The following is a 288358-nucleotide window of genomic DNA, read 5'->3' as shown; positions in this document are numbered from 1 at the left end:
ATTATGCAATTGTAAGCATTCATAATGTTGCATTATTTTTGTGTAATTTTCACATAATTTTCTGCCAACTTTAGTGGTTAATAGCAAAGTCCCCATTCATGCTATTGCTACAAAAATGTGTACATATGTTAAGGAGAATAGTGGGTACAAGTAAAAAAAAACAAAAAGAAAAACGTTTTTTAAACTGCCATTTTTTCTTAGTTTAAACAACATTTTTCTTTGCATTTTTAAAATCGATTTTTTCAAAAACTACAAGGTCTTTTTGAAAAAATATTTTTTGACTTGTACCCATTATTCTCCTTAACATATGTGTCAATTTTGGTGACAACAGCGTGTATGGGGGCTTTGCTACTTACTGCCAATGTTGGCACAAAATGATGCAAAAATTGCATGAAAATGCATGCAAGTTACAAATGATTGCACAATGAAATGCATCATTATGCATAGGCATAACTGCAAAAATGTGCGCAAAATTTTGCATAATCTTAATTAGCTGATTATGATCATCACTGCTTACAGCCAGCCTTTCATTTCAGAAGCTGTATCCAGGCTCTCCTGCTTTGCCATGTGCACTTACATATTCTGCTGTAGGTGTAGAATTCATGAAATTCTCTTGTCATGTCCATAATTACTCAGCATTACATTATTAGAAGAATAAGGTGTTAAGTGACTTGGCAAGAGCTTCTTACAAGACAGATCACTGCAAAGAAAACAATAGCCATTCTTAGGGCTACAGCTTTTGCAGTGCTTGCTGATCGCTGGCAATCGGAAAAGTCTTGCAGTAATGGAACCCTAGGGGGATGATTCCATAGCAGCACTGCATCATAGAGTGATCACAAAAACACTGCCTGCAGCAAATTTGCAATTGACCCGAACGATCATTATATAGGGCAATGAGGGCCTTTTCTCGATTTCTCGGGGAATCTAGGTAATTCCGAGAGCGATTTCTGGTGGGTACCTGGCCTAAAGGCTGATGATAAATATGCTGGATGTGCTATACCTTTTCATTTGTATTGTAATGCTCATAAAAGGTCTTCTCAATATTTCTATATGAAGATGTGGGTGCAGCAATAATGGGAAAAATTGCATATAAAATCTGGAGAGGAGGAGAGCGAAAGAGAGGGAGAGGGGTAGGTGTGGAATAGAGGATGGAGAGTGTGAGAATCAATCAGGCCTCATTCACAGTGGGATGTTGCGTTGTAAAGCAACATTAAAGTGACAATGCAGCATTACAACACAACGAAAAAAAGATGGTAACGCACATTAATGATGCATTACCGTTGCATACAGTAGGTACAGTAAAGCATACAGGCAATAAAAAGTATGCTTTCCTGTACCCGGTAACGTGTGCGTTTAGAGGTAACGCACTGTTACCTCTAAATAGGTAGAAAAAAGACATACATACATCAAGTTTAACCAGAAAATAAAGTACAACACCAGCCTGCACCCTCACATATCCCTGTTGATCAAGAGGAAGGTGAAAAACCCTTATGACGCTACACGTAATGCGACACTAACATTGCACTGTGAACACTCCATATGATTAGCATTGCAGAGCGGTAAGCTGAGTAATAAGAGTTTATAACGCAGCTTCGCAACGTCCCACTGTGAATGAGACCTCAGTTAGAGTTGACCGATCTGTTATGCAGAAATATCCAAGGATTGGCTATTGGAAGTTAAATTGTTCTTGTAGAAATGTATTTGTATTTCTATGTCCACAAAAAATGCTTCCATTTTAGTTGACAGGAACCTCATACTGCACTGCTTGTAATCATAAAATCTTTACTTGCTCTGGAGTAAGGATTGCATAGAAATTTTCCACTTCGTGCATTAGTAATTTGATGCACAGAACTGCAGTATTTGTTATTTATTTACACTAGTGGCACTGATCTAGTGAAAGAATAAAGCTTTGTGACTATAAAATAACGAGTGCCTCTGCAGTGTATAGTGGCATACACTATGTTACACAGATACAGGTAAATTTCAAAAAATGTGTATATCGTGCAAAAGTTCATTTATTTCTGTAATTCAACTTAAAAGGTGAAACTTATATATGAAATATACTCATCACATGCAAAGTGAGGCCCAGTGCACACCGAGCCCGCTAGCAGATCCACAAAATGCTAGCTGTTTTTGGAGCTGATTTCAGAGCGATTCTAGGCTTGTTTAGAGACATTTTCTAAACATACCTAGCGGTTTTGGGTGTGTTTTTGTGTAGCAGATTGCACATATTGTTACAGTAAAAGCTGTTACTGAACAGCTTCTGTAACAAAAACGCCTGGCAAACCGCTCTGATGTAGCATTTTTCAGTGTGGTTTGCATTTTTCCTGTACTTTACATCGAGGCAGAAACGCTTCTGCAAACCGCAAACATGCAGCAGGAGGCACGTTTGCTACAAACCTCAAACCGCCGGTGTGCACTATCTGATTGAAATACATTAGCCAAGCGTTTTTTACAGGCGGATGCGGCCGGCGGATCGCATCCAAAACCGCTCGGTGTGCACTGGGCCTGAGATATTTCAAGCTTTTATTTGTTAGCATTTTTACAATTATGACTTACAGCTTATGAAAACCCCAAAATCTCAGAATATTAGAACATTACTTGATATCCATAAAACAAAGATTGTGTAAGGCTTGGTGGTGTATTCTCCACAGTCAGCATGCAACGCATGAGCTGACGTGGAGGAGGTACACACACTAGCACAAGGAAACAGGCTATCCCTAGTATAGTGGAGGGGAGGACTGACTCCAAAAGGAGATTGTGGCGCACAGAGCCGGTGCAGATCCGACAGCCACAAACAATACTTTTGCGATAATGTCTCAGCGCAAGGTAGCGCTGAGCGCATAAACCAGAACTGAGGAGATCAGGACAGGTAGACAGAATGAACGCTTGCTAGCTAGCCGCTACTTAGTGACAGCAAGCGTCCACAACAAGACAGACTGGAATGAGGCAGCCAATGCGTTTGCAGCGATGGCGTGCCTCACAAAGACAGGACAGGATAGTCAGGAAATAGCAGGATCAAGATAGATGAACGTAACACAGACAAAAATACAATAAGTATGTTTTCCTAGCGTATTACAATTACAGCTATCAATGAAACTATTTGTAACGTCTGACTAACATATGTATATTTCGGCAATGAACCGATATATGACATAAGCAGGAACACTGACTTAGACTGGAGCAATACAGGGAACAGGACTCAGAAGGATTCGTTATCTCTTCGCAGAGATGAACGCAATCCACAAATGGTAACAGAACAGGATTCAGAAGGATTCGTTATCTCTTTGCAGAGATGAACGCAATCCACAAACGGTAACAAAACAGGATTCAGAAGGATTCGTTATCTCTTCGCAGAGATGAACGCAATCTACAAACAGAACCAGGAGCAGGGTAACTACCTCAGCACGGGTGATCACGGTACGCGCAACCTACCAAAACGTGCTGGAAAGCTGACTAACTGCACACAGGATATAAACAGTTCGTGTACGTATACATCAGCGACACTGATGTATCAACGTAACACGAATACAAGGAAAATAATAAACGTGCTGGTATGCATATATATTGGCAATGAACCAATATATGATGCAAAGACCAGCAAAGTATCTTTAGAACAAGAAACACGATCGGGGGCTGAAGCGACAGCAAGACAGGCTTAAACTGAAGCTATGAAAACCCGAGGAGTCCTGCAGGAAGCAGATCTTTATACTGAGGTCATCCAATGGGAGCAGACATGCAGATTCCCACACAGGTGAATGATAATCAGTCACAAGCTGACAGCAGGGAAAGGCAGACAAAGCTATGCAGCTTGCATGGAAAGAGATCAGAACTGCCTGAGCTGCAGCACTACTACTTCCAGCAATACCGGCTGCAGCAGCGATCATGACAGTACCCCCGCCCTTAAAAGCGGATTCCAGACGCTTTTCAAAACTGAAATTCCCAACAAAACAGTCTGACTGATAATTCATGATGACCGGGACAGCCTGGCAAGACCAAATTCCAGAATCAGTCCCCACAAGACTGGACCCATCAGAACCAGAACCTACAGAACCATGCCCATCAGTACTACAAGCCCCAGTGTGACACCCATCAGAACCATGATTTCCAGAAGAAAGCCCTCCGAAACTCCCTGAGCGATACCCACCGCCTTCCAGGAACCGTTCAAAAACGCCAAAGCCTTTGCAATGCCCACCGGGACTGTCTTTACCAACACTAAACCCACTGTTGAACCAGTCCAAGGCACCAGGACAAGTTTTCTCAGAGACCTCCCAGAACACCTTGAAGCTCCAAAGAGATCCCTATAGGTCAGAACGCCCCTTAGGCTCACATGGAGAACCATCAAGAACCCCTATGGAACCTAGGGCAATTCCCGAGTCAGGGCCACAAGGACAAACATCAAGATCAGGGCTTTCAGGGACCAGAACCATCTCTGGGCATGCAGGCAGACTGGCAACATCAGAACATGTTCCCACTAAGGAAGCATCAGAGCACGCTAACACTAGTGATGGGCGAACACCTGGATGTTCGGGTTCGGGAAAGTTCGCCGAACATGGCCGAGATGTTCGGCATGTTCGGGCCGAACCCCGAACTTTCCGAACATCCAGCTTTTGGGGGCCATATGGGGTCGCAGGCATAAGGGGGGAGCATGCCCCGATCGCGGGGGGGGGGTCGGAAATTCCGCCCACCCCCTCCGCTAGCGCTCCCCCCTCTGCCCGCTTCCCCATACAAAAGTTTAAGCAAAGTACCTGTAGTGGATGGCCTGGCAGTGGGCGGCACTGTGGAGTGAGGAGGAGGAGTCCGGAGAGTGACGAGTTGAGGGAGGCCGGGCAGCGGGCGGTTCAGCGGAAGTACCCTTGTGGTACTTCCGCCCTTTCTCTGACCTCACGCCCGCTGCCCGGCCTCCCTCAACTCGTCACTCTCCGGACTCCTCCTCCTCACTCCACAGTGCCGCCCACTGCCAGGCCATCCACTACAGGTACTTTGCTTAAACTTTTGTATGGGGAAGCGGGCAGAGGGGGGAGCGCTAGCGGAGGGGGTGGGGGAATTTCCGACCCCCCCCCCGCGATCGGGGCATGCTCCCCCCTTATGCCTGCGACCCCATAGGGGGGCAGTATTCGGCCGAACAGGGCCCTGTTCGGCCGAACAGGGGCCCTGTTCGGCCCTGTTCGGCGGCCATTAGAAGTTCGGGGCGAACCCGAACTTAAAAGGCCGAACACCATCAGGTGTTCGGCCGAACGCGAACATCACCCGAACAGGGTGATGTTCTGCAGAACCCGAACAGTGGCGAACACTGTTCGCCCAACACTAGCTAACACCTTAGACACACTTGGGCATTCTGGCACACAAAGAACATCTGGGCACACTGGCACAAGAGAAACCTCTGGGCATGTCAAGGAACTGTGAGCCTCAGGGTCAGCCAAGACAGGACCAAAACCAGGACTGGCCAAAAAAAATTCATCATGACTAGACTTCGCAACTACTGGACTTTTACACGAGAATGCAGGATCAGACTTAGATGTCGCTGATTCCAGCAAACTCAGTTACAAATCAGATTCAGGGGCACTAACAAGACAGGACAAATCTTCTGATGTATGCACTGAACCAGATAGGGACTCCACAACTACCTCTGGACTGGACAGAGACTCATCTAATACACTGGATTGGAGCTCATGAGGCGCTGCAGAACAAGTCAGTATTGCAGCAGCCCCCACTGGACTAGGCAAAACTGAGGAATTCCCTGGACAGGAAGGGGACTCTGGAACCTCTGCCACAGCGTCCAGAGAACCAGAATCTTTCAGGATACAGGGCTGGGTTTCAGGAACACTCATCAGACCGGACTGAAATTCTGAGATTTCTATTATTTTGACCAGAGAATCAGAATTATCCATGTTACAGAGCAAGACTTCTGAAACATTCAGAGGACAGGGCTGGAGTTCCTCGGCTGTTACAACACTGGAGAGGGACTCAACAACATTGGTTAAATCAGACTGTGTACAGGGCAAGGTATCTAACACACTTGCTGACGAGGACAATATTTCAATGGCTTCTGCTTTGCTGGGCAGAAATTCATCAAGTTTTATTAGAGCAGACTGTAATTCCAAAACAGCTGCTAGACAAGTGAATATTACTGCAACACCAACTGAGGTAAGCAGTGCCTCAGACTCCTCTGCTAGAGGGTTTGAAGTATCCAAAGTACTGGGTGAAGCATAAGACTCTGCGACCACAGCTTCACTGGACAGGATCACTGAACAGTCCATATTGCAGGGCAAAACCATGGAAGCACCTGCTGGACAGCATAATGATTCTGTGACCTGAATTTCATTGGAGAGATCTACTGCACAATTCATGGTACAGGGCAAATTTACTGGAACATTTTCTGAACAAGGTAATAATTCTGCGATTTCAGGTTCACATAGCAGATGCTCTGAGCTATTCACGATACAGGGCAAATTTACTGGAACATTTTCTGAACAAGTTAATAATTCTGCGATTTCAGGTTCACATAGCAGATGCTCTGAGCTATTCACGATACAGGGCAAATTTACTGGAACATTTTCTGAACAAGGTAATAATTCTGCGATTTCAGGTTCACATAGCAGATGCTCTGAGCTATTCAGGAAACTAGAGCGAGGTGTAGAAACAGGAAGATCAAGACACAATGTTTGCGCATCTGAATCACCATTCATTTGTAAAATTGGAAAATTCAGATGCTGGGGTTCTGAGGTTTCTAGACAGGATTGCTGGGACTCGGAAACTGATGTAGTGCATCTATTGGCATCTGCTGAATCAGACAGGAGTTGAACTTTATTAACACAGGTAATATCTGCAGAAGTGTTTGCAGAGGCAGGCAAGATTTTTCTGGTGTCTGTTTCACTGAACAAAGACTCATGAGTACTGGCTAGACTGGACTCGGAAGTCAGCAGTACCTCTGGATTCTCTGCTGAGAAATTTGCGCAGGGCAAGGTTAAGAATGTATCAGTGGCTTCTGTTTTACTGGTAAGTAACACTGAGTTATCCATGGTACAGGGTGGAATTGCAGGAACTTCAATTTCACACAAAAAGAGCTCCGAATCACCTGCTGAATCAGCGAAAGGTGCTGAAGCAGGCGGGTCAGAACGCCATATTTGCAAATTCGGAGTCACATAAAAATTATCCAAAATCAGTTCCCACACATCAATCAAAGGAGCCACACAGTCATACCTACACACACCAGTCTCTATTAGGTTATAGGCTGACTTAATGCATGCATTAAATACCATTTCACTTTTTGCACTGTAAAATTGACAAAATGAACTTGAATCATTCTTCCATTCACAGACCAGGGCTTCCATCTCTCCCCTCTCGAATGGAGGATCCCATGCATACTTAACAGCGAAACATTTAGGCTGATCACAGTTGGCAGATATGATTGGGGCAGGCACATGTATAGGGTTAATTAGCAGGTGATTGGCAGATTCCTTATTCTTAAGAATCTCCAATACCTGTAGCAAGTGTTGAACTGTAGTGTATGAAAACTTCCCTTGGTTCACAAATAAGTTGATTTGTTCAATACTCTGTAATATCTCCTCATAATCATACTTAGATAATTCTTTTAAACAAAAATCTTTAGTTTCCCTAGCCAGGGAGGAAAGTTCATTAGTAGTTTCATAAGTCCATTTAACTCCCCTGAAAGACAATTGCATTTCATTATCTGTTAATGGCAGAATCTCATTATAGGTCTCAGTCGCTAAGGATAACGACTCTGCAGATCGGACACGTTTCTTATAACGTTTGCGTTTGGCCTTAGACCCTGCTGCCTTTGGTGATTTATTCAAAGCTGCAGGAAAATTATCAGGACCACTCTCTGCTTGCTGATCATCTTTGCAAACAATTGAAGGGGAAGCTGATTGGCCTGCTGCCAGGAGTTCATTTAGAGGAAAAGGCAATGGATCTATGCGCAACCAGTTATGGATCACAAACGCTAGAAATTCCAGCGGTCTCTCTTTCAAATCGGAATGATTGAGAACATCAAATGCCCACTGAAACAATTGCCCTTTAAACAAAATATAACTTAGTTGGAGTGCCCAGGTTGAAACAGGAGTCGCTTGGAGATCGGGATTGGCCAGGAACCTGGCACATTCAGAGAAAAACTCATTTTCTGTTTCAGAGTTAAGTTCTTCAAATTTCTTAAAGGAACAGGAACCATAATTAACAGTGTCATACTTTCTGGGAATCCCCCCCACAATGGGGATTGGTAATGGGGTTTTCATAATGTAAGGCTTGGTGGTGTATTCTCCACAGTCAGCATGCAACGCATGAGCTGACGTGGAGGAGGTACACACACTAGCACAAGGAAACAGGCTATCCCTAGTATAGTGGAGGGGAGGACTGACTCCAAAAGGAGATTGTGGCGCACAGAGCCGGTGCAGATCCGACAGCCACAAACAATACTTTTGCGATAATGTCTCAGCGCAAGGTAGCGCTGAGCGCATAAACCAGAACTGAGGAGATCAGGACAGGTAGACAGAATGAACGCTTGCTAGCTAGCCGCTACTTAGTGACAGCAAGCGTCCACAACAAGACAGACTGGAATGAGGCAGCCAATGCGTTTGCAGCGATGGCGTGCCTCACAAAGACAGGACAGGATAGTCAGGAAATAGCAGGATCAAGATAGATGAACGTAACACAGACAAAAATACAATAAGTATGTTTTCCTAGCGTATTACAATTACAGCTATCAATGAAACTATTTGTAACGTCTGACTAACATATGTATATATCGGCAATGAACCGATATATGACATAAGCAGGAACACTGACTTAGACTGGAGCAATACAGGGAACAGGACTCAGAAGGATTTGCTATCTCTTCGCAGAGATGAACACAATCCACAAATGGTAACAGAACAGGATTCAGAAGGATTCGTTATCTCTTTGCAGAGATGAACGCAATCCACAAACAGTAACAGAACAGGATTCAGAAGGATTCGTTATCTCTTCGCAGAGATGAACGCAATCCACAAACAGAACCAGGAGCAGGGTAACTACCTCAGCACGGGTGATCACGGTACGCGCAACCTACCAAAACGTGCTGGAAAGCTGACTAACTGCACACAGGATATAAACAGTTCGTGTACGTATAGATCAGCGACACTGATGTATCAACGTAACACGAATACAAGGAAAATAATAAACGTGCTGGTATGCATATATATTGGCAATGAACCAATATATGATGCAAAGACCAGCAAAGTATCTTTAGAACAAGAAACACGATCGGGGGCTGAAGCGACAGCAAGACAGGCTTAAACTGAAGCTATGAAAACCCGAGGAGTCCTGCAGGAAGCAGATCTTTATACTGAGGTCATCCAATGGGAGCATACATGCAGATTCCCACACAGGTGAATGATAATCAGTCACAAGCTGACAGCAGGGAAAGGCAGACAAAGCTATGCAGCTTGCATGGAAAGAGATCAGAACTGCCTGAGCTGCAGCACTACTACTTCCAGCAATACCGGCTGCAGCAGCGATCATGACAGTTTGTAAATTGAAAAATGTTGGACCATTGAAAACTATACTCATGAATATGTACTCAGTACTAGGTTTGGGCTCTTTTTGCATCAATTACTGCTTCAATGCAGCATGGTGTGGATGCTAGTAGTTTGTGGCACTGCTGAGGTGTTAGAAGACCAGGATGCTTAAACAACAGCCTTGAGCTCTTCTGCACATGTTTCTCATCTTTCTCTTGGCAAAGTGTAATGATCCGCTCAGTTGCCTGCGCAGGCAGGCAGCTTTTTGACCACTGTTCAGGTCTGCATTCTGCAGGTCTCTGGAAAAGAAACCTTTTGTCAGTTTTGCAGCTTGCTGCTGTGGAGGAATTTGCATACGTTTGTCATGCAAATTGCCTAGCCACATCCTTTGTAGGCTTGCTCTATAAATAACATGTGATTCCACAGTACTTCGCTGGTCATAAGAGTTTGTCCTGTGAAACACTCCTGGATTGTCAGCCATGCTTATCGTTTAAAGATTAGCTTAGAGTAATTCTCGGGACTGCACTAGGCATCCTTGCTAGAGCAGTCAGGATTGTATTATTTGTATTGCCTGTTCTGTCTGTCTGTGGGGTGCTAACCAGAGCAGCGGTTGTTACTGGTAGGCCCTTCTGTTCATCTGTCTGTCGTGCTTGGATCGCACTAGCCTCTAGCGGTAGTGGCTGTGGGTCCTTCTGATCTACAACTCTCTTGCTGTACTTGGATCACACTTGCTCTGGCGGAAAGAGCAGTGGATCCAGCTCGCTCTGTTGCCTTACTTGGATCGCACTCGCTCTGGCGGAAAGAGCAGTGGATCGTATCTCTCACTTATTCCTGTTTTCGTGTATCTGTCTTGTCTGATACGAACACTTGCTGGAGGCTCGGTGATGTAACCGTTAAAGGGACACTTAAGTGAAACAAAAAAATGAGTTTTACTCACCTAGGGCTTTTAATAGCCCCCTGCAGCTGTCCGGTGCCCTCGCTGTCTCCCTCCAATCCTCCTGGCCCCACCAGCAGCCACTTCCTGTTTCGGTGACAGGAGCTGACAGGCTGGGGACGCGAGTGATTCTTCGCGTTCCCAGACACATTAGCACCCTCTATGCTGCTATATGGTATGTGATATATGCTATAGCAGCATAGATGGCGCTATTGTAGCCAGGAACGCGAAGAATCACTCTCGTCCCCAGCCTGTCAGCTCCTGTCACCGAAACAGGAAGTGGCTGCCGGCGGGGCCAGGAGGATCGGAGGGAGATGGCGAGGGTACCGGACAGCTGCAGCGGGCTATTGGAAGCCCCAGGTGAGTAAAACTCATTTTTTTTGTTTGACTTAAGTGTCCCTTTAAGCAAGCGCTCGCGTTCTTTGTTTCGTGTTTTTCTGTCGGTGGTTAGTTAGGTGTGCTTGTCTCTGTTGTGCTTAACACGCGGAGACCGCGCTGTAAATGCGTTCGCTGTTGCGAATGAGTGCGGTGTTCGCGTTTAGTTAGCGTTTGTTATTTTCCTTATCTTCTCATTGTATGATTTGCTGTGCCTTTGCTACTCTCGTCCCCTGTCTTGCTTAAACCTTGTGTCACCTCTGGCAATCGCCTCTCTCGCGATTGCATTCCTACTTTGTTTCTGCTGTTGTGTGTGCACTGTCGCGGGTTGGCGACTGGATTGGTGCACATACATACATTCTGTCCCTGTGCTCATTCTCATTCACAATCGCTTCCCTTGCGATTGTGGTCTCACTTGGTTTCCTCTGTTGTGTGTCCACCGTCGCAGGTTGGCGGCTAGATTGGTGGACATACATACATTCCTCATCTGTGCTTATTCGGTCTTGTGTCGCTGTTAGCAATCGCCATCTCTTGCGATTGCCTTCTCACTTGATTTTCATGGTTGTGTGTTCATCGTCGCAGGGTGGCGACTAGATTGGTGGACACACATACCCTTTGTCGCTTTGATCTCTCTCTTTCAGGGCTATCTTGCCCTGCGTTTCTTCCCTTCGTTCAATTTCTGTCTGGCGTCAGTGGTAGGGCAGAGGAGCTGTTCCTCTGCACTCCACAGCTCTATCTGCCGATAGGAATTTCCCTCTACAGGTGCGTTGCACCTTTCGCTGGGTTCCCTCAAATTATACGCTTGTGGAGGATTTCCGCAGTGTCAGCGCGCGTCCTGTGCGCTGATCACGGAGAGAATTCCACAATTGTTACACAAAGCCCCATAGATTATCTATGGGGTTCAGATCAGGCGAGTTTGCTGACCAATCAAGCACAGTAATCATCAAATGGTCACTGAAACAGGTTTTGAATTGATACTTCATTCAGTGTTGGCAGGTGCCAACTGCCAAGTCCTGCTGGAAAATATCAGTATCTCCATAAAGCTTGTCTATGGAAGGGAGCATGAAGTGCTCCAAAATCTGCTGGTAGATGGCTGTGTTGACTCTAGACTTATTGAAGCACAGTGGACCAACACCTGCAGAATTAGATGACATGGCTCCCCAAATTAACACCGTGGAAACGTCACACTGGACCTCCGACATCTTGGATCGTGTGCATCTTAACTCGTCCTCCAAACTCTGGGTCCTTGGTTTCCAAATGAGACGCAAAATTTGTTCTCATCCAAAAAGAGATATTTGGACTACTGAGCAACAGATCCGTTTTTTTTCTTCAGCCCAGGTAATATGCCTCTGACATTGTTTGTTGTTCAGAAGCAGTTTGACAAGAGGAATACGACATGTGAAGCCCATGCCCAGAATCCACCTGTGTGTGGTGGCTCTTGATGCCACCACAAATTCCAGCCTCGGTCCACTCCTTGTGAATGTCCACAACAATTTTGAATTACCTTTACGTGACAATCCTTTCGAGGCTGCAGTCATCCTGCTATTTGTGCACCTTTTTCTTCCACACATTTACCTTCCACATAACTTTGATGTGCTTTGACATAGCACTTTGGGAACACCCAACTTCTTTTGAAATTATCTTTTGAGGCTTTCCCTCCTTAGGCCAGGGTCACACTTAGCAAAATCACGTTCATTTCCCCCTATGTGCTATGGGGAAAACTAATGCAATCCTGCTTAGTGTGACCCTGATCTTAGAGAGGGTGGCAATGGTAGTCTTCTGCACAATTGTCAGGTCAGCAGTCTTTCCCACGATTGTGATTCCTACTGAACCAGACTGAGAGACTATTTAAAGGCTCAGGAATTCTTTGCAGGTGTTTTGGGTTTTCATAAACTGTAAGCCATAATCATCAAAATTCTAACAAATAAAGGCATGAGAAATCTTGCTTTGCATGTAATCAGTCTATTTCATATATTAGTTTCACCTTTTAAGTTGAATTACTGAAGTAAATTAACTTTTGCACAATATTCAAATTTTTCAAACTTCGTCTATATGTGTTTTTACTTGATAAGGAATTGACTGTGATAACTGAAATTATTTTAAAAAATGCAACTTAGGTCTCCTTTTTCATGCTGTTTGCTTTCCCACTTGAATGCATTTTGTGATTTTAGTCAACAGCTTATGTAGCTATTCAAGCGGACATTTTTGAAATGTAATGATTTTTATTAAAAATGTACAAAGTCACAGTTTGCTTGGGACTAATTTCTGATGTTTTTTGTTTTCTCTTTAGCCTCCTTGTGCTCATTTGTTTTTCTTTTTAACATCAATTAGTTTTTTACGCTATTTTTATTTTAACAAATAATTTAGCTTAATATTGCCTTATTTTAACATGCAAATTGTTTTCATTCATTTTCTTCAATTATTATATTATCTGTGTGGGGCGTGGCCTGTGCAGCATTGGGCAGGTTCCATTTAAATGGCTATAGTGGAGGGTAGAGAGAGGTTGGCAGATGTCTCCTAGTCCTCCTGATCTTAGTATTTCACTAAAAAAAACCTGGTAGAAAAGTGAAGGCTTTATTAGACACTAGACAGGCTGGAGCACCTGATGCTTATGGGCACCTTTCATGATGCATTGCAAGTATATCATGTATTAACTAAAATGCTCAGCACACTGCTGAGTACTGTTATCTGCATTTGCACCCTTTGAATAATTTTGCATTTATTGCTGAACTGCACAGTTCCATCCACCTTTGCTATCAAGTGTTCCATGATGTGTGACTGAAACAATTATGTTATAATTTGCTCTGAATAATATCTCTGCTTCAAGCTTGCTGCATGTAATTTTGAATCCCTTTAAGGCCTGGAACCCCCTTTAAAACGCAAAGTGCTATCGCAATCGCTAGCATTTTTAATTAGCATTTTGTAAGCAATTTCATAAGTGTTTTCCAGCGATTTTGGTTGTGATTTCAAAAAGTGTAAGCTAATTGCCAGCGATTGTGATAGCAATGTGTGCTTAGCGATTTTAATTCTAATTGGTCCTTTCAAACTATTATAATTTCTATATTGAGCTTCACACGAGTTTTGCCGCATTTTCGCGTGTAAAGGTTTGGAAGCGCAAAGTTGCAACGATCATGTGCTAACGCAAATTTTAGCCTTCGCGGTCGTGCAATCGCGAAGGTTAATGCACTCTAAAATTCCGGTTAGCAAGCGATTGTGGCATTCTTGCATGCGCAAACCTTTACGCGTGAAAATGCTGCAAAACTCACGCAAAGCTCATATCACGGCTGTGATAGCATTTTATCACAGCTTTGTGAATCAAGCCCCATGTGCGATTTGCCAGCGGTTATATGCTATACATTGAAACGCAAACGCTCCCAAAATGCTGCATGTCTTGCGATTGCAATTTTGCTAATCACAATGTGGAATTTGTTACATTGATTTACATTGGCAGAGCGGTTAGGGAAATCGCTAGCGATTTAAAGTGCTCCCTAAACGCTCAAAAAAGTGCACTAGTGGGTTCCAGCCTTAATGCTTGGTGGTGCATGACCTACAAGCCTGGAAGCATTATCTATTGCTTGACAATTATCTCTATCACAGTCTCAGGTGGAGCTAGGTGTCCTGCAAGTCTGGCATGCAACCATTGTTTAAATTCATGATTGCATAAACTTTGCACCGAATTTGCAGCAACTTGTTGGAGTGACTGAACTTTATTGCTTTTACCCCTGGAACTTCATTGTTTTCAATCAGACACCTAATACATTTGGAGGACTGCAAAAGGGATTACCCTTTCTCTCCAAACATGTGGAAATGCTATGATCCATTTACTAACACCATTGATATATTCGTGTTCAATTCTTTGTACTGTGTGATCATTTAGGTCTTGTATTCAGACTATTGCAAATGTAGCAAATATTTGTGGCGCTCAATTATTGTATTAGATATTCATCCTATGTGTGGAGGCACCACACTACCCCCACTGATCATGGGGTGGTTGCTGTGCTATGTGTTTGCAGTCCACACTGTGATTGTGGTGATATAGTGATTGTGCTACCAGCAATCTTACTAGCCATAGCAAGAATTGTAAATAATCATTTTATATGTGAGTTTACAGATTATTGAATACAAATAAAAGGTATGGTATTTTTAAACATAATTTTGGATTCTACCTTTTTGTATAATATGTTAAGGGTACAGTCTTATCAAAGGTACAGTCTCCCTTTACAACAAATCCGAGCTGAAGCTCAGGTCAAAAGCCACACACTTACCTAAGAAGAAGGAAGCTTCCCACACAGTCCTATGGTCCTCTGACTCTACTGGGAACCCACCAGAAAGGGCCATGCTCCTTTTCTGGAATGAGCATCTCTGGCTTACTACACGGACGTAATTGCATAGGTGCATTACAGCCAAACTCGCATCTGAAGACAAGTGTGGCCCCAATCAGATTTCTGACAAGCCTTTCTCATAAATCTTTAGGGGACCCACAATCAAAAATGGGTGACCGGAGAATGCTATGGGAAGCCTCTATACCCAGAGGCTTTCCTCTTGTTAGATACGTATGTAAATTTTTTTTTTTTTTGGTGTGATAATTGTTTTAGTGTTTACTTTTCTATGATTTCTCCGATACTTTTGTATCACAAAGTTTGATTAATCATTAGTCAGCATACTGTTCTATCTTTGCAGGATAAGCTGTTCTTTCTAACTTCTTTTCTCAATGTTATATTGCAATCAATTTGATCTACAACTTCTCCAATATATATATTTTGTGTATGTTACTTACTTTTGAAAAATATTTCAATAAAAATGTATATAAAAAGTGTAATATTTTCAGTGCTGTCCCATTAACAGATATAATACAACATTAATAAAAATGTAAAAGGTGTACTCACTTTTGTTTGTTACTGTATATACAAATATGCCTGATTAATAAGATGTAACTAAGATGATTGTTATTTTTTTTTTACCCTTTATTGCTATATAAAATTTCCAATGAAAATGTTATTTTGAAGTATTGCTGTAAATAAAATGAGCCATAAACCCTGAGATACGTGTATTGGTTTTTGGAAAGTATATTTTTTCACATTGAATTTTTCCATATCAGGATGCTTTGAACAGGTATGCGCGGACTGGTATTACAAATTTGCAGCTGTCACACACACACACAGGTACCGTGAACAGGTATGCAGTGACTGGTATAAAAAACTGTGTGCTGTCACACAGGTGCAGTGAGCAGGTATGCTTGGACTGGTATTACAAATGTGCAGCTGTCACACACACAGGTACACTGAACAGGTATGCAGTGACTGGTATATAACACTGTGTGCTGTTTCATAGGAAAGTGTTGTTTTAATGCATTCAAGCATAGTTTTGCTCATTGATAGTTGTTTGTCTTTGTTCGGCTTTCCTAACTTTTTGACTGATGAGTACACGTTGTATATAGCAATTGAAACAGTCCCATAATATTCTTTCAGCTATTACCGGAATGGTTGTTAATATTAAAGCATTTTGCTATTTTGTTTCTAATATACCTTTGTGCTGTTTCATCTTTAAGAGTTTCTGAATCAATTTTCTACTATTTGCTTTTATCAGTAATGTTAGCTGTGTTACATATAATAATGATGGGCATGACCCCAGTAAGATATATTTCCAATCTTTGCATTGAACAATCTATTTATATTTGCTCTCTCATATGTTTTTTTTATTGTGTTGGAGATTTTAGCGGGTATAATGGCAAGAGAAGACTGTGTCAGGTGGTAAAACATTCTATTTATTTATGTATTTTTTGGTAATTTGATTTTCTTAAACTTCTTGTTTAATTAACTAAAGGGTCATGTACATGATATCAAGCATTCAGAATCTTTGTATGAAGTCAGTTTTCTAATGATGTGTTTTAAATCAATAATCTAATTGAGATAGTAATTGTCATTTACAGCCTTAGGAAAAATGTGCTGAATTCTCCATAATGAGTTCTTAGTGACTTGATCTAAACCATTAAAACAGAAGCATCACATAGCTTATCATCTTTGCTGTGACTACATTTAGAAAATGAAAGAGCAATTTAGTATTCATACATTATGTGAATGTGTGTATCAAAGATATGATGTTGGAATATGGCTGTATTTACATTTGGCTACATTGTTATAAGTAGTATTTTAAATACACCCTGCTTCTCTAACCTGACAGTTACTAAGCTGTGATTATTTGCAGCCTAATTCTTGCTTGATACTTAGATACATGTTTTTGTCTTTTTTTTTTAAGTGTGATAAGTATGTTTTGTTTTTTAACATGTATTGACAGCTAATTAGGCTAATGATCTACAGTAAAATATTCCTGATAAAAACAGAGTTTGATTGAATAAGGCTCTCTTAAACTAGAAATATCTATCAAACATTTGGTTTAGGTTTTACAATTTTATAAAAGCTTTCTGATATAACATTTTCAATGTTTGTGTAAATCATATGACAGCATTATGAGGGTTCAAGAATGGGACCAATCAGTCGCATGCACCTGTTGTGTGGAACTTTTTTTAAGTTATTTGTATTTAAATTCACACTGCAGGTGCATGAATACAATTGCAAACCTGTAACAGCACATTATCATTTCAGTAATCCTTGAGGTGGAATTTTGCCTTAATGAATATAATGAATTTTACTATTAATTGGCAACTTTAGTCCGAAAAATGTAAATAACATACATACACACATTAAAATGCATAAGAACAAATCAATAAACAGTATAAAAGTAAGTACTTTGTTTTCCTTTATTATAGCAGACAAGTACAGTAAAAGCCACATGGGTTGCTATGGATAATACACCTTGCACCTTGTTGTCCCTTTAACCAAACGCGCGCGTGCACACGCACTCCCGGCCGCGGATTTGGTAGCCAGGGAATCAATGTATCGGGCTACGGTGCCCGATCATTGATTCCTCTCCCTCGCTGAAAAAGCGACAGCTTCTCTCAGAAGCTGCGCCTTTTCTGGCCGTTCCCTTCCCGATGCGTCACTGTAAGCGTATGTTACGCTTAGAGTGACGTCATGTAAACAAACTCATGGCCGCCATCTTGTGGCCAAAAAGTAATAGTACACCTGTAAAAAAAAAAAATTAAAATTAACACACATTTACATTATAAATCTATTGTTTACCTCCCACCCTCCCAAAACTACCCAAATAAAGTATTTACAGTAAAAAAAAAAAAAAACATTACAATAAAAAAAAAAAACATGTAAATATTTACCTAAGGGTCTAAACTTTTTAAATATCAATGTAAAGATGAAATATTTCTATATTTTTTTTATTTTAAACTTGTAAATAGTGATAGATGCAAAACGGAAAAAATGCACCTTTATTTCCAAATAAAATATTGTCGCCATACATTGTGATAGGGGCATAATTTTAACAGTGTTATAACCGGGACATATGGGCAAATACAATACGTGAGTTTTATTTATGGAGGCATGTATTATTTTAAAACTATAATGGCTGAAAACTGAGAAATAATGAATTTTTTCCGTTTTTTCTTATTCTTCCTGTTAAAATGCATTTACAGTAAAGTGGCTCTTAGCAAAATATACCCCCCAAAGAAAGCCTAATTGGAGGCGGAAAAAACAAGATATAGATCAGTGCATTGTGATAAGTAGTGATAAAGTTATAGGCTAATGAATGGGAGGTGAACATTTCTCACGTGAAAACGACGGAACCTGAATGGGTTAATCTTTTTACTTAGTACACCAAGTACATTTTTAGGGTCCTGTTGCTGTAACAGTTACAAATAAAGACTAGAGATGGCTCAAACCTCTAATTTTAAGTTCACGAACCTCGACCGCGAACTTCCACAAAAGTTCAGGTTCGCACAAATTTTACAAACCGCAATAGACTTCAATAGGCAGGCAAACTTTCAAAACTTCAAACATTAATTTTGGCCACAAAAGTGATGTAAAAGATGTTTCAAGGGGTCTAAAACCTGGAGGGGGGCATGGCAGAGTGGGATGCACGCCAAAAGTCCCGGGGAAAAAAATCAGGATTTGACGCACAGCAGCGTTTTAAGGGCAGAAATCACATTGCATGCTAAATTGGAGGCATAAAGTGCTTTAAAACATCTTGCATGTGTATACATCAATCAGGTAGTGTAATTAGTGTACTGCTTCACACTAACACACCAAACTAACTGTGTAACTGAAATATAAATATATTGGGAATTGAAAGATCGTTCCTTGAAAAACAAAGTCCTCAGGAGATGGTAAAATGTGAAAATGGATTTTAATTAATCGTTATTGAATCTTTGAAGATGTTCAATATTCAATAAGGCACAGTTCTTTGGTACATCAAAAATCAGTTACAAAAGATATAAAAACAGAATGAGTAAATTGCAGTATAATCTGTATATGGAATCTATTGTTTGTAGTATTCTTCTTTGAGCATAAGTATATTTGTTAAAGTGCCTGTCATGTAAAGAAAATGAGTGAATGAATGGGTGTGTATGAGTGTGTGAGAGTGAGTGACACTGTCCAGAACTTCCTGCTAGTTCTTATACACATCTTAGGTCTCAGTATTCTAAGGCTTTGCCTTTCTGATTGAACCAACAATGATGCTGCTACATATGGTGCGAAGCCTCCTCTGCTAACTCAGGACTAACGTATTTTGAATCTTCTAACACATATGGTCATGTCATGAGCAAAGCCTTTCTCTTAACTTAGAATAACTTAGGGTGGAGTTACACCGCCCCCAACAACCACCTGTCTATGTAGTAACCAGGGAGAGAATTCCAGCAACCTGAACCCAGGATTGCCAGAAATTTATATTTACACTCCTAATGAGGATGGTCTCGACCTCTGTGACCCCAAACTCCAAAAGGAAAGGACACATGCTAAGCTCAGCTTGAAAATTCATTTTTAAACCAAGCAATATACTGACTGTATATCCGTTAACCAATAGTGTATAATTATCACTATATTAAACAATAGCTTTGATATCTCAATCGCATGCCATCACACAGGTATAACTTCTCTCTTCAGCAGGGCCCTCGCTGAATATAGAAATCAAATCCATCAGTGATAGATCATTTGATTAAAATCTCAAAACATTTAACTTATAACATATCCCCCTGTTTATAGAAGTTAAATCTTTTAATAAAATTACTTTCACTTCTATAAATATTTTTTATAATTTTAACACTATCAAAAAATGTTAATAAAAATTTTTATGAAATTATATTTTATCATATCTTACTGATAATTATATTTAAACTTTGCTACCTCTTGGTTTGGATAAACTAATAACAATTTTTTTTTTAATTCTAATAATTTTAATTTTTTTTCCATCTTATTTGGAAAATATATTAATTCATGTATAACAATATATTATATAGAGAAATTGTGAACTTTATTTAAACTACTTGCATTTATATGCTTCTCTATGTAATATAACTTCTCCTTTGTAAATGAACTCAAAGAAGAGAAAAAACTTTTAACTACTCCTTTGCTAGATCCTATTTAACAGCAACTGTTCTGTGTTTCTCATGTGTCAATGTGTAAGTTAACCCTTTCAGTTAGTGTACAGAAATCTTCACATTAGACAAAAATTATAGACCATTTAGAACCAAATCAATATCCTTGGACTAAACATGCAAGCATGATGACAAATCTAAACTTTGAATTTCATAATTTTTCATCCATTGTAAAATTATCATAAAATCTTTGATAAATTAATAATAATAATGAATATACTTCATTGAATCACTGTAATAACATTAGATACTAAAATGTATTGCCTTCCAGCTACTGATATCATTAATATGCTGTATATTCATCTTAATAGCATTCATATAATTTATCTATCCCAAATCTATATGATAAAATGTATACCTTGTAATTTTTTATCAAGTTATAACTCCTTAAAAAGTTTGTATTATTGTTTGGAAATTTGTAATATTTTCAGCTTGGACTCTCAAATATATCCTTGACAATAATGTCTTTGCTCAATATTGATCAAAATTAAAAATATCATAAAAAATGTATCATTAAAGGACACGATACTGATGCCATTTGTATCATAATACTTTCACATCATCTGATTTAAATTGACATAATTATGCAACCTATCTAGCCCTTTGCTTTCTGTTAAGGTCTTTGCCTTTAAATAAGATTTCAAAATTTCTGAATAAAAACCATTAATTGTAGAATCAATAATTTTTGTACCATCTAAAACTTGTTCATTAATGATTCCATGAAACTTTCCAAAATAACTTTGCATACAAAATATATTATGGACATTTTCTCTATCAAAATATTCAATTTCCAAACAATAATCATAAATTTGCCTTATTTAAAAAATGATTGGATCTAAATGTTAATAAATTAAAAAAAAAACTATCCTTAAAAATGTTCACTATGAACCTTGTTCACTAACAAACACAAAACAAACAATTGGACAAAAAAAAACATCAATACAAAAATTCTTCTTCATATGTGTCAAGTCAATTGTATGTATGTAGAGATATTAAATTTTACTTCTCCAGTTCAGTTCATCTTCAATGTATAAATTATGTAAAAACTTAATGTAACTCAGTTCATGAGGGAAAGTTCATGAGGGAAAAGGAAAAAACTTTTCAAAGTTCTTCAGGCCTAAGCCCTTCTGTTCCTTGCGAACCTTAGAAATGCCATTCATTCCTTCATCTCAAATGGCTCTTTAGTTTGTGTCATGTGACTTTGCCACCTCTGCATGTCATCTCCAGCCGTGAATGGATCGTTAAAATCTATAACAAGAAAATGCAGTATCATAACTCTTGTAAAACTTTGTTCCATTTTTGAACAAACAAAATATTAAACTCCAATGACATTGTCTTTAACTACAATTGTCATCTTAAATCATCTCTCACATCTTACTGTAAGGACAACAAAGTTATATTTCATAACTTCATAATATTCTGTTTTATGTAAATGTTTAATAACATGTTAGTTTGTGTGTCCGTTTACATAACATGCTAATCTCATGTGTACTTGTATTTTCAATATCAAGTGTGATTACATCTTCTGTGTTTCTCACAGCATGAATATTTTGTGTGTATTCTCGCTTCTTTCATCAGTTAATTTACTTGCTGTGTGTGACTGCAGATTGCAAGTAAACTCTGTGTAACTCCTCTACCATAAAAATGACAATTGTTCTTAAACTTCATTGTACCATTACAAATTAGATGACAACAGCTCAGATGACAGAACTACAGCTGTCCCTTTAAATATACCTCATGACACTCCCCAGACTTCTTTACAACTGGGCGTTACTAAAGAACATAGCAACTGGACGTATTCATCTGCTAGTATGCAACATAAACTCAATGAAACATGAAATCAACTTCTCTGTAAACAACTGATACTCTAATTATTTTAATGTCCCATCTTAATTACTACCGAGTAGCAAGAATCGTCAGCAACCAATCTTCAATGCGCATAATAATTTATTGTGCCAGTTTCCACACGTTACACCAACAATTGTTTCGGGGCCACACAGGGTCCCCCTTTATCAAGGCATGCGGTTACGTAAATTATTATGTGCGTTGAAGATTGGTGTGCTGACGATTCTTGCTACTCGGATTTACTGTTGTGACATGCCCATGTCATTTCATCAAGCACCCATAATTGAATTGATGGTGTGCCGACTTCTCTTTTGAACCATCTTAACCACTTAAGGACCGCCCCCAGCCGATGGGCGGCGGCAAAGTCCGGGCCCAAACGACCGCAATACGCCCATCGGCGGGGGCGGCTGCGGGAGTGGCTATGCGGCGATCGCGTCATTTGTGACGCGATCAGCCGCCGGGGACTGGCTCCGCCCACCACTCGCTGTAACCCGCCGGCCGTTCGGAAGCACCGGCGGGTTACTAGCTGCCCGATCGCCGCACGGAAAGTGTATAATAGGCTTTGTAATGTATACAAAGCCTATTATACTGGCTGCCTCCTGCCCTGGTGGTCCCAGTGTCCGAGGGACCACCAGGGCAGGCTGCAGCCACCCTAGTCTGCACCCAAGCACACTGATTCCCCCCCGTGCCCCCTGATCGCCCACAGCACCCCTCAGACCCCCCCCTGCCCACCCCCCAGACCACTGTTTGCACCCAATCACCCCCCTAATCACCCATCAATCACTCCCTGTCACTATCTGTCAACGCTATTTTTTTTTAGTCCCTAATCTGCCCCCTACTCCCTCCTGATCACCCCCCCACCCCTCAGATTCTCCCCAGACCCCCCCCCCAGACCCCCCCCCCGTGTACTGTATGCATCTATCCCCCCTGATCACCTGTCAATCACCTGTCAATCACCCGTCAATCACCCGTCAATCACCCCCTGTCACTGCCACCCATCAATCAGCCCCTAACCTGCCCCTTGCGGGCACTCTGATCACCCACCCACACCAATAGATCGCCCGCAGATCCGACATCAGATCACCACCCAAGCGCAGTGTTTACATCTATTCTCTCCTCTAAACACCCACTAATTACCCATCAATCACCCATCAATCACCCCCTATCACCACCTGTCAATGTTACCCATCAGATTAGACCCTAATCTGCCCCTTGCGGGCACCCAATCACCCGCCCACACGCTCAGATTGCCCTCAGACCCCCCCTTATCAATTCGCCAGTGCAATATTTACATCTGTTATTCCCTGTAATAACCCACTGATCACCTGTCAATCACCCATCAATCACCCCCTGTCACTGCCACCCATCAATCACCCCCTGGCACTGCCACCCATCAATCAGCCCCTAACCTGCCCCTTGCAGGCAATCTGATCACCCACCCACACCAATAGATCGCCCGCAGGTCCGACATCAGATCACCTCCCAAGTGCAGTGTTTACATCTCTTCTCTCCTCTAAACACCCACTAATCACCCATCAATCACCCCCTATCACCACCTGTCACTGTTACCCATCAGATTAGACCCTAATCTGCCCCTAGGGCACCCAATCACCCGCCCACACCTCAGAACGCCCTCAGACCCCAGCCCTGATCACCTCGCCAGTGTATTGCTTGCATCTATTTCCCTTGAGACACCCATCAATCACCTCCTGTCACCCCCTAGCACACCTACCCATCAGATCAGGCCCTAATTTGCCCCGTGTGGGCTCCTGATCACTCTGCCAAACCCTCAGATCCCCCTCAGACCCCCTTCCGATCACCTCCCCAGTGCATTGATTGCATCTATTTTCCCCTCTAACCGCCCCCTGAGACACCCATCAATCACCTCCTGTCACCCCCCTAGCACTCCTATCCATCAGAACAGGCCCAATACATCCTGTCATCTAAGAGGCCACCCTGCTTATGACCGGTTCCACAAAATTTGCCCCCTCATAGACCACCTGTCATCAAAATTTGCAGATGCTTATACCCCTGAACAGTCATTTTGAGGCATTTGTTTTCTAGACTACTCCTCGCGGTTTAGGGCCCCTAAAATGCCAGGGCACTATAGGAACCCCACAAGTGACCCCATTTTAGAAAGAAGACACCCCAAGGTATTCTGTTAGGTGTATGATGAGTTCATAGAAGATTTTATTTTTTGTCAAAAGTTAGCGGAAATTGGATTTTTATTGTTTTTTTCACAAAGTGTCATTTTTCACTAACTTGTGACAAAAATAAAATCTTCTACGAACTCACCATACCCCTAACGGAATACCTTGGGGTGTCTTCTTTCTAAAATGGGGTCACTTGTGGGGTTCCTATACTACCCTGGCATTTTAGGGGCCCTAAACCGTGAGAAGTAGTCTAGAAAACAAATGCCTCAAAATGACCTGTGAATAGGACGTTGGGCCCCTTAGCGCACCTAGGCTGCAAAAAAGTGTCACACATGTGGTATCGCCATACTCAGGAGAAGTAGTATAATGTGTTTTGTGGTGTAATTTTACACATACCCATGCTGGGTGGGAGAAATCTCTCTGTAAATGGACAATTGTATGTAAAAAAAAAAAAATCAAAAATGTGTCATTTAGAGAGATATTTCTCCCACCCAGCATGGTTATATGTAAAAATACACCACAAAACACATTATACTACTTCTTCTGAGTACGGCGATACCACATGTGTGACACTTTTTTGCAGCCTAACTGTGCTAAGGGGCCCAAAGTCCAATGAGTACCTTTAGGATTTCACAGGTCATTTTGAGACATTTGGGTTCAAGACTACTCCTCACGGTTTAGGGCCCCTAAAATGCCAGGGCAGTATAGGAACCCCACAAGTGACCCCATTTTGGAAAGACTACACCCCAAGGTATTCCGTTAGAAGTACGGTGAGTTCATAGAAGATTTTATTTTTTGTCACAAGTTAGCGGAAATTGATATGTATTGTTTTTTTTTCACAAAGTGTCATTTTCCGCCAACTTGTGACAAAAAAAAATCTTCTATGAACTCACCATACTCCTAACAGAATACCTTGGGGTGTCTTCTTTCTAAAATGGGGTCACTTGTGGGGTTCCTATACTGCCCTGGCATTTTAGGGGCCCTAAACCGTGAGGAGTAGTCTAGAAAACAAATGCCTCAAAATGACCTGTGAATAGGACGTTGGGCCCTTAGCGCACCTAGGCTGCAAAAAAGTGTCACACATGTGGTATCGCCGTACTCAGAAGAAGTAGTATAATGTGTTTTGGGGTGTATTTTTATACATACCCATGCTGGGTAGGAGAAATCTCTCTGTAAATGGACAATTGTGTGTAAAAAAAATCAAATAATTGTCATTTACAGAGATATTTCTCCCACCCAGCATGGGTATGTGTAAAAATACACCCCAAAACACATTATAATACTTCTCCCGAGTACGGCGATACCACATTTGTGGCACTTTTTTGCACCCTAACTGCGCTAAGGGGCCCAAAGTCCAATGAGTACCTTTAGGATTTCACAGGTCATTTTGCGACATTTGGTTTCAAGACTACTCCTCACGGTTTAGGGCCCCTAAAATGCCAGGGCAGTATAGGAATCCCACAAAAGACCCCATTTTAGAAAGAAGACACCCCAAGGTATTCCGTTAGGAGTACAGTGAGTTCATAGAAGATTTTATTTTTTGTCACAAGTTAGCGGAAAATGACACTTTGTGAAAAAAAAAATTGAAATCAATTTCTGCTAACTTGTGACAAAAAAAAAAAATCTTCTATGAACTCACCATACTCCTAACGGAATACCTTGGGGTGTCTTCTTTCTAAAATGGGGTAATTTGTGGGGTTCCTATACTGTCCTGGCATTTTAGGGGCCCTAAACCGTGAGGAGTAGTCTTGAAACCAAATTTCTCAAAATGACCTGTGAAATCCTAAAGGTACTCATTGGACTTTGGGCCCCTTAGCGCAGTTAGGGTGCAAAAAAGTGCCATACATGTGGTATCGCCGTACTCAGGAGAAGTAGTATAATGTGTTTTGGGGTGTATTTTTCCACATACCCATGCTGAGTGGGAGAAATATCTCTATAAATAGACAATTGTGTGTAAAAAAAAATAAAAAATTGTCATTTACGGAGATATTTCTCCCACCCAGCATGGGTATGTGTAAAAATACACCCCAAAATACATTATACTACTTCTCCTGAGTACGGCAATACCACATGTGTGGCACTTTTTTGAAGCCTAACTGCGCTAAGGGGCCCAAAGTCCAATGAGCATCTTTAGGCTTTACAGGGGTGCTTACAATTAGGCACCCCCCAAAATGCCAGGACAGTGAACACACCCCACAAATGATCCCATTTTGGAAAGTAGACACTTCAAGGTATTCAGAGAGGAGCATAGTGAGTCCGTGGCAGATTTCATTTTTTTTTGTCGCAAGTTAGAAGAAATGGAAACTTTTTTTTTTCTTTTTTGTCAGAAAGTGTCATTTTCCGCTAACTTGTGACAAAAAATAAAATCTTCTATGAACGCACCATGCCTCTCACTGAATACTTTGGGATGTCTTCTTTCCAAAATGGGGTCATTTGGGGGGTATTTGTACTATCCTGGAATTTTAGCCCCTCATGAAACCTGACAGGTGCGCAGAAAAGTCAGAGATGCTTGAAAATAGGAAAATTCACTTTTGGCACCATAGTTTGTAAACGCTATAACTTTTACCCAATCCAATAAATATACACTGAATGGTTTTTTTTTTATCAAAGACATGTAGCAGAATAACTTTCGCGCTCAAATGTATAGGAAATTTTACTTTATTTGAAAAATGTCAGCACAGAAAGTTAAAAAAAAATCATTTTTTGCCAAAATTCATGTATTTTTTGCTGAATATAATAAAAAGTAAAAATTGCAGGAGCAATCAAATAGCACCAAAAGAAAGCTCTATTAGTGACAAGAAAAGGAGCCAAAATTCATTTAGGTGGTAGGTTGTATGAGCGAGCAATAAACCGTGAAAGCTGCAGTGGTCTGAATGGAGAAAAAGGCTCTGGTCCTTAAGGGGCGAAAAGACTGTGGTCCTCAAGTGGTTAATTACTATCGTACCTTAGACTTCATCAATTTATTGAAAAGGGGGGAAAATCACCACTACCTTTGATCTTCACATATTTCTCAGGAAATAAAATGTAACTACTAAGGAGATAAAATACACGTATACAATAAATCATAAGTGAAAATAAATATGTTATCACTTAAGCACATATAAACAATTACTTTTTTTTTCAGAGGTTTACTCTAATATGCTGTCCTTTTAACTTAATTATATTGTGTACAGTCTAGGATATCAGTGCATACATTACTGTATTGACAACTTACAGCAATGATCAAAGTATACAATTTTAATCCAGATATCTGATCCATTAGCACAATGTCCCACTGTATCGTGTTCCTGATTTTACTACCACAGAAATCAAATTATGTTTTTTCTGTGATTCGAGCAATTTCTGTGTTCTATTTTCAAATTCTTCTAAATATGCTGCCAAAATATTGCAGTTAGGACAAACCTTTGACCCCTGCTGAACCGTACAGATCTGAGATCCAGATTGCACTTCAATTACACAACAGCTGATACAAAATCCAGCTTCTCCCTATCTTTCTGCACAAAAGGTCAGATTCTTTTCTTAAAATAAATGTACAGTGCTCGACTCAAGTCACAAGGGGGCAGGGATTCTCTGAGCAGAATCTTCTGAAACCTCTTTTAAAATTACAACTAGGACATGTAAACATATACACATATATCCATATATTCGACCTGACCATTAATTACGGTAACAAATACTTCATTATTGATTGATGGATCCATACCAATCAAGATCTTTATCGAATATATCCATATATTAATTATATAACGGATATCCCCTTTAGAGGTGTAGCGAACGGTTCGCCGGCGAACGGTTCCAGGCGAACATTGGTGGTTCGCGTTCGCCTGCGCCAGGCGAACTTTTACGGAAGTTCGATTCGCCCCATAATGCACTATGAGGGTCAACTTTGACCCTCTGCATCACAGTCAGCAGGCACATTGTAGCCATTCAGGCTACAGTAAGCCCTGGAGCCCCACCCCCCTTATATAAGGCAGGCTCTGGCGGCCATTACAGTCACTCGTGTGCCTGCTAGTGAGAGGAAAGGGACAGCTGCTGCAGACTTGTTCTTCTAGGGACAGATTAGTTAGGTTCTTGGCTGCTTAGTTTGCTCCTTGGCTGATTGTTATTGCTTTATAGCACCCTAGCTTTTGTCAGAGCTCATCCTGTACTTTTTTTTTTTTTTTTACTGTGTGTCAAACTGATACTTTTGTTGCATGCACAGCCTTGCTAATTGATAGTGTGCGTGTGCCACTGCCAGCAGCCCAGCACATTCAGTGACTGACTGCATGTGTGTGTGACAGGGAGCTGCACATTGTACTACCCAGTACTGCATATACCCCCAGTACCTGTTGTGTTTACTTAACCCACCTCATCACTGCACATAACTACCTGTAGTGTTGAGTGAACCCAGCTCACTGCATCCTACTACTACCTGTTGTGTTTACTTAATCCACCTCATCACTGCACATAACTACCTGTAGTGTTGAGTGAACCTAGCTCACTGCATACACCTAATACCTGTTGTGTTTACTTAACCCACCTCATCACTGCACATAACTACCTGTAGTGTTGAGTGAACCCAGCTCACTGCATATACCTACAACCTGGTGTGTTGAGTGAACCCAGCTCACTGCATCCTACTACTACCTGTTGTGCTTACTTAACCCACCTCATCACTGCACATAACTACCTGTAGTGTTGAGTGAACCCACCTCACTGCATCCTAGTACCTTTACTGTTCAGTGAACCCAGCTCACTGCATATACCTAGCATCCCCCCGAGATGGACAAAATGGACAAACCAGGTAGAGGAAGAGGCAGACCCAGAGGAAGGCCACCAGGCATCGGCAGGTCTGTGCGAGGTGGTGTTGCTGTGATTTCGTGCGGACCTGCCCCAAAATACAGTGCTCAGAAGAAGGCACGTGCCATCACTTCCCAAAATCGTGAGGAGGTCATTGAGTAGCCACCAGCACTACAACAAGCACCACATCCGCTGCATTTGACACTTCGCAGGAGTTATTTGGTGGTGGTGGTGGTGGTGGTGAAATCACCGATTCACAGCCACTACTGCAACAACAAGAAGAAGGCGCAGGTACACCACCTCCTACGTCTGAGTTAGGTGGCGATAGTATGGACATAACGTGTGTGGAGGGGGCTGATGAAACACCTGAAGTTGGTGCAGTTGAGGAGGTGTCTGAGGAAAGTGCAGCTGGCCAGGAGGATTATGATGACGATTATACAGATACCACATATGTTCCCGGTAGAGGAGATGACCAGGGGGACAGTTCAGAGGAGGAGTCAGAGAGGACTAGGAGGAGACGACTCCATGATAGAAGCAGAGGGAGCTCGTCCTCAGAAACAGCTGGGGGCAGTGTCCGGCGCCATGTATCGCCAGCTATGGCCAGACAGCCAACATGCCCTTCAACGTCAGCTGCTGATGCCACGTAGCGCCATCACCCCAGGGGGGCTCAGCGGTTTGGAAATTTTTTAACGTGTGTGTCTCAGATCGGAGCAAAGCCATCTGTTGTCTCTGCCAGCAAAAATTGAGCCGTGGAAAGGCCAACTCTCACGTAGGGACAAGTGCCTTACGAAGGCACCTGGAGAAAAGGCACAAACAGCTATGGCAAGAACACCTGAGGAAAAGCAGCACCCCTCAAAAGACAAGCCACCCTCCTTCTCCTCTTCCTCCTTCAGGTGCATTGTCTTCATCCACTTTCTCCCTTGCACCTTCACAGCCACCCTCCTCCACACCGCCTCTTCCCTTCAGCGGTTCCTTCTGCTCTGCCCACAGCAGTACCCAGCTGTCCATGAAAGAAGTATTTGAGCGGAAGAAGCAAATGTCTGCCAGTCACCCTCTTGCCCGGCACCTGACAGCTGGCGTGGCGGAACTATTAGCTCGCCAGCTATTACCATACAAGCTGGTGGATTCGGAGGCTTTCCGTAAGTTTGTGGCCATTGGTACACCGCAGTGGAAGATACCAGGCCGCAATTATTTTTCACAAAAGGCCATACCCAAACTCTTCCGTGCAGTTGAGAGGCAAGTGGTGTCATCTCTGGCACACAGCGTTGGGTCAAGGGTCCACCTGACCACGGATGCCTGGTCTGCCAAGCACGGGCAGGGCAACTACATTACATACACAGCCCATTGGGTCTACCTGGTGACCGATGGCAGCAAGCAGGGAGTACGTGGCTGCACAGAGGACCGACTTGTCACACCAGTGGTGCTCAAATACCCCTTTTTAAAATTCGAGTTTGGTCGAATTCGAATAGTAAATTATTCGAGGTCAGTCGAATATTCGAGTCGAATAATTTTTACTATTCGATTCGACCTCGGACTTTGAGCTCACTATTCGAGTCGGTATTCGAGCTCATTATTCGAGCTGACCATTCAGATTGGCCTTAAATAGCTTCCAACACTTGTTTTGAGGGTGAATGATGCAAGAAACATCTTTTTTTCCAAGTAACAACAGCAAGTGATTATGTGGAGATGTTCCTTTAAAAAAAAAAAAGGTGAAAAGAGAAGTTGTGTCCAGAATTTTGTTCAGTACTGTATATACTTCTTCTTCTTCTTCTTTATCTTCTATCTTCTTCTTCTTCTATATCTTCTTCTTCTATATCTTCTTCTTCTATATCTTCTTCTATATCTTCTTCTTATTCTATATTGTCTTCTTCTTCTTCTTCTTCTTCTTCATCTTCTTCTTCTTCTTCATCTTCTTCATCTTCTTCATCATCATCTTCTTCATCTTCTTCATCATCATCTTCTTCTTCTTCTTCATCTTCTTCTTCTTCATCTTCTTCATCTTCTTCATCTTCTTCTTCTTCATCTTCTTCTTCTTCATCTTCTTCTGCATCTTCTTCATCTTCTTCTTCTTCATCTTCTTCATCTTCTTCTTCATCTTCTTCATCTTCTTCTTCTTCTTCTTCTTCTTCTTCTCCTTCTTCTTCTTCGTCATCTTCTTCTTCTTCATCTTCTTCTTCATTTTCTTCTTCTTCATCTTCTTCTTCTTCTCCTTCTTCTCCTTCTTCTTCTTCTTCTTCATCTTCTTCATCTTCTTCATCTTCTTCTTCTTCTTCATCTTCTTCTTCTTCTCCTTCTTCTTCTTCTTCTTCATCTTCTTCTTCTTCATCTTCTTCATCTTCTTCTTCATTTTCTTCTTCTTCATCTTCTTCTTCTTCTCCTTCATCTTCTTCTTCTTCATCTTCTTCATCTTCTTCTATATCGTCTTCTTCTTCACTTATTTCTCTTTTCAAATTTTTTTTTACAGAAATGCAGCTATTTTTGAGCGTAACAAATAGCTGGTGGCGCACGCATGTTGGAAGCGCCATTGTATGTGCTCCCTGGCAGTGGAAACACACAGACAGCAGGAGGTAAATTCAGCAGCAGCAGGAGGAGGATGAGTGTGTGGCAGCAGGCAGTCAATGAGGCAGGCAGCGTGACATAATAGCCCTGGTACCTAGCGGTGATACCAGGGCTGTAAATAAACACAACAGGAGGTCCCAGACAGCGGTCGTGCAGCCCACATCGTGTCCAATACACAACTGGGACAACACAGTTTTCAACCCGGGCACCTCAGAAAAATTAAACCTTTTTTTTTTTTTAATGGTTTTTTGGTTTTGTTTGTACAACCAATTACACAGATATATAGCTATTGTTTGACGTAATAGCTGGTGGCAGAGTGGCAGCAGAATGTAATTCTGTGTACCCTGGCAGTGGGAAACACAGACCGACAGCAGCAGTAGCAGGAGGAATGGAGGAGTAATGTGAGCAGCTATTGTTTGACGTAATAGCTGGTGGCAGTGTGGCAGCAGAAGGTAATTCTGTGTACCCTGGCAGTGGGAAACACAGACAGACAGCAGCAGCAGGAGGAATGGAGGAGTAGTGTGAGTGTGGCAGCAGGCAGGCAGCGTGACATAATAGCCCTGGTACCTAGCGGTGATACCAGGGCTGTAAATAAACACAACAGGAGGTCCCAGACAGCGGTCGTGCAGCCCACATCGTGTCCAATACACAACTGGGACAACACAGTTTTCAACCCGGGCACCTCAGAAAAATTAAACCTTTTTTTTTTTAATGGTTTTTTGGTTTTGTTTGTACAACCAATTACACAGATATATAGCTATTGTTTGACGTAATAGCTGGTGGCAGAGTGGCAGCAGAATGTAATTCTGTGTACCCTGGCAGTGGGAAACACAGACCGACAGCAGCAGTAGCAGGAGGAATGGAGGAGTAATGTGAGCAGCTATTGTTTGACGTAATAGCTGGTGGCAGTGTGGCAGCAGAAGGTAATTCTGTGTACCCTGGCAGTGGGAAACACAGACAGACAGCAGCAGCAGGAGGAATGGAGGAGTAGTGTGAGTGTGGCAGCAGGCAGGCAGCGTGACATAATAGCCCTGGTACCTAGCGGTGATACCAGGGCTGTAAATAAACACAACAGGAGGTCCCAGACAGCGGTCATGCAGCCCACATCGTGTCCAATACACAACTGGGACAACACAGTTTTCAACCCGGGCACCTCAGAAAAATTAAACCTTTTTTTTTTTAATGGTTTTTTGGTTTTGTTTGTACAACCAATTACACAGATATATAGCTATTGTTTGACGTAATAGCTGGTGGCAGAGTGGCAGCAGAATGTAATTCTGTGTACCCTGGCAGTGGGAAACACAGACCGACAGCAGCAGTAGCAGGAGGAATGGAGGAGTAATGTGAGCAGCTATTGTTTGACGTAATAGCTGGTGGCAGTGTGGCAGCAGAAGGTAATTCTGTGTACCCTGGCAGTGGGAAACACAGACAGACAGCAGCAGCAGGAGGAATGGAGGAGTAGCGTGAGTGTGGCAGCAGGCAGGCAGCGTGACATAATAGCCCTGGTACCTAGCGGTGATACCAGGGCTGTAAATAAACACAACAGGAGGTCCCAGACAGCGGTCGTGCAGCCCACATCGTGTCCAATACACAACTGGGACAACACAGTTTTCAACCCGGGCACCTCAGAAAAATTAAACCTTTTTTTTTTAATGGTGTTTTGGTTTTGTTTGTACAACCAATTACACAGATATATAGCTATTGTTTGACGTAATAGCTGGTGGCAGAGTGGCAGCAGAATGTAATTCTGTGTACCCTGGCAGTGGGAAACACAGACAGACAGCAGAAGGGCAGTACACAGCAGCCCACTGTAGGTGTAAAATGTGTGGCTGCAGGCGACGTAATAGTCAAACTGAACCAGGCTGGCTTAGTGAGCAGGAGCCAGGAGGTGGTAAAGGGTGGTAAGGCACATTAACGATGGTTCTTAGCCAGTTCATGTCCACCTCTCGCTGACAACAGGGGCTAGGAACTAGCCTTCCACCCACGCCTGGTTCATCTTGAGAAACGTCAGTCTGTCCACAGACTTGTGAGACAGACGTGAGCGTTTCTCGGTGACCACGCCACCAGCTGCACTGAAGCAGCGCTCAGACAGCACGCTGGAAGGGGGGCAGGACAGCACTTCCAGGGCGTACTGCGCCAGCTCGCTCCAGATCTCCAGGCGCTTGACCCAATACTCCATGGGATCAACAGGGGCATCGCTGTCAAGCCCGCTGTAGGACCCCATGTAGTCAGCCACCATGCGGGTCAGGCGCTGGCTGTGACCGGAGGAGGATGCTGCTGCATCATGCACCTCCTCTCTAGTCACTGCTGCCGGAGCCTCTACAGTCCTGTAGAGCTCGTGGCTGAGAGACAGCAGGTCTGTGGGGCGCTTGCTGCTGGATGCAGGCCAGGCACCTGCTGCTGCCTCTGTGCTGGCTGCTGGACAGTGGGGGTGGAAGGCTGGGGGAAGGCTTCCTCCAAGCGCTCAACAAGGGCCTGCTGCAAGCTCCTTATTTGTTGCGCTGGGTCTCCTCCTGCAGGCGGCAGGAACTGGCTCAACTTCCCCTTGAGGCGTGGGTCCAACATCATGCTGATCCAGATGTCCTCCCTCTGCTTCATCTGGATCACCCTGGGGTCCTTGCGCAGGCACGCCAGCATGTGCGCTGCCATTGGGAAGAGGCGGGCCACGTGTGCTGGCACATCGACGGCAGTGCTGTCCTCCTTATCCTCCTCCTCTGCCGCCTCATCCTCTCTCCACCCCCGCACCAACTCAGCTGCGCTGTGCTGATCCCCCTCATCAGCAGCAAGGTCAGGGACCTCCACCAAGTCCTCCTCCTCCTCCCCCTCAGAGGTGGACTGTGCAGCTGCTTGCCGCTCCTGCTGGTCCAAGGCTGCCGCTCCCTGTTCCAGCAAAGCATTGAGGGCCCTGTTCAGCAGACAAACCAGGGGCACCCACTCGCAGACCATAGCATGGTCCCTGCTCACCATGTTAGTGGCCTGCAGAAATGGAGCCAGCACTAAGCACACCTGCTGCATGTGCCTCCAGTCATCATCGGGGACGATGGACGGGATGTTGCTGGTCTTGTCCCTTCTCTGAGCGGCGGAAACAGTGGCCAGGGCAAGGTACTGGTTGACAGCGTGCTTCTGTTCAACCAGACGCTCCAACATCGCCAGGGTGGAGTTCCAGCGAGTCGGAACGTCAAGGATCAGCCGATGGTGTGGCAGCTCCAGCTCCTTTTACAAGTCTTCCAGGCTCGCACAGGCTGCAGCCGAGCGCCGGAAGTGACGCACAACGTTCCTTGCCGTTTCCAGCAGTTCGCCCATCCCCTGGTAGGTGCGCAAGAACTTTTGCACCACCAGGTTCAGCACGTGGGCAAGACAGGGGATGTGGGTCAGGTTTCCCCTGTCTATTGCGGCAACCAGATTGGCCCCATTGTCGGCCACCACCTCTCCGACTCTGAGGCCTCTGGGGGTCAGCCAAATCCTCTCCTGCTCCTGGAGTTTGGCCAACACATGGGTTGCCGTCAGCTTGGTCTTCCCAAGGCTGACCAAGTGCAGCAGCGCTTGGCAGTGGCGGGCCTTCACGCTGCTGCTGAGGCGGGGGGTTTGGCCAGGTGTGCCGGAGGATGGCAGAGGATCGGAGGAACCTGCTGCAGTTCCCCTGACCCTGCGGGGGGCACCACCCACTGTGTTGCTGCTGCTGTGCCCGCTGCTGCTCTCCCATCCTCACCCCCTTCCACCAAGCTGACCCAGTGGACAGTGAAAGACAGGTAGCGGCCTGTCCCGAAGCGGCTGCTCCAGGAGTCCATGGTGACGTGGACCCTTTCACCAACCGCGTGCTCCAGCCCTCGCTCCACATTGGCCATCACAAAGCGGTGCAGTGCAGGAATGGCCTTGCGGGCGAAGAAGTGTCTGCTGGGGAGCTGCCAGTCTGGGGCTGCGCAAGCAAGCAGCGCACGCATGTCGCTCCCCTCCTGCACAAGCGTGTACGGCAGGAGTTGGGAGCACATGGCCCGTGCCAGCAAGCCGTTCAGCTGCCGCACGCGACGGCTGCTGGGAGGCAGAGCCCTAACCACCCCCTGGAAGGACTCGCTCAAAAGGCTCTGGCGTGGCCTTTTGCTGGCACGGGAATCAGCAGACACAGCAGAGGAGGCCACTGAGGACTGGCTGCCAGAACAGGCCTCAGTGTCGGCGGAAGGAGTTGCAGAGGGGGGAGGAGCAGTGCGTTTCCGCACTCCTGCTGGTGCTGCTGGAGGAGCAGGAGGGCGGGTGGCTGCTGTTGCTGCTGCTGCTGAAGGCTGTGCAGTGATGGGTGTGGTGCCACTGCCAGCACCAGATGCCTTCAGCCTCTGGAACTCCTCATGCTGGTGGAAATGTTTCGCAGCAAGGTGGTTGATGAGCGAGCTGGTGCTGAACTTTAAGGGGTCTGCACCTCTGCTCAACTTCCGCTGACAGTGGTTGCAAGTGGCGTACTTGCTGTACACTGTGGGCATGGTGAAAAAACGCCAGATTGGTGACAAAAACGACCCCCTACGGCATGGAACCGCTGCTGCCTGTCTCCCTGTGGTGGTTGGGGGGGGGGGCTTGGGTGCGGCTGGTGGTGGTACTGGCAGATGCTGCTGCTGCTGCTGCTGAGCCTGAGACACCAGCAGGCTGTGGGACCTGCCTACTGCTGCCAATGCTTGCAATGATGCGCCTCCTTGCAAGGCCCACAAGCGCATCCTACTCCTCCTCCTCAGAGCTGCTGAGGACGACATCCCCTGGAGGTGGTGGCACCCAGTCTCTGTCTGTCACCATGTCATCATCAGCCTCCCCCTCCTGAAACATGTCCTGCTGGGATGATGACCCCCCAAACTCCTCTCCTGATGCATGGATGGGCTGCTTGACTGTCGCCACAGTCTTGCTGTCCAATCCCTCATCCCCCAAAGTGCCCATCAGCATCTCCTCCTCCAAATCGCCAACAACAGCAGACAATTGACACATCATGCCTGGGGTCAAAAGAGTGCTGAGTGACAGGTCGGCGACTGACGGTGAACTGGCCTCCTCCCCAGGCCCTGCTGGGCGGCTGCTGCGAACAGGGGTGGTGGTGGTGGTGGTGAGGGTGGAGGCCTCGGATGCAGAGCTGATGGCGGGCTGCTCATCCTCCGTCATCAGTTGCACCACAGTGTCTGCATCCTTTTCCTCAATGGGACGTTTCCGACCCGGCTGGAGGAAAATCGGAGCAGGTGCTACACGCTGCTGCTGCTGCTGTGTCTCTGCAGCGTGAGTTGCAGATGCTCCTGCTGGGCGGCGCCCAAGGCGTCCACGGCCAGTGGCTATGGGAGGAATGTTAGCCACTGACGCTGCTGCTGCGGAACTGTGCATGGTGGCGCGGCCGCGCCCGCGGCTTGCCACAATGCTGCTCCCTCTTCTCCTGATTCCCTTGCTGCCCTTCCCCTTGCCCAAACCGCGCTGGCTGCCACTTCCAGATATCTTCGATGTTTTGGGCGTAAACACAAAAGTTTTTGAAAAGGGCGGGTGAAAAGTGGGGTACTTTAATGGAGTGGGTTGGTGGGTGAGGTGACTGAGTGAGTGTCCCGACTCCCTAGTACAGTAAGTAAGTAGTAACAGTCAGGAAGTACAACTAACAGTTACAATAATCAGTAGTAATCACAAGGAAATAGAGTGTGTGTACACTACAGACAATGAGTGCACGCACGCGCACACACGTGCAGGAGCTAGCCTATGAACAGTGACTGAGTGAGTGTCCCTACTACAGTAAGTAAGTAGTAACTGTCAGGAAGTAGAATTTACAATAATCAATCAGTAATCAGAAGGAAATAGAGTGTGTGTACAGTACACAGACAGTGAGTGCACACACACACGCAGGAGCTAGTAGCCTATGAACAGTGACAGTGAGTGTCCTAGTACAGTTACAGTATATAACTATTCAGAAGGAAATAGAGTGTGTGTACAGTACACAGACAGTGAGTGCACGCACACGCAGAAGCTAGCCTATGAACAGTGACAGTCAGTGAGTGTCCTAGTACAGTTACAGTATATAACTATTCAGAAGGAAATAGAGTGTGTGTACAGTACACAGACAGTGAATGAGTGCACGCACACGCAGGAGCTAGTAGCCTATGAACAGTGACAGTGAGTGTCCTAGTACAGTTACAGTATATAACTATTCAGAAGGAAATAGAGTGTGTGTACACAGACAGTGAGTGCAAGCACACGCAGGAGCTAGCCTATGAACAGTGACAGTCAGTGAGTGTCCTAGTACAGTTACAGTATATAACTATTCAGAAGGAAATAGAGTGTGTGTACAGTACACAGACAGTGAGTGCACACACACACACACGCAGGAGCTAGTAGCCTATGAACAGTGACAGTGAGTGTCCTAGTACAGTTACAGTATATAACTATTCAGAAGGAAATAGAGTGTGTGTACACAGACAGTGAGTGCAAGCACACGCAGGAGCTAGCCTATGAACAGTGACAGTCAGTGAGTGTCCTAGTACAGTTACAGTATATAACTATTCAGAAGGAAATAGAGTGTGTGTACAGTACACAGACAGTGAGTGCACACACACACGCAGGAGCTAGTAGCCTATGAACAGTGACAGTGAGTGTCCTAGTACAGTTACAGTATATAACTATTCAGAAGGAAATAGAGTGTGTGTACACAGACAGTGAGTGCAAGCACACGCAGGAGCTAGCCTATGAACAGTGACAGTCAGTGAGTGTCCTAGTACAGTTACAGTATATAACTATTCAGAAGGAAATAGAGTGTGTGTACAGTACACAGACAGTGAGTGCACACACACACACGCAGGAGCTAGTAGCCTATGAACAGTGACAGTGAGTGTCCTAGTACAGTTACAGTATATAACTATTCAGAAGGAAATAGAGTGTGTGTACACAGACAGTGAGTGCAAGCACACGCAGGAGCTAGCCTATGAACAGTGACAGTCAGTGAGTGTCCTAGTACAGTTACAGTATATAACTATTCAGAAGGAAATAGAGTGTGTGTACAGTACACAGACAGTGAGTGCACACACACACACGCAGGAGCTAGTAGCCTATGAACAGTGACAGTGAGTGTCCTAGTACAGTTACAGTATATAACTACAATACAAAATACAATCACTAAGTAGTAAAGGACAGCAGAAATACTGTCTAATACTATCTATTACTGTCTAATACTGTCTAAATACTAATGAGAAATAAACTAACAGAGGACAGGAGGACAGCTGCCCACACAGGCAGGCCCTGAGGCCTAAAGCTGTAAGCCTGCAGCAGCTGTCTGAGTCTCTCTCTATGTAACACAAAAGCTACTAACTAAAATACAATGTCTATCTAACTAACAACAATATAGGTGTGTATAGGAGGTGTATGTGAGCAAAAACGCTAGGTAAATGACCACAATAGAGCTCTTGCTAAGCCAAAGCACAAAGGAGCAACTCTCTCTCTATGCAAGTCTCAGGCAAGGACGGAGAAACGGAACATGGCGGCCGCTATTTATAGGGTAGGGGCTGGCCAGGGTCCCCCTCTGTGATTGGCTGCCGTCAGAGGGCCTGGGAGCCCTCTGATTGGCTCTAAGGACATCAATCTGGGCTATGACGCTATTCGAGCTCGGTATTCGAGCTCGAATAGCGCCGTTTGCTCGAATAGCTCGAATAGTGAATGGGCTATTCGCGTTTACTCGAATAGCCCATTCGAATAGCTGCAGCTATTCGGAGCTCGAATACCGAGCTCAAATAGCTGGAAAAGAGCTCGAATATTCGAGCTACTCGAATATCCGAGCTCTGCTGAGCACCCCTATGTCACACCTCCACTGCTTGCAGGCAGGCCTCCAGCCACCTCCTCTCCACCTGCTATCACCGCTTCGCTGTCGTCATCCTCCTCCTCCTTGGCTGATGCCGCCATCTCCTCTCCAGCTACACAGCCCCAGCACCCCAGGGCCTATGCTGCATGCCAGGTGCGACGGTGTCATGCAGTGTTAGACATGTCTTGCCTGAAAGCGGAGAGTCACACTGGAGCAGCTCTCCTGGCTGCTCTTAACAAACAGGTGGAGCAATGGCTGACCCCGCACAAGCTTGATATCGGCAACGTGGTGTGTGACAACGGCAGCAATCTCATTGCTGCGTTGAATTTGGGAAAGCTGACACACATACTCTGCATGGCACATGTGCTTAATCTGGTCAAAGATTTGTGTCCAAGTACCCAGGCTTAGAGGACGTCCTGAAGCAGGCCAGGAAGTTGTGTGGGCATTTCAGGCACTCTTACAAGGCCATGGCACGCTTTGCGGAGATTCAGCGTAGAATGAACTTGCCGGTGAGACGCATGATTTGTGATAGCCCGACTCGCTGGAATTCCACTCTGCTGATGATCTCTCGCCTGCTAGACCAGGAGAAAGCCGTCACCAAGTACCTGTATCATTACAGTACAAGGACACAATCTGGGAGGATGGGGATGTTGTGGCCCAACAACTGGACACTGATGCGAAATGCATGCAGGGTCACGGAGCCCTTTGAGGAGGTGACCAAACTGGTGAGTCGCGATGAGGGCACCATCAGCGACTTGATCCCCTACGCCTACTTCCTGGAGCGTGCCATGCGTAGAGTGGTGGATACAGCTGTGGAGGAGCGTGAACAAGAAGAGTTAGGGCAGCAGGAGTCATGGGAGCCATTGACACACGAACCCGATGTTTCCACAACACCGGCGGCAGCACAGAGGGGGGAGGAGGAGGAAGAAGAGGAGTCGTGTGGGGAAGGAGAGGAGTCAGACTCTGATGATGGTGATGATGAGGAAGGTGTTTCTGTGGAGGAGGAAGAGGCGGCGGAAGGAGAACAACCGCGGCAGCCATCACAGGGGGCTTCTGCTGCTCCACGTTCCCGTGGTATTGTTCGTGGCTGGGGGGAGGAAGATGAGTTGCGTCTCGTCACTAAGGAAGAGCAAGAGGAGATGGAGAGTACATCTGCATCCAGCTTTGTGCAGATGTCCTCTTTCATGTTGTCCAGCCTGTTGAGGGATCCCCGTATCAAAAAACTCAAGACGAATGACCTGTATTGGGTGGCCACGCTACTAGACCCTCGGTACAGGCACAAAGTGGCCGACCTGTTACCAACTCAACAAAAGGTGGAAAGGATGCAGCACTTTCAGAACAAGCTGTCGATGATGCTTTACAATTCATTTAAGGGTGATGTGGCTGCACAACGCAATCAAGGTACCACTGGCAGTAACCCTCCTCCTCCCAAGTCCACGCAGGCAAGAACAGGACGCTCCAGCGATCTCAGGGTGATGTCGGACATGCGGATGTTCTTTAGTCCAACTCCTCGCCATAGTCCTTCCGGATCCACCCTCCACCAACGCCTGGACCGGCAGGTAGCCGACTACCTGGCCTTGAGTGTGGATGTAGACTCTGCGAAAAGCGACGATGAACCCTTGGACTACTGGTTGCGCAGGCTTGACCTGTGGCCAGAGCTGTCCCAATTTGCCATACAACTTCTCTCTTGCCCTACCGCAAGCGTCCTGTCAGAAAGGACCTTCAGTGCAGCTGGAGGCATAGTTACTGAGAAGAGAAGTCGCCTAAGTCACGACAGTGTTCAGTACCTGACCTTTATCAAAATGAATGAGGAATGGATCACGGAGGGCTACTGCACGACCGAAGACTAAGTCAGTCCACACACACAGCATCTCTGCCTGCAGGCCGCTTGACTGCCTTCTCCGCCACCACCAACAGGGTCCAGGACTCTAGGCGGATTCCTGAATTTTTAAGGCCGCTACACTAATTTTTCTGGTGCGTGTACAAGTGCCCATCCCCCTTCATGATCATTACCTTGCCGCGGTGAAGGGGCTTGCGCATCACAATGAAGCAATGACCGCCGGCTATTTGAGTGTCTCGGGTGGGGGTGGCACACAAAAGATAATAAGGTCGTTGCTTCATTGTGGTCAGACCAAATTTGATCAGCTGGACAGTCACTGTTCTGTCATATAGCTACATCAGCCGGGCGAGCATATGGGCTGAAAAGCCACCATCACCTGCACTCTCGTCATGGTGCGCACCAGTCCAGCACAGCCGTCACTACACAAACGGCTGTTTGCAGTCACTGCATACCTTTCACTGCATCTGTAACTGCACATTATACCTGGCAGTCAGTGCATAACTTGCACTTGCATGGATACACTTTTAAACAATTTAAAAATACAACCATCTAAACTTGCAAACAATTTAAAAATACAACCATCTAAACTTTCAAACAATTTAAAAATACAACCATCTATCATTTTCAAACAATTTAAAAAAAGGGCAAAAAAACCTGCCCTCCGTAAAACATTCGTGGCAAATGCTTTCGACTTGGTTTGTCTTCCGCTGGCTCAAGGGTCCATCTGACCACAGATGCCTGGTCTGCAAAGCACGGTCAGGGCAGCTACAGCATGGGTCTCAGCAGGCTCCCACTTCAGGCCGCAATCCAACCTTCATTCCCTGCGGTGACAATGGCAGACTTGCCCTCCATAACGGATTCCCGTTAAAGGATTTAAAGTTAATTCATTTCAATTAGGGCCGCAAAAGGTCCTCCTGAGTCCTGTATTGTTATTTTTGGTCACTACCTCGGGGCGGGCGTGCATGCCTGCCTGCTTCCCTCCTTGCCTGGATGTGTGGTGGTAGCCGTTGATCAGGCTCCAACTCCGGAACGCAATACAAGAGGGAGCACGTCCTCAGAATCAGCTGGGGGCAGTGTCCGGCGCCATGTATCACCCGCTATGGCCAGACAGCCAACATGTCCTTCAACGTCAGCTGCTGATGCCACTGTAGCGCCATCAGCCCAGGGGGGCTCAGCGGTTTGGAAATTTTTTAACGTGTGTGTCTCATATCGGAGCAAAGCCATCTAGTGTCTCTGCCAGCAAAAATTGAGCCGTGGAAAGGCCAACTGTCACGTAGGGACAAGTGCTTTACGAAGGCACCTGGAGAGAAGGCACAAACAGCTATGGCAAGAACACCTGAGGAAAAGCAGCACCCCTCAAAAGACAAGCCGCGGAGAACAACCGCGGCAGCCGTCACAGGGGGCTTCTGCTGCTCCACGTTCCCATGGTATTGTTCGTGGCTGGGGGGAGGAAGAATGGCTACACTTAAACAATTTAAAAATACAACCATCTAAACTTTCAGCCAATTTAAAAATACAACCATCTAAACTTTCAAACAATTTAAAAATACAACCATCTATCATTTTCAAACAATTTAAAAATACAACCATCTACATTTTCAAACAATTTACAAAAATGCCAACAAAACGTGCCCTCCGTAAAACATTCTTGGCAAATGCTTTCGACTTGGTTTGTCTTCCGCTGGCTCAAGGGTCCATCTGACCACAGATGCCTGGTCTGCAAAGCACGGTCAGGGCAGCTACAGCATGGGTCTCAGCAGGCTCCCACTTCGGGCCGGAATCCAACCTTCATTCCCGCGGTGACAATGGCTGACTTGCCCTCCATAATGGATTCCCGTTAAAGGATTTAAAGTTAATTCATTTCAAATACACAGCAGGGCCTCGAAAGTCCGCCTCCTGTATTGTTATTTTTGGTCACTACCTCGGGGCGGGCGTGCATGCCTGCCTGCTGCCCTCCTTGGATGTGTAGTGGTAGCCGTTTCTCAGGCTCCACACCGGATTCCATCCCTCATTCCCCGGCCATTACCCGGGGTCACAAATGGCAGACTTGCCCGCCTCCATATGATTCTCGTGAAAGGAATGTGGTGTCATCTTTGCCCGCCATAACTGGTTCTCGTTCAAGGATTTAAAGTACATTCATTTCAAATACACAGCAGGGCCTCGAAAGTCCGCCTCCTGTATTGTTATTTTTGGTCACTACCTCGGGGCGGGCAGACGTGCATGCCTGCCCGCTGCCCTCCTTGGATGTGTAGTGGTAGCCGTTGCTCAGGCTCCACACCGGATTCTAACCCCTCATTCCCCGGCCATTACCCGGGGTCACAAGGGCAGACTTGCCCGCCTCCACAGGATTCTCATTGTAGCGGTACTGAACAAGTACACAGCAAGTAGAAAATGTAATTTAAAAACAAAACGTAAGCTTTTTAACAATGCCATGGAAAGTTGAGAAGGAAGTCACACATTACCTGACATCACTGAGTGAGGAAGAGCAATCTCGCCATGTTGCGCAGTACTCCAGCATGGCCGTCACTACACAAACAGCTGTTTGCGGTGCGTTACACAGTGAGTTTGGTGTGTCAGTGTGAAGCAGTACTCTAATTACACTCCTTGATTGATGTATACACATGCAAGATGTTTTAAAGCACGTTAGGCCTGCAATTTAGCATTCAATGTGATTTCTGCCCTTAAAACGCTGCTTTGCGTCACATCCAGATTTTTCCCCGGGACTTTTGGCATGTATCCCACTCCGCCATGCCCCCATCCAGGTGTTAGACCCCTTGAAACATCTTTTCCATCACTTTTGTAGCCAGCATAATTTTTTCTATTTTTCAAAGTTCACCTCCCCATTGAAGTCTATTGCGGTTCGCAAACTTTTCCGCGAACCGAACCTTCCGCGGAAGTTCGCGAACCCGGTTCGCGAACCAAAAATCAGAGGTTCGCGACATCCCCTTTATTGAAATAAATTAATATTTCAATAATATAACATTCATTCCTCATTCATATCACAATCATATCTCAATTATTCTGGTTTCAAGAGATTAGTCAAAGATATATTTCCCTCCTCAGTACTTCCGTCGACACTAATCCTTTTTATAAAATTTCTTAATCTTAAATGCCAAGACTAACTGCATTAATATCCCCTTTCTCTACAATATAACCTCTAACTAACTTTTCTGAGTGAACACAAGACTTGAAATACCCTTTAACCATTTCCTCACTGGACATTACTTGGAAGCAAACTTTTTTCTTCTTCCTCTACATGTGTCAATAACTTATGGGAATGTGCAATCAGCATATCATAATCTGGTTACATTAATCAAATCAATCACCGATAAAATTAGACTGAATACACATTGAACCTTTTTTTAAAATATATTTTTACCTTTATAAAGTATCATAAATCATTTCAATTTAATATTGCATTTGATAAACAAGTTTATAACTAAAGTCATGTGTTGCTAAATTTACCTAACACATTATTCCTTTTGAATCTAATTCTTGTGTCTAATTCATGGCTAAATCTAAATCTAATTCATGGCTTTCCAAAGACTTTGAGGGTAGTGCGGCTGTCCCCGCTATAATGGATGCACATGGCATTGTATTAACAGACCCTGAAGACGTTAACAATACTTTTATCCAATATTACCAAACTTTATACTCCTCAAGAGCCCATTATACTACTTACGAACTCCTAGAATATTTAGGTACTGTAGATACTTCTGCCTTATCCCAAATAGATAGGAATCTTCTTGATCAAGATATTATGGTAGAGGAGGTACAAAATGCTATAGCAGGTCTCAAACCACATAAATCTCCGGGACCCGACGGGCTCCCCTCAGAATTCTACCATGCGTACAGCAGTATACTAGCCCCTAAACTGACTAATATTTTTAATAACATTTTCCAGGGCGAGTCTCTCCCTACCTCCTTCTCTGATGCAATAATAATAATAATACTAAAACCGGGAAAGGACCCCTATCAATGTGGCTCCTACAGACCAATCTCACTTCTAAATGTAGATGCTAAGATATTGGCAAAAATACTTGCTAATCGGCTACAACCAATTATTACCTCCCTTATCCACTGTGACCAATCTGGGTTCATGCCACATAAAGGAACGGACATCAATATACGTCGACTATATACTAACATATATACTAACATTTGTATCCCAGATACTACCTCTGGACGTAGGGTAGTGGCTTCTCTTGACACCGAAAAAGCCTTCGATTCTATGGAGTGGCCCTACCTTTGGCACTTATTAGAGCAATATGGCTTTGGCCCTAAATTTATATCGTTAATCAGGGCCCTTTACTCTTCACCCGCAGCACGTATAAAAACAGGAGATGTAATTTCCAGCCCATTCAGGCTCCACAGAGGCACTCGACAGGGATGCCCTCTGTCGCCATATTTATTTGCCCTGGCTATAGAACCAATGGCCATACTGATCAGAGAGTCTGAGAGACTATCGGGTATACAAGTCGGCTCCATTGAGGAACGGATTTCGTTGTATGCTGACGATACTCTCTTGTATCTTGGTGACCCAGATTCTTCCTTAGTGGAAGCACTGGAGATAATAAGGGTCTTTGGGATATACTCAGGTCTACGAATTAACCGTGAAAAATCAGTAATAATGCAGATAGACGAATTTCCCATAAATACCTCCAACTCACCTCTTACATGGGTAAAGACATTTAAATATCTCGGGGTAAATATTACTGCCTCGACAGCCGACTTCTTTGAACTGAATGTTCTTCCTATTTTGCAAAGTTTCAAACGGAAAATTAGTGTGTGGAAGGGCCTCCCACTCTCCCTAATTGGCCGTATTAATTTATTCAAAATGATCTTTCTTCCCAAATTCCTATATATCTTTTGTCAAGCACCCGTTATAATCCCCAAAAAGTTTTTTTCGCACTCTTAATTCCCTTATAACTATGTTTATATGGCATGACCAACCCCCTAGGATAGCATTATCTACACTCCAATTACCGAGTAATCATGGCGGGCTAGCCCTTCCAAACTTATACTTATATTACTGTGCTGCAGTATTGGTATCCGTTCGTTGGTGGTTTGCGCAAGACACATATAACCCGGCGGTCACAGTGGAAGCTGCCAGATTAGGATCATATGAGAGACTCACCCTGTTAGTGTTTAGAGGATCAAGCAATGATGCAAGAGTTACAACCCCAATGAAGACAACAACTAAAGTCTGGCAGGACATGATCAAGCTGAGCGGCGGGAATAAAACACTGTCGCCACACTCTCCACTTTGGGATAACCCCAACCTTTCACACTTTGAAGACATACCTGATCTCTTGCTTTGGGCTCAGTACGGCATTAAAGCAATACATCATATAGTAGAGGATGGGAAACTCCTGTCATTTAATCAACTTAAACAGCTCTACTCCCTTAAAAATAATATGTTTTTCCGTTATCTCCAGGTCAGTCATGCCTTTCGCTCACAATTTCCCGGAGGCAGAATACTCAACCTAGGTTCATGCCACTTAGAAACTACACTAATGACGCGAATCATAGATAAAACACTATCCACATTATATTATGAGCTACTGCATACTGAAACTAAAGGGTGGGATAGATGTAAAAGTAAGTGGAACGAGGATATTGCGGGAATCGATAGCCAAGACTGGGAGGATATCTTGGAAGACTTTATCAAGCTCCCGATATGTTCTAGAAAAAGACTGATTCAAGTTAAGTTCCTGCATAGGACTTACATGACCCCAGTACGGTTGAACAGCATTTCCCGTGAAAACAGTGCTACTTGCCCTAAATGCAACCAACAAGACGGTACCTTTTTTCATGTATTTTGGCAATGCCATGTCATCGCTACGTTTTGGACCGAAGTTTTTCAGATAATTAATGCTATTTTAACCGTTCAAGTTGTTCTTGATCCTAAGTTGGCGCTCCTGGGGATACTGGGCGAAACCTCCGTCAATAAGCATGCTCAGTATCTAATTCAACTACTTACCTTCTATGGCCGCAAAGAAATACTAAGAGTATGGAAGGGCGCTGGGGGCCCCTCGATTAATCATTGGAAAAAAACAGTGAACCAATCTTTGACATTATATAAACTGACCTATTTAAGTAGAAATTGTCCAAATAAATTTGAAAAAATTTGGTCTACATGGATTGGTAATCCAGATATTACCTCTGACACTCCTTCCTAAGCTAAAGGTATAATCTTTAATATTAATAACTTTGATCTGGGTATAGTACCTGATGGTGTGGTGCTGGGGGGCGGGGGTGGAGGCGACCTAACTAACCTGTTCTTCCCTTCCTCTGTTTATTTTCTTTTTCTCTTCTCTCTCTTTTTAAGCTATATACCCTGCATTAATACAGAGGTATAATTTGATGTACTATAAATAAGTTAGGACGACGTATCTAATGCTCCTGAAACAATTTGGGCTCCCTGGACGCTATGGACAATTCTTAAAAGAATATCTAGTAAGAAGCCACTATGTACTAGAGTATCCTGTACTATGATTTATGATATTGTTGACCTCTGATTGTCTATACGCTTAATTCTGTCCTGTTGTGGCCTCATGGCAATGTTTTGTTGTATTAAAATCAATAAAATGATTTGTTAAAAAAAAAAAAAAAAAATCTTGTGCCAATCAAGATTGGTGAAATCGTTATTTGCAACAATCCAAATGTATTTAGTCTAAATTAAACCAAATCATGTTATTTCACAGTAAACTCACTAAGAATAACTTCCTGATTCGACCCACTAGGTTAAAACCTTTTAACAAATTTTTAAGAAAAACAATTGTTTACAATATCTGCCTGTCTATGGTCACAAGCAATCACATCTTACTTATGAATGCTGGCCCTTACCACAATATCTCCGTTAATCACCTAATACAGAGACAGATATGTTTATCATCCAGCTATGATGATAAACAATCCTATGCATTATTATTATAGGCTAATTTTAATTCATCAAAATTTTTTAATATCGATTTTAACAGTCCATGACTATATTTTATGCTTTTTATCAATACTTAGATGAAAATATGGACAACATTTGAATGGACTTTTTAATAACATATATAGCTTGCAATGCTAATACATTTAAGTGACTTTATGCAATTATTTTATTCTCTAATTTAAGTTTAAATAAATGATATCTGTAACATAAGACATGCTGCTATAAAGAGATCATGTCATTCTGGTAACCAATTCATAAAATATCAATTTTTAATACCCAGAAATATTTTTATTTTTCTGGCTTTCAGGGTTGCAGGCTGCGCTTCTATTAAACCACTATTACAAATATATTTCTTTTTTATATAAATTATGATTTATACATGGTCTATACTTCTTTCCTTCTACACAAGCAGCCAACTAGAATATTTATAAAACCCTTACTTTACTTAAAGAAGCTATTATGGTAAGTTTTGCTTCTATAATTCAATTACATATTCATTACACTATCAAAAATTTCCATTTAAACCATTTTTTACCAAGTTTAGCTTGCAGCTCTGTAGACCAAAATGTCTCCATTTTTAAATATGCACAACCACTGATAAGGTTTGCATTCTGTTTGTCACTATAAGAGTATAACTTATAGAAACAAGGATAAAATTTCTTTTGCATGCTGTTCATTTTAGCAAAAAATTAAGTAACTACTTTCCTTTATTTGCTGACAAATATTATTTTTTTGGATTACTTTGATAATCTTGGATAAAACGCAACGCAATCTGACTTCCTTTAAACTTATAGCCAATTCAACAGAAAATAAACCATAATTACCCTTGCAAATTGCTTCCTGCTCACGACCACATGACGTCCATCATCAGATCTCCTGTCGACGTTGTCACATTCCCCACTTCAGATTCAGCGCAATAGAGTTTCATAAGCACACAGCTTCACCTCTCTTCGTTCCCCGATTTTGAAACGATTTTGCGATGTGGCTGTGTGAGGAAACGCGAAAAGCCGCCGCGTGTGCCAAGAGCTAGGCGGCTGACTCCGCGTCCTACGCGGCCGTTTGCTCGCGTCTGGGTGTGTGGTGGAACGCAGAAAAGCCGCCGCATGTCCTGACAGCAAAGCGGCTGTTTGCATGCAGCAGCATGTGCTTGGTGTGGCTGGGTCTGTTAGTGCACTTAGGCAGATGGAGAGCTATGCACGCGCGGGCCTGAATCCAGGACCTTTATACTAGCAGGGGAAGTGTCAGCTGATCAGGAAGGTCAGCTGATTCCTGCAGGACTCATGATTGGCTGAATGGTTCGGGCGGGGCAGCAGTGTCCAGCAACTATATATTCTGCTGCTTGGTCAGTTGCTGGTTGCCTGTCGTTGCAATCACAATGTGGGAGCACGCAGACCCTTAGTCAGATCCTTAAGTGTACCGGGACCAGCTGGAGCTGTAATCCTACACTTAGCTAGATTCTGTTGATAGCTTAAAGTACTAGTTTGATTGTGATTATCTGTTATGACTTCCTGCCTGTCTGACTACTCTCCTGATATCTGACCCTGTACCTTGCCTTTCTGATACTCCGTTGCCAACCTCCGCTTTCCCCTTATTCTGCCTCTGTCTTCTGATCCTGTACTTTGTTTGTCTGTGAGTTGCCGACCTGGCCTTCCCGACCCTGAGAACTATCTCTATCACTAGGAGATAGTTCATGCCTTGTATGTGCTGGGCACCTGCTTCACAGGGCCAGCTCTGTATGTGCTGGGCACCTGCTTCACAGGGCCAGCTCTGTATGTGCTAGGCACCTGCTTCACAGGGCCAGCTCTGTATTCGCTGGGCACCTGCTTCACAGGGCCAGCTCTGTATGTGCTGGGCACCTGCTTCACAGGGCCAGCTCTGTATTCGCTGGGCACCTGCTCCACATGGCCAGCTCTGTATTCGCTGGGCACCTGCGTCCCAGGGCCTTCCCGACCCTGAGAACTATCTCTATCACTAGGAGATAGTTCATGCTTTGTATGTTCTGGGCACCTGCTTCACAGAGCCAGCTCTGTATTCGCTGGGCACCGGCACCCCAGGGCCTTCCCGACCCTGAGAACTATATCACTAGGAGATAGTTCATGCTTTGTATGTTCTGGGCACCTGCTCCACAGGGCCAGTTCTGTATGTACTGGGCACCTGCTTCACAGGGCCAGCTCTGTATTCGCTGGGCACCTGCTCCACAGGGCCAGCTCTGTATTTGTTGGGCACCTGCTCCACAGGGCCAGCTCTGTATTTGCTGCCTCTGGGCCCATCCTGTATTCATTGGGAACTCGCTCCTCAGGTTCCCCATGCTTGTTACTATTCTTCTGTATTCTGATCTTGTACCCCGATATTTCTGATACCCTGTTGCCGATCCCTGCCTGTTTCTTAGACTCCGCCTCTGCTTTCTGTATCTGTACTGTATCTGTCCGTGTGTTACGACCTGGCTTGCCCGACTTCGAGAACTGCCCTTGCTGTTAGAGGCAGTTCCCAGATCTGTTAGTGACGCCCTCTCCTAGGTGTCACTCACTTTCTGTCCTTCCTACGCTCCGCCTGACTCCTCCCCCGGGAGAGTCCAGGCCTTCGGAAGGAATCTGTATTGCTGCAGTACTTCATACAGTACGGCACTTGTTTCTGAGGCTTAGTCCTCACGGCATTACTGTTGCACCAAGCACTCACACTACTCAGGTGTTCAGAGGTTAGCGTTATATCGGATTATCGGTGATACTGCAGATCATCAATAATCGGATATATATCTGTATTCCCAGTGATACTGCAGATCACCGAGAATCAGACCCTCTCTGCTACACCGATCGTGACAGAACGACAGGCCCAAAAGAAACATGGTGACACTTTATGAACGGATCGATGTGTTAACCGCCACTCTTAAGGAGGTTAAGAAAACGGTTGATACATTGCAGACTCAGGTTAACCAACTGACTGAGTCAATTAAGTGTATTTTAAACTCTGTTGCACCAGTGTCACCCCCCTCTGTAATTCAATCTAGAGTACCCTCACCTGGGAAATTCGTAGGGCACCACTCTAGGTTATCTGAATCAGAGAGGACGCGAAGACGCCTAGAGGGTCTTTGCTTCTATTGCGGACAACATGGCCATTGGGTACGAAATTGCAGGAAAAAGTCAAGAAAATTTTTTGGGGGGATGGTGAAAGGCCCGAGTTCTAAGGAGTCTGCTGCGCCATCCCCGGGAAATACGGGATCTGGTGCTAGTTCAAATCCCGGCCTCCAGAAACCCTGTGTTGGTGTAACTGAACTTATGGTGGGAAATCTGTCGCTTAAATATTGCCCCGATTTAGATACCTCCCGTCCATCTGATAAATCCTTTCCATGTTCACAGTGTAAAGAGGATTTTGTATATTATGCGGATCTCCTCAATCATAGAAAGTCCCACGTACATCCTGCACAACCTATGATTCCTGAGAAATCGCGTTCTGGTGAGAACTCATATAGGGGAAGTTTGACCTCACTGGGAGCGGAAAATAGTTTTGAAGAACAGATAGAGAGCTACTATGCGGATAACATTTCCGAACTTTATGAGAGTGATGGCTCTATCTATAGTCATGAATCTGCTGCGCAAGGGTCAAGCTTGCTTATTGCAGCAAATCGAGTTCAGGAGTCTGAAACCGTACAGTCTTCAGCTCCATCATCTGACCCGATTCTAAGTAACCAGAAACCACATTCATGTTCTGAGCAGAAATTAGATCTTGTTAATCTTAGTAGGCCCCACTTTAAGGGATACATATATTCATGTTCTAAGTGTGGAGACTCTTTTGTACCTGAGGGACGACCTGTGACTAATGGGAAATCTCACAGGTGAGAAATTATACGTGTGTCCTGTATGTGAGGAGAAACTTCTCAGTCATGGGAAGTCTCACACCAATGAGAAAACGTATTCATGTTTTGAGTGTGGGGTCCCTTTTGTACCCGAACTACCGCCTGTAGCCCATGGGAGATCTCACACCGGTGAGAAGCTGTACTAGTGTTCTGTATGTGAGGAAGAACTTCTCAGTCATGGGAAGTCTCACACTGATGAGAAATCACATTAATGTTCTGAGTGTGGGAAATGTTTTAAACATAACATAAATCTTGTCAATCGTAGAAACTCACACTGCGGGAGACAGCTTTATTCATCTTCTGAGTGTGTAACATGTTTTGTAAATAACACTGAACTTCTCAGTCATTGGAAGTCTCACACCGATGAAAAAACGTATTCATGTTCTGAGTGTGGGAAATGTTTTTCGCCTGATCCACCGGTTGTCACTCATGAGAAATCTCGCACCTGTGAAAGGTTGTATTTATGTTCTGAATGCGAGGAATTTAGTGACTATCACATTTATGCCTTGTTCCAAAATCCTGAATCTGACACAGGACGGTCCTCGACTTTGGTAGCTGACGTCGCTATCATTGTCTCCTGGGGATCTGTCTGGGGCGTGTCTGGAGTCCACGCTTTGGGGGGGGGGGGTACTGTGAGGAAACGCGGAAAGCCACCGCGTGTGCCAAGAGCTAGGCGGCTGACTCCGCGTCCTACGCGGCGGTTTGCTCGCGTCTGGGTGTGTGGTGGAACGCAGAAAAGCCGCCGCATGTCCTGACAGCAAAGCGGCTGTTTGCATGCAGCAGCATGTGCTTGGTGTGGCTGGGTCTGTTAGTGCACTTAGGCAGATGGAGAGCTATGCACGCGTGGCCCTGAATCCAGGACCTTTATACTAGCAGGGGAAGTGTCAGCTGATCAGGAAGGTCAGCTGATTCCTGCAGGACTCATGATTGGCTGAATGGTTCGGGCGGGGCGGCAGTGTCCAGCAACTATATATTCTGCTGCTTGGTCAGTTGCTGGTTGCCTGTCGTTGCAATCACAATGTGGGAGCACGCAGACCCTTAGTCAGATCCTTAAGTGTGCCGGGACCAGCTGGAGCTGTAATCCTACACTTAGCTAGATTCTGTTGATAGCTTAAAGTACTAGTTTGATTGTGATTATCTGTTATGACTTCCTGCCTGTCTGACTACTCTCCTGATATCTGACCCTGTACCTTGCCTTTCTGATACTCCGTTGCCAACCTCCGCTTGCCCCTGATTCTGCCTCTGCCTTCTGATCCTGTACTTTGTTTGTCTGTGAGTTGCCGACCTGGCCTTCCCGACCCTGAGAACTATCTCTATCACTAGGAGATAGTTCATGCCTTGTATGTGCTGGGCACCTGCTTCACAGGGCCAGCTCTGTATGTGCTGGGCACCTGCTTCACAGGGCCAGCTCTGTATGTGCTAGGCACCTGCTTCACAGGGCCAGCTCTGTATTCGCTGGGCACCTGCTTCACAGGGCCAGCTCTGTATGTGCTGGGCACCTGCTTCACAGGGCCAGCTCTGTATTCGCTGGGCACCTGCTCCACATGGCCAGCTCTGTATTCGCTGGGCACCTGCGTCCCAGGGCCTTCCCGACCCTGAGAACTATCTTTATCACTAGGCGATAGTTCATGCTTTGTATGTTCTGGGCACCTGCTCCACAGGGCCAGCTCTGTATTCGCTGGGCACCTGCTCCACAGGGCCAGCTCTGTATTCGCTGGGCACCGGCGCCCCAGGGCCTTCCCGACCCTGAGAACTATATCACTAGGAGATAGTTCATGCTTTGTTTTTTTTTTTAAATTCGTTTTATTATGGAAACATATATATACAACATGTATATCACAGTGACCACATGTTACACCGTATTCATGTAATTATAGACATACTTATTAAAAGATACATACGTAGCATATCAATTTGAGTATACATATGACCATATCCATTGCTCATATCAGACATATGATATTAATTGTCACTGTTCTTTACTTATTCAATTCAAGAATACATTACAGAATAAAATATAGAGATCCTCATTGTCTGGTTGGTCCATTTCTGGTGGAGACCTCTTACTTAAAGGAAACTTAACATTACAATAACTACTAACTAACCTTAGTTCAAACGAATATTGGGGGTGTACTATAGAGAGTAGAATTCCCAGTCATTTGGAGATAACATCTCCAAACAACTGTGAAAGAAATAGTTGTTGTGTAGTGGCTGTTATTATACCGTGCTCTGAGACTCTAGCCAATTGCTCCACACCTTCTCAAATTTATTGGGACAATTTCGATGTGAATATAACACCTTTTCAAATTGTATGGTCTCTAAAATTAAAGCTTTCCATTGAGATATCTGTGGTGATTCAGGAGATAGCCACCTTAGAACTATTGTTTTCCTTGCAAGAAATAGAGATTCCCGGATAAATATCCGATGGTGGTGTTGACCTTCTATTTCGTCCATCAAGCCAAATAAGCAAAGCTTAGGGGATATTGTTAGTGGATGGTCACAAAAAGCAGACAAAGTATTAATAACTTGATTCCAAAAATCTCCTACTATTGGGCACGACCAAATTAAATGAATGAAATCTGCGTTAGTATTGCCACATTTCGGACAGTTGTCATTATCCCTAAGTTTTTTGCTATACATTGAAGCTGGAGACCAGTAGGCTTGATGTAATATATAGAGTTGAATCAACCGGTTGTGTGCAGCTACAGAAGACAATCTGACCGATAGAAAAAAATCATCCCATTCATCTTCTTCGATTACTATACCACCTAATTCCCACTTGGCTATTCCTGAGATTGTTTGGCAGTCTATTTTGTCATTTAAAAGGTGAGTATAAAGGTAAGAAATTAGTCCCTGTATACCTTGTGTCCTAAGGACACCTATTAGTGGATATTCTGAAATTTGTATTCGCAAGTTGCCGAATTGTGCTCTGAGAGCATGTCTGAGTTGGAAAATTCTAAGTAGTGCGGGGCTGGGCACCTGATATGTACGGGCAATTTCTGTTGCGGACAGAAATTCTTGACTGCTGGAGGTCACATGAACTAAGTTATGTAATCCTCTAGTTTGCCAGAAAGTAGGATCTGGAAGAGATAATAGATGTGGCAGTGAAGGATTAAACCAAAGTGGGGTTTCTGGAGGTATTTCCTTATATTTATATATATTCTTGCCGCCTCTCCACACCTGCAGGGCCAATTTATGTAAAGGAGTGAGAGGGTAAATAGTCCCTTTTGCACCTGACTCCAGTAGAGTGAACAAATTTTTATTTGGAGCATACTCTGCCAAAAGAGCTTCTGATGGAATAGGAGTTTGACCTGGCATCCATGACTGTAAAAACCTAAGCTGACCTGCCATGTAGTATAGGTAGAAGTCCGGGAGGCTCAACCCTCCCTCGTCAATGGGCCTCATGAGTGATTGTAACCTTATTTTCGCTCTCTTACCTCCCCAAATAAATGTAGAGATTATACTGTTTAATTTAGTAAAGAAGGATTTTTTAATTGGGATTGCAGAGTGTTGCATAATATATGAAATCTTTGGAAGAGAGTTCATTTTGAGAATATTTACTCTACCTATTACTGCTAAAGGCAGTTTCCCCCATATTTTGCATTTGTCAGAAAGCTCTTGTATTAATGGGAATATATTAGCTTTATAGAAATCATTGGGTGATTTAGTGATTATAATTCCAAGATATCTAAACTGATTCACAATTTGCAGGGGGCATTCATCTATTGTAAGGCTAATAGTCTCTTTGTCTAAGGGCATAATACAGGATTTGTCCCAGTTTGTACGTAGTCCAGAGTATAGGCTAAAAGTATTGATGATAGACATAGCTTCCCGTAGTGAGGAGTATGTATCTTCTAGATATAATATGACATCGTCGGCATATAAGCCGATAATGTCTGTATAAGAGCCTAGTGTTAAACCACGTAGTAACTGGGAGGACCTTACTTTAATTGCTAGGGCTTCAATAGCCAAGGAGAATAAATACGGGGAAAGGGGACACCCTTGGCGAGTTCCGCGTTGTAAAGTGAAGTATTCTGACACCTGACCGTTGATACTAATTCTAGTCTTTGGGGATCTGTATAGGGCCCTTATCCAATTAGTAAAGTTGGGGCCGAATCCGAACCTCTCCAGACATACAAGCAGGAAATCCCACTCTATGGAATCGAAAGCCTTCATAGTATCCAAAGATACCAGAGCCCTGTCCCCTGTTACATTGTGTTGAATCTGAGAATGAACCAATGTACGTCTTATATTTATTGAAGTGCTTTTTCCTGGCATAAATCCAGTTTGGTCTGGATGGACTATATCTAGAATGCATTTATGTAGCCTATTTGTGAGGAGTTTTGTAAAAATCTTATAATCGGAATTTAGTAAGGAAATCGGCCTGTATGACCCGCATTGAAGTGGATCCTTACCCGGTTTCAATAAAACTATTATGGTGGCTTCATTCCAACTGTCTGGGATTTCCCAGGACGAATTGATTGAAGAAAATAGGTTGAGAAGCGCTGGTGTTAAACTTTCTCTGTATTTTTTATATAAGTCTACTGGGAATCCATCAGGGCCTGGGGCCTTATTGGATTGCAGAGAGTTAATAGCTACATCTATCTCATCTAAAGTGAAGGGGGCATCAAGGGATTTAATTTGTTCCTCAGATAAACTGGGGAATTGGCAGTCAGCTAGGTATGATTTCATGTCATCTGTAGATGTGTCTATCTGAGAGGTATATAACTTCTTATAGAACTGAGTGAAGGCTTTCAGTATCTCTGGAGTGGTCCGGACCAGGCACCCATCCTGCTTTTGAATATTTGTAATCGTTGCAGACTCTCTATGTCCGTGAGCCATTTGAGCTAGCAAGCGACCGGTAAAATTTCCATTTTCGAAATAGGACTGTCTTGTGAAAAATATTTTCTGTTTGGACTTGTGATTTAAAAAAATATTTAATTCACGTTGTGCTAGCAGCCAGGTTCTTCTGGACTGGTCAGACGGGTCATTAATGTAGTTCTGTTCTAGTTCAGAACATTTCTGAGATAGGTCATTTTCCTTTGCACTGGCCTCCCTCTTAATATAAGAGATTGTAGAGTGTATGCATCCTCTCAGATAGCACTTGAATGTCTCCCATATTATCGGTTCAGCACTAGTGTTTATATTCATGGAGAAATAATCCGTAATTTGTTCTATTGTGCGATCTGGTTGTGGAAAAAGACTTAGCCAGAAGGGATTCAATTTCCATGTTGGTCGTATGATTTCTTGTGAGGTTGATAAGGATATCAATAAAGGGGAATGGTCTGAGATTCCTCTATTTAAATATTCTATCTTTCTTAGTATATGAAGTGCTTCAGTATTAACTAGTGCCAAATCGATTCGGGATAGCGATTTCTGAGCAGGCGCATAACAAGAGAATGCACAAGAGTTTGGATTGAGGATGCGCCATCCATCTGACCAGTCCAGAGACCTCGACCATTCTGCCAGAGGTGTGGACCTCTGAGTCCGTCTGCTAGCAGTGCATGGAAACCTGTCCCTCTCATCATTCATAGTGCAGTTAAAATCACCTATACATAGCACATGAGTTTGGCCATCATTTAGTATCATAGGGATAACTGGGCGAAGCACCTCCAATGAAGCGGATGGGGGTATATATACAGCTAATAGTTTTAAAGTGAGAGAGTCAGCTTTTGCATGAATATATATATATCTTCCCCCTGGATCTAATTTAAAGGATAGCGGTTCCCATTTTAGACGTTTGTGCACCAGCACCGATACCCCTCTCGAACTAGAGGTGAATACTGAATGCTGGGACCAGCCCACCCAGTGTTTCCGAATTCTAGGTATGGTTTCAAGAGTTAAGTGGGTTTCCTGGAGAATTAGGATATCTGGGTCATATTTTTTAGCATAGGTAAAAACTAAGTTCCGCTTCATTGTGGTGCCCAGCCCCCGCACATTCCATGATAAAATCTTAAGGCTCTTACCTATTTGGCAGTTGGAAGATATTTTTTAGGTCAGTCTCAGAGCCACGGTTCATTAAATCACACCCATATATATAATAAAGCCACCTCCATAATATTCTTGTTCTCTTAACCCCCAAAACTAACATGTATCTACTAAACCTAACTACAGTATACATTTCCCACCTAGAGGAGAAAATGTGGTTAAGTGCAAAATCAGACAGATATGCATATAATGTACATAGCACCTGCAGGCAATAAATGAAAATATAAGAAACATTTAACCTAAGAAAAGATTGCTTGCCTGCAGCAAGTTTGCTGGTTGACTTGTGGATTACTCCACTTGCAGGGGTATGCAGCATGGCTCACTGTTAAGCCGCAATTGCATATAAATGCCACTAAAAGCAAAGCATACATATATAATGCAAAAAGTAGACCGATTCTATATTAATTAACCCTGTAGAGAAAGGATATATAGTGAAGGAGAAAACTCCAACAGAGAGAGATATAAGACTTATAATCTATAGCTCAATATTGTATTGGATTGCATGTGAAATCCGTGTATAAAAGCGATTTCTGCATAGGCATCAAGGAAGGGCATAGACAAACAGCATCCGTGTCCCCAGTGTAACCCAGTACAGCGTACAGTGCAAAAAGGAGAAAGTTGTAATAAAAAAAAAAAAAAAAAAACAGAATGATACTTAACGGTCCTTGAAGTTTTGTTCGAAGAATTGTAGTGCACCTTTAGGGTTATCAAAAAAGTGGGTTTTGCCGTCGTGTATGATTCGTAATTTGGCTGGGTAGATCATAGAGTAAGGAACGTCTTTGTCCCGAAGCTTCTTTTTTATATCAAAAAATGTAGCCCTTCGTTTCTGTAATGCAAGCGAGAAGTCCGGAAAGACTTGGATTTTAACGTTCCCATGGAAAATATCTCCCTTTTCTCGTGCTAGTTTCAGGACGATATCCCGGTCCCTGAAGTTGAGAAAGCGTGCGATGAAAGGCCTTGCTGGAGCGCCTGGTTGTGGTGCGCGGCCTGGAATCCTGTGGGCTCATTCTACTACAAAAGCGTTAGAAAGGCCCTCTGTGCCAAGAACGTTTTTCACCCATTGTTCCATGAAAGCTTCAGGATTGGTCCCCTCTTCCCTTTCTGGTAATCCGATCAGGCGAACGTTATTGCTCCTAAGGCGATTTTCCATGTCGTCTATTTTTTCCCAGGTAGCTGTATCTGATGATTGGAGGCTTAGGATTTGTCCTGGGACCGGTTTCATTTGGTCCTCTAGGGTAGAGATTCTGGTTTCTGCCTCTGTGGTTCGCTGACGCAGGTTGCTTAAGTCCTGTCTCAGGAGGCCTACCTCCACCCGCATTTCCTCAATCTTGGACGTGAGGCAAGTCTTGGACTCGGCTATAGCTGCTAGAAGGTTAGCATATATGACAGCCAGGGTGGGTTGTTCCCCCTCCGCAATCGGTACCAGTAGTGGAGCCTCGGTATCGCTGGATGAGCTGTCTTCATGCGTCTCGGCTATAGTTGTTTCATGGCTGCAGGCCGCGCCGCCATCTTGGGGACTAGGCCGCTGGAAACGTGCAAGCTTCTCGGCCGGCGTTTGATGATTCTTTTCTCTCGGCATTGCGATAAAAGTATCCCAGGGGTGTCTCTCTGCTGAATCCGGGTGGTCTGCTATGAGCAAAAAATAGAGTGGTAGAGGATTTTAGCCCCGGATTTAAGCGGCAGTGCAGGAACTCAGTTAGAACACGTCTAGCTGCATCGAGCGCTGGCTCCGCCCCCGATAGTTCATGCTTTGTATGTTCTGGGCACCTGCTCCACAGGGCCAGTTCTGTATGTACTGGGCACCTGCTTCACAGGGCCAGCTCTGTATTCGCTGGGCACCTGCTCCACAGGGCCAGCTCTGTATTTGTTGGGCACCTGCTCCACAGGGCCAGCTCTGTATTTGCTGCCTCGGGGCCCATCCTGTATTCATTGAGAACTCGCTCCTCAGGTTCCCCATGCTTGTTACTATTCTTCTGTATTCTGATCTTGTACCCCGATATTTCTGATACCCTGTTGCCGAGCCCTGCCTGTTTCTTAGACTCCGCCTCTGCTTTCTGTATCTGTACTGTATCTGTCCGTGTGTTACGACCTGGCTTGCCCGACTTCGAGAATTGACCTTGCTGTTAGAGGCAGTTCCCAGATCTGTTAGTGACGCCCTCTCCTAGGTGTCACTCACTTTCTGTCCTTCCTACGCTCTGCTTGACTCCTCCCCCGGGAGAGTCCAGGCCTTCGGAAGGAATCTGTATTGCTGCAGTACTTCATACAGTACGGCACTTGTTTCTGAGGCTTAGTCCTCACGGTATTACTGTTGCACCAAGCACTCACACTACTCAGGTGTTCAGAGGTTAGCGTTATATCGGATTATCGGTGATACTGCAGATCATCAATAATCGGATATATATCTGTATTCCCAGTGATACTGCAGATCACCGAGAATCAGACCCTCTCTGCTACACCGATCGTGACAGGCTGCTTTAGTTTTGCGACTGGCGGCTGTGATCTTTGTGAATCAGATTTTGCGAGTGGCTGGCTCACCAAATGAAATATAAATATATTGGGAATTGAAAGATCGTTCCTTGAAAAACAAAGTCCTCAGGAGATGGTAAAATGTGAAAATGGATTTTAATTAATCGTTATTGAATCTTTGTAGATGTTCAATATTCAATAAGGCACAGTTCTTTGGTACATCAAAAATCAGTTACAAAAGATATAAAAACAGAATGAGTAAATTGCAGTATAATCTGTATATGGAATCTATTGTTTGTAGTATTCTTCTTTGAGCATAAGTATATTTGTTAAAGTGCCTGTCATGTAAAGAAAATGAGTGAATGAATGGGTGTGTATGAGTGTGTGAGAGTGAGTGACACTGTCCAGAACTTCCTGCTAGTTCTTATACACATCTTAGGTCTCAGTATTCTAAGGCTTTGCCTTTCTGATTGGACCAACAATGACGCTGCTACATATGGTGCGAAGCCTCCTCTGCTAACTCAGGACTAACGTATTTTGAATCTTCTAACACATATGGTCATGTCATGGGCAAAGCCTTTCTCTTAACTTAGAATAACTTAGGGTGGAGTTACACCGCCCCCAACAACCACCTGTCTATGTAGTAACCAGGGAGAGAATTCCAGCAACCTGAAGCCAGGCTTGCCAGAAATCTATATTTACACTCCTAAGGAGGATGGTCTCGACCTCTGTGACCCCAAACTCCAAAAGGAAAGGACACATGCTAAGCTCAGCTTGGCTAACTACTGAAAATTCATTTTTAAACCAAGCAATATACTGACTGTATATCCGTTAACCAATAGTGTATAATTATCACTATATTAAACAATAGCTTTGATATCTCAATCACATGCCATCACACAGGTATAACTTCTCTCTTCAGCAGGGCCCTCGCTGAATATAGAAATCAAATCCATCAGTGATAGATCATTTGATTAAAATCTCAAAACATTCAACTTATAACAGTAACGCACCGCAAACAGCTATTTGTGTAGTGATGGCCGTGCTAGACTGGTGCGCACCATGGCGAGAGTGCAGGCAACAGCGGTTTACAAGCCCATATGGTCGCTGGGCTGAGGTAGTTCAATGATAGAACAACAGTGACTGTCCAGCTGATCGAATTTGGTCTGTCCACAATGAAGCAACACACTTATTATCTTGGGTGTGCCCCCCAACACTTTCATATAGCTGGCGGTCATTGCTTCATTGTGATACGCAAGCCCTTTCACCGCGGCAAGGTAATGATCAGGAAGACACATGTACATGCCTTTTGTTTTGTTGTTGCAGCCACAGTGCAGCCAGAAAAATTAGGCAGGCATGTACACGCACCAGAAAAAAATATTATGGTTTTTGTTAACGGAACATCACGGTACAGTTTGGATATCACCTTTTTGATAAATAATTGCGTATCTTCCACTGCGTTGTGTGGCTTGGTTTTTCTGCGGTGTGTGGCTTTTTTTTTCTGTGCTGCTTTTCCTCAGGTGGTCATCCCATTGCAGTTTGTGCTTTGTCATCATGTGCCTTCGTAAGTCTTCCATGGCTCAGTTTTCGGTGGTAGAGAGTACAGATGGCATTGCTCTCATCTGAGGCAGACACCCAAAATAAATTCCACACCACAGAGCCCTGGGATGATGGCACTTTGGTGGTGGCGGGCAACTGAGTGTTAAGTGGGGTGCCTGAATCAGAGCAGTAGGAGAAAGATATGTCACGGTTCCATGTGGAAGCTGAGAAAGATGAGGTCTTCTGTGTTAAATAGTCAACTACGTCCTGATAATTTTGGGGGTTGATGGCACGTGCCTTCTGCACACTGTACTTTGGTCCAGGGCCACACAAAATCATGACAGCATGACCTCGAACAGACCTGCCGGGTGGCCTGCCTTTCCCTCTGCCTGTTGTTTTTTCCATATTGGGGAGATGAAGTGAAAGGTATGCACTGACTTGACTAATACAATGTGCAGTCACACAGGTACACTGAACAAGTATGCAGTGACTGGTACATAAAACTGTGTGCTGTCACACAGGTGCAGTGAACAGGTATGCATGGACTGGTATCAATACAATGTGCAGCTGTCACACACACAGGTACACTGAACAGGTATGCAGTGACTGGTATATAAAACTGCGTGCTGTCACACAGGTGCAGTGAACAGGTATGCTCGGACTGGTATTACAAATGTGCAGCTGTCACACACACAGGTACACTGAACAGGTATGCAGTGACTGGTATATAAAACTGTGTGCTGTCACACAGGTGCAGTGAACAGGTATGCATGGACTGGTATCAATACAATGTGCAGCTGTCACACACACAGGTACACTGAACAGGTATGCAGTGACTGGTATATAAAACTGCGTGCTGTCACACAGGTGCAGTGAACAGGTATGCTCGGACTGGTATTACAAATGTGCAGCTGTCACACACACAGGTACACTGAACAGGTATGCAGTGACTGGTATATAAAACTGTGTGCTGTCACACAGGTGCAGTGAATATGAACAGGTATGCATGGACTGGTATTACAAATGTGCAGCTGTCACACACACAGGTACACTGAACAGGTATGCAGTGACTGGTATATAACACTGAGTGCTGTCACACAGGTGCAGTGAACATGAACAGGTATGCACGGACAGGTATTACAAATGTGCAGCTGTCACACACAGGTCCAGTGAAAAGGTAGGCACTGAATGTGCTGGGCCTGGCACAGTATAGCAATTTGCAAGGGCCAGCTGCGACAAACAGGGCTGTAAATGTAAGTGTCAGTGGGCCACACACAAAAAAAAAAACGGATCACAGGAACATTAGCTCTCAAAAGAGCTGTTTTGGGGTGCTTTTTAGCATTAAGTATCAGCAAGGACCAAGCTAATAAGCCTAACGACATCCTAACTAAGCTTTCCCTAATCTTTGCAGCAACTCTCTCCCTTCTCTCACTAACTACGCAGCACACAGATTAAGAACATGGCCGACACAGCTGCCTTTTATAAAGGGGGATGGGGCTCCAGGAGGGAGTGTAGCCTGATTGGCTACCATGTGTCTGATGACTGTGATGTAGAGGGTCAAAGTTTAGCCCAATGATGTAGTATAGGGGGCGGGTCAAACTCGCATAAAGGTTGCGTTCGACCACTGATGTTCGCGCGATTAACTTTGCATGCGAACAGTTAGGGCCATCTCTAATAAAGACAGTACCATACTTACAAACGACTCAAGCTACATCTTTTTATACATACAAACAAAGTTGACTCCTAGTACAAAATATACATTTCAGTTTTTCTTATTATAAATTTTTGTTTTTACATATTACATTATTGTATAAACTGTTGTAAGTAGTTTAAAACAAATTAAAAGCACATAAAAAAAACATTGTTTGTACTAATTGTCCAAATTTAGATTTGTCTGAGACCGGTTTCACATTGCAAATTGATGAGGCGTCTAACAGCTGGCCAAGCAGAAAGTGATGCTCACTTCCTGTGGCGAAGCAATCACATGCACGGAAGCGTATTGCTAAAAATACACTTCCGCGCATGACCTACTGTTACACATAAAACTTGCGGTGGGTTTTCACACTCAGTCACACACCTGTCGCCATAGACTTACATGACTTGCTGCAGGTTGCCACGGAACCGGGATATAACTTAGATCTGTCCTTGCTTCAGTCATGCAGCCAAAACGTCACTTCCATTGCATTGCGATGCACCGCGTCAATATGAACTTAGAAACATAAACTTTCATTAGGCTGCGGTGGCCTGCGGTAAAACTACTGCACTGCCCCAGTGTGAAAGGCCTCTGAAAGTAAATTATTTCTCCATGTTTTGCTATGTATAATAAATGACTTAACTTAAAACAAATTCAATTTACAAACAATCTTCCAGAGCAGAACCTGTTTGTAATTTTGGAAACACCTGTATATCATTGTTAAAAAAAAAATTCTTAGGTGGTCAGCCACTTCTCCTAATGCTGAGCTCTCATGAAGTCATGCATATCATTTGCATTCCCTAACCTTGCAATATTTGGTAGGAGGAACTCCACAGTTTTACATGTAAAATGATTTAACAGATTTATTTTTGTTATGATTAAAACATGGAGAGTTTATTGATTCTTTGTTGAAGGGCCTGAGAAGAAATTATGGAGACTTTTTGATTATTATTTAAGTCTATCTTTTGCTTTGACACAAAACCTCAAAAGTATGTCATTTAGATTTTCTTTTGTTGTCAAAGCCTTTGAAAGCAAAGCGGATACTTGCACGTACTGTATAGAATGCTCTGGCAATTTTACTCTTATGGATGATAGCTGTCATCTAGCACACACTATAAAAGCTATGCCAGTGGGTGAGCTAAAAGTAATTGTTCACAATCTCACACTTTCCAGTGGAAACTTTCATTTGTTAAATCTAGATTATATTCCAGGGGGTATAAATATTTGATGGTTGACAGAGCTGTGAAACTTTAGCAACTGATGGTACACAATGATCAGCCCTTCTAATAGAAAAAAATGTTTTTGCTTCTTGCTGAAGTACAGAAAGCTGTAGTCCTCCCAATCAAATCTTATTTCTTTTAAAAAGAAACTCCAACCTAGAATTGAACGTTATCCCAATCAGTAGCTGATACCCCCTTTTACATGAGAAATATAATGATTTTCACAAACAGACCATCAGGGGGCGCTGTATGACTGATTTTGTGCTGAAACCCCTCCCACAAGAAGCTCTGAGTACCGCGGTACTCTGGGCAAACTGCCACAATTTAACAATGTTCACAGACAGGAATTAGCTGTTTACAGCTGTCTCTAACAGCCAAAACAGCTAGGAGCAGCTACATAACCTGCCCACAGTAAAAATGTCACCATGTAATAAATGTCAGAATGTAAATCGGGGAGAGGAAAAATTTTACAATGAGCAAACACTGACTAAATCATTTATACATAAGTATGATAAAAAATGAAGCACTTTTTTTACTACATTATTTTCACTGGAGTTCCTCTTTAAAATATGCTGTTTTACCACAATTATCCTGCTGTAATACCCTCTTGACACTTTTCACACTTGTAACCCTTACTTTGGAGGTCTGTACAATATATATGGAAACATGTCTCTAGGCACATTTCTATCCACCACCACTAATATCGTCTTTAACTTAACTTGCCCAATGCCCATAGAACAACCTTCTCTCTCTTTCTCTCTGTTTCCTATGTTTTAAAACCTTGAACTATCAATGTTTACAACCTATTATAAGCAACACACAGTGGTTTTTTTTTTGTGTCAAGATCATTTATGTATAGTTCTGTATATACTGTACATGTTTTATGTATCTTATGTACTTTTATTGTTACTACTATTGTTCCTAGTTTATGGATAGGGTTGACATATGCTGCCTATTATAACAGAACCCGAAGGATGCATATAAAATAGAATATGTCATTATATGACCACTTTTACTATTGTTTTATTGTTTAATGAAGCAAGTTGATTGATGGATTTTATTTTACAATTTGCAAGTGTTTTAAAGGAAAGGTTCAAGCAAAATAAAAAAATGAGTTTCACTTACCTGGGGCTTCTACCAGCCCCATGCAGGGCACCCTGTGCCCTCATAGTCACTCACTGGTGCTCCAGTCCCCTGCTGGCAGCTTGCCGACCTCGGAGGTCGGCGGGACGCATTGCGTACATTTTTACGCATTTCCGCTAGTGCAGGAACAATAACACATACATTTTTACGCATTACTGGTTCAATGTGTAAAAATTTACGCATTGAACCAGTAACGCGTAAAAATATATGTGCTGATGTTCCTGCACTAGCGGAAATGCGTAAAAATGTACGCAATGCGTCCCGCCGACCTCCGAGGTTGGCAAGCTGCCAGCGGGGGACTGGAGCACCAGTGAGTGACTATGAGGGCACAGGATGGCTGCATGGGGCTGGTAGAAGCCCCAGGTAAGTGAAACTCATTTTTTTATTTTGCTTGGACATTCCCTTTAATGCCACCAAGTTTCTCACTGCAGTTTCTTAGTATAGTGTTTTGTACTTTTTTAGTTGTTCCTTTTTTTATTGCCTGATGAAGTGGGCTGATGACTAGAGTTTGTTCGAACCTGTGATTTTAGGTTCACAAACCTCAAATGCGAATTTCCCAAAAAGTTTGCGAACTGACGAACTTTGCGAACCGCAATAGACTTCAATAGGCAGGCAAACTTTCAAAACTTCAAACACTAATTCTGGCCACAAAAGTGATGTAAAATATGTTTCAAGGGGTCTAATACCTGGGAGGGGGGGGGGGGGGCAGAGTGGGATACATGCCAAAAGTCCCAGGGAAAATTACAGATTTGATGCACAGCAGCGTTTTAAGGGCAGAAATCACATTACATGCTAAATTGGAGGCATAAAGTGCTTTAAAACATATCTTGCATGTGTATACATCAATCAGGTAGTGTAATTAGTGTACTGCTTCACGCTGACAGACCAAACTCACTGTGTAACGCACCGCAAACAGCTGTTTGTGTAGTGTTGGCCATGCTGGACTGGTGCGCACCATGGCAAGAGTACAAGCGATGGCGGTTTTCAGGCCCATATGGTCGCTGGGCTGAGGTAGCTCAATGATAGAACAACAGTGACTGTCCAGCTGATCGAATGTGGTCTGTCCACAATGAAGCAACAACCTTATTATCTTGGGTCAGGTGTGCCCCCCAACACACTCATATAGCCAGGCATTGCTTCATTGTGATATGCAAGCCCCTACACCGAGGCAAGGTAACGATCACAAAGGGGAATTGACACATGTACATGCCTTTTATTTTGTTTTTGCAGTCGCAGTGCAGCCAGAAAAATTAGCAGGTATGTACACACACCAGAAAAAAAATATTATTGTCCAGGACTCCAGGACTCCACCCGGAGTCCTGGACCCTGTTGGTGGATGCAGAGAAGGCAATCAAGCAGCCTGCAGGCAGAGATGCTGTGTAGGGACTGGGGACTGACTTAGTATTGGGGCAGGCAGTCACATGGCATGCAGGCAGAGATGCTGTGTGTGGGGACTGACTTAGTCTTCGGGCAGGCCTGACCCTGCTTTGCAGACCAGGCATACGTGGTCAGATGGACCCTTGACCCAACGCTGGGCGCCAGAGATGACACCACTTGCCTTTCAACATCACGGTATAGTTTGGGTATCACCTTTTTTGAGAAAAAAATTCGACCTGGTATCTTCCACTGCGATGTGTGGCTTTGCTTTTGTGTGCTTTTTTTTCCTCAGGTGGTCATCCCATTGCAGTTTGTGCTTTTTCATCATGTGCATTCGTAAGGCTGTTGTCCCTACGTGGGTCTTGGTCTTTCCACGGCTCAAGTTTCGGTGGCAAAGAGTACAGATGGCATCGCTGTAATCTGAGACAGACACACAAAAAAATGTCCACACCACTGAACCCTTGGATGATGGCACTTTGGTGGCTGCCGACTGAGTGTTAAGTGGGGTGCCAGAATCACAGCAGGAGGAAGAAGATATGTCACGGTTCCGTGCGGAAGCTGAGGAAGATGAGGTGTTCTGTGTTAAACAGTCAACTACATCCTGACAATCTTGGGGGTTGATGGCATGTGCCTTCTGAACACTGTACTTTGGTCCAGGGCGGCACGAAATCACGACAGCACCTCGAAAAGAACTGCCCAGTGGCCTGCCTTTGGCTCTGCCTGTTGTTTTGTCCATATTAGGGGGGGATGAAGTGAAAGGTATGCACTGACTTGATTGATACAATGTTCAGTCACACAGGTGCTGTGAAAGGTATACACTGACTGCTGGTATAATACAATGTGCAGTCACACAGATGCAGTGAAAGGTATGCAGAGACTGGTATATAAAACAGCATGCGGTCACACAGGTGCAGTGAAAGGTATGCAGTCACTGGTATTACAATACAATGTGCAGTTGTCACGCAGGTGCAGTTAACAGGTATGTGCGCTGACATTGCCGAAATCCTCCACAAGCGTATGAAACAACAGAACCCAGCTTTGGTACAAAGCACCTGTAGAGGGAAATTCCCACCAGCAGATGGAGCTGTGGAGTGCTGAGGAACAACCCCTCTGCACTGCCACAGATGACAGATGGGAATTGTACGAATTGCAGCAATGCAGGGCAAGATAGCCCTTAGAGAGAGAGAGTGAGCACAGCGACAGAATGTATGTGTGTCCACCAATCTAGTCACCACCCGGCGACGGTGAACAAACAATTAAGACAGAGAAAAGGAACAGACAGGACTAACTACACGCGGTCCCCACACGTTAAGCGCATAAGTGACAAAGCGCGTGCACGCACAATCGCAACAGATAAGACAGAACTAGGCAATATAGATAAATAACAACCTAACTACGCTAGAAGGAATGCTAGTGCACGCCCAAGGATTATTCTAAGATAATCTTAGCAAACAATATGCAGAGGGCTGAGACTCCAGGTAAGTTAGCAGGAACAAACCATCATGACCAGCAAGGGATTCTGGGAGGAAATGGTATTTATACTGCAAGCCTTCAAAGGAAGCAGCTAGGCAATTTGCATGCCAAGCGGATGCCAATTCCTCACCAGAGCAGAAGCTCAGCAAGTTGCAGAGTGAAGACAGGTCTCCCTCCAGGGACCTGCAGCACTCAGACTTACAAAATGGTCAAAAAGCTGTCTGCACAGGCAGATCATTACAGTATCCCCCCCCCCCTCTAGAGATGACTTCCTGACGTCTCTCGAAACTAATATTTCCCCCCCAAAAAATATGACTGAACACTCATGGAGGTTGGGACAGCCCGACAAGACTCAATTCCAGAGTCAATCTTCCCGAAACTGAACTCATCGTAAGCAGAAGCCACCGAAACATGCCCATCAGTACTACAAGCCTCAGTGTAACACCCATCAGAACTGTGAATGCCAGAGAAGAACCCATCGACACTCTCCGAGCAATACCCATCACCTTCCAGGGACTGTCCAAAAGCACCAAACCTACCACAATACCTATTTGAAGTGTCCCTTACAACAGAGAAGCCACTGTTGATCCCATCCAGGGTACCAAGAAAAATTTCTCCCAGAATCTCGCAGAACATTTTGAAGCTCCGCAGAGATCCCAAGAGGCCAGAACGTTCACCAGGCTCACATGGAGAACTATCAAGAACCCCTATGGAACCTATGACAATTCTGGGTTCAGAATTACCAGGACGACCATCAAGATCAGGGCTTTCAGGGACCACTTCTGGGCAAGCAGGCAGGCAGGCAAAATCAGAACATGTCTCCACCGAGGAAGCATTTGAGCATGCTGGTAACCGAGACACACTTGGGCATTCTGGCTCACAGAGTGCATCAGGGCACACTAGCACAAGAGAAACCTCAGGACATGTCGAGGAACTGCCAACCTCAGGGTCCGTCACGACAAGACCAAAACCAGGACCGGGCAGAGAAACATCACGAGTAGTGGTCACAAGTACTGGTCTTTCAACAGAAGACTTGGACTCAGACCTAGAAGTCTCTGTGACTGTAATTGTATCTGACCAAAACTCATCATTGACTACGCATGACTGAAGCTCCACAAGAGCTGCAGAAGTAGTCAGCATAACAGCAATGCCTACTGAAGTGGGCAATACTTCAAAAGGATCTGGGGGGCAGGAGGCATCTCCTAAAAGTTCTGCACCCTTTGGGAGGAACTCGGAGACCTCCAGAACATCAAACAAAACCTCAGGAGCATCGTTTCCCAAGTTTTCTGACAAAGAAATCAAGGATTCTGAACTATCCATGTTACAGGGCAAAACATCAAATACATTTTGCGGACAGAGCAAATGTCCCAGGGATGGTTCTACAATCCGCTGAGACTGAATTTCATCATCAAGAACAGGATGCACAGGAATATCTACGGGAACAAACACTGACTCCCTGACTGTAATCTCACTGCATGCAGAATCCTGCAGAGCAGTCAAACTAGACTGCAATTCTAAACTGGCAGAAGGACAGGTGAGAGTAGTTGCAATACCTAAACGAGCCTCTAGGTTTACTGTAGGAGATTTTATGCAAGGCAAAATTTTTTCATCCAGAGTACAGGGTGGAGAGTCAGTACTTTCTTCAGAGCAAGAAAGGGACTCACAAATGTCGGTGTGAGTGGACATCATGGTTTCATTCATGGTACAGGGCAGGCTCACAGGAACACCTGAGAAACAGGCATTAGATTGCACAGATTCAAACTCCATACAAGTAGAAGAAAATCTTTCAGAATTCACACAGGTGTCAACAACAGTGGTACACCCATTCATTTCAGATCGCACAGTGTCAAAACTCACTTGCTTTACCCCAGAAAGGCAGGAACAATCATCCAATAACGGTGTCTCTTTATTGAAGTCAATTGGTTGGTGTGTGTGCAATTCATCAAAAATCATCTGCCACACACAAATCACCGGATCCACAAAAATCTCGTCACACTCATCAGATTCGATCAAAGTGTACACAGAATTGATACAAGCATTAAGAATCTCTTCGCTTTCTGCGATGTAAAAATCGCAAAACGCTTTCCAATCAAACTCGAACTCCTCAATCAAAGCCCCAATCTCCCACGGAGCGAATGGAGGCTCAAACAATCCTATATTAAAGAAACACTCATATGGGTTGGGATCAGGAACATGCATAGATTTTCTTACTGCTTTAATATAATGTATAATTCTGCCTATAATAGGATCCACATATGCTTTTCCTTTGGGTAATGAAACCTAATAAAAATCGTACAAATCGGAAATTCCCTCTACACTGGGAATTTTGGTTTGGCTGGTCATACTGTAACGATTGGGGAATTATTTCCGAGCATATGAAACAACAGAACCCAGCTTTGGTGCAATGCACCTGTAGAGGGAAATTCCCACCGGCAGATGGAGCTGTGGAGTGCAGAGGAACAACCCCTCTGCACTGCCACAGATGCCAGTTGGGAATTGTACGAATTGCAGCAATGCAGGGCAAGATAGCCCTTAGAGAGAGAGAGTGAGCACAGTGACAGAATGTATGTGTGTCCACCCGGCGACGGTGAACACACAACTAAGACAGAGCAAAGGAACAGACAGGACTAACTACACGCGGTCCCCACACGTTAAGCGCAATAGTGACAAAGCGCGTGCACGGCACGGTCGCCACACGAGAAGTGCAATAGCGACAAAGCGTACCAACCCTGACTAACCAAAGAAACACGAAAACAAAAGAGAACGCAAACGCTTGCTAAACGGTTACCTCACCAAGACTACAGCAAGCGTTCGTTCCAGACAAGACAGACAGATGCAGTAACCAGTAGCAACCTCAGCTCTGGCCTACACTCCCAGACAGGGTACAGAAGGAACCACCGCCACTACCGCTAGGGCGAATGCGATCCAGACAGACAGACAGATGGAGCAACCAGTAGCAACCGCTGCTCTGGCTTGCACCCCTAAGGCAGAGTACAGAAGGAACCACCGCCACTACCGATAGGGCGAATGCGATCCAAACAGACAGACCGATCTCCTGTCGACCGCCACTGGCAAAAAGACAGTCGCAACAGATAAGACAGAACTAGGCAATATAGATAAATAACAACCTAACTACGCTAGAAGGAATGCTAGTGCACTCCCAAGGATTATTCTAAAATAATCTTAGCAAACAATATGCAGAGGGCTGAGAATCCAGGTAAGTTAGCAGGAACAAAGCATTATGACCAGCAAGGGATTCTGGGAGGAAATGGTATTTATACTGAAAGCCTTCAAAGGAAGCAGCTAGGCAATTTGCATGCCAAGTGGATGCAAATTCCTCACCAGAGCAGCAGCTTAGCAAGTTGCAGAGTGAAGACAGGTCTCCTTCCAGGGACCTGCAGCACTCAGACTTACAAAATGGTCAAAAGCTGTCTGCCTGTGCAGACAGCAGAGCAGATCATTAAAGTATGCATGGACTGGTATATAAAACAGCGTGCAGTCACACAGGTGCAGTGAACAGGTATGCATTGACTGGTATTACAATACATTGTGCATCTGTCACACAGGTGCAGTTAGCAGGTATGCACGGACTGGTATATAAAACAGCGTGCGGTCACACAGGTGCAGTGAACAGTTATGTAGTGACTGGTATTACAATACAATGTGCAGCTGTCACACAGTTGCACAGGTATGCACGGACTGGTATATAAAACAGTGTGCGGTCACACAGGTGCAGTGAAAGGTATGCAGTGACTGGTATTACAATACAATGTGCAGTTGTCACGCAGGTGCAGTTAACAGGTATGCATGGACTGGTATATAAAACAGCGTGCAGTCACACAGGTGCAGCGAACAGGTATGCATTGACTGGTATTACAATACAATGTGCATCTGTCACACAGGTGTAGTTAACAGGCATGCACGAACTGGTATATAAAACAGTGTGCGGTCACACAGGTGCAGTGAACAGTTATGCAGTGACTGGTATTACAATACAATGTGCAGCTGTCACACAGTTGCACAGGTATGCACGGACTGGTATATAAAACAGTGTGCGGTCACACAGGTGCAGTGAACAGGTATGCAGTGACTGGTATTACAATACAATGTGCAGCTGTCGCACAGGTGCAGTTATCAGGTATGCACAGACTGGTATATAAAACAGCATGCGGTCACTCAGGTGCAGTGAACAGGTATGCAGTAACTGGTATTACAATACAATGTGCAACTGTCACACAGGTGCAGTTAACAGGTATGCACGGACTGGTATATAAAACAGCGTGCGGTCACACAGGTGCAGTGAACAAGTATGCGGTGACTGGTATTACAATACAATGTGCATCTGTTACACACAAAGGTGCAGTGAACAGGTATGCAGTGACTGGTATATAAAACTGTGTGCTGTTACATAGGTGCAGTGAAAGGTATACAGTGACTGGTATTACAATACAATGTGCAGCTGTCACACACAAAGGTGCAGTGAAAAGGTAGGCACTGAATGTGCTGGGCCTGGCACAGTATAGCAATTAGCAAGGGCCAGCTGCGACAGACAGGGCTGTATATGCAAGTGTCAGTGGGCCACACACACACAAAAAAAAATATCACAAGAACATTAGCTCTCAAAAGAGCTGTTTTGGGTGCTTTTTAACAATTAATATCAGCAAGGACCAGGCTAACAAGCCTAGCAAGAGCCTAACTAAGCTTTCCTTATCTCTGCAGCAACCTCTCTCCCTTCTCTTACTAACACAGCAGCACACAGAGTGAGAAAATGGCCGATGCTGCTGCCTATTATAAGGTGGGGGGCTCCAGGAGGGAGTGCAGCCTGATTGGCTGCCATGTGTCTGCTGACTGTGATGTAGAAGGTCAAAGTTTAGCCCAATGATGTAGTATAAGGGCGGGTTGAACTCGCATAAAGTTCGCATTCGATCGCGAACGCGCAATGTTTGCGCGAATAAGTTTGCGTGTGAACCGTTCAGGCCATCTCTACTGCTGACCCATGAAATGCATATTTGGAGGGATTAATAAATAGTTGTGTTTATCTGAAACCGACATACAGAGTCTTCAATGGGGAGGTAAGTCCACCATCACCTCCCTTTTTAAAATGTTTTGTCAGGCCTGGATTTACATCACTGGAGCCTATAGGCACAGGGACTCTGCATAGGAAGTTGGTAGGGAGGCACTTGGGGAAGGGGGTGAGCCACCTTTCCATATCCAGTTGCCTGTAGGCACGCGCCTACAGTGCCTTATGGTAAATCTGGCCCTGTGTTTTGTCATATGCCAATTATAGTAGAGGCCTGAAATATCAGGCATTGTATATTCTAGTTTTTATCCTTTTTTATTTTAATTTTTTACATTTTGAATACATAAAAAATATTCACTTGTGATTCTGGCATCCAGTTGGCTCTAATCCTATTGTTGTATCCTTAGACAGGTGGCATCACGCTGGATCATGGGAGATTACAGGAAATTCTTCCTTGTATTAAAATGTCCATGACACTGCATTTTTAAATTATTATTTTTTTTTAATGACAGGTAACATTATTTAAATTTCTGGCAGCCACCAGGCACACAATGTGCCACAATCCAATCTTAGTAGGATCAAATGACATGGTGAGTGCTGAAGGTGGGGTCCTACATGTCCCTTTGGCCAAGGTTAGCGTGATACCTTGTGTAACAGGCAAAATTATTACAACTTATTTAACAACATTTAAAAAAAAAATGTTTTTATACTTCTGGTAGGCACCAGGCAAATAACTTGTCAACATCCAATCTAACACAGTCCCTGTATCTGCAGCTCCTCTCCCTACACTGACTACAGGAAGAGTGAAAATTAGGGGTTTCGTGCCTTTTATAGGTGGGTTAGTTGTCCGGGTGGTGATCAGGTTGGATTGGCTATCCTGTCCCACTTGACTTCAGGGTGAATGGTCAAGAAATGGCACTGTGGGAAAGTATAGGGCGGGCATGAATGGCCCGTACTGTTCACGTCTAACACAAGCTGGCAAGAGGCAACCATTTGCCTGGTGAATGGTTCTGCCATCTTTAGTGATGGGATGTGTGGTTTGCCCAAAACATAGCATTTTCCTTGGTGGCCAAAAAGTTCAATTTTAAAATCATCTGACCAGAGCATCTTATTATTTTTAATGCTAAGTAATCGTTTTTTTTTCTGGCCACTCTTCCATAAAGCCCAGCTCTATGAAAAGGCTTATTGTGGTCCTATAGACAAATACTTCAGTCTCTGGTGTAGAATTCCACAATTCTTTCAGGGTTACCTTTGGACTTGTCCTGTCTGATAAATGCGCTCCTTGCTTGGTCTGTGAGTTATGGTGGGCAACCCTCTCTTGTCAGGTTTGTTGTAGTGCCATATTCTTCCATTTGAAGAAGATAGATTTGATAGTGCTCTGCGGGATATTAAAAGCTTTTAATTTTTTTTATAACCCAACCCTGACTTGTACTTTACAACAACTTTGTCCCTGACTTGTTTGGAGAGCTCTTTGGTCTTCATGGTGCGATGCCTCTTGCTTAGTGGTGTTGAAGGCTCTGGGGCTTTTCTGAAAAGGTATGATTACACTAACAGATCATGTGAAATTTAAGGTGGCCACACGTGATACAATAAAATGATCCAATTTTTACAGCAATACGATAAAAAAGATAATATTTTCCGAAAAATTGAAAAAGCTTTTTTTTTATTTGAGCAAGAACTTCAATCAGATTTCCCATTTTTATTCGATAAAAGTCGATCGGGAATGGTGGATTTTTCTGAGCAATTTTTATAAAAATTAAATGGTGTGTGTGGTAGTTTGTCAGTTTAGTAATATATATACCCAAGCCATTTACTTACAGTTTCCAATAATTTTTATCATAGTTGAGGAAAAATTGAACATGTGTGTGTGATACATTGTTCAGATTTTTGAAATGTTACAATCCGTCAGAAAAATTGATTGCTATTCTTGAATTGAACAGATATTTTAAAAGCAAGGAGTTTTTAATCAGGATGATACCATTTATTGGCTAACTTAGAGATGGATAAACAGTGAGCTTTCGGCTTATAAAAAGCCTTCGTCGGACTGATGTTTTAAAAAATTGTCCACACAGATGGACTTAATTTCATTAATTATGTGACTCTTGAAGGTAATTAGTTGCACCAGGACTTTTAGGGGCTTCATGGCACAGGGGGTGAATACTTTTGCACATGCCAATTTCCAGTTTATTTTTTAATTTATTTTTATATATATATTTCCCTAACTTGGACTATTTTGTGTAGATCCATAAAATTACAGGTTGAAATGAATACTTTTGGAAGGCATTGTATATAAAGGTAGTCTCTAACTTACAAACACCCAACTTACAAACAACCTGCTGATACGAATAACCTGGAATTGGAAAGTTTGGTTCTGTGGGAACAAGTCATTTTTAAAAAATATCTTTTAGTGTTTGAGAAAATGATTTTTTTTTTAAATTCAAAGAAAAACTGTTTTTTTAAAATGGTAAAATTACATTTGGCTGGGGTACACTGAGGGGACAGAGGTGACACAGTAGGAAGGCAGAGGTGACACAGAGGGGGACACTGAAAGCATGGGTGAACAAAGGTGACACAGAGAGGGTCACTGGAAGCACAGGGGGGGGGGGAGGGCATAGAGGAGGTGCAGAGGACAGGGAAGGCCAAGTGTCTCGACTTATGGACAGATTCAGGTTAAGCATGTACCTACAGTCCCTATGTTTTCATTAACTATATACTACCTGTATATATGTATATCCATCTATATGGAAAGATAGATAGATATATAGAGATAGATAGATAGATAGATAGATAGATAGATAGATAGATAGATAGATAGATAGATATTACTCAGGTATTATGCTTATGAAGGTGCTGGTGAATCAATAAATGTTAATTTAATACATTTACGAAATTCTCTAATATTCTGTTTTCACTTTGTCAATATGGAGGCTAGATTAAAGAGAGAAAGAAAACAAAAGGAATGTAAATTATTGTAGCATCAGGTTGTAGAAGAGCTAAATTGAAAAAGGGTCTCAATACTTTTTAAATCCAGGAGGGTCTTTAACCACTTGCCGACCAATGGATTTTTCACTGATCGGTGCTGCGGGGGCTCTACAGCCCGCAGCACCGATCAGGAGTGCAGCAGGGCGATCAGACTACCCCCCTTTTTTCCCCACTAGGGGGATGTCCTGCTGGGGGGGTCTGATCGCCGCCGGCCATCTGCGTTTTGCGGGGGGGGGGGGGCTTCTCAAAGCCCCCCTCCGCAGCCATTTCCGCCCTCTTCCTCCTTACCTCCCTCCCTCCCTCTCTCCGTAATGCGCAGGACGGAGCTCCGTCCTGCGCATTGAAGGATAGGCTTCAGCCTATCATATGCCGGCGATCCCCGGCCAATCAGAGGCCGGGGATCGCCGATCTGCCTTACGGCGCTGCTGCGCAGCAGCGCCGTATGAAGTAAACAGCGGGGATTTCTTCCCCACCTGTTTACATTTTGCCGGAGAGCTGCAATCGGCGGCTCTCCGGCTGTTCACGGAGACACCCTCCGTGAACTGACATGGAAAGGCCGCTCGATCGAGCGGCCGTTTCCATGGTAACCCGCAGACGACCAGTTTACGCCAATCGGCGTTAGCTGGTCGTCAAGAGGTTAATGAACTTTGAGTCTGTAATGAGTATTTCCTTGACATAAAATAAAAAATGGAAAACAGGCTTTATTACCCAGTACCGGTACTGTGGCTGTAAAAGATCTAAAATGTAACTTCAATTTCATGGAACAATAAAAAACAATTTAAGAACAAATATAACATTTCTTTATGTAAAACACCTTTTATTTTTCTGTGTCTCTGTCCTCCAAGACTCATTTGCAACTAAATAGGGTGTGTCTTCACATATGCTATAGGCAGATATTTGATTTAATACATTTGAAGCAGGTATGTATACAAACACCTTCCTGCTCAGGACAAGAAGATGCAAACATTTAAATTTAGAGGAAATACCTCCAAAAGTCATGGATTATTATCTTGGTTGTAAGGAAACCTAATTTAGCATGTTTCAGAGATCAACATAGAAACACAATTAGCTGAACTGATACATTTTATAAAATTGTATTGCAAAAGGCAGCACGGTGGCATAGTGGTTAATGCTCTTGCCTTGCAACACTGGGCCCTCGGTTCAAATCCCAGCCAGGTCAACATCTGCAAGGAGTTTGTATGTTCTCCCTGTGTCTGTGTGGGTTTTCTCCGGGCACTCCAGTTTTCTCTCAACAACATACAGATAATTTAATTGGCTTCCCCCAAAATTGGCCCTAGACTACGATACATGCTGTAACGATCGGTGTCAGCACACAGAGAGAATCTGATTATTGGTGATCTGCAGTATCACCAAGAATACAGATATATACCTGATTATTGATGATCTGCAGAATCACCGATAATCCAAGTATAACTAACCTCTATAGTGTGAGTGTTTGGTGCAACAGTAATGACTTTGAGTAAGACCACCCGAGGAGCAGGTGGTCTTTGGCAGTATGGGCGATACTGCCTTCTGAGAAGTGCAAAAACCTTCCAGCAGCCTGAGACCTCCAAAGGGGTGGAGTCCCAGGCTGAAAGTAGGAAGGACCTGTGAGTGAGTGACACCTGAAGGTGGATGTCACTAGCAGGTCTGGAGACTATCTCTTAAGGAGAGGGATAGTTCTCAAGGTTGGGCAAGCCAGGTCGGCAACACACGGACAGACAAGGTACAGAGACAGAAGGCTGATTCGGTATCCAAAGGCAGGCAGGGTTGGCAACAGATAATCAGATATGAGTAGGTACCAAATCAGAAAGCAGAGGGATAGTCAGAAAGCAGAGGGATAGTCAGAAAAGCAATAGGTCATAACAAATATCAAACAATGCCTAGTCTTGGATGTGAGGTCCATGGTCTCTACACCCTGGAACTAGTCTGGAGTATGATATGATGGAACACAGTATCCCTAGTCTTGGGTGTGAGGTCCGTGGTCTCGACACCCTGGAACTAGTCTGAAGTATAACACAATGATAACACAGAGTTCCTAATCTTGGGTGTGAGGTCCGTGGTCTCGTCACCCTGAAACTAGTCTGAAGTATAACACAGATAACACAGAGTTCCTAATCTTGGGTGTGAGGTCCGTGGTCTCGACCCCCTGGAACTAGTCTGAAGTATAACACAGAAGTAATCTGGCTCAGTGTGAATTCCCAGGTCCTCCTGGTTCTAACACACTGTAGGATCTGACTAAGGTCTGAGTGCTTTCACGTAAGTGTTCGCAACAGCAGACAACCTGAGACTGACCAGCAGTAACTATCTATAGATCGGCGCTCTCTGGCGCCACCCATCACCGATCAACCAATAGCCACTTGCTCTGAAGTCAGATGACCAACCTGGTCAGCTGATCCGTCCTTGGTTGTCATAAAGGTTCTGCCTCTCAGCGCGCGCGCGTATTCCTCAATCTGTGTGAACCAACAGACCCAGCCACACCAGACGCACGCTGCTGCATGCAAACCGCTGTGCTGGACGCGGAATCAGCCGCCCTGCTGTCAGTACATGCGGCGGCTTTTCCGCGTTCTATTACACATGCACTACATGATATAGACATATGACTATGGTAGGGACTAGATTGTGAGCCCCTCTGAGGGACAGTTAGTGACATGACAATAAACTCTGTACAGCGCTGCGTAATATGTTGGCGCTATATAAATACTTGAATAAATAAAGTTGTTGGAGCATCAATAGAGCATTCTTTACAACACACTGAACATGCTCACCTCCATTCTATAATCATTTGTAATCATTTTATTTAAAAAATGAGGGTTGCAAGAATAAAGATGCATCTTCTGTCTCATGCAGAGATTAGTTTTCCAAGGCCATTTCTCAGGTCCATAATATTATGCCAGCTTTAAATAGGGAGACAAGTACCCTGAAGTGTACATTTAGCACTCTTTCAAAAGCTGCTGTAAAAGTCATTGAACTATGAAAAATCGCTGTTGAGAAAAAAAATATGGTGACCACTTTCCTCTCATTTTCCCCTAAGTGTTAGGAATAATAGCTAACTGTAATTTGTGACAAGTAGTGTGCTGCTCTCTTTTTAAGTAGGCATCATATGTAGCAATGGTGTATGAAAGTACAAATATTTGTGTTCCCTTTGCAATCATTATAAAGCCTTAATTTCAATTTAATACTATTTCATTCCATGACAAACATTAGATTTTTTTTCAGTGTTCAATATACTGTAAATAAAGATTACTGCATCAAGTTATGCATTACTTGTCTATTTTTTAACAGTAATAGATGTGAAAAAACTAACTAAAAATATTGCAGTCTAAATACCTGTTGTAATATTGTATAATATATGTTTTCATAGAGAAAACAACTTAAGGTGTCCATTAATGATACAAATGGATTTTACAACTTTACCACTTATTTTTAATATGAGAGACCATGTTTTTCGGAATATAAGACACACTTTTCCTTCCCCAAAACTGCGGGGCAAAAGTGGGTGCATTCTTATATTTTAAATGTATGGTAAAAAGTGGTGCACAATGGGCAGGGAAGCACTTACCGATCCAGTCGCTGCGCTCCTCTCCCTCTCTCTCCAGCCACTATACACATACTTCTCTTCTGCAGCTGCATGCCTCCACTGCTATAAAGCTCCTGTTCCTCCATTCCTTGTGGCCTCCGTACTTTCTGACATGGTTCCCTGACACATGCGCCCAAAATCATGGATGACCCCAGTGCACTAATGCACTGGGGTCACGCATGACATGTGGCACACATGCCAGTGAACCACTTCAGGAAATATGGAGGCCACAAGGAATGGATAGCAGTGGCAGTAGGGGGCTGCAGCATAGATCGGCAACTGCAGAAGACAGGAAGAGGAGCATGTGTACAGAGACTGGAGCGAGAGGGAGAGGAGTGCAGCAGGTGAGAAGTGTCAGTTCAGTGTAGTGAAGATAAAATGGTAGGGCAGCAGTTTAATGTAGCTTAGCTGGTAGTGGTAGAGCAGCAGGGATAAGTGTAGTGTATGTAGTACAGTGTAGTGTATCTTACCTGGGATTAGTGTAGTGTAGTGTAGCATAGCATAGTGCAGTGTAGTGTAGCTTAGCTGGTGGGGCAGCATGGATTAGTGTAGTGTAGTGTAGTGTAGTGTGGTGTAGTGTAGTGTAGTGCAGTGTAGTGTATCTCAGCTGGTGGGGCAGCAGGGATTAGTGTAGTGTAGTGTAGTGTAGTGTAGTGTAGTGCAGTGTTGTGTATCTTAGCTGGTGGGGCAGCAGGGATTAGTGTAGTGTAGTCTTTACTAGTGAAGTGTAGTGTATCTTAGCTGGTGAGGCAGCAGGAATTATTTTTGTGTAGCTAGGAAGTGTAGCTTAGATAGAGTAGCTTAGAGTCAGCTTGGGGGCACAAAAGTCCATAAGACGCCTCTGCACAATAGACACAATATACTTTTTCTCCTGAATCTTGCCTTCTAAACATAGATACATCTTATAGTCCAGTGTGTCTTATAGTCCAAAAAATGTGGTGCCTAAAATATTCATTCAAAGCATATTCACTCAGTTTACCCTTCTATTACATAGATGTAGTAAGATTGTACAAGCACGATTAAATCATTGATGGCCACCTTAACAGTTACAATAGTTGATATCATGGCAATACTGTGCAGCAAAGGTGCTCAATGTCTTCGTTAACTCAGCTGTAAGTGCAAAATGATAAGCCCCACAATACAAATAAATAAACAGTAATTAGACTTGCCATTTATGTGCGTAATCTACACATTAGAATTGACAGCCTAAAAAAATGAAATAATGATGTTACGCTACTTAAGTATTATCTCATCAACCAACTTTGACTACCCTGTTTAAAAGATATTTACTCCCCTTTAAAAATCCACAGATCATTGGAAAGCTGAGAATCTTGGCTTTCATGCACTGTCACCTGTTGGTGAGAAGCTCTCTTCCAGAGTTACGGGTTGGATTGTCCATTGAGCCTGGCTGCAGAGAGGGGTTGGAGGAGGGAGAGAAAGCATTCAGTAGCAGCTTGTGCCCTTCACCTCACCATTTCTCAGGCTCTAGTTTACTATTTCACAGGCCCAATTAGGCTTGTCACCTCGAACCTCCCCTCTTCTTCCAGTACTTTCAGAGTGGCAGAAAGCACTGTGAGTCTGGAGCTACTGTATTGTACACAAACAATTACCTTTCCACAAAGGGTTAAGTGAAATAAAAATGCAACAACGAGAAAAGTATTTTATTTTTCTTAATTAACCAGAAGTACTTACCTGTACCTTTAAAAAAAAATTCCATGCCAATATCCTAGGAAAAGTCCCACGCCAATATCCTATAATCTTGCGAGCTTCATTAGGTGTATTGAACCTCCACGCACCTGCCGCCACATACCGCCGCTCACCACACAGATCTAGCTCTATAGCCAGAGCTAAAGCATCATTAAATCGTTACATTTTAGCTCCAAGGCTCCCCATTGCTCTGTTAACAGACTGAGATGCAGTCCTTAATAACACCTTAATATATTATTAAAGAAAATTATAATTATGTACCTCAGGGCCAGGACAAGGTTCCCCAGCAACAGAGGCTGAGCTTCCAAAGTGTGCCCCCCCAAAGCAGGTCATTTGGGTGCCGCTATAGGTGCCCTATGTCAAAATTCTAAAATTATTACCCATAGCCTGTAATTTGGGCACTGGGGCAGTGGAATAGCTCTGTAGCAGCGGTAACAGTGAAAAAGCCCTGGTGTAGTTTAGCAGGTACCTGTAGCTGATGGAATTGACTCAGAGGCGTCTCTAGAGACCAGCTGATAAGCTAATTGCCTAGAGCGCCAGATTTATGGCAAGGCGCTTTGAGGAAAAAAAAAAAGTTTATTTTTCCTGTCCTTTGAGACTGAAAACTTAGGGAACGGAGATAAAAAGTTCTAATGAAAGCCTCTACTGCTCAGCCTCAAATAAGGAATCTACAAACTTTTTGTCTACAACACTTTGTATGGAATTCCCTATTGTTAGTGTTATCTCGGGATCTAGAATGTGTCTGTGTGACTCCTGTCCTGCCCTCCTTATGACTTGAAAAGAAGAGGAGGATGATGTCTTTGTGTGCATTCCAGAACGGACTAGCCAGGAGGAAGGAGGGAGATTTTCCCCAGGCTGCTAGTACAGTGTATAAGGCAATGTGAAGCACTAGGCTGGTTGAGGGAAATAAATGTACAATTTGATGGCAAGCTGGTAAATGTAAACAGCATGATGCAGAAGAGAGGCTTGCCTCCTACAGTGTCCTTGGAAAAAAACTCTGTCTGCTCTCTCATCATTGTAAGACTGCATGTGGTCAGCTAGATAAGGTATTACACAGGTTGAAAAGATTTAGACTGTCCCTAGACTCCAGGAGGGCTGCTTTCTGACTTGTGTGAGAGACTGTCAGGACAGGAGTCACATTACAGGCAAGTCACCTCTGGGTTATGTGGCTGCAATACAGATAAGATCTCTGCTCCATGTCAGGCTATTGTCAGTCTCTCTCCACTCCTCTCTCCCTCATTCACCTTTGTTCCCCGCCCTTCGCCTAGTGCTGGCTGTCTTTCCCTCCTCTCTCTGGATAGTGTAATTGTTAAGGGCTCCGCCTCTGGCACAGGCAACCTGGGTTCAAATCTCTGCTTCTTTCTACTCAGTAAGCCATTACCTATTCAATAGGAGACCTTGGGCAAGACTCCCTAACACTGCTACTGCCTACTGACGTAGTGATGGGCGAACATCCAGATGTTCGGGTTCGAGAACGTTCGGCCGAACGGTGTCCCGATGTTCGGTACGTTCGTGCCGAACACCGAACATAATGGAAGTCAATGGGGACCCGAACTTTCCTGCTTTGCAAACCCTCCTTACATGTAATATAGACCAAATTTTCAGGGTATGTGGACAGGGGGGGTGGGTATAAGAGGAAACTATTTTTTTCCGAAAGGACCTTATAGTTTTTGAGAAAAACAATATTAAAGTTTCAAAGGGAAATTGTCTTTTAAATGCGGAAAATGTCAGTTTTTTTTAGGCACAGGTAACAACAATCTTGTATTTTTTTCAAAGCAAAGCAATGAGTTTTGTCGCCATGCAGTGATTAATAAATAGAAATGGGATATTACGGAAAGTGGCAACGCTAAGCCATCACAGATGTTCATGGTCCTTGGTCGGGGTCGGACTCGGGGAGTGTTGCGTATTCGTTTCCAATCCACGATTGATTCATTTTAATTTGTGTCAGCCGGTCTGCATTTGCTGTGGAGAGGCGGATACGCCGATCTGTAATGATGCCTCCGGCAGCACTGAAACAGCGTTCGGACATAACGCTGGCTGCAGGACAAGCCTAGCCAGCACCTCTATTGCGTACATTGCCAGTTCGTGCCAGATGTGTAGCTTAGAGACCCAATAATTGAAGGGTGCAGATGGATTGTTCAACACGGCTACGCCATCTGACATGTAGTCCTTGACCATCTTCTGCAGGCGATCGGTGTTGGAGGTGGAACTGGGCGATTGCTGTTCTGTGGGCTGCTGCATGGTTGTCATAAAATTTTGCCACTCCAAAGACACTGCCGATACCATTCCCTTGTGGGCACTACCTGCAGCTTGCGTTCTTTGTTCCCCTCCTCGTCCTGGGTTAGCGGAAGTCAGTCTGTCGGCGTGGAACTGGCTAGAGGAGGAGGAGGATGTCAATCTCCTCTCTAATGTCTCCACAAGGGCCTGCTGGTATTCTTCAATTTTGACCTGTCTGACACTTTCTCCAATGAGTTTTTGAACAATGTCTTTGTCCCGTGGATCCAGAAGGGTATAAACCCAGTAATCCACGTCGTCCAGAATTCGAACAACGCGCGGGTCGCGTTCAATGCAGTCTAGCATGAATTGAGCCATGTCTGCCACAGTCCTAACAGAATCCTCATCATGTTCTTCTGAGCTTGACGAACCCTCATCATCATCACCAGCATCACGCCGTCGCCCACCTTCTTCCTCGTCTTCTTCTGCTGTCCATTCCCGCTGAATCGTGGAAGTCCAACGTGCACCGCTCTGTCCCTCGGCAGTGGGGGCATCCAAGTCCTGCTCCAACTCCAGCTGTTCCTCGTCCTCTTCTTCAGCATAGCTGGGAGGACCAGCGTTTCCTGAGGCAGATTGTCTGATGTTGGTATCATCATCCCGCTGATCGTTGTCCTCTTGACATTCCCCCACTTGCATCCTGACTGCGGCTTCCTTGATCTGCAACATTGATCTCTTCAGTAAACACAGCAGTGGTATCGTAATGCCGACTGAAGAGTTTTCACCGCTCACAAGCAACGTGGATTGCTCAAAATTTTGGAGGACTTGGCAGAGGTCCATCATGGTGGCCCAATAAGATCCACAGAAGCTTGGTAGCTGCCCGGATGCGCCTCGGTACTGCGCCGTCATGTACTGGACCACTGCACTCTTCTGCTCGCAAAAGTGTGCTAGCATGTGCAGCGTCGAATTCCAGCGCGTGGGTACGTCACACACCAAGCGATGGTTCGGTAGATTGAACCACTCCTGCATCTTGGTGAGTCCCTCCGAAGCGGTACTGGACTTTCGGAAATATTTGGCCACTCGTCGCACCTTCAGCAGAAGATCTGCCACTCCTGGGTATGTCCTCAGGAACCGTTGAACAACTAGGTTCATAACGTGTGCCAGGCAAGGGATGTGTCTCAGCTTAGCCAACTTTAAAGCACGAATGAGATTGCTCCCATTGTTGCACACAACCATGCCTGGTTTCAGGTCCAGCGGTGCCAGCCACAAATCGGTCTGTTCCTTGATTCCCTTCCAAATTTCTTCACCTGTGTGCTGCTTATCTCCAAGGCAGATCAGCTTCAGTAAGGCTTGCTGACGCATGGCAACAGCTGTGCTGCACTGCTTCCACGACGACCCTATTGCTGGGTTACCGATGCCGGATGAGGTACAGCTTTGAGAGGCGTTGAAGGAGAAGGAGTCAGAGTCGAGATTGGTCCCTCTGAGGGACGTCGGTCCAGCAGTTTGCGGCGTGGGCAACACCCGCGCCGTAGCCGGTGAGGAGGAGTCACTGCCAGGCTCCACAAGGTTCACCCAGTGCACCGTCAGGGAGATGTATCGACCCTGTCCAAAGGCACTCGTCCAGGTGTCTGTGGTGAGGTGAACTTTGCAGGCAACGGCATTTTTCAAGCTTCTGGTTATTTTGCTAACCACGTGCTCATGTAACGCTGGCACTGCAGACCGCGCAAAATAGTATCGGCTGGGAACCACGTAACGTGGGATGGCAAGCGCCATCATGCACTTGAAGCTGTTTGTCTCCACCACGCGATATGGCAACATTTCGCAGGCCACAAACTTGGCTAGGCTGGCTGTTAGTGCCACGGCCCGGGGGTCATTTGCTGGCAATTTTCTCTTGCGCTCAAAAATCTCCGGGACAAAAAACTGAACCGTAGGATCGCACGCTGAAGGACAGTTGGTTGTTGTTGTCGTGGTGGTTGAAGACCGGGAAACGTCAAGAGGACTGTTGCGGAAACTGACATCGTCGTCTACTACGGATGTTTGTGCACCACGTAATAGCTGGGCTGCTGCGGAGGAGGGTCTGGTGACAACGGAGGCAGTGTTGCTGGGGGCTGGAAACGAGCCGCTACCCTGGCCTTGCATGTTTGACCACAGAGTGCTATGTTTGGCTACAATGTGGCGGCGCATGCTGGTGGTGGAGAGGTTGTTGACATTTTTCCCCCTGCTCAGTCGGGTCCTGCACACCTTGCAAATCACCATGGTAACATCCACCCTGCAGTCTTCAAAGAAAGCCCAGACTTTTGAGCTCCTGCATTGCTGGCGAGTTTGCTTCGTGCCTCTTTGGCGTCTCACTTCTACGGCTACGCCTGTTGTGTCCGAAATACCCCGCCTACTTTGTGGCACACGGCGAACTCTTGCAGCAGTGGGTTCTGCAGCAGACTCATCTGTACTGCTGCTATCCCGACGGCGAGCTCCTCTTCCATCTCCTCATCTGTGACTGTGACTGTGTCTGTGTGCAGTGGACTAGAGCTCCCCAGAACACCCTCTGCGCACCTCACTCCCATGTCTTCAAGATGTTCTTGGTGGACCTCCTGCAATTCCAATTCCTGCGCACATTGCTCAGGGATTTGGGTGTCTTCGTCCTCACCTTGCATTTCAATGAGTGGTGCAGTTTCCTCGCATAATGGTTGCGAATCCGGGCACAACATTTCTGGCTGTGTGGTTTGATAACGCTATAAAAGAGCTGAAAAGACAAGGCCGAAAACTTGAGAGACTGTGGCGCAAATCTAAGTCCCCAGAAGACAAACATGCCTTAATCCTCCACTTGAAGAGCTACCAAAAGGTTATCACGGGAAAAAAATCATCCTTTCTATCACAAGAGATTGCAAATGCAGTTAACAAACCAGCCCAGCCCAACTGTTCCACACAGTGGAAAAACTCTGCAACCCGGCATGTCAAAAACTTAATATCAAGTCTTCAAAGGACCTCTGTGACCAATTTGCCCATTTCTTCACAGACAAAGTCTCCGCTATAAGGTCCGCCATCCAACTTAGAGCATCTGAGCCTAATATAGCGCGGAAGACCATTAGCAGAGACAATGTAACACCTTGGTCAAACTTCAAAGAAATTGATGAAGAAGTCACATCAAGCATCCTCCTTCACGTCCGCCTAACTACCTGTGACCTGGATCCTGGCCCAACACAGTTCATGTTGAACTGCCCCGACCTGTTCGTACCGGTATTCCAAAAAATTATTAACTGTTCCTTAAAATCAGGGATATTTCCTGCTTTACTGAAGGAAGCAATCATCAGGCCTCTCCTCAAAAAACCCTCCCTGGACCCAGATGCAATGACCAGCTACAGACCTGTCTCTAACCTCCCCTTTCTGGGCAAGCTAATTGAAAAAGCTGTCTACCTCCAGCTAGAAGCCAAAATCCTACAAAACAACAGTTATGACCCATTCCAGTCTGGCTTCAGGAAACACCACAGCACTGAAACTGCCTACATCCAAATATGCAACCACCTGCTCATGGCAAGAGACAGAGGAGAGTGCTCAATCCTCATACTGCTAGACCTTTCTGCAGCCTTTGATACAGTTGACCATGACATTTTGATAAACAGGCTACAGGAATACTGCGGCATTGATGGCATAGTTATTCAGTGGTTCCAATCCTTCTTGAGTGGCAGAACCCACAAAGTGTCTATGGGGCCCTTCCTGTCCACCCCTGTATCACTTAAGTATGGGGTGCCCCAGGGCTCAATCCTCTCTCCCCTGCTTTTCACTATTTACATGTTACCGCTGGGAAAACTAATCCAAAAACATGGCCTGACATACCACTGCTATGCAGACGACACCCAACTATATCTTTCCTTCAAGCCTGGTGTGACAGACCCAACTCTAACTATAAACGTCTGCTTACGTGAACTACAGAAATGGATGCATGACAACTGGCTGAAACTAAATGCAGACAAAACTGAAGTCCTTCTGATTGGAGGGCAGAGCATGATAACAAAACAACTTAACTTGCAGTCTTCTCTTCACCACTGGGAATAGGAGGCACGGATCTACGCAGCTCTGATCATGTGCGTAGCCTGGGAGTTCTAATTGATTGGGATTTAAACTTCAGAACTCAAATCTCTGCTGTGGTGAAATCATCCTATTTTCACCTGAAGAACATTGCAAAAATCAAGCACCTCATCCCCCCAGAAGATCTGCCAACCTTAGTCCACGCCTTCATCACATCCCGACTGGTTTACTGCAATGCTCTCTACACTGGTCTTCCAAAAAAGGCCTTGTACCGTCTACAGCTGATACAGAATACTGCTGCCAGACTGCTAACCAACCAACCCCGTCACTGCCACATAACGCCAGTCCTGCACTCCCTTCACTGGCTACCTATAGAATGGAGGGTCCTATTCAAGATCGGCCTACTGACATTTAAATCCCTGAATAATCTAGCCCCTGGATACATGAAAGATATGTTGCAGCTACGTAGCAATCCCCACATTCTCAGATCAACAGGTTCTAATAATCTAGTCATACCCAGAGTCCACTTGGAAACGTTTGGTCCCAGAGCCTTCTGTCATGCTGCCCCTACGTTTTGGAACTCCTTACCTCAACAGATCAGGACAGCGCCATCCCTGGACGTGTTTAAATCCAGACTGAAAACCCACCTGTTCAGTTTGGCATTTGCAGAAATATAACTTTTGTTGTGTGAATACTTCATCCTACTAATTACTGAATCTGAGAGAGCCTAAGCGCTTTGAGTCCTATGGGAGAAAAGCGCTATAGAAATGTTATTGTATTGTATTATTGTATTGTATTGTATAATAGCTCCTCCGAAGAGCCCATTGTGTCCGGAAATAATTGTTCGGACTGGTTATTTGGCCATTGTGTGCATGGTGTAGCTGCTGGTTGTGTCACCTTTGTGCCCACTGGCTCCTTGTAACTGGCAGAGGACCTCGTGCGTGACAAGGATGTGCTGGTGCTGCTGCTGCTTAACCCGCTGCTGGACGCTTGAGAGGTCAACCAATTCACTATCCGGTCCTGCTCTTGTGGATTAGTGAGGGTTGTTTGTCTGGCACACATGGGTGGTATTGAGTGGGTTTTCTTAGGTGCTCCACTGCGGCCTCTACGTGAACCGTCAGGGGAAACACCTCTTCCCTTGCCCCTCCCTCTTTCACTGGATTTCTTCATTATGGTTGTACTGATCCCAGCAGTACACGCTGACTGTGGCAATACAGTGGCAATAAGACAATGCTATATAGTATGCTATATACTGGTGACGGACGGAAGTACTACTGATCCCAGCAGTACACGCTGACTGCGGCAGTACATTGGCAATAAGACAATGCTATATAGTATGCTATATACTGGTGACGGACGGAAGTACTACTGATCCCAGCAGTACACGCTGACTGTGGCAGTACAGTGGCAATAAGACAATGCTATATAGTATATACTGGTGACGGACGGAAGTACTACTGATCCCAGCAGTACACGCTGACTATGGCAATACAGTGGCAATAAGACAATGCTATATAGTATGCTATATACTGGTGACGGACGGAAGTACTACTGATCCCAGCAGTACACGCTGACTGTGGCAATACAGTGGCAATAAGACAATGCTATATAGTATGCTATATACTGGTGATGGACGGAAGTACTACTGATCCCAGCAGTACACGCTGACTGTGGCAGTACAGTGGCAATAAGACAATGTTATATAGTATATACTGGTGACGGACGGAAGTACTACTGATCCCAGCAGTACACGCTGACTATGGCAATACAGTGGCAATAAGACAATGCTATATAGTATGCTATATACTGGTGACGGACGGAAGTACTACTGATCCCAGCAGTACACGCTGACTGTGGCAGTACAGTGGCAATAAGACAATGCTATATAGTATATACTGGTGACGGACGGAAGTACTACTTATCCCAGCAGCACTCGCTGACTGTGGCAGTACAGTGGCAATAAGACAATGCTATATAGTATGCTATATACTGGTGACGGACGGAAGTACTACTGATCCCAGCAGTACACGCTGACTGTGGCAGTACAGTGGCAATAAGACAATGCTATATAGTATGCTATATACTGGTGACGGACGGAAGTACTACTGATCCCAGCAGTACACGCTGACTGTGGCAGTACAGTGGCAATAAGACAATGCTATATAGTATGCTATATACTGGTGACGGACGGAAGTACTACTGATCCCAGCAGTACACGCTGACTGGCAGTACAGTGGCAATAGACAATGCTATATACTGGTGGCGGAAGTACTACTGATCCCAGAAGTACACGCTGACTGGCAGTACAGTGGCAAATAGACAATGCTATATACTGGTGGCGGAAGTACTACTGATCCCAGCAGTGCAAGCACACTGACTGGCACTACAGTAGTATGACTAGGAGGCTGGGGGGGCCCTGGCTAGCCTAGCTGGTGAGAGAGTCTAACCTGCCTGCCTACCCAAAGCTAAACCCAACTTCAAGTGGCAGAGAAATGACGCGGTTCGGGTATTTATTTACCCGAACCACGTGACCCGCTCGGCCAATCGCAGTGCGAGCCGCGTGTTCGAGCCCGAACCACGTGACCCGCTCGGCCAATCACAGCGCGAGCCGAACGTTCGGGGAACGTTCGGCCATGCGCTGTCAGGCCGAACATAAGTTCGGCCGCATGGCCGAACGCATGGTCGAACACCACGAGGTGTCCGGCGGAGCCCGAACCGAACTCGAACAGCCCAAAATCCGGGCGAACCCGAACAGTGGTGAACACTGTTCACCCATAACTACTACTGAGCGAGTCAGCACTGAGTCCACCTGGAGAAAAGTAATTATAAATGTTCCTTGTTACTCTCTACTTTGCCCCCCCCCAATCTTACCCTTACAATTGAATCACCCAATCTTGTTATTAGTAACCCTAGCCTATTGCTGTCAATACATGCATTCATTTTTACAGACAGATTCTTTCAAAATGATCGAATATGGCGATTATCAACCACCCACATCGATCATTCATCAATCCATGGCAAAAATGTACCAAAAGTTAAATCAAGCAGTACATTTTACAATTGGACAGTGGTATAGTGGCGGTAGATCGGCAGCTCGTAGTATTGCACTGAACCACTACTGTAATACGATTATTTTCTAGTGAAAAGCTGCCGCATTGCGAATATTTTCATGGAGAGGGCGGGGGGGAGGGGCGCCACAGGTTTCCTTGCCTGGAGTGACAAAATGGCCAGAGGTGCCCCTGAATAGACTGGTTAGTGGTGTTTGCTAATGGCTGTGTTCAGGGGCGTAATTAGGCCCCACCGGGCCCCCCTGCAGAATTTCCTAGGGAGGGGAGGGGCCCGCTCTGGGGCCATTTTGTGGGGGCTGGACGGGTGGCAGCATGAGGGGAAAGCCTTGGCCACAGTCGGTGGGGAGAGGGGAAGTTCCCCCCTCTCCCTCACCTTGGGGCTCTCCCCTCTGCGCTCCCCTCCAGCTTAAGTTTCAGTGTGGGCAGCAGGCAGCGGCGGGCAGATACATACTTCCGTGCGTTCCACCATATACTCCTCGCTTTAGCGTCTGACGTCACTTCCGGAAGTGACGTCACATCCGGAAGTGAAAAACAGACGCTAGAGCGAGGGATGTGGGCCTCCTCCATCACAGTCCCATAGCTGGGAGCAGTCTGCGCAAGCGCAGTTACAGTCTTAGCAAACTGCGCATGTGCAGAACGCATCAAGCTATGGGAGTACAATTGGGGGATGGGCACAGCCGTGACTGCACAATAGTCTGCTGAGTCACAGACTTTACAGGGCTGACAGGGGTCTGGGAGGATGGCGAAGGAGGTAATTGACGAATGTGGGATAGAAGAAGCTCTGTGTAAGTATAAATCATTCTGCCTTTATCATGTCAGGTATGCTTTAAATGTAGTATGACTCCCACCCCCTCAGAAACACACAAATCACATCAAGATGGCTAGATGTCTACTCAGTACTGCAGTGTCCTCCTCAGTCTAATGCTGGATCCACACAATACAATTTCTGGGCAGATTTACCTGCCCAATCAATTATTATCAGCATGTCTGATCTGAAGATGGATTGATTTTTTTGAGCAATTTTCTGACTGATTTCCATAGAAACAAATGGAAATCGGTCAGAAAATCGCTTAAAAAAAATCGATCAGTCTTCACATCAGACATGCTGGAAATAATCGATTGGGCAGGTAAATCTGCCAAAAAATTGTATTGTGTAGATCCAGCCAGTGCAGTTTCTAGGCTAAAATGCACCCAGGGCGAGGGTGTAAAAATTGGGCCCCCCCCCCCCCCCCCCCGAGCAAGGTATGGGTGCCCGCAGTATAGGTTAGCCAGGTCTAGTTGCACTTAGTATAGGTCCCCCCAGTATAGGTAGCCAAGAATAGGTACCCCAGTATAGGTAGCCAGGCATAGGTGAGCCAGTATAGTTGCCCCCGCTATAGGTTAGCCAGGTAGGTGCCTCCAGTATAGGTAGCCAGTATAGTTGCCCCATTATAGGTTAGATAGGCAAGCGCCCCCGGTATAAGTTAGATAGGTAGGTGCCCCAGTACAGGTTAGCTAGGTGGGTCCCTCTAATATAGGTAGCCAGAATAGTTGCCCCCAGCATAGGTTAGATAGGTAGGTGCCCCCAGTGTAGGTTATTTAGGTAGGTGCCTGCAATATAGGTAGCCAGTATAGTTGCCACCTGTATAGGCTAGCTAGGTAGGTGCCCCCAATACAGGTTAGATAAGTGCCCCCAGCGTAGGCTACATCGGTAGCTGCCCCTCAGTGTAGGTTAGATTAGGTAGGTGCCCCCCAGTATAGGTTAGGTAGGTGCCCCCCAGCATAGATTAGATTAGGTACCTGCCCCCCAGTATAGGTTAGCTTAGGTAGCTGCCCCCCCAGTGTAGGTTAGATTAGGTAGGTGCCCCCCAGTATAGGTTAGATAGGTAGCTGCCCCCAGTGTAGGTTAGATTAGGTAGCTGCCCCCCAGTGAAGGTTAGATTAGGTAGGTGCCCCCCAGTGTAGGTTAGATAGGTAGCTGCCCCCCAGTGTAGGTTAGATAGGTAGCTGCCCCCCAGTGTAGGTTAGATTAGGTAGGTGCCCCCCAGTATAGGTTAGGTAGGTGCCCCCCAGCATAGGTTAGATTAGGTAGCTGCCCCCCAGTATAGGTTAGATTAGGTAGCTGCCCCCCAGTATAGGTTAGATTAGGTAGTTGCCCCCCAGGGTAGGTTAGATAGGTAGCTGTCCCCCATAATGGAGGGGGGAGCCGGAGCCGCGGGGAGGGCAGCCCGACCTCTCCCTCCCTCTCCTTGGCCGCCCTCCGGAAGCAGCGTGTGTATCATCGTATAGGCAGAGAGGAAGAGACCGGCGGCGAGAGAGCAGCGCTTGGAACGCAGAGAGGTATGTTGTACACAGCGCTTCCTCCCTGGCTGCTCGCTCTGCATCTGAGGGGGGAGCACGGAGGGCGGCCCAGGAGAGGGAGGAAGAGGTCGGGCTGCCCTCCCTGCGGCTCTGGCTCCCCCCTCCATTACAGCGCCCACCTCCCACCAGCTCCCAACAGCGCCCCGGGCGGCAGCACGGGCCGCACGGCGCAAGAAACGGGCCTGGATCCAGCATAACTCCACCCGTACTTCACATAGGATGTATGTGAGGGGGAGTTAGACTGAGGACACTGCAGTACTGAGAACACAGATCTGGTCACTCACAGGAACAGCTATTTGATGTGAAATGTGTGACTGTCAGATGACTGTCAGCCCCTTTTAAACCTCCCTTCACTCTTCATACCAGCTTTATTCCAGGCATCCATATAACAGCTGGTTCCCTGTCCCATTGCCCAGTCATCCATGGGCACAGTGTTCACAGTGAAAGGTTCAATGCTTCCTGAATGAGAACAAGGGGGGATTCCCTCCCCTGTCCAGTCCAGCACAGCTCACATGTTTTTCACAGGCATCACTGCAGGAAGCCACTTCCATTGGAGCAGAAGTCGGCTTCCTGCTGTTGCCTAGCAACACAATGCCACAGCTGTGCCTGTCATCTCTCTCATGACAGCATGGCTGTTTGAGTCGCAGGGCAGACAGGCACACTGATTAGGAAGATGCCAGCAACACTAGGGGACTCGGGCGATTGCATAATGCAGGCAGAAAAAAAAGAGACGATGAATGCTGCAGGCAGGCGGCCAGGGCGATCACACAGGACTGCGGCAGGTGGGGATAGCACAGAGAAATTCACCCTCTGTTGGCTGCGCTCAGAGGCTCCAGCCTTCCCAGCCTCTGCCTCGACCTGGCCCTGCCCTACCTCTACCTCTAGATTTTAAGCCTTCAGGCAGGGTCGTCCTCCTTATGTCTCCAACCTGTTCATGCATCCCCATTACCGTACACCCATCCTATGGATCCGAGTGAACTCTTGAGTAAACTCGACTTGCCTAATCCCCATACTCCGATCCAGTGACTGACTAAGCATTACTTACCTTGTACTCCTACTGTGCTGCGTGATCTGGTTTTCATGTATTCCTGTATTGTCTTATTGCTGTATGTCACCCCTAAATATTGTCGGTAACCTTAACTAATGTCCAACACTGAGTAATATGTTGGTGCTTTATAAATACAATAAATAAGTAAATAAATGAAATAAATAAGATCAAAAAAGGCATTCAATTGCCTTTCTATATATACTTGCAGCCAACTAGTACTTTTTCTCTAAATCTGAACATAATGTTGAGATTAATCAGGGAACACATTTGCTACACTTGCACTCATTTTGCCGCACTGAGGCAGGTAATACTATGCAGGGGAGTTTTTCCCTGGGATACCCGGGTCTCTGTCATATTGCGATGACCTTGCAATTACATTTTCTGCCTGCAGTTTTTTACATTCAACCTGTGATTTTTTTTTTGGATGGAGCAGAATACATAGTAATTGCGAAAGCACACATGGGGCTCGATTCACAAGTTATCACCGATTTGTGCTGCTCTTCGCGCGAAGCTACCGCGCGTATGCGCTTACGCGCGTACGCACGTAAGCACGCGCGCAAAGTCCAATAGGGCTTAATGGGAGCTTCGCGCGAAGCGCCGGGTGCTGCACGCGCGCCTGCGCGCTTGCGCGCGGAAAACTTTGCGCGCGGAAAATTCGCGCGAGTTTCTTCTTATCACGCCTAAACTGAGTTTAGGCGTGATAAAGGGCTTTTCACAGGCGTGCAAACACTTTGCACTGCTTTGTGAATCAAGCCCATTGTGCGGAAAAAAGCAGAACGCTACATAGAACTAATCTCTGAAATCTCTACTGAAAAAAAAAATGATTTTAGGATAGAGCCGCACAATGTCCTTAAAAGTGAAATCCTTTTACTGTGGACATATCCAAAAATCACACCACATCATACAACTAACATGTTTCAGACCTGTTAGCCTTTTGAAGAGAACCAGAGCTGAAGTAAAGAAAAGATTCTATACATACCTGGGGCTTCCTCCAGCCCCATATGCTTTGATCAATCCCACGCCGCCGTCCACCGTTGCCCGCATCTACAAGAACCGGCTCCCCGCTCTGCCGTCAGTCGGAGCCAGACTAAGCGTAAGGGAAGTGCGCTCTTTGCGTATCTCTGCAGCAGCCGCTGGAGAGATACGTAAAGGGCGCACTTCTCCAGCGTAGCTGGCTCCGATGACGTCAGTGACGAGAGCCGGTTCTCGTAGATGCGGGCAGCGGTGGAAGGCGGCGTGGAAGCGATCCGGGCATATGGGGCTGGAGGAAGCCCCAGGCATGTATAAAAGCTTTTCTCTACTTCAGCTCTGGTTCCTACTTCTCTTTAAGTAATTGTATGTTATACATGTTTACGGGTGTTCCTTTGTATCCTATTAGGTTCACATTCCATATTACATGATTTTGGATGTGAATATCCTTTCCTGTATGTGGAGGTATGGGAGTTCCTACTTGTTGGAACCGCTCACTCCACAGGAGGAGGGTATATAAGGTAACTGTGTGTCATTGGTAGGCAACTATGATTAAGGACAAACAGGTCAACAAGTTAGTTGCATGATGTGGTGTGGTTTTTGGATACGTCCACAATAAAGGATTTCACTTTTATGGACAATGTGCGGGCTCTCTCCTACCAAGTTCCTAATTGGATTGGCTGTCCTGGTCCTGGCACTGTCCTGGGGTAGAGTGAGCGGTTTTCTTCACCTTTTTTTTTTCCTGAAAAAAATGATTGTTGCATGTGAAAATATACTGCACCTACTTGTATTACTTTACTTGTTCTTTTTTCTAGCAATATTTTAACCTAGAAAGGGTGACACATAGGAACACAGCCATAAGTGTGTTTTGCATTTAAGGACAAAAACATAATTCCATAACAGAATAAAGTGGGTTGCAGCTAACTTCTTTACTGCAGTGCCACTGAGCAACACACCTTCCAAACATTTACTATCAGTTAATAGGCTGTGATTTATAACTTTCTGTGCAGGCACTGCAGCAGTGATCAATCTCAGGAAGAAGCACCTTGTAAACACAGCATAACATTATGTACGATTATCAGTTTGAATTTTTATCGTAGTTTTACTTTAAATTGCAGTCACACGAAATACAGTGCAATTGATAATTATAGAAGTGGTTTCGATGGGTGTTTTTAAATTATACTATTTCTTCTCCTTCCTCTTACTAATAGAGCCTGCAGAAATATCTTCTTTACAGCTTGAAATGAATTGTTTTATTGATTTTCTGTATTTATCCAGAGGTGATGTTGCATTCCCTTCCCCACATCAATTCACTTGTTTAATGACAAAGTGTCGTGCATGCTGTAATTTCTTATTTCAGCTCAATATATCTATATATATATATATATATATATATATATATATATATATATATATATATATATTTGATTTATAAAGCGCCAACATATTCTGTGGCGCTGTACAAAGTAAGAAACAAACATGGGGCACATAATACAGACAATGGTGTACACTAATATACAAGATACATAATTAGTGACAAAATACAAAAAAATGATATATATATATATATATATATATATACAGTATATATATATATATATATATATATATATATATATTTATTTATTTTATTTTTTTTAGTTAGTGTGCGTTCAGCATGACTACACTCTCAAATTGTTGCATGTCATAATTTAATATTTTATGAGGTAGGTATTTCCAGTTACAGTTAATTAGCACTGCACTTTAATTGAGTGTAACTCAAAATCAATAAGATAATAGTGTTCACAAATAAAAGACTTTCACACAGCGTAGCATTTGCCTAGTCTTTCCGTTTCAGAGATTCACACGTCTGAAAAAAATGTATGTCAATAAGAATCAGCATATATTTCAAGCTGTACGCATTAACTCACAATCGTCAGTAAAAATATACGGATATCTATTTTGCTGAGACATACATTGGGGTTTATTCACAAAAGAGTGTTAACCGATAGCAAGGCCATGCTATGCAGTTAACACGCGAAGTGACACGCGCGCAAAGTTTTTATGCCTGCGTGCTTACGAAAGGTTTGCGCACGATCGCGCGTCTGTTCGTGCGCAAATACCCACGTTATAGCACAAAAAATGTCAGTTAACACGTCGGCGTAGCCTTTGCGTGCGCAAAGGTGCACGCGCGTCACCTAGCGTGTTAACTGCATAACACGACCGTGCTATCAGTTAACACTTTTTGTGAATCAACCCCTTTGATGGAAATATAGGTGATGCTTTACTTAATGATATTTATTTTTGATTTAAAAAAATACAGTTTACAGAAAATAGTCAAAGAGGTTGAGAAAAAGAGAACAGGTATATAACGTATGTGGTTTACCCATGCACTCTTAGTACTGTTTTATTTAGTATTAGCTTGACGACATAACCACTTTGGTCCATCGGTGTGATGAGCACTACATTTTGGGATCAATAATCATGCTGCTAAGGCTAAAATTGTAAAATATTGTTGCAAGAGAATTTAAATATAGTAATATTCTTCAAAGGAAATGCACTGCATGTTTTCTGTAACTGAGCTGTACCAGTTTAGAAAAGTGAAAAGAGAAAACAACACACTGCTCAAATGTAAAATGCAGAAATCTGCATTACCGATATGCGGTATGCCGCCAACTTTCGAGATTAATAGCAAATCCCCCATAGGTGCTAGCATTTCAGGGTATGTTAGGCATAAAAGTGGGAACAATATGAAAAAAAAAACTTTCAAAAAGACCTTGTACTTTTTGATAAAATCAATGTTAAAGTCAGCAGAAATGTAAAATGCTGAAAATCTGTATTGCTGCCGACTTTAGAGGTTGATAGCAAAGCTTCCATAGGTGCTAGAAACACCAAAAGTTCAGGATATGTTAGGCAATAGAATGGGAACAAGAGGAAAAGAAATTTTTCAAAAAGACAATGTTAAATTTGGCGGAAATTTCCGCTAAAAATTCACATTTGAATGTGGAAATCGGTAGTGGAAAGTGGTATCGCTAATCGACAATGGCAGAAAGCGGATTTTCCGCGGAAACGTAAATTGGCAAGTCCGACCATCCCTGCTCAAAACAAATAAAGCATGCAAATAAGACATCCTAGATCTACATAAATGACATTTTCTCATTCAATACTTTGTTCTTTACATAGTTGAATGTACTGACAACAAAATAACACACACATTATCAATGGGGAATCAAATGTATCAACCCATGAAGCCTGAGGTCTGGATTTGGAGTCACACTCAAAATTAAAGCGAGCAGTCTCCTGATGAGGTGGTAGATGGTCTCCTGAGGGATCTCTTCCCAGACCTGGACTAAACAGTCCACCAACTCCTGGACAGTCGGTGGTGCAACATGGCGTTGGTGGATTGAGCAAGACATGATGTCCCAAATGTGCTCAATTGGAATCAGGACTGGGAAATCAATGCCTTCGTCTTGCAGGAACTGCTGACACACTCCAGCCACACGAGGTCTAGCATTGTCTTGCATTAGGAGGAACCCATGGCCAACTGCACTAGCATATGGTCTCACAAGGGGTCTGAGGATCTCATCTCTGTACCTAATGGCAGTCAGGCCACCTCTGATGAGCACATGGAGGGCTCTGTGAACCCCCAACGAAATGCTACCTCACACCATTACTGACCGAATGCCAAATAGGTCATGCTAGAGGATGTTGCAGGCAGCAGAATGTTCTTCACGGTATCTCCAGACTCTGTCACATCTATCATATGTGCTCAGTGTGAACCTGTTTTCATCATGTGTGTCTGGCATATGCCAAATGTCTTACACGGTGTTTAGCTGTAAGCACAACCCCAACTTGTGGACATCAGGCCTTCATACCACCGTCATGTAGTCTGTTTCTGACCATTTGAGCAGACACATGTACATTTGTTGGCTGCTGGAGGTCATTATGCAGTGCTCTGGCAGTGCTCCTCCTATTCCTCCTTGCACAAAGGTGGAGGTAGCAGTCCTGCTGCTGGGTTGCTGCCCTCCTAGGTTCTCCTCCACATCTCCTGATGTACAGGCCAGTCTCCTGGTAGTGTCTCCATGCTCTGGACACTAAGGTGCCACAGCAAAGCAAACCTTCTTGCCATAGCTTGCATTGAAGTGCCATCCTGGGTGAGCTGCACTACCTGAGCCAGTTGTGTGAGTTGTATACTCAGTCTCATGCTACCCAGGTCTGGGCCGAGGCAGAGGCAAGAGAGACTCCAGCCTCAGGGTGCAGTGTAGAAGGGTGCGCACAACTCCCGTAGCTATCATTCCCCTATTGTGTTTGAAGCAGAAAAAAATAAGAAAAGGGGATACATGGCAGTGACTGCAAGCCAGATCACTAAAGATTAAGGTGTTAGGGGCCCTGGGGCGCCTCTTAGTCTAATAGCAATCAGTGTGTGACGGCTGGGGTGGGAGGGATAAGGGGCGCACTTTGGTGTCTAAGCCATGGGTGCTGGAGACCCTTGTCCCAGCTCTGAACCACTAGAGTGAAAGCACCGACAGCATTCAAAGAAGAAAATAGTAATTTTGACAGTACTTTTTCACCTACTTTTTATTATCTTTCAATTATAGAGTAGTGAAATGTTATTTTAACCACTTAAGCCCAACTGGACGAACATTCTCGTCCAGTTGGGATGCGAGCACTCCTGCGGGCCGTGTGCACTCCCCCGTGCTCTGGCTGCCGGCCGTAAGCCTAACGATCAATGAATGGGATTATAGATCCCATTCATTGATCGAAGCCCCCCACAGAAAAACCTACAGCCTCTAATCAGAGGCTGAGGTTTTTCTGAGTTACCAAAAGTTCCCCGTCTTCATTATTCTTCCTGGAAGCGTACGATCATGCTTCCAGGACTTTTTCACTGTGGCCATCTTGTGGCTAAATAGTAAAACTACACACACATTCATTTTTTAATAAATAAATACATTTTTTTTTTACATTTCAAATTAGCTGTTTACCTGCCACACCAAAAATGACCCACATACAGTTTTTAATACAAAAAAAAAATAAAACAATGACAATAAAAAAAAAACATAAATAGTTACCTAAGGGTCTGAACTTTTTAAATATGCGTGTCAAAGGAGTATATTAGTATAATTTTTTTAAATTATGGGCTTGTAAATAGTGATGGACGCAAATTGAAAAAATGCACCTTTATTTCCAAATAAAATATCTGCACCATACGTTGTGATAGGGACATAATTTAAATGGTGTAATAAGCGGGACAAATGGGCAAATAAAATACATGGGTTTTAATTATGGTAGCATGTACTAATTTCAAACTATAATGGCCAAAAACTGAGAAATAATGATTTTTTTTTCCATTTCTTTCTTAATATTCCTGTTAAAATGGATTTAGAATAAAATAATTCTTAGCAAAATGTATCACCCAAAGAAAACCTAATTGGTGGCGAAAAAAACAAGATATAGACCAATTCATTGTGATGAGTAGTGATAAAATTATTGGCAAATGAGTGGGAGGAGAAAGTTGCTCAGATGCAAAAAATAAACAACCCTTCGGGCTTAGGTGGTTAAAAAGAAGATGAAAAATTAACTTCTAGGAAATAAAACTTAGGATAAAAAGTGATTTGGATTGGGTCCAGTGTCATGAACCCACTTCTAATATACAGAGGTTTTTATTCTTTTTTTGGGGTGTGGTGAAAGTAACTCTTAAAGAACACCTGAAGTGAAGTAAAAAAAAAAAAAAAGAGTTTCACTTACCTGGGGCTTTTGCCAGCCCCTTGCAGCTGCCCTGTGCCCATGCCGTCCTGGAATGATCCTCCGGTCCCCTGTCGCGGCTTAGTTTTGTTATGGCCGACTTGCAAGTTGATGGTCACTGCATCTGCATGGCCCTGGCTGTGTTTGTTCTCTCTCATGCTCCCATCACTGGGAGCATCCTGCACAGGTACAGTATGAGAAAACCTCATACTGCGCCTGCGCAGGACACTCCCAGTGACGGGTGCATGAACAAGGATGCATGCAGCCAGGGTCATGCAGGTGTAGTGGTGATAATGAAACTTAGCTGAGGTGAGGGACCGGAGGATCTTTCCAGGATGGTGCGGGCACAGGGCATCTCCAGGGGTCTAGCCGAAGCCCCAGTTTTTTATGTAACTTCAGGTTTTCTTTTAAGGAGTTATCAGGGAAAATAGTAAAAATAAGCTTTAATCACCTGGGGCTTTCTCCAGCCCCTTGCAGCCAACTGTCCCACACTTCGCACAGCCGTAGTAAGGCCGACCCTGTGGTCGGCCTGAATACTGATCTGCGAGAGTGAGACAGCGGCGGGGAGCAGAGGTGACAGCGTGGGACAGTCGGCTGCAAGGGGCTGGAGAAAGACCCAGGTGAGTAAAGCTTATTTTTTTTACTATTTTCCCTGATAACTCCTTTAAGAGGAGACTAATATATTGAGTGAAATTCCAATTTATCAAAGACTGTAGGATTCTTAGAGGGACTTTTTTTGGTACATAAAAGGCTCTGTGTGGGAACATGTATCCAGTTCCCACAAACCTTTGTCACTACAAACATGGTGTCTTGAGTCCACGTGAGATTTGTTTATCCCCACATAAGATCCTTGTTCATACTCTATCTCTATGGTATTATTGAAATCCCTGCCAAATTCTCCCAGAAGCATTACAATTGTTTGGTTTGACCATTTTGGAATTGAGTAAGCATATGTTGCATGGGAGAATGTCACATTGACTTACATACAAGCAGCAACACTTAAGACAGAGACATCCAAGATGGTGTGAATTGCACGTATTTCTGCATCCTTCATTAAGAGTTCTTGGATTTGAAAGACTTTCTAAGGGTGAGAAAAGGAAGATGAATGAGCTTAGAAGCTTCTACTATAAAGGAGAAAGTCATGGGAGAATGGAGCATTGCACAGTGTGGAGAGCAGTGATATGACGCGGCAGCTCGCATGCACCAGCAGTCAGGTTCAGTTTTCTGCATTCACTCATTCGTCCTTAAGGCTTACATGCTTGCAAACATTTTTATTTTTACACTTGGGAATCAATATTAAAACAAAATTAGTTTCCCTGTTTCAAGCATGAGAAAACACAACTTGGTTATTGCATCAGGCCTGATAAAGATATACAAGCTGATTCAAAAGCTTGCAACAAATGTTGATTTTTACTTAGTCACTAAAGCCCCGTCTACACGGGGAGATGTTGGGGAGATGTTGTGGCGATCGGCGGCCTCTTGCGCGTCCCCGCGCGTGCCCGCCGCGTGCCCGCTCGCCGCGCGTGCGCCGTATTCGATTCCCCGCTCGTGCCCACTCGTCCCCGCCGGCGCCGCTTATCTTCCACTCGATTCCCTGCCATTGTCCCCTCACGGGGAGCGAGCAGGGAATCGGCGGTGCAGAGATCCGTCCTGTCGGATCTTATCAATCGAGCCGCATCAGCGCATGTAGATGCGGCTTTAGAGTAGATCCCTTCCATGACTATCAATGTACCAAACTTTACAGATTAGGAAGTGAGAGAAATATTACCAAAAGAGGCACAGACAGCCGCAGATACCTGACAAGGGTTCCAACACTACTCAGTGGAACATATATTTTACCTTTGCAACATTCCCTTTTGGAAAGTTTTACCCTAATTCCCATTAGACAACATCTGTCAAATTTGAGTCCGGAAGCAAGAAATGTTTTCCCCAAAAGAGGGACAGACAAATAAAATTTCTGTCTATTCCATACGGCAGCGTTCCCCAACCCTGTCCTCAAGGCCCACCAACAGTGCATGTTTTGTGGAAGTCCACAGAGGTAGATCATCAGCTCTACTGAGACACTAATTACCTCACCTGTGCATGTTGGTGGTTTTCTCCAAAACATGCACTGTTGGTGGGCCTTGAGGACATGGTTGGGGAACTCTGCCATACGGTATCATGCTGTTTCATATTGCATACAAATCCTTAACCTCACTGGCATTATGAGGATTATTTCCAGATTTACGGAAAAGCCATTAATTTTTTTCACAAGCTTTTAGACACCCCCCCCCCCCCCCAAAAAAAAAAAAAAACATACCACAGAGAAATCTGCAGCAGCTTCTGCACATAATTCACTCAAGCACAGGTTTACCGCTCTGAGCTGTGGACTTCCATCCCAAGCCTGACTCGAAATTACCACTAAGGAGGTTAACCTAATGTATTACATCTGAGCTTTGCCCTGGCCAAACTCTGATTTGACTCATATCCCACCCTGTACCATTTTTTAAATTAGTTAAAATCATTCTAAAATAAGACAATACAAGTTATGTACTGTAATATTTTACTTTTTGAACTTGGCTAGTTTATCTCTTTTTTTTCAAAAATAAACTGAAATTCCCCTCCTAGCAGAAACACACTCATATACATACACATGTGCACACATACCCATTCATACTCAGACAAATGAGTCTTTTATTTCACAGAACTACTTCCATCTTTTTATGCTCCACCTGTGACCATGACATTTATTGTGAAATTGTTGCTTAAACGTACCGTGCAAAATTAACGCCATTAGAAAAATATGTTCAATGCACAGCTCTGAATTGCCGGGTGGAAATGTACTTTTTTTTTTTCAATCAAATGTATAAACATTCAGCAAATGTTTCATAAAATAAAGAAATAAAACCTATTACCTTTCCAATGAACAATAATGCCATTGTTACGCAACTCAAAACACACTCAGTTGTATTTTCATGATAGACTTAGAAAAGTGGAAATATTGCTTCCCATTTCATTTCAACTGCCTGTATAATTATTGTATCTCTAAATGAAAGTAGTATGTGATCCAATACAAATTATACTATAAATTGTTTGTTTCAAATTTTGGGGTGCTGATGATTTTTTTTGTGACCTACATGGATTTTCAAATGAGTTTAGTGCTGCTGATGCTAGTAGCTAGATTATATACTTACAGATTGTGTTAGGAATAGTTAGTGATAGTTAGTGATAGTTATGGGTTTATTTTAGTGAATAGGTTTAGTCTGTCTGCAGGGATTAAGGTTTGTTTTAGTCTCTCATAAGGAATACATTTGGTGTTAGGCATAGTTGGAAGGCTAAAAATGCTACTTAGTCCATATCTATAGTATACTGAGAAACCTATTTTTAAATCTCATATTAAATCCCACTAGTTCTTGAAAGTATTCTTTTCCACTACCCTCTAGTTTGTAAACCTACAATGGCATGGTCCTTCCCCCAAATCGGGTAATGTGGATACCCATTCATGTATAAAAGGCCCCACAGTGGTTTATTTCAGCTGTAATGAACACAATTGTGCCTTTAAGAAATTTTGCAGCCCTTTTACAGCCAGTGTCAGTCAGATGCAGCTTTATCTAAGATGTGTTGCCATCTTTTTTTCTCTATTTTATAAAATTTTATGTTTCTTCCTTCTGGGTTGGAGTGTGGTTGTGGGACAGGGTCTCTGGGGGGTGAGAGGTCCTGGGGCGCAGTCACAGTTGCTTGCATATTCCCAAATCTTACTGCAATGCCCTTCTTTCTGGTCTCCCTATGACCCGAATAGCCCCGCTGCAGTCCGTCATGAATGCGGCAGCCAGAATTATCCACTTCTTCTATTGCTCCACCATGGAAGCTCCCCTCTGTATATCCCTCCACTGGCTTCCTATCCAGGCCAGAATCAGATTCAGGATACTATGTTTGGCCTACAAATCTGTCCACAAAACCTTTCCAACCTACATTTCTGATCTTATTCAGAGGTACACACCAAGCTGCTCACTCCATTCCTCCAATTTACTTTGACTGACCGCCCCCCCATCACCCAGTCCCATGCACCCCTCTAGGATGTCTCAAAAGCATCTCCAACACTATGGATCTCTCTACCTCCCCCCATTAGAGTTGCCCACTCCTTCAACATCTTCATTAAGGCCCTCAAAATGCACCTTTTCACTCTGGCCTACCCCCCCCCCCCCACCCCACTGGTGCTCTAAACCCACAGCTGAACTCTGGTCCCCTACCGTGTCACCACCTCTCCCTCTAGATTGTAAGCCTTTGGGCAGGGTCCTCATCCTTATGTCTCTTACCTGTTCAATCACCTCCATTACCGTACACTCACCCTATGGATTTGAGTGAACTCTTAAGTGAACTCAACTTGCCTAATCCCCATGCTGCCATTCAGTGACTGACTAAGCATTACCTTGTACTCACACTGTGCTGTGTGATTTGATTTGATTTGCATATATTCCTCTATTGTCTTATTGCTGCATGTCACCTCTAAATATTGTCTGTAACCTTAACTAATATCCAGTGCTGCGTAATATGTTGACGATTTATAAATAAAATAAACAAATAAATACATCTTTTGGTCATTTTTAACTTAGAGTAAAGTGGAGACCTGAGAGAAGTCTGCATGGACGAGTCGACCCTGCAAATGTGCTTTGCAACGTGCAGAACTGATGCCTCTCCTAAAAAAGAAACGGTGAGGTACCCTTTGATAAGTTGAAGTAGTGTAAATTTCATTCATTTTTAGCACCTGTTTCAGCAGCAATGAGCACATTGACGTTGACTAATGTGATGTAATGTGGTGCTGTGGAAGTACCAAAATCAGCGCAAACCCACCGCAAACTCTGCAGTGCGTTGCCGCATGATTCATGCCTACCGCATTGATTATGCAACAATGCAAGTCCAAGGCGATGTGCTAAGCGTGCATGAGCGAGCGATAGTGGTAGCGGAGCAGCCAGCGTGCTTGTGCAGTGTAATATCCGAGGCAGCTGTGGCGAATAGCACCGCCGCCGCAGCTGCCTCCATGCGGCCATCTGTCCATTCAGCGTACACGTTCTCCTGTGCAGGGGGCTGCCATAGCACGTGGGCGCGCGCATAGATGGGAGCTTTATGTGGGGAGGAAGCCCGTCAGCTGACCTGCTGGTCGGCTGACGTCAGGGGAGACCCACGGCGCCCAGGATTGGCTGATGAGAAGGGGGCGTGCCAGTGAGGTCTCCTCTGCTTCATAAGCCTCCGGGCTGCATTGCTACTTTGTCTGTTGTCGTGAATACTTGCGTGTGAGCGCGCAGACCTTAGATAGTTCCCTGGTGTTGATGCTACGGATTTTACACCAGGCTTAGGAATTTTGCAGTCTTGTTATTGTTATATTGTTAGACTAGTTCTGGGTGTTGTTGCCAAGGATTGCACACCCAGGCTAGGATATTTATTGTATTGATCTCCTGTGTACGACTCTGGCTAGCACTCTGACTTTGAATCTGTTTTCTGATACTGTACTTCTGCCCATCTGTCTACCTGTTGCTGAACCTCGGCCTGATTACCGATTACTCTCTTGCCTGATGATTCTATACCGATACGTACCTTCCTGTTGCTGAACCTCTGCCTGATTACTGATTAATCTCTTGTTTCATGATATTGTTTTTACTTACCTCTCTGTTGCCGAACCTTGCCTGCCTGACCATTCTACTCACCAGTGGGCCCTCGCCACTGGTGAGGTACTAGTTACACCAGCCCCTCTGGTGGGCCGTTCTGTTAAAGCTTTAGTTCAGCCCCAATTACCTGCTCTTATAGGGTATCTCTCATTGCAGTATTATTGTATCTCCTAGGCTACTGTTCAGTCTGGGTCACCCGCCCCACGGGTGTTCTCGTGCCTGCAGTACTATCTGAATCACCCGCTCCCCGGGAGATTCAGCCTCTTCGTTATTGTACTCTCCAGCCTGCTGGAACTTGTACGCTAGTGCACGCTTAGTGTACTGATATTACCTCACCAGCCCCTCTGGTGAGGTCTGGTCAAACTATTAAAGTTACTGTTGCACCCAAACACTTACACTTTGCTAGATGTGCAGAGGTTAGTCGTACTTGTATTATTGGTGATTCTGCAGATCACTAATAATCAGGTGTATGTCTGTATTGTTGGTGATACTGCAGATCACCCATAATCAGATACTCTCTGTGTGCTGACACCAATCGTTACAGAACAACAGACCATAAAGTATTATGGAGGCATTCTGCCAACGGGTCGACATGTTAACTGTCACCGTTAATGAACTCATTAAAATGGTGGAGGCTCAACAGACTCAGATTAATCAACTATCTGAGTCAGTTAACTGTCTTTTTAGATCCTAATACCCGAGTGTCTCCCCTCTCTGTGATTGAGCCGAGGGTACCCCCACCAGAAAAATTCTCGGGGCATCGCTCGGACTTTAGTAATTTCAAGCATAGGTGCTTGTCTTATTTTGAATTACGACCCATTTCCTCAGGCACTGAGGCTCAACGGGTTACATTCCTTAAGATTTTATTTTGTGGAGATTCCCAGTCATGGGCATATAGTCTCCCTACAGGGCATGAGGCCTTGGTCTCGGTAGAGGAGTTTTTTAAAGCCATGGCTGTAATTTATGACAACCCTGATTTGGCAGTGACATCTGAGAGGAAGTTAAAAACCCTCAGACAGGGCCAGGGTTCTGTTGAGATTTATGCGGTAGAGTTTCGGAGATGGGCAGTATCAGCCAGGTGGGGGCAGTACGCACTCTTGGACTGTTTCTTGTCCGGATTGTCTGACGCAGTGTCTGATTTAATGTTGGGCCATCCAGAACCCAAAACTCTGGATGAGGCCATTTCTTTGGCTGTCAAGATCGATAGACGAGTTCGTTACCAAAAACAAACTCGGGCTAAACCCCCAAGAGAGTTCGCCTCGTGTACTTTTTCAGCTCCTTCGCCTTCCTCTCCACCAGCTGACGAGACAATGCAAATTGGGCAGGCTGAGCTCTCGGAGGTAGAAAAAAATCGAAGGCGAGCCGAGAAGTTATGCCTATACTGTGCCAATAAAGGGCATATGGTTTCAGCTTGTCCTAAAAAGGCAGAAAACGCTATCGCCTAGGAATAGCCGGAGGTACTACCCTAGGCGATATTGCTATACCTCTAAGTAATAAATGCGTATTGCTTCCTTGTACAATCTCCTGGGAGGGACAGGTTCACACAACTGAAGCTTTTGTAGATTCTGGATCAGCAGTTAATGTTATGTCGGCAAGCTTCGCCAATCAGTTTGGTTTTACGTTGCTTCCACTGGGGGAATGGATTAAAATTATGGCGGTGGATGATTCTCCACTGCCTGTCACCATAACCCAGACCCCTGAATTGGTATGCCAGCTGGGAGCCCTGCATAGGGAAATAATACAGTTCCTGGTCTTAGAGATGTCCACATCCACGGTCATCGTAGGCATGCCTTGGTTAAAGAAGCATTCTCCAGACATTGACTGGCATACCAGACAGCTGATAAGCTGGTCTGCCTTCTGTCATGACCACTGTTTGAACCAGGTTCCCATTGCGGTAAATGAGCTCGGAACTAGTGAACAGGATCCAGAACCCTCTGGGGCGCAGGTTGACTTGGATTGGGCGTCAGAGCTTGTCCTTTTCAACAAGAAGTTCCTGAGGGTAAACCAGAGGGGGTTCTTTTTGTTCCTCTCCATTTGAGATTTAAAGTTTTGGAGGCATTCCATGCCCATAAAAATTCGGTTCACCTGGGAGTGGCTTGCACCTTAGAATTATTAAATCGGAGTGTCTGGTGGCCCTCCGTCACTACTGATTTTAAGGAGTTTGTGGGAAGTTGTGCTGTTTGTGCCAGGAGCAAAGCTTCTAGACGAGCACCTGCCGGCACTTACAGCCTCTTCCCGTGCCAGAGGAACCTTGGACCCATGTGTCCATGGATTTTTTGGGCGAACTGCCTCTCTCTGAGGGCAAAACGGTCATTTGGGTGGTAGTCGACCGGTATAGTAAGATGGCACACTTCATCCCCTTGAACGGACTACCCTCTGCCCAGGAACTGGCAGAGCTGTTTATCTTTCACATCTTCAGACTGCATGGGATTCCTCAGGATGTGGTGTCTGATAGGGGAGTCCAGTTCACTTTGCGTTTCTGGAAAGCATTTTGTCAGCAATTGGGGATGAAGTTGTCCTTTTCCTCCGGCTACCACCCACAGACCAATGGTCAGACCGAGAGGGTAAACCAGGCTCTAGAGCAGTTCCTCAGGTGCTATGTGGCCGATGCCCAGACCGATTGGGTAAGATTTTTACAATAATTTGAGGTCTGCCTCATCAGGCTTCTCCCTGTTCCAGGTTGTTACGGGGAGATCACCCAAATTTTCACCCTTGCCAGTGGTAGCTTCACCTTTCCCTGCTCTAGAAAACTGGTCAGAGACTATGAGAGACATTTGGAATAAGGTGAAGCAAAATTTGTGAAAAGCTTTTTTGACTCGGAAGAGGCAAGCCAACAAGAAACTGTCGGTGGAATGGAAGTTCACACCGGGAAATTTAGTGTGGATTTCCACACGACACCTGTCTCTGAGGCAGCCCTCTGTAAAATTGGGTCCCAAGTTCATAGGGCCCTACACTATTGCTAAGAAAATAAATAATGTTATTTACAAAGTGTCACTTCCCCCCAGTTTCAGGGGTGGTAGGACATTCCATGTGTCGCTTTTAAAGCCTGCAGTGTATGTGGATGCCACTCCCCCCCCCCCCCATGGTAGTCAATGGAGATCCGGAGTACGAAATAGAAAAAAAATTGGATTCCCGGCGAGTACGTAGGTCTTTACAGTATCTGGTCCACTGGCGAGGGTATGGTCCAGAAGAGCGGTCCTGGGTACCACTCTCTCGCATGCATGCTGAAGAGCTCAGGATGGAGTTTAATAGAAGGCATCCTGATAAGCCGGGTGGTGCGTGTTCGGAACCCACGCCTAGAAGGGGGGGTACTGTCATGGGCGTCCGCAGAAAATTTTCCAGGGGGGGGGGGCAAAAAGTGGGGAGCAAAAAGCGGGGCGGCGCGCTGCGCCGAAAAATGGGTGTGGTCATGAACCAGAATGTGGGTGTGGTCGTGGGTGGAGAAAGGTTTACATGAACTAAGCAATGGTGGGACATTAGATTAGGACAGTGGTGGCGAACCTTTTGGAGGTCGAGTGTCCAAACTGCAAAGTCACTTTACTATCACAAAGTGCCAACAGCAATTTAAACTAAATACAAACGTTTTAACTCATACATGAACATTATGGAAAATTAAGTTGAAAATAAACTGTGAAGATAAACAATTTCATCCATCGTACTCCTGAAAAAAATTATTCATTTTTTTAGAACCTCCCAGTTTCATTTTCTGTTTTAAAAAGCGGAAAAAGTAGGTTTAATGCTATTGCCTCATATGATGATGATTCAGCTTTTTCCATAGTCTCGATGTTAGCAATCATGTGACCCCCAACAAGACAAATTCAGCAATCATGAGCCCCCCCCCCCCCCATCAAGACAAATTCAGCAATCATGAGGCCCCCAACATGACCAACTCAGCACATGAGGCCCCCAACAAGACAAATTCAGCAATCATGAGGCCCCCAACAAGACAAATTCAGCAATCATGAGGCCCCCAACAAGACAAATTCAGCAATCTTGAGGCCCCCAACAATCCATGAGGCCCCCAACAAGACAAAGTCAGTAACCATGAGGCCCGCAACAAGACAAATTCAGCAGTCATGAGGCACATAAATAGACAGCTTTTCACATAAATAGAATGCCCCCTTAATATGTAGACACCTCTCACCTGGCAGCAGTTCCCCAAAATACACTCAATCTGACAGCAGTGGTTCCCCAAAAATAGGTAGCCCCAGGTCTATAGGTGTCCCCAGAATAGGTGGCCAGCGGTATAGATGTCCCCAGAACTGGTAGCCAGGGGTATAGATGTCCCCAGAACAGGTAGCCAGGGGTATATGTGCCCAGTATATGTAGGCAGGGGTATATGTGCCCAGTATATGTAGGCAGGGGTATATGTGCCCAGTATATGTAGGCAGGGGTATATGTCCCCAGTATATGTAGGCAGGGGTATATGTCCCCAGTATATGTAGGCAAGGGTATATGTCCCAGTATATGTAGCCAGGGGGATACGTCCCAGTATATGTAGCCAGGGGATATGTCCCAGTATATGTAGGCAGGGGGTATATGTCCCAGTATATGTAGGCAGGGGGTATATGTCCCAGTATATGTAGGCAGGGGGTATATGTCCCAGTATATGTAGCCAGGGGGATATGCCCCAGTATATGTAGGCAGGGGTATATGTCCCCAGAAAAAGTAGCCAGGGGTATATGTCCCAGTATATGTAGGCAGGGGTATATGTCCCAGTATATGTAGGCAGGGGTATATGTCCCGGTATATGTAGGCAGGGGTATATGTCCCAGTATATGTAGGCAGGGGTATATGTCCCAGTATATGTAGGCAGGTGTATATGTCCCAGTATATGTAGCCAGGGGTATATGTCCCAGTATATGTAGGCAGGGGTATATTTCCCAGTATATGTAGCCAGGGGTATATGTCCCAGTATATGTAGGCAGGGGTATATGTCCCAGTATATGTAGGCAGGTGTATATGTCCCAGTATATGTAGGCAGGGGTATATGTCCCAGTATATGTAGGCAGGTGTATATGTCCCAGTTTATGTAGCCAGGGGGATATGTCCCAGTATATGTAGGCAGGTGTATATGTCCCAGTATATGTAGGCAGGGGGTATATGTCCCAGTATATGTAGCCAGGGGTATATGTCCCAGTATATGTAGCCAGGGGGATATGTCCCAGTATATGTAGGCAGGGGTATATGTCCCAGTATATGTAGGCAGGTGTAGTGATGCTCAAATACCCCTTTTTAAAATTCGAGTTTGGTCGAATTCGAATAGTAAATTATTCGAGGTCAGTCGAATATTCGAGTCGAATAATTTTTACTATTCGATTCGACCTCGGACTTCGAGCTCACTATTCGAGTCGGTATTCGAGCTCACTATTCGAGCTGACTATTCGAATTGGCCTTAAATAGCTTCCAACACTTGTTTTGAGGGTGAATGATGCAAGAAACATCTTTTTTTCCAAGTAACAACAGCAAGTGATTATGTGGGGATGTTCCTTTAAAAAAAAATGTGGAAAGAGAAGTTGTGTCCTTAATTTTGTTCAGTAGTGTTACTGTATATACTTGTTCTTCTTCTTCTTTATCTTTCTTCTTCTTCTTCTCGATCTTCTTCTTCTATATCTTCTTCTTCTTCTTCTATATTGTCTTCTTCATCATCTTCTTCTTCTTCATCTTCTTCATCTTCTTCTTCTTCTTCATCTTCATCTTCTTCATCTTCTTCTTCTTCATCTTCTTCTTCTTCATCTTCATCTTCATCTTCTTCTTCTTCTTCTTCTTCATCTTCATCTTCTTCTTCTTCTTCTTCATCTTCTTCTTCTTCTTCTTCTTCTTCTTCTTCATCTTCTTCATCATCTTCTTCATCTTCTTCATCATCTTCTTCATCTTCTTCATCATCTTCTTCATCTTCTTCTTCTTCTTCATCTTCTTCTTCTTCATCTTCTTCATCTTCTTCATCTTCTTCTTCTTTTTCATCTTCTTCTTCATCATCTTCTTCATCTTCTTCTTCATCTTCTTCTTCATCTTCATCTTCTCCTTCTCCTTCTTTTTCAATATCGTCTTCTTCTTCTTCACGTATTTCTCTTTTCAATTTTTTTTTTAAAGAAATGCAGCTATTTTTGAGCGTAACAAATAGCTGGTGGGCGCACGCATGTTGGAAGCGCCATTGTATGTGCTCCCTGGCAGTGGAAACACAAAGACAGCAGGAGGTAAATTCAGCAGCAGGAGGAGGAGGATGAGTGTGTGGCAGCAGGCAGTCAATGAGGCAGGCAGCTCGCCGTGACATAATAGCCCTGGTACCTAGCGGTGATACCAGGGCTGTAAATAAACACAACAGGAGGTCCCAGACAGCGGTCGTGCAGCCCACATTGTGTCCAATACACAACTGGGACAACACAGTTTTCAACCCGGGCACCTCAGAAAAATTAAACCTTTTTTTTTTTTTTTTTAATGGTTTGTTTGGTTTTGGTTTTGCAACCAATATAGCTATTGTTTGACGTAATAGCTGGTGGCAGAGTGGCAGCAGAAGGTAATTCTGTGTACCCTGGCAGTGGGAAACACAGACAGACAGCAGCAGCAGGAGGAGGAATGGAGGAGTAGGCGAGCAGCTATTGTTTGACGTAATAGCTGGTGGCAGAGTGGCAGCAGAAGGTAAATCATCTGTGTACCCTGGCAGTGGGAAACACAGACAGACAGCAGCAGCAGCAGCAGGAGGAGGTATGGAGGAGCAGTGTGAGTGTGGCAGCAGGTAGGCAGCGTGACATAATAGCCCTGGTACCTAGCGGTGATACCAGGGCTGTAAATAAACACAACAGGAGGTCCCAGACAGCGGTCGTGCAGCCCACATTGTGTCCAATACACAACTGGGACAACACAGTTTTCAACCCGGGCACCTCAGAAAAATTAAACCTTTTTTTTTTTTTTAATGGTTTGTTTGGTTTTGGTTTTGCAACCAATATAGCTATTGTTTGACGTAATAGCTGGTGGCAGAGTGGCAGCAGAAGAAGGTAATTCTGTGTACCCTGGCAGTGGGAAACACAGACAGACAGCAACAGCAGCAGGAGGAATGGAGGAGTAATGTGAGCAGCTATTGTTTGACGTAATAGCTGGTGGCAGAGTGGCAGCAGAAGGTAAATCATCTGTGTAGTGTACCCTGGCAGTGGGAAACACAGACAGACAGCAGCAGCAGCAGCAGGAGGAGGTATGGAGGAGTAGTGTGAGTGTGGCAGCAGGTAGGCAGCGTGACATAATAGCCCTGGTACCTAGCGGTGATACCAGGGCTGTAAATAAACACAACAGGAGGTCCCAGACAGCGGTCGTGCAGCCCACATTGTGTCCAATACACAACTGGGACAACACAGTTTTCAACCCGGGCACCTCAGAAAAATTAAACCTTTTTTTTTTTTTTTTTAATGGTTTGTTTGGTTTTGGTTTTGCAACCAATATAGCTATTGTTTGACGTAATAGCTGGTGGCAGAGTGGCAGCAGAAGGTAATTCTGTGTACCCTGGCAGTGGGAAACACAGACAGACAGCAACAGCAGCAGGAGGAATGGAGGAGTAATGTGAGCAGCTATTGTTTGACGTAATAGCTGGTGGCAGAGTGGCAGCAGAAGGTAAATCATCTGTGTAGTGTACCCTGGCAGTGGGAAACACAGACAGACAGCAGCAGCAGCAGCAGGAGGAGGTATGGAGGAGTAGTGTGAGTGTGGCAGCAGGTAGGCAGCGTGACATAATAGCCCTGGTACCTAGCGGTGATACCAGGGCTGTAAATAAACACAACAGGAGGTCCCAGACAGCGGTCGTGCAGCCCACATTGTGTCCAATACACAACTGGGACAACACAGTTTTCAACCCGGGCACCTCAGAAAAATTAAACCTTTTTTTTTTTTTATGGTTTTTTGGTTTTTGGTTTTGCAACCAATATAGCTATTGTTTGACGTAATAGCTGGTGGCAGAGTGGCAGCAGAAGAAGGTAATTCTGTGTACCCTGGCAGTGGGAAACACAGACAGACAGCAGAAGGGCAGTACACAGCAGCCCACTGTAGGTGTAAAATGTGTGGCTGCAGGCGACGTAATAGTCAAAGTGAACCAGGCTGGCTTAGTGAGCAGGAGCCAGGAGGTGGTAAAGGGTGGTAAGGCACATTAACGATGGTTCCGGCAGCCAGTTCATGTCCCCCTCTCGCCGACAACAGGGGCCAGGAACTCGCCTTCCACCCACGCCTGGTTCATCTTGAGAAACGTCAGTCTGTCCACAGACTTGTGAGACAGACGTGAGCGTTTCTCGGTGACCACGCCACCAGCTGCACTGAAGCAGCGCTCGGACAGCACGCTGGAAGGGGGGCAGGACAGCACTTCCAGGGCGTACTGCGCCAGCTCGCTCCAGATCTCCATGCGCTTGACCCAATACTCCATGGGATCAACAGGGGCATCGCTGTCAAGCCCGCTGTACGACCCCATGTAGTCAGCCACCATGCGGGTCAGGCGCTGGCTGTGACCGGAGGAGGATGCTGCTGCATGCATCTCCTCTCTAGTCACTGCTGCCGGAGCCTCTACAGTCCTGTAGAGCTCGTGGCTGAGAGACAGCAGGTCTGTGGGGCGCTTGCTGCTGCTGGATGCAGGCACCTGCTGCTGCCTCTGTGCTCGCTGCTGGACAGTGGGGGTGGAAGGCTGGGGGAAGGCTTCCTCCAAGCGCTCAACAAGGGCCTGCTGCAAGCTCCTTATTTGTTGCGCTGGGTCTCCTCCTGCAGGCGGCAGGAACTGGCTCAACTTCCCCTTGAGGCGTGGGTCCAACATCATGCTGATCCAGATGTCCTCCCTCTGCTTCATCTGGATCACCCTGGGGTCCCTGCGCAGGCACGTCAGCATGTGCGCTGCCATTGGGAAGAGGCGGGCCACGTCTGCTGGCACATCGACGTCAGTGCTGTCCTCATCCTCCTCCTCTGCCGCCTCATCCTCTCTCCACCCCTGCACCAACTCAGCTGCGCTGTGCTGATCCCCCTCATCAGCAGCCAGGTCAGGGACCTCCACCAAGTCCTCCTCCTCCTCCCCATCAGAGGTGGACTGCGCAGCTGGTTGCCGCTCCTGCTGGTCCAAGGCTGCCGCTCCCTGTTCCAGCAAAGCATCGAGGGCCCTGTTCAGCAGAGAAACCAGGGGCACCCACTCGCAGACCATAGCATGGTCCCTGCTCACCATGTTTGTGGCCTGCAGGAAGGAAGCCAGCACAAAGCACACCTGCTGCATGTGCCTCCAGTCATCATCGGGGACGATGGACGGGATGTTGCTGGTCTTGTCCCTTCTCTGAGCGGCGGAAACAGTGGCCAGGGCAAGGTACTGGTTGACAGCGTGCTTCTGTTCAACCAGACGCTCCAACATCGCCAGGGTGGAGTTCCAGCGAGTCGGAACGTCAAGGATCAGCCGATGGCGTGGCAGATCCAGCTCCTTTTGCACGTCTTCCAGGCTCGCACAGGCTGCAGCCGAGCGCCGGAAGTGACGCACAACATTCCTTGCCGTTTCCAGCAGTTCGCCCATTCCCTGGTAGGTGCGCAGGAACTTCTGCACCACCAGGTTCAGCACGTGGGCAAGACAGGGGATGTGGGTCAGGTTTCCCCTGTCTATTGCGGCAACCAGATTGGCCCCATTGTCGGCCACCACCTCTCCGACTCTGAGGCCTCTGGGGGTCAGCCAAATCCTCTCCTGCTCCTGGAGTTTGGCCAACACATGGGTTGCCGTCAGCTTGGTCTTCCCAAGGCTGACCAAGTGCAGCAGCGCTTGGCAGTGGCGGGCCTTCACGCTGCTGCTGAGGCGGGGGGTTTGGCCAGGTGTGCCGGAGGATGGCAGAGGATCGGAGGAACCTGCTGCAGTTCCCCTGACCCTGCGGGGTGGCACCACCCACTGTGTTGCTGCTGCTGCTGTGCCCGCTGCTGCTCTCCCATCCTCACCCCCTTCCACCAAGCTGACCCAGTGGACAGTGAAGGACAGGTAGCGGCCTGTCCCGAAGCGGCTGCTCCAGGAGTCCATGGTGACGTGGACCCTTTCACCAACCGCGTGCTCCAGCCCTCGCTCCACATTGGCCATCACAAAGCGGTGCAGTGCAGGAATGGCCTTGCGGGCAAAGAAGTGTCTGCTGGGGAGCTGCCAGTCTGGGGCTGCGCAAGCAAGCAGCGCACGAATGTCGCTCCCCTCCTGCACGAGCGTGTACGGCAGGAGTTGGGAGCACATGGCCCGTGCCAGCAAGCCGTTCAGCTGCCGCACGCGACGGCTGCTGGGAGGCAGAGCCCTAACCACCCCCTGGAAGGACTCGCTCAAAAGGCTCTGGCGTGGCCTTTTGCTGACACGGGAATCAGCAGACACAGCAGAGGAGGCCACTGAGGACTGGCTGCCAGAACAGGCCTCAGTGTCGGCGGCAGGAGTTGCAGAGGGGGGAGGAGCAGTGCGTTTCCGCACTCCTGCTGGTGCTGCTGGAGGAGCAGGAGGGCGGGTGGCTGCTGTTGCTGCTGCTGCTGCTGAAGGCTGTGCAGTGATGGGTGTGGTGCCACTGCCAGCACCAGATGCCTTCAGCCTCTGGAACTCCTCATGCTGGTGGAAATGTTTAGCCGCAAGGTGGTTGATGAGCGAGCTGGTGCAGAACTTTAAGGGGTCTGCACCTCTGCTCAACTTCCGCTGACAGTGGTTGCAAGTGGCGTACTTGCTGTACACAGTGGGCATGGTGAAATATCGCCAGATTGGTGACTTAAACATCCCCCTACGGCATGGAAGCGCTGCTGCCTGTCTCCCTGTGGTGGTTGGGGGGGGGGGGGGGGGGCTTGGGGGGCTTGGGTGCGGCTGGTGGTGGTACTGGCAGATGCTGCTGCTGCTGCTGCTGAGCCTGAGACACCAGCAGGCTGTGGGACCTGCCTACGGCTGCTGCCAATGCTTGCAATGATGCGCCTCCTTGCAAGGTCCACAAGAGCATCCTCCTCCTCCTCCTCAGAGCTGCTGAGGACGACATCCCCTGGAGGTGGTGGCACCCAGTCTCTGTCTGTCACCGGGTCATCATCATCCTCCCCCTCCTGAAACATGTCCTGCTGGGATGAGGACCCCCCAAACTCCTCTCCTGATGCATGGATGGGCTGCTTGACTGTCGCCACAGTCTTGCTGTCCAATCCCTCATCCCCCAAAGTGCCCATCAGCATCTCCTCCTCAAAATCGCCAACAACAGCAGACAATTGACTCATGATGCCTGGGGTCAAAAGACTGCTGAATGACAGGTCGCCAACTGACGGTGAACTGGCCTCCTCCCCAGGCCCTGCTGGGCGGCTGCTGCGAACAGGGGTGGTGGTGGTGGTGGTGGTGGTGAGGGTGGAGGCCTCGGATGCAGAGCTGATGGCGGGCTGCTCATCCTCCGTCATGAGTTGCACCACAGTGTCTGCATCCTTTTCCTCAATGGGACGTTTCCGACCCGGCTGGAGGAAAATGGGAGCAGGTGCTACACGCTGCTGCTGCTGTGTCTCTGCAGCGTGAGTTGCAGATGCTCCTGCTGGGCGGCGCCCAAGGCGTCCACGGCCAGTGGCTATGGGAGGAATGTTAGCCACTGACGCTGCTGCTGCTGCTGCGGAACTGTGCATGGTGGCGCGCCCGCGGCCGCGGCTTGCCACAATGCTGCTCCCTCTCCTCCTGATTCCCTTGCTGCCCTTCCCCTTGCCCAAACCGCGCTGGCTGCCACTTCCAGACATCTTAAATGTTTTGGACGTATAGACAAAAGTTTTGTAAAAGGGCGGGTGAAAAGTGGGGTACTTTAATGGAGTGGGTTGGTTGGTGAGGTGACTGAGTGAGTGTCCCCTAGTACAGTAAGTAAGTAGTAACAGTCAGGAAGTACAACTAGCAGTTACAATAATCAGTAGTAATCACAAGTAAATTTAGTGTGTGTACACTCAGACAGTGAGTGCACGCACGCAGGAGCTAGTAGCCTATGGACAGTGACTGAGTGTCCTAGACTCCTAGTACAGTAAGAGTAAGTAGTAACAGTAAGTAGAACTAACTAATTACGATAATCAATCAGCGATCAGAAGGAAATGGAGTGTGGGTGTGTGTACACTCAGACAGTGAGTGCACGCACGCAGGAGCTAGTAGCCTATGAACACAGTGACTGAGTGTCCTAGACTCCTAGTACAGTAAGAGTAAGTAGTAACAGTAAGTAGAACTAACTAATTACAATAATCAATCAGCGATCAGAAGGAAATGGAGTGTGGGTGTGTGTACACTCAGACAGTGAGTGCACGCACGCAGGAGCTAGTAGCCTATGAACACAGTGACTGAGTGTCCTAGACTTCTAGTACAGTAAGAGTAAGTAGTAACAGTAAGTAGAACTAACTAATTACAATAATCAATCAGCGATCAGAAGGAAATGGAGTGTGGGTGTGTGTACACTCAGACAGTGAGTGCACGCACGCAGGAGCTAGTAGCCTATGAACACAGTGACTGAGTGTCCTAGACTCCTAGTACAGTAAGAGTAAGTAGTAACAGTAAGTAGAACTAACTAATTACAATAATCAATCAGCGATCAGAAGGAAATAGAGTGTGGGTGGTGTGTGTACACTCAGACAGTGAGTGACCGCACGCAGGAGCTAGTAGCCTATGGACAGTGACTGAGTGTCCTAGACTCCTAGTACAGTAAGAGTAAGTAGTAACAGTAAGTAGAACTAACTAATTACGATAATCAATCAGCGATCAGAAGGAAATAGAGTGTGTGTTGTGTGTGTACACTCAGACAGTGAGTGCAGTGCGCACACGCAGGAGCTAGTAGCCTATATGAACAGTGACAGTGAGTGTCCCTACGGGTACAGTAAGAGTAAGTAGTAAGTAAGTACAACTAACTAACAATAATCTATCAGTAATCAGAAGGAAATAGAGTGTGTGTACACACAGACAGTGAGTGAGTGCACACACGCAGGAGCTAGCTAGTAGCCTATAAACAGTGACAGTCAGTGAGTGTCCTACTCCTAGTACAGTATAACTACAATACTATTAGTAAAGGACAGCAGAAATACTGGTATAGATGAGAGAAATAAACACAGCTGCCCACAGAGGCAAGGCCCCCCTGAGGCCTAAACCTGTAAGCTTGCAGCAGCTGCCTGTCTCTAATGTAACACACAAGCTACTAACTAAAATACAATGTCTATCTAACTAACAACAATATAGGTGTATATGGCAGGTGTAGGTGAGCAAAAACGCTAGGTAAATGATCACAATAGAGCACTTGCTAAGCCAAAGCACAAAGGAGCAACTCTCTCTCTGTACAAGTCTCAGGCAAGCATGGAGAAACGGAACATGGCGGCCGCTATTTATAGGGTAGGGGCTGGCCAGGGTCCCCCTCTGTGATTGGCTGCCGTCAGAGGGCCTGGGAGCCCTCTGATTGGCTCTAAGGACATCAATCTGGGCTATGACGCTATTCGAGCTCGGTACCGAGCTCGAATAGCGCCGGGTTGCTCGAATAGCTCGAATAGTGAATGGGCTATTCGAGTGTACTCGGATAGCCCATTCGAATAGCTCCAGCTATTCGGAGCTCGAATACCGAGCTCGAATAGCTGAAAAAGAGCTCGAATATTCGAGCTACTCGAATATTCGAGCTCTGCTGAGCACCACTGGGCAGGTGTATATGTCCCAGTATATGTAGCCAGGGGGATATGTCCCAGTATATGTAGGCAGGGGGTATATGTCCCAGTATATGTAGCCAGGGGTATATGTCCCAGTATATTTAGCCAGGGGGATATGTCCCAGTATATGTAGGCAGGGGTATATGTCCCAGTATATGTAGGCAGGGGTATATGTCCCAGTATATGTAGGCAGGTGTATATGTCCCAGTATATGTAGGCAGGGGTATATGTTCCAGTATATGTAGGCAGGGGTATATGTCCCAGTATTTGTAGGCAGGTGTATATGTCCCAGTATATGTAGGCAGGGGCATATGTCCCAGTATATGTAGGCAGGTGTATATGTCCCAGTATATGTAGGCAGGGGTATATGTCCCAGTATATGTAGGCAGGGGTATATGTCCCAGTATATGTAGCCAGGGGTATATGTCCCAGTATATGTAGGCAGGGGTATATGTCCCAGTATATGTAGGCAGGTGTATATGTCCCAGTATATGTAGGCAGGGGTATATGTCCCAGTATATGTAGGCAGGGGTATATGTCCCAGTATATGTAGCCAGGGGTATATGTCCCCAGAAAAAGTGGCCATGTCTGTGTGCAGGAGGAGGGGAGCAGCGGAGAGAAGAGGGAGAGCTATGGGCACTCACCTTAGGGGGCTCTCCCTCCCTCCCTCGCTGTCCCCTCCGGAGTCCGGAATGAAGTGTGCAGCGGCTGGCAGGGGGCGGAACTTACCTCCTCTCGTCGCACGCGCCGGATGGATTAGCCGCTACTCTGGCCTGATCCAGACCAGAGTGCGGCACCAGAACTTCCGGCACAGGAGCGAGAGGAGGTAAGTTCCGCCCGCTGCCAGCCGCTGCACAGTGCACACTTCATTCCGGAAGGGACAGCGAGGGAGAGAGAGCCCCCTAAGGTGAGGGAAGGGGGGGGAGACGTCCGCCCTTCCCCACTGTGCCCATAGCTCTCTCTCTTCTCTGCGCTGTTCCATCCTGCTGGCTGCACGGGCACGCGGCCAGGGGGGGGGGGCAGCGGGCGGCCAGGCTCGGGCAGATGCCCGGTTTTGCCATATGTGCGGACGCCCATGGGTACTGTAATATCCGAGGCAGCTGCGGCGAACAGCACCGCCGCTGCCTCCATGCGGCCATACGTCCGTTCGGCGTGCAGGACGAAGAGGACGGAACGTTCTTCCGTGCAGGGGGCTGCCATAGCGTGCGGGCGCGCGCATAGATGGGAGCTTTATGCGGGGAGGAAGCCCGTCAGCTGACCTGCTGGTCGGCTGACGTCAGGGGAGACCCACGGCGCCCAGGATTGGCTGATGAGAAGGGGGCGTGCCGGTGAGGTCTCCTCTGCTTCATAAGCCTCCGGGCTGCATTGCTACTTTGTCTGTTGTCGTGAATACTTGCGTGTGAGCGCGCAGACCTTAGGTAGTTCCCTGGTGTTGATGCTACGGATTTCACACCAAGCTTAGGAATTTTGCAGTCTTGTTATTGTTATATTGTTAGACTAGTTCTGGGGTGTTGTTGCCAAGGATTTCACACCCAGGCTAGGATATTTATTGTATTGATCTCCTGTGTACGACTCTGGCTAGCACTCTGACTTTGAATCTGTTTTCTGATCCTGTACTTCTGCCCATCTGTCTACCTGTTGCTGAACCTCTGCCTGATTACCGATTACTCTCTTGCCTGATGATTCTATACCGATACGTACCTTCCTGTTGCTGAACCTCTGCCTGATTACTGATTACTCTCTTGTCTCACGATTTTGTATTTACTTACCTCTCTGTTGCCGAACCTTGCCTGCCTGACCATTCTACTCACTAGTGGGCCCTCGCCACTGGGTAGGTACTAGTTACACCAGCCCCTCTGGTGGAACCGTTCTGTTAAAGCTGTAGTTCAGCCCCAATTACCTGCTCTTATAGGGTATCTCTCATTGCAGTATTATTGTATCTCCTAAGCTACTGTTCAGTCTGGGTCACCCGCCCCACGGGTGTTCTCGTGCCTGCAGTACTATCTGAATCACCCGCTCCCCGGGAGATTCAGCCTCTTCGTTATTGTACTCTCCAGCCTGCTGGAACTTGGACGCTAGTGCATGCTTAGTGTACTGATAGTACCTCACCAGCCCCTCTGGTGAGGTCTGGTCAAACTATTAAAGTTACTGTTGCACCCAAACACTTACACTTTGCTAGGTGTCCAGAGGTTAGTCGTACTTGTATTATTGGTGATTCTGCAGATCACTAATAATCAGGTATACGTCTGTATTGTTGGTGATACTGCAGATCACCAATAATCAGATACTCTCTGTGTGCTGACACCAACCGTTACATGCAGACTGATAGTAATCCAGCAACGTACTTCCTGTCCAGCATGGAGTACATCACTGAGCGGGGGGAGCGCTCGCATATTAGCCTGTTGGCGCACTCAGCCGCAGGATAATATGCAGCAGGACAATTGCACTGCATAATATGTGAAACCAGCCTAAGATGTTTTGCAGCATTTTTGTAGCTAGTGTCATTCAAGTGCAGTTTGATTTAAAATGTGCTGGCTTTTTTTTTCTTCTTCTCTGTGCAAAATACCATACAAGTCTGTCATCTCCATTTCTACAGATGAGTTCACCTCTGGTATCCTTTAAGGTGGTTCTGTTGTCTTTGAATCTGTCTTGTCAGCTATCTGTTTCTTTAAAGTACATGTAAACTGAGAAGGATATGGTGTCTGACATATTTATTTCCTTTTAAACAATACCCCTGGCAGTCCTGATAATCTCTTTGGCTGCGGTAGTGTCAAAATCACACACTTGAATGAAGCATGAGGCTAATCCAGTCAAATTTTAGTCAGATCACCTGATCTGCATGATTGTTCAGGGTCTATGGCTAATGGTATTAGAATCAGAGGCTCCGCAGGACAACCAGTTGATCTGCGTTGTTTATTAGGAAATAAATATGTCAGCCTCCATATACCTCTCAGTTCAGGTGTGCTTTAAATCTGACTGATTTAGAAATTAATAAATAATGACGGGCAAAATCAGAAATTCCTAGCCCACTTACAATTTATGAAATGTCCCTTTAAATCATGCATTTAATGGGAATAAGATCAAGACTCTTTTTAAAAACACTGTTCCTAATTTCCAGTATCAGCTATCACCATGACTGTGCCATATCTTGAAATAACAATTTGATGTTGCAGTAAATGTACCATAAGTGAAAGTTGTTTCTAAATGTTGTCATGTAGTTGCAACATAAAAGCAAAAATCATTGCTGAAAAAGTCACTTGCTTCAAAGTGGATTCAATTAACTGGAATTTGCTGCTCAGACTTCCAAATGAAAATTATGTAATTATGCTCATGGGCTAAAAATAAGCAGAAACTAAATAACCAGACTTATTTCTAACAGTATTATTTAAAACAGCTCTTGACAGAACATTTTTCATCTGTGTAGGCTTTTTAAAGAATTCACAATGAATAACACATTTTAAGCCCAATGACAGTTAAGGGGAACTTTAAGTGTAGTCCACAAGGTCAATAGCTGTCCTCCCGTTCCACTACATTCCATTGCTGTGCCCTATGAAAGCTGTCCAACTTTGCCGAGGAGTTGGCTATTGTGCAGGGCTGGATTTAGGCCAAGGCCACCTAGGCCATGGCTTAGGGCACCACAGAAGCAAGGGCACCAAAGCAGCAGGCTAAACTGGTGCAGCATTTGCAAGCTTGCAACTGCTGCAATGCAGGGAGATCCGGCGAGCGCCTGACTGCAGTAATCTGCCGCTAGCTGCCTGTGCAGCAGCCACCTTGCTCTCTGTGCACGTTTGCATTGTGGCCGGCGGCTATGGACATGGACAGCATTGGAAAAGGAAAGGAAGAGGAAGCTTCTGCACTGGAGACGAGTGGAGAAATGAGTAATACGAATGGCTGCTGCGGTGTGAAGGCGAGCTGGCTACCTACAGTATACTGAAGGGGGGGGGGGGGGAGGAGGGATTAAGGGAGTCATCTGGCTACCTATACTGGAAGGAAAGGGGGAGGGATCATATGGCTACCTATACTGGAGGGAAGGGTCATCTTGCTACCTATACTGAAGGGGAACAGCTGGTGACAGTGGCTTGGGCAGTAAAGAGTACGAATCCGTCCCTGCTACTGTGCATGTACTTCATGATGCAGCACTGGCCTAGATGACGCTCCCAGAAGTGTTCGTGCTTTGGCAGTTTGTAAAACTTGCAACTGTGCAAGTGTGCACTGTGGCTGTGCATGTGCTGTAGCCTGCGACAGGGCTCAGTTGTCTACTCTTCAGAGAGGCACAGCAGAAGAATGCAATGGATCTGGAGGAGGATTATGAAGGACTTGATGGACTACTCGGGGCTGGAACAAGCCCCAGGTAAGTTAAACTGAACTCCTTTGGTCCACTTAAAGGGAGCCTGTGACGGCAGTGGTGGGAAAATTCATACATACATTGGGCTTCCTCCAGTCCTCTTCAGATTGTTGGCTTCCTTGCTGTCCTCCTGGGCCGTCTCTATCCGCCACTAGGATCCTCTGAATTTTCTCCAGTAGGGGCATACTGCACATGTGCAGCTTGGCCACACACTCGTGCCTCCATAGTGCTCCTGTCTCCAGGAGTGCATTTCACCTGTGCAGCCAAACTGCACATGCGCGTGCGCCAACTTGTCCCGAAATGGACTTTCGTAAAACATTACTTTATATAAATTGAATATTTTTTGAAAGTCATCTGACCATTGGGGACCACTGAAACTAAAGGTCTCACAGTGATCTTTTATTATTACTGAATTATTACTCCTTAGGGTCTGTCTCCACCCATCAGTTTTTCTGTGCATCAAACTGCCACCAATGTTAATCAATGGGCTAGTTAACACTTCAATGTATTTTTCACATGCAGAAAAACAATTGACAGCAATGCAGCACACTCAGACAACTCATTCAGAAAAACTTACCCACAGAAAATCTGATGAGTGGAGACAGGCCCCTAAAGAGCATTTATTAGTCTAAAAAGGGAGTGGGTAGCAGTCTAGTTTAGTGTTGTTAAGTTGGAAGTCCTGTTTGCTTGAAGATTCTCAATAGAGTGTTGTGAATGTAAGTGTCAGCAATGTTGAAGCTTCCTCTGCTGCTGCGGGAAGCGGCGGCGCCGCTTCCACGTCTGATGTCAAATCGCCTGCAGCCGCATCCCCGCAGGCTCCCCTCCGCAGGCCAGGCGTCTTTCCCCTACATCAGCACACAGTAGATTGTTACGCGCGCGCAACAGGTGGCGTGATCTTTATGCACTGAGGAGGCGAGTCAGCTCACTCGCCTGTCAGCTGACTATGACCGCCGCCTCCGCAGTGCTGATTGGTTGGCTTGCTCTGGGTGGGCCATTTGATGTAGCTGCGTGTATTTAAACACTGAGCTGTCAGTATCTCATTGTCTATTGTTGCTGAAACTTTTCAGTGAAAGCTCTCAGACCTTAGTCAGATTTGTGTGTGTTTGATTTTGTGTGTGTTTGATCCGGCAGGACCCCGGGGATTCACACGTAGCTTAGGAAAAAACATATTATTGTATATTAATTTATTGTGTATGACCTTTTGCCTGAACCTCTGATTACTCTCTGCCTTCCGATTCTGTACCTCTGCCAATCTGATCTGCTGCCGACTCTAGCTTGTTCTCTGACTCTGTTTTAGCCTCCTGATTCTGTACCTTTACCCATCTGATCTACTGCCGACCTCGGCCTGTATTTTGACTACAATTTTGCCTGACAATTCTGTACCGCTGCTGACCGACCCATTACCGACCTTGCTTGTACGACCACTCTCTGTATTAGTGATAGCCCCAGTCACCAAGGGCTATCACTAAAGGAGTACTCCTGAAATTACTGTGCACCAATTCACGTGTGATCACACTTTGAATAAAGTACTGACTACTGTTCTGATAGAGCACGTTCTGATCATCAGATACGCCACTGATCATTACAGTAAGTCTTTGATCCTAATGGGTGATGCTCTCATGATGCCCTCATGTTCAGATCTTATTGTGTTTAACCTCCCTGGCAGTAAGCCCGAGCTACGCTAGCCGGTGGGAGCTCAATGCAGAGAATATCGTTCAGTGGGCGTTTTTACTCACCTCCAGGGGGATCCAGACGTTGGTAGCCATCCTCCTTCCTGTCCTCCGAGGCTCTGAATCACCCTGGTGAGATCACTATCAGTGATCTCACTACAGAGTTACAGCGCCACCTGGAGGACAGAGGGAAAATTGCAGCCTGGAGCCCAGGGAGGTAAATGAATGCTGAGGCTGCTGCTGGCTTTCTGGCAGCATGATTTGTTCCTTATTTTAGGGTCTGAAACATGCTGAAAAGACCTTAAAATCAGGAAAAAATCATACCGCCAGGGAAGTTAAATGACCTTAGGATGAAACCTTTTAGGGTGAAAGTACTGCCTTGACATTGAAGGTGGCTTTGTGGTTAAATGATTACTGTTCTGAATGTGAAGCATTAAACTCACAGCTTTGCATCCTGGCCAATACATTATATGCATGGGACTTGTATGCCATCCATTATGTGTTTGTTTGAGCTTCTTTATCCCCCAGTAATTGGCTCGGGAGTGTGGTAAATTGTGAGCTCTTGCAGGAAGAGTTTAAGAGCTTGTTCAATCTACTTTGTAAAACAGCATGCCACCACTAGCAATATTAATGATAATGATAGCACTTTGTCATAAAAACAAAACAAAAAACAAAAACGAAAAAAAAATGTTGCTAATTGCTGGATTTCTGTAGTTAATCCAGAAATTGAAGTAGTAAGTAACCTGCACTGCATAGAAGCACTAACTTCTCCTTACGGAGGCAATGGGATGGACATGGAATCCCTTCACCAGTCAAGAAAGAAAAACTTAAAGGGAACCTAAACTGAGAAGGATATGGATTTTTCCTTTTAAAATGGGAAAAGCAAAAAAAGGGGATAGGGAACAGTTTGTTAATAATTACCACTATTCAAATTATCTATAGAAGTGATTATGAGCACAGGACCAATAGAGAGCTAATACTGTAGTTGAGGGAGGGCCCTTCGGAGCCCCTCTGGCCCAAGGGCCCCGATGCGGTGGCTACCTCTGCAACCCCTATTGCTACTCCCCTGACTGCAGTCAAAGAGATCAGGAGGACTGCCAAGCAACTGGTATTGTTTAAAAGGAAACATCCATATCCCTCTCAGTTTAGGTTCCCTTTAAGAAAAGCTGCTAGGACCAGGAGGTGACAACAACACTTCAGTAAAGTTCTGACTTAAGGTGACTGGTATAAGGAAACGCGGAAAGGCCGCTGTCTCTCGAGGTGAGGCGGCCGTTTCCGCGTCCAGCATGGCGTCACAACGCGGAAAAAACGCTGCATGCCGCATAGGCAGTGCGGCGGAATCCGCATTGGTAACGGCGGAATCCGCATTGGTAACGGTGGAATCCACATCAGAGGCGGCCCCCGCACTAGATACATTGCATGACAGTACTGGTGTGGCTGGGACTAATAGTCCACCAAGATTCAGACTTACACGCGCGCGAGCACAGAGGCAGAGTTTAAATAGCAGTTAGAAGGGAGTCGGCTGACCAGCTGGGTCAGCTGACAAATTCCACTGCTCTCATTGGACCAGCAATTAGGGAGGTCCTGGAAAGGTCCTAGAGCATATATACTGCTGGTTATTCACTTGCTCTTTGTCTGGCGTGCGATCACATATGTGGGAGCACCCAGATCCGTAGTCAGATCCGCAAGTGTGCCGGGACCAGCTGGAGCTGTAATCCTACACTTAGCTAGATTCTGTTGATAGCTAAAGTACTAGTTTGATTGTGATTATCTGTTATGACTTTTGCCTGCCTTGACTATCCTCCTGAACTCTGATCTTGCACCTCGATATTTCTGATACTCTGTTGCCGAACCCCGGCTCGTTCCTTGACTCTGCTTCTGCCTCCTGATTTTGTACCCCAATATTTCTGATACCCCGTTGCTGAACCCTGCCTGTACTTTGACTCCGCCTTTGCCTTCTGCTCTTGTACTTTATCTGTCCGTGTGTGTACGACCTGGCTTGTCTGACCTCGAGAACCGACCTTACTGTTAGAGGCGGTTCCTCGCTCTGTTAGTGATCCTTCCTCCTGAAGGTTACTTTCAGTCTGTCCTTCCTACTGTCAGTCTGACTCCTCCCGTCTTGGAGAGCTCAGGTCTGCGGAAGGAATCTGTGCAGTACTCCTTGCTGCACTGAGGCCTAGTCCTCAAAGTGTTACTGTTACACCAAACACTACACTCTACTCAGGTGAACAGAGGTTAGCTAGTATATCGGATTATCAGTGATACTGCAGATCACGTATAATCTGGTATACATCTGTATTCCCAGTGATTCTGCAGATCACTGGTAATCAGATCCTCTCTGTGCTTCACCGAACGTTACAACTGGATAATCTTCTTATATAGTGCGATATAGACTAACAGGACAAGACAAGACAAATAACATTTATATCGCGCTTTTCTCCTGGTGGACTCAAAGCGCCAGAGCTGCAGCCAAAAGGACACGCTCTATAGGCAGTAGCAGTGTTAGGGAGACTTGCCTAAGGTCTCCTCCTGCTGAATAGGTGCTGGCTTACTGAACAGGAAGAGCCGAGATTCGAACCCTGGTCTCCTGTGTCAGAGACACAGGGAAAATAAACACCAAGAGAGCCACCTAAATAACATTGCCTAGGATGTAATCAACCACTGACATCAAAAGAGAAAAGCCATCCATATGGCAAACAACATGTAATCAATGACACGATTATCTCAAACTATCATAGAAATGTAATCTCTATTAATGGAGAACAATTCATATAAAAACAATTAAAAACACCAAGTTCAGCACATGTGGACATAATAATACACTGTAATATGAGTAGTAATACATAAATCTCACAATGATCAATACAAAAATATATGCACCTGGGGTCTAACGGAAAGAATATGAATATAATCACCTGGGCCACAAACACCAATGTCCTAACAAACACACATGGGGAGTAATGACCCACTAAAAGTGAATGATGTAGTAATCTATAGGTGTAATAAACATATATGGACAAGGAAATTGGAGCCCAGCACCTCCGTAAAACTAATGCAATATGAAGACTATCTTACCAGAAAGACACCCCAGGAAATAAACGTCCACTGTGCTGTCCCTCACATGTATCGCAGCTGGACTGCTGCTTCTTCAGAGGATGACAGAGTACAAACGCACTCTCCATTAAATACAGGCACCGCCGCCGCTACCGCCCTGGCTCTCTGCGTGACGTGGCCACGTCATGCTAACGCGCTGGCATAGCGCGTCATCACGTGACGCGCTAGTCCAATCGCGTCCTATCTAGTTACGCAATCCTGCACGCAAGGACGCATAAAGCGTCCACTGCGTACATAATAATACACGCATGACGCATGGAGCGCATCTCCACGTGATACGAATATCCAATAGAAATGAGGCGGATGCATACGAGCAGGTGTCAGCAAGTATATGTAAACAAAAGAAAAAAAAGGAAAGAGAGAAACGAAAATAAATACAAGGAATTGCTGCGGAGAATTATAAAGCATATCTAGATTTAGCACCATAAGTATAATATTAATATTAAGGCACGGAAAGGAGAGATACATTTGTTCTGGTTATATTATATAGAAAGAAATAAAATCCATTCGTGTCTACAACAATGTCGCCCCCCTGAGGATACTACATATATAAAAAAATATAGCGGCATACCTAAAGTAAATAATTGGATGTAAACAGTTTAAATGCATGAAACTAAAGTGCTACTCGTGGAATTCTGTTAAGAGAAAGTGCATGGTGCAATATAAATATGTATCAATATATTATTATACAAATACATAAAACTAATGTGCCAATCGTGCATCTCTGCTGAGAGAAAGTGCATAGTGCTGCATAAATATGCGCATGTACAAAAAATACGTGAACCACCAAACACACACATATGAATATATGTGAAAAACGACAATACAAAACAAAGAACTCCTAAGAGGGGTCTTAATCCAGTGAAGTCCCAGAAGGGGTCTTGATCCAAGTGAAGTCCTGCATCCAATAAAGATGGTCCATGGAGAATAGATGCGAGACACCTACAAAATACATATGTAAGTACAGTGTATAAATCATGTGCAAAAAACAACACATGTGCTGAACTTGGTGTTTTTAATTGTTTTTATATGAATTGTTCTCCATTAATAAAGATTACATTTCTATGATAGTTTGAGAGACACAGGGAATTCACCAAATTAAATGTATTTTGAATGTTTGTACTAGTGAGAAGAATTTTTAATCATAAGAAAATAGTTTTTTTTTTTATACTGCCCAGCAAGCTCGTGATGAACCAGAACTCATATCTGTATAAAATTTCAAAAACATTTAATTTCATTTTGACGCCATTATAGGTGATAGGACTATATTGCATTAGATCTGATCTTTTGATCCAAGTTCAAAGATTTTATTGCCAAAGGGTTTGTTTTTTTTTTTTTTCATTACATTGATATTAGTTAAATATGAAATTATTGAGTTGAAAAAAAATATATTGTAATTTTAGATAAGATATCATCCATTCTCAATCAATGAACTTGATTTGTGGCTCTAAACAACACTTGCAGTTTTGATGTACTAGGCAATTCACATTGATTTAGGGGCGCTACACCTGCTATTGCCGAAATTCTGTTTTGTCCCCACGTTTATCGCCTGATGAATCGGGCTTGGCCTGCGAAATGCGTTGCACTGCACTTTTTGGGGTACTATAAAATAAATGTGATTGCTACTATTCAGACAGTCTTTCCTGTCTGCTTTATGGAGGTAAGTCCACCACTTCCTCCAAGCAAATTTTAAAGGTTTTATCCATTTTTATCCTGCTGGCGCGGTGGCGCCTCTGTTCTCTTACTGCTATACTATGTCCACCCCTGATGTAGGGGTGATCTACCCCTTTTTCTGATCTACAGAGAGTGACTTCTTATCCCTGAGTGAGGACAGGTCTAATCTCCTCACCTGCCTATACAGTGGTAGCCTATGTGGTAACCCACACTTGTGAGTATACTCTTCTCACTGATTATCCTTACTTTATTTTTGCATAACATACAACACTATATTGGGCTCTCGGTTTCTCTAAATTTTGATTTAGGGGGTGTTCACACTATGCAGTCTGTGGTGTGTTATACCATAATAGGACCATTTACATCAGCTAGGGGTGGTCGGAAATACTGATTTCTGATTCTGCAGAAATTCTGATTTTCGCCAATACCGACTACTAATTCCGCAGATTTCTGATTTCCGAGTAGTCTGTTTTGGTTATCTTTTGCGTTCTCTGATTGGCCAGACACTTCTGAGTTGACTCTGGATTTTCTGATTGGTCCAATGCATCCAAATTATGTTATTGTGCTAAAATTACCGAGTTGCAGCAATTTGGTATTTCTGCAGAAATCCACGAGTTGCAGCAATTTGGTATTTCTGCAGAAATCCAATTTCCAATGAGTCTTTATTTGGTCTATTTTTGCATTCTCTGATTGACCAAATACTACTGAGTTGACTCTGCATTCTGCAAATGGTCCATTTCTTCCGAGGTCTGTGATTGGGCTAAAATTACCGAGTTGCAAAAATGTGGTATTTCTGCAGAAATCCGATTTCTTTTTCTGATTTTTGAGTTCCAATCGGAAATGCAGAAGTTTCATTTATATGGAATCTGAATGAAACTTCAAATGTGGCAGCACCAATGGGCAATGACGTGCAGTGATCTCCACTGGAGTGTGTAGGGAATAGAGATGTAGCGAACTGTTCCAGGCGAACTTTGGGGGTTCGCGTTCACCTGCACCAGGCAAACTTTTGCGGAAGTTCGATTTGCCCCATAATGCTCTATTGAGCAAAACTTTGACCCTCTACATCACTGTCAGCAGGCACATTATTGCCAAACACACTGCTCGAGGCCCGCCCCCCTCCTCCTCCTCCTCCTCCTCCTCCTCCTCCAAGCAAGGTCCTTATGCCATTTCACTCACTTGTCTGCCTACACTAATTAGTTAAGGGACAGCTGCTTCCCTCCACCTCCCTCCCCTTCTCCCTCCTGCCCTTCTCCCTCCTGCCGGAGAGAGGAGGGTCTCATCTGCCAGGGAAGTATACTATTTCAAAAACCAGTTTACATACCATAGCTGGGAAGCGAACCCAGGTCTAACTGTGTGGTGGGCAAGCACCCTAACTGCTGTACCACAACAGTACTAACTGAAGGTGGCCTAGCATTTACTATTTATGCTTAATGCAATAGAAACATTAGGTTGCTTAAAGGGAAACTTAACTGAGAGTGATATGGATGTTTCCTGTAAACAATACCAGTTGCCTGGCAGTCCAGCTGATCTCTGTGACTGCAATAGTGGCTGAATCACACCCTGAAACAAGCATGCAGCTAATCCAGTCTGACTTCAGTCAGAGCAGCTGATCTGCATGCTTGTTCAGGGGCTGTGGCTAAAAGTATTAGAGACACAGGATCAGCAGGCGATTCAGGCAACTGGTATTATTTTAAAAGGAAAAATCCATATCCTTCTCCGTTTAGGTTCCCTTTAAGGATTTGTAGCATAAAAGCCAACTCACATTGGCTGGGAATCAAACCCAGGTCTCACTGTGTGGTGGGCAAGCACCCTAACCGCTGTACCACAACAGTACTAACTGAACCTAGCCTATGTAAACTGTATTTTGAAATAGTATAATTCCCTGGCAGATGAGACCCTCCTCCTTCCGGTAGTAGGGAGGAGGGAATAGGCAGAAGGGAGGACCTCCAGGTATTAGAGCCCTTGAAACATGTTTTCTATAATTTTTCCAGCCAATAGAATTTTTTCAAATTTTCAAAGTTCGCCTCCCCATTGAAGTCTATTGTGGTTCGCGAACTTAAAATCGTAGGTTCGCGACATCTCTAGTAGGGAATAACTCCAAATAAGTTGTCAGGATCCGCCCCGTCTAAAAATCTTAATTTATTATAGCTCTTTAAAAAATCAGAACAGGCATAAAAAGTGTATGCCGAGCGCCATGGCGCACGGCGTTTCAGAACATAGTTGCTTCCACAGATGGCATAGTTCCTTCCTCAAATGGCATCAGATCCCACTACCTACATGTAGTGTGGTCTGATGCCATCTGAGGAAGGAACTATGTTCTGAAACACTGTGCGTCATGGCGACCCGGCACACACTTTTTATGCCTGTTCAGATTTTTTAAAGAGATATAATAAATGAAGATTTTTAGACGGCGCAATCCTGACAACTTATATGGAATCTGAATGAGCATCCCTAATCAGGACATTGGCAATGCAGTGCATCTGGTTACCTTGTAATAAAACGAGAGGCTTCATGCACGTTATGCTGCGAATGGTGACAAGGTACCATGCATTGTAACATGCACATTTCCATGAGATGCCGGTGTTTTGCCCTATGCACACGGCAATGGATTCAGCATGAACTTAGTCTAGTTGTTCTCTTCAGGAAGGTGTATTGCTCATTCTGATTTAATATATCTAATAACAATACACAATACATGTGAAAGAGAGGCTGGTAGTGGATGCTGGATGGAAACCGACAGGCAATACCGGATTATGTACAATTAACCACGTGCTCTCAGTAAAATACAACACAATATGCCGGTAGTAGAGAAGATTGAAGCACTGTAGATTGCAAACCTTGTACCTTTAATTACAGCAGGAAAGAGGAAGCTTTGTTAACCACTAGCTTAGACCACTCCACGCCAATTGGCGTTAATGTGGTGGCAGCCCCAGGACCGCTCCAAGCTGATTGGCGTGAACGGCTGTCTATGAGGCTAGCAGGAGATTGCGCTTGCCAATGCATGCGCATCTCCGCTTGGAAGGCTCCACTCTGCCTTCAGTCTCCCAGCGGCGACCGGCGCTCGGAGACTGTTAAGTACAGCGCTGCGATCTAAGGCAGTGCTGTACTGGGGACACAGGAGCAATCCGCTGTGATAGGCTGACTCTAGGATGGAGGGGGGGGGGGGAATAAATAAAAAAATAAGAAAATTTAATACAAATAATAAAATAAATATTTATAAAAAATAAACAACCTTGGGGCGATCTGACCCCACCAACAGAAAGCTTTGTTGGTGGGGAGAAAAGGGAGGGGGGTGATCACTTGTGTGCCGAGTTGTGCGGCCTTGCAGCAAGCCCTAAAAGTTGCAGTGGCCTAATTAGGGAAAAGTGGACTGGTCTTTAGGGGAGTTTAACACCGCGGTCCTCAAGTGGTTAAAGTGAAATGACTGTCAGGCTCTTTTCACTCCAACTGTATACCCCAATGTCTGTCTATTGTGATTAAATGTACACGGTTCGCAATCTACAGTGCCTCAATCTTCTCTACTACTGGCTGATTTAATATATCTGTATCGATAGTGTAAAATGTTTATAGCTACATAGGATTATCATATAAAATATAGTATGACTAAGTAACAAGTACATCAGTAAATAACTTACAAAGTTATCTATCACAAATTCATATTTCACTTTTTATTGTGACAATTATGTTTATTTATTTATTTTGTATATTCACTGCTGCATTTTCATTGTATTTATTTATTTTATTGCATACCGAGTTTCACAAGCAGTTTTCATGTTGTATTTACGATTAAGGTTCTAATTGAGAATTTATGCCTACAAGAAGAAAAGCTGTTCTCTAAGCAATTACCCAATGTTAGAATGATTGCAAATATATCATCTCGCTTGTGCTATCAAAATGGGAAATGAACGTACCACTGCAGTATGAGCAAGGAATGCAAGGGGTGGTACGTTAGATACAACTAGCACAATTTGATTACAGGAAATTGCTTATTAACCTTTCACTGAACCACGTTTTTTGATATCTCAAAATTCCCCTTTACTTAAAAAAAAATACATGGAACATGAGTAATATGTTTAAAGGACAACTGTAACAAGTGAGATATGAAGGTTGCCATATTTATTTCCTTTTAAACAATACTAGTTGCCTGGCAATCCTGCTGATACTCTGCCTCTAATACTTTTAGCCATAGACCCTGAACAAGCATATGCATCAGGTGTTTCTGACATTATTGTTAGATCTGACAAGATTAGCCACATGTTTCTGGTGTTATTCAACCACTACTGCAGGCAAATAGATCAGATGGGCTGCCAGGCAACTGGTATTGTTTAAAAGGAAATAGGTATGGAAACCTCCATATTCTTCTCACATCAGTCGTCCTTTAACAAAGATATTTCCACATATAAAGAACTTTACATGTCAGGATGTGGACTTTTCCCAGCAATACTGTATACAGTTGAATAATGGTAATTTGGTCACTGCCAAAGATAGCGAGATGAGTTTTTAGGACCCTTGAGTTGATTCCAAGGGTACTGACCACCACACGGGAAAACAACTGCTTTTTCCCACCATTCACTCAATTTCTGTCTACAAATCTTTGCGCTGTTTGACCTTCTCTAATTGCCTGTATTCTCTTCTACTCTCTCCTGATATTAACCCATCTATAATTTAGGCTTGCATGTTCTCTATATCAACCAGTGTAACATTGGTGCAATATATGGGCCAGGTGATGTATCCATGTGTGAAAGTCTCATAAGAGCTTTACGTACGCTTTCTCAAGAATTCTCTCAGTGTTGTGTTCCTGCTAAGTAAATTTTATCTGCATGAAGATGAAACTTCATAATTATGTTCACATCAATCCTCAATCGTTTTTCAAGTTGTTTTTGTTACTAATGATATCATCATCATCAGCAGCAGTAGTAATATTAATAGTAATATTTTTATACAGGTCCATAATGTATAGCCGAAAATAATAAAGGCTTGGATAATTCAAAGCAAGTTATTTTCATGTGTGGCGCTGAGCACCGTGCGCTGAAGCTGGGAGCTGTCATAGCAGCAATGCTATGCTGCGCACCCCGCCTAGCGGTAATTTCGGGCTCTGGTGGCTGCCAGACCCCGAATTACATCTCCCTCCGAGTTGCAACAACTCGGAGGGTGAATGGTATTTAACGCTGTTGGGGAGTTAAGCGGCAGCAGGGAGAGCCATCATTCGGCTCTCCCTGGGCTGAACTGAGCATCGCCAGAGCCACACTTTTTGGGTAGGACATATAAAACAATAATTAAGGCAGGGTCTTGTCTTTAGGAGCCTATAATCTAGAAGTTGAAGTACTAAATAAAATACTTGAGGTAGCTGTGAGTCCTTTGTAAGCAACACGTAAAGCAAGATTTAGTAGTGGGATAGATTATATGTTTGTGTTAGGCCTGAACCCACTAGCACTCTTTTGTCCACTTCTGTGCATTTTTAAGTACGTATGTAAGTCCGTACCATTGAGGTGTTGCTGAAATCAGCACAGAAACAAACAGAAGGGTGCAATTGTGTTCAGGTCCTAAGAAGTGAGATTTTTTAAAATGCTGGTGTAAGAGAGATGCACTGTTAAATATAGTTTCTGAGAAGGATAGAAGCTCATGAAATGCTAGATGTAATCATGCAGAAGATTGAGGAGATGATTACTAGGGTTGACGCTGGGAGAATTTCATGAGCTATTGGGATGAGAACATTAGGAGAATATTTATGGAGAAAACAGTTTACTGGGAGTGTGAGAAAACGCGGAAAAGCCGCCGCAAGTACTCAGAGTAAGGCGGCTAATTCCGCGTCCAACATGGCATTCACTAGCCTGACGGAGCGCGGAGAAACCGCCGCATGCCCAGTGAACAAGGCGGCGGATTCCGCGTCCGACGCAGCGGTTTGCACGCATGGGCCTACCACTAGCAGTATGGCTGAACGCGGGGAAACCGCCGCATGCTCTGACAGCGGTGCGGCTGGCCCCGTATTCAAACCAGCAGATACATTACAACACATGTCTGGTGTGGCTGGGACTGATAGTCCACACAGGTTCAGAAGGACGCGCGCGCGCGTTGAGAGGCAGAGCCTTTATGACAGTCAGAAGGGTGTCAGCTGATCCAGCCAATCAGCTGACAATTCTATCAGGTTTCATTGGTCCAGCACTTAGGGGAGGTGCCAGAGAGCGCTTGTGTATATATACTGGGTGCTGGTCATTTCTCTGGTGTCTGGCGTTGCGATCACTACGTGGTAGAACTCAGACCTTGTCAGTATCTGTGATATTTTCTGTGTTATTACTTCAGGCTAGTTCCAGGGTGTTGATGATCAAGGAACTCACACCCAAGACTAGGGAACTGTATTACCATTCTGTTATACTTCAGACTAGTTCCAGGGTGTTGATGATCAAGAAACTAACACCCAAGACTAGGGAACTGTATTATCACTCTGTTATATATCAGACTAGTTCCAGGGTTTTGATGATCACGGACCTCACACTTAAGACTAGGCATTGTTATTATCTGTTATGACTTTCTGCTTTCCTGACCACTCTCTTGATCTCTGATTTGGTACTTCGCTATATCTGATACTTTGTTGCTGAACCCTGCTTGTCTTTAGATTCCGAATCTGTCTCCTGTCTCTGTATCTGATCTGTCTGTCTGTTGCCGACCTGGGGCTTGATTCACAAAGCGGTGCTAACTGTTAGCACGCCTGTGAAAACCCCCTTAGCACGTCTAAACAAGCTTTTTGCGCATAAAACTTTACGCGCACAAAACTTTATGCGCGTAAACATTACGCGCGGACTGCACAGAGCGCTGGGCGCACCGCGCGAAGTGCCCATTAAAGCCTATGGGACTTAGCGCGCGTAAAACTTTACGTGCGTAAAACTTTACGCGCGCAAAGTTAGCGCGCGATCTGATTGAGAAATCCGGTGCTAACCTACTTAGCACCCTGGTTAGCGCGTCTAAAGACTTTAGACGTGCTAAGTAGGTTAGCACCGCTTTGTGAATCAAGCCCCTGGCCTGTCCGATCTCGAGAACTATCTTCCCTGTTTGGAGATAGTTCACAGACCTGTCAGTGACACTTCACCTTTGGTGTCACTCACTCTCTGGTCCTTCCCACTCTCAGCCTGGCTCCGCCCCTTGGGGAGCATCAGACCATTGGAAGGAACCTGTTCTCTGAGCAGTATCTCTTACTGCCTGGCACCCTTTATACTGGTGTTTTCCTCAAAGTATTACTGTTGCACAAACACTCATATTACTCAGGTGTCCAGAGGTTAGAAATATATCTGATTATCGGTGATACTGCAGATCATCAATAATCGGGTATATATCTGTATTTTCGGTGATACTGCAGATCACCGATGATCAGATCCTCTCTGTGTTACACCGATCGTTACAGGGAGCTTTCGGAGTAGGAGTTAGGAGTTTGAAATGGATACTCTTGGCAGGTGTAGGTAGTAGATTGGTAGGTGTGAGCAAGATCTAAAGCATCAGAAGAAACACAAATGAAAAAAACAAAAAACAAAAACAAAAAACAGTTCAGTAAAAAACTGGAAAGGTGCCACCCTATTTGCTGCTGGTAAGCTGCAAAGGACAAATGTTGCAGTAGTCAAGATATGATATAAGTACATGTCTGAACATTTTACTTGCACTATTATTTTCCAGAAGCTCACTGCTATCACCTGTGTTAAAATCTCTATAAGGGCTAATTCACACTACCCGAACCTTTTAAACACCAGAGATTTTAAAAGCTCTTGCTAATGCAATCCTATGGGGGATTTTTACAAAATCACATTGCTCCAGTGTTTCACATTCACATAGCATAACATTAGCAAGAGCTTTAAAAATCACAAGCGCTCAGAAAAGCTCTTGTAGTGTGAACAAGCCCTAACAGCTTACAATGAGCTTTATTAGAATCCTAATAATGCAAATACTTGTCCTGGAAGGATTTATTTATTTTAGTTCTAGTATCTTGCAACTATAGAAAGCTCTCTAGTCTTTAAATTGTCTCTTTGCCCTGTAAAAATATCCTGTCTATTTTTTTTTCATCTTCTACCATGGGCTGTGAAAGTCAGAATAGCTAAAAAAAATGTGCCACATAAACTCCATAAAGTCAATATTCTTATGGAAGTTTATCAATGGACTTGAAGAGAAGAACCCTTGGCTAGCCTGTAATCAGAATTAGTGTAGACAATGACACAGTGCTATCAACATCTGCTAATTTTGTAAAGACTGCAAGATATATTGGCCATGATCATACAGTAATTGAAGTCTTCCGAATGATAGTTAGTGTAGGGTTATCCAGTTCTGTCCTCATGAGCTCCTGTTGTGCGAGAGTTTCAACAATTCACCAATTAACAAGTGCAAATCCACTTAGTTTAATTACAACATACATCACTGTGACGGTTGTGCCCTTGCGTCTGCAGCTCAGGTGACCCTACTGTATTACAGAAGATTACCAAGCTGATAGTTGCAAAGTTTCAGTTTGTTATATAATAAGTTGTATACTTTCTTTCTGATCTTTATCATTACTTGCATGGAAAAATTGTACCAGTTTCAAAATGTTTTCTTTCTTATAAAGCTAAATGATTTGTTGTTTTTTGTTGTTGGTGGAAATGAACAAAATCATGCTGCTAATGTCTTCATATTAGAAATGACAGTGTTCCTCAAAGGATCTTGAAATGTATTCCCTACCATAGTCTAGGAAGAAGTCAATTAACCTATCATTGTGTTTATGGAATGTTAGGCACTGACACAAACCAAAGAAAGCCACTGTGCTGCCTCCCATTTGCAAAGATCCCATGCGACATTTCATAACTCATAAGATCTAAATCCATCTGTTAACATGGCAGTATGGAACAAATTGTTAGGCTGGTCACACACATAACACATTTCCAGGCTATTTGATTGAGTCTGCAAAGGTTGTATTATTCCCAAAATGCTTGCAAGACCTTCAGTTGATTTTTGGGCAGTATCACTTAAAAGGGTAATAAGGCATATTGGAACATTTTTATTTTTTATTTTTAAGATTGCATCAGACAGTCAAAGTTGCAGTTTAGAATCCACACTCTGCTTTGCTGAAAATTAGCAGAAGTAACGGTCCTCTGAACCTTTCCACAGTAAAACCTTATGATCGCCCTTCTCTCTGACATATATCAGCTTTTTGGCTTCTGTTCACTTTTCAGGAAACTGGACTGATTTTGACAAGCTATTCAACAGGCTCTTTTGCACAGATAACTCAAATTTCTTAACTCTTTCTGGATTGGATAACAGAAAGGGACTTCAGATAATTTCTTAGTAGGACTAGTACTATATGTGTAGATTTATCTTATCATGCCACATGTCACTTCAGGTACGCTTTAAGTGTTGTACTACACTGAGCAGTGTAATGAGCAGCTTAAGCAATTTTATATTTCTTATGAAATCTAGTCAAATTGAGTGGACAAGATGGCAGGCTCAATGACTTTGAGTCATTGCTACCAACTCATGCATCCCTAGGAATAGTAGGTAACACTTCTGCCTTCGTGACCTTAATTCTTTGTTACACTTCAGATGATTGTGACTTTTAGTTCGATTTTGATTGTGATTTCTTTCAGTTTTACTTTCTGTAAATGCTGAAATATTACTGTGTTAAAATAACTGCAAACAATGCTGCAACATGTACAGCTATGAAAGCACATTAATGGCACACGCAGTATTATGCTATGCATGTCGTGTACGGTTACATATCATCATTCATGAGAGAAATATAGAAGCTGTCATTTCTGACCTTCTTTTGGAAATGCTGTTTACTTGAAATTAAAGATGTGTGAATATCAATCTGGGCAATGCAATTTTACATTTCAAGCTATTTAATAAGTAACATGCTCTTCAAGAGTTTGTGACCTGCAAAGGATACTATTTATGCAGGAAGCTTACTGGATTTTCCAATTAAACATTCATGCTCCACATGGTCTGAATTTGAAGTGGTACTTAAGCCTAATCTGTTAAACACATCTAGATATAGTGTTTTTTTCTGTGTAACCACTTGTGACCACTTAACCACTTCACTTAGATCAGTTTCAGTGTGTACATTATCTGATACTATGCTTTTGGATTCCAGGTTTTGCATCCAATTAGGATGAGTATTCTTATGTCTGTAACAAGTTCAGCTATGATTAAAGGGAACCTGAGTTAAAACTCGGGTTCAAAAAGAGTTATTTACCTAAAGAGATGGAAGCCTTAGGAACCTATTGAGGTTTCCCTCCATGCTTAGATGTCCCGTCTTAGTCAGTGCGGCCCCCTCCACATCGAGGCCACACTCCTCTCCTATTTCAAGTGTGGCCATACAGTAGCACAGCCTTGTAAGTGCAGTAGCATGGAGCTTTAATAGCTACTGCCCATGCACAGGCATGCTTGGGTGGCCGCGCTGATGGAAGAGGCCGTGCTCAGTGAGGTAGGGCATTAGAGCACTGAGGAAAACCTCAGAAGGATCCTGAGGCTTCCCTCTCTTTAGATAAATATCTCATTGTTAAGGATCCTAGCAAGTCAAAAAAGCACGTCAACTGTCTAGCCACATTACTGCTATAATAAAGGTCTTTTCAAGATAAATTACAGGAGGAGCAGTTGTCCCTTATTTTTATTTGGGTGTGGGAGGTGTGGAATTCCCACAAGACATTGCACAGGTGGTTTACTGTATCCTAGAAGAGGTACATCAATGTCTTTATCTGTCTGCCTATAATTGCAAATACAACCATGGATTTTCTGAAAATAATTTGCAAATCCAACTATCTCTTGTATTTATTTTTTGTCAGTGGCTGCAACTAATTCTGGGCAGGAAATTATGAGCAGAACGCATATTTTAAAGAGTTGTCACACCAAGATTTATCTCTAGCCCAACATCACAGTTCTGCTGGATCTTCCTTGACTCACCTGCTTGCTATGCAAGTTGGGAAGCATAGCCTCCCCTGTTACTGTGCTATGAGGATCATCATATAATCGTGCCATGACATCACAGTAGGGTAGAAGTTGCTTGCAAAGGATGTTTTATTCTAGTAGTCAGAAACGCGGAAGTTGATCAATGACAACAGTGAAGATCAGCCATCTGGGTCACAAAAGGAATTAGGAACACAGGGATACTGATCCAGTGACTATACTGAATGATCCAATACTGGTCAGTCTCCTATGGCAGGTCTAAGTGTTCATACTGGCACCTGAATCTGCATGCACCAACCAAATCCCATGCTGTGCACAAACATACACTACAAAAAACCTACTCCAATGCAACCTTGTGCACCACCATGCACCTGTCTGATTACAACCATGAGCTTGGAGCCATAAATAGGCACACAAACTAGGGCATGGACATCCTTAAATGCCCAAGGCCAGGCCTGGAGGTTAGTAAAAATTGTAACGATTGTAGAATTCTCTCCGTGGTCATCGCACAAGACGTGCGCTGACACTGCGGAAATCCTCCACAAGCGTATAATTTGAGAGAACCCAGCAAAAGGTGCAACGCACTTGTAGAGGGGAATTCCTGTCGGCAGATGGAGCTGTGGAGTGCAGAGGAACAGATCCTCTGCCCTGCCACAGACGCCAGACAGGAATTGTACGAAGGGAAGAAACGCAGGGCAAGATAGCCCTGAAAGAGAGAGATCAAAGCGACAGAGGGTATGTGTGTCCACCAATCTAGTCGCCACCCTGCGACGATGAACACACAACCATGAAGATCAGGTGAGAAGGCAATCGCAAGAGATGGTGATTGCTAACAGTGACACAAGACCGAATAAGCACAGATGAGGAATGTATGTATGTCCACCAATCTAGCCGCCAACCTGCGACGGTGGACACACAACAGAGGAAACCAAGAGAGAACGCAATCGCAAGAGAAGCGATTGCGAATAAGAATGAGCACAGGGACAGATTGTATGTGTGTGCACCAATCTAGTCGCCAACTCGCGACGGTGCACACACAACAGCAGATACGAAGTAGGAACGCAATCGCGAGAGAGGCGATTGCCAGAGGTGACACAAGGCTAAAGCAAGACAGGGCATGAGAGTAGCAAAGGCACAGCAAATCATACAATGAGAAGATAAGGAAAATAACAAACGCTAACTAAACGCGAACACCGCACTCATTCGCAACAGCGAACGCGTTTACAGCGCGGTCTCCGTGTGTTAAGCACAACTGAGACAAGCATGCCTAACTAACCACCGACAGACAAACACGAAACAGAGGACGCGAGCGCTTGCTTAACGGTTACCTCACCGAGCCTCCAGCAAGCGTTCGTATCAGACAAGACAGATACACGAAAACAGGAATAAGTGAGAGATACGATCCACTGCTCTTTCCGCCAGAGCGAGTGCGATCCAAGTAAGGCAACAGAGCTAGCAAGATCCACTGCTCTTTCCGCCAGAGCAAGTGTGATCCAAGTATAGCAAGAAAGCTTAGCAGGATCTAGAGGTGAGCGTAATGACTTAATTACGATTTCGCGAAATTTCGCGTTATTAGTGTAAGTACGATTATGGCCGTTAGTACATAATCGTAATGAAGAAGGGTTTCGTGAAATTTCGCATAAGCGTAATTTTCGCGTAGCTTTCGCATTACAGTGGGTATTGCGAAATTACGTTTGCCTTACATGCAACCATTTGTAAGCGTAGTTACATAACGTAATTTCGCGATAGTTCATATTACTGTCAATGATCACAGTGTAATTATTGTGAAAAAGCTTGCTCTATGCGTAGAAACATTCTTGTCAATACACCCTTGAACTGCGCATGCTTAGTTTTTACATTATTTAACGCGAAAAAGCGTTCATATGCGAAAATTTGTTAGCGTTCGTCTGACTACCGCTGATTCGCTTCTGATTGGCTAATGCGAACAAAAACAACAGGAAGTTGAGCAATCTCATAAGGGAAGAGGCTGCCTGCACGTGCTACAGCACCAGCGAGGACAGGAGACTGACAGAAGTGCCGAGAAGTGACTGAGAGATGCCTCCCATAAACGAAATTACTTTCATTTTCAAAATTAAAATGTATTTCTTTATATAGCTAACAAGTAATTACGAAATTCGAGAAATTACGAAGAAATGCGAAATTACGTTATGGTTTAACGTGAAATTACGTTTTGAACGAAACGCGAAATTACGCGTTGAAAATTACACTTACAGTATTATCAATTACGATTTTAATGGCAATTACGCTACCATAATTTCGCGCCGTAATAGCAAATTTCGCATGCGTAATTATAGTAACGCAAAATTTTGAAAATTTCAGCTCAACACTAGCAGGATCCACTGCTCTTTCCGCCAGAGCGAGTGTGATCCAAGTATAGAAACATAACGAGCTGGGTCCACTGCTCTTTCCACCAGAGCAAGTGTGATCCAAGTACAGCAAGGGAGTAGTAGATCAGGAGGATCCACCGCCGCTACCGCTAGAGGCTAGTGCGATCCAAGCACGACAGACAGAACAGGCAATACAAATAATACAATCCTGACTTCTCTAGCAAGGATGCCTAGTGCAGTCCTAAGAATTACTCTAAGCTAATCTTTAACCAATAAGCATGGCTGACACTCCAGGAGTGTTTCACAGGACAAACCCTTATGACCAGCGAAGTACTGTGGAATCACATGGTATATATAGAGCAAGCCTACAAAGGATGTGGCTAGGCAATTTGCATGACAAATGTATGCAAATTCCTCAGCAGCAGCAAGCTGCAAAACTGACAAAAGGTCTCTTTTCCAGAGACCTGCAGAATGCAGACCTGAACAGTGGTCAAAAAGCTGCCTGCCTGCGCAGGCAGCTGAGCAGATCATTACAAAAATTCAAAGAAGGGCGATATACACAAGCTGGATGAGTTGAATTGTTTTATTTGGGGCATAGCCAATAAAAAAGACCTCAATCATATGTGGCTGCGAATGGAGATGGCCTTAATAAACCATTTAATTCATCCAGCTACCGTGCATCATTATTCTTTGAATGATCTTTTGTAGATTAACTGTTCTGGATCAAGCACAATTAATTGTTTGAGTATGGGTGTGGACATATAACGTTTTTCTATTTTTCTTCTGGAGGTTAAGAGATGTTTCACACTGAAAATCACTGAAAAATCACAATCGCTCCAGAAGTGCTACATGCAGTGCTTTGCAATCACTATGTGATCGCAAATGCTATAGTGTGAATGTTCCCATAAGGAGACACAGCACTAGTGATTGGAAATTTGCAATTTGGAGTTTAAATTCAGAATTCATGAAATTCCAACATATAAATTCCAATAGTTTTGGAGAAGTGTGTTTTTGTAATGTACAAACATTTCTTTGCATCAATAGGAAAGTTGTGCAACAAAATTTGTCTACTGAGCAAGTTCAAGACCAGGGACATCAAAATAAAAAATCACAATAAATTCCAATTATCTTACAATTTCACAATGTAAACATTTGGAATTTTTAAAAAATTTGGAGCAAAATTTCTAAATTTCAACAAATTGGGAATGCAGCACTTCTGACCATTCTTACTATCTATATTCTACCTGTATCAAGACAGTATTCTTTAGCAAATGGTATCCCTACTCTTCTTGGGTTCACATTGGAATTTCTAAACACTGAAATGGAAGTGAAAAAAAAAATTAAAGAGGAGCGGTAGTGAAAATTACATAGATAATGAAAAAAATATCCACTTACAGTATAAATTATTTAGTCATTGTTTGCCCATTGTGAAATCTTTCCTGTACTTGATTTACACTCTGAAATTTATCACTGGTGGTGACCTCTTGAGTTCTACCAGGTGATCTGTACGGAATGTTATGTTTACCGAGAGTTCTATGCACAGAGGGAGATATTGCTTCCTTGGTAGTTGGAAAATACATTATTTCCTACAACGCAATGAGGTTTTGAGACAGCAAGTTTTAGGACCATGGTCATGACATCACACTGTAGGAGGGGTTTCACCACAATATCAGCCATGCAGACCCAATTCCCCCAATGATTTAGTCTATTCGAAAAAAGGTAAAAAATGCTAATGGGAAAGAGGCTATCAGCTACTGATTGGAATGAAGTTCAATTCTCAGTTTAAATTCCTCTTTAAATGTGAAAATAATACACACTTTTTTTAAAGCCTAAAATATGTAACCTTTGTTTAAGTGTAAAATACTTTTTTGTAATTCAGACTATTTTGTATATTACTAAAATATGCTGACACAAATACACATAAATTTAACTTTCATTTTTTTTTAAATAACTCATTTGAACATACTCTTTCCTTAAAGACCAATATCTGATGATGAACACAAGAACTAGTAGCTAAAAAAGCCCAAAGCAGATGCTCAGAGGTTTCTCATCTCACGTCGGGAGGACAGAGCTGTCTGAGAATAATGGAGTTTCCTGAGAAAAAGTTTTGAATCATCAAACTCCCTGATCTGCATTAGAGTCAGCGTAATGCTGAGGCAGCAATCCCAGGACTTGTTATTGTTTTTTCTCCCCTCCACCTAGTACAAACAAGCTTTTCTTAGCTACAGAGTTGTGCCTGTTCCAGCAATTCTGACCTACATATTACTGCTGTATAGTCCTTGCTTGTTCGATTTAAAGGTTAATGGGGAAATAACATTGTATGATATAGAAGTCTCATCGATCTTTACATAGGTAGCTGCGTTGAATTAAAATGAACAAAAACACATTAAAAAGGGAAAATTCTGTAAAAGCAGGAAAAGCTACAGTGAACATTTTTTCTTGTAATGCATGTCAGTTTTGGTAGGTTGTGATTGTAGAACAATGCCAGAAAACATATTTAGCAATACTGGTGTAGCTAACAAGCTGGTTAGACTTGCTGACTAGTCCTTACTTAACCACTTTCCCACCGCCCGTACGAATTTCTCCGTCCCTTTTTCCATCCTTTAACCCCCAGGGACGGAGAAATACGTACTTTCCGCGTTCCCGCCGCTGTCCGCACTCCCGCTCGTAAACACGCTGCCCGCCGGTAGTAAAAACGCCGCCGCCCGCTCACCCGGAGATCAATGAATGGGAAAATCCATTCCCGTTCGTTGATCTAAGCCCCGCAATGATCCACTGCTCTCCGATGAGCAGCGCGATCATTGTGAAAAAAAACCACTTACCCAGCCTCCAAGTACTTCCTCCAAGCTTCCGGAAGGACGCTTGGAGGTCGCATTAAAAGAAAAAGTTACTGTGGCCATCTTGTGGCCAAATAGTAAAACTACACCCTACACATTTTTCACATACAAATAAATTACTTTTACACGAAAAATTAACTCATTACCTCCCACACTCCCAATTTTTTTTTTTTTTTTTTGTAATTAAAAAAAAATTAAAAATGTACAATAAAAAAAATACATAAATAGTTACCTTAGGGACTGAACTTTTTAAATATTTATGTCAGGAGGGTACAACACTGTTACTTTATAAACTATGGGCTTGTAATTAGGGATGGACGCAAAACTGAAAAAAAATGCACCTTTATTTCCAAATAAAATATTGGCGCCAAACATTGTGATAGGGACATAATTTAAACGGTTTTATAACCGGTACAAAAGGGCAAATACATTTCATGGGTTTTAATTACAGTAGCATGCATAAATTAAAAACTATAATGGCCGAAAACTGAAAAATAATCATTTTTTTCCCACATTTTTCCTATTTTCCCATTAAAACACATTTAGAATAAAATAATTTTTGGCATAATGTCCCACCTAAAGAAAGTCTAATTAGTGGTGGAAAAAACAAGATATAGATCGTTTAATTGTGATAAGTAATGATAAAGTTATAGACAAATGAATGGAAGGAGCGCTGAAAGGTGAAAATTGCTCTGGTGGTCAGGAGGTAAACCCCCTCAGTGGTGAAGTGGTTAACCATTTCCGCTGCCCGGATGTGAAGCTCACGTCCGGGCGGCAGCTCTGCAGCGCTCCCGCGCTTGGGCGCGCTCCCGCCCGCGATCGCAGGCGCGCCCCCGCATCCCCGCTGTGCCGCCCGGTAGCCCTGGGATCAGTGAAAGGGAACATGGTTCCCGATCACCGATCCCTTTCCCCCGCAGAAAAACCGAAGCGCTCACCTGTGAGGCTTCAGTTCTTCTGCCCGGAGAGAGTTCCGCATCGCCCTTGTACTTCCGCTTAGCAGGAAGTACAAGGATGGGAAAAAAAAATGAAGGTGGCCATCTTGTGGCCAAATAGTAAAACTACAGCTACACATATTTTACATCACAATTTACACAGATAACAACATTAAAAATTAACTGTTTATGCCCCACACCAAAATATTCCCCAAATAAAAATGTTAATGAAAAAAAACAAAAACATTACAATAAAAAAAAAAAAAAGACATAAATAGTTACCAAAGGGTCTGAACTTTTTAAATATGCATTTGAAGGGGGTATACTACAAATATTTTTTAAATTATAAGCTTGTAAATAGCGATGAACGCAAAACGGAAACAATGCACCTTTATTTCCAAATAAAATATTGTCGCCATACATTGTGATAGGGACAAAATTTAAATGGTATAATAACCGAGACATATAAGCAAATAAAATACATAGGTTTTAATTATGGTAGCGTGGATTATTTTAAAGCTATAAAGGCCGAAAACTGAGAAATAATGAATTTTTTCCATTTTTTTCTTATTAATCCTGTTAAAATGCATTTACGGTAAAGTGGCTCTTAGCAAAATTTACCACCCACAGAAAGCCTAATTAGTGGCGGAAAAAACAAGATATAGATCAATAAATTGTGATAAGTAGTGATAAAGTTATTAGCGAATGAATGGGAGGTGAAAATTGCTCCGATGCATAAGGTGAAAAATCCCCGCGGGCTGAAATGGTTAAAGGACTTATGAGCCCAAATACGTTAGAAAAGAGAAGTACCTTAATTATTTTTAAATGCACGGAGGACGCCATCCGCACCCTCCGTGCAGTTCTGCCGGGTCCCCACAGTGCAATAGCACCCCGTGCCGCTTCCGACCCCACAGATGGGGTCGGGCTTTCCTTCCTCTCCTAATATGGCCGCCGAAGATGGCCGTGGCTGCGCAGTCCGCATACACGTTAGTGCGGCTGCGCAGCTCTAGGGCCTCCCCCCCGATCCATGCACAGTAGCGTGGATCGTGGGGGGAGGCCCTAGAGCTGTGCAGCCGCATTAACGTGTATGCGGACTGCGCAGCCACGGCCAGCTTTCTCAACTTGACCTAATCTCTGCCATGTTCTACATACCTCAGGGGTGTCAGACTTCAAGGGCAGAGGTCCTCACACATTTTTGTCACAGCACAAATAAGTTGATGGGGCTGAATCAGGAAAGGTGTAGCTCACCAAGTAGATTGCATGTCTTCATTGTTCTGTCCAATCTTAACACTGGCATGGATATGGCCCTTGAGGACTGGAGTTGGGACATATGTTGCTAGTGTCATCTCACCTGGCTGACCAGATTTGCAAAATGTTCAGTCTTTTTGCTTTTTGCAGGTATTATAATGAGACACTAAAGGGTTATCTAAGCTCCTACTAGAGTAATGTGTTTGCACAAGACTTCCACCAAGATCAAGCAATTACAGCTGTGTTGTTGACTGTTTAAAGAAAGATTTAATAGGGGGAATGATGCATATAAATTTTATGCAGCATTGTGGTACATAACTGTCTGTTGGTAAAATAACAAATCTAGTCTGTCATGTAACTTATACGTATGGTCCCAGCTCCGCATATTTTTACTATGGCTAATATAGGTGCAGACTGTGGGTGCAGATACCCTGGGACTTTATGCTGGGTACTTTTTATTTTTATCACCAGATTTTTTTATTGTATAAAGACCAGCAACAATCACTATGGCATCAAGCACACAGCGGCTACATTGAGGTGTAACATAGGAATATGCTGCAAAAATCATTCATACACCTCAGATGGCAAGAATATCAACTGCTAACTATTATTTTAGGAGACAAACCTTCCAGGCAAAACACAATCCAAGACAGTCAGGACGGAAGCACAAGCAGCTGCCCATAATTGCACTAAAACTGCAAAGAAAGGTGATTAAAGTTATGCACCAAAGCAGCCATAGCAGAAAGACAGTATCTCACCAAACCTTCAAGGTATCCCACTCACCATGGGTCCAGGTGTTGTTTTTATGGGACCACAAAGGAAGCAAGGATGAAAGTCCTTGAGGAGTCAAGCAGGGCAGATATTTTGATTGTAGTTTATATTTAGAAATGTCCTTTCATGTTGTGCTGTTTAACCTTCTTAAAGGAAACATACTCTGCAATCTTTTAATTATGAAGGCCCCCCACATTCCATGACATCCCTCGGCATCCTCTAAGTTCCCTCCATTCTGCTGCTGGAGGCTCCTTAACGTGTACGACCCAAACGGGAGTAATGATACAACACATGAGCCACCTAAATAACATTTGCCTAGGATGCATATAGAACTAACACATCAACGAAGAAAAGCCATCCATATAGCAAAGCAAATAATAAATAAATAAAGCAAAAAACTCAATATGAATATCAATGCATTTAATAATGAAGAACAACCATAAAAACAATTAAAACCAAAGTACAGCGCATATGGAAGTTATAAGTGAATCATAAGGGGTAAACAACAATCTCCTAGTACCCAATAAAAATAATAGTAATAAATCCGGAGTCTGTTGGTAAGACAGGTATCACTATAACCATCTGTACCACACCACCAAAATCTCACACATAGCTAATGTCCATAAGGACCTGCTGAGTTATGGTCATATAATGTATACGTGTATAAATGAGAAATACAAACACAGCGTGTGAGCAAGCGGAGTAGACACAGAAACCTCTATAAACACGTGGAAAATAGAAAAATGTCACCAAGAGATGCCCCTGATATAAGAACGTCTGCTGCGCTGTCCCTCACATGTATCGCAGCCAAACTGCTGCTTCTTCTCCAAACGGGAGTAATTTCAACTATGCATGCGCGGCCCGACTTTGTACGCGGCTTTATCATGCTCCCACTGCCGGGAGTGTTCTGCACATGCACTGCTCATTTTTTATGGAGTTCTGGTCCTGGGGAGCAGATAGGAGGAGCCTGATGCTGTGTTTGTTCCAAGCACTTGTAAGGGCAGGAAAATTTCTCCCAAGTGCTGATCAGAGCTGAGAACTTCCTCTTCTTATTGCTGTGAAGAGAGAACACTAATATTTTCAGACACTGCCCCATACTGCCCAAGATTACAAGGAATGGGACATGTATGCTCTTGGCAGATCCTTTTCCCTCTTTACTAATGCTCTGATGAAGAGGGTCCACCTTTAGTCTATGTAAACCATGTGCTAAAGTAATGGGTCAACAATTGTGTTGGATGGTTTCTGACCTCTTCTAGACTGATTACTGGGGAAGATTGGTGGAGTGGAAAGTCTACTGTAGTTGTTGTGTCCATTGAGAAGTTCACCTGGCTCAGGCCCTTTTCTATTACTGTGCTTCTCTGCTGACATAAGTAGAATAAGTAGGTTTTACAGTTATTAATATTTTAAGCACTAGAACAATAATAAAACAAGTCTGGTTTAGCATACATGGAGCTAACTGATACACATGACACATCCATCAAAAACAAAGACTTTTCAGATACACATATCAGTGGATATGGTGGTAGTAATCTTATCCTGGGAGGACTACACAAACATGTAGTGGATGTCATTGTGTTCTTGACAAAACAATGATACATTCCATATCAAAGCTCACTCTACTATAGGAAAACATCATATGCAAATAAACTTTACTGAGGAGTCCACTAGTCTTCTTTTATTTTCACTAACTATGATATTGTGCTTGTTCTTTAGCATTTAAAGTTCAAACTCCCAAAAGCTCTTTTTTGAACATGTTGCAAAGTTTGGAATATTAATAATTCATTTTACATACCGTTTTTAAGAGTGCTTTTAACAATGCATAAAAGTTCCTCAGGGCATCTCCCAAATAGCTCCCAATCGACCATAGTCAGTCCAATATCTCTCATTTAATGTATATATATATATATATATATATACATTAATACAATACAATACAATAACATTTATATAGCGCTTTTCTCCCATAGGACTCAAAGCGCTTAGGCTCTCTCAGATTCAGTAATTAGTAGGATGAAGTATTCACACAACAAAAGTTATATTTCTGCAAATGCCAAACTAAACAGGTGGGTTTTCAGTCTGGATTTAAACATGTCCAGGGATGGAGCTGTCCTGATCTGTTGAGGTAAGGAGTTCCAAAACGTAGGGGCAGCATGACAGAAGGCTCTGGGACCAAAAGTTTCCAAGTGGACTCTGGGTATGACTCAGGGCCGGATTTACCATAAGGCACTGTAGGCACGTGCCTACAGGCTCCTTTAAGGGGCAGAGGCGGCCCTGATTGGCTCCCATGATTGATCAAAGTACAAAAAAAAAAAAGTCAGAGCGAGATAATTAACCCGGACCGCCCCGCCTCATCCCGCTCGCAGCGCAATGCTGCATGTCCCCTGCAACTGACAGCAGCACAGTGTCCCTGGCTGCCGCTGTATAGATGCACGCAGGTGAATCAGGACGCTACTGGTTGTGTGCAGGATACAGTAGCAATAGGTATCGGGAGGCGGCGTGCACTGTCCTGGCTTTGTTTATTTTACTTATTCTGGCTGCGGGGAACTAAGAGAGGAGCTACCACAAAGGCTGTGAAATGGGGGGAGGTAGGAGAGCGGAGCTAGGCTAAATACAAAAAAACCCCTCTGTTCCCGCCCCTCCTTTCACATGGTGCAGAGAGTCAGTAAACTCAGTATAGTGACAGGTGAAGAGGGGCGGTATGGAATGCTGCCTATGACAACTGTCCTCGGGTCTCAGGTTAGCTGCACAGCGTGTGGGCTTTGCTCCCCCCTCCCATGTGTCTACTGGTTCAGCCTGTGCCCGGGTCTTTTGAAGATGACGCTGGTGAACATGCTCCGCACAGCCAGCTACTTGTCTTGCAGTCACACAGAGGAGCTCTGCAGCCAGCTGCAGCGACAAGTAAGTGACTGATTATTAGGCAGAGGCTTGGGACCTTTGATCCTCCCCCCTCCTTTTCCTAGCAGAGACAACAATGGAGGAGGGGTGTGGGTCCCCTGCTCAGCCAGTCCTGCAATGCTTCCCATAATTGTTTCCGTAAGGTGACAGGCAGCTCTGTCCAGCTGTACCTGACCTGATGTCATTGCTGCTCTGATCAGGTCAGGGGACTGCTGGTCAGTGCTGAGGTGTCCTATGGAAACACGGCTGGAAGTGGAAGCCAGGTCCTAGGTGTCAGATGGGGAGGGGGGCCACTTGAAAGAGTAAAGGGAAGCATTGGATTGCTTCAGCAGTGGACACTGTTGGGGGGGGGGTGTCTTTCAGCTAGAGGAGTGGGGCTAGGGAGATCAGTGAGGAGGGAGCCTTAACGGTAGGTAAAAGAGCACTTTAACTTACCTGTTGCTTCTACCAGCTACATGCACTCACCCTGTGCCCGTGCTGTCACTAAGTCTTCCTCCAATCTTCCGCAGTAACCCTCTTCTGGCCGGCCGATGGGCCCTTCCGCATGCAGTGTGGTTGCGCGCGTCCTCGATTGCACTCCGGTCGCTGGGAGCATTCTGTGCATGCGCAGTACAGATTTTTTTCGTACTGCACATCTGAAAGAGCACTCTTGTTCACAGGAGCGTGATTAGGAGGCGCATGGATCAGGGTTGCGCATCCAAATGACAGACGGTTGCTGCTGGGGAGCAAAGGATCGCTTTGTGACAGGGCAGCTGCAGGGGTCTGTTAGAAGCCCCAGGTAAGTTAAAGTCTTTTTTTGTTAAAACGTCTAAAATAAGTGGTACTTACCGGGGGCTTCCTCCAAGCTCCCAGCATGTCCCTCGCAGCAGCTCTCCCCGCAGCCGTTCACCGCAGCTCCGTCCCGGTCCGGACTGCGCAGGCGCAGTAGGCTCCGGCCCACGTGGCGATGATTGACAGTGCCGCTCTCGCAGGCGCAGTACAGAGCGACCTGAAGGTCGCTCTGACGTCATCGCCACGGGCCTGCGGTAAACGGCTGCGGGGAGAGCTGTGGCGAGGGACGTCCTGGGAGCTTGGAGCTGGAGGAAGCCCCCAGTAAGTACCACTTATTTTAGACGGTTTCCCCTGATTAAGTTAAGGTTCACTATGAGAACTGACGAGGCTCCAATTTTAATATGTGTCACCTTATGGAGCTCAATCCTTAGTGCGACATCACTTTGGTATACCCGAACAGTGGGCTGATTCTATGGAGTGGGGAGGAGGCACGACAGAGCAGCTTCCCACTGGCTGGTGGGAGGGAAACAATGCAACCCTCTGTACTGGCTGCCACTAGAATTAACCAGTTACTGTCTGCCAGTCACTAGAATAGACAAATCACTACCAGCCTGGCCCTAAGAATGACCAATCACTCCCTGTCTGCCACTAAATTCGACTAACCCAGCCTGGCACTAGGACTGACTGATCACTACCCGTCTGACACTAGAATCTACCAATCACTACCAGCCTGACACTAGGATTGATCGATTACTACCAGTCCGCCACAAGAATCAACTAAACACTGCCACCCTGCCAATAGAATCAACAGAACACTATCAGCCCACCACAAGAATCAACTCTCCTCCAATAAGGTCTCTTCCAGACGGGCAGCTGATTGGTGGTGAAATTACTGTCTGTCAACTGCTCTTCTGCACCGGCAAGGTGTTTGCTAGTCCTGGGTACTCCCCCATGGAGTCAGATCTGCGTGCGGCCGCAGCTATTTGTATTCTCTATTTGTCTTTATTAATATCTAAGTTACTTTGCATAAAAAGAGGGTGTGACTTGGGGGTGTGGTCTGTGCTGATGGGTGGGGCTTAGGGCGCCAGAACTTCTGTGCCTATAGGCTCCTGAGCTGTAAATCCGGCCCTGGTATGACTAGATTATTAGAACCTGTTGATCTGAGAATGCGGGGATTGCTACGCAGCTGCAACATATCTTTCATGTATCCAGGGCCTAAATTATTCAGGGATTTAAATGTCAGTAGGCCGATCTTGAATAGGACCCTCCATTCTATAGGTAGCCAGTGAAGGGAGTGCAGGACTGGCGTTATGTGGCAGTGACGGGGTTGGTTGGTTAGCAGTCTGGCAGCAGTATTCTGTATCAGCTGTAGTCGGTACAAGTCCTTTTTTGGAAGGCCAGTGTAGAGAGCATTGCAGTAGTCCAGTCGGGATGTGATAAAGGCGTGGACTAAGGTTGGCAGATCTTCTGGGGGAATGAGGTGCTTGATTTTTGCAATGTTCTTCAGGTGAAAATAGGATGATTTCACCACAGCAGAGATTTGAGTTCTGAACTTTAAATCCCAATCAATTAGAACTCCCAGGCTACGCACATGATCAGAGCTGCGCAGATCCGTGCCTCCTATTCCCAGTGGTGAAGACTGCAAGTTAAGTTGTTTTGTTATCATGCTCTGCCCTCCTATCAGAAGGACTTCAGTTTTGTCTGCATTTAGTTTCAGCCAGTTGTCATTCATCCATTGCTGTAGTTCACGTAAGCAGGCGTTTATAGTTAAAGTTGGGTCTGTCACACCAGGCTTGAAGGAAAGATATAGTTGGGTGTCGTCTGCATAGCAGTGGTATGTCAGGCCATGTTTTTGGATTAGTTTTCCCAGCGGTAACATGTAAATCGTGAAAAGCAGGGGAGAGAGGATTGAGCCCTGGGGCACCCCATACTTAAGTGATACAGGGGTGGACAGGAAGGGCCCCATAGACACTTTGTGGGTTCTGCCACTCAAGAAGGATTGGAACCACTGAAGAACTATGCCATCAATGCCACAGTATTCCTGTAGCCTGTTTATCAAGATGTCATGGTCAACTGTATCAAAGGCTGCAGAAAGGTCTAGCAGTATGAGGATGGAGCACTCTCCTCTGTCTCTTGCCATGAGCAGGTGGTTGCATATTTGGATGAGGGCAGTTTCAGTGCTGTGGTGTTTCCTGAAGCCAGACTGGAATGGGTCATAACTGTTGTTTTGTAGGATTTTGGCTTCTAGCTGGAGGTAAACAGCTTTTTTAATTAGCTTGCCCAGAAAGGGGAGGTTAGAGACAGGTCTGTAGCTGGTCATTGCGTCTGGGTCCAGGGAGGGTTTTTGGAGGAGAGGCCTGATGATTGCTTCCTTCAGTAAAGCAGGAAATATCCCTGATTTTAAGGAACAGTTAACAATTTTTAGGAATACCGGTACGAACAGGTCAGGGCAGTTCAACATGAACTGTGTTGGGCCAGGATCTAGGTCACAGGTAGTTAGGCGGACGTGAATATATATTGTATGTCTTAATTAAGAATTTACATTATTCTACTGCTATTACTATATATGAATTAAATAGCACCTGTCAAAGCTTATGTTTTCTTCATACAATGCATTACTGGTCAAGAAGCAACATAGACCATAAATGTATACAATGCTTTGCCTGTCAACAGTGAAGCTTAGTTGGGTAGCTGGGTTAATATGATGAATATAGGAAACACATTGCTACCTAACTTTCAGCTGTTTAAAAACAGTTCTACAACAAGTTGAAACTTTACAATTAAGCTAGAATGGATTACTTCATGTGACCCTCGTTAGAGATGGCCCGAACCTCCGATTTTCGGTTCATGAACCGCAAACACGAACTTCCGCAAAAGTTTGGTTTGCGCGAACTTCGCAAACCGCAATAGACTTCAATGGGGAAGCGAACTCTGAAAAGTAGAAACACTTATGCTGGCCACAAAAGTAATGGAAAAGATGTTTCAAGGGGTCTAACATCTGAGTTTTTGCATGGATAAGTGGGATAGATGCCAAAAGTCCCAGGGAAAAATATGAATTTGACGCGAAGCAGCGTTTTAAGGGCAGCAATCACATTGAATGCTAAATTGCAGGCCTAAAGTGCTTTAAAACTTCTTGCATGTGTATATGTTACGGCCAGAACCCAAAGTTTGGCCACTTCGCGTTCTGGCTGCCCATTTCGGGTTCTGGCCGGCCAATGTGCGAAGTGGCCGCTGCGCTGCGGCCAATGTGAGAAATGGAATGATTTCTGTAACATTAATGTATCTTCTGGCCGTCTCGCTGCGGCCAAATTTATCAAAACTTAGTTAATTTAACGAAATGTAGCCGGCGCCAATGTAACAGATGAAGCCGCCGGCTTTTTCTCTGCCTCTCTCGTCTCCCCCCCTATGGGCAGCCGGCGGGGGACATGCGTTTTTCCCCTAGAGTCGTTCGTCGCAGCAGGGAATCCTGCCGTTCTTGCAGAGCGGGTGCTGGCAGAAGCAATGTCTGCAGCCTCCCCGCTCTGCTTACCCTGCAGCCATGAACGACTCTGGGGGGACACGCGTGTCCCCCCCCCCGGCTGCCCACAAGAGAGAGAGAGAGGCGGGGGGAGGAGAGGGAGGCAGAGCAAAAGCCAGCGGCTTTATCTGTTACATTGCCGCCGGCTTCATTTCTTTAAATTAACTAAGTTTTGATAAATTTGGCCGCAGCAAGACGGCCAGAAGATACATTAATGTTACAGAAATCATTCCATTTCTCACATTGTCCGCTGCACAGGGGCCAGTTCGCACATTGACCGGCCAGAACCCGAAGTGGCCGGCCAGAACGAGAAGTGGCCAAACTTCAGGTTCTGACCGTAACATGTACATCAATCAGGGAGTGTAATTAGAGTACTGCTTCACACTGACACACCAAACTCACTGTGTAATGGACCACAAACAGCACCATGGCGAGAGTGCAGGCCGTGGCGGTTTTCAAGCCTATATGGTCGCCGGGCCGTGGTAGCTCAATGATAGAACAACCGTGACTGTCCAGCTGATCAAATTTGGTCTGTCCGCCTGGTGTCCTGGACCCTGTAGGTGGTGGCGGAGAAGGCAGTCAAGCGACCTGCAGACAGAGATGCTGTGTGGGGACTCAACTTAGTCTTCGGGCGGGCAGTAGCCCTCTGGGATCCATGCCTCATTCATTTTGATAAAGGTGAGGTACTGAACACTTTTGTGACTTAGGCGACTTCTCTTGTCAGTGACAATTCCCTCAGCTGTGCTGAAGGTCCTTTCTGACAGGATGCTTGAGGCAGGGCAAGACAGAAGTTGGATGGCAAATTGTGACAGCTCTGGCCACAGGTCAAGCCTGCACGCCCAGTAATCCAAGGGTGCATCGCTGCTCACCGTGTCTACATCCACACTTAAGGCCAGGTAGTTGGCTACCTGCCGGTCCAGGCGTTGGTGGAGCGTGGATCCGGAAGGGCTAAGGTAAGGTGTTGGACTAAAGAATGTCTGCATGTCCGACATCACCATGAGATCGCTAGAACATCCTGTCCTTGCCTGTGTAGACATGGGAGAAGGATTGCTGGCAGTGGTACCTTTATTGCGTTGTGCTGTGATATCACCCTTAAACACATTGTCAAGCATAGTTGCCAGCTTGTCTACAAGTGCTGCATCCTTTCTGCCTTCTGGTGATTTGGAAACATCTCCGCCACTTTGTGCCTATACCGAGGGTCTAGTAGCATGGCCACCCAGTACAGCTCATTCCCCTTGAGTTTTTTTATACGGGGACCCTCAACAGGCTGGACAGCATGAAAGACGCCATCTGCACAAAGTTGGATGCAGACATACTATCCATCTCCTCTTGCTCTTCCTCAGTGACGTCAGGAAAGTCCTCCTCCTCCCACCAGCCACGAACAATCATCAGACTCGGATGATGAAGAAGGTGTTTCTTTGGAGGAGGAGGCGGTGGTAGAAGAACAACCGCAGCAGGCGTCGCATGGGGCTAGTGCTGCTCAACTTTCCTGTGGTATTGTTCTACTGAAGTTGTAGAGGTACTGGGTGATGGCTTTCTCCTGTTCTAGTAGGCGAGAGAACATAAGGAGGGTCGAATTCCAGCGAGTCGGGCTATCGCAAATCAGGTGTCTCACTGGCAACTTGTTTCTCCGCTGAATATTGGCAAAGTGTGCCATGTCCGTGTAAGACCGCCTGAAATGCCCACACACCTTCCTGGCATGCTTCAGGATGTCCTCTAAGCCTGGGTACGTTGACACAAATCTTTAAATGACTAGATTCAGCACATGTGCCATGCAGGGTACATGTGTCAGCTTTCCCAAATTCAAAGCGGAAATGAGATTGCTGCTGTTGTCACACACCACGTTGCCGATCTCCAGCTGGTGCGTGGTCAGCCACGGATCCACCTGTTTGTTAATAGAGATGGGCCGAACCTCCGATTTTAGGTTTGCGAACCTACCACGAAAGTTCGGTTCGCACAAACTTTTGCACACCGCAATAGACTTCAATGGAGAGGCGAACTTGGAAATTGAGAAAAAATTATTCTGGCCAGAAAAATGATGGAAAAGATGTTTTAAGCAGTCTAATACCTGGACGGAGACATGGTTGAGTGGTATACATGTCAAAAGTCTCAATAAAAGACCTAGATTTGATGCAAACCACAGTTTTAAGGTCATAAATCAAATTGAATGTTGAATTGCAGGCCTAAACTGCTTTACGACATCTTGCATGTGTTTACATCTATCAGGAAATGTAATCCCTTTCTCCCTTTCTCCTTCTCCGGAGGATCTTGTCTTCCAGGGATTTGTAAGATGTCAAAAGCACGCTCACATACATTGGCCAGTAATCAAACCCAGGTCAATTGCTTGGAGGGCATGCAACCATTCCTGCTAACCTAAAGCTTACTTGTGTCTTGCAACACATTGGCTTAAGACTTTACCAAATCCCATGCTCCAATATGGGGAAGCTGCTCTGTTTGCTGTTTTTTTTTTTTTTTTTTTAAGTGTGGTGTCACAGTTCACTCATCTCTTCAACTACAAGAAAGGCCCAGGAGTAGTCTTAGCTACCATAATATCTATGTTACGGCAGGGCCCTTATTACACTTTCTCTTACAGGGCTATGGAAACCGTTTTGCCCATGCGATAAAACGAGGTGCAAAAATGAAATCATGCCTAGCAGAGGTTGGTTTCGATCCATCAACCTTTGGGTTTCCTGTAGTTGAAGAGATGAGTCAACTGTGACTCCACACTTAAAAAAAAAAAAAAAAAAAGGCATATTCCCCATATTGGAGCATTGGATTTGGAAAAGCCTTAAGCCAATGTGTTATAAGACACGAGTAAGCTTTAGGTTAGCAGGAATGGTTGCATGGCCACCTAGGTTTTAATCCTTCACAGGCCAGCTAGGCTGGCTTCAGCCTGTAGTGTTGGTGGTAAAGTGGTGAGCATAGTTGCCCTCCAAACAGTTGACCTGGGTTTGATTCCTGGCCAATGTATGTGATTGTGCTTTTGACATCCTGCAAATCCCTGGAAGACAAGAACCTCCTCCTCCACCAAAGGAGGAGGGGAGGAAGGAGGAAGAATCTGTTGTGGGGTGCTATTTAAGGAATAACAATAAGCCAGGAGCAAGCTAACAAGCCTACAAGAGCCTAACTAAGCTTTCCCTAGTAGAGTCTGTCAGCAGCTGTCCCTTCACTAATTACTGTAGGCAGATGACAGAGTAAAATGGCCTGATAACCTTGCCTTTTATAAGGGAGGTGGGGCTCCAGGAGTGAGTGTAGTCTAATTGGCGACAATGTGCCTACTGACTGTGATGTAGAGGGTCAAAGTTGACCCTAATGGAGCATTATGGTGGCGAACCGAACTTCCGCAAAAGTTCCCCTTCGCCGGTGAACGCAAACCACCCAAAGTTCGCCTGGAACCATTCACGGGCGAACCATTCGGCCCATCTCTATTTGTTCAGTGCAGCCAGAAGAGCTGCTCCAGTGTGACTCTTGGCTTTGAAGCAAGACATCTCTAAGATGGCGTGACACCGTCGTACCTGGCATGCAGCATAGGCCCTGGGGAGCTGAGTCTGTGTAGCTGGAGAGGAGATTGCAGCACCAATAGAGTTGAACTGCCACTCAGCCAAGGAGGAGGAGGAAGATGACAGTGAAGAGGATGTAGCAGGAGGAGAGGAGGTGGCAGGAGGCCTGCCTGCAAGCCGTGGTGGTGTCACAAGTTGGTCCGCTGCACAGCCACGTACTCCCTCCTTGTTGTCAGTGGTCACTGGGTTGACCCAATGGGCTGTGTAAGTAATGTACCTGCCCTGACCGTGCTTGGCAGAGCAGGAATCCATGGTCAGATGGACTCTTGACCCAACGCTGTATGCCAGAGATGACACCACTTGCCTCTCAACTTCATGGTACAGTTTGTGTATCGCCTTTTTAGTGAAATAATTGCGACCTGGTATCTTCCACTGCTGTGTCCCAATGGCCACAAACTTATGGAAGGCCTCAGAGTCCACCAGCTGCTATGGCAACCGCTGGCGAGCTAACAGTTTCGCCAAGCCAGCTGTCAGATGCCGGGCAAGGGGGTGACTGGCAGACATTGGCTTCTTTCGCTCAAAGATTTCCCTCATGGACACCTGACTGCTGCTGTGGGCAGAGGAGCAGAAACCGCTCAAGGTCAGAGGCGGAGTGGAGGAGGATGACTGTGAAGGTGCAAGGGAGAAAGCGGCTGAAGATGCTGCACCTGAAGGAGGAAGAGGAGAAGGAGGGTGGCTTTTCTTTTGTGTGCTGCTTTTCCTCTGGTTCTGTTCCCAATGCAGTTTGTGCCTTTTCTGCATGTGTCTTCGTAAGGTAGTTGTCTCTATGTGGGTGTTGGCCTTTCCACGGCTCAATTTTTGGAGGCAGAGGGAACAGATGGCATTGCTCTGATCTGAGGCAGACACATTAAAAAATTTCCAAACCGCTGAGCCCCCCTGGGGTGATGGCACTATGGTGGCATCAGCAGCTGACATTGAAGGGCATGTTGGCTGGCTGTCCATAGGTGGCGATACATGGCGCCAGACACTGCCACCAGCTGTTTCTGATGACAAGTTCCCCTTGCTTCTTTCAGCAACCCGTCTCCTCCTACTCCTCTCTGACTCCCCCTCTAAACTTTCCCCCTAGTCATCTTGTCTCTTAGGATCCCACATGGCATCTGTATCACCGTCATCATCATAATCATCCTGCCCAGCTTCGCTTGCCTCAAACACCTCCAAAACTGCACCAACAGCAGGTACTTCATCCTCCTCCTCCTCACACGTTACATCCATAGTGTCACCTAACCTAAGACATATGAGGTGGTGTAACTTGCTTAGCGCCTTCATCTTGTTGTAACAATAAGGGCTGTGCATCAATGATTTCCCCACCAAATAACTCCTGCGAAGTGACAAATGCAGCGGATGTGGTGCTTGTAATAGCGCTGGTGGCTGCGGAAGATGATGTGTTCTGTGTTAAATAGTCAACCACGTCCTGACAATCTTTGGAGTTGATGGGGCGTGCCTTCTTCTGAGCACTGTACTTTAGTCCAGGGCTGCACAAAATCACATCAGCATGACCTTGCACAGACCTGCCAGGTGGCCTTTCTCTGGTTCTGCCTCTACCTCTACCTCTACCTGTTTTGTCCGTTTTGTCCATATCGGAGGGGATGAAGTGAAAAGTATGCACTGACTTGACTAGTATGTGCAGTCACACAGGTGCAGTTAACAGGTATGCACGAAGTGGTATATCACACTGCGTGCACTCACGTAGGTAGGTTGGTACACTGATCACAACAGGTAGGTATATGCAGTGATGGGTATTACAAATGTGCACCTGTCACAGACATACTGTGAACATGTACAGTGACTGGTGGTATTAAATATCACACTGCGTGCGCTCACATAGGTAGGTGGGTGCACTAAACAACAGGTAGGTATATGCAGTGATGGGTATTAAATGTGCAGCTGTCACACACACATATGTACCGTGAACAGGTACAGTGACTGGTGCTATTAAATATCACACTGCCTGCGGTCACGTACAGTAAGTAGGTGGGTGCACTTAACCACAGATAGGTATATGCAGTGATGGGTATTACAAATGTGCACCTGTCACAGACATACTGTGAACATGTACAGTGACTGGTGGTATTAAATATCACACTGCGTGCGCTCACATAGGTAGGTGGGTGCACTAAACAACAGGTAGGTATATGCAGTGATGGGTATTAAATGTGCAGCTGTCACACACACATATGTACCGTGAACAGGTACAGTGACTGGTGCTATTAAATATCACACTGCCTGCGGTCACGTACAGTAAGTAGGTGGGTGCACTTAACCACAGATAGGTATATGCAGTGATGGGTATTACAAATGTGCACCTGTCACAGACACGTACCGTGAAACAGGTTCAGTGACTAGTGGTATTAAATATCACACTGCATGCACTCACATAGGTAGGTGGGTGCACTGAAGTGAACAACAGGTAGGTATATGCAGTGATGGGTATTATAATGTGCACCTGTCACACACAGACAGGTACCAGACAGGCACAGTGACACTGCGTGCGCTCACATAGATATGTGGGTGCACTGAAGTGAACAACAGGTAGGTATATGCAGTGATGGGTATTACAATGTGCACCTGTCACACTCAGACAGGTACCGGACAGGCACAGTGACACTACGTGCACTCACATAGGTAGGTGGGTGCACTGTGAACAACAGGTAGGCAAATGCAGTGATGTGTATTATAATGTGCACCTGTCACACAGAGACAGGTACCAGACAGGCACAGTGACACTGTGTGTGCTCACGTAGGTAGGTGCGTGCACTGTGAACAACAGGTCGGTATATGCAGTGATGATTATTACAATGTGCACCTGTCACACACACAGGTAGTCACTGAATGTGCTGGGCCTGGCAGTGGCACACACAGTAGGAATTACCAAGGCTGTCTAAGCAACACAAGTGTCTGTGGGAGACACACACACAAAAAAAAATGATCACAAGAACAAGATTAGCTCTCAAAAGAGCTGTTGAGGGGTGCTAGGCAAGGAGCAAGCTAAGATGCCCACAAGAGCCTAACTAAGCTTTCCCTATATGTCTCTGCACAGCAGCTCTCCCTTCTTTAATTACTGCAGGCACACGAGTGAGCGAACAGCCTGACACTGTCTGCCTTTTATAAGGGGGTGGGGCTCCAGGAGGGAGTGTAGCCTGATTGACTACAACATGCCTGCTGACTGTGATGTAGAGGGTCAAAGTTGACCCTAATGATGCACTATGGGGGCGAATCAAACTTCCGGAAAAGTTTGCGGTTCTCCGCGAACGCGAACCACTGAAGTTCACCGGGAACCGTTCACAGGCGAACCGTACGAGCCATCTCCAACTAGTGTTGGGCGAACAGTGTTCGCCACTGTTCGGGTTCTGCAGAACATCACCCTGTTCGGGTGATGTTCGAGTTCGGCCGAACACCTGACGGTGCTCGGCCAAACCGTTCGGCCATATGGCCGAACTAAGAGCGCATGGCCGAACGTTCCCCGAACGTTCGGCTAGCGCTGTGATTGGCCGAACGGGTCACGTGGTTCGGACCCGAACGCGCTCTGATTGGCCGAACTGTCACGTGGTTCGGGTAAATAAATACCCGAACCACGTCATATCTCCGCCATTTGTCTGTGGGTTTAGCTTTGGGTAGGCAGGCAGGGTAGTTCGCGCTCCAGCCACGCTAGCCAGGGTCCCCCCTGTCATTGTGTCACTGCTGGGAACAGTAGTACACCGCTTGCTCAGCCACACTATATAGCATTCTGTTTACTGCCACTCTGTGTACCTCGCTCAGCCACACTATATAGCATTCTGTTTACTGCCACTCTGTGTCTGCTGGGAATAGTAGTACACCGCTTGCTCAGCCACACTATATAGCATTCTGTTTACTGCCACTCTGTGTACCTCGCTCAGCCACACTATATAGCATTCTGTTTACTGCCACTCTGTGTCTGCTGGGAATAGTGGTACACCGCTCGCTCAGCCACACTATATAGCATTCTGTTCACTGTTCTGTGTCTGCTGGGAATAGTGGTACACCGCTCGCTCAGCCACACTATATAGCATTCTGTTTACTGTTCTGTGTCTGCTGGGAATAGTGGTACACCGCTCGCTCATCCACACTATATAGCATTCTGTTCACTGTTCTGTGTCTGCTGGGAATAGTGGTACACCGCTCGCTCAGCCACACTATATAGCATTCTGTTCACTGTTCTGTGTCTGCTGGGAATAGTGGTACACCGCTCGCTCAGCCACACTATATAGCATTCTGTTCACTGTTCTGTGTCTGCTGGGAATAGTGGTACACCGCTCGCTCAGCCACACTATATAGCATTCTGTTTACTGTTCTGTGTCTGCTGGGAATAGTGGTACACCGCTCGCTCAGCCACACTATATAGCATTCTGTTTACTGTTCTGTGTCTGCTGGGAATAGTGGTACACCGCTCGCTCAGCCACACTATATAGCATTCTGTTTACTGTTCTGTGTCTGCTGGGAACAGTAGTACACCGCTCGCTCAGCCAGAGTATATAGCATTGTGTTTACTGCCACTCTGTGTACACCGCTCAGCCAGACTATATACCATTGTTTACTGACACTCTGTGTACACCGCTCAGCCAGACTATATACCATTGTTTACTGACACTCTGTGTACACCGCTCAGCCAGACTATATACCATTGTTTACTGCCACTCTGATTCTGCTGGGAACAGTAGTACACCGCTCGCTCAGCCAGACTATATACCATTGTTTACTGACACTCTGTGTACACCGCTCAGCCAGACTATATACCATTGTTTACTGCCACTCTGATTCTGCTGGGAACAGTAGTACACCGCTCGCTCAGCCAGACTATATAGCATTGTGTTTACTGCCACTCTGTGTACACCGCTCAGCCACACTATATAGCATTGCGTACTCTGCCAGTCAGTGTGTATATTGCTGGGATCAGTAATACTCCACTCACCGTCAACCACTATATGAGCTCAACATGAGTTCCCCAGAGACCTCCGCTGTGAGCAGCACTCCCAACAACAGCAACAGCCAACGCCCCACGCAAGCTATAACATCCACCCCAGCAGCCAGTGGTCAGCAGCAGCCCTCCCCGGAGGAGAACGTTGTGTCCATCAGTCCGTCGCCAGAGCGATTAATGAGGGCTGCCATTGAGGAGATGATGGGGCCTGATGTGGAGGAGGAGGTCTGGCTCAGGCCAGCATCCCAAGTTAATGTTGAGGACGATGAGGGGTCTGTGTCTGGGGATGTTGGGGTGGCAGAGGTGGTGGGTGGGTCAGACTCAGGAGAAGAGTTGTATGATGAGGATGATGATCGGGACCATCTGTATGTGCCTCAGAGTCCGACCCCGGAAAACATGTTGTATCGTGTGTTTAGGTACTAAAATCTGCGTTCCCTCCCAGTAGTGTTGGGCGAACAGTGTTTGCCACTGTTCGGGTTCTGCAGAACATCACCCTGTTCGGGGTGACTATATAGCAGACTATATAGCATTGTGTTTAATGCCACTCTGTGTACACGGCTCAGCCACACTATATAGCATTGTGTTTACTTCCACTCTGTGTCTGCTGGGAACAGTAGTACACCGCTCACCCGCCACTGTATAGCATTGTGCTCTGTGTCACTGCTGACAATAGTGGTACACCGCTCACCCACCACTGTATAGCATTTCTGTACTGCCACTGTACTGCTGCCAGTCAGCGTGTACTTTAAGGATAAGTGAAATGAGGAAGAAATCCGGTGAAAGAGGGAGGGGCAAGGGAAGAGGTGTTTCCCCTGACGGTTTACGTACAGGCCACAGGGGAGCACCCAAGAAAACCCACTCAATACTGCCCATGTTGTCCAGGACAACAACCCTCACAGATCCAAAAGAACAGGACCAGATAATTACTTGGATGACCTCTCAAGCGTCCAGCAGTGGGTTAAGCAGCACCAGCACATCACGCACGAGGTCCGAGTCCTCAGCCAGTTAAAGTCTTGGCTTTCTTTGAAGACTGCACTGAGGATGTTACCATGGCGATTTGCAAGGTGTGCAAGACCCGCCTGAGCAGGGGGAAAAGTATTAACAACCTCTCCACCACCAGCATGAGCCGCCACATTCTATCCAAACATCCCACTCTGTGGGCAAACGCGGCAGGACAGGGTACCACCAGCAACACTGCCTCCCTTGGGTTCACCAGACTCACCACCAGACCCGCCTCAGCAGCAGCAGTAGCCCAGCCATTGCGTGGTTCACAACATTCACAAACATCAGACGATGCTGACACTGTCACTTTCCGGACTAGTGCTCTTGAGGTCTCCCAGTGTTCATCAAACACAACAACCAACAGCCCTTCGGTGTGCAGCGCTACGGTTGAGTTGTCTGTCTCTGAGATGTTTGAGCACAAGAGGAAATTGCCAGCAAATGACCCCCGGGCCGTGGCAGTAACAGCCAGCCAGCATAGCCAAGCTTCTGGCCTGCGAAATGCTGCCATATCGAGTGGTGGAGACAAACAGCTTCAAGGGCATGATGTCAGTGGCCATCCCACGTTACGTGGTTCCCAGCCGCTACCACTTTGCGCGCTCTGCAGTGCCTGAGTTGCATGAGCACGTGGTCAGCTAAATAACCCGAAGCTTGAAGAATGCCGTTGCCTGCAAGGTTCACCTCACCACTGACACCTGGACGAGTGCGTTCGGCCAGGGTCGATACATCTCCCTTACCGCGCACTGGGTGAACCTTGTGGAGCCTGGCAGCGATTCCTCACCTGCTACGGCGCGGGTGTTGCCCACGCCGCAAACAGCTGGATAACAACAGCAGCACCTACCTCTCTGACTCCTTCTCCTCCAACGCATCTCAAAGCTGTACCTCATCCGGAAATGCTAACCCAGCACCAGCAGCAGTAGGATCGTGGAAGCAGTGCAGCACAGCTGTTGGCATGCGTCAGCAAGCGTTGCTGAAGCTGATCTGCCTTGGGGATAAGCAGCACACAGGGGAGGAAATTTGGAGGGGAATAAAGGAACAGACGGATTTGTGGCTGGCACCGCTGGACCTGAAACCGGGCATGAAGCTAGACACCTGGCACGAACTGGCAATGTACGCAATAGAGGTGCTGGCTTGCCCGGCAGCCAGCGTTATGTCGGAACGCTGTTTCAGTGCTGCCGGAGGCATCATCACAGATCGGCGTATCCGCCTCTCCACAGAAAATGCAGACCGTCTGACTCAAATTAAAATGAATCAATCCTGGATTGGAAACGACTACGCAACACTCCTGGACCCCAACCAAGTAACATGACCGATGAACATCTGGGATGGTTTAGCGTTTCCGGTCCCTGTTTATTGAACCTCTCATCTGTATTACATTTATGACTGCATGGCGGCAAAAAGCATTGCTGCTATATCCGCACGCTTTTTGTCCTCATGCAAGGCCTGGGTTGTTGTGTCTCACAAAGCGTGGCCTTCTCCTCCTGCGCCTCCTCCTGTTCCATCACGTGTGCTGCTGCTGCTGCTGCTGCTGCTGGGTTACCGTTGCCGGTCCCTGTTTATGGAACCTCTTATCTTTATTACATTTATGACTACATGGCGGTACAAAGCATGCTATCCGCACGCTTTTTGTCCTCATGCAAGGCCTGGGTTGTTGTGTCTCACAAAGCGTGGCCTTCTCCTCCTGCGCCTCCTCCTGTTCCATCACGTGTGCTGCTGCTGCTGCTGCTGCTGGGTTACCGTTGCCGGTCCCTGTTTATGGAACCTCTTATCTTTATTACATTTATGACTACATGGCGGTACAAAGCATGCTATCCGCACGCTTTTTGTCCTCATGCAAGGCCTGGGTTGTTGTGTCTCACAAAGCGTGGCCTTCTCCTCCTGCGCCTCCTCCTGTTCCATCACGTGTGCTGCTGCTGGGTTAGCGTTGCCGCGTGGTCCCTGTTTATTGAACCACTTATCTTTATTACATTTATGACTGCATGGTGGTACAAAGCATGCTATCCGCACGCTTCTTGTCCTCATGCAAGGCCTGGGTTGTTGTGTCTCAAAGCGTGGCCTTCTCCTCCTGCGCCACCCTCCTCCTGTTCCATCACGTGTGCTGCTGCTGGATTAGCATTACCGGTCCCTTTTCCTGGAACCTCTTATATGTATTACATTTATGACTGCATGCCGACAAAAAGCATGTTACCTGTGCAAAGAAAACAGACATTTCCCGCATTTAAAAGACAGTTTTCCCTTTGAAACTTTAAAATCGATTTTCTCAAAAACTATAAGCTCTTTTTGCTAAAAAAATTTTTCCTCTTGTACCCACTCCCAAGGTGCACATACCCTGTAAATTTGGGGTATGTAGCATGTAAGGAGGCTTTACAAACCACAAAAGTTCGGGTCCCCATTGACTTCCATTATGTTCGGAGTTCGGGTCGAACACCCGAACATCGCGGCCATGTTCGGCCTGTTCGGCCCGAACCCGAACATCTAGATGTTCGCCCAACACTATCTCCAACCCTCGTTAAGACCTCTACATACTAATACCATGACTTGCTTATCTGCACCTTCCCTTCAACTTGCAAAGCATCACCAAATGCTGAAGGATATGTGTTCTGGTTCAGAAGTTAGGTGAAATCCATGTCTCTATGAATCCCAGGTGATTCCTTGGAGACATAATTGACCTTAAATGTTATGTGAAAAGGGAGTAAAAACAGTGTGGTGTGGTGTTATGCCCCCCTAAAAGGGAAGGGTGGAAATAAATAACTTGAAACTCCTTCAATGAAAGAATGACACAGAACAGCAGTAGGTGTTAATGTCTCCCATTGTTACTCCGTCTAGTGAGTGGCATGCAGTATTCTATAATTGTCTTTATGTAAAGACCTGATTGTAGAATTTTGCACCTAAAACACCATCCTTCTCTGTCATTAGTCTATAGCAAACAAACTCTAAATTCTATAACTCCCAAGTCTGTATGGAGACATTAATATCACCAGATGTGCTGGTTGATTTTGTCTCTGTACTGTTGGACGTTAGTCTGCTTAATGTGGTCCTAGGTTCATTCAAGAACTGAGTTTGAATGTCATTGGAGTCAAAGAGGGAAACAAAATCTGGTTTGTGCTCAAAATTCATTGAATTTTGTACTAAATGCAACAGAAGAGGCACGGAGACACTATCACATGTGTGCAGAAAACTGTGAAATAAAAGGAGGGGGTCATTATATCTATTAGTTGGAGCATTGTGTGTGGGTTTTAAGCCACAGAGTAAGTAGATCCATAGAGTATTATCACACCAGTTTTCACCAGTGTTCCCAGCATCAAGATGGAGCCGTAACAGGGTGCCGCGGCCACAGGGCTCCGGTCCTTTCTTTTCTTTCTCCCCTCTCACTTGCTCTTTCACTGGGTCATTGCTGCTGCTCGCTGGCAGCTCCATCCCCGCTGCTGTTCGCCGGCAGCTCCATCACCGGCACACAGCCTGGGGGGCCTTGTCGGAGAGCCTGTCCGTGGGAACACGTGGAGATGCGCGGGCCTGGTGGCGGGTGACCAGCTGATCGAGCACTCAGCTGATCGTACCCGTGTGCTCTGGCTGCGCTGGGTTTCCGGATCTGGCCTCCGCTCTCTCGCCGCTGCAGGGAAGACCGGGGCATGATGCGGACCTGGCCAAGGAGGATCCGGATTTCTCTCTGCCCAAGCTGCAGCCATCTTCGGATCTCTCCTCATTGCTGCCCGGTTTGCAGCCACCTCCGGATCTCCATCGCTGCCGACAGCCTTCTCATGCAGCAGTGGTCTGGATCCACTCTGCAAGCACCATCAACCTTGGAGCGCTCTGGGCTGCCTGGATCCACACCACCACCGCGTAAGCGGAGGGCCTGATGCTGCCCCATCGCAGCCACAGAGGAGGTGATGCTGCCCCCTCCCAGTGGAGCTGGCTTCTGCATCTGGGCATCAGTGTCCTGCCATCACCAAGGTAAACCTCCTGGCCTGCCCACCACTGCTGCACCCGACCCCACGTCCACCACCACTGCTGCCCAGCCGGGGTGGCCCCCGGCCAGGGCCGGATTACCAACCAGGCAACAAAAGCACAGTTGCTTGGGGCCCCTTTCAGAGTCAAAGGGGCCCCATCAGCACATAAACCAGCCCTCGCCATCCTGTCAGCGGTGGCTGGATGGTATAATGGTTAAAGGGACTCTGAGCAGTGCAGTAACTATGGAAAGATGCATATCATTTTAAAGCTCTCTTTCTCCTCTTTCCAATGATATACAAACTGCCACCCTATGCCTTTTAGTTTTTGCTATTTTCGCGATCGAAATCGCGGCCATGGCAATTTCAATCACGAAAATAGCGAAAACTAAAAGGCGTAGGGTGGCAGTTTATCTATCATTGGAAAGAGGAGAAAGAGAGCTTCAAATGATATGCATCTTTCCATAGTTACATTGTATTACACAGGACGACTTTTCTCCAAAGTCGGCAGCTCGATTCAGCACAATGCAATGAAATATAAGGAACCCAGGGGGATAGAGGAGACAGATGGGCTCCGGATGACGGGAACTCTATTGCTTGGATCGCAATAGGTGAATGTGAGTCATCTGGTGCTGTCATTCTCCCCCGCTGTGGCTGCCTTCTCTGCTGGACTATCGTATTTACTGGCATGGAGGCTGCATGGTGGCTGTCTAGTTTGGGAGGAAATCGGTTGTTCGGTGGTGGGGGTGGTTATGTAATTCTGTCTGGGGAACGGCTTCCGGTTTGGCGGTGTCCAGAGCTTTCTGCTATTGCCAGGCTGGAGATGCAGGGGGAAAGTGCTGCTGCTGTGATATCTGGCGCCCTCTTCACAGGGGTGCCCCAGCCCCTGAGTGCAAATGTCCCAGCCATTCATCTCTCACTCTGCATTTTGCCGCTGCTATTCCCTGCATTGTGCACCCACAGAGGAAAGCAGGCTGTTGCCCATAGCAACCAGTAGCTCGGCTGCCCTGGTGTGTGCGGCATGTTGCTGTGCAGCTGCATCTTCTGATTCTATTACGACATGATGGGGGGCCCAAATCAGTTACTTTGCTTAGGGCCCCATTTAGACTTAATCCGGCTCTGCCCCCGGCCCCACGTCCACCACCACTGCGGCCCAGCAAATGTGCCCCCTGGCCCCACGTCCAACACCACTGCGGCCCAGCCAAATTGCCCCCTGGCCCCACAGGGCCCCCACTGTGTCTGCACCCCTCATTACCAGCCGTGCAGCAGACTTGTAATCAGGAGCGCTACTCCTCGGGCAACCTGGTCCGAGTGAACTCTGCTGTCTGCCTCCATTATGATGCCCCTCAGCTTTCACAGACTTCTCTCTACTTTCGTGGACAATCGGTAGCACCTGTCTTGTTGGGAGCGTGTCGCTGTGTAGCGTCCAGTGCCGAAAATGGCAGCGCTCATATCAGCTCTCAGGCTGCTCCTCCAGTCCAGTCCCACTCTTTTCTGTTCCTGCTATCAGTGCTATGTTTTGTATCACGTTAACTGTACGTGTATGCTGTAATGCTCTGTTTTGCTTTTTATTGTTGCTTTTTTATTGTTTATATGTATGTACCATGCTTAACTGTATGCAATGCTGTACTCTGCTTAATTGTACGCACAAGTTGCAATGTTGTCCTATGTATGCTTGTCCCATGTCTATGTATGCTTAACCGTATGCTATTCCTGTTTTCTTTTCATCGACGACCCTGTATGCGCCAAAACCAATTCCGGGTAAAATCCACCGTTGTACTTGGCGATAATAAATTCTGATTCTGATGCTGATTCTGACATGTGTGCAGAAAACTGTGAAATAAAAGGAGGGGGTCATTATATCTAATAGTTGGAGCATTGTGTGTGGGTTTTAAGCCACAGAGTAAGTAGATCCATAGAGTATTATCACACCAGTTTTCAATGAATAGCACACTTTCTAAGTACTCCAGTATTCTCAGAAATCCATTAATTGTTTCGGGGGCCCCCAACCCTGCGAGGTCCCCAAACAATTGTCAGATTTCTGTGGATACTGGAGCTTTTGTAAAACGATCTAAAGTGAAAAAAAGGCTCTTCTCTTGATGATTCTCAACTGGTATTATTGCAACACATTGGGCCATATTCTATTGCTGAACTCGCCAGCGCTAAGCACTGGCGAGTTCTTAACTTAGGCGATGGGGGCATCGCCTAATCTAATTAAACTTTAGAACCCCCCCCCAGGCGGAAAAGAACTCGCTTGGGCGATGTAATCGCCCAGCGAGTTCTTACCACGGAATCCAATAACCCTATCATGTCTCTGGGAAGCGATGCTTCCCGGCAGGTATGAGCGTTAGCTTAGACCTGCAAAAAGCAGGTCTAAACTAGCTAACGCATGTCATCGCCGCAGCATCTGGGGGTCTCCTTTAATAAGGAGACCCCCAGAGCTCCCCGTCAGGACGCCGCACATTTTATTGGTTCAGACAGCAGACCAATGGGGAGCCCGGCTGCAGATTTAAAGATGCTTTGCCCGGGCTCCTTCTATGCGGACAGTAATTACAGTGTTAGATACACTGTAATTACGTGACGGATTTTGCGGCGAGAGGCGGCGGGTGATTGGCGGTGGTACGTATGACAGGGGAGCCTTTGCAGAGCTGCGCGGGGGCTTCTAAGCTGTGCGGCGACCCGACGGGGAGCTCTGGGGGTCTCCTTATTAAAGGAGACCCCCAGATGCTGCGGCGGAAGATGTCGGCGAGTGCGCATGTGTGGGAAATGAGGCCATGGTGCTGATGGACAGCACCACAGTGTAAACCTTACTCCCGATCGCTCGGTAAAAGGGAGCATCGCTCAGGCTTTTGCCTAAGTAATGCTCCCTAACGATCGGCCATCGCGCAAAGGATATGGGCAATAGGATTTGCCGGTAATCCTCGCGCGATGGCAAGGTGATAAGTAGCTCGCATCTGCAAGCTACTTATCACCTTGAATAGGATATGGCCCATAGTGTGTATATATATATATATATATATATATATATATATATATATATATATATATACACTTAAAAGTGTGCAAAATAAGAATCAGCAATCAAAAAAAAGACTTTGTAGTATTATTATTAGTATTATTAGCATTATTAGTAGTACTATTGTTGTTATTAATGATTAATATAGGGCCATCATTTTCCATGTGCTGTAAAACGTAAAAAAAAAAAAAACACATTAGTATAGAAAATCACTGGTACAATTGTCTTTTGGTAGAGAATGAAAATGTTGCAGTCTCTAATACACAATGATTAACACATTGTACAACATATTCTAAAAAGTGAAAAGGAGAGAATCCGTTACAAGCTTCTAATCTAAAGTTTTATGGAGGAAGCAAGAGATCTGGCCTATACGCAATTAACTTTTTTTCCAGAGTTTTTTCCTAGGCGATACCACCAGCAAGCAAGAAAATGCTCAAAATCATTTTGATAGTACATTTTTTACATACTTCTGGGTCCTTTTTAATTAAAAAAGTGCTGAAAAGTTACTTTAAATAGGAGATGAAACATTTTCTTCTTGGAGAACATTGAGGGGGAAAAGTTAATTGCATATTGACCACAGTGTGATCAATAGGCGGTACATTTTTAGAATATATTCAGCAAGAATTTGATAGAGGCTTGAAGAGGAATGGCCTAGGTCACAATGTATACTTGTCTAAAATGGGTCATTTGCAATTGTGCACCTAAAGGTTTTAAAGTTTAGAAAAGGAAAGTTTTTTTTTGGAAAGGAAATCCAGAAGAGGGGAGAGGCTCATGAAAAGTCTTGCCTATATGAATGTAAGGAGGGAATTGTGCATAGGATGGAAGTTGTAGTTGGGGTGGTAGCTGTAAACTAGTGGGGAAAATGTGGGAGAAAAAAAAAACGTGAAATGATTTGTAGGTTTGTACACAATAGCTGTTAAATTCTACTTGTAGATGTTCTTCATATTTATTTATTTATTGGGGGGGGGGGGGCACTTGCAAAATAATAGATTTTCATTGAAGGCTAGGTGGAATAATAACTATCATTTTATAAATAATAATAATAATTGTTGTTAGTATTATTATTACTATTATTTTACAAAGTGCTAGCTTACCTCTGTTTAATGTATGTTTTTGGTACTATTTTTCAGACATGTCGACTTCTTCGAAGAAATTCTCACACATCTAAAAAAAATGTTCATGTTAAATGTTCATTTTTTTTTATTTCACTGAGTGACCTCATTGCTTCATTTGTTGTTGCCCACCGCCACCGTACCTACAAATAGAGTGGGGCCGAACCTCCGATTTTAGGTTCGCGAACCGGGTTCGCGAACTTCCGCGTAAGGTTCGGTTCGCGTAAAAGTTCGCGAACCGCAATAGACTTCAATGGGGATGCGAACTTTGAAAAAAAAAATTATGCTGGCCACAAAAGTGATGGAAAAGATGTTTCAAGGGGTCTAACACCTGGAGGGGGGCATGGCGGAGTGGGATACATGCCAAAAGTCCCCGGGAAAAATCTGGATTTGACGCAAAGCAGCGTTTTAAGGGCAGAAATCACATTGAATGCTAAATTACAGGCCTAAAGTGCTTTAAAACATCTTGCATGTGTATACATCAATCAGGTAGTGTAATTAAGGTACTGCTTCACACTGACACACCAAAATCACCGTGTAACGCACCGCAAACAGCTGTTTGTCTAGTAACGGCCGTGCTGTACTGGTGCGCACCATGGCGAGAGTGCAGTGGCGGGTTCACTGAACAGGAATACAGTGGCGGGTTCACTGAACAGAACAGGTATGCAGTGGCGGGTTCACTGAACAGTACAGGTATGCAGTGGCAGGTTCACTAAACAGGTATGCAGTGGTGGGTTCACTGAACAGAACAGGTATACAGTGGCAGGCTCACTGAACAGAACAGGTATGCAGTGGTGGGTTCACTGAACAGAACAGGTATGCAGTGGTGGGTTCACAGAACAGGTATGCAGTGGCAGGTTCACTGAACAGAACAGGTATACAATGGCGGGTTCACTGAACACAACAGGTATGCAGTGGCGGGTTAACTGAACAGGTATACAGTGGCGGGTTCACTGAACAGAACAGGTATGCAGTGGTGAGTTCACTGAACAGAACAGGTATACAGTGGCGGGTTCACAGAACAGGTATGCAGTGGCAGGTTCACTGAACAGCTATACAGTGGTGGGTTCACTGAACACAACAGGTATGCAGTGGTGGGTTCACAGAACAGGTATGCAGTGGCAGGTTCACTGAACAGGTATGCAGTGGTGGGTTCACTGAACAGGTATGCAGTGGTGGGTTCACTGAACAGGTATGCAGTGGTGGGTTCACAGAACAGGTATGCAGTGGCAGGTTCACTGAACAGAACAGGTATACAGTGGTGGGTTCACTGAACACAACAGGTATGCAGTGGCGGGTTAACTAAACAGGTATACAGTGGCGGGTTCACTGAACAGAACAGGTATGCAGTGGCGGGTTCACTGAACAGAACAGGTATACATTGGCGGGTTCACAGAGCAGGTATGCAGTGGCAGGTTCACTGAACAGGTATACAGTGGTGGGTTCACTTAACACAACAGGTATGCAGTGGCGGGTTCACTGAACAGAACAGGTATACATTGGTGGGTTCGCAGAACAGTTATGCAGTGGCAGGTTCACTGAACAGGTATGCAGTGGTGGGTTCACTGAACAGGTATGCAGTGGTGGGTTCACAGTACAGGTATGGAGTGGTGGGTTCACAGAACAGGTATGCAGTGGCAGATTCACTGAACAGAACAGGTATACAGTGGCGGGTTCACTGAACAGAACAGGTATGCAGTGGCGGGTTCACTGAACAGAACAGGTATACAGTGGCGGGTTCACTGAACACAACAGGTATGCAGTGGCGGGTTAACTGAACAGGTATACAGTGGCGGGTTCACTGAACAGAACCGGTATGCAGTGGCAGGTTCACTGAACAGGTATGCAGTGGTGGGTTCACTGAACAGGTATGCAGTGGTGGGTTCACTGAACAGGTATGCAGTGGTGGGTTCACAGTACAGGTATGCAGTGGTGGGTTCACAGAACAGGTATGCAGTGGCAGGTTCACTGAACAGGTATGCAGGTATCCAGTGGGCTCACTGAACAGAACAGGTATGGTGGGCTCACTGAACAGAACAGGTATGCAGCCAGGAACAAGCTAAGCCTAACTAATCTTTCCCTATGAGAGACAGTCTGCAGCAGCTCGCCCTACTCTCACTAACGCAGGCACACGAGTGAGCGTAATGGCCGCCGCTGCCTGCCTTTTATTAGGGGGGGGGGCTCCAGGGGCTAGTGTAGCCTAATTGGCTACACTGGGCCTGCTGACTGTGATGTAGAGGGTCAAAGTTGACCCTCATGGTGCATTATGGGGCGAACCGAACTTCCGCAAAAGTTCGCCTGCGGGACCCGAACGCGAACCACTGAAGTTCGCATGGAACCGTTCGCAGGCGAACCGTTCGGCCCAACTCTACCTACAAAACGTTGCTTATAACTATTGGAACATGGCAAAAATCCTAGTATGTGGATCTGCATGGTTTTAACTAGTGATTGTGTTGGAATATTAACCTTTTATAAGTACTTTCCATATTTATTTACCTCTCTGCAGAATGTCCTTCTGCTTGATGTTGTTTTACTGTGTGGTGAATATATTTTCTTTATGCATACATTTTGTTTTTATAATATACTGTTTATTCTTTCATTTTACCCAGAATCTAAAACTCTAAACATAAATTCCTAAATGTAACCAATATCTACTTATGGGAAGTTTCAAGGTGCATATAATTTATCTATCAATCATGAAAAATGGTTAAGAAACATCACTTGTGCATTCATTGTACAGATAAAGGAGAAATAAATATACTAAATCTTCGGCACAAAAATGTACCCTTTTTATGATCATAGCTTTAGAAAAAGGCTTGAAGTGTGCTTAGAATTAATATTGAATACTTTCATAAATCAAGTAATAAAGGTAAGTGAAGAATAGAGATGGCCCGAACGGTTTGCCGCCAAACGGTTCCTGGCGAACTTCGGTTGTTCGCGTTAGCAGTGAACCAGGAACTTTAAAAAAAAAAACGCCCATGGCTGTGATTTATGTTCGTCAGAATCGCCACCATTAACATTGCCAAAATGAACAGGTTTTTGTGAACCTAGGCTATGACCTCTTTGGCCTAGGGGCCCGAAACTCACCAGTCATGATCCCCTAAGAGTTCCTACAATGCTAGAAAATGTGCCACTGCTGAGCCATTGTCCTTTGAAAACATGTGAGATTTTGGAAAGTGAAATAGGAGGCCCAATGAAAGCCTATGGGGGAATTTAGTACTTTTGCACCCCCGTAACTCTGGTTTGCAGAGATGTAGCGAACCCAACATTGGAGTGCAAGTACAACAAAATGCCTTCTACCTTCGTGAGACATGTCATGAGATTCAGACTTTGCTAACGGCCATGCCTGCGATTTATGTTTGTCAGAATCGCCACCATTATCATTGCCAAAATGAACATGTTTTTGTGACCCTAGGCTATGACCTCTTTGGCCTAGGGACCCAAAACTCACCAGTCATGATCCCCCTAAGAGTTCCTACAATGCTAGAAAATGTGCCACTGCTGAGCCATTGTCCTTTGAAAAAATGTGAGATTTTGGAAAGTGAAATAGGAGGCCCAATGAAAGCCTATGGGGGAATTTAGTACTTTTGCACCCCCGTAACTCTGGTTTGCAGAGATGTAGGGAACCCAACATAGGAGTGCAAGTACAACAGTATGCCTTCTACCTGCGTGAGACATGTCGTGAGATTCAAACTTTGCTAACGGCCATGGCTGCGATTTATGACCCTAGGCTATGACCTCTTTGGTCTAGGGGCCAGAAACTCACCAGCCATGATCCCCCTAAGAGTCCCTGCAATGCTAGAAAATTTGCCACTGCTGAGCCCAAGATTTGGGAAATTTTTGAAAGTGAAAAAGGGAGCCCAATAAAAGCCAATGGCAGAATTCAGCACTTTTGCACCCCTATAACTTTGGTTGGTTATCACCCGCTGAATTTAGCAGTTAATAGCAAAGGCCCATTACATCCTAGCAACACCAAATTTGCAGGATATGTTAAAAAGATAGCAGGAAACAATATTTAAAGGACTTCCGAGGTCACAAATAGGAAAAAAGTTAAATACGTTTTCATAATCTAGATCCATGGAGGATGCCATCAGCGCTCTCCCGTTCTGCCATGCCTCCCACAGTAATAACGACCCCGGTCGGGTCCCAAACCCCTCTGAATGGGTCGGGTTCTCATTCCCCCCTCAATATGGTTGCCACAGATTGCCGCGGCTGTGCAATCCGCATAGATGCGATTGCGGCCGCGCAGCTCTAGGACCTCCTCCCGATGCGTCCGATGTATGCACGCATATTGATGATGCGGCGGAAGGAGGCCCTAGAGCTGCGCAGCTGCAATCGCGTCTATGTGGACTGCACAGCCGCGGCAATCTATGATGACCATATTGAGGGGGGAATGAGAACTCGACCCATTCTGAGAGGTCAGGAACCGACCGGGGGCCGGTATTACTGCAGGAGCCATGGCGGAATAAACGGGAGGGCGCAGATGGCGTCCTCCATGGATCTGGATTATGAAAAGGTATTTAACTTTTTTCACATTTGTGGCCTCGGAAGTCCTTTCATAAAATATATTTTTTAAAATAATTTTTATGTGCTGAGTGTGGGAAATCTGAAAAAAATGTTGTGGGGTCCCCCCTTCCGAGCCTTTGTAACACCTTGTCCCCCATGCAGGCTGGGGTAGCCAGAATGCAGAGCCCCAGCCGACTGGGGCATCACACCCTGAGCTATACCAGCCCGCATGGTCCATGGTATGAAGGGGCTCCGGGGGGGAGGGGCGACCAAGCCTTCCCCTCCCCCCCTGGAGCCCTTGTCCAATCCATGGACAAGGGGCTCTTCCCCACCTCTGGTGCCCCAGGAGGAGGTGGGGGCGATGACTCCCTGGGGGGGGGGGGTTCATGGTGGCATCTGGGAGTCCCCTTTAAGAAGGTGCAAAGTACCCCTTACACATTTCCACAAAGGGTTAAATGAAATAAAAGCACAACCACGAGAAAAGTATTTTATTATTCTAAATTAACCATAAATACTTATCTGTACCTTTAAAAAAAATTCCCAAGCCAATATCCTCAGTAAACGATCCAACAAATACAGTATCCTCTTATCTTGCGATCTTCATTTAAGTTGATTGAAGATCTCCGACGCTCCCCACATAGCAGAGAATGCGTCCTTTGGGACGCATAGCTGCCGGCTCCTGCTGTCTCTCTCCACCTCCTCACCTGTCACCCTCACCTAGCCTGGCACCTGGTGCACCCAGCCTAGGTGAGGGTGACAGGTGAAGGCAGGTGGGGAGAGACAGCAGGAGCCGGCAGCTATACGTCCTGCTCAGGACGCATTCTAAGCTATACTAATGGTTCATGAATCATCCGGTTCTTTTTAATGAATGGTTCTTTTTTAATGAATCGATTCTTTTTTCTTTGAAACTTTAAAATTGATTTTCTCAAAAAGAATAAAGTCTTTTTGAAAAAAAAAATTTCCTCCTGTTCCCACTTAACATTCCCAGCAACTTTGGTGTTTCTAGCTTTTAAAGGGGCTTTGCTATTAACCGCTAAAGTTGGCGGAGGTTTATTTTCTCATGGTCAGAAGGAGAATTTACATTGAAACTTTAAAATTTATTTTCTCAAAAACTATCAGGTGTTTTTGAAAAAAATGTTTTCCTCTTGTTCCCACTATTCTACTTAAAGAGAAACTCCAGCCTAAACAAACATACTGTCATTAAGGTACATTAGTTATGTTAATTAAAATAGATAAGTAATATAATCTCTTACCCACACTGTTTTAAAAGAACAGGCAAATGTTTGATTTCATGATGGCAGCCATCTTTTTGGTTGAAAGGAGGTGACAAGGAGCATGAGGCACAGTTCCAACTGTCCTGTGTTTTTTCTTTGATGGGTGGAGCTTAGCTAAAATGCAGCTAAAAATGATGCTTTGGTAAGAAAAACAAAGTTCTGATGCTGTGAAACTGTTAAAGAAATACCAAGCCTTTTCAGTTCTGCTGAGTAGATTTTTAGTCCAGCTAATGTCGGCGGGTGTCTTTACAATCAATTTTCTCAAAAACTGTAAGGTCTATTTGAAAAAATGTTTCCCTCTTGTAGTCACTGAAAAAACTCAGGTGTTAGACACCTTGAAACATCTTTTCTATCACTTTTGTGGCCAGCATAAATGTTTCTAGTTTTCAAAGTTCGCCTCCCCATTGGAGTGTATTGCGGTTTGAAAAAGTTCCTGCGAACCAAACTTTTTGCAGAAGTTCGCGAACCGGTTCGCGAACCAAAAATCAGAGGTTTGGGCCATCTCTGGTGAAGAAGTATTTCAGAATATAGCAGCACCCCCTTCCTTATAAAAGTCTTTGTTGAAAGTACAACTTCAGTTGAAGAAATGGGACATCTTTCGAATACACTGGTTCTTATGCTAGGGGACTAGGCATGGGAACCGGATTTTAGCAACATTGGCTTAATTTCTTTTCAGATAGTCACTAGAGTTGGGCCAAACGGTTCGCCGGCGAACGTGGTTCGCGCGAACGTAGGTGGTTCGCGTGCGGGTACCGCACGCGAACCTTTTGCGGAAGAAGTTCGGTTCGCCCCATAATGCACTGAGGGTCAACTTTGACCCTCTACATCACAGTCAGCAGGCCCAGTGTAGCCAATTAGGCTACACTAGCCCCTGGAGCCCCACCCCCCCTTATATAAGGTAGGCAGCGGCGGCCATTACGGCCACTCGTGTGCCTGCATTAGTGAGAGTAGGGCGAGCTGCTGCAGTCTCTCATATAGGGAAAGATTAGTTAGGCTTAACTTCTTCCTGGCTGCATACCTGTTCTGTTCAGTGAGCCCTCAGCCCACTGCATACCTGTTCAGTGATCCTGCCACTGCATACCTGTTCAGTGATCCTGCCACTGCATACCTGTTCAGTGATCCTGCCACTGCATACCTGTTCTGTTCAGTGAGCCCTCAGCCCACTGCATACCTGTACTGTGATCCTGCCACTCCATACCTGTTCAGTGATCCTGCCACTGCATACCTGTTCTGTTCAGTGAGCCCTCAGCCCACTGCATACCTGTACTGTGATCCTGCCACTCCATACCTGTTCAGTGATCCTGCCACTGCATACCTGTTCAGTGATCCTGCCACTGCATACCTGTTCTGTGAACCCGCCACTGTATACCTGTTCTGTTCAGTGGACCCGCCACTGTATACCTGTTCTGTGAACCCGCCACTGTATACCTGTTCTGTTCAGTGGACCCGCCACTGTATACCTGTTCTGTTCAGTGGACCCGCCACTGTATACCTGTTCTGTTCAGTGGACCCGCCACTGTATACCTGTTCAGTGAACCCACCACTGCATACCTGTTGTGTTCAGTGAACCTGCCACTGCATACCTGTTCTGTGAACCCGCCACTGTATACCTGTTCTGTTCAGTGGACCCGCCACTGTATACCTGTTCTGTTCAGTGGACCCGCCACTGTATACCTGTTCTGTTCAGTGGACCCGCCACTGTATACCTGTTCTGTTCAGTGGACCCGCCACTGTATACCTGTTCTGTGAACCCGCCACTGTATACCTGTTCTGTTCAGTGGACCCGCCACTGTATACCTGTTTAGTGAACACGCCACTGCATACCTATTGTGTTCAGTGATCCTGCCACTGCATACCTGTTCTGTGAACCCGCCACTGTATACCTGTTCTGTTCAGTGGACCCGCCACTGTATACCTGTTCTGTTCAGTGGACCCGCCACTGTATACCTGTTCTGTTCAGTGGACCCGCCACTGTATACCTGTTCTGTTCAGTGGACCCGCCACTGTATACCAGCTACATCAGCCAGGCCGACCATATGGGCTGTAAAGCCACCAAAACCTGCACTCTCGCCATGGTGCGCACCAGTCCAGCACGGCCGTCACTAGTACAAACAGCTGTTTGCGGTGCGTTACACGGTGAGTTTGGTGTGTCAGTGTGAAGCAGTACCTTAATTACACTACCTGATTGATGTATACACATGCAAGATGTTTTAAAGCACTTTAGGCCTGTCATTTAGCATTCAATGTGATTTCTGCCCTTAAAACGCTGCTTTGCGTCAAATCCAGATTTTTCCCGGGGACTTTTGGCGTGTATCCCACTCCGCCATGCCCCCCTCCAGGTGTTAGACCCCTTGAAACATCTTTTCCATCACTTTTGTGGCCAGCATAATTATTTTTTTTTTCAAAGTTCGCATCCCCATTGAAGTCTATTGCGGTTCGCGAACTTTAACGCGAACCGAAAGTTCCGCGAAAGTTCGCGAACCCGGTTCGCGAACCTAAAATCGGAGGTTCGGCCCAACTCTAATAGTCACATCATGATGTCATTTTTGTTTGCAGTTTTGGTCTTTTTCTTTAGTTGTTTGCTTAAAGCAAACCATTATCCTGTTCTGAGGACTAACCCTACCCTTGCCTATTATAACTGTTTCTATCCCTATCTGTTCCTCTAATTTCTGTTACCTAATGTAAATGTAACCACATATATTACAATCCAAATTGTTTGATTTATTTAATAAAATGATCAGTTGTATTGTAAAAATCTGTGAAACTATTAGTGCATGCATAGCTTCTGAGTAAACATGTGATAAGAACTTCTTGAAACCATAACTTAACATAACATATAGCTGAGATGGGGAAAATGTTTATTTTAATATTCCTGGGGCTTCTTTCAGCCCCCCCCCCCGCCCCCATAGGCTTACAGGTCCCTTCACTCTGGTGTGCCGCTGTGCCCCTCCAACAGCTCACTGACTGGTCCAGTCATGGGTTACTGTGCTTGCGCAGCTCCAGCTGCATGCCTCCTTGAGTGTGTTCCTATGGATTGGTGTGTTCTGTCCAATGGGAGTGTTGTGTACAATACTCTGTGCTCCCAGACATAGGAACAAAATCAAAGAAATGCGTGGCCAAGGCCATGTGTGCCCAGTAGACCACTGTTGCTGATTTTTGGAGGGCACAGTGGCAAACGGAGTAGATCAGAAGGAGACAAAAATACCTAGAAGGCTATGGGAGGCTGGATGAAACCAGTAAGCACAATAGACTTGGCTGAGTCAGCTATTAAGATGTGTCTTGGCCAAGGAACTGACATAAATACAGGAGCCATTTCTATATTGCCATTCTGTCAAGATCCTTCTGTACATTAGTGTTGACATTTAGGGTAAACAGTGCAAAAAGATTTTCAAAAATCCATGTATATTACATCTTTCTTGTTTTTGTTACTACAATCTTCTTCTAAAAAAAAAAAAGTGCTAAAATCTTTACCCTCTTACATAGTTGAAGTAAAATTATCATCAGTACTGACCTAGTGATAAAACGTTTTTTTTTCAAATTTTTTTTATTATCATTATTTGTATAGTATTTGTAAGTCAAAAATCAGTTTGTCTAACCTTTCTTTGTAAGTGAGACCTTCCATCCTTCTGTTTTTGTTTTTTTTGTCTTTGCGCACATACTAAAATTTCAATGCCTTTCCTGTAATACGGTGTAGAAAACTATAAATCATATTCCAGATATAGTTTTATGAGTCATTTATGCAGGATAATTATTATTCTTTGGTTACATGCTTTTATTTTCTTGTTTATGCATAATAACATTTTGTTTGCTTTATATGATGCTGATAGGCAATACATATAGTTGCCTACCTAATTTTCAGCCAGTCCATCTCTAAATCAGATATCACAACCAGCTATGTCCCAATTACAGTAGTTTATATGATAATTTGCCACTAGCATGGCCAAGATCCTTGACCTTATATTTATTAATATTGAATTCCATCTGCCATTTCCATTTCCATATTGCCATCATGTCAAGATCCTTCTGTACATTAGTGTTGACAGTTCTTCATAATGTGGTTTTATCCACAAAAATGGCAATGCAAAATTCAATTTTATATTCAAGGTCATACTATATAAGTTGAAGAAAACTGGATCCAATTCTTACCCTTGTGGGAACTCTTTTCTAACAGTTGAACATTTACAGCATGATTAATTTGCTACCACTCTTAGTATTCTCTTCTTTAGCCTTTTCTTTATATATGTACACAAATTCACTATTATATAAATTGCTTTCTCTACATCTAGATTCACATTTGGCTGATAATCTAAACAGAGGCACTTGGCTTCCTGACAGACCCTATCTAGTTTTTGCTCCAAACTATTGCCTGATGAAGTGCTTTGTGGAGTATTTGAATAAATTGTATGTGGAAAAGTTCAACAGTATTAGTGACTACTTTCAGAGAGGTAAGGCCACCATTGCCTCCTCCTTTTAAACATTTTTTAACACATTTTATACTCTTATTGGCACCTCTGTTTACATTATCAGTTGATTGTCTAGTTCACCTTTGGTGGAGGGGTGATATCACCTTTTTTCCTATCTAAAGAGAGAGACTTCTTAACCTGAGTGTGGTCAGGTATACTTAATCGAGAAATATGATTCAGCACTCACCACACCTACACCTTTAAATGTCCAGTCTGCTGCTAGCTGTCCAAAGAGTAAGCAGTCCTCCTTTAATCAATTTAAGATATTCACAGCAGCGCCACTGGCAAACGATTCCTCAATAGGTCTCACTCCAGGTCCGATAATAGCAAGAAAACATATACGCACGTAGCGGGTAAACTTCCAGCACTAGTACACCCTGTGTATGAAACCACACTTTGTGCTAGGAAACTTCCCCCGCTCCCCCCCTAAATCCCCTGCTCACCAAAGATATTATTTCAAACAGGCGTATCAACCATAGACTTCACCAGCAGAACTAGGAGAAAACATATGGTTATTATTATATTATTATTATTTTTTTATTAATGTTTTTTTGTTCCATGGGGTGGGGGGGGAGGTAGCTTAGGGTTAGGCACCACCAGGGGCATTCTTAGGTTTAGGCACCACCAGGGGAGATCTTAGATTAGACACCCCTAGGGGAGTCCTAGGGTTAGGCACCATGGGGGGGGGGGGGGGGGCGGTAAGGTTAGGCACCATCGAGGGTAGGGCTAGTCATAGGTAGTGGAAAGTTCTGTGTGAGAGTAGGGTTAGGCTTAGATATAGTAAAATATTGGTAACAATTACCAATATTTTACTAATGCAAATTAACACTTTAAATAGTAGACTATCAGTAAATTTACCAATATTCTTGTAACGATTGGTGTAGCAACACAGACGTCTGATTATGTGTGATCTGCTGTATCACTGATAATATAGACGCTATACCTGATTATGTGGTGATCTGCAGAATCACCAATAATGCAAGTATAGCTAGCAGAATAGCAAAGTGTATAGTGCTTGGTGCAACGGTAACTGAATAGCTTGACTAGACCTCACCAGAGGAGCTGGTGGGTACTATTGGTATACAGTAACAGAATAGTTTGACTAGACCTTACCAGAGGAGCTGGTGTGTACTAACAGAGAGCACCTCACCAGTGACAAGGGCTCACTGGTGAGTAGAATGGTCAGAAAGGCTAGGATCGGCAACAGGTGGACAGGTACAGTACAAAGTCAGCAGGCAAGAGAGTAGTAAGATATAAGGCAGAGTTCAGCAGCAGAGTCAGATGGGCAGAGGTACAGAATCGATTAGCAAGAGCAGGGTCAGAGATAGCCGGAGTCATACACAGAATATCAAAATATACAATAATACAATAATCCTAGTCTTGTGTGAAATCCCTGATTTCCTCCCAGATCAAAGCACACCGGATACTGTCTAAGGTCTGAGTGCTAACACATAAGCATTCGCAACAGCAGACAGGTTGCGAGTGAACACTGAAGGCTTTTGAAGCAGAGGAGACCCCACGTCCGCCCCCACATCAATCAGCCAATCCGGAGCGCCGTGAGTCTCCTCTGACGTCAGCTGACCGGCTGGTCAGCTGACGCGCCTCCTCCCTGCATAAAGGTCCCGTCTCCGCGCGCGCTTGGGCGATACAGCAACCCTATGGGCAAATGACAACCCTGTCCTCGGCGTACTAGACGCCAGAGGAATGGGCGAAGTCCCTGAGCAGGAAAGCGAGGCGGCTGTGGAGACACCCTGCGTGCCCAAAGCCGCAGCTTCTGCGGATGTTACAGTACCCCCCCTTGAGGCGTGGACTCCGGACACAGTCCACCTGGTCTGCCAGGATGCAACCCACGAAACTCCTCCCTAAGTTCCTCTGCATGCATGCGACAACTCGGCACCCAAGATCTCTCCTCCGGGCCATACCCCCTCCAGTGAACCAGGTACTGTATGGAGTTACGCACCACCCGAGAATCCAATATCTGCTCTATCTCATACTCGGGTTCCCCATCAATCACCACAGGGGGGAGGAATCCACATGCACAGCGGGCTTCAAGAGGGACACATGGAAAGATTTAACACCTCTCATAGTGGGCGGAAGTGAAACGACATAAGTAACATTTTTGATCTTTTTAGACACCGGGTATGGGCCTATGAATCTGGGACCCAGTTTTTCAGGAGGCTGCTTTAAAGCTAAATGCTGAGTAGACACCCACACCATATCACCTGGTGCAAAGGCCCACTCTACAGATCGTCTCTTATCTGCCTGCTTTTTCTGGGTCACAAAGGCCTTCTTAAGATTTCTCCTGACCATACCCCAGATCTCCTTCAATGTTTCCTGCCACTCTTCCAGAGCCGGGAAAGGAGATGACACCACGGGCAGTGGGGAAAATGTAGGTGATCTCCCCATTACAACCTGAAATGGGGAGAACCCAGAGGAAGCACACTTCAGATTATTATGGGCAAATTCTGCAAAGGGTAGAAATTTGACTCAATCCATCTGGGCATCAGCCACGTAGCACCTAAGAAATTGCTCCAAGGACTGGTTAATCCTTTTGGTCTGCCCATTTGTCTGTGGGTGGTAGCTGGAGGAAAACGATAGATTCATACCCAGATGATGGCAAAAGGCCCTCCAGAACTTGGAAATAAACTGGACTCCCCTATCTGACACCACATTCCCTGGGATACCATGCAATCTGAAAATGTGGTGAATGAAGAGCTCTGCCAGTTCCTGTGCAGAGGGGAGTCCGTCCAAGGGAATGAAATGGGCCATCTTACTGAACCTATCGGCTACCACCCATATGTTTTCCCATCTGATCTGGGCAGTTCACCCACAAAGTCCATGGACAGGTGAGTCCATGGCTGCTCAGGCACTGGCAGTGACTGTAGTGTATCCACAGGAGCACATCTAGATGACTTACTCCTGGCACAGACAGAACAGGTTCCAACAAAATCCTTACAGTCGGAAACAATTGAGGGCCACCAGACACATCTGTCTAGCAACTCCTGCATGCGGGCAACACCTGGGTGACCTGCATTCTTATGGGCATGAAAAACATGTAGAATCTTGAATCTGAATTGGAGTGGCACAAACAGAACCCCATCTGGTTTCCCTTCTGGAACCTCCTGCTGAAAGGGACTCAGAACAGATGCCCAATCCTTCCAGGTCTCAATATCAGAGGTGTCAGAGGACTGTGAAGACACCCCCTCTACTTGAATCTCGGTAGCGCCTATAGTGACTTTCTCCAAACAATGATGACGACAGTAGGAGGACCAACTTAACAACTGTCTGGAACTTCAGTCGATCTGAGGGGAGTGTTTCTTTAGCCACGGCATACCAAGAATTACAGTGGAGGTGGACATTTTGAGAACCAGGAACTGCATTTGTTCCCTATGCAACACTCCTAGCTGACATAATAACACAGGAGTCTGAGTGAGTGGTTGTTTCCCCTGCAATGGTGAATCGTCCATTGCGGTAACCACCACCTGGCGTCCCACAGAAAGGAGAGGAAAACCAAACTTAATGGCAAAATCATAAGCCATCACATTAACTGCGGAACCCGAGTCTATAAAGGCCTGTGTGGTGTGAACTTGAACCTCCCAGGCAATAGAACACGGGAGAAGTAAACAATTGTTTTTTGGAGGTAAGACTGGATCGCCTAGGGTAGTACCTCCAGCTACACTTAGGCGATACAGTTTTCCGCTTTCCTGGGACAATTTAACACTATATGCCCCTTCTCTACGCAGTAAAGACAGAGTTTCTCAGCACGTCTCCTATTCTTCTCGACCTCAGTGAGTTTGGCCAGTCCAATTTGCATTGGCTCATTCAGAAGTGGAGGCCAGCCTGCGCTCCACTGACCTCACTTCCTGCTACGTCGCAGGAAGTGACGTCAGTGGAGCGCACGCTGGAACGAGGAAGAGGTGAGTGATCCCCGCCCGTTGCTTCTTACACATAGCTGCAGCCAGCACGGAACTTTTTAAAGCTGGAGGGGAGTGGAGGACAGGGGACCCAGGCGAGGGAGGGGGGGGGGTCCGACCCCCCTCCCCGCCGCTAGGCCCAATACCCCCTTCCTGCCCACTATCCCCTCCAGCTTAGGCGGCCCCCCACACCCATGGATGGGCGGGTGCTGCCCCCCCAGAATTGCCGCCTGGGGCAAAAGTTTCACCCCGCCTCATGGGCGGGCTGGACCTGTTCTTAGTTATACAGTTAATATTTAAAGTCTAAAACAGGGAACAATTTACAGCTATATATAAAAAAATGTGTCTCCCTTGTTAAAACAGAAACAAAAATCAATTTAATATATTAGCTGTAGTTTAGTTTTCCATAACTGTTCCCTGCATCATGTTTTAGACGCTCCCTTATCTCCTTCTTCAATTTTTGGAATTTACAAGTAGAGATGGCCCTAACCTCCAATTTTGGAGGTTAGGGCCATCAAAGTTCGGTTCGCGCGAACTTTCGCGAACCGCAATAGACTTCAATGGGGGGTGAACTTTGAAAACTAGAAACACTTATGCTGGCCACGAAAGTGATGGAAAAGATGTTTCAAGGGGTCTAACATCTGAGTTTTTGCATGGATGAGTGGGATAGATGCCAAAAGTCCCGGGAAAAAAATCTGGATTTGACGCAAAACAGCGTTTTAAGGGCAGAATTAATTAAATCACATTGAATGCTAAATTGCAGGCCTATAGTGCTTTAAAACATCTTGCATGTGTATACATCAATCAGGGAGTGTAATTAGAGTACTGCTTCACACTGACAGACCAAACTCACTGTGTAACACACCACAAACAGCTGTTTGTGTAGTGACGGCCGTGCTGGACTGGTGCGCACCATGGCCAGAGTGCAGGCCATGGCGGTTTTCAAGCCCATATGGTCGCCGTGCTGTGGTAGCTCAATGATAGAACAACAGTGACTGTCCAGCTAAATAAATGTGGTCTGTCCACAATGAAACAACAACCTTATTATCTTGGGTGTGCCCCCCCCCCTTCCCCGAGACACTCATATAGCCATCGGTCATTGCTTCATTGTGGTATGCAAGCCCCTTCACTGCGGCAAGGTAATGATCACTAAGGAATAAGAGAAATTAGGCAGGCATGTACACGCACCAGAAAAAGTAGTAACAGTGGCCTTAAAAATTCAGGACTCCACCTGGAGTCCTGGACCCTGTTGGTGGTGGCGGAGAAGGCAGTCAAGCGGCCTGCAGGCAGAGGTGCTGTGTGGGGAGCGACTTAGTCATGGGGCAGGCAGTCACACGGCATGCAGGCAGAGATGTTGTGTGGGGGGACTGACTTACTGTAGACTTCGGGCGGGCAATACCCCTCCGGGATCCATGCCTCATTCATTTTGATAAAGGTGAGGTACTGAACACTTTTGTGACTTAGGCGACTTCTCTTCTCAGTGACAATGTCTCCAGCTGTGCTGACGGTCTTTTCTGACAGGGTGCTTGAGGCAGGGCAAACAGAAGTTGGATGGCAAATTGTGACAGCTCTGGCCACAGGTCAAGCCTGCGCACCCAGTAGTCCAAGGGTTCATTGCTGCTCACAGTGTCTACATCCACACTTAAGGCCAGGTAGTCTGCTACCTGCCAGTCCAGGTGTTGTTGGAGGGTGGATCTGGAAGGGCTAAGGCGAAGTGTTGGACTAAAGAATGTCTGCATGTCCGACATCGCCATGAAATTGCTAAAGCGTCCTGTCCTTCCCTGCGTGGACATGGGAGAAGGATTACTGGCAGTGGTACCTTTATGGCGTTGTGCTGTGACATCACCCTTAAATGCATTGTAAAGCATAGTTGCCAGCTTGTTCTGCAAGTGCTGCATCCTTTCTGCCTTCTGGTGATTTGGAAACATCTCGGCCATTTTGTGCCTATACCGAGGGTCTAGTAGCGTGGCCACCCAGTACAGCTCATTCCCCTTGAGTTTTTTTTTATATCGGGGTCCCTCAACAGGCTGGACAGCATGAAAGATGCCATCTGCCCCAAAGTTGGATCCAGACATACCATCCATCTCCTCTTGCTCTTCCTCAGTGACGTCAGGTAAGTCCTCCTCCTAGCCCAAGCCACAAACAATACCACAGGAACGTTGAGCAGCACAAGCCCCCTGTGATGCCTGCTGCGGTTGTTCTTCTGCCACCGCTGCCTCCTCCTCCTCCAAAGAAAAACCTTCCTCATCATCCGAGTCTGACTCCTCTTCCCCACACAACTCTTCCTCCTCCTCCCCCCTCTGTGCTGCCACAGGTGTTGAGGAAACATTTGGTTCTGATGAGAATTGATCCCATAATGCTTCCTCCTGTAACTGTTCCCGTTCACGCTTCTCCACAGCTTTGTCCACCACTCTACGCACGGCATGCTCCAGGAAGTAAGCGTATGGGATCAAGTTGCTGATGGTGCCTTCACTGCAACTCACCAGGTTGGTCACCTCCTCAAACGGCCGCATGAGCCTGCATGCATTTCGCATGAGTGTCCAGTTGTTGGGCCAGAACATCCCCATCTCCCCAGAGTGTGTCCTTCTACTGTAGTTGTAGATGTACTGGGTGATGGCTTTCTCCTGTTCCAGCAGGCGAGAGAACATAAGGAGGGTCGAATTCCAGTGAGTCAGGCTATCGCAAATGAGGCGTCTCACCGGCAAGTTGTTTCTCTGCTAAATATCAGCAAACTGTGCCATGGCCATGTAAGACCGCCTGAAATGTCCTACACAACTTCCTGACCTGCTTCAGGATGTCCTCTAAGCCTGGTTACTTTGACAAAAATCTTTGGATGACTAGATTCAGCACATGTGCCATGCAGGGTACATGTGTCAGCTTTCCCAAATTCAAAGCAGAAATGAGATTGCTGCCGTTGTCACACACCACGTTGCCAATCTCCAGTTGGTGCGGGGTCAGCCACTGATCCACCTGTTTGTTCAGAGCAGTCAGGAGAGCTGCTCCAGTGTGACTCTCTACTTTGAGGCAAGACATGTCTAAGTTGTTGTGACACCATCATACCTGGCATGCAGCATAGTCCTTGGGGAACTGGGGCTGTGTAGCTGGAGAGGAGATCACAGCACCAGTAGAGTTGAACTGCCACTCAGCCAAGGAGGAGGAGGATGATGACAGCGAAGAGGGTGTAGCAGGAGGAGAGGAAGTGGCAGGAGGCCTGCCTGCAAGCCGTGGAGGTGTCACAAGTTGGTCCACTGCACAGCCACGTAATCCCCGCTTGTCAGCGGTCACCAGGTTGACCCAATGGGCTGTGTAAGTAATGTACCTGCCCTGACCGTGCTTGGCAGACTAGGCATTCGTGGTCAGGTGGACCCTTGACCCAACGCTGTGTGCCAGAGATGATACCACTTGCCTCTCAACTTCATGGTACAGTTTGGGTATCGCCTTTTTAGAGAAATAATTGCGGCCTGGTATCTTCCACTACCGCAGTGGCTTGTGATGCTATCAAGTCACCTGCCTAAAAAGGGGTAAACCAAATAGAAAAACTTTCTCAGATATATAGGTATATAGGTCAAATGGATTATTAGTGAACCCCTACCTAACTAGCACAAATAGTTAAAGTGACACTGTAGCAAACCCCCCCCTCCCCCCCAAAAAAAAAAACCCTTATGATATAATGAATTGTATGTGTAGTACGGATAATTAACAGAACATTAATAGCAAAGGAAAGAGTCTATTGTTTTTATTTTCTGGTATATATAATTTTTTATAGAATTACATCATTCTCTCATATTTGCAATGCTATACACCACACTCTGTATTTTAAACTATAAAACAGAGCAGTGCTAATGACCCTTTCAACTTTCCTGTAATAAAAATCTTATTGAATTTTCATTAACATCTTACCATCCTACACGCAGTCTCCGCTCTACTAACAATATCCTTCTGTCTTCTTCCCTGGTCACCTCCTCTCACTCCGCTTACAAGACTTCTCTTGATCCTCTCCCTCCTCTGGAACACTCTCCCTCAACGCTTCCGCCACTCACCCACAATTACTTTTTACAGTCGCAATCTGAAAACTCACCTCTTCAGGCAAGCATACTCTCCTATACCCTCAATCTTTAGACTTTAAGGCCTTTTAGCCAGGGCTTGCCTACTCTTTTGTCTCACAATGCTGTGTAATAGGTGTACATACCTCCCACCACTGTGTAAAAATATGTAGTTAATTTTGTTTTACTGCATTAGCTGTTATCCACTCTTGTCTTGTATTAACTGTTGTTGTTGTTTTTTTTTTTTTTGTATTGTTATACTCTGTATGCTGTTGTACAGCCCCACAGAAGATGCTGGCACTATATAAACCAATAATAATAATCTGAAGCTGTCTGTCACTCTTTCTTATAATGTAAGTGCCTCAGAAAACAGCACTGTAGCTGACTGGTCAGAGAGCTCAGAGTAGCCCTTTTGCATAGATACCAAGGGAAGTTTCTTAACTCTTCCTGTACTGGAAACAATATGAGACTCATCTTGGTGCTAGTCAGGGGTGCTCAGCAGAGCTCGAATATTCGAGTAGCTCGAATATTCGAGCTCTTTTTCAGCTATTCGAGCTCGAATACCGAGCTCGAATAGCTGCAGCTATTCGAATGGGCTATTCGAGTGAACTCACTATTCTTCACTTGATGACCAAGATGGCGCTGACCAGCTGCCATGGCACGGAGCTCCACTCCTCTTTCTTCTTTTTATCACTTTTCCCCTTTTTTCTCCTGCGCATGCAGGCAGAACCATGCACATAAGTGCACACAGGTCCCGGGAACCGTGGGCTCCGGCTCTGTCCAGTCAGGCTAGCGGCCTCAGGAGCATCGGAGGATGCATTACCCACCCATGTGGAGAGGGCCCCGAGCGCTACCCCGCACCAGGGGGAGAGGGCCTCGTGCGCCATACTGCTGCCACGCTGCAGGCAGGCGGCCACAGGAGCATCGGTGGACGCATTAGCCACCCACGTGGAGAGGGCCCACAGCGCTACCCCGCTGCCGCACACCAGGGAGAGCCACCCGCGTGGAGAAGCCCGGACCACTCTGCTCTCTCCCACCGCATCACAGAGGAGGCAGGCCCAGTCGTCCACTGCTACAGCTGAGTGAGAGCCCGATTCCCGCGGCTGGCTGCGGGCCGAGACGCCGGAGGCAGGCACCGGCGGCATCCAGCCCACTGAGGCCCATCCATCAGCCTGCAGGAGATCGGCTGTCGGAGAGCAGGACGCATCCATCTCTGCCCCGCTGGACAACTGACAACTCGCGTGGTGAGGCGGACAAAAATAGAGTGCCCCCCACACTGACTGTCCCACCAGCCACCTCCACCACCCTGCCCACCATGGAGCCCACCCTGCTCACCCTGCTCACCTGAAGCATGGATCCTGCCCAGCATGGAAGGGTACAACACTGGCTGGTAAGATAATAATAATAATAATAATGGCAGTATTTGTATAGCGCCTTTCTCCTCTCGGACTCAAAGCGCTTTCGAGGCAGCCATTAGAGCGCACTCAGTAGGCAGTAGCAGTGTTAAGGAGACTTGCCCAAGAAACTCCTTACTGAAATAGGTGCTGGCTTACTGAACAGGCAGAGCCGAGATTTGAACCCAGGTCTCCTGTGTCAGAGGCAGAGCCCTTAACCATTACACTATCCAGCCACTGCTGATCTGCGTGCTGTCTGCTCACACAAGGTGATTTGAACTGCATCCTGCTGCTACTACTGCTCCTTATGCTTGCTATTGTTCATTGCTGACTGCTACATGATCTGCTCTCTTGTTGGCTGTATTGCACTGTTATATTGCACCCCCCGTGATGGACTGTAGTGCACCGCTCTCGCGTGATGGACTGTATTGCACCGCTCATGGGGGGTACCATATTGCACTGCTCATAAGATGGACCATATTGCAATGCTCATGGGATAGGCTGTATTGCACTGCTCATGTGATGGACTGTATTGCAATGCTCATAAGATGGACTGTATTGCACTGCTCATAAGATGGACTGTATCGCACCGCATTGCACTGCCCATAAGATGGACTGTATTGCACTGCTCATGTGACTGTCTGTATTGCACTGCTGTACCGCACTGCTTATGTGATAGACTGCTCACGTGATTGACTGTACCGCACTGCTCGGGTGGTGAACCGTATTGCACCGCTCTTGTGAGGGACTGTATTGAATCCGCTCAGGTACGAACTGTACTGCATGGCGCACGTGTCAATCTGTCTTTAATTGCACAAGACTGCTTTTAATTTGGTCCTGGACTGTTCCTGTGGCAGGCGACCCTTGGCAATGCCAGGCTCCTCCACCCCCCGTAGGCACCCCGCTCCCGTCATCGCCTCCGCCCCCCACTCCACCACACGTACCACGTACTCCAGGGAGCAACTCCTGCGGTGGGAACACTGCGGACCACCACTCCCTGAGGCCAACCTCCTGCCAAACCGGGTCCAGAACTACATACAGCAGGTCCTGGAATCCGCTCCCTGGCCCAGCGCAGGCTGGCGGCGAAGGGGCTGTCGAGCTGGGGCACGCGTGAGACTCAGGAGGAGGGGCTTGAGGTCAGCCATCCCCTCGGTACTCCTGGCAAATGTCCGCTCTCTCCCTAACAAACTGGACGAGCTGCGTCTCCTCTGCGGCAGGTGGGAGCTCGGGAGGAACACCCCAGTACTCTGCTTCACGGAGACTTGGCTACACGAGAACATCCCGGAGAACGCCCTACACCTCCCAGGCTTCAGCCTCATACGGGGGGACCGCGACCCCTCCCTCTCTGGGAAGAAACGAGGCGGTGGCATCTGCTTCTACGTCAGCTCCTCATGGTGCCCCACCCCACCAGTACTCGACAGGATGTGCTCCCCACACCTAGAGCTTCTTCTCGTGAACTGCAAGCCAGTATACTCACCACGGGAGTTCTCCTCCTATGTCCTTGTCGGAGTGTATATTCCCCCTGATGCCGACGCCAAATCTGCCCTGAATTCCCTTGGCGACACCATCTCACAGTGGGAAACATCCCTCCCAGACTCGCTGTTCATAATCATGGGGGACAGGGCAAACCTTCGACAAGAGCTGCCACGCTACCACCAGCATGTTGCCTGCCCTACCAGAGGCCCGAACACCCTCGATCATTGTTACGCGCCCCTGAAGAATGCCTACAAGGCTATCCCTGGGGCGGCACTTGGCTCCTCCGACCACTGCCTTGTTCATCTCATCCCCACCTACAGAAGGCTCCTGGAATCGGCAAAACCGGTCGTGAAGTCCTCCATATGTGGTCCAGCGAGGCCAAGCTCCACCTTCAAGCCTGCTTTGATTGCACGGACTGGGAATCCCTGGCAGCTCCAGGCCTGGACGAGTGGGCGGACAACGTCACCTCTTACATCAGCTTCTGTGAGGCCTCCTGCGTCACAACCAAATCCTTCCAAGTCTACCCGAACAACAAACCGTGGTTCTCCAACAAGCTACTGCTACTGCGGAAATGCAAGGAGGCGGCTCACAAGGCAGGTAACCAGGAGGAATTCAGGAAGGCAAGGAACACTCTGAAGCGAGAGCTGAGAGCCGCAAAACAGGAGTTTGCTGAGAGGATGAAGCAGAACCTTCGCTCAAACAACTCACGAGCTGTATGGCAAGGGCTTAAGGCTGCCATCAACTACAAGCCTCCCCCGCAACATGCTACACCCAGCCCTGAATTAGCTGAAGAACTAAGCAAATTCTACCGCAGGTTTGAAAGGCAGACCGAGCCTGGTGGGCACCCACCACCTCCTCCCCTCCCAGCCCCCACGCACAGCGACCCAAGTGAGGACTCACTCCCTCTGGATGTGAGGGAGGCAGACGTTCGGCACCTCCTGTCCACGCTAAATGCCAGGAAAGCCTCGGGACCTGACGGCGTGTCCCCAGCCTGCCTCAAAACCTGTTCGGAGCAACTTGCCCCCATCCTCTCTGCCATCTTCAGTAGGTCACTGACAGAGGGCAGAGTCCCTGCGTGCTTCAAGAGGTCCACCATCATTCCTGTTCCTAAGAAACAAGGCATCTCTGACCTCAACAACTACAGGCCTGTAGCCCTGACGTCCGTCATCATGAAGTCCCTAGAGAAAGTGGTCTTATCCACGCTAAAGCTATCCACCTTGCCCCTACTAGACCCACTCCAGTTCGCCTATAGGGCAAATAGGTCCACTGACGACGCTCTAAAAATCTGTTTGGAATACATCTACAACCATCTAGACAGGAGGGATGCATATGCCAGAGTACTGCTACTAGACTTCAGCTCTGCATTTAACACTATATGCCCACGCACTCTCCAGAATGTCCTGACCACACTCGGGGTCCACTCCACCCTACGGCTATGGATCACTGACTTTCTCTCTAACAGATCCCAAGTTGTCAGGCTGGGGGACATCTACTCACGAGAAGCGTTAACAAACACAGGGGCACCCCAGGGCTGCGTCCTGTCCCCGCTGCTCTTCTCCCTTTACACAAATGAGTGCAGATCCACGGTAGACTCCGTCAAAGTCATTAAATTTGCGGATGACACCACCATTGTTGGCCTCGTCACCAAGGACAACATCCGGGAGTATCAACAACAGGTGGAAAGGCTATGCCACTGGTGTAAGGAGAACAGCCTGGTGCTCATCACGGCCAAAACCGTCGAACTTATAATTGACTTTAGGAAGTCGGCACCTACCCCACCTCCCATCTACATCGATGGCACCGAGGTGACCAGAGTGCCCTGCGCTCGCCTGCTGGGCACCACCATCTCCAGCGATCTCAGCTGGAGAGTCAATATCACGTCAACCCAACGGAAAGCCCAGCAGCGACTCTTCTTCCTCCGCCAATTGCTAAAGTTCGGCATGGCTCAGGAGATTCTAACATGCTTTTACACTGCCACCATTGAATCGATCCTCTGCTCCGCCATCTTGGTCTGGCTTGCGGGAGCCACCGCCAGTGACAGGCACAAGTTACAGAGGATCATTAGGTCGGCGGAGAGGATCATTGGGAGACCTCTTCCCCCACTAGACCACCTGTATAACACTAGATTGCGAGCCAGGGCACTGAGGATTGCAAGTGACCTCTCTCACCCAGGCCACCGTTTTTTCACCCCACTTCCACTGGGTCGGAGACTTCGGGCCATCCCCACCAAGACCACCAGACACAAGAACTCTTTCTTCCCGATGGCCGTTAGCCTCCTGAACTCCCTTAACATGCTACCATCCCCTATCAGCGACCTACCACCCGCATAGGAGCGGCAGACTTCGGCTGTGTATATCTAATTGTTGAATTGTATATTTGTGTATGCTTATATTTTAGTATGATTGTATCATTCTCACCCTTTTCCTGCCTTTCTTTCTATGTACTGCTCCATTGTGCCAAACCATGCTTGGCGAAATAAAATTGATTCTGATTCTGATTTACTATTCGAGCTATTCGAGCAAACAGCGCTATTCGAGCTCGAATACCGAGCTCGAATAGCGTCATAGCCCAGATTGATGTTCTTAGAGCCAATCAGAGGGCTCCCAGACCCTCTGATGGCAGCCAATCACAGAGGGGGACCCTGGCCAGCCCCTACCCTATAAATAGCGGCCGCCATGTTCGGTTTTTCCATCCTTGCCTGACTTTGTACAGAGAGAGATCTGCTCCTTTGTGCTTTGGCTTAGCAAGAGCTCTATAGTGGTCAATTACCTAGCGTTTTTGCTCACATACACCTCCTATACACACCTATATTGTTGTTAGCTAGATAGACATTGTATTTTAGTTAGTAGCTTGTGTGTTACATAGAGACAGGCAGCTGCTGCAGGCAAGCTTACACAGCTTTAGGCCTCAGGGCCTTGCCTGTGTGGGCACAGCTGTCCTTCTGTCCTCTGTTAGTTTATTTCTCGTCATCTATACCAGTGTTTCTGCTGTCCTTTACTACTGAGTGATTGTATTTTGTAGTAGTCTGTAACTGTACTAGGACACTCACTGTCACTGTTTGTTCATAGCTCCTGCGTGTGTGCGTGCAGTACACACACTCTATTTCCTTCTGATTACTACGGATTAATGTAATTTCTAGTTGTACTTACTGTCAGTGGTGCTCAGCAGAGCTCGAATATTCGAGTAGCTCGAATATTCGAGCTCTTTTTCAGCTATTCGAGCTCGGTATTCGAGCTCCGAATAGCTGCAGCTATTCGAATGGGCTATTCGCGTACACTCGAATAGCCCATTCACTATTCGAGCTATTCGAGCAAACGGCGCTATTCGAGCTCGGTACCGAGCTGCTATTCGAGCTCGGTACCGAGCTCGAATAGCGTCATAGCCCAGATTGATGTCCTTAGAGCCAATCAGAGGGCTCCCAGGCCCTCTGACGGCAGCCAATCACAGAGGGGGACCCTGGCCAGCCCCTACCCTATAAATAGCGGCCGCCATGTTACGTTTCTCCGTCCTTGCCTGAGACTTGCATAGAGAGAGAGTTGCTCCTTTGTGCTTTGGCTTAGCAAGAGCTTTATTGTGGTCATTTACTTAGCGTTTTTGCTCACATACACCTCCTATACACACCTATATTGTTGTTAGTTAGTTAGACATTGTATTTTAGTTAGTAGCTTTTGTGTTACATAGAGACAGACACAGCTGCTGCAGGCTTACAGCTTTAGGCCTCAGGGCCTGCCTGTGTGGGCAGCTGTCCTCCTGTCCTCTGTTTATTTCTCTCTATTCTATACCAGTATTTCTGCTGTCCTTTACTACTGATTGTATTAGTATTGTAGTTATATACTGTAACTGTACTAGGACACTCACTGTCACTGTTCATAGGCTACTAGCTGCTCCTGCGTGTGTGCACTCACTGTCTGTGTACACACACTACACACACTCTATTTCCAAGTTCTGATAACTGATTGATTATTGTAATTGAATATTGTAATTAGTTAGTTGTACTCACTGTTACTACTTACTGTACTAGGAGTCTCGGACACTCAGTCACTGTTCATAGGCTACTAGCTCCTGCGTGTGTGCACTCACTATCTGTGTACACACTACACACACTCTATTTCCTTCTGATAACTGATTGATTATTGTAATTAGTTAGTTGTACTTACTTTTACTACTTACTGTACTAGGAGTCTCGGACACTCAGTCACTGTTCATAGGCTACTAGCTCCTGCGTGTGTGCACTCACTGTCTGTGTACACACTACACACACTCTATTTCCTTTTGATAACTGATTGATTATTGTAATTAGTTAGTTGTACTTACTGTTACTACTTACTGTACTAGGAGTCTAGGACACTCAGTCACTGTTCATAGGCTACTAGCTCCTGCGTGTGTGCACTCACTGTCTGTGTACACACTACACACACTCTATTTCCAAGTTCTGATAACTGATTGATTATTGTAATTGAATATTGTAATTAGTTAGTTGTACTCACTGTTACTACTTACTGTACTAGGAGTCTCGGACACTCAGTCACTGTTCATAGGCTACTAGCTCCTGCGTGTGTGCACTCACTGTCTGTGTACACACTACACACACTCTATTTCCTTCTGATAACTGATTGATTATTGTAATTAGTTAGTTGTACTTACTGTTACTACTTACTGTACTAGGAGTCTAGGACACTCAGTCACTGTTCATAGGCTACTAGCTGCTCCTGCGTGTGTGCACTCACTGTCTGTGTACACACTACACACACTCTATTTCCAAGTTCTGATAACTGATTGATTATTGTAATTGAATATTGTAATTAGTTAGTTGTACTCACTGTTACTACTTACTGTACTAGGAGTCTCGGACACTCAGTCACTGTTCATAGGCTACTAGCTCCTGCGTGTGTGCACTCACTGTCTGTGTACACACTACACACACTCTATTTCCTTCTGATAACTGATTGATTATTGTAATTAGTTAGTTGTACTTACTGTTACTACTTACTGTACTAGGAGTCTAGGACACTCAGTCACTGTTCATAGGCTACTAGCTCCTGCGTGTGTGCACTCACTGTCTGTGTACACACTACACACACTCTATTTCCTTCTGATAACTGATTGATTATTGTAATTAGTTAGTTGTACTTACTGACTGTTACTACTTACTTACTTACTGTACTAGGGACACTCACTCAGTCACTGTTCATAGGCTAGCTCCTGCGCGTGTTTGCGCGTGCGTGCACTCACTGTCTGTAGTGTACACACACTAAATTTACTTGTGATTACTACTGATTATTGTAAGTTGTAACTGCTAGTTGTACTTCCTGACTGTTACTACTTACTTACTGTACTAGGGACACTCACTCAGTCACCTCACCCACCAACCCACTCCATTAAAGTACCCCACTTTTCACCCGCCCTTTTAAAAAACTTTTGTCTATACGCCCAAAACATCGAAGATGTCTGGAAGTGGCAGCCAGCGCGGTTTGGGCAAGGGGAAGGGCAGCAAGGGAATCAGGAGGAGAGGGAGCAGCATTGTGGCAAGCCGCGGGCGCGGGCGCGCCACCATGCACACTTCCGCAGCAGCAGCGTCAGTGGCTAACATTCCTCCCATAGCCACTGGCCGTGGACGCCTTGGGCGCCGCCCAGCAGGAGCATCTGCAACTCACGCTGCAGAGACACAGCAGCAGCAGCGTGTAGCACCTGCTCCGATTTTCCTCCAGCCGGGTCGGAAACGTCCCATTGAGGAAAAGCATGCAGACACTGTGGTGCAACTCATGACGGAGGATGAGCAGCCCGCCATCAGCTCTGCATCTGAGGCCTCCACCCTCACCACCACCACCACCACCCCTGTTCGCAGCAGCCGCCCAGCAGGGTCTGGGAAGGAGGCCAGTTCACCGTCACTCGCCGACCTGTCATTCAGCAGTCTTTTGACCCCAGGCATCATGAGTAAATTGTCTGCTGTTGTTGGCGATCTTGAGGAGGAGATGCTGATGGGCACTTTGGGGGATGAGGGATTGGACAGCAAGACTGTGGCGACAGTCAAGCAGCCCATCCATGCATCAGGAGAGGAGTTTGGGGGGTCCTCATCCCAGCAGGACATGTTTCAGGAGGGGGAGGATGTTGATGACCCGGTGACAGACAGAGACTGGGTGCCACCACCTCCAGGGGATGTCGTCCTCAGCAGCTCTGAGGAGGAGGAGGAGGATGCTCTTGTGGGCCTTGCAAGGAGGCGCATCATTGCAAGCATTGGCAGCAGCAGTAGGCAGGTCCCACAGCCTGCTGGTGTCTCAGGCTCAGCAGCAGCAGCAGCAGCATCTGCCAGTACCACCACCAGCCGCACCCAAGCCCCCCAAGCCCCCCCCAAACCACCACAGGGAGACAGGCAGCAGCGCTTCCATGCCGTAGGGGGATGTTTCTGTCACCAATCTGGCGCTTTTTCACCATGCCCACAGTGTACAGCAAGTACGCCACTTGCAACCACTGTCAGCGGAAGTTGAGCAGAGGTGCAGACCCCTTAAAGTTCTGCACCAGCTCGCTCATCAACCACCTTGCTGCGAAACATTTCCACCAGCATCAGGAGTTCCAGAGGCTGAAGGCATCTGGTGCTGGCAGTGGCACCACACCCATCACTGCACAGCCTTCAGCAGCAGCAGCAACAGCTGCCACCCGCCCTCCTGCTCCTCCAGCAGCACCAGCAGGAGTGTGGAAACGCACTGCTCCTCCCCCCTCTGCAACTCCTGCCGCCGACACTGAGGCCTGTTCTGGCAGCCAGTCCTCAGTGGCCTCCTCCGCTGTGTCTGCTGATTCCCGTGCCAGCAAAAGGCCACGCCAGAGCCTTTTGAGCGAGTCCTTCCAGGGGGTGGTTAGGGCTCTGCCTCCCAGCAGCCGTCGCGTGCGGCAGCTGAACGGCTTGCTGGCACGGGCCATGTGCTCCCAACTCCTGCCGTACACGCTCGTGCAGGAGGGGAGCGACATTCGTGCGCTGCTTGCTTGCGCAGCCCCAGACTGGCAGCTCCCCAGCAGACACTTTTTCTCCCGCAAGGCCATTCCTGCACTGCACCGCTTTGTGATGGCCAATGTGGAGCGAGGGCTGGAGCACGCGGTTGGTGAAAGGGTCCACGTCACCATGGACTCCTGGAGCAGCCGCTTCGGGACAGGCCGCTACCTGTCCTTCACTGTCCACTGGGTCAGCTTGGTGGAAGGGGGTGAGGATGGGAGAGCAGCAGTGGGCACAGCAGCAGCAGCAACACAGTGGGTGGTGCCACCCCGCAGGGTCAGGGGAACTGCAGCAGGTTCCTCCGATCCTCTGCCATCCTCCGGCACACCTGGCCAAACCCCCCGCCTCAGCAGCAGCGTGAAGGACCGCCACTGCCAAGCGCTGCTGCACTTGGTCAGCCTTGGGAAGACCAAGCTGACGGCAACCCATGTGTTGGCCAAACTCCAGGAGAGGATTTGGCTGACCCCCAGAGGCCTCAGAGTCGGAGAGGTGGTGGCCGACAATGGGGCCAATCTGGTTGCCGCAATAGACAGGGGAAACCTGACCCACATCCCCTGTCTTGCCCACGTGCTGAACCTGGTGGTGCAGAAGTTCTTGCGCACCTACCAGGGGATGGGCGAACTGCTGGAAACGGCAAGGAACGTTGTGCGTCACTTCCGGCGCTCGGCTGCAGCCTGTGCGAGCCTGGAAGACGTGCAAAAGGAGCTGGATCTGCCACGCCATCGGCTGATCCTTGACGTTCCGACTCGCTGGAACTCCACCCTGGCGATGTTGGAGCGTCTGGTTGAACAGAAGCGCGCTGTCAAACAGTACCTTGCCCTGGCCACTGTTTCCGCCGCTCAGAGAAGGGACAAGACCAGCAACATCCCGTCCATCGTCCCCGATGATGACTGGAGGCACATGCAGCAGGTGTGCTTAGTGCTGGCTCCCTTTCTGCAGGCCACTAACATGGTGAGCAGGGACCATGCTATGGTCTGCGAGTGGGTGCCCCTGGTTTGTCTGCTGAACAGGGCCCTCGATGCTTTGCTGGAACAGGGAGCGGCAGCCTTGGACCAGCAGGAGCGGCAAGCAGCTGCACAGTCCACCTCTGAGGGGGAGGAGGAGGAGGACTTGGTGGAGGTCCCTGGCCTTGCTGCTGATGAGGGGGATCAGCACAGTGCAGCTGAGTTGGTGCGGGGGTGGAGAGAGGATGAGGCTGACGAGGCAGAGGAGGAGGATGAGGACAGCAGCACTGCCGTCGATGTGCCAGCAGACGTGGCCCGCCTCTTCCCAATGGCAGCGCACATGCTGACGTGCCTGCGCAGAGACCCCAGGGTGATCCAGATGAAGCAGAGGGAGGACATCTGGATCAGCATGATGTTGGACCCACGCCTCAAGGGGAAGTTGAGCCAGTTCCTGCCGCCTGCAGGAGGAGACCCAGCGCAACAAATAAGGAGCTTGCAGCAGGCCCTTGTTGAGCGCTTGGAGGAAGCCTTCCCCCAGCCTTCCACCCCCACTGTCCAGCAGCCAGCACAGAGGCAGCAGCAGGTGCCTGCATCCAGCAGCAAGCGCCCCACAGACCTGCTGTCTCTCAGCCACGAGCTCTACAGGACTGTAGAGGCTCCGGCAGCAGTGACTAGAGAGGAGGTGCATGCAGCAGCATCCTCCACCGGTCACAGCCAGCGCCTGACCCGCATGGTGGCTGACTACATGGGGTCCTACAGCGGGCTTGACAGCGATGCCCCTGTTGATCCCATGGAGTATTGGGTCAAGCGCCTGGAGATCTGGAGCGAGCTGGCGCAGTACGCCCTGGAAGTGCTGTCCTGCCCCCCTTCCAGCGTGCTGTCCGAGCGCTGCTTCAGTGCAGCTGGTGGTGTGGTCACCGAGAAACGCTCACGTCTGTCTCACAAGTCTGTGGACAGACTGACGTTTCTCAAGATGAACCAGGCGTGGGTGGAAGGCGAGTTCCTGGCCCCTGTTGTCGGCGAGAGGGGGACATGAACTGGCTAAGAACCATCGTTAATGTGCCTTACCACCCTTTACCACCTCCTGGCTCCTGCTCACTAAGCCAGCCTGGTTCACTTTGACTATTACGTCGCCTGCAGCCACACATTTTACACCTACAGTGGGCTGCTGTGTACTGCCCTTCTGCTGTCTGTCTGTGTTTCCCACTGCCAGGGTACACAGATTTACCTTCTGCTGCCACTCTGCCACCAGCTATTACGTCAAACAATAGCTATATATCTGTGTAATTTGTTTTACAAACAAAACCAAAAAACCATAAAAAAAAAAAAAAAAAGGTTTAATTTTTCTGAGGTGCCCGGGTTGAAAACTGTGTTGTCCCAGTTGTGTATTGGACACGATGTGGGCTGCACGACCGCTGTCTGGGACCTCCTGTTGTGTTCATTTACGGCCTGGTATCACCGCTAGGTACCAGGGCTATTATGTCACGCTGCCTGCCTGCTGCCACACTCACACTACTCCTCCATTCCTCCTGATGATGCTGCTGTCTGTCTGTGTTTCCCAACGCCAGGGTACACAGATTTACCTTCTGCTGCCACTCTGCCACCAGCTATTACGTCAAACAATAGCTATATCTGTCTGTGTAATTAGTTGTAAAACCAAAACTACAAAACCATAAAAAAAAAAAAGGTTTAATTTTTCTGAGGTGCCCGGGTTGAAAACTGTGTTGTCCCAGTTGTGTATTGGACACAATGTGGGCTGCACGACCGCTGTCTGGGACCTCCTGCCTGCTGTGTTTATTTACAGCCCTGGTATCACCGCTAGGTACCAGGGCTATTATGTCACGCTGCCTGCCTGCTGCCACACTCACACTACTCCTCCATTCCTCCTGCTGATGCTGCTGTCTGTCTGTGTTTCCCAACGCCAGGGTACACAGATTTACCTTCTGCTGCCACTCTGCCACCAGCTATTACGTCAAACAATAGCTGCTCACATTACTCCTTCATTCCTCCTGCTGCTGCTGCTGCTGTCTGTCTGTCTGTGTTTCCCAACGCCAGGGTACACAGATTTACCTTCTGCTGCCACTCTGCCACCAGCTATTACGTCAAAAAATAGCTATATCTGTGTAAAACCAAAACTACAAAACCATAAAAAAAAAAAAAAGGTTTAATTTTTCTGAGGTGCCCGGGTTGAAAACTGTGTTGTCCCAGTTGTGTATTGGACACGATGTGGGCTGCACGACCGCTGTCTGGGACCTCCTGCCTGCTGTGTTTATTTACAGCCCTGGTATCACCGCTAGGTACCAGGGCTATTATGTCACGCTGCCTGCCTCATTGACTGCCTGCTGCCACACACTCATCCTCCTCCTCCTGCTGCTGAATTTACCTCCTGCTGTCTGTGTGTTTCCACTGCCAGGGAGCACATACAATGGCGCTTCCAACATGCGTGCGCCACCAGCTATTTGTTACGCTCAAAAATAGCTGCATTTCTTTAAAAAAAAAAATTTGAAAAGAGAAATAAGTGAAGAAGAAGACGATATAGAAGAAGATGAAGAAGATGAAGAAGAAGAAGATGAAGATGATGAAGAAGAAGAAGATGATGAAGAAGAAGAAGATGAAGATGATGAAGAAGAAGAAGATGAAGAAGAAGATGAAGATGATGAAGAAGAAGAAGATGAAGAAGATGAAGAAGATGAAGATGAAGAAGATGAAGATGATGAAGAAGAAGAAGAAGATGAAGAAGAAGATGAAGAAGATGAAGAAGAAGAAGAAGAAGAAGATGAAGAAGATGAAGATGAAGAAGATGAAGAAGATGAAGAAGAAGAAGAAGATGAAGATGATGAAGAAGAAGAAGATGAAGAAGATGATGAAGATGAAGAAGATGAAGAAGATGAAGAAGATGAAGAAGATGAAGAAGATGAAGATGATGAAGAAGATGAAGAAGATGAAGAAGATGAAGAAGTTGAAGATGAAGTAGATGTAGAAGAAGAAGAAGATGAAGAAGATGAAGAAGATGAAGAAGATGAAGAAGAAGATGAAGAAGATGAAGAAAAAGAAGATGAAGAAGAAGAAGATGATGATGAAGAAGATGAAGAAGAAGAAGAAGAAGATGAAGAAGATGAAGATGAAGAAGATGAAGAAGAAGAAGATGAAGATGATGAAGAAGAAGAAGATGAAGAAGAAGATGAAGATGATGAAGAAGAAGAAGATGAAGAAGAAGAAGATGATGATGAAGAAGATGAAGAAGATGAAGAAGATGAAGAAGATGAAGAAGAAGAAGAAGATGAAGAAGTTGAAGATGAAGTAGATGTAGAAGAAGAAGAAGAAGAAGATGAAGAAGATGAAGAAGATGAAGAAGAAGATGAAGAAGATGAAGAAGAAGATGAAGAAGAAGATGAAGAAGATAATGAAAAAGAAGATGAAGAAGAAGAAGATGATGATGAAGAAGATGATGATGAAGAAGATGAAGAATAAGAAGAAGAAGACAATATAAAAGAAGAAGATATAGAAGAAGATATAGAAGAAGAAGATATAGAAGAAGAAGATATAGAAGAAGAAGAAGAAGATATAGAAGATAAAGAAGAAGAAGAAGAAGTATATACAGTACTGAACACATTTCTGGACACAACTTCTCTTTTCAACTTTTTTTTTTTAAAGGAACATCCCCACATAATCACTTGCTGTTGTTACTTGGAAAAAAAGAGGTTTCTTGCATCATTCACCCTCAAAACAAGTGTTGGAAGCTATTTAAGGCCATTTCGAATAGTCAGCTCGAATAATGAGCTCGAATACCGACTCGAATAGTGAGCTCGAATTCCGAGGTCGAATCGAATAGTAAAAATTATTCGACTCGAATATTCGACTGATCTCGAATAATTTACTATTCGAATTCGACCTAACTCGAATTTTGAAAAGGGGTATTTGAGCACCACTACTTACTGTTACTACTTACTACTAGGGAGGGACACTCAGTCACTGTTCATAGGCTAGCTCCTGCGTGTGTGTGTGTGCGTGCACTGTCTGTACAGTGCACACACTCTATTTCCTTCTGATTTCTTATTGTAATTTCTAGTTGCACTACTTACTGTTACTACTTACTGTACTAGAGACACTCAGTCACTGTTCATAGGCTAGCTCCTGTGTGTGTGTGTGCGTGCACTGTCTGTACAGTACACACACTCTATTTCCTTCTACTGAATCTGATTACTACTGATTATTGTATTTTCTAGTTAGTGTACTAGGGGACACACTCACTGTTCACTGTTCACACTTACTGATTACTGAATTGTTGTATTTTGTATTAGTACTGTACTAGTAATCACTTAGCGATCTAATCACTTAGTGATTAGTGTCACCTCACCCACCAACCCACTCCATTAAAGTACCCCACTTTTTCACCCGCCCTTTTAAAAAACTTTTTTGTTTACGCCCAAAACATCTAATATGTCTGTAAGTGGCAGCCAGCGCGGTTTGGGCAAGGGGAAGGGCAGCAAGGGAATCAGGAGGAGAGGGAGCAGCATTGTGGCAAGCCGCGGCCGCGCCACCATGCACAGTTCTGCAGCAGCAGCAGCTGCGTCAGTGGCTAACATTCCGCCTATAGCCACTGGCCGTGGACGCCTTGGGCGCCGCCCAGCAGGAGCAACTCATGCTGCAGAGACACAGCAGCAGCAGCAGCGTGTAGTACCTGTTCCTATTTTCCTCCAGCCGGGTCGGAAACGTCCCATTGAGGAAAAGGATGCAGCCACTGTGGTGCAACTGATGACGGAGGATGAGCAGCCCGCCATCAGCTCTGCATCCGAGGCCTCCACCCTCACCACCACCACCACCACCCCTGTTCGCAGCAGCCGCCCAGCAGGGCCTGGGGAGGAGGCCAGTTCACCGTCAGTTGGCGATCTGTCATTCAGCAGTCTTTTGACCCCAGGCATCATGAGTCAATTGTCTGCTGTTGTTGGCGATTTGGAGGAGGAAATGCTGATGGGCACTTTGGGGGATGAGGGATTGGACAGCAAGACTGTGGCGACAGTCAAGCAGCCCATCCATGCATCAGGAGAGGAGTTTGGGGGGTCATCATCCCAGCAGGACATGTTTCAGGAGGGGGAGGATGATGATGATGATGATGACGTGGTGACAGACAAAGACTGGGTGCCGCCACCACCAGCACCTGGGGATGTCATCATCAGCAGCTCTGAGGAGGAGGATGCGCTTGTGGGCCTTGCAAGGAGGCGCATCATTGCAAGCATTGGCAGCAGTAGGCAGGTCCCACAGCCTGCTGGTGTCTCAGGCTCAGCAGCAGCAGCAGCAGCATCTGCCAGTACCACCACCAGCCGCACCCAAGCCCCCCCCCCCCCAACCACCACAGGGAGACAGGCAGCAGCGGCTCCAGGCCATAGGGGGTTGTTCTTGTCACCAATCTGGCGATTTTTCACAATGCCCACAGTTTTCAGCAAGTACGCCACTTGCAACCACTGTCAGCGGAAGTTGAGCAGAGGTGCAGACCCCTTAAAGTTCAGCACCAGCTCGCTCATCAACCACCTTGCTGCTAAACATTTCCACCAGCATAAGGAGTTCCAGAGGCTGAAGGCATCTGGTGCTGGCAGTGGCACCACACCCATCACTGCACAGCCTTCAGCAGCAGCAGCAGCAACAGCAGCCACCCGCCCTCCTGCTCCTCCAGAGCCACCAGCAGGAGTGCGGAAACGCACTGCTCCTCCCCCCCTCTGCAACTCCTGCCGCCGACACTGAGGCCTGTTCTGGCAGCCAGTCCTCAGTGGCCTCATCTGCTGTGTCCGCTGATTCCCGTGCTAGCAAAAGGCCACGCCAGAGTCTTTTGAGCGAGTCCTTCCAGGGGGTGGTTAGGGCTCTGCCTCCCAGCAGCCGTCGCGTGCGTCAGCTGAATGGCTTGCTGGCACGGGCCATGTGCTCCCAACTCCTGAAGTACACGCTCGTGCAGGAGGGGAGTGACATGCGTGCGCTGCTTGCTTGTGCAGCCCCAGACTGGCAGCTCCCCAGCAGACACTACTTTGCCCGCAAGGCCATTCCTGCACTGCACCGCTTTGTGATGGCCAATGTGGAGCGAGGGCTGGAGCACGCGGTTGGTGAAAGGGTCCACGTCACCATGGACTCCTGGAGCAGCCGCTTCGGGACAGGACGCTACCTGTCCTTCACTGTCCACTGGGTCAGCTTGGTGGAAGGGGGTGAGGATGGAAGAGCAGCAGCGGGCACAGCAGCAGCAGCAACACAGTGGGTAGTGCCACCCCGCAGGGTCAGGGGAACTGCAGCAGGTTCCTCCGATCCTCTGCCATCCTCCGGCACACCTGGCCAAACCCCCGGCCTCAGCAGCAGCGTGAAGGCTCGCCACTGCCAAGCGCAGCTGCAGTTGGTCAGCCTTGGGAAGACCAAACTGATGGCAACCCATGTGTTGGCCAAACTCCAGGAGCAGGAGAGGATTTGGCTGACCCCCAGAGGCCTCAGAGTCGGAGAGGTGGTGGCCGACAATGGGGCCAATCTGGTTGCCGCAATTGACAGGGGAAACCTGACCCACATCCCCTGTCTTGCCCACGTGCTGAACCTGGTGGTGCAGAAGTTCTTGCACACCTACCAGGGGATGGGCGAACTGCTGGAAATGGCAAGGAATGTTGTGCGTCACTTCCGGCGCTCGGCTGCAGCCTGTGCGAGCCTGGAAGACGTGCAAAAGGAGCTGGAGCTGCCACGCCATTGGCTGATCCTTGACGTTCCAACTCTCTGGAACTCCACCCTGGCGATGTTGGAGCGTCTGGTTGAACAGAAGCACGCTGTCAACCAGTACCTTGCCCTGGCCACTGTTTCCGCCGCTCAGAAAAGGGACAAGACCAGCAACATCCCGTCCATCATCCCCGATGACGACTGGAGGCACATGCAGCAGGTGTGCTTAGTGCTGGCTCCCTTTCTGCAGGCCACTAACATGGTGAGCAGGGACCATGCTATGGTCTGCGAGTGGGTGCCCCTGGTTTGTCTGCTGAACAGGGCCCTCGATGCTTTGCTGGAACAGAGAGCGGCAGCCTTGGCCCAGCAGGAGCGGCATGCAGCTGCACAGTCCACATCTGAGGGGGAGGAGGAGGAGGACTTGGTGGAGGTCCCTGACCTTGCTGCTGATGAGGGTGATCAGCACAGCGCAGCTGAGTTGGTGCGGGGGTGGAGAGAGGATGAGGCTGAGGAGGCAGAGGAGGAGGATGAGGACAGCACTGCCGTCAATGTGCCATCACACGTGGCCCGCCTCTTCCCAATGGCAGCGCATATGCTGACGTGCCTGCGCAAGGACCCCAGGGTGATCCAGATGAAGCAGAGGGAGGACATCTGGATCAGCATGATGTTGGACCCACGCCTCAAGGGGAAGTTGAGCCAGTTCCTGCCGCCTGCAGGAGGAGACCCAGCGCAACAAATAAGGAGCTTGCAGCAGGCCCTTGTTGAGCGCTTGGAGGAAGCCTTCCCCCAGCCTTCCACCCCCACTGTCCAGCCAGCACAGAGGCAGCAGCAGGTGCCTGCATCCAGCAGCAAGCTCCCCACAGACCTGCTGTCTCTCAGCAACGAGCTCTACAGGACTGTAGAGGCTCCGGCAGCAGTGACTAGAGAGGAGGTGCATGCAGCAGCATCCTCCTCTGGTCACAGCCAGCGCCTGACCCGCATGGTGGCTGACTACATGGGGTCCTACAGCGGGCTTGACAGCGATGCCCCTGTTGATCCCATGGAGTATTGGGTCAAGTGCCTGGAGATCTGGAGCGAGCTGGCGCAGTATGCCCTGGAAGTGCTGTCCGAGCGCTGCTTCAGTGCAGCTGGTGGCGTGGTCACCGAGAAACGCTCACGTCTGTCTCACAAGTCTGTGGACAGACTGACGTTTCTCAAGATGAACCAGGCGTGGGTGGAAGGCGAGTTCCTGGCCCCTATTGTCGGCGAGAGGGGGACATGAACTGGCTGCCGGAAGAACCATCGTTAATGTGCCTTACCACCCTTTACCACCTCCTGGCTCCTGCTCACTAAGCCAGCCTGGTTCACTTTGACTATTACGTCGCCTGCAGCCACACATTTAACACCTACAGTGGGCTGCTGTGTACTGCCCTTCTGCTGTCTGTCTGTGTTTCCCACTGCCAGGGTACACAGATTTACCTTCTGCTGCCGCTCTGCCACCAGCTATTACGTCAAACAATAGCTGCCCCTGCTGCCTTTATTTACCTTTAAAAAAAAAAAAAAGGTTTAATTTTTCTGAGGTGCCCGGGTTGAAAACTGTGATGTCCCAGTTGTGTATTGGACACGATGTGGGCTTCACGACCGCTGTCTGGGACCTCCTGTTGTGTTTATTTACAGCCCTGGTATCACCGCTAGGTACCAGGGCTATTATGTCACGCTGCCTGCCTGCTGCCACACTCACACTACTCCTCCATTCCTCCTGCTGCTGCTGCTGTCTGTCTGTGTTTCCCACTGCCAAGGGTACACAGATTTACCTTCTGCTGCCACTCTGCCACCAGCTATTACGTCAAACAATAGCTACTCACATTACTCCTCCATTCCTCCTGCTGCTGCTGCTGCTGTCTGTCTGTGTTTCCCACTGCCAGGGTACACAGATTTACCTTCTGCTGCCACTCTGCCACCAGCTATTATGTCAAACAATAGCTATATCTGTGTGATTTGCTATAAAAACAAAACAAAAAAACCATTAAAAAAAAAAGGTTTAATTTTTCTGAGGTGCCCGGGTTGAAAACTGTGTTGTCCCAGTTGTGTATTGGACACGATATGGGCTGCACGACCGCTGTCTGGGACCTCCTGTTGTGTTTATTTACGCCCTGGTATCACCGCTAGGTACCAGGGCTATTATGTCATGCTGCCTGCCTGCTGCCACACTCACACTACTCCTCCATTCCTCCTGCTGCTGCTGCTGTCTGTCTGTGTTTCCCACTGCCAAAGGTACACAGATTTACCTTCGGCTGCCACTCTGCCACCAGCTATTACGTCAAACAATAGCTACTCACATTACTCCTCCATTCCTCCTGCTGCTGCTGCTGCTGCTGTCTGTCTGTGTTTCCCACTGCCAGGGTACACAGATTTACCTTCTGCTGCCACTCTGCCACCAGCTATTACGTCAAACAATAGCTATATCTGTGTAATTTGCTATAAAAACAAAACAAAAAAACCATTAAAAAAAAGGTTTAATTTTTCTGAGGTGCCCGGGTTGTAAACTGTGATGTCCCAGTTGTGTATTGGACACGATGTGGGCTTCACGACCGCTGTCTGGGACCTCCTGTTGTGTTTATTTACGCCCTGGTATCACCGCTAGGTACCAGGGCTATTATGTCACGCTGCCTGCCTGCTGCCACACTCACACTACTCCTCCATTCCTCCTGCTGCTGCTGCTGTCTGTCTGTGTTTCCCACTGCCAAGGGTACACAGATTTACCTTCTGCTGCCACTCTGCCACCAGCTATTACGTCAAACAATAGCTACTCACATTACTCCTCCATTCCTCCTGCTGCTGCTGCTGCTGTCTGTCTGTGTTTCCCACTGCCAGGGTACACAAATTTACCTTCTGCTGCCACTCTGCCACCAGCTATTACGTCAAACCATAGCTATATCTGTGTAATTTGCTATAAAAACAAAACAAAAAAACCATTAAAAAAAAAAGGTTTAATTTTTCTGAGGTGCCCGGGTTGAAAACTGTGTTGTCCCAGTTGTGTATTGGACACGATGTGGGCTGCACGACCGCTGTCTGGGACCTCCTGTTGTGTTTATTTACGCCCTGGTATCACCGCTAGGTACCAGGGCTATTATGTCACACTGCCTGCCTCATTGACTGCCTGCTGCCACACACTCATCCTCCTCCTCCTGCTGCTGAATTTACCTCCTGCTGTCTGTGTGTTTCCACTGCCAGGGAGCACATACAATGGCGCTTCCACCATGCGCCACCAGCTATTTGTTACGCTAAAAAATAGCTGCATTTCTTTAAAAAAACGATAAAAATATATATACTTTTTATTAATACTTTGTGATATTATTTTTAGAGGTGTCCGGGTTGAAACCTGTGTTGTCCCAGTTGTGTATTGGACATGATGTGGGCTTCACGACCGCTGTCTGGAACCTCATGCTGTGTATTTACGGCCTGGTACCACCGCTAGCCACAGCCTATTATGTCTCACTGCCTGCCTCATTGACTGGCTGCTGCCACACAATCATCCTCCTCCTCCTGCTGCTGCTGCTGAATTTACCCCCTGCTGTCTGTGTGTTTCCACTGCCAGGGAGCACATACAATGGCACTTCCAACATGCGTGCGCCACCAGCTATTTATCACGCTCAAAAATAGCTGCATTTCTTTAAAAAAAAATAAAAATAAAAGAGAAATAAGTGAAGAAGACGATATAGAAGAAGAAGAAGATATAGAAAAAGAAGAAGAAGAAGGAGAAGAAGAAGGAGAAGAAGAAGAAGATATAGAAAAAGAAGAAGACGAAATAGAAAAATAATAATAAGAAGAAGATATAGAAAAAGATATAGAAGAAGAAGATGAAGAAGAAGAAGATGAAGAAGAAGAAGATGAAGAAGAAGAAGATGAAGAAGAAGATGAAGAAGAAGATGAAGAAGAAGAAGAAGAAGATGAAGAAGATGAAGAAGAAGAAGAAGAAGAAGATGAAGAAGAAGAAGAAGATGAAGAAGATGAAGATGAAGAAGAAGAAGAAGACGAAGAAGAAGAAGAAGAAGAAGAAGATATAGAAGAAGAAGAAGAAGAAGAAGAAGAAGAAGAAGAAGAAGAAGAAGAAGAAGAAGATATAGAAGAAGAAGGTATAGAAGAAGAAGAAGAAGATGAAGAAGAAAAAGAAGAAGAAGATATAGAAGAAGAAGAAGAAGAAGAAGAAGAAGAAGAAGAGGAGGAAGAAGAAGAAGAAGAAGAAGAAGATATAGAAGAAGAAGATATAGAAGAAGAAGAAGAAGAAGAAGAAGAAGATGAAGAAGAAAAAGAAGAAGAAGATATAGAAGAAGAAGAAGAAGAAGACATAGAAGAAGAAGATATAGAAGAAGAAGAAGAAGAAGATATAGAAGATGAAGAAGAAGAAGAAGAAGTATATACACTGTACTGAACCGAATTTTGGACACAACTTCTCTTTCCACCTTTTTTTTTTTTAAAGGAACATCCCCACATAATCACTTGCTGTTGTTACTTGGAAAGAAAGATGTTTCTTGCATCATTCACCCTCAAAACAAGTGTTGGAAGCTATTTAAGGCCAATTCGAATAGTCAGCTCGAATAATGAGCTTGAATACCGACTTGAATAGTGAGCTTGAAGTTCGAGGTTGAATCGAATAGTAAAAAATATTCGACTCGAATATTCGACCGAACGCGAATAATTTACTATTCAAATTCGACCAAACTCGAATAATAAAAAGGGGTATCCGAGCACCACTGGTGCTAGTAAAGTTCTAATTCCTATCTGTGCTACACATACAATTCATTATCTCATATTTTTTTTTCACTTCAGATTCCAATTAAAAGGTAAAAAAGAAAGAAAGAATATACTAGTTTTAAATTAGTTTAATACTCACTTTTTTCCCTCCTGCTTTTTTTTTTGGGGGGGGGGGGGGTACTGTATAAAACAGTTGTGTGCAAAAAGAAAAGCGTATGTTGGTACATATTTACATTTGGTTCTCTGAATATCGTTTCATAGGAATTCAACAATTAGAATTGTCAAATATTCTATAACATGAACAGCATCAAACAGTGATTAACCACTTCAGCCTTCAGTCATTTTCACTTCATGCATCCAAGCAATTTTCACCTCCCATTCATTAGCCTATAACGTTATCACAATGAACTGATCTATATCTTGTTTTTTCCGCCACCAATTAGGCTTTCTTTGGGGGTACATTTTGCTAAGAGCCACTTTACTGTAAATGCATTTTAACAGGTAGAATAAGAAAAAAACGGAAAAAAATCATTATTTCTCAGTTTTCAGCCATTATAGTTTTAAAATAATACATGCCTCCATAATTAAAACTCATGTATTGTATTTGCCCATATGTCCCGGTTATTACACCATTAAAATTATGTCCCTATCACAATGTATGGCGACAATATTTTATTTGGAAATAAAGGTGCATTTTTTCCGTTTTGCATCTATCACTATTTACAAGTTTAAAATAAAAATTTTTTTAGAAATATTTCATCTTTACATTGATATTTAAAAAGTTTAGACCCTTAGGTAAATATTTACATGTTTTTTTTATTGTAATGTTTTTTTTTTTTTTTTTGTATTAAACATTTTATTTGGGTATTTTTGGGAGGGTGGGATGTAAGCCATAGTTTTATAATGTAAATGTCTTGAGTTTTATTTTTTTCACTTGTAGTTGTAGTTTTACTTTTTGGGCACAAGATGGCGGCCATAAGTTTGTTTACATGACGTCACTCTAAGCGTAACATACGCTTAGAGCGACGTATGGGGACGTTACAGCCAGAAAAAGCACAGCTTCCGAGAGAAGCCGTCGCTTTTTCAGCGGGGGAGAGGAATCAGTGATCGGGCACCATAGCCCGATTCACTGATTGCCAGGCTAATAAACCGCGTCCGGGAGCGCGTGTGCACGCGCACGATCGGCCGTGGGAGCGCGCGGACGCACACATGGCCTCCTGGGCGTAGCTACTACGTCCAGGAGGCCAAAGTAGTTAAAATAAAGACGCATCTAACGTATAAAAATAAGTAAATAACAATGCAAAAAAATTGGAAGAAGGCATAGATGCATTGGTTTATATTTAATTTGTGAATTGTGTTTTGAAAACCTTATCCAGCAAGATCAAGGCAATGTGCCATGGATTTGAGATAAAACACCACATGGAGATTATAATGTTGAATTAGTTTTAAGGCTTGTCATTGTCAATGAAAATCTGGTTTTCACCTTTATGCTGTTATCTTCTTGCTGACCTTGATGCTCAGTATTAAAATGCACTGCATATTCTTTTTAGACAAGAGATAGTGAAGCAATGTGTCATGGTACAAGGTTACATCGTTTCTCGCTCAGTCTCATAATGGGCTCTATGTTTGAAAAATGTAATAAAGTGAAATCCATATGGCTTAATCAGAAATGTACAACCCATGGAGTGGATATCTTAGAATGCTTCAGACATCCTATGACATATACTGTATGCTGTACATGGAATTATTTGATCAGGACAGCTGAGGACTGTGATTTCTGCTTTTTGTTCTGTCAATGGCTGAGCATAGATTTTTTTCCTCTTACGGTATGATACATAATGATTGGGCGGGGTCATGGTTTGAAAATAACAAATTGAATTTGTTATAGTCTAAGGAAACACATCGAAAAAAGAAAACTCTAACTGCAGTGTACATGATGGCTTTATACATAGATCTCCCATACTGCAGTAGGCCACCTCACTACAGGCATTTGTATTGGGGAAAAGAAAGGGGGCAGTATGCATTTATTAGGTATTTTACGTTTGGCAAGATATGGTGGGATCAGGGTTGCCCATCAAATGTGTGACAGGACACAAAGGTTTTGCTTTGGTCCATAAAGGTGCAGCACTAGTCCAGTGGTGAGTGGCGAGAAACCCTGCAAATATTAAACTTTAACTATTCACCCAGGAAGGGACAGGCATGAGCAGTTAAAAAGATAGATTAAATAATGAAAAATAAAGATTGTTTTAATTGTTAATTTCTTATTTATAGGTTCATACAAGAGTAAAGCTGTGCTTGAGCTGGGCGCAGGGTAAGCCAAATGACAGCTCCCCCGTTGCAACTCAATACCTCGGCTGCGTTATATACTATTTCCCCTCCAAGTTGTAGCACCTTGGAGGGAGATGTCATTTGGGGTCTGGCGATTGCTAATGCCTCAAATTAATCTTGCGTGCGGTGCGCAGCATAGCACTAGTGCCTATGGCTGCGTCCAGCTTATGTGCTCGGTGCTGAGTGCCAAAATGACCTGTTTCATGTGTGAGGGCTTTGCAATTAACCACTAAAATCAGGGCCTTTGACTTCAATGGATGCAAAAAATCACAGTAAAATGCAAACAGCAAAAGGTTGTTATTTGCCAGGCACCATTCGCCAGTGAACATGTTCAGCCACCCCTACTAGTCAGTCAATTTTTCCCAACCATGTTAAAATTTAATGAAAAAAAAAAGCATACACATAGGTTTTGCCTTGCATTTCACTTTAAAATTAAGTATACTATTACCTTAAATTGTTATATAACTCCAAACTTTGTGATACCTTGAGAGTTTATAGCCTCTGTGAATAATTCATCTCAGTAGAACAACCTTGAAATGTATCTACCAATCTCAAGGGTTTAGTTTATGTCACCTGCACTGGGATTAAACTGACATTTCCCTTGGTTGTTCTTTGTACTAATCTTGAACACACTTGTTTAAACACGTGTATAACCTAACATACTATGAAAAATTTCGATGAAAACATGTACTTTTATTGGTTTGGTTAGTTAGTTGTTTATTATAAAAGTTACAATTTTCTCTTTCAACCAATGTTGAAAAAAATTCATTCTTGTTGACTTTATGGAACAATTTGTGACCTAGGTAATGCAGGATGCACTACTTGTGCAATGTGCACTTTATAATGGGCATAACTACCACTGGAATTGCCATGGGCTGCTTGCGCAAACTTTAATCGGCTTTAAGGTATTCCTGTAAGCTAATACATGTGAATAGAGGAGCGACTTTGAGAAATGCAGAGCAACTTTTTCTTGTATTTATTTGAAGCAGTTGTAATAATGAAAACATGTTTGCTGCTGAGATAGGTTAGTGTATTTGAGCACTTTATTTAATAGTGTTTCTGTTATTAAGTAAGCCCAAGTCCATTTTGGATTTTTAAATGAGATTACATTTCATGTAAAGCAATTGTGAGCTGGCAATTTTTGATAAAATTGGCAAGTTGATTGAAACATTAGCAGAACACATTTTGGTTGAGGACCACACACAAGACCTGAAATATGGAACTCTGCAGCCTAATGTATTTTAGGAAAACTAACTGTCTATTTTCCATTTTTAAAATGTCTGAATTTGAGAAATAGAGAAGCAGTAAGAAATGAAGATGATGAGGACACAGTACACCGGTAGAACTGGAAATGGTAGACGAGAAATGGGGCAGGAGAAAAAAAAATAGTGTGTGTTGTGTATAGACGTAAGGGGGTGCAGTAAAGTGTAAGGAAAATGAAGAAGGAAGGGCAGCACGTATAAGGCAGGTAGAGATCACAACAGTAAAAGTGCACTTGGGAATTAGGAACACAAAGCAAAGGAAAGAACAGGGAAGGAATAAGGCACAGAATTAAAAAAAAAAAAAAAAAAAAAGGAATTTATTTATTAATGACCTAGTAGACCTAGTAGATGCAGTAGTGAGCAATGTTGCTATTTTTGCAGATGATACAAAATTGTGCAGAATCCTCAACTCTCAGGAAGATAGTGTCATATTGCAACAGGATCTGGATAGGATGGCTATATGGGCACATACATGGTAGATGAAATTCAATGTTGACAAATGTAAAGTCATGCATTTTGGACGTACTAATGGTCTAGCACCATACAAAATAAATGGGATACAGTTGGGGACATCAAACTTGGAGAAGGACTTAGGAGTACTCATTGACAACAAGTTAAATAATCGTACTCAATGCCAAGCAGCTAAAGCTAAAGCTAACAAAATTTTGGGATGCATTAAAAGGGAAATAAAAACTCGAGATGCTAGCATAATATTGCCCCTCTTTAACTCTCTAGTAAGGCCACATCTGGAATATGGAATTCAGTTCTGGGCACCACATTACAAAAAAGATATTGCAGTTTTAGAGCAGGTGCAGAGACGAGCAACAAAATTGATACGTGGGATGGAAGGTCTCACTTATCAAGAAAGGTTAGATAAACTGGGTTTATTTAGTCTAGAGAAAAGAAGCCTTAGAGGGGATCTAATTAACATGTATAAATACATCACAGGGCAATATAATTGCTTGGCGGATGAGCTTTTTGTCCCTAGGCCTTCTCAAAGGACTAGAGGACATGATCTACGCATGGAGGAAAAAAGTTTTAGCCATTTATTTAGGAAAGGGTTCTTTACAGTAAGAGTGATTAAGATGTGGAATGCATTGCCACAGGAAGTCGTTATGGCAAACTCTATACCTGCATTTAAAGGGGGCTTAGATGCTTTCCTTGCGTTGAAAGACATCCATGGCTAAAATTACTAGGTAATGCATAATGATGTTGATCCAGGGATTTTATCTGATTGCCATCTGGAGTTGGGAAGGAATTTTTCCCTTTAGGGGCTAATTGGACCATGCCTTGTAAGGGGTTTTTCGCCTTCCTCTGGATCAACAGGGATATGTGAAGGAGCAGGCTGGTGTTGTACTTTATACTGGTTGAACTCGATGGACTTATGTCTTTTTTCAACCAAAAACTATGTAACTATGTAACTATGAATGTAGAAGAATGAAGAAGGTCTGAGGTCTGAGTGTGGGCGCATAGGTGGAGAAGAGGTGTAGAGTGTCAGGATAATTGGGTAAGAAGGACATGAGGGACTGAGGGAAGAGAGTGTGACATAGTTATACACTGTGCTTTAGCACCCATCTTCAGAATCCATAACAGTTTTGTTGTAGGGTATAGAGGTAATCTGACCGCCGACAGGTATAAGATATTACTTCTCTTGAATCTTGTAAACTAAAAATGTTTTTGTTTGTATTGTTTATTTTTGTATAGTTTTATTACTGATCCTGAATCCCATATATATAACATATATCACATTTGGTTGCAATACCATGCCTGGGGGCTTTGTTAGTCACCCTAAACAACTACAGTCAGACTCAGACTCTTCTTTGGGTTTTCACCTGACCTTAAAAATGGATTTTCTCAGAAACTACAAGGTCTTCTCATTTTTTTTTTTTTTTTTTACATTTTGCCACTAATTAACTTGACAGACCCAGCAAATTTATTACATTTTATTTTTTTATTTTTTTTTGTCAGATGGAGCTCAAAACATTTGGTCCATAAACCATAATGCTGGAATTCCGCTACTTTTCGTTAATGCAGAACAGGAAGCATGGGGAAGCATAGACCAATTCTCAAATGTTTGTCTCCATCATCTTTGAGTTGTTTTATCATTTGCATTTTCACAGCTCATAAACCCGACCTGCACAATTCTTTTTAACAGAAGGTGTGCAGCAATAGAGTGGTATGCTTCTGATACAAAGTGCAGTACAATAGTCATTGTAGCCATACAATATAGTTACACTGCCACACTGGTCCAGTGCGAACCAAGCTTTAGGAAAAGAGTGCTTCACAGTAATCAATGGTTGTAGCTCAAATTAAAAAAAAAAAACTGCTAATAATAAAGTATGCCTAAAGTGTACCTGAGATGGTCTATTTAAAAGATTTTATACTTACCCGGGGCTTCCTCCAGCCCCATGAGCACCAATGCATCCCTCGCCATCCTTTCAAGTTCCTCCGTTAGCCTGGTATAGGTCCCGGTAATCTGGATTAGTCGGGCCAGTTGGATTTTCTGCACATGAGTAGAGGGTCCGCGCATGCGCAGAAAAGCCAACTGGCGTGACTGAAACAGATTACTGGGACCAACACCAGGGTAACAGAGGCACTCGGGAGAACGGCAAGGGATGCATTGATGCTCATGGGGCTGGGAGAGGTCCTGAGTGACTATAAAATCTTTTAAATAGCCCATCTCAGGTTTAGTTTAAGAGGAATAACACAGTTTGTAATGGCAGTAATGGCATGGAATCCATAAATGAATAAGCTAACAGGCAGATGAGACTCAGGAGAGGGAACAGATCATTTGGGCAAATAGCGTAATAATAATAATTATTTGATGTTGAAATTAGTGAAGTTTTTTCGGTAAAAGAAGTTTTGTGAGTCTAGAGTTTTACAAGGACTAAAGAAGGAATATTAATTACAATTGTGTTTGTGAGAGGTTAGCAATAACAAGTTCATGTAGTCGGATAAGCAGGCAGAACCATAGCAGATAGAGGAGTTTAGCGTTGCATAATTTGTACATGATTATTGTAAGTGATAAAGGTACTGTACATGAATTTCAGCTAGAGTTCTCTTAAGTATCTATTACTAGAGATGGCCCGAACCTCCGATTATCGGTTTGCAAAACGGATTCGCGAACTTCTGTGAAAGGTTTGGTTCGCGCGAACTTTCGCGAACCGCAATAGACTTCAATGGGGAGGCAAACTTTGAAAAATAGAAACACTTATGCTGGCCACAAAAGTGATGGAAAAGAGGTTTCAAGGGGTCTAACATCTGAGTTTTTGCATGGATGAGTGGGATAGACGCCAAAAGTCCCGAGGAAAAATCTGGATTTGACGCAGAGCAGCATTTTAAGGCGCAGAAATCACATTGAATGCTAAATTGCAGGCGTAAAGTGCTTTAAAACATCTTGCATGTGTATACATCAATCAGGGAGTGTAATTAGAGTACTGCTTCACACTGATACACCAAACTCACTGTGTAATGCACCACACACAGCTGTTTGCGTAGTGACGGCCGTGCTGGACTGGTGCGCACCATGGCCAGAGGGCCGGCCGTGGCGGTTTTCAAGCCCATATGGTTGCCGGGCTGTGGTAGCTCAATGACAAAACAGTGACTGTCCAGCTGATCGAATTTGGTCTGTCCACAATGAAGCAACAACCTTATTATCTATCTTCTTGGGTCAGGTGTGCCCCCCAACCCCAACACACTCCTATAGCCGGCGGTCATTGCTTCATTGTAATACGCAAGTCCCTTCACTGTGGCAAGGTAATGATCACGAAGGGGAATTGACACATGTACATGCCTTTTTTTTTTTTTTTAAAGATTCTTTATTTAACAGTTTTCTATATAATTTTCACAGAAATAACAAACATGAGTATCAATAAGAGGCACAAAAGTCCAGTACATAACGTCCAACCATGAGCAACAGGAAAATGTGCAGATAAACAGTACATTGTGTAGAATAGTATTGGTCCCGAAGACATCAACCGTCCAATTGATGACATGTTTTGTATGTGGTGGCAAGCCAGCGCCACAAATGCAAAAGTAAGGACCGGGGGTGTCTCAAAGTCCAGAGAGCTTATACCTAAAAATGTGGGGGAAAATACATATACAAGTGGGACGAGATGAGGTGGGAGACCATATAACAGGATAGAGAGGAAACTATGAGGAGTATAGTAAACGACCATCCATGTTGGCCAAAGAGCTGTCTAAGAATACCCTGGGGCCCAAGGGGATCATTCCACCAGGGCATTATAATTTAGAAAAATGGAGGGGACGTGAATGATAGTCTCCGGGTCCTCTCCTCCCACTTGTCTACAGAATCAACATTTGACTTTAATGAAGTACAATCCACTTTCTTATGTGGGAATTAGGTTGGTGACTGAATGAGGAGGGAGAGGTAAAATCGCTTCCTCGGTCATTATGAGTTAAGGGGGAGTAAGAAACCTCAATAGGAAAAGGAGAAAAAAGGTAAGAAAAAGAAAGTAAAGAGAAAAGAGGAAGTAGAAAGAAAAGCCCTGTAAACCCAGGGAAACCCCGGGAACCCCAGATGGTCTGCCACAGCAAGAGTATGATGTTAAGGTTTAGATCATAGTATTTGAACGTCGGGGGGGGGGGGGGGGGGCTAGGATAGTAATGTGATTAGGTAGAAGCCATTGCAACCCTGTATTCAGGAGATTCTACAAATATATTCCAGTGTACGCAGGTTTGTTTGTGGGATTCTTCCCTGTTGTGTATAGAGTGTGTCATAGTGTGAGGAAACGCGGAAAAGCCGCCGCAAGTGCTGAGAGTGAGGCGGCGGTTTCCGCGTCCAACATGGCGGCACAACGCGAAGAAACCGCCGCATGCCGCATGGGCAGAGCGGTGGAGTCCGCGTTGAATGCGGCGGATTGCGCACATAGCAATACTACTGACATTGTGGTTGGACGCGGGGAAGCCGCCGCTTGCTTGGAGAGCAGTGCGGCGGCCCCCGCGCCCGAATCAGCGTATACATTGCAAAACATGTCTGGTGTGGCTGGGACTGCTAGTCCACACGCGTTCAGAAGGACGCGCGCCCGCGCTGGGAGGCAGAGATTATATGACAGCCAGAGAAGAGTCAGCTGACCAAGCTGGTCAGCTGACATTTTCACCACCTTCCATTGGTCCAGCACTTAGGGGTGGCGCTGGAGAGCGCTATAGTATATATACTGGGTGCTGGTCATTTCTCTGGTGTCTGGCGTTGCGATCACTACGTGGTAGCACTCAGACCTTGTCTGTTTCTGTGTTCAAGCATAGTTTCCAAAGGTGTTGATGATCAAGGAGCTCACACCTTAGCATTAGGAATATTGAACTGTATTATTTGTTATGACCTTTTGCCTGCCTGACTATTCCTCTGAACTCTGATTCTGTACCTTGTTATTCTGAAATCCTGTTGCCAAACTCTGCTCGTCCCTGGACTCTGTATTTGCCTCCTGATTCTGTACCTTGCTATTCTGATACTCCGTTGCCAAACCCTGCCTGTTCATTGGATTCCGTATCTGTCTCCTGAATCTGTACCTTATCTGTCTGTGTGTTAACGACCTAGCTTGCCCGACCTCGAGAACTGGCCTTACTGTCAGGGCCGGCCCTAGACTTTTTGCCGCCTGAGGCAAATTTTTAAAAAATTGCCGCCACCGCTGCCGAGGCCCCCCCCCCCCCCGTGTGGGGGGGGCCGCCGAGCTGGAGGGGTAGCTGGCAGGACGGGGGTATTGGGCCAGCGGCAGGGAGGGGGGTCGGACCCCCCCCCCCCCTCCCTCGCCTGGGTCCCCCGTCCTCCGCTCCCCTCCAGCCTTAAATAGAAGCAGCTGCTATGTGTAAGAGGAACGGGCGGGGAGGGGACACTCACCTCTTCCCAGCGTGCGCTCCACTGACGTCACTTCCTGCAGCGTTGCAGGAAGTGACGTCAGTGGAGCGCACACTGGAACGAGGAAGAGGTGAGTCCTCCCCGCCCGTTCCTCTTACACATAGCGGCTGCTTCTATTTAAGGCTGGAGGGGAGCGGAGGACGGGGGACCCAGGCGAGGGAGGGGGGGTCCGAACCCCCTCCCCGGCGCTGGACCAATACCCCCGTCCTGCCAGCTACCCCTCCAGCTCGGCGGCCGGCTCCCCACACCCACGGACGGGCGGGTGCCACCCCTGGAAATTTGCCGCCTGAGGCAAAAGTTTCACCCCGCCTCATGAGCGGGCCGGCCCTGCTTACTGTTAGAGGCAGTTCCCAGACCTGTTAGTGACACCCTCTCACTGGTGTCACTCACGCTCTGTCCTTCCTACTCTCAGCCTAACCCCTCCTCCGGGAGAGTCTAGGCCAACGGAAGGAACATACTTCTGTGCAGTACTCCTTACTGCTTCTGTACCTTCTCCTGAGGTGCAGTACTCAAATTATTACTGTTGCACCAACACTCGCATATCTCAGGTGTCCAGAGGTTAGTAGATATATCTGATTATCGGTGATACTGCAGATCATCAATAATCGGATATATTCTGTATTCTCGGTGATACTGCAGTTCACCAGTAATCAGACCCTCTCTGTGTTCCTCCGATCGTTACACATAGATTCCATTAGGCTAATTGTATGTACTTCTGTGAGCCATTCAGGGATAGAGGGGGGAGTATTGGATTTCCAGTGGCGTGCGATTAGGATTCATTCCGCTTGTATCAAGTGTTTAGAAAGTGATTTCTTAAAGCTGCGAATAGATTTGGTGGTATGATGTAGCAGATAATAAGCTGGGTCGGGATTGGGGTCTCCATCTGTGAGTATTTTTATAAACTTCTGTGCTGCCTGCCAGAAAGGGATGATCTGGGGGCAGCTCCAAAATATATGAAGTAAAGTGCCTTGTCCTGCCCTGCACCTCCAGCATAGGGGATCTGCCGTGGGGAACATTTAATGTAGCTTAACAGGTGTATGGTACCATCTACTAAGAACCTTATAGTTTGTCTCTTGGATTCTTGCTGAAATAGATGACTTCTGGTTGAGCAAAATGATTTTCTCCCACTGCTTATCTGAAAAAGTGGAACCTAGTTCCAATTCCCATTTCTCTTTAAGGTGTGTGGACCAAGAGTCATCCAAGATGAGTAGTTGGTAAATCTGGGATAGAGATTTTTTGATCATACCAGAGTTCATGCAAATAGATTCAAATGGTGTAATATTTCTGGATAAATGTTTCCTAGTACCTAGGGAAAGCAAGAAATGCTGAAATTGAATGAGACTCCAGCTGTCAAGGAAAGGATTGTTCCTAGTAGTTTGAAGGGAAGACAGGGGAGTCCAATGTTCTTTATTAATTAGGTCTCTGGCCCTAAGGATAGTTTCTGTTCTCCATGTACTATAACCTCTGGGTTTACAACCCAGCGGGAACAGTGGGTTATTTAGGAGTGGAATTAGCGGAGATGGCAAGGGGGAGATTAGCGGGTTATGTCGGATTTTAGTAAATGTGGAGAGAGTGGAGGCAGGGGAGATAAATTCAACAGAGAATTTTGGGGAGAGCCAAGGGAGAACGTTGAGGTCCTGTTTCAGGAGATCGCGTTCCAATTGCACCCAGCGTTTATAGGGGCCATGTCTATGCCAGTCAATTAGGCAAACTAATCAGGCAGCCGTGTGGTATTTTTTAGGGTCTGGGACAGCAAGGCCACCTTAATTTTTTGGTAAAATCATGGCTGAGTGTCAAATACGTGGCGGTTTTTTGTTCCAAATGAATTGTGTAAAGCATTTTCTGAGGTCTTTAAAGAGTTTGGAGGGAGGTGTGATAGGGAGTGCTTGGTATAAGTAGAGTATTCTAGGAAGCACATTCATTTTCAGTATGTTTACATGACCTAGCCAGGAAAAATGGAGTTGATTCCATCTTTGCAGGTCTTGTTTGATTCTATTCACAATAGAGGGGAAGTTAGTTTTATATATGGCAGAGGGTATTGGGGGCAATTGGACTCCCAGATAAGTGATAGATTGAGATACCCATTTGTATGGGAAGTTTCTCTGAATGTTATCTTTTTGTGCAGAGGGTAGGGCCACTCCCATTGCTTGACATTTATCTGGATTTATTTTGTAGTTAGCCAAAGATTGATAATTATCTAGAACTTGTACTAGATTAGGAAGTGAGATGTGGGGTCTGTGATAAAAAATAGCAGGTCGTCGGCATAGGCTGCCACCTTGTGCTCAGATGATGGTAGACTGAGACCATTTATGTCAACATTAGTACGGATTGTGCGTAAGAGGGGTTCTAACGTCAGGGCAAATATTAGAGGGGACAGGGGGCATCCCTGTCTAGTGCCGTTACTGATAGATAGGGGGTCTGATAAGGTGCCGTTGACCCTGACACAGGCCGTGGGTTGCGCATAGAGAGACAGGATCCAATAGAGCATATGAGGATGGAGACCTATATGTTTAAGCGTACCCGTCAGGAAACCCCAGTCTACCCTGTCAAATGCTTTTTCAGCATCAGTTGACAGGAGTAGAGTGTGGGTGCGAGTGCAGTGAGCCCAGTTGATAAGATCAATTGCTCGAATAGTATTATCCCTAGCCTCTCTACATGGAATAAATCCGGCCTGGTCAGGGTGAACAAGTTGGTTCATAAAAGGGGAGAGTCTATTGGCGATGATTTTAGCAAACAATTTCAAGTCTACGTTAAGGAGGGAGATGGGTCTGTAGTTGGAGCACAAGGTGACGTCCTTACCTTCCTTAGGGATCACTGTGATCTGTGCTGTCAGCATCTCTGAGGGGAGGGAAATTGCAGGGGAATCATCTGCTATCATACTGTTAAGGGCCTTCACCAGGTAAGGGCAGAGTTCTTCTTTAAAGGATTTGTAATATTCTATTGGAAACCCATCAGGGCCAGGGGCTTTACCAGTTAGGGATTCTTTAATTGCTTGTCTGACCTCATCACAGGAGATCGGTTGTTCCAACTCCTCTAAGGTTTCAGCCGGGAGGGAGGGAAGATCTGATTCTTTAAGATAGTTAGCAATGAGTGTTTCTCTAGATGTAGCAGAAGAGGTGTTGTGGTGTGCAGGGAGATTGTATAGGGAGTGATAAAAGTCTCTAAAAACTCTAGCTATAGATTCGTTTCGGGTTCTTTTGGTGCCCTTAGAGTCTTGTATGTTAGCGACATGGGAGCGAGATTGTTGTTGCCGTAGAGCCCTGGCTAAGTGTTTGCTACACTTATTGCTGTACTCATAATAAGTTCATTTGCATTTAAGGGCTATGTGTTTTTCCTTTTGAAAGAGTAATTGGCGCAGTTTATTCTTTTCGTTAGTGAGAGTTGAAAGATCCTCAGGTGAGAGTGTAGCTTTATGTTTTTGTTCTAGTTGATTGATAAGAGTAAGGGAGTTGTTTAAAGCTGTCCTACATTGTCTGTTTAATATGCTAGATTCTTGATTGAGAGTCCCTCTAACAACGCATTTATGCGCAGCCCATAGCGTAAGAGGGGTGATATCTTCAGTGTCGTTCGTTCTAAAATATTCTGTAAACGTATTTTGTATTTTATCTCTGAACTCTGAGTTTAGTATTAAGGAAGTATTCAGACGCCACTGTCGAGAGAGGCATTGTTTAGGGCGTAGGCTAATATCAAGGCTAACTGAAGAGTGGTCTGATAAAAGTGATGGGGATATATCTGTGGATATTTGTTCTGATAGCAAGTTTTGAGAGATGAAAATGTAGTCTATCCGTGTATGTATATGTTATATAAGGGTAAGAAGTGAGTATAATCCCTTGCTGTAGGGTTTTGGGCCCTCCAAATATCAATGAGTTGTCTCTGCCTCAAGGCAGCTCGGCAGGCTCTAATTGCTTTATTGGTCAGGGAGCTCTTGTTGGCTAAGTTGTCCAATGTCGGGTCCAAAACAGCATTTAGATCACCCCCTATGATTAGACTACCCTCAGCAAATGTATCTTGAGACTCGAGGGCCCTGATTAAGAAAGTCGATTGCCCACCGTTGGGGGCATAAATAGTACCCAATGTGAGTTTTCTATCTAAATATTCACCTTTTATGAAAAGGAATCTCCCAGCTGAATCTTTGCATTCCTGCAGGGACAGAATAGAGATATCTTTGGAGAGAAGGATGGCAACCCCTTAGGATTTTGAGTCTGGATTATTGCTGTAAAAAGCTTGTGGAAAATTTTTATCTGTCAGTTTGGGGTCAGTTTTATCTTTAAAATGTGTCTCCTGCAGGAAAGCAATGTGTACTCTGTCTCTGTATAGTTGCCTCAGGAGGGCTCTACGTTTCTCAGGGACATTTAGTCCCCTGATGTTCAAAGTTTGTACCTTAAGAAACATCTAAGTAATGGAGGAAATAGCTGTAAGGGCAGACCCACCTGGACAGGGAACCAAGGGAGAACAGGGACAGAAAAGAGAAAGATGAGCGATAGGTAACAAAGAAGTAGAAGCGTCGTCCACTAGAGAGCGACAGGCGTATTATGAAAAGTATCATCAAGTAAAAATAATACAGTTTTAGATTTAATTTTATAGCCCGAAGGACCATAATGTTTGGAAGACAGAGTAACATGGTACCGTAAGCAGAGCTCACAAGCCTAAAGATCTAAGAAAGGAGCAATAACATAAAGCCATCCTAGTATTAACAGCAATTTAAAGGGTCATCAGAATACAGGGGTGCGTTAGGCCAAAAAAAAAAAAAAAAGGGGGGGGTATGTATCACATAAGATCATACAATAATAGTAAACAAACTTACATACTAAGAGATATCATCTACAGTGTATTAATTAGTGAAGAGAAAGTAAAAACTCTTTAACGTAAACCGCAATCTGAGATTGCAATAACATATTGTACCGTTGTGATCGTTAGATATATATATGGGCAATATATATCGGTCAAAGGCAAATATGAGAAATGTTAAGCGTTTCCTAGGAGAGACTCCCATGAGGTAAGTTCATAGGGATCTGTGGGGACCTGGGTCCTGGATGTTGTAGAGAAGGGAAAAAAATGTATCAGTCAAGCAATACTCACGAGGTTCCCTGTTTTTGGGCCCCGTTTTTGCGAGGGCGCTGTTGACTTTCTATCAGTATGGAGTCCGGGTCCCACTCAGGGAGTGAGATAAGCAGGATATCCAGTGTGGAGCAAAAAGTGGTTAAGTCCGCAGGTTTTCTAAGAATGGCGACTTGGTTGTCCTTTTTGGCGTGGAGGTGGAATGGGAATCCCAGCGGTAAACAATGCCCGAGTTCTGTTGCTGCTGTATCTGCGGGCGGTGTGCTTTTTGCTGGGCTAAAGTAAAAGGTGCTAGATCCTGGAAGAGAGTGATTGAGGCCCTGTCAAAGTCCACTGCGCCATTTTGTCTTGCCGCCATCATGATCGCATCTTTGATCTCAAAATGGTGGACCCTGCATATCACATCCCTGGGAGGCGCGTTCCCTCGTGGCATCGGACGGATGGTTCTGTCAAGAACCTTCTCAAAGATGGCTCTCACCGTGTCAGCTAGGTCCTCCGGTCGGGTCGCCTCAGGTAGGCCTCTGATGCGAGAGTTGTTGCGTCTACTGCAGTTCTTCAAATCCTCGATATGGGAGCGAAAGATATCGTTTAGAGAGGATTGTTTCTTAGCTTGTTCACGTAGAGACTGCAGCTCTGTTTGGGTGGAGGATATCTTTGTCTCAGTTGTTTCAAGTCTTGTTGAGAGAGAGTTGATATCCTCCTTCAGGGTCGCAATCTCTGCCCACGTGGTGGCAAAGATCGTTTCCGTTTGGCGTGTCATATCTAATTTAGTGGGGAGGCCTCGCAGAAAAGCCCATATATCTTCAAGGCTGGTATGCGACGGGGAGGCCGGAGGGGTAGACGTGGGAGTCGAGGTCTGTACATTGCTGGATGTTGCTGCCGCCTCTGCCATCTTGTCTGCAGTCTGCCTTGTGAGCGGGCCTGTGAAGTATTTGGTAACAGTGTTAGCAGAGGGTCCTGGAGTCACTGATTGATTCTGTTTGGTGGTCCTCTTGTTGACCTTCAGTGCCTTGTTGTCAGATTCGCTTTGAGAAGCAGTATTTTTGCTCATTTTATGAGAATAAGTGCTGCCGGCTCGGAGCTCTGTCAATCTGTGTCCTCACAGCACCATGTCCGGCTCCGCCCCCCATGCCTTTTGTTTTGTTGTTGCAGCTGCAGTGCAGCCAGAAAAATTAGGCAGGCATGTACACGCACCAGAAAAACTATTATAGCGGCCGCTGCCAGCAGCGGCCTTTAAAATTCAGGAATCTGGCTGGAGTCCTGGACCCTGTTGGTGGTGGCGGAGAAGGCAGTTAAGCGGCCTGCAGGCAGAGATGCTGTGTGGGGAGCGACTTAGTCATGGAGCAGGCAGTTACATCATGACGTGCAGGCAGAGATGCTGTGTGTGGGGACTGACTTACTCTTCAGGCGGGCAGTAGACCTCAGAGATCCATGCCTCATTCATTTTGATAAAGGTGAGGTACTGAACACTTTTGTGACCTAGGCGGCTTTTCTTCTCAGTGACAATGCCTCCAGCTGCGCTGAAGGTCCTTTCTGACAGGACGCTTGAGGCAGGGCAAGACAGAAGTTGGATGGCAAATTGTTACAGCTCTGGCCACAGGTCAAAGCTGCGCACCCAGTAGTTCAAGGGTTCATTGCTGCTAACAGTGTCTACATCCACACTTAAGGCCAGGTAGACAGCTAACTGCCAGTCGAGGCGTTGGTGGAGGGTGGATCCGGAAGGGCTAAGGCCTTCTAAAGAATGTCTGCATGTCCGACAACACCATGAGATCGCTAGAGCGCCCTGTCCTTGCCTGCGTGGACATGGGAGAAGGATTACTGGCAGTGGTACCTTTATTCCGTTGTGCTGTGACATCACCCTTAAACGCACTGTAAAGCATAGTTGCCAGCTTGTTCTGCAAGTGCTGCATCCTTTTTGCCTTCTGGTTATTTGAAAACATCTTCACCACTTTGTGCTTATACTGAGGGTCTAGTAGTGTGGGCACCCGTACAGCTCATTCCCCTTGAGTTTTTTTACATAGGGGTCCCTCAACAGGCTGGACAGGACAGCATGAAAGACGCCATCTGCACAAAGTTGGATGCAGATATACTATCCATCTCCTCTTGCTCTTCCTCAGTGATTTCAGCTAAGATCTCCTCCTCCCCCAGCCACGAACAATACCACGGTAAAGTTGAGCAGCACAAGCCCCCTGCAATGACTGCTGCGGTTGTTCTTCTACCTCCTCCTCCAAAACAACACCTTCCTCATCATCTGACTCCTCTTCCCCACACAACTCTTCCTCCTCCTCCTCCCCCCTCTGTGCTGCAGCAGGTGTTGAGTAGACAGAGTGGTAGAGCACTCCCCTTGGTTCAAACAGCGATGTGCCTCGGCTATTCTGGCAACACTCCAGAATCTTGATAGCAGAAAGAAAGCGAAGCCGGCACCATCAATGTATTTATGCTCTTTTTAATCGGATGCAAACATGCTAACAGCCAAAGTGCGACGTTTCGAGGAGAAATTTAGGATAAATGGCTACTATACCTGTGACACGGCCTATGTGATATATGCCCTCAAGTGCCCATGTGGGTTGTTATATGTGGGACAGACTACACAGAAGTTTAAAAAAAGATTGTCTTCGCATAAACATGCCATAAGGGAGAAATTAGTAGATCAGGCTGTTCCATATCATTTTGTGGCAGCCAATCATCACGTTAGCCAACTTAGGTTTCAGATTATAGAACAGGTACGTCCCCTAAGGAGGGGCGGAGATAGGGAGAGGAGGCTACTATGGAGGGAGGCCCACTGGATAAAGAGACTGGACACCATGGAGCCGAGAGGTCTAAACAGAGAACTTGACCTCATACCCTTTATTTGATAGATATTGCCCCATGGTGTACAGCCCCATTGATATGTGCGTATAGATTTATGGTACATTTTGTAATATTTATTTTTTATCATTTACCAGTGGGTATCCTGAGATGCTGCCTCCTTTTCGTCTCTCCTTTCCTCCATCCCATGCCTGTCCTATCAGATGCTCTCTAGAATTTTCTCCTCCATCTTGTCTCCACCTTCCTCCTCCCCTCATGACTTACTCTCATCATCATCTATTATTTTTTATTTTTTATTTTTTTATTTTTTACTTTTTATTGTATTTTTTATTGCGTTTATTTACTTAATTTATTTTCATTATTTCTTATTTTCTCTTGTTTTATTCTTTATGTAATGTCTATTTTGGTTTATCTATGTAGATACTGTAATGCTATGACTATTAGTTGCTATTATATCCGCATGATTTTCAATAGCATATGAACTGTTATGACGATCTAGTGTGTACAGCGATACACACACACACATAAGGCACTCTGCGCATGAGCGGTGCTGTTGCTAGGAAACAGACACACGCTCTTCTACCCAGAGGGGGGCGGACACCACAGGCTCTCTATTTACATCAGTGCGACGTATGAGCGGAGTTCTCCGCATACGTCACACGTTGCTGGGCGGAAGGGGAGCGGACGGCTTGTAGCCGCCCTCTTCTCTACGTAGTGCGGGGTGTTTCCTCCTAGGTCCGCCAGTGGGCGTGGCCTGGCAGGAGTGCGCTTCCGCATGGCTCTGCCCAGCAAAGAGTAGCCGTTCGCCTCCACCTGGGACTGGCTTGTGTTTGGGAGGTGGTTTGACTCCACTTCAAACGACCCTATCAGGTAGGCAGCCCTGTGGTTTTCCCTCAGGTCCACTAGGTAGGACCTGATCCTATTGGTCAATGATTTAGCGTAACGCTGATAGGCTGCCTTTAGACCATGTTGTGTATAAATAGGATTGTTCTGCCATTATTTGTTTGGTCAAAAAAAACATCATCAATATAACGATACCATAATTTGGCATATTTCTGAAAAAGATTATTGGTATATACATAACGTAAGGGCACGTTCCCTTGCCTCAACTGCGTACACTGTGCCTCTGTGACTAAGGGTGAATACATTAGCCATCCACACACTGGCAGAAAATTTAGGATAAATGGCTACTATACCTGTGACACGGCCTATGTGATATATGCCCTCAAGTGCCCATGTGGGTTGTTATATGTGGGACAGACTACACAGAAGTTTTAAAAAAGATTGTCTTCGCATAAACATGCCATAAGGGAGAAATTAGTAGATCAGGCTGTCCCATATCATTTTGTGGCAGCCAATCATCACGTTAGCCAACTTAGGTTTCAGATTATAGAACAGGTACGTCCCCTAAGGAGGGGCGGAGATAGGGAGAGGAGGCTACTATGGAGGGAGGCCCACTGGATAAAGAGACTGGACACCATGGAGCCGAGAGGTCTAAACAGAGAACTTGACCTCATACCCTTTATTTGATAGATATTGCCCCATGGTGTACAGCCCCATTGATATGTGCGTATAGATTTATGGTACATTTTGTAATATTTATTTTTTATCATTTACCAGTGGGTATCCTGAGATGCTGCCTCCTTTTCGTCTCTCCTTCCCTTCATCCCATCCCTGTCCTATCAGATGCTCTCTAGAATTTTCTCCTCCATCTTGTCTCCACCCTCCTCCTCCCCTCATGACTTCCTCTCATCATCATCTATTATTTTTTATTTTTTATTTTTTACTTTTTATTGTATTTTTTATTGCGTTTATTTACTTAATTTATTTTCATTATTTCTTATTTTCTCTTGTTTTATTCTTTATGTAATGTCTATTTTGGTTTATCTATGTAGATACTGTAATGCTATGACTATTAGTTGCTATTATATCCGCATGATTTTCAATAGCATATGAACTGTTATGACGATCTAGTGTGTACAGCGATACACACACACACATAAGGCACTCTGCGCATGAGCGGTGCTGTTGCTAGGAAACAGACACACGCTCTTCTACCCAGAGGGGGGTGGACACCACAGGCTCTCTATTTACATCAGTGCGACGTATGAGCGGAGTTCTCCGCATACGTCACACGTTGCTGGGCGGAAGGGGAGCGGACGGCTTGTAGCCGCCCTCTCCTCTACGTAGTGCGGGGTGTTTACTCCTAGGTCCACCAGTGGGCGTGGCCTGGCGGGAGTGCGCTTCCGCATGGCTCTGCCCAGCAAAGAGTAGCCGTTTACCTCCACCTGGGACTGGCTTGTGTTTGGGAGGTGGTTTGACTCCACTTCAAACGACCCTATCAAGTAGGCAGCCCTGTGGTTTTCCCTCAGGTCCACTAGGTAGGACCTGATCCTATTGGTCAATGATTTAGCGTAACGCTGATAGGCTGCCTTTAGACCATGTTGTGTATAAATAGGATTGTTCTGCCATTATTTGTTTGGTCATGCACAGCTTAGCTTGAAAAAGAGGGTGTCTCCTCGAAACGTCGCACTTTGGTTGTTAGCATGTTTGCATCCGATTAAAAAGAGCATAAATACATTGATGGTGCCGGCTTCGCTTTCTTTCTGCAGCAGGTGTTGAGGAAACATCTGGTTCTGATGAGAATTGATCCCCAAACTCTTCCTCCTGTTCCTGTTCATGCTCCTCCACAGCTTGATCCACCACTCTATGCATGGCACGCTCCAGGAAGAAAGCATATGGGATCAAGTTGCTGATGGCGCCTTCACTGTGACTCACCAGGTTTGTCACTTCCTCAAACGGCCGCATGAGTATCCAGTACTTTGGCCAGAACATCCCCATCTCCCCAGAGTGTGACCTTTGACTGTAGTTGTAGAGATACTGTTTGACGGCTTTCTCCTGTTCTAGCAGGCCGTCGAACATCAGGAGGGTAAAATTCCAGCGAGTCGGGCTATCGCAAATCAAGCGTCTCACCAGCAAGTTGTTTCTCCGCTGAATATCGGCAAAGCGTGCCATGGCCGTGTAAGAACGCCTGAAATGCCCACTTCCTGGACTTCTTTAGGACATCCTGTAAGCCTGGGTACTTACACACAAATCTCTGAATTATGAGATTCAGCACATGTGGCATGCAGGGTACATGTGTCAAATTTCCCAAATTCAAAGCCAAAATAAGATTGCTGCCATTGTCACACACCACGTTGTCGATCTCCAGTTGGTGCGGGGTCAGCCACTGATCCACCTGTTTGTTAAGAGCAGCTAGGAGAGCTGATCCAGTGTGACTCTCCGCTTTGAGGCAAGACATGTCTAAGATGGCATGACATCGTCGTACCTGGCATGCAGCATAGGCCCTGGGGAACTGGGGCTGTGTAGCTGGAGAGGAGATCACAGCACCAGTAGAATTGAACTGCCACTTAGCCAAGGAGGAGGAGGAGGATGACATCGAAGAGGATGTAGCAGGAGGAGAGGAGGTGGCAGCAATCCTGCCTGCAAGCTGTGGAGGTGTCACTAGGCCCACTGCACAGCCACGTACTCCCTGCTTGCCAGCGGTCACTGGGTTGACCCAGCGGGCTGTGTAAGTAATGTACCTGCCCTGACCATGCTTGGCAGACCAGGCATCCGTGGTAAGATGAACCCTTGACTCAATGTTGTGTGCCAGAGATGACACCACTTGCCTTTCAACTTCATGGTACAGTTTGGGTATCACCTTTTTAGAGAAATAATTGCGGCCTGGTATCTTCCACTGTGGTTTCCCAATGGCCACAAATTTTCAGAAGACCTCAGAGTCCACCAGCTGGTAAGGTAACAGCTGGCAAGCTAACAGTTCCGCCAAGCCAGCTGTCAGACGCCGGGCAAGGGGGTGACTGGCAGACATTAGCCTCTTCCGCTCAAAGATTTCCCTCACGTACACACCTGGCTGCTACTGTGGGCTGAGGAGCAGGAACCGCTCAAGGTGAGAGGCGGAGTGGAGGAGGGTGGCTGTGATTGTGAAGGTGCAAGGGAGAAATCGGCTGAAGATGATGAACCTGCAGGAGGAAGAGGAGGAGGAGGGTGGCTTTGCTTTTGTGTACTGCTTTTCCTCTGGTGCAGCGATGATCGGAAAGGGTGATTTCCGATTCCGCGGAAATTCAGAATTTCATCAGAACTAAATTCCGTAACTGTTACAATTCGGCGGTTTCAGCGGTACAATTTCAGTAATCTTATTTGAAACCTCGTTTTTGAAACATCGTAGGCCATGGGACCTACTGGCTGTTCCACCAGTCATTTTTTTGGGGGGAGCAGCAGGAGTTGTCATAGGCCATGGGACCTAGAGGTGGTTCCATGGCGGTCATCGCAATTTTTGTTTGGGAACAGCAGGAGTTGTCATAGGCCATGTAACCTAGAGGTGGTTCCACGGCGGTCATCACAATTTTTTTTGGAGCAACAGGAGTTGTCGGAGGTGGTTCCACGGCGGTGATCACAATTTTTTTTTGGAGCAGCAGGAGTTGTCGTAGGCCTTGGGACCTAGAGGTGGTTCCATGGCGGTCATCACAATTTTTGTTTTGGAGCAGCAGGAGTTGTCGTAGGCCATGGGACCTAGAGGTTGTTTCACGGCAGTCATTATAATTTTTTTTTTAAAGCAGCAGGAGTAGTCGTTGGCCAAAAGCATAGGGTTAGTGATATTGCTGCAAAATCAGAATTTTTCTTTATCTTAAAATGCAAAAATATGTGATGGTAGTGACAGGCAGCAGAGTTTGAGAGGGAGAGCCTTTGAGGCTTGAAAAACTGCACATTGTAATTTAGTCTACCCAATGAAGAAGGGCTTCTCGGATGTGGCTCATCCTGGTGTCTGCTTCGAAGGGGGGTATGAACTTCCGCATTTTCCTCTTGCACCGGGGATTTAAGATGGTTGCCACCCACATGTCAAGCCTTGATTTTAGAGTTTTAATCCGGAGGTCCTTACGGAGGCACTGGAGCATATGTGCAGGCATAGGGAGGAGATGTCTGCCATTAATCACCTCTTCCTGGCTGTCAGAACTGTTGTCATGCTGCAGCTCCACATCAGAATCTTCTTCCCACCCTTGGACAATGGGCTTTTCCGCTACCACAAGCTCTGCCTCCTCATTCAGGACTTGAGCATGCACACTCACTCCCCCACTTGACTGACTACTGTGCAGTAAGGCTTCCTCCCCCTGTCCTAGCACTTTGTCAAGAGCCTTGTCCAGCATGAAAAAAATAGGGAGCACTTCTGATATGCTGGAATGCTCCTCACTGACCAATTTTTTTGCCTGCTCAAATGGCTCCAAGACTTTGCACACCTGTCCAATCAGCTGCCACTGGTCCCCAGTAATGTAGTCCAGTGGCCCTGTTCTGGAGGAAGATGTCTGAGACAGGTATAGCCTGACCGACATTCGCTGTTCTCACAGCCTCTCCAGCTGCTCCCTCAACCTCTCCAGCATGTGGAGGGTGGAGTTCCAAGGTGTTGGACAATCAGAAATAAGCCTGTGCTTCAGCAGGCTATGGCACCGCTGCAGCAGTTTCAAGGCCGTGGTGGCGGTTGCGGAGCGATGGATGTGGGCTGTCACTTTTCGTGCTGAGGCCACAGCATCCTTCAACCCATCAAAAGTTCATGAAAATTTCTGGACTACAAGGTTGAAGACGTGGGCCAAGCAAGGTAAATGAGTGTAGTAACCTTCAGAAATGGCGGCCAGCATGTTGGCACCATTATCAGACACCACTACACCTGTCTCCAGTTTTCAGGGGAAAAGCCACTGCCGAATCTGATCCTGTAAGGATGCAAGGATTACAGATCCGGTTTGCTTGCTCTTGTCCATGGATTCAAGTTTCAGCACTGCTTGGCATTGTTGGTGCTGCAGACCAGTGTAGGAGCGGGATCACTTGCTGGGAGGCTCAGCAACAACAGACTGGCCTTGGACAGAACAGGTAGCAGAGGGAAGTAGAACTGGCCTCCCCTTCAACCCACATGGCGGCACCACCAGCTGATATGCTCCAGATCTTGCTTCCTCCTCAGCAGCACCATGGAGGGTGACCCAATGGGCGGTAAAAGTTAGATACTTTCCATGCCTGCTGCTCGCACCATCCATAGTGAAGTACACCTTGCCACCGACAGCGTGATCCATAGACCGGCCGACACACTCCACAATGTGTTGGTGAAGGGCAGGGATAGCATTACTTTCAAAATAATGGCGGCTGAGGATACGACATTGTGGAGAAACACTGTTCATCAGTCTGCGGAAGGGAGCACAGTCCACAAACTGGTAGGGCAGCAGCTGTTGGCCCAACAGCCTTGCCAGGAGCGCATTATTTTTAACAACAAACGGATCACTTGCAGGGAGCATCTGCTTCCTCTGCAACATTTCTGGCACAGAGGCCTGACGCTGGAACACTGGTGATGATGAGAGGAAACCAACAAGGGTGATGATGAGGTGCTTGCCGAGGTCTGGAGTCCTCTTCCAGCCTGGCATGCAGAGAGATTTGAACTGGAATGGGACTGAGCAGGTTGGATAGGGACAGGATGAGTAGAAAAAGAAGAGGACGGGCCTGTTGCTGCTGCTTTTCCTCCACCCATCTTTCATATTGTAATTTTTTTACATTTTCAAACTCCCATCTGTGGTGGTTGCACAGATGGCTTATCAGCCCTAAAGTGCCGAACTCGGTGCCCGATTTGCCTCTGCTCACCGATTTACGGCACACAGAACAGACTGCCCTGGATTCATCCTCTTCCAGAACAGTAAAGTAATTCCATGATGGGGACGTGCGTGCACGTCCAGCAGTGGTGCAAGTGGTGCGACCTGTTCTAGCACGTCCATGCTCAGCATTGGACTGGTGGGTAGTGACAGACGGGAAAGCACTTGCAGGCTGCTGGCCAACCATCTGCTCTGTTTCTCCATGCTGCTCACGCCTGCTAGTGCCTAACCCACCAGATGGCGACCACGTTGGATCAGCCGCCTCATCATCCAAATTATCATCTAGCTCAACCAAATCACTGGAACCCATAAGTGACTCTTCTGGACCTTCCACGTGGCCACCAAACACCTCTGTAGTTGACTGGTGGTGATGTTGACTGGTGACACTGGATGAAGAAAACACAAGGGCCATTTCTGTCACCACAGAACCCACCACTTCTTCCTTCTTCATCCTCCAATGCCTCCTCCCATGCCTTCCTGATCTAAATAATCAACAACTCTCTTTGTCTGCTGCTCTGTCAAAATGTTCCTGTGTGTGAGCACAGGGAAGAGATCTCTGACCGGGGGGGGGGGGGGGGGGGGGCTGCGTTTCCTGCTGCTGCTGCCACCCTCTACCTGATCACGCACTTCACGTGATCCACTAACACCATCATCACTCCATTTTCTTTTAGGAGTGGCAGGAAATTGCTGCTGCTCTCGCTCCATTGTTTTGGGGCCACAAACTTTATTGGGGAAGGGGTATGAGCGACAGAACAGATAACAAAGTAAGGGGGTGAAATAAAGAAAATAAATAAAAATAAAGAAAGAAAGAAAGAAAGAAAGAAAGAAAGAAAGAAAGAAAGAAAGAAAGAAAGAAAGAAAGAAAGAAAGAAAGAAAGAAAGAAAGAAAAAAAATGAACTTAGAGAAAAAAAAAACGTGCACTACACTCAACTAAGCATCACCTAACTCACTCTCACTCTGTCAAACACTAAGCCTGCGGCCTGGCTGGCTCTGTCTACCCCTCTCTCCACACAGCAACTACTAACACACTACACTACAATCTATCACTCAAACTAACAATCTGTCTGTCACTCTCTCACAAATACACCTAGCTAGCTAACTACTACTACTAAAATAGCTCACAACAATCTAACTCCCTCACACAGTCTTTAAAAAGACTTTTGGTTTATAAACAGTCTTTAAAAAGACTATTGTTTTATGTTGAAACAACGAATATGGCTCTGTCTCTCCTCTCTCTCTCTCCAACACCAGACTGCAACCCACAAGCTTCGTGACTGCACGCCTCTTTTATATACAAAATGGGTGGGATAGCTGATGATAGGCAGCTAGGGAGCTGGTTGCTAAAGTAGGATTGGTTGTATTTTGTTAAGACTCTAAATAGAAATTCCGATTTGCATCCAGAAATCCTGTTGGTTTCACTTTTAAGCTTCCGTCTAGGGTCTTCCTTTTGAAATCTGCATTCCGACTGAATTCCGAATAGCAATTCTGGAGTTACCATTTAGCACTATATCAATTCCATTCCGATGCGACGGAACGGAATAGCTAATTTCCGATTGGAATCGCAGAAATTTGAATTCAGTGGAATTTGGTGAGCATCCCTTCTCTGGTGCGCTTCCCATTGCAGTTTGTGCCTTTTCTCCATGTGCCTTCGTAAGGCAGTTGTCCCTATGTGGCTGTTGGCCTTTCCACAGCTCAATTTTTGGCGACAGAGAGAACAGATGGCATTGCTCTGATCTAAGGCAGACACACAAAAAAATGTCCAAACCGCTGAGCCCCCCTGGGGTGATGGCACTATGGTGGCATCAGCAGCTGACGTTAAAGGGTATGTTGGCTGGATGTTCATAGGTGGCGATACATGACACCAGACACTGCCACCAGCTGTTTCTGAAGACGAGCTCCCCTGCTTCTTTCAGTACCCCGTCTCCTCCTACTCCTCTCTGACTCCCCCTCTGAACTGTCCCCTTGGTCATCTTGTCTCTTTGGATCCCACGTGGCATCCGTATCATCATAATCATCATAATCATCCTCCCCAGCTTCGCTTGCCTCAGACACCTCATAAACTGCACCAACAGCAAGTACTTCATCAATCCTCCTCCTCCTCACACGTTACGTCCATAGTGTCGCCTAACTCAGACATATGAGGTGGTGTAACTTGCTTAGGGTCTTCATCTGGTTGTAACAATAATGTCTGTGAATCAGTTAATTCCCCACCAAATAACTCCTGTGAAGTGTCAAATGCAGCAGATGTGGTGCTTGTAGTAGCGCTGGTGGCTGCAGAAGATGAGGTGGTCTGTGTGAAATAGTCAACCACGTCCTGACAATCCTGGGAGTTGATGGGATGTGCCTTCTTCTGAGCACTGTACTTTGGTCCAGGGCCGCACAAAATCACGTCAGCATGACCTCGAACTGACCTGCCGGGTGGCCTGCCTCTGGGTCTGCCTCTGCCTCTACCTGTTTTGTCCATATCGGGGGGATGAAGTGAAAGGTATGCACTGACTTGACTAATACATTGTGCAGTCACACAGGCGCAGTGAAAGGTATGCAGTGACTGGTATTACAATACAATGTGCAGCTGTCACACAGGTGCAGTTAACAGGTATGCATGGACTGGTATATTATACAGCATGCGGTCACACAGGTACTGTGAACAATTATGCAATGACTGGTATTACACATTTGCAGCTGTCTCACACACACAGGTACCGTGAACAGGTGCAGTGACTGGTGGTATATAACACTGCGTGCACTCACGTAGGTAGGTAGGTAGGTGCACTGAATAACAGGTGGGTATGCAGTGATTGGTATTACAAATGTGCACCTGTCACACACACACACAGGTACCGTGAACAGGTGCAGTGACACTGCATGCGGTCACATAGGTAGGTAGGTGCACTGAACAACAGTTGGGCATGCAGTGATTGGTATTACAAATGTGCAGCTGTCATACACACACACAGGTACCGTGAACAGGTGCAGTGACAATGCGTGCGTTCACATAGGTAGGTAGGTGCACTAAACAACAGGTGGGTATGCAGTGATTGGTATTACAAATGTGCACCTGTCATACACACACACACAGGTAGTCACTGAATGTGCTGGGCCTGGCAGTGTCACAGCAGGAATTACCAAGGCTGTACAGTGGGTTGCAAAAGTAATCGGCCCCTTTGAAGTTTTCCACATTTTGTCACATTACTGCCACAAACATGAATCAATTTTATTGGAATTTCACGTGGAAGACCAATACAAAGTGGTGTACATGTGAGAAGTGGATTAAAAATCATACATGATTCAAAACAATTTTTACAAATAAATAACTGCAAAGTGGAGTGTGCATAATTATTCAGCCCCCTTTGATCTGAGTGCAGTCAGTTGCCTATAGACATTGCCTGATGAGTGCTAATGACTAAATAGAGTGCACCTGTGTGTAATCTAATGTCAGTACAAATACAGCTGCTCTGTGAGGGCCTCAGAGGTTGTCAAAGAGAATATTGGGAGCAACAACATCGTGAAGTCCAAAGAACACACAAGACAGGTCAGGGATCAAGTTATTGAGAAATTTAAAGCAAGCTTAGACTACATAAAGATTTCCAAAGCCTTGAACATCCCACGGAGCACTGTTCAAGCGATCATTCAGAAATGGAAGGAGTATGGCACAACTGTACACCTACCAAGACAAGGCCATCCACCTAAACTCACAGGCCGAACAAGGAGAGCGCTGATCAGAAATGCAGTCAAGAGGCCCATGGTGACTCTGGACGAGCTGCAGAGATCTACAGCTCAGGTGGGAGACTCTGTCCATAGGACAACTATTAGTCATGCACTGTACAAAGTTGGCCTTTATGGTAGAGTGGCAAGAAGAAAGGCATTGTTAACAGAAAGCATAAGAAGTCCCATTTGCTGTTTGCCACAAGCCATGTGGGGGACACAGCAACCATGTGGAAGAAGGTGCTCTGGTCAGATGAGACCAAAATGGAACTTTTTGGCCAAAATGCAAAACGCTATGTGTGGCGGAAAACTAACACTGCACATCACTCTGAACACATCATCCCCACTGTCAAATATGGTGGTGGCAGCATCATGCTCGGGATGTGCATCTCTTCAGCAGGGACAGGGAAGCTGGTCAGAGTTGATGGGAAGATGGATGGAGCCAAATACAGGGCGAACTTGGAAGCAAACCTCTTGGAGACTGTAAAAGACTTGAGACTGGGGCGGAGGTTCACCTTCCAGCAGGACACCCACCCTAAACATAAAGCCAGGGCAACAATGGAATGGTTTAAAACAAAACATATCCATGTGTTAGAATGGCCCAGTCAAAGTCCAGATCTAAATCCAATCGAGAATCTGTGGCAAGATCTGAAAACTGCTGTTCACAAATGCTGTCCATCTAATCTGACTGAGCTGGAGCTGTTTTGCAAAGAAGAATGGGCAAGGATTTCAGTCTCTAGATGTGCAAAGCTGGTATTGACATACCCTAAAAGACTGGCAGCTGTAATTGCAGCAAAAGGTGGTTCTACAAAGTATTGACTCAGGGGGCCGAATATTTACGCACACCCCACTTTGCAGTTATTTATTTGTAAAAAAATGTTTGGAATAATGTATGATTTTCGATCCACTTCTCACACGTACACCACTTTGTATTGGTCTTTCACATGGAATTCCAATACAATTGATGCATGTTTGTGGCAGTAATGTGACAAAATGTGGAAAATTTCAAGGGGGCTGAATACTTTTGCAACCCACTGTATATGCAACACAAGTGTCTGTGGGACACACACACAAAAAAAAAAATAGATCGCAAGAACAACATTAGCTCTCAAAAGAGCTGTTAAGGATGAGGAGTGCTTTTTAGCAATAAGATCAGCAAGAAGGAGCAAGCTAACAAGCCTAACACAAGAGCCTAACTAAGCTTTCCCTATGTCAGCAGAAGCAAGGTGGTTCTCTCCCTTCTCTAATTACTGCAGCCACACGAGTGAGTGAAAAGGCTGATGCTGCCTGCGTTTTATAAGGGGGGGGGGGTGGCTTCAGGAGGGAGTGTAGCCTGATTTACTACCCTGTGCCTGCTGACTGTGATGTAGAGGGTCCTAATAATGTAATATAGAGGGGCGGTTCAAACTCACATAAAGTTCACGGTTCACCGCGAATGAGAACCACCGAAGTTTGCGCAAATAAGTTTGCGGTCGAACCGTTCGGGCAATCTCTAATACAGAGACCTTTTCATTGAGCAGGTTTGTAGTTACAGTCTGTGCTGGAGCAGATTTTCCTCCAAGTAGCTCATTTAGTCTCTCGAAAGATTGCTTCCTTGCAGCGTCATACATTTCTTGCATAACATAGAACCTAGGATCACGTGGAACAGGCATCTTGTAGTGCTCACGTTTAGAGAAAAGATATAACATCTTTTCCCCTCGAGGAAACCGTTTCCCTTTCTCAGAGGAACAATTTGCTGCAGAAGAAGGAGGCTTGCTTGCGGTACATCCTCCGGACTGGTCTTTTTCAGACTGCAAAGGAGTTAATTGACCAGATTCTTGGGATTCTCTTGATTTTTTTTTTGCAGACAAACAATGACAATGGGAAGATGGTGCACTTGAAGCTGCAAATATATTTTGTAGGTTTCTCTTCTTCCACCTGTTATTGGGGGTTGGTAGGGAAGTGTGTGGAAGGGACGTAAGGTCTAAACAATGAAGTTTGTGTGTAGTTCATTAAGTAGTTGTGCAGTAAAGACCTCTGTGATTGCCAAGAACAAGTACTAAGTCATCTTTAGATAGGGGATCAAATACTGATTTCATACATTACAAGGTACAAGATCAGTAGGCAGAAGCAGAGTCTAAGGACGAGCCGGGGTTCGGCAACAGAGTATCAGAAATATTGAGGTACAAGATCAGAGTTCAGGAGGATAGTCAGGCAGGCAAAAGGTCAAAACAGATAATCACAATCAAACTAGTACTTTAAGCTATCAACAGAAACTAGCTAAGTGTAGGATTACAGCTCCAGCTGGTCCCGGCACACTTGCGGATCTGACTACGGATCTGGGTGCTCCCACGTATGTAATCGCAACGCCAGACAACCAGCAACTGAATAAGCAGCAGAATATATAGTTGCTGGACTCTGCTGCCCCGCCCGAACCATTCAGCCAATCATGAGTCCTGCAGGAATCAGCTGACCTTCCTGATCAGCTGACACTTCCTCTGCAGGTATAAAGGTCCTGAATTCAGGCCCGCGCGAGCATAGCTCTCCATCTGCCTAGGTGCACTAACAGACCCAGGCACACCAAGCACATGCTGCTGCATGCAAACAGCCGCTTTGCTGTCAGGACATGCGACGGCTTTTCCGCGTTCCACCACACAACCAGACGCGTGCAAACCGCCGCGTAGGACGCGGAGTCAGCCGCCTAGCTCTTGGCACACGCGGCAGCTTTACCGCGTTTCCTCACAATTATGGTGCGAATCAAACTTCAGGGAAAGTTCACCTTTGGCAGGCGAACGCGAACCACCGAAGTTCGGGACATCTCTATTTTTGAGTGCTGTTTTATTTTTATGTCTCTCACAGCTACAATAAACCTACCATTGCAATTCTGGACTGATTATTTCTTGGTCAGAGGGCAAACAAGCAAAATCAGCAGAAGATCAAATATTATTTTTCTTGCTGTAAATAAGAGACCTTCCCTCTAGGTCATGTTGTGAGAACAGCAGTCCTGGTTCTACTGTATGCACCAGTAATACAATGCAAAGTTGAACCACAATAAATTCGATCTTGTGATGCTTGCTAAAACTCTAAAATAATAAGAAAAGTTCACTACAGAGTATAAGGCTTTTGTTACAAGCTGTAAATTGAAGAAAAAAAGTTTGCAAGATGTAACTGTTCATTGAAAATAGGCCACACAATAATAATTTATAGAATATTTTCACTGTGTGGATATTAACTCCAGTTGGACAGTTTTTAATAATGCTTATAAATACTGTAATATTGTTAGACTTTATTACAGTAAATGTAACAAAAATATATATATATATGGATAAACTAAAAAGGAGACAAATTGCAGTTTTAGAACTGGATGCATCTTTTTTGATTGCTTTGCTAATAATCTCATACATTATCACAGATAATAATGTTCCCTCACAACAAATCCATATATTAATTTCCCACTGTTAGATTTACGTATCATAGCAACACATACCAAATTCATTTTTATTTATTATGTTAATAGTTTAAATAAATCAGGACTTATACAAAGGATGCTTAAAAATAAAGTAGTGTGCATAGAAAACTAATAAACTAGTCCAGGATAAATCTCAGTACTTTTTGCCTGTAGCAGTAGTGTTGACATTTGGTTTATTTTGGTAAAAATCGTGACTACAAAGCCGAATCAAAAACCTTTGTAGCCGAAATGAAGACTTGGGCGCCCTTTTCACCACCTTGTAGGTGAGATTTGCAGAAATAACATTGAAGTCTATGGAGACACTCTTTTAATACAGATGGCTCAGGCGCCCTTTTCAACTGAATCTGTTTCAAGTCCTACACCATTGAGCCACATTAATCCATGTCATGCACTGATGAGGATCAACCAATCCAAAACAGTCTGTATGCATGTTGGATTATTGTGGCTGTGTATATTTAAAGGAACACTATCAATGCCCAAGTGATCTAAAATGACAATCTAAAAATAATGTCTAAGTAGCTGTGTAAACATTTTCCTGTTAAATATCAGAGGCAAAAGCTGTAATTCATTGTGTGTAAATTTTAGCTACTTTTGGAGTGTCTCATTTGCAAAGGTATGAATCTCTGCAGTCTGACATGCTAAGAACAGTGTAATATTGAAGCAGAGTTATATGAAAACAAAAGCCTGTCAGGTATCAGGTTTCACACACAATTACAAATGTTAATGTTGCACATAAGATACATTTCCTCTGCTCTCTGTGAGAGAAAGCTCTGCCAGTCTCTAACTGAGCTCTCTGTACACACAGAGTTAACAGATGCACCTCATGGCTCATTCTGCCATCAGATTAGAGAAGACTGACATCAGAAAAGTGTGAAAGCAATTAGATAACAGTAAACAAAGAGATAATGATTCAAATGTATACACCAGTAGTTAGCAGCACTTCCCAAACATTTCATATCTCAATTGAAATCAATAGTATTCCTTTAACAAGCTGACACATTATTGCATTCCAGCAGATCTGGAGGTGTGTTTAGCTTACAGGGATAACAATAAATGATATTCAGCAGTAATGTGCTGTGAGACATCTCAGAACTCACTCCAACCTAAATAACTGCAAAAACTTTCAGCACTGCATCTTTTTCAAAAAGTATTTTCTGCTAAAAACACCACTGCCATCCTCTGCACGCCAAACACTCCTTCTGCCAGTTGCTGTCACGGGACACCATTGTACGCATGTGCGGCCACTGGCCAGAGTGCGGCCAGGGACCATTGGCTTAGTATGCGCACTACAGGGGATGCTTAAGTCTGATCCATAGTAGCTGTGTATATGTTTTTAAAACTGCTGCATGCCGCAATGTTACAGCGATCCTCATTCTCTTGAATAAATTCATGTATATATATATATATATATATATATATATATATATATATATATATATATATATATAACTTGAAAGGATGTTTTCCATCTCTCTCTGTACTAAGCCTTGCACTTCTCAGCACCTTTAAATTGCAGATGATCTACTGGCAAACCTTTTACTGGAAAACAATTGCCTTCCTACTGAGCATTCCTGTGATTCCATAGAAAGTCTATTAATTATCTTTTGCTTACACTTCTTGTGTCATTGAATACCATAAATGCTTCTGTTAATTAGAAAGCTGATAACGTTTTACACTTTTATTTTACTAAACACGCTTTCAACATTTTTTTTGTTAATAACAGCCTTGAATATTATTACTTTTTATACAGACATTGATTTTATCTTTTTTCCCCTTGACTTTAAAAGTTTGATAGATTCAAATAAAAATAATGTGAGGCATGCAGACACAGAGTTGAACAGCGTGTACAAATTCTACAATCTGATAAGTAGAAAATGAAAAAAAAAAAAAAAAAGATGTGTAAGCCCCCTAGGGTAGATAAACTTAAAAGTTAATTTCATTTCTTATCTTTGAGATGCTTGAAAAAATATAAAAAGAGGATCATCTCGTCAACAGTTTCTGATCTCTGGGTGTCTAATGTTATTTCAAGAGTTCTTATTAGTATATGAAATCACATTATCGTAAAATGAGATAATTATTGTATAACATTTTTATGGGCATGATAGGAATTGTATCTGTCCAATACTGAGGGAATAGGTTATTATTAATGTTGACTTCCACCCACTACAACTTTTACTGCCTTATAAAATCTACTATATATAAATTAAATAAAGATTGATAAAGGAGTTATAAACACTGGGGTGGCATAAACTTTAATTAAGAAGCCCAATGCCTTAAACAAAAACTTTTGATATTACAAATTCTAATAAGACTAACAGTTTTGGCAATGTGTATTATTATTATTATTATTATTATTAATAATAATATAGCACTGACATATTCCACTGCACTTTAGTGTCCATAGTCATATTACTAATAGAGATGTCGGCGAACGGTTCGGGAACCGTTCGCCGGCGAACATCTTACCCTGTACTACTTCTGGGTCGCTATGACCCGGAGTAGTACGGCTGCGCTGGGCCGGTGGTGCGCGTCCTTGATCGCGCGCCTGTTGCCAGGCACTTTCTGCGCATGTGCGTGATGTCATGAGTGACATCACGCTCATGCGCAGAAAGTGGCCAGCAACACGTACGATCAAAGACGCGCACACGCCGGCCCAGCGCAGCAGTACTACTCCAGGTCATAGCGACCCGGAAGTAGTAGTGGCCCATAGGGGTTTGCGGGCGAACGGTTTGCCTACATCCCTAATTACTAACAGTCACTCAGAGGAATTGGTAGCCTTTGTCTATATGCAACTGAAGCCCTCTCTAACGATTGGCTGAATTGCTCAGCCTCTGCTTAATTAAGTACTGCAGACTAGGTGTAATATATTTGCACTTCTTATTGGCTGACATTGTGTCTACAGACTATATATAAGTGGCAGAGTGCTGTCAGGGAGTGAGCATTTCTTTTGTGTGTGTGGTAAGTTGAAGGAGTAGTGGGGGCAATTTCCTGGTGTTGGGAGCTCCGGGGCTTGCCTGCACTCCCTTATTGTGTTACATGCTGGTTCTGGGGTCCCGAGCAGTGGCAGTGCTCGGGGCCCCTGCCTGCCGTGCACTAGTTTTTGCATATTTTAAACTTCATTTGCAGCTCCTTATGCAGTTTAGTTAGGAGGGGGGGCGGATGAGAGGGAGTTTCCTGCATGCTGGTGCCCCCTGCTGGCCATATAGCCTTTGTCTATATGCAACTGAAGCCCTCTGCAACGATTGGCTGAATTGCTCAGCCTCTGCTTAATTAAGTACTGCAGACTAGGTGTAATGTATTTGCACTTCTTATTGGCTGACGGGCAGTCTAGACTATATATAAGTGGCAGAGTGCTGTCAGGAAGTGAGCATTTCTTTTGTGTGTGTGGTGAATTAGTAGGTTGGTAGGCACTTTTGGTAGGTTGTATTGCAGTGGCTGGATAGTGTACTGGTTAAGAGCTCTGCCTCTGACACATGAGATAAGAGTTCGAATCTCGGCTCTTTCTGTTCAGTAAGCCAGCACATATTCAATGAGGAGATGTTGTGCAAGACTCCCTAACACTGCTACTGCCTACTAAGCCCTTGTGGTTGCAGCACTGGTTATTTGAGTCTGCCAGGAGAAAAGTGCAATATAAATGGTCTGTGTGTATTTACCTGATGAAGCAGGAAATGCCCAAGAAATGTGTTGTCTGACTCTACTTTTTGTGCAATAAACTCTTGAAAATCATCAAGTGAGTTACAAATTGCTACTATTGGTGTTTTACTATGGGAGAGGTAAGCCAATCATACCTATACTTTTTAAACTGTTTTTAATTGTTTTATATTTTTTGAGCTCCTCCACCACTAATTTCTGTCTCTCAGAGGAGCTCAACATCTAAACCCTATTATAATCATGGCCTAATATCCTTGTCATATTCTAAGGCCATTTCTTTGATGGGCAGAACCAATTAACTTTTCAGTATCCTGCTGAAATGTAGGAGGAAACATAAACATGAGAAGCAAATATGTATTCCATGCAGACAGTATTCTGTCCCAAGTTTCTGAGAGTCCAGCACTGCAAGGCAAGGATGCTATCACTAAACCGCTGTACCCCCGGCATGTAGACACCCTGTGGTTTTTAAAAGCAGTGAAGGAAACTTTTACACATGGGTATGCTGTCAGTTATAGCTATCTAAACCAGGCTCTTACTAAGGATGGGTGGAGCTGTACAAGAATGCCTCAACCAGTATGAATTGAATACTAGAACCTCAGATGGTTACGTAGACTTATTTTGAGGCCCTTAAAGGATACATGAGGCAAATAATAAAAAAAATCATATTCACTTACCTGTGGATTCCTCCAGACCCTAGAAGCCTATGTGTCCCTCGCCACACCTTCACTCTCTACCAGTGTTCTGGGGTTTCCTCCGCAGCAGCTACCTTCTGCGAGCATGTGTATGCGACACTCACGGTTGTGCTCTTGAGGCACTGAGCATTTTGCATAGTGTTTTGCCTCATGGGAAGGGTTTTTAAACCCTCTAACTTCGCTCACCACCGTAGTGGGTAAAATAAATTGCAGCAAAACATGAGGAAAGGTTCAATAATAATATTTATTGAGCTACAATCCTGTTATAATAAATATCTAGGCTTGAAGAATCATAGTTACATTGTATTTGAGTAATTAGTCAGCACCAATATTCTTACCAAGTATTGTAGCATCACCCAGAGAAGATCGGGGGACCTCAGCGACCTCAGAGGGGAAATACCTGGAGACACAAACAGACGGCATGTCTGCTTGTCCTTCGAGAGTCCCAACTCCAAAGTATTTTCCCTCCTTTATATAGACAGAATTAAATAACTGCACAGGCATAGAACATGTTTCATCAATGCGCCTAAGGAGATAAGGGTGATTGATTACCATGATCTTGTATCAGTGCGCCTGTGCAGACAAGACACATAACTGCGTGATCACAACATGCTTTAGAAGCGACTATTGTTGCTTTGTAACGATTGGTGTCAACACGCAGAGAGAATCTGATTATTGGTGATCTACAGAATCACCAGTAATACAGATATACACCAGATTATGGATGATCTGCAGAATCACCAATAATCCAGGTATGTCTAACCTCTGGACACCTGAGATATGAGTGTTTGGTGTAACAGTAACACTTTGAGTAAGGACCACCAGAGGAGCTGGAGGTTAGAAGAAGAAGGGAATTCACCCCAGACTGTGGGTGAATCCCTATAGCCTAGAGGCTCCCTAGGAGAGGGACCTAGGCTTGATTGCAGGATGCCCTGCTGCTAAGATGAACAGACTTGCCCTAACTGGATGTGAGATCCTAGCTCTCTACACCCTGGAACTAGGCTAAAGTAATACAAGTACACAATGCTAGTCTTGGGTGTGAGGTCCGTAGTCCCTCCCAGAGGCGCCGAGCTCGCTGATATAATACAGATGCTGTGACTCCTACTGTATTTTGCCTGAGGAAGCGGGATGTATGGCCCGTGAAACGCGTTGCATTGTTTTTTGGAGTTCCGAATAAATTGTTGACTGTCTGAATCGCAGTCCTTGCCTGTGTCTGTTTGGAGGGGGTAAGACCACCGCTGCCTCCTCTGTTTAACCAGTTGGTTTTTTAAGTTCATTTAATTACCTTTTATTCTTTTGGCGCCTCTGTATCTTGTACACTACATTGAGTCCACCCTGGGTGGAGGGTTATTACCCTATTTCCCTGTCTACAGAGAGCGACTTTTTATTCCTGAGTGGGGTCAGGATTGTTCTCCCCACCTGCCTATACAGTGGTTGCCTATTGGTAACCCTGGTTTGTAAGTATAATTTTAACTTCTCATTTATTTTGTTGTCCCCAAGACGAATTACACTATTGGGGCTCTTGGTGTCCCTCTGCTCTATAGCATAACGTAGCAATGACACAGTATCCTAGTCTTGGGTGTGAGGTCCGTAGTCACAACACCCTGGAACTAGTCTATAGCATAATGTAGCAATGACACAGTATCCTAGGCTTGGGTGTGAGGTCCGTAGTCACAACACCCTGGAACTAGTCTACAGCATAACATAGCAATGACATAGTATCCTAGGCTTGGGTGTGAGGTCCGTAGTCACGACACCATGGAACTAATCTATAGCATAACATAGCAATGCAAAAATAATCTAGCTCAGTGTGAATTCCCAGGTCCTCCTGGTTACAACACACTGTGGGATCTGACTGAGGTCTGTGTGCCAACACATAGCATTCGCAATGGCAGACAACCTGAGACTGAGGGACGAGTGGTTATATAGTGCAGCGCTGATCAGCGCCTCCCAGTCCCCTCCAGCCAATCCGCATACATCCTGAGATCAGCTGACCAAGGGAGTCAGCTGATCCCTCTCTGCTTCCCATAAAGCTTCTGTCTCTCCGTGCGCGCGCATGTATTCCTCAGCCTATGTGCACAGGAAGGCTGCACTACATCAGACACATGTCGCCGCGCGTAAACCGCCGGGCTGGATGCGGAACTAGCTGCCACGCCGTCAGAGCACGCGACGGCTATTCCGCAATCCTTCACAGTAGCCCCCCCCCCCCAAGGAGTGGACTCCGGACACTTCCCACCAGGCTTCCCAGGATGTAAGTCATGGAATTCTTTCCTCAATTCCTCTGCGTGCATGCGGCATTCTGGTACTGAAGTTCTATCCTCCACACCATAACCTTTCCAGTGTACCAAATATTGCACAGAATTTTGCACCAGCCGGGAGTCCAGAATCTTCTCAACCTCATATTCAGGTTGATCATCAATCAATACAGGAGGGGGGGGGGGGAGTGGAATCCACCTGTACTGCCGGCTTGAGCAATGACACGTGAAATGATCTTACACCTCGCATACTGGTAGGAAGATCAACAGCATAAGTGACAGCATTAATTCTTTTGGTGACTGGAGTCCCATTCAGCAGAGCGTCTTTTGTCAGCTTGCTTTTTCTGAGACTTGAAAGCCTTCCCCACATTTGTTTTCACCACAGCCCAAATTTGTTTTAACGACACCTGCCAATCCTCTAATGCTGGGAAAGGAGTAGATGCCACTGGCAAAGGAGCAAACTTAGGGGACCTTCCCGACACCACCTGAAATGGGGAAAACCTGGAGAAGGAACTTTTCAGGTTGTTGTGCACAAACTCCGCGAAAGGTAAAAACTTTACACAGTCGGTTTGCGCATCAGCCACATAGCATCTGAGAAACTGTTCCATGGATTGGTTGACCCTCTCGGTCTGGCCATTTGTCTGCGGGTGGTAGCCTGATAAGAATGAAAGATCCATGCACATAAGATGACAAAATGCCCTCCAGAACTTAGAAACAAATTGGACTCCCCTATCTGACAGTACATTCTCCGGAATGCCATGCAGCCGGAAAATGTGCTGAATGAAGAGGTTAGCCAGCTCTTGGGCGGAGGGGAGTCCTTTCAGAGGAAAAAAAATGGGCCATCTTGCTGAATCTGTCTACTACCACCCAGATGACAGTCATGCCTTCAGATCTGGGGAGTTCACCCACAAAATCCATGGACAGATGAGTCCACGGTTCACTTGGAACCGGCAATGGCTGCAAAGTTCCCACCGGTGCCTGTCGAGAAGGTTTGCTGCTAGCACACACAGCATACTCTCTCACAAACTCCTTACAATCTGTGGCCAACGATGGCCACCATGCACACCTGGCAAGGAGATCCTGTGTCCTGGTGGCCCCTGGATGACCAGCATTCTTATGGGAGTGGAACAGCTGTAAGAGCTGTATGCGAAAGGGCAGGGGCACAAACAACACTCCCTCGGGCTTTCCCTCTGGGACATCCTGCTGATATGGGGCCAGGGTGGCAGCCCAATCCTTCCAGGTTTCTGTGGCTGCCAAAACCACCCTCCGAGGCAGAATAGTTTCGGGTGCCGAGGGCTGTGCCGTCTCGGGCTCGAAACACCTGGACAAGGCATCAGCCTTAACGTTTCTACTACCAGGAGTGTACGTAATTACAAAACTGAATCTGGAAAAGAACAGTGACCACCGGGCCTGTCGGGGACTGAGTCTCTTAGCATTCTCTATGTACTCCAAGTTTTGATCTGTGTAAACTGTAATAACATGTTCTGCTCCCTCTAACCAATGTCGCCATTCCTCAAAGGAAAACTTGATGGCCAGGAGTTCTCGGCTGCCTATATCGTAGTTTCTCTCCGCTGGGGAAAACCTACGGGAGAAGTAGGCGCATGGATGAAGTTTACCCTGCAAACCGGAACGCTGAGACCGAACAGCCCCCACCCCCACCTCAGAGGCATCAACCTCTATTATGAACGAGAAGGTGACATCAACATGTCTCAGAATAGGAGCAGAACAGAACAGTTTTGTTAGGGTGCCAAAAGCCGTGAGAGCTTCCTCGGACCAGTGGTGAGTATCAGCCCCTTTCTTAGTGAGACTAGTGAGGGGCGCAACCACTGTAGAGTACCCCTTAATAAATCTCCTGTAGTAATTTGCAAAACTCAGGAATCTCTGGAGGGCCTTCAGACCTACAGGCTGTGGCCAATCCAGTACAGCAGAGACTTTCCCAGGGTCCATAGAGAGGCCAGAGGTAGATATTACATACCCCAAAAAAGCAACAGAGGTCACCTCAAAAATGCACTTTTCCAGTTTGGCATACAATTGATTCTGTCTTAGTCTTTCCAACACATACTTGACATGTCTCCGATGTTCGGAAAGAGTGGCTGAAAAGACTAGTATATCATCAAGATATACTAATGCAAATTTACCCAAAATTGGTCTGAAAACTTCGTTAATCAGCTCCTGGAAGACGGCCGGGGTGTTGCATAACCCGAAGGGCATCACTAAGTACTCGTAATGCCCATCGGGTGTATTAAAGGCCGTCTTCCACTCATCACCGTCCCTGATGCGCACCAGGTTGTATGCACCCCTTAAGTCCAATTTCGAGAAAATTTTAGCATTGGTGATCTGGGAGAATAAATCGTCAATCAGAGGGAGCGGGTAACGATTTTTCACAGTGATCTTATTTAGGCCCCGATAGTCAATGCAGGGACAGAGGCCTCCATCTTTCTTTTTAACAAGAAATAACCCAGCACCCGCAGGTGACCAAGAGGGGCGGATAAATCCCTTAGCTAAATTTTCTTTGATGTACTCCTGCATTGCCAGCTTCTCTGGCCCGGACAAGTTATAAAGGTGACCCCTAGGAGGCATACAACCAGATCTTAAATCAATCGGACAATCAAAGGGACGGTGAGGAGGTAGTCTGTCTGCTGACTTAGGACAAAAGACATCAGCAAAATCTTTATACTGCTCTGGCAATCCTTCCACCTGAATTCTGGTGTTACCCATGGTTACCTTCGCCAAACAATGATGATGGCAGCGGGTAGACCAGCTCGTTAGCTGACCAGAGACCCAATCAATATGAGGAGCGTGAAGTTGTAACCATGGCAGACCAAGGATAATATGGGAAGTTGCCATTCGTAACACAAAAAACTGCAGACTCTCTCTATGTAAAACCCCTATGGTGACCCCCAACTCCGGAGTCTGAGACAGAGGGTATTTACTCTGCAGAGGAGAGTCATCCACCGCAGTAATTAACACCTTATGACTTAATGGGACAATAGGAATTCCCAATTTTCTAGCAAAATTATAGTCAATAAAATTGGCGGCCGAGCCAGAGTCGAGAAAGGCCTCAGTAGAAACTGTCTGGTCTTCCCATGAAATGGCACAAGGGAGGAGCAAGCGATCATCTTTGAGAGGTAAATTCTGCGCGCCTAGGGTATTACCTCTGACTACTCCTAGGCGGCAGCGTTTCCCGACTTTTTGGGACAGTTCTGTGCTTTATGACCCTCCTCTGAACAGTACAAGCAGAGCTGTTCAGCTTTTCTACAACTCTGCTCAACCCGGGACAATTTTGACCGACCAATCTGCATGGGTTCAGGGGGAGGTGACGTAGGTGGAGAGGAAGCATAGGAAACGCATCTCACACTATTCCTGCCCCGACTTTGTCTCCGATACCGTAGGCGACGGTCCACTCTGACTGCTAGAGAAATGGCCTCATCAATAGTTTTTGGTTCAGGATACCCCAATATCAGATTAGACACTGCATCTGATAATCCTGAAAAGAAACAATCTAATAATGCAAATTAGCCCCATCTAGCTGACACCACCCACTTCCTGAACTCAGCTGCATAAGTCTCTACAGAATCCTTGCCTTGCCGCAACATCTTGAGCTTCCGCTCAGCGGTCGAAGCAAAGTCCGGATCATCGTAAATTATAGCCATAGCTTTGAAAAATTCCTCCACAGAGGTCAGGGCCCCATCCCCTGGTTGAAGACCATATGCCTAGGTCTGGGAATCCCCAGTCAACAGTGTCTTAATAAAGATAATTCTCTGTGTGACAGTACCTGAAGCATTAGGTCTTAACTCAAAGTAAGATAACACTCGATTTTTAAAGTTTCGAAAGTCAGATCTATGACCAGAAAACTTCTCGGGCACAGGCATACGTAAGTCTGTAACAAGAGGGGATCGCACTGAGTTAACAGTCGTCTGAAGGGCTTGTATAGACCCAGACAAAGCATTGATCTGGGTCTGATGACTATCCAGCACACTGATCTAATTCTCCACCGAGGTGGTGAGTGCAAGCAGACGACTGTCATGTGCGTCCATATTGTTTGGGTCTGCCGTTCTGTAACGATTGGTGTCAACACGCAGAGAGAATCTGATTATTGGTGATCTGCAGAATCGCCAGTAATACAGATATACACCAGATTATGGATGATCTGAAGAATCACCAATAATCCAGGTATGTCTAACCTCTGGACACCTGAGATATGAGTGTTTGGTGTAACAGTAACACTTTGAGTAAGGACCACCAGAGGAGCTGGAGGTTAGAAGAAGAAGGGAATTCACCCCAGACTGTGGGTGAATCCCTATAGCCTAGAGGCTCCCTAGGAGAGGGACCTAGGCTTGGTTGCAGGATGCCCTGCTGCTAAGATGAACAGACTTGCCCTAACTGGATGTGAGATCCTAGCTCTCTACACCCTGGAACCGGGCTAAAGTAATACAAGTACACAATGCTAGTCTTGGGTGTGAGGTCCGTAGTCACAACACCCTGGAACTAGTCTATAGCATAACATAGAAATAAAAGAGTATCCTAGGCTTGGGTGTGAGGTCCATAGTCACAACACCCTGGAACTAGTCTATAGCATAACATAGCAATGACACAGTATCCTAGTCTTGGGTGTGAGGTCCGTAGTCACAACACCCTGGAACTAGTCTATAGCATAACGTAGCAATGACACAGTATCCTAGGCTTGGGTGTGAGGTCCGCAGTCACAACACCCTGGAACTAGTCTACAGCATAACATAGCAATGACATAGTATCCTAGGCTTGGGTGTGAGGTCCGTAGTCACAACACCCTGGAACTAGTCTATAGCATAACATAGCAATGCGAGAATAATCTAGCTCAGTGTGAATTCCCAGGTCCTCCTGGTTACAACACACTGTGGGATCTCACTGAGGTCTGTGTGCCAACACACAGCATTCGCAACGGCAGACTGAGGGACGAGTGGTTATATAGTGCAGCGCTGATCAGCGCCGCCCAGTCCCCTCCAGCCAATCCACATACATCCTGAGATCAGCTGACCAAGGGAGTCAGCTGATCCCTCTCTGCTCCCCATAAAGCTTCTGTCTCTCCGCGCGCGCTCATGTATTCCTCAGCCTATGTGCACAGGAAGGCTGCACTACATCTGACACATGTTGCCGCGCGTAAACCGCCGGGCTGGACGTGGAACTAGCCGCCACGCCGTCAGAGCACGCGGCGGCCAGTGCTGGGCGTAATGGAAAAAGCTACGCTTACGGATCATTAAGCGTAATTTTACGCTATTACGCATTACAGAATTACGCTTACAGCATAGACATTCAATTTCGGTACATGTCTGTAATTACGCATAGCCCTTACGCAATTACGCATAAGAATACCGTAATTCAGGTTGTTACGTTATAGGCTTACGCGTAAAATCCTATTAGCAATTAATGCGTAAGGTCATGCTGCCAAGCGGAAAAGTTGACGCATGGATCAATGTTGGGTGCCAGGATGTATTTAGGTGACATGTGGGAGAGGCGGGGAGGGCAGCGGAGCCGGCGGGGACTTAGCGTCCTTCACCCGACAGAGCTCTGAGCTATATAGCTCAGAGCTCTCAAAAGCATCTTTGTATTTGGGCTCCAAGGAGCCCCATTGGTCCTTAGCAGACCAATGGGGTTCCTTCAAATCAGAAGGAACCCCATTGGTCTGCTAAGGACCAATGGGGCTCCTTGGAGCCCAAATACAAAGATGCTTTCGAGAGCTCTGAGCTATATAGCTCAGAGCTCTGTCGGGTCCGTGCAGCGCAGACGGGTATGCAGCGGCGGCGGCGAGTGACGTCGGGTGCAGTGGTGTTACAAAGTAACAAAGTTGTTACATTGTAACAACTTTGTTACATTGTAACTGATTAGTATATTTCCGAGGATATTGCGTGGGAACTGGCTTTTAAAGGGACAGGTAAGTATTAATGGTTAATTAAGAATATTAAAGGACTGTTTTCGTGGTTATGTTTTTTGTTCAATTAAAATACTTTTTCTATGTGTTTGTGTGTTTATTTACTTTTAACTCTTAAAGGAAATGGGTAAGGGGTACAAGTACCTCTACACTCATTTCTCCTGGGAGGGGGGGTGGGCATCTATGGGACCCCTTTTTAAAGGGGACTCCCAGATGCCACCATGAACCCCCCCCCAGGAAATCGCGGCCTCCACCTCCACCGCCCATCGGAGGTGGAGAAGAGCCCCTTGTCCTTGGATTGGACAAGGGCTCGGAGGGGGAGGGGAAAGATTGGCTGCCCCTCCCCTTCCGAGACCCCCCAATCCATGGACCATGCGGGCTGGTATAGTCAGGGTGCGGAGCCCCACGCGGCCGGTGCTCCGCATTCTGGCTATCCCAGTCTGCATGGGGGACAAGAGGTTAAAGAGGTCTGGGAGGGGGGACCCCACGTCGTTTTTTTTTTATATTTCCCACACTCAGAACAAAGTAAGTAAAACTCTTCCCACTTGGGGGAATCTATGAAAATAAAACACTATTGTTACCTGTGCAAAAAAAAACTGACATTTTCCGCATTTAAAAGACATTTTTGCCCTTGAAACTTAAAAATCGATTTTCTCAAAAACTATAAGGTCTTTTTGAAAAAAAAATGTTTCCTCTTATTCCCACTGATCCCCTTAATATACCCTGTGAATTTGGTGTTCCTAAATTTTAAGCAGGCTTTGCTATTAACCGTTAAAGTCGGCGGGTTTTTAAATGTATATATTTTTCCTTTGAAACTTTAACATCGATTTTCTCAAAAACTATATTGTCTTTTTGAAAAAAAAAATTTCCTCTTATTCCTTCTGATCTCCTTAATATATTCTCCAAATTTGAGGCTCTTAGCACTTAAGGGAGCTTTGCTATTAACCCTTAAAGTCGGCGGCTTTTTTATATTATTACGCGATTACGGCAGACTGTGTAATTCAATGGGAGTTTACTGTCTTACGCGTAATTTGTTACGCGTAACAACGTAACCTACGGTCTACGCGTAATTAATTACGCGTAATACCGTAACCTTACACGTAACGCTTACGGTGCATTTGTAGTGAATTACGATGCGTAATTACGCTAATGCGTAATTTTGGCCCAGCACTGGCGGCGGCTATTCCGCAACCCTTCACATGCTTATGTGAGAACTCTGCACACCATCTCATATTTTGACTAGTGTTGTAGAGAGCAACATTCTCATGGTCAGTTGGCCATGAGAATGAAAAAATATGTTATTTGGAATTAAAATAGTTGTAATGAATTATCATAGAACACCCAGTACTAAAAGAAGCTAACATATATACTGTGAACAGTAATCTCTTATCAATCAATCAATCAATCAGACATTCATGTCACTTTTGTATCTCACATAGGTGCAGAAGTACTGCGCCTGCAGAAAACATTCCCAAAAGTGACATGGCTGCACAGAGAGTGGAACAGTGGCAAGAACACAGGCTTCTATGGGCTAAAAGTAGCCTCAAATAATTGAATCTCTTTTTTTTTTTCCAGCAAATGCAGCAAAAAAGGCAGTCAGCAGTGCAGGCTTCTATGATCAAGCACAAATATTTTTCTTTTTTTGGTACTGACAATGGAACTAAGCATGCACAGGGACTAGAGTTGGCCTGAACGGTTCGCACGCGAACTTCAATGGTTCACATTCGCGATCGAACGCAAACTATATGCGAGTTCGACCTGCCCCTATACTACATCATTAGGGTCAACTTTGACCCTCTACATCACAGTCAGCAGGCACAGGGTAGCCAATCTGGCTACACTCTCTCCTGGAGCCCCCCCCCCCCCCCCCTATAAAATGCAGGCAGCATCAGCCATTTCACTTACTTGTGTGGCTGCAGTAATTAGAGAAGGGAGAGAACCTTGCTTCTGACATGAGGAAAGCTTAGTTAGCTTAGGTTGCTTCTTCTTGCTGATCTTATTGCTAAAAAGCACTCCTCATCCTCGACAGCTCTTTTGAGAGCTAGTGTTGTTTTTGTGATCCATTTTTTAAAGGACACCTGAGCTTAGAGGAATATGGAGGCTGACATATTTATTTCCTTTTAAATAATATCAGTTGCCTGGCATCCTGCTGATCTATTTTGCTGCAGTAATGCCTGAATCACACACCTGAAACAAGCATGTAGCTAATCTAGTCAGACTTAAGTCAGAAACATCTGATTTGCAGGCTTGTTCAAGATCTATGGATAAAGGCAGATGGAATTGTTTAAAAGTAAATGAATATGGCAGTCTCCATATCCCTCTCAGTTTAGGTGTCCTTTAGGGCCATTTTTCAATATAACATTGCGGTAAGCTTTTCTTTATGACAAGAGGCTGCTAAGTCAATGAAAATCTTTGGAGACTTTCATACTTAATATGATGCACACAATGGAAGTATTCAATTCGCAGCAATGCCACCACAAAGTCAACAGTGTGTTACCACATGATTTATGCCTACTGCACAGATTATGCAGTCTACGGTGGCGCAATAAAGTATAAACAATGGAGCATTGTGTGATGTGCATGCACAGACCAACAGGAATCCCAGTGACTTACTTTCTGTCCAGCAGAGTGTACGCCACTAAGTGGGGTGCAGGCCTATGCATATGACCATGTTGGTGCACTCTGCCACAGGGTCATATGAAGTACAGATTTGTGTGATTTGGTGATCCTGTGGTAGCCTCACCTGCACAACTGTAAAAGCAGTCTTAAAGAGAATCTGTACTCTAAAATTCTTCCAATAAAAAGCATACCATTTTATTCAATATGTTCTCCTGGGCTCCTCTTTCCTGTTTCTGCCACTCCCTGCTGCAATCTTGGCTTGTAATTGCCAGTTTTAGGCAGTGTTTACAAACAAAAAACATGGCTGCTAACCAGTATGTGATAGGCTGAGAGAAGCTCAGTCTGTGACTCATACAGAGCCTGCTGGAGGCGTGGAGAGGGTGTGTATAACTTCTACCTATCACAGCAGAGCAGCATATTCCTGCCTGAGCCGACAACGCTGACAAAGGAAAGAAGATTAGATTATATAACAGACATAATACAGCCACTGTGCAACTAGGAAAGGCTGCAGTAAGACAGACCATATTAGAACAGGTATAGGAACTTATAGGAAAGAAGAAATAAGGCTGAAAAATGTATTACAGAGTCTCTTTAAAGAGAATCTGTACTCTAAAATTCTTACAATAAAAAGCATACCATTCTATTCATTATGTTCTCCTGGGCCCCTCTGTGATGTTTCTGCCACTCCCTGCTGCAAAACTGGCTTGTAATTGCCAGTTTTAGGCAGTGTTTACAAACAAAAGACATGGCTGCTAACCAGAGTGTGATAGGCTGAGAGGAGCTCAGTCTGTGACTCACACAGAGCCTGCAGGGGGCATGGAGAGGATGTGTATAGCGTCTATCCTATCACAAGCAGAGTAGCACATTCCTGCCTGAGTGCCTGAGTCTGACAAAGCCGTCAGAGGAAAGAAGATTAGATTATATAACAGAGATAATACAGCCACTGTGCAACTAGGAAAGGCTGCAGTAAGACAGACCACATTAGAACAGGCATAGGAACTTATAGGGTAGAAGAAATAAGGCTGAACATTTTGTTACAGAGTCTCTTTACGGTTCATGGATGCTAATAGAAAATCCAATTAAGTCTACCTGTGCGTTTTTCAATGTAAAATTAACACTCAGGTATAAAAGACACAGCTGCTTGCTCTTACATATCTCTACATGAATTACCCCATCGCTAGTGCTTGTGCATAGGCACACACGTATACACCTGCTCAAGAGTGAATTATTGCTCTTATAGGAAATAGCAGCAGTCATTCAGTTAAAGAGATGCTGAGATAGTGTTAATGGCAGTATTTATACTTACCTGGGGCTTCCTCCAGCCCCATGAGGCCCATGGGCTTCCTCGTTGTTCTCTCTGGTGGCTCCTTTCAATTGTAAAAACTCATGATATTCTGGTCAGCTGTGCTCTGCTGTGCATGTGAGGCTCAACCATGCATGCACCTCCCATTGCGCTACTGTGCCAGGGAGCATTCTGCGCCTGTGCAGTAGTACTGCGCTGGTGCAGAACGATCCCAGGCCTGGCCGCACATGTGCAGAAGCCAACTTCTGACCGCAACTGTCCAGAGTACCGTGAGCTTTTACAATTGAATGGAGGAGCCAGAGAGGACAACAAGGGAGCCCCTGACCTCATGTGGCAAGAGGAGGCCCCAGGTAAGTATAAATAGAGATGGCCCAAACGGTTCGCCGGCAAACTTGTTTGCACAAATCTCAGCAGTTTGTGTTCACCGCAAAGTGCAATTTTTTTTCAAAAAAGTTTGCGTTTGCATTTTTCCCATAGACTTTAATGGCACCGACTTTAACGGTTAATAGCTAAGCCCCATTACATGCTATAAACACCAAATTTGCATGGTATGTAAATAGGGACAATGGGTATAAGAGGAAAAAAAACATTTCAAAAAGACCTTACAGTTTTTGAGAAAATCGATTTTAAAATTCTCCTTCTGACCGGGGGAAAATGAAACGCCCACTGACTTTAGCTGTTAATAGAAAAGCCCCCTTACATAGTAGAAACACCAAATTTGCAGGGTACATGGAGGGGGACAGTGACTACAAGAAGAAAAAAAAATCAAAAAGACCTTATACTTTTTGAGAAAATCAATTTTAAAGATCTCGTTTCAAACTAAAATAGTATACATTTAAAGAGAACCAGAGCTGAAGAAGGTAAAAGATTTTATACATACCTGGGGCTTCCTCGAGCCCCATAAGCCTGGATCGCTCCCACGCCACCGCCTGTATTCATCGGAACCGTGTCCCGTATTTTCGGCCAGTCGGCGGAAGCACGCGCCCAATTTTCTGCATCACTGGTGCTCTCTCCTTATCCTTACGTGTGCGGCGCCTTACTACGCAGCCACATGTGTAAGGGTATGGAGGGAGCCCCTGTGTATGTGGACAATTGGTCGCGTCCGCCGGAAGTGACAGGACCCGGTACTGGCGATAGAGGAAGCGGATGATTGCGGCGTGGGAGCGATCCAGGCTTATGGGGCTGGAGGAAGCCCCAGTTATGTATGAAATCTTTTTATTTTTTTTACTGTCCTTCCTTTCTGGTTCCCTTTAAATGTGTAAATGACAGTTCTTAGGGAAACAATTCCCGCCGACTTTAGCAGTTAATAGCAAAGGCCCCTTACATCCTAGCAACACCAAAATTTGCAGGATATGTTAAAAAGATAGCGGGAAACAATATTTTAAAAACAAATTAAACTTTTTTTTTTTTTAATGTTCAGATAGTGGGAAATTTCCCCCAAAAAATGGCATGGGGTACCCCCTCCAGAGCCTCTGTAACCCCTTGTCTCCCATGCAGGCTGGGATAGCCAGAATGCAGAGCCCTGGCCGACTGGGGCTTCGCACCCTGAGCTATACCAGCCTGCATGGTCCATGGTATGGAGGGACTCCGGGGGAGAGGGGCAGCCAAGCCTTTCCCTCTTCCCCCGACCCTTTGTCCAATCCATGGACAAGGGGCTCTTCCCCACCTCCGGTGCCCCAGGAGGAGGTGGGGTCAACGACTCCCTGGGGGGGTTTATGATGGCATCTGGGAGTCCCCTTTAAGAAGGGAACCCCAGATGTCCACCCCCTCCTAGGAGAAATGAGTATAGAGGTACAAAGTACCCCTAACCCATTTCCACAAAGGGTTAATTGAAATAAAAACACGACGCCGAAAAAAGTCCTTTAATGTTCTTAATTAACCAGAAATACTAACCTGTACCTTTAAAAAAAGTTCCCACGCCAATATCTTCAGAAATGTTCCACGCCAATATCCTCTAATCTTGCGATCTTCAATTAAGTTGATTGAAGATCTCCGACGAGCTATACTAATTAGTATAGCAGAGAATGCATAGGACGCATAGCAATGGCTCCCACTGTCCTCCCTGCCTCCTCACCTGTCACCCTTACCTCTCCCTCCCTTCCTCTCCCGGGCCACCCTCCGTGCTCCCCCCTCTGACTGCAGAGTTAGCGCAGGGAAGCGCTGTAAATAGTAATTCACCTCCCAGGTTCCAATCGCCACTCACTAGCCGCTGGTCTCCTCCTCGGCATAGATGCTTATACACATGCTGCTTCCTGCTAAACAGGAAATGTTCCACGCCAATATCCTCTAATCTTGCGATCTTCAATTAAGTTGATTGAAGATCTCCGACGAGCTATACTAATTAGTATAGCAGAGAATGCGTAGGACGCATAGCAACGGCTCCCGCTGTCCTCCCTGCCTCCTCACCTGTCACCCTCACCTCTCCCTCCCTTCCTCTCCTGGGCCGCCCTCCGTGCTCCCCCCTCCGACTGCAGAGTTAGCGCAGGGAAGCGCTGTAAATAGTCAGTAATTCACCTCCCAGGTTCCAATCGCCACTCACTAGCTGCTGGTCTCCTCCTCGGCATAGATGCTTATACACATGCTGCTTCCTGCTAAACAGGAAGCAGCATGTGTATAAGTGTCTATCCCGAGGAGGAGACCAGCGGCTAGTAAGCGGCGATTGGAACCTGGGAGGTGAGTTATTATTTACAGCGCTTCCCTGCGCTAACTCTGCAGTCGGAGGGGGGAGCACGGAGGGCGGCCCAGGAGAGGAAGGGAGAGAGAGGTCAGGCTGACTCCCCCCTCCATTACAGCGCCCCCCCCCTCTGCGCTCAGGCCGCACAGGCCGCATGGCCCTAAGAAATGGGCCTGCACATGCTACATTCTTCTAACAGTGCCTTGACTAGCCACCTCTGCCAAGTTTAGACATGTGTACAAGACAAATTGTCAGGAACCATAATGTGTAGAAACCCTGAAATTCAAAGTGGTTGCAACCCAATCCAGGCATCATTCTAAATTCAACTGCCCTTTTTGTGAAAATAACAATCATTTCAAAAAATTGTTCATGTGACTTTTAATTCTTTTACAATAAGCTCATTATGCAGCCAGGGCACTGTAAGTATCCAAGAAGGTCCTAACTGCATTTCTGGAGGAAGTGATTACAGATCCTAACCAGGTATCGTTAATAATATCAGATTTGAATAGTTCCCAGCTTGGTTCAATGAAACATAAGAGGCACATCGTTGTTATTAATATTTAGTATTTATAGTGTTGACATCTTCTGCAGCACTTTGCAAAGTATATATCGTCTTGTCAGTAACTGTCCCTCAAAGGAGTTCACAATCTAATCCTTACCATATTCATGTGTCACCGTCTAGGGCCAATTTAGGTGGAAGCCAGTTAACTTATCTGTATGTTTTTGGGATGTGGGCAGGCCAGGCAGACACGAGGAGAACATACAAATCAGGGACCCTTCGCTACAAGGCAAGGGTGCGATCCATTAAGCCAAGCCACTTCATTGGTCGTAGGCTGGAACTACTGCTTGCAGTATATATTTTCTTTCCTCCCTTATTTAGCCAGATTTTTCAATCTATCATAATAAATACGTCATAGTGAGAAACCTGGAGGACTAAAATAACTTCAGAAAAAAAAAATAACAAACAAATCAACAAAAAAAGTCTGATTTCTGTTTGTTCCTGTCACAGGCAATGATAATGTCAGCCTGTATATGCACAGTAGCCTGAGAGATTGCCTCTACAAAAGTCTTATCCTGGAGTAATTGCCACTCGTACGTATAACAACAACCTGTAAAAATGAACAAAATTATGTTCCTGGGTAGTCATATGCAGCAGACAAAGTGACACACGTATGGAAAATAAGAGGCACAGCAAACCTTAAAAGGCAAGCATGACACCATCTGAAATCTCCTATGTAATGTGATGAGAGGCCAACAAATTGAAGATGACAGCAGTGCGGGACTGCATATGCTGCTTCTCACATTTCCTTACTAAATGAAGAGCAGGAGACCAAACTTTATCCTGTCTGTAGCTTCTACCATGAGAAATTCAGGGCACCCTTGTAGTCATCTATAGTCCTATAGCAATTATTATTATTATTATTATTATTATTATTATTATTATTAATATTATTATTATTATATTATTATTATTTAAAAGGCATAAACCAATATAAAGAATAAACTAACACCAATATAAAGAATAAACTAGGATGATAGGATATACCGTATTTGCTTCCAAATGTAACAGGCAATAGAGCTGTGCATGTTCCTTTGGAGTTTACAAAATGCATCTGTTCCTGACAGTTCTAATTATATTTATGCAGGCATATTACAGACTTCTGTCAATTGATGTGACCTTGCCTTCATCTTTATGCTGTTCCTTTACTAGTCTCTTCTTTTTTGACTTCAGTAAAAAAAATGTAGTTATTTAAGCAAAAATGAATAAATATAAAATGGATTGTGTGTGTTAAAAAAGAATGGATGTTATTTAAAAAGATTCCGTTTTGAAGAAAAAATTGGTCTGAAGGATCTTTAAAGCAAAATCCACACCACAGAATGAATAAATACCATTGTTTTTGTTTTCATCACCACCTCTTTTATATGCAAGACTAGTCCTGGCATTGGAGAAATACATTTGTCCCAGCCAGGTAAATGGTGTCCTGCCCCTAACATGAAAACCATTGGGTTGGGCATAATATAAGTTACTTGGATTGGTGGCCCATTCATTAGTCTATCGACAGACACCAGATGAATCTGAAGTTTAATCAGATTTTGCTATTGGCTAGGCTTAGCTGTTACGGTTATGCATCTGTTGAAAGGGTTTGGAGCTTACCTTCTCATGATTATATGGTTCGGTATAGACATCCGGAAGGAGTTAATATTTACAGTGGGGTGTTAGGAAGAGATTGATATGGGGGAAGAAAGAGAAGGGGGAGGATGTCAATGCTAGGTATCAAAAAAGGGCGAACACCAGGGGACTATGGTTGCTCATTAAGTAGGAGATACAGAGGCGGAAAAGAGGGAAAGTCGACTGAGAGAGAAACAAAAAAACAAAAAACAAAACAAAAAAAAAGTACTGTTATAAGTGTGAAAAGCCATACAGTTTTTTTTTCTTTCCTTCCTTTCTTTTCTTTTTTTTTTTTGTTTCTTTTTTCTAGCACTTGACCTTCTCTATGCAAGAGGAGCACAGCCTCATGCTATTAGTTACTGGCAATCTGTTTTTGTAAATGGACTGAGTCAGGGAAGTATGAATTTCTACCTAACTACAGGATTGCTAGATGTATGGCGGAAGTGTTCCTGTTTTTAAAATGTTAACTATTCCTTTGCCCAATTCAGGTTTTGTATCGCTTTGTATGCTGACTGACATGGCATAGAGTAGGGACCAGCTCTGAGGAGGAATCCATGTTACATTATTATTATTATTATTAGAGTGTGTGTGTGTGTGTGTGTGTGTGTGGGGGGGGGGGGTAACTAATATTTAGCATCCAGAATAGGTTTTCTGGATTTTGTTGCTGTCTTTGCTGCAGGTTGATGTGTGTATGTATTTTTGACTGCACTCAACTCAGCTCATCTCAGCTCACCTCACTTTAGAACATTCATTTTCCCTATTTACTGTCCCTGCAAAATGTCAGATTCATGTGTTCATAAATATGTATCTGAAAGCCATCATGGCATGGCTGCAAACTTAAGCTTTCTTGTTTCATTGACAAATAACTAATTGTTTTTGTAATGCACATATATATATATAAAGGGCGCCTGGAAAAAAAGGGCACCGGATGTAGCCGCTAATAGAATATAACCCTAATCATGAGGACCACATGGGTTTGACTTGTGTCAGTTTGTTTGCTAGCTAGCATGCACAGGCAATAGCTCCTCCCACCCCTACTGACACTTCATCAGGGTGTATCCTCCAGATGAAGTAGCTACTTTTTTATATGTGTTTCACACTGGGTGACTCATACACCCTCCTTTCACAAATAGGGGAGGCAGGCAAATTCCATCCATCTAAGCCACTCACACATGTTTCTTAATGCATGTCTGGGCTTGCAAGAGCAAATTGAGTGATTTGCATGGCTCCACTCACTCTCCTGAAGTAATGTATTATTGGCATGCTTTACTGTTCACCTGAAATTACCTTCTCTTTTAGGAAGGCAGAGGCTAAATCTGTACATTCTACAACCAATGAGACTGAACAATAAGGGCAGCAACCAAGGATCTGAACATTTCTGAAAAGATAGGTAATGCCTGTATCCGTAATTCTATGACATAAGATTCATTTTAATTATTAATTTGTTTTTATTTAGCTTTTAGCACTTTCTGCGGTTTAACTGTCAATAGCTTGATTTATCAGCTTTCCCCATGTTTCTCTAGTCACTACTGGATTTTGAATCTATATCCCTGAGTTGATAATACCTCTTTCAGATCGCTGTGTACTGGAGAATATTTAATGATTCGTTTGGCATACAGATGGCTTATGACAATAATGTGCATGCATCTTAACTGTAATCCCTTAACCTTTACTTTCAGCAGCATCTACAATATGCACCTAGGTGATTAATATTTTGCAGGCTAGGCAAAACGAATCATTTAATTGATATTAGCATGTGATTATATTTTCTTTAGTTAATTAGTAATGACTTTTCCAGTTTAATTTTTGCATGCTATATCACACAGGAGTCATGGGGGAGATTTTCAGGTGTGATGATTGCTTGTAACTTGAAGGACAAATTCACAGTTGCTGTGAAAGCTGCCTGGGGTGCACACAAGATATTGAATTCAAACAAAATCAGACTCTATAAGGCAATTTGTGACTGTGCGCAGTGGAGAGTGAATTCTTCTTGAATTGCTCCATCAGCTTCATGAACTAACCAGTTTGCGCATTCACAAAATTGATATCGTCTGGCAGTCCTGTTTTTAGGGGCCCAGGGCGCAGCAGGAGGGGGGGAGGGCACAGTGGCGAGAGGGTGGACCAGTAACTCACCTCTCTGAGATCCACACACTGCATATCTTCTTTCTCCGTTCATTTCATTTCATTAGTAACAGCGTCCCCTGTGGTGACATGCTCTTATGTCACCCCAAGGAGGCGCTGTTACCAATGTTACTGAATGGACTACAGGCGGAAGAAGATATTCAGTGTGTGGATCATGGAGAGGTAAGTACTATCAAGTAGTGGAGGAGGAGGGAGGGGGGACCTATCTATACAAAGGGGTGGTGGGGGAGAAGCTCACTGGCTACCCATACTAATGGAGAAAAGGGGCTCCCTGGCTACCTATACAGAGGAAAGGCTCATTGGCTACCTATAAAGAGTGGTGAGTGGAGGAGCTCACTGGCAAGGAACTCACTGGCTACATATACAGAGGGGAGGGGGCTAACTGGCTACCTATACAGAGGAAAGGCTCACTGGTTAGTGCAGCCTGTGCATAAGGGGGGAGGGGACTGTTGGTGTGCTGTGTGTCCTGAGCAGCAGCGGTTTTTTTTAGGCTGCTGGCTCAGGTTGGATGACAGGCAGAGGAGCGTGGTGGCTGCGGAGGAGATTAGAGAGAGTGTACGCGGTTGTGTTTATGCGTGCACTCCTCCAGGTTGCTAGGTGATGGGGGGGACGCACATCGGGGAGCGAGCGCAGGGGACATTTCAGGAAGGGAGCTGCTCGCGCTGTCAGTGCGAGCAGCCAATAAGAGGGCGGCGTGTGAGGAGCCGTTAGAGAGACTGCATATAGGCAGTCTCTCTGAGGTGTTGCGCAGTTGTGAGGTGGCGATGAGAGGGGACATAGCAGGGACAGCTGGCGCAGCTCTGGAGAGGACAGAGCCCAGCAAAACAACGTGTCATGGCGGAATTCCTTTGGGGACCTCTGCAGCTATCCACGGCTAAATCCAGGGCCAGGAATATAGCTTGAGAGAGGCATCCATAATTCAAAGAGACAGGAGAAAAGATGAAATAGGAATTCTTGGTGAGGGAGACTGCGGGAATACCAACTGGATTTGATGAGTATAAAAGCTGATGGTGTTACCAGGCCAATCTAAGCTAGAGCAAGAAACAGACTTTAGTGGCAGTTAACAGAGCAGAAAAAGCAATAGATCTCTGAAAGGATAAAAAAAAAAAGTATTTTTAATCAAAATCCCTTGCCTGTCATTAAGGTTTTTCTTGCTCAGTTTCAGCTATTATGTGAATCTGTGAAGAGTATTTACTATTGCCAAATGTGTTTTTTTTGTGTGTGTGCCAAAATGCACTAGAACTGTAATTCAGCTAACCCGCCTGTCAGGGCCTGTTTTGATAATATTGTTTTTTTATATTTGCCCTGTAACTAATATAGGCCAAGCTTCAGAAAGAAGAGTCTGATTGCTTGGAAAATACCCAGATTCTGGAAATGTCTGAATATTGTGGGTTCTGATTACTGTGGAGCAAATCTGTGCCATAAATGCTCAGAGTTGGAAAAAGAATGCTGTCAAGAACTATGTCCCCATAATGTGTATGTGGAAATACAGGATCTTCTCAAAAAATTAGCATATTGTGATAAAGTTCATTATTTTCTGTAATGTACTGATAAACATTAGACTTTCATATATTTTAGATTCAAATACACACAACTGAAGTAGTTCAAGCCTTTTATCGTTTTAATATTGATGATTTTGGCATACAGCTCATGAAAACCAAAATTTCCTATCTCAAAAAATTTGCATATTTCATCCGACCAATAAAAGAAAAGTGTTTTTAAAACAAAAAAAGGCAACCTTCAAATAATTATGTTCAGTTATGCACTCAATACTTGGTCGGGAATCCTTTTGCAGAAATGACTGCTTCTATGCGGCATGGCATGGAGACAATCAGCCTGTGGCACTGCTCAGGTGTTATGGAGGCCCAGGATAGTGTTGGGCGAACAGTGTTCGCCACTGTTCGGGTTCTGCAGAACATCACCCTGTTCGGGTGATGTTCGAGTTCGGCCGAACACCTGACGGTGCTCGGCCAAACCGTTCGGCCATATGGCCGAACTAAGAGCGCATGGCCGAACGTTCCCCGAACGTTCGGCTAGCGCTGTGATTGGCCGAACGGGTCACGTGGTTCGGACCCGAACGCGCTCTGATTGGCCGAACGGTCACGTGGTTCGGGTAAATAAATACCCGAACCACGTCATATCTCCGCCATTTGTCTGTGGGTTTAGCTTTGGGTAGGCAGGCAGGGTAGTTCGCGCTCCAGCCACGCTAGCCAGGGTCCCCCCTGTCATTGTGTCACTGCTGGGAACAGTAGTACACCGCTTGCTCAGCCACACTATATAGCATTCTGTTTACTGCCACTCTGTGTACCTCGCTCAGCCACACTATATAGCATTCTGTTTACTGCCACTCTGTGTCTGCTGGGAATAGTAGTACACCGCTTGCTCAGCCACACTATATAGCATTCTGTTTACTGCCACTCTGTGTACCTCGCTCAGCCACACTATATAGCATTCTGTTTACTGCCACTCTGTGTCTGCTGGGAATAGTGGTACACCGCTCGCTCAGCCACACTATATAGCATTCTGTTCACTGTTCTGTGTCTGCTTGGAATAGTGGTACACCGCTCGCTCAGCCACACTATATAGCATTCTGTTTACTGTTCTGTGTCTGCTGGGAATAGTGGTACACCGCTCGCTCAGCCACACTATATAGCATTCTGTTTACTGTTCTGTGTCTCCTGGGAATAGTGGTACACCGCTCGCTCAGCCACACTATATAGCATTCTGTTCACTGTTCTGTGTCTGCTGGGAATAGTGGTACACCGCTCGCTCAGCCACACTATATAGCATTCTGTTCACTGTTCTGTGTCTGCTGGGAATAGTGGTACACCGCTCGCTCAGCCACACTATATAGCATTCTGTTTACTGTTCTGTGTCTGCTGGGAATAGTGGTACACCGCTCGCTCATCCACACTATATAGCATTCTGTTCACTGTTCTTTGTCTGCTGGGAATAGTGGTACACCGCTTGCTCAGCCACACTATATAGCATTCTGTTCACTGTTCTGTGTCTGCTGGGAATAGTAGTACACCGCTCGCTCAGCCACACTATATAGCATTCTGTTCACTGTTCTGTGTCTGCTGGGAATAGTGGTACACCGCTCGCTCAGCCACACTATATAGCATTCTGTTTACTGTTCTGTGTCTGCTGGGAATAGTGGTACACCGCTCGCTCAGCCACACTATATAGCATTCTGTTTACTGTTCTGTGTCTGCTGGGAATAGTGGTACACCGCTCGCTCAGCCACACTATATAGCATTCTGTTTACTGTTCTGTGTCTGCTGGGAACAGTAGTACACCGCTCGCTCAGCCAGAGTATATAGCATTGTGTTTACTGCCACTCTGTGTACACCGCTCAGCCAGACTATATACCATTGTTTACTGACACTCTGTGTACACCGCTCAGCCAGACTATATACCATTGTTTACTGACACTCTGTGTACACCGCTCAGCCAGACTATATACCATTGTTTACTGCCACTCTGATTCTGCTGGGAACAGTAGTACACCGCTCGCTCAGCCAGACTATATAGCATTGTGTTTACTGCCACTCTGTGTACACCGCTCAGCCAGACTATATACCATTGTTTACTGACACTCTGTGTACACCGCTCAGCCAGACTATATACCATTGTTTACTGAAACTCTGTGTACACCGCTCAGCCAGACTATATACCATTGTTTACTGCCACTCTGATTCTGCTGGGAACAGTAGTACACCGCTCGCTCAGCCAGACTATATACCATTGTTTACTGACACTATATAGCAGACTATATAGCATTGTGTGTACACCGCTCAGCCAGACTATATACCATTGTTTACTGACACTCTGTGTACACCGCTCAGCCAGACTATATACCATTGTTTACTGCCACTCTGATTCTGCTGGGAACAGTAGTACACCGCTCGCTCAGCCAGACTATATACCATTGTTTACTGACACTCTGTGTACACCGCTCAGCCAGACTATATACCATTGTTTACTGCCACTCTGATTCTGCTGGGAACAGTAGTACACCGCTCGCTCAGCCAGACTATATAGCATTGTGTTTACTGCCACTCTGTGTACACCGCTCAGCCACACTATATAGCATTGCGTACTCTGCCAGTCAGTGTGTATATTGCTGGGATCAGTAATACTCCACTCACCGTCAACCACTATATGAGCTCAACATGAGTTCCCCAGAGACCTCCGCTGTGAGCAGCACTCCCAACAACAGCAACAGCCAACGCCCCACGCAAGCTATAACATCCACCCCAGCAGCCAGTGGTCAGCAGCAGCCCTCCCCGGAGGAGAACGTTGTGTCCATCAGTCCGTCGCCAGAGCGATTAATGAGGGCTGCCATTGAGGAGATGATGGGGCCTGATGTGGAGGAGGAGGTCTGGCTCAGGCCAGCATCCCAAGTTAATGTTGAGGACGATGAGGGGTCTGTGTCTGGGGATGTTGGGGTGGCAGAGGTGGTGGGTGGGTCAGACTCAGGAGAAGAGTTGTATGATGAGGATGATGATCGGGACCATCTGTATGTGCCTCAGAGTCCGACCCCGGAAAACATGTTGTATCGTGTGTTTAGGTACTAAAATCTGCGTTCCCTCCCAGTAGTGTTGGGCGAACAGTGTTTGCCACTGTTCGGGTTCTGCAGAACATCACCCTGTTCGGGGTGACTATATAGCAGACTATATAGCATTGTGTTTAATGCCACTCTGTGTACACGGCTCAGCCACACTATATAGCATTGTGTTTACTTCCACTCTGTGTCTGCTGGGAACAGTAGTACACCGCTCACCCGCCACTGTATAGCATTGTGCTCTGTGTCACTGCTGACAATAGTGGTACACCGCTCACCCACCACTGTATAGCATTTCTGTACTGCCACTGTACTGCTGCCAGTCAGCGTGTACTTTAAGGATAAGTGAAATGAGGAAGAAATCCGGTGAAAGAGGGAGGGGCAAGGGAAGAGGTGTTTCCCCTGACGGTTCACGTACAGGCCACAGGGGAGCACCCAAGAAAACCCACTCAATACTGCCCATGTTGTCCAGGACAACAACCCTCACAGATCCAAAAGAACAGGACCAGATAATTACTTGGATGACCTCTCAAGCGTCCAGCAGTGGGTTAAGCAGCACCAGCACATCACGCACGAGGTCCGAGTCCTCAGCCAGTTAAAGTCTGGGCTTTCTTTGAAGACTGCACTGAGGATGTTACCATGGCGATTTGCAAGGTGTGCAAGACCCGCCTGAGCAGGGGGAAAAGTATTAACAACCTCTCCACCACCAGCATGAGCCGCCACATTCTATCCAAACATCCCACTCTGTGGGCAAACGCGGCAGGACAGGGTACCACCAGCAACACTGCCTCCCTTGGGTTCACCAGACTCACCACCAGACCCGCCTCAGCAGCAGCAGTAGCCCAGCCATTGCGTGGTTCACAACATTCACAAACATCAGACGATGCTGACACTGTCACTTTCCGGACTAGTGCTCTTGAGGTCTCCCAGTGTTCATCAAACACAACAACCAACAGCCCTTCGGTGTGCAGCGCTACGGTTGAGTTGTCTGTCTCTGAGATGTTTGAGCACAAGAGGAAATTGCCAGCAAATGACCCCCGGGCCGTGGCAGTAACAGCCAGCCAGCATAGCCAAGCTTCTGGCCTGCGAAATGCTGCCATATCGAGTGGTGGAGACAAACAGCTTCAAGGGCATGATGTCAGTGGCCATCCCACGTTACGTGGTTCCCAGCCGCTACCACTTTGCGCGCTCTGCAGTGCCTGAGTTGCATGAGCACGTGGTCAGCTAAATAACCCGAAGCTTGAAGAATGCCGTTGCCTGCAAGGTTCACCTCACCACTGACACCTGGACGAGTGCGTTCGGCCAGGGTCGATACATCTCCCTTACCGCGCACTGGGTGAACCTTGTGGAGCCTGGCAGCGATTCCTCACCTGCTACGGCGCGGGTGTTGCCCACGCCGCAAACAGCTGGATAACAACAGCAGCACCTACCTCTCTGACTCCTTCTCCTCCAACGCATCTCAAAGCTGTACCTCATCCGGAAATGCTAACCCAGCACCAGCAGCAGTAGGATCGTGGAAGCAGTGCAGCACAGCTGTTGGCATGCGTCAGCAAGCGTTGCTGAAGCTGATCTGCCTTGGGGATAAGCAGCACACAGGGGAGGAAATTTGGAGGGGAATAAAGGAACAGACGGATTTGTGGCTGGCACCGCTGGACCTGAAACCGGGCATGAAGCTAGACACCTGGCACGAACTGGCAATGTACGCAATAGAGGTGCTGGCTTGCCCGGCAGCCAGCGTTATGTCGGAACGCTGTTTCAGTGCTGCCGGAGGCATCATCACAGATCGGCGTATCCGCCTCTCCACAGAAAATGCAGACCGTCTGACTCAAATTAAAATGAATCAATCCTGGATTGGAAACGACTACGCAACACTCCTGGACCCCAACCAAGTAACATGACCGATGAACATCTGGGATGGTTTAGCGTTTCCGGTCCCTGTTTATTGAACCTCTCATCTGTATTACATTTATGACTGCATGGCGGCAAAAAGCATTGCTGCTATATCCGCACGCTTTTTGTCCTCATGCAAGGCCTGGGTTGTTGTGTCTCACAAAGCGTGGCCTTCTCCTCCTGCGCCTCCTCCTGTTCCATCACGTGTGCTGCTGCTGCTGCTGCTGCTGCTGGGTTACCGTTGCCGGTCCCTGTTTATGGAACCTCTTATCTTTATTACATTTATGACTACATGGCGGTACAAAGCATGCTATCCGCACGCTTTTTGTCCTCATGCAAGGCCTGGGTTGTTGTGTCTCACAAAGCGTGGCCTTCTCCTCCTGCGCCTCCTCCTGTTCCATCACGTGTGCTGCTGCTGCTGCTGGGTTAGCGTTGCCGCGTGGTCCCTGTTTATTGAACCTTTTATCTTTATTACATTTATGACTACATGGCGGTACAAAGCATGCTATCCGCACGCTTTTTGTCCTCATGCAAGGCCTGGGTTGTTGTGTCTCACAAAGCGTGGCCTTCTCCTCCTGCGCCTCCTCCTGTTCCATCACGTGTGCTGCTGCTGGGTTAGCGTTGCCGCGTGGTCCCTGTTTATTGAACCACTTATCTTTATTACATTTATGACTGCATGGTGGTACAAAGCATGCTATCCGCACGCTTCTTGTCCTCATGCAAGGCCTGGGTTGTTGTGTCTCAAAGCGTGGCCTTCTCCTCCTGCGCCACCCTCCTCCTGTTCCATCACGTGTGCTGCTGCTGGGTTAGCATTACCGGTCCCTTTTCCTGGAACCTCTTATATGTATTACATTTATGACTGCATGCCGACAAAAAGCATGTTACCTGTGCAAAGAAAACAGACATTTCCCGCATTTAAAAGACAGTTTTCCCTTTGAAACTTTAAAATCGATTTTCTCAAAAACTATAAGCTCTTTTTGCTAAATTTTTTTTTCCTCTTGTACCCACTCCCAAGGTGCACATACCCTGTAAATTTGGGGTATGTAGCATGTAAGGAGGCTTTACAAACCACAAAAGTTCGGGTCCCCATTGACTTCCATTATGTTCGGAGTTCGGGTCGAACACCCGAACATCGCGGCCATGTTCGGCCTGTTCGGCCCGAACCCGAACATCTAGATGTTCGCCCAACACTAGCCCAGGATGCTTCGATAGCAGCCTTAAGCTCATCCAGAGTGTTGGGTCTTGCGTCTCTCAACTTTCTCTTCACAATATCCCACAGATTCTCTATGGGGTTCAGGTCAGGAGAGTTGGCAGGCCAATTGAGCACAGTAATACCATGCTCAGTAAACCATTTACCAGTGGTTTTGGTACTGTGAGCAGGTGCCAGGTCGTGCTGACAAATGAAATCTTCATCTCCATAAAGCTTTTCAGCAGATGTAAGCATGAACCCACTTTTGAACCCGAAACAGAGGCAGAAGCGCCTGACCTGGGCTACAGAGAAGCAGCACTGGACTGTTGCTCAGTGGTCCAAAGTACTTTTTTTCGGATGAAAGCAACTTTTACATGTCATTCGCAAATCAAGGTGCCAGAGTCTGGAAGAAGACTGGGGAGAGGGAAATGCCAAAATGCCTGAAGTCCAGTGTCAAGTACCCACAGTCAGTGATGGTCTGGGGTGCCATATCAGCTGCTGGTGTTGGTCCACTATGTGTTTTATCAAAGGTAGGGTCAATGCAGCTAGCTATCAGGAGATTTTGGAGCACTTCATGCTTCCATCTGCTGAAAAGCTTTATGGAGATGAAGATTTAATTTGTCAGCACGACCTGGCACCTGCTCACAGTGCCAAAACCACTGGTAAATGGTTTACTGACCATGGTATTACTGTGCTCAATTGGCCCGCCAACTCTCCTGACCTGAACCCCATAAAGAATCTGTGGGATATTGTGAAGAGAAAGTTGAGAGATGCAAGACCCAACACTCTGGATGAGCTTAAGGCCGCTATCGAAGCATCCTGGGCCTCCATAACACCTGAGCAGTGCCACAGGCTGATTGCCTCCATGCCACGCCGCATAGAAGCAGTCATTTCTGCAAAAGGATTCCTGACCAAGTATTGAGTGCATAACTGAACATAATTATTTGAAGGTTGCCTTTTTTGTTTAAAAAGCACTTTTCTTTTATTGGTCGGATTAAATATGCTAATTTTTTGAGATAGTAAATTTTGGTTTTCATGAGCTGTATGCCAAAATCATCAATATTAAAACAATGAAAGGCTTGAACTACTTCAGTTGTGTGTATTTGAATCTAAAATATATGAAAGTCTAATGTTTATCAGTACATTACAGAAAATAATGAACTTTATCACAATATGCTAATTTTTTGAGAAGATCCTGTATATATATATATATATATATATATATATATATATATATATATATATATATATATATATATATATATATATATATACTTCAGCCGCCAATATATAGATATATACTGTTGATGTATAAGGGAAATAGACAAACCACTGTGATCCAGAAAGATACTCACCTATAGTGGTCTGATCCAGTGCTGGTCTTTGAATACCTAGGAAGAAGTAAAAAGCAGAATAAATCACACTAACTTACCAGTATAAAAGAGGCTATTGGTTAGTTACCTTTTTATAGACTGTGCAGCTTGCATGCAGATCATCCTGTGAAGGAAGGAAAGATATAATTTAGAAGAGGAATCTCATGCAGTGCAGTTTGATGATACTCACCTTTTTTTTCCATATTATTCTTGTTGGGAACTTGATTGTTGGAGCTCACCTGCGAGAAAACAGGAGATTGTTTTTGATCAATAATTTATTTATTTTCATTAATTTATTGACATTAATTAACCTATTAATAGTATTAACTCACTAACTCATTTATTTCTTTATTTGTTAACCTTTTTGTTTTTTATATTTATTTTATTTATTCAGTACTGAAAAGCTGGATTAATTGACTGTTCTAGGAACAGATCTAACAATTTTTTTTTTAGAAGAAGTTGAACCAAATAAGGGTTTTGCTGATCAGCAAAAATGCTATAGTGTTGGTTATCCAATTTTTGTTTTTCTCTTCTTTGATATCAATTTTAGTTTTGGTTCTCTGGGGTTTAGTACGGTTATTCATTATTTTAGGATACTCTATGTACTAAATCTTTTTGGCATACTCACCACAAGTTTCGGTTGTGTTGCACATTGTGTTCAATCTGAAATTCTTTTTCAGTTGCCATGGAAGAAGAGATGGAGAAGAATGAAGATTTCAAGAAAATCTGGAATATGTAGAGACTATATTGTAATAATTTACATTGGTTGAGGGAGTTCTTTTTCTTGGACCTGTTATTTATTATTTGGGTCCTAATACATTTGGGGAATTCAATACTCTGTGTCGGTATCTGATGAGTTCTGGCAGTTGGCGGGTTATAAAACTGGTTACACTACCTAGTGGTGAGGGGAGGAGCTCACTGGCAAGGAACTCTCTGGCTATGTATACAGAGGGGAGGGGGCTTACTGGCTACCTATAGGGAGGAGGAGGGCTCTCTGGCTATCTATACTGTGGGAGGAGAGGGGGTTCTCTGACTGCCTATACAGAGGTGAAGGGAGCTCTCTGGCTACCTATACTGTGGGAGGGGGCTATCTGACTGCCAATACAAAGTGAAGGGGACTCTCTGGCTGCCTATACAGAGGGAATCTCTCTGGCTACCTATACTGTGGGAGGGGAGGGGGCTATCTGACTGCCTATACAAAGAGGAGGGGGGGCTCTCTTTCTGCCTATACAGAGGGGAGCTCTCTGGCTACCTATACTGTGGGAGGAGAGGGGGTCCTCTGACTGCCTATACAGAGGTGAAGGGAGCTCTCTGGCTACCTATACTGTGGGAGGGGGCTATCTGACTGCCAATACAAAGTGAAGGGGGCTCTCTGGCTGCGTATACAGAGGGGAGCTCTCTGGCTACCTATACTGTGGGAGGGGAGGGGGCTATCTGACTGCCTATACAAAGGGGAGGGGGCTCTCTGGCTGCCTATACAGAGGGAAGCTCTCTGGCTACCTATACTGGGGGAGGGGAGGGGGCTAGCTGACTGCCTATACAAAGGGGAGCTCTCTGGCTGTCTATAAAGAGGGGAGGGGGGCTCTCTGGCTGTCTATAAAGAGGGGAGTGGGGCTCTCTGACTGCCTATACTGTGGGGGGAAGGGACTACCTGACTTCCTATACAAAGGGGAGGGGGCTACCTGACTTCCTATATAAATGGGAGGGGGGCTCTCTGGCTGCCTATACTGTGGGAGAGGAGGGGGCTATCTGACTGCCTAAACAAAGGGGATGGGAATCTCTGGCTGCCTATATGGAGAATATCTCTCTGGCGGCTACCTATACTGTGGAAGGAGAGGGGGCTATTTGACTGCCTATACAAAGGGGAGGGGGGCTCTCTGGCTGTCTATACGGAGGGGAGCTCTCTGGCTGCCTATACAGAGGGGAGGGGGGCTATCTGGCTACCTATACTGAAGGGGAGGGGGCTATCTGATTGCCTATACAAATGGGAAGGGGCTATCTGACTGCTTATTCAAAGGGGAGGGGGCTCTCTTGCTGCCTATACAGAGGGGAGGGGGGGGGGGGCTCTCTGGCTGCCTATACAGAGGGGAGGGGGGCTCTCTGGCTAGCTATACTGAAAGAGGTGGGAGCTCCATGGCATAGGTATGCTGGGGGGAGAGATGTCTGCATCTGGCTATCTAATACTGGAGGCATCTTTGACTACCTATATTGGGGGGCTACATCTGGCTACTGCATCACAACAGTGTGCTCTAGTCTGGAGGGGGAGAGGCACAATGTTTACACCTACGCAGACTAGAAACTGTCCTGTCTTCTGGTTGCACATGTTCCTCCTTTAAAGAGACACTGAAGTGAAAAAAAATGATGATATTATGATTTGTATGTGTAGTACAGCTAAGAAATAAAACATTAAGATCAGATATATCAGTCTAATTGTTTCCAGTACAGGAAGAGTTAAGAAACTCTAGTTGTTATCTCTATGCAAAAAATACATTAATCTTTACGACTTTCAAAGTCGTGGAGAGGGCTGTTATCTGACTTTTATTATCTCAACTGTAATTACTTTTTCTCTGCCAGAGGAGAGGTCATTAGTTCACAGACTGCTCTGAAAGAATCATTTTGAATGCTGAGTGTTGTGTAATCTGCACATATTAGAGAATGATGCAATGTTAGAAAAATGCTGTATACCTGAAAATAAAAATATGAGGATATTTTCTTTGCTGCTAATCTTCTAGTAATTATTCATAGTACACAACCAATTCACTATATCATATATTTTTTTTCGCTTCAGTGTCTCTTTAAGTTATCTCCTAACACTCTCCCTCCTACATGAACACCTAATGCTAAGTGATACATCTCTTTGAGCCAGGTTTTCTCCTAGGTTATAATTTTTCTTCTTCTGTTTAAAATAATGTGTGCACTCTATAATAGAAACAGTAGCCAAAAATAGGTGAAAAAGTACTGTAAAAATTATAAGTATTTTCTTGCTTGCTGTTGACTTAAAAGAAGGGGTGGCCCTGATTAGAAGAACTCATGGAGAAGCATGTGATCAGTTTGATCAGCTGAAAGATTTGTAAGGTCATGATTTACAGTGACGACTTCCTGGTTTAACACATGGTCAGGACCAGCAAATCAGAACCTTACAAATCTATCAGCTGATCAAACTTATCACATGCTTCTCCTTGAGTTCTCCCAAGCAGGGCCATCCCTACTTAAAAGGCATTTTATTTATAATGTGAAATTATCACTTAGGAGAAAACATAGGAGAGAAAAAAATAATTAGATTGGGCCCTTTGTCTTCAATCCTGAGAACAAACTGTAAATCCACAGTTAAAGGCACTCCAAGCTCTGAATAAAAACGAAATTGGTACTCACCTGGGGCTTTCTGCAGCCCCCCGTAGGTCAGGAGGTCCCACGGCGTCCAACTGGCTCTTCTCCCTGGGCCTGTCCAGAAATGGCTGCCCGGCAGCTCCCGGCGACACTGTGCCATAGTGTCGGGCTCCTCTTCCTTAAACGTCACGGCTGTCATCACCACGCCGGCCGCCTCGCGTCATCACGGCGGCCGGCGTGACAGTACTGTGCATGCGCAATTAAAACGTGCATGCGCAGTACTGTCACCCCAGCCTGCCATGATGACAACAGCCGCGGCGTTTAAGGAAGAGGAGCCCGACACTCTGGCCCAGTGTCGCCGGGAGCCGCATATGAGGTATTAAAGAATGCCCAGACAGGAGAGGTCATGTGAGCTGTTGGTCGCAACCAACTTTTCCTGCATACCTCTTCTAACAAATGATAATGGTCTTACATGACCGCTAACTGATGACCATTGTGATAAATCACATCTGTTTTGGCACCAGGCTCCCTCTACCAAGATATTCCTGCTCCTCAACTTCTCTTCTTTGTTCTCCCCTTTCCTTTACCACCTGCTTCTTTACTTGGATGGTTTGCCTCTTCTTGTACTCTTCTTTTTCCGTCTCAGAGAAAAGTAAAGGTTGGATTTCAGTATGTAGAAAGTCCGGTTGGTTAGAGACTTTTGTCAACACCTCAGACACCCCCTAGCATTTATTCATAGGCCCCAGGGTTTAACTTATGGTGAATTATGATAAATCCCCTTTAACCTCCCTAGCGGTAAGCCCGACACAGTGTCTGGCTAGCCGCCACAGGGGATCGCATGGCCCCGGGAGGATTTTTTTAAATAAAATGTGTGCAATAGTCTTCAGCTAGCACTTGGCTAGGTACCTCTGCCCCCCAAGTGCCTCCGTTCTCCCCCTGATCCCCGCCACAATACATTCCCCCCAGGGATCCCGCAATGGTGCAGCCTCCCGATCAGCTCCAGGCTTCAATATTGGGAGGATCGTGACTGCACATGACGTCATGTCCGATCGTCGCCATAGCGACAAGTGAAGCTAAATGGGAAGCTGCGGCTCTCGCGGATCGTGGCTGGGTAAATATAAGCAACGGCGATCGGAGGGATCAGATAGGGGCCGGGGGACTTGGGGGCCACAGGTAGCTAGCCTAGTGCTAGCTACAACTATTACAACAAGTTTTATTACAAAAATCCCTCCCACGGATGCAGCCTCATAAACTGGGTACCGCCAGGGAGGTTAATAAGAGAAAGGTACTCAGACACCCAACACCTCCAGAACTCAGGAAATGGATTATAATTGAATAAAGGATAAATCATCTCCCAAAACTCATTCTTTCAAAGGATTATAAAGTAAGAATTAAAAAAAAGGACTAAAAGTGCCCCAGAGGACATATACTGAAAATGCTACAGTGTTCAGTATTGCATTTTTACTCATCTGCATTCCCCTCCCCTTGTGCAAAATGGGAAAATATAGTCAGATTGGCAGCAAGGGACATTAATACTGCTCTACCATCCTTCTACTGGAATTCTAAGCTTAATGGTTAAGGTCGGTTTCAGATTGGCAACAAGCATTATGAGAGCGCTGCAACACTAAAAAATAGCCTTCGAGAATTACTGAGGCAATGTGCGGTAATCTCCCTTCTGACTGCAGGCCAAGCAGGAAGTGAGGCTCTCTAGCACTCACTTCCTGTGGCCAAAATTAGAATTGCATGGAAATGTATAAAAAAAAATGTATAAAAAATGTATAAAAAAACTTCCTTACATGAGCGCCGCAACCCAAACACCCAAAATTAAAAAACAAAAAACAAAAAAACAGCATCTCCATAAACTTACAGGTCTTCTGGTCAAAACACCTCACCATGTATGCTGCCCGACAACTCACAGTTGCTTTCTCGTTAAATCGGGCACTTCCGGCAGATCGCATCACACTGTGCCTGGTATGAAATGCCCCATAGACTTTCATTGGTGTAGCATTGCCCTGCGGCAAAACAGGGTAACGCAATGTGCCGTGTGTGAAAGGGGCCACAATGTAAACTCTCTCAAGGGAGAAAAATAAATAAAAGAAGAAATAGAAAATAGTTATATTTCGTTTTCCAAACACATTTGTCATTTCTGTCTTTTTTTAAACATTGTCTTCACAGCAAATTAAAGGCTCAATTGTACTGTAGCTGAAAGCCTTCCCTGGTCTATATGGGATCTTGGCAAAAGATAACTGTGCCAGTGAAGCTTCAAATACACAACATAAATTGCATTACCTCAGGCCTTTTACTCATTTATGAACTCCCAGCAGATAATTGGTGCCACAGCTTTGACTGCAATATTAAGGGAAAAAAAGAAAAGAAAATGTTTTCACTGCAAAGGGGGAAATCAAGTGTTTTGGGTGGGGGCATACATAATCAGCATGGATTTTATATTTTCATTCAAATGCTATAAAGTTATGAGGGGAATGAGAAATAGCCTTCCATTTATGTCCCGTGGCATAATGTGTCCCAATATGTCTTGACATAATTAAAGAACACAGGGATTTGAGGTGGCTGGGCAGCGAAGACAAATACAAACCGCAGCTCTCCAAATGTTGTTTGAAGCAACACTGGCCTTTGGTCACAGCATGTCACAGGAAATTGTCAAATTTGAACTTAATTTGTTCACTGTACCGTGAAGCCGTATAGTGAACACGCCGTGAGAGTCAAACGCTGTGCAGTAATAAATGCAGCAAGCTAAAAGTTTGTATTTCTGCACAGTAAGGAACCAAACACTTTGAAATATGGGTATGTTTAAGAATTGAATTAAAAAGAAAGAATAGATTCCTGGATAATTTCTCTCCTGCTTCCTCTCTCAAAAATATTCAGTATGCTGTATATTTAGCATTCCCCTTATGTCTATTAAGCTGGGCTTGCTATATGTCTGCCACATGTTTTATATGCTTGCTATATGTTTGTGTCTTGCTATATTTCCGTATGTCTTTGTTGTGTTTTTTCTGTATGTTTACTGCTGAGCCTATGTGTACCACAGATAATTCAGGGTATGCCAAATGGCGTACATGGTGAATAAAGTTGATTCTGAAAAACAATTAACCCTTTGCACACTCACATGCAAATGTTCAAACAAAAGCATTCACAGATTCACTCATCCAGGCACCACTGTTATCCCTACAAACAAGTTAAAAGCCGGGGTCTTAGTTTACAAAAGAATGCATTCTCTTGCGTAGTCATCTACACTGTGTAGAAGTACCCATGTAAACATAGGTGTCCTAACTCTGGCCCTGTAACATGCATAGTGCAGACATGCAAAAATTAATTGCATAAAACCTATCTAGGTATAGGTTCTTTAGCACCTCCCTTTCCTTATTAACTTATTTAAATCTCCTAACTAGAGGTGATGTGCCTGCCTGGATATATGTGTGTTTTTTTTTTTTTTTATTCTGATTATTTTGAGAATAGAATGTGTAGATAATTGAAGGAACCATCTGCACTTTGTTTTGTGATTAAACTATTGCCATGCCCATTTTAATAACGTTATTGAACCTGACCTGATGAGTTACAGAAAACTGTTTAGAACCTGACTAGCTGGAAAGAAAGTCAAAAGCCAGTATACAGCAGGTATATTCAAGAGTCAGGGGTAGGGGTATTGCAGGTAAAACACAGATAAACCTGGATGTACAGAAATGCTGGAAGCAGGGTCAGGATTGGTAGGGTTTATGTAAGTGTAAACAAAGCCTGTAGGTAGGCAATAGTGTGGGGCATTACAAATGAATATCTGAAAGACCTCTTGCTCAGGAAGTTACTCAGGTGTTCTGTTACAAAACATGTTTATGAAGTAGTGTGTGGCAAGCACCAATGGTGGACCAGCGGAAATTCTGACATGCTATAGACTCCAGTCACCTGTGCATCTCAGGTGTCTCCTCCAACTGTATTCCAATGAGTCAGCACCGTCTTCAGTAAAAGCTCTTTATTCAAAATTCAATAAAATTCCATGGCATGCAAGCAGTCAGCGACAGCTCCGCTATCCATGGCATGGATGGATGCCATGGAATTTTATTGAATTTTGAATAAAGAGCTTTTACTTAAGACGGTGCTGACTCATTGGAATACAAAACATATTTATAACTAAGAAAAACTATGTCAGAGATTTTGGTGCTGACTCCTCATGCTGCACACAGGTAGTGTTGGGCGAACACCTGGATGTTCGGGTTCGGGTCCGTTCGCCGAACATGGGCCAGATGTTCGGCATGTTCGGCCCGAACCCCGAACTCCCCGAACATCTCGCTTTTGGGGGCCCTATGGGGTCGCAGGCATAAGGGGGGAGCATGCCCCGGTCGCGGGGGGGTCGGAAATTCCCCCCACCCCCTCCGCTAGCGCTCCCCCCTCTGCCCGCTTCCCCATAAAAAAGTTTGATGAAAGTACCGGTGGCTGGCCTGGCAGTAGAGTGAGTGAGGAGGAGGAGTCCGGAGAGTGACGCGTTGAGGCCGGGCAGCGGGCGGTTCAGCGTTGTACCCTTGTGGTACTTCCGCCCTTTCTCTGACCTCACGTCCTCTACGTGATGACGCATACGAGGGTACGCGTGACGCGTACCCTCGTATGCAGAGGACGTGAGGTCAGAGAAAGGGAGGAAGTACCACGAGGGTACTACCGCTGAACCGCCCGCTGCCCAGCCTCAACGCGTCACTCTCCGGACTCCTCCTCCTCACTCACTCTACTGCCAGGCCAGCCACCGGTACTTTCATCAAACTTTTTTATGGGGAAGCGGGCAGAGGGGGGAGCGCTAGCGGAGGGGGTGGGGGGAATTTCCGACCCCCCGCGACCGGGGCATGCTCCCCCCTTATGCCTGCGACCCCATAGGGGGGCAGTATTCGGCTGAACAGGGCCCTGTTCGGCCGAACAGGGGCCCTGTTCGGCCTGTTCGGCTGGGCATTGAGCTGTTCGGGCGAACCCGAACTAAAAAGGCCGAACACCATGAGGTGTTCGGCCGAACTCGAACATCACCCGAACAGGGTGATGTTCTGCAGAACCCGAACAGTGGCGAACACTGTTCGCCCAACACTACACACAGGCTGTAACATGAAACTCCTAACTTAAAAAGACTCTGAAGTCTCTTTTTTTTCCTGATTTTGTCATATAATCTTGTTAAGAGAATTCATGCTCAAGTGAAATCACTGCATCCCCACGGCAGATGAATGATTTAATAGAGGGAAAACGACCTGAAAAGTTCCACTACTTTGCAGGTCGCAGATCGTGCTGCCCTGGAGTGGCAGAGGTTTAGGCTGTAGCTCTGCCTCTCCGCAATCAATCTCCACAGATCTCCACCTCCTCTCCGCCCCTCTCAGTGAAAGGAAGACTGAGAGGGGCGGGGAGAGGTGGCGATCAGCAGAGATTGATTGCTGAGGAGGCAGAGCTACAGCGTAAAGTTCTGCCTCTTTGAGGAAGTAAAGCCCTGAGAGCCTGGGAGCTTTGCAGGGCTAATCCTCAGTAATAAATGATTCATCT

At 45.6% G+C, this 288358-nt stretch overlaps 1 long non-coding RNA gene across 1 annotated transcript; it reads left to right on the top strand.

Moving 5' to 3' along the window:
• Positions 1–94591: 94591 nt before the first annotated feature.
• Positions 94592–280293, top strand: LOC137528297 (uncharacterized). The gene is made up of 4 exons (XR_011023350.1): positions 94592–94690; positions 106239–106336; positions 269653–269743; positions 280195–280293. It is a non-coding gene; the product is annotated as an uncharacterized lncRNA (long non-coding RNA).
• Positions 280294–288358: the final 8065 nt, after the last annotated feature.

Source organism: Hyperolius riggenbachi, chromosome 8, assembly GCF_040937935.1.
Source record: "Hyperolius riggenbachi isolate aHypRig1 chromosome 8, aHypRig1.pri, whole genome shotgun sequence".
Classification (NCBI taxonomy): domain Eukaryota; kingdom Metazoa; phylum Chordata; class Amphibia; order Anura; family Hyperoliidae; genus Hyperolius; species Hyperolius riggenbachi.
The sequence above is the reverse complement of the archived record's forward strand: the minus strand, read 5'-3'. Positions and strand labels throughout refer to the sequence as shown.